The sequence below is a fragment of the Nomascus leucogenys genome, chromosome 22a (assembly GCF_006542625.1).
Source record: "Nomascus leucogenys isolate Asia chromosome 22a, Asia_NLE_v1, whole genome shotgun sequence".
Lineage (NCBI taxonomy): Eukaryota > Metazoa > Chordata > Mammalia > Primates > Hylobatidae > Nomascus > Nomascus leucogenys.
This window is the reverse complement of record NC_044402.1, coordinates 91,593,915-91,882,272: the sequence shown is the minus strand read 5'-3', so window position 1 is coordinate 91,882,272 and position 288,358 is coordinate 91,593,915. Positions and strand designations below refer to the sequence as shown.

Below are 288,358 nucleotides of genomic sequence, written 5' to 3'. Positions count from 1 at the left end.
TTTGGTTACAACACTTATCTGGGAAGGATCTTCCAAGTGTAGGTGCAGAGGCCGGCATTAACATCTCCTTAGATTTTAGAATCACAGTGATATTGGCCCCTTAAAAGTCAAGTGTTAGGCCAGGTGCGGTGGCTCATGCCTGTAATCCCAACACTTTGGAAGGCCGAGGCGAGCAGATCACCTGAGGTCAGGAGTTTGAGACCAGCCTGGCCAAAATGGAAAAACCCCGTCTCTACTAAAAATACAATAATTAGCTGGGCGTGGCGGTGCATGCCTGTAATCCCAGCTACTCAGGAGGCTGAGGCAGGAGAATCACCTGAACCTGGGAGGCAGAGGTTGCAGTGAGCCAAGATCGCACCACTGCACTCCAGCCTAGGCAAGCCTGGGCAGCAGAGTGAGACTCTGTCTCAAAAAAAAAAAAAAAAAAAAAAGTCAAGTGTTAATTTGTTTTCAGTTGTCTGTATTTGTTCTTTTATAAAGTTCAAGAAAATTTCTTAAATCTCAAAGTTAGAAAAATTGCAATTTCGAACTGGACATGTCAGAAGAGGTCACAGGAAGGAAGGAAAGGGAGGAGCAAGTCTTCAGCTACTGGTTTAAGAGCCAAGTACTCTGCTCGATGCTTTCACATCTGCTATCACAGGTCCATGAACCTGCTTGTATTAACAGCTGATATTCAAGATCAATATTTTGTCTTAAAAACAAATGAAGAGGCCAGGCACAGTGGTTCACGCCTGTAATCCCAGCACTTTGGGAGGCCGAGGCGGGCAGATCATGAGGTCAGGAGATTGAGACCATCCTGGCTAACGTGGTGAAACCCCGTCTCTACTAAAAATACAATTAGCCGGGCATGATGGCGGGCGCCTGTAGTCCCAGCTATTCGGGAGGCTGAGGCAAGAGAATGGCATGAACCCGGGAGGCAGAGGTTGCAGTGAGCTGAGATTACGCCACTGCACTCCAGCCTGGGTGACAGAGCGAGACTCCGCCTCAAAAAAAAAAACAAAAAAAAACAAATGAAAAGTTTGTATGTTAGGAAAATTCATCATACTCAGTTTTGAAAAAACAAAGAAGTAAGCTAGATACACCATTGACCCTGATGTGATTATTACACATTTTATGCCTGTATCAAAGTCTCTCACATACTCCATAAATGTATACACCTACTATGTACCCATAAAACTGTTTTAATTAAAATTATAAAGGAGTAAGCTAGCCTCATGGCATAAGGAAGACTCAGTCTGTGTCTTCACTCTTACATCCAAGAGTTGAAGAATAATGTAGGAGTAAGAGGAAAATCAATTTTGAAGAAGGAAAACAACCACACAAATCTGTTTTAATTGTCCACATCAATTCAACTCAGCACATTACATTTATTTTGAGGTTTTGGCACATTTTATGCAATTTTACTACTGAAAATTCAAGAGGACAACTCATTGGCTATTTCAGCATTTAGTTATTTATAGGTACCCAATAAAAATTACTTGTCCAAACCTACCCAAATGAATTTATAACAACTGCACAAATATCTTCCATTATCATCCAAAGTAGCAGGCCTATAAAATTTCATTTTATGTTTTTGAATGGGAATAGGATATAAATCACAGTACAGTTTTTAAGAATTCAGATTCAGATAGAATATATTTTCAAAAACATGAAAATGCTTTATGACATAAAGCTGCTCAGTGACATGGTATTTATTTTTAATTGTATCAGTGCAACCCAGGTATCAGCTGATACCTCCTGCCTTTAAGATGTAAATACAATTGTTTTCAGACCTTTCCAAATTTCATGGGGAGCTTGAGGTCGTCTCCAAAATTCCTGTGAATCCTGAGATGTACTTTGTCACTGTCACTTGTGGTGTCAGGTTTCTTCTATCAAACTTGATCTCATGCAAACGTCATCACCCATGGCACTTCTCCACCCCCTTCCTCCACCTCGATGCAGGCATGGAATTCAGCCATTTTTATTTTCCCCAAACACATGAAGCCTTAGGGTATGAAGCTAGACAACACAGAGTTGGGGTGTCCAAGAAGATCACATATCAGGAATACAAGTTCAAATGAAATTGTTTGTAAAAGTTCTTTAACTGCCCTACTGTAGGAATCTCTCGTATTGAATTCAGGCAGTAGCTTTCTGCCTGGCTGCTCTGCTCTCCTCTCCTCTCCTCTCTTTGTCTCTCTTTCCTCCCTTCTCTTCTGTTCCCAAAGCTACCCTCCTGTTCATTTCACATGGAGGGCAATTTCACTGTCTCTGTTGTTTCCTTCTAAATGTGCCCTGGAGCTTCGTTGTCTGTATCCTAGAGACTTATCAAGCACTTTTCCTTAACAATATACCATCTTCTTCCCCCACTTTGTCCTCTCCCTCACTTCCTCTGCCCCCTTCTCCCTCCCTCTCTCTCCACAAACACACACACACACATGCATACATGCACACATATGTAGTGTGGTAAATATTCTTTTTTTGGATTACACAAAATTACTTTTATAGTTAGAGAACATTATTTAAAACATGTATTTTGGAATAAAGACGAAATGGGCTTTCTTCTCTTTTTTGGTCTGGAGACTGCTGGCAAAGTTGCTTGGGGAAGGCCCATTGTTAGAATGAATGTAAAGTGTCAGTAATAAACACTGTTTATTCTTTATAATTTCCTAATGCCAAGAAAGTTGTACTCTGACGAGGTTTGTTTCTTTTCTTTTCTGTTCTTTCTTTCTTTCTTTTTTTTTTTAACTAAGAGGTGTTTCATTCAAAGTTCCTATAGGGTGTTGCGGGTGGTTATTTCTGCCAAGTTACATTCCAAATTGTTGAGAAGGGGTCTAGATTATAAATAGGATCCCCAAAATAAATGACCTTTCAAAAAAGAAAACATGTACATGTACTCACATATCTATCGGGGTGCCAGATATTGGGGGAACCAGCCCCCAATATTTCAACGTAGGTTCTTTTCTATTTTCCCTAAGTGTCAGCAGGTCTGAGAAATAAAGGGAAAGGGTACAAAAGAGAGAAATTTTAAAGCTGGGTGTCCGAGGGATACATCACATGACGGCAGGTTCCGTGATGCCCCCGAGCCGTAAAACCAGCAAGTTTTTATTAGCGATTTTCAAAGGGGAGGGTGTGTACGAGTAAGGTGTGGGTCACAGAGATCACATGCTTCAAGGGCAATAAAATATCACAAGACAAATCGGCAGGGCAAGGTCACAAGGCCAGGGTGAAACTAGAATTGCTCATGAAGTTTCATGTCCCACTGTGCACGCATTGTCATTAATAAACATCTTAACAGGAAACAGAGTTCAAGAGCAGAGAACTGGTCTGACTAGAATTCGCCAGGCTGGAATTTCCTAACCCTAGCAAGCCTGGGGGCACAGCAGGAGACCAGGGTGTGTTTCCTCCCTATCTACAACTGCATAAGGCAGACACTCCCAGAGCGGCCATTTTAGAGGCTGCCCCAGGAATGCATTCTTTTCCCAGGGCTGTTAGTTATTAATATTCCTTACTGGGGAAAGAATTCAGCGATATTTCTCTTACCCGTTTTCGGTAATAAGAGAAATATGACTCTGTCCTGCCCATCTCCCAGGCAGTCAGACCTAATGGTTATCTCCCTTATCCCCTGAACATCGCTGTTATCCTGTTCTTTTTTCAAGGTGCCCAGATTTCATATTGTTCAAACACACATGATTTATGAACAATTTGTGCAGTTAACGCAATTATCACAGGGTCCTGAGGTGACATACATCCTCAGCTTACAAAGATGACAGGATTAAGAGATTAAAGTAAAGACAGGCATAGGAAATTATAACAGTATTGATTGGGGAAGTGATAAATGTCCACGAAATCTTCACAATTTATGTTCAGAGATTGCAGTAAAGACAGGTGTAAGAAATTATAAAAGTATTAATTTGGGGAACTAATAAATGCCCATGAAATCTTCACAATTTATGTTCTTCTGCCATGGCTTCAGCCGGTCCCTCTGTTCCGGGTCCCTGACTTCCCAAAACACATATCCCAAACCATATAACAGGTACTTTTGGTTGCCAACACAATGGACATCCCCTACCCCACTCCTTTTAAAAAATAACATCAGAGGCATTCATTCCTGAGGCTACTCCCCTCCCCTGAATCAAGATTCAGGGATACATCTGGATTGGTCTAAGCCAACCGTGGTGGTGCATTTTTCCTTGCTGGCACATTTTAAGCATGTGCATGTGATCCAGTTCTGACCAATAGGCTATGAGCAAATATTTGCTCTGGGTTTGGGGGGGTTGTTAAAAAGTGGTTTCTTGGGCCGGGCGCGGTGGCTCAAGCCTGTAATCCCAGCACTTTGGGAGGCTGAGGCAGGTGGATCACGAGGTCAGGAGATCGAGACCATCCTGGCTAACACGGTGAAACCCCGTCTCTACTAAAAATACAAAAAATTAGCCGGGCGTGTTGGTGGGCGCCTGTAGTCCCAGCTACTGGGGAGGCTGAGGCAGGAGAATGGCGTGAACCCGGGAGGTGAAGCTTGCAGTGAGCCGAGATCGCGCCACTGCACTCCAGCCTGGGGGACAGAGCCAGACTCTGTCTCAAAAAAAAAAAAAAAAAGTGGCTTCTTTACTCTTGAAAGGAAAAACAAAAAAAAGCTCAAAGAAGAGAGACTCCCTTCTTCTTCTAGACGTGTTCATGTCTGCACACAACACCTAGTGCTGTGCCAGCTGTCTTGTATCTATGCGTATGGCAAGCGAGGGGATGACACTGACAAGACGAGATGGCAGAGTGAACACACACACAAAAAAGTGGAATCCTGCATGACATCCTTTCACCTCTGAATTAAACAATAAGAGCTGCCTGAGCACTTATTTTTTCTTAGGAAAAATAAATTGCCCTTCTTATTAAACCAGGTGAGTTTGGATTTTTTGGCTTCTTGTGCCAAAAGCATCTTCCTGATATGCTGTGTTCAAGCCCATTGACTAAAACTAAACCCCTTTAACACAATATTTATACTGAATCGATGTGAACTTCTATCTCTCTGGGGATGCCATTTTCTTTTTTTTCTTTTCTTTTTTTTTTTTTTTTTGAGATGGAGTCTCACTCTATTGCCCGGGCTGGAGTGCAGTGGTGCCATCTCGGCTCAGTGCAACCTCCGTCTCCCAGGTTCAAGCAATTCTCCTGCCTCAGCCTCCTGAGTAGCTGGGATTATAGGCACACACCACCATGCCTAGCTAATTTTTTTTGTATTTTTAGTAGAGATGAGATTTCACCAAGCTGGCCAAGCTGGTCTCAAACTCCTGACCTCAAGTGATCCACCCACCTCAGCCTCACAAAGTGCTGGGCTTACAGGCGTGAGCCACCGCACCTGGCTGAGGCTGTCATTTTCATCTACATGCTTAAAGATGCCTCTTTCACCCACCCCTCTGGAACTGCTCTGGTTATATTGCCTTCCTGGCAATTAATAACAGCTGTTTTGGCTCAGAAAAATCAACAACTGGACCCTGTGCTTTTTTCTCCGTTGTACCAAACAGTCCCCAGAAAAAGAAGGGTGATACAGAGAAGATGAGTTGGTGATGTCACAAGAATGGCTCCCCTTGACTCACAGCCAAATTTATGGGGAAAAGAATCACCAAAGCAGTCAAGGTTCCACAGTCTGATGGAGGTCACTAACAGCATCTGTTTATTCTGTCTTGTATGCAGACCTAAATTTGGTTCAAAAATAGCAGAATGACATAGGAAATTGACAAAGACACCATAGTAAATATATAAAAGATCGACTTGTTTCAAAAGTGCCTCTGTTACCCTATCCTTTCTTGTTGTCCAGCCCAGGGGTTTTAGGATCAGCAATGCAGCTTTGTCATGTCCTGATTGCGCTGGTTTGTAATATGTGTCTTACTAGCAACCCACACCCAGTGGGATGGGTGTGGCTAGAAGCAGTAATGGAGCAATCCTGACAAGAAGCATTTTCCATACCTCCTAACAGTGGAGTCCCAATGCCCATCTTGTAGCATGAGTAATTTCTCTGTGTTACCAAAAGTATTCTGTTTAAATGTTTAATTTAACCTTGCAAATAATTATGAAATATGATCCACCCCACATATAGGCTGATTATCTTTCAAAATGTCACAGAAGGAAAAAAAATCCTATTTTTATTTACATCTCTCTCAGCTCATCTCCTGAAGGCCAGAATTTGAGAGAGCAATTTAATACGTGCTTCTGTTATTCTTTGTTCCTAAGTCTCCATTTAGGATCATTGATATTAATCCAACTTAAACCTCAGCAATTGGTTATGGGACCTTAAACAAGTTGCTTAACCTCTTTAAGCCTCAGTTTCCTAGTAAAATTAGACAGTAATTTTATTGCAAAGAGTAAGATAATGCTGTAGGAGTTATTAAGAAATTATTTTAGGCAAATAGAGAGGAAAAGGCATCCTTGGAAAGTTTTCATTTTTTAAAGCATCTTCGGAAAAGTTTCTTGTAAAGCCCCAGCTCTTAGAGCCAGGCCGGCAACCTTTGATATACAAATGCTGGCCATTAGAAACTGGGTCCACCCGGCCGGGCGCGGTGGCTCACGCCTGTAACCCCAGCACTTTGGGAGGCGGAGACGGGTGGATCACAAGGTCAGGAGATCGAGACCATCCTGGCTAACACGGTGAAACCCCGTCTCTACTAAAAAATAGAAAAAATTAGCCGGGCGTGGTGGCAGGTGTCTGTAGTCCCAGCTACTGGGGAGGCTGAGGGAGGAGAATGGCGTGAACCCGGGAGGTGGAGCTTGCAGTGAGCCGAGATTGCGCCACACTGCACTCCAGCCTGGGCGAGAGCGAGACTCCGTCTCAAAAAAAAAAAAAAAGAAAGAAAGAAACTGGGTCCACCCAACATGGCCAGGCTGGCAACCTTTAATAAGCAAATGCCAGCCGTTAGAAACTGGGTCCACCCAATATGGAGATTCCTGCAGCCTTCTTGCCCTTGCCCCACATGTGCCTGGAAACGTGGCTGCCCCCACTTATCCCGTGTGTAGAACATCATGGTGCCCTGCATTTGCATATTAAAAGGCTAGGGTAGGACGGCCATTTTTTTCAGGGGCTATGTGAATGACATGCCTTGTCAAACCAACCCCCTGAGCCCTACACAAATCAAACATGGCCTCCTCCAGCCTCTTCATATACCTGGCTGGTTTCCGTGGCAAGTGGGGTTCCCTCTCTTGGCTTTGGAGTCCCCCTCCCTCTGTCTCTGTACAGGGGAGCTTCTTCCTTCTTCCTTCCTTCTTACTCCTTCTTGCCTATTAAATTGTCCGCTCCTTAAAACCACTCCACGTGTGTCTGTGTCGTCTTATCTAATTCGATGTGAGGCAAGAGCCCTGGTGTTCCTCCACTCATCAGAGCCATATCAATAATTTAGGTGAAGTGCTTGGCCTAATGCTTTGCGAAAGCAAATGATAATAAATATCAGCTTGTTACTGGTGGAATAAATATCCGAGTTATGGGTGGCAAATCCCTATGGGTCTGTAGCAACCTCAACTCTTGCCTCCTCAAAAGAAAGAATTCAACTGAGGGGCATAAGGCAGAAAAAGAGACTGAAGCAAGTTTCAGAGCAGGAGGGGGCATTTACTGAAAAGCTTTAGAGAAGAAAGGAAAGTACACTTGGAAGAGACCAAGTGGCAACTTGGAGGTCAACTGACCCATTTGACCTTGAACCTAGGATTTCATATGCATTTCACTTCCAGCGTTGTGAGCCCCTTTTCCCTTGATTCTTCCCTTAAGGTGAGCCGCCCACATGCGAGGTAGCCGACTGGTGCCTAGGAGGTGAGCACGTGGTGTGTTTACTGGAGTTGTATGCATGCTCACCTGAGGCTTTCCTCCCTTTTCCAGTGGAATGCTGGGAAGGTCATACTCCACCATTTTATCTCTTAACATGCATGCTCGAAACCACGTGCCCAATTTCTGAAAGCTGCCCATTACCAGTTTCAGGGGTTTTTATGTACTGGGAAACTGCCTCTCCCTGGCGCTGGATGCAACCAATAATTATATTAGAGAGGTAGTGTGACAACTGCCTGACCATCATACGATGGTCACCTGACATTCCTGGTGAGTGGGAGATGCCCTCTCCTGCCCTGCTGATGCCCGACTAGCTACCTTCTGTAACAAGCTGTTGTCTTGTGTCATTGTTGCTAACAATTCTGCAAAGAACTTTGGAGTTTGGCTGAAGAAAAATAAATTTAGTTTTGTCATGGTCCTTCTTTTACCTTCCTTATGTAAACGAAAAATAGAATTCTAAGCCCCTCCAACCATCTGAATCGACTTCCTTCTTGGCCAGGGTGCTCTTAAAATTTAACTTGACAGACTGGTTCAGGCCAGGACAGGAAATGGGGGTTGGACAGCATTCATTATAGCTCACTGGCATCAACATCAACACAGACCTTAAATCTGATAAGAAGCATTTACAGGCCAGGCACAGTGGCTCACACCTGTCATCCCAGCACTTTGGGAGGCTGAGGCAGGCAGATCATGAGGCCAGGCGCTCGAGACCAGCCTGGCCAACGTAGTGAAACCTCGTCTCCACTAAAAATACAAAAAAAATTAGCCGGGCATGGTGGCTTTCTCCTGTAGTCCCAGCTACTCGGGAGGCTGAGGCAGGACCTGGGAGGCAGAGGTTGTGGTGAGCCCAGATCGGGCCACTGCACTCCAGCCTGGGCAATAGAGCGAGACTCCGAGACTCCGTCTCAAAAAAAAAAAAAAAAAAAGGCATTTACAATTCATTCTCTCTGAAGCTGGCTACCTGGAGGCTTCATCTGCGTGATAAAACTTTGATCTCCACAACCTTTTATTACAACCCAGACATTTCCTTTCTGTTGATCCCAGATCTAGATAAGCTCAACCAATTGTCAACCAGAAAATTTTAAAATCTACCTATAAACTGGACCACTCCCCCAACCCCCACCACCTTTGAGTTGTTCCGCCTTTCTGGACCAAACCAGTGTATTTCTTAAATGTGTTTGATTGAAGTCTCTTGCCTCCCAAAAAATGTATGGAACTCAAGCTGCGCCCCGACCACCTTGGGCACATGTTCTCAGGACCTCCTGAGGGCTGTGTCATGAGCCATGGCCACTCATATCTGACTCAGAATAAATGTCTTCAAATATTTTACAGAATTTGACTCTTTTTGTTGACACTTAACCATAAAATGGAGACGATATTCTGTCTAACATTGAAGAATTAAGTAAAACTAAATCTTTAAGCACTAGATTTTACAGGCAGAATTTTGGTACCATAAAGTGTTAGATTAAAAGTTTATTTCTAAATGCTTGTTCACTTCAGAAAATTAAAGCTTTTTCTTTGATAATTACAATACTGCTGTCTTTTCTTGCACAAATAAAGACAATGGAGAAACAAGGTAACAAGAAGTCCCCATAAGTTTTCCTCTTATTTTACTAAACACTGTACAACCAAGAGGCAAAATTAATTCCACAAGAGGGAGACAGGTCCATGCTGAATTTCCTCAGGGAAAGAAAAAACAAAAAAAAGAAACTATGATTCTGTTCAAGGACTTCTTGAAATTTCCAAAGACATTTTAGATTTTGCCATATTTTTAAAGGGGTCAGTTTGTGTGCTCTTTCCTTTTTCTCTCACCTTTCAATGAGCTATTAGAGAAACCGGTCCTGTCTAAAGAGAGCCAGAAATTGAAACTTGGCTCCCAGGCAGACCTTTCAACAAAGGCCACAGCCATCTCCCAACTGGCCTTTGCTCCTCCGACTTGACATATGACACCGGTCCCACTAACCATCTCTTTCTGTGGCAACCAGCTTCCGTTTCTGCCCTTCGTTTTCTGGTCTCTCCCGTGGCCAGCCAGCCCCCTCTCCTTCACCCTGGGGCTGGACGGGAAGGCAGGGAGGGAAGAGCTGAAGCTGCGGCTGCTGTGGTGTGTTTCTACCAGATGCCTGGCAGCCTGTGGGCCTCCCAGCTGGCACGGGGGTGAGGAGACCCAGAGCTCGGTGTGGGAAGGACAAGAGACCTACACACAATGGGATCCCAGGAGATGAGCAATAACCCCACTTCTGGCTCAGTCAGCCGTGTTTGGCCTGTTTCCCCAACAGCTATAATTTGCTTTGTTTCTATGCCAGAGTGGGCTTCCCCAGCATGGGAAAGGATTCCTTTTTGGTTCATCTCCACAGTTTCCAGAAGCCTCCCTACTTCAAGCTGCTGCAGTGTATGCGTCTCTACTGAAGGATAAGAAAGCTGTCTTTGGAAGGAGCATTCCTGACTCAGCCACTTCCTACCTGTGGGGCTTTGGCCTCAGGTTCACCTTTCATTGTGTGGGGTTGATAACAGTCTGCAGAGTATCAGCATTAAAAGAGACTAGACAAGTCTGTGATTTTCAAATTGTGCCCTGAGAAGCCCTAAGGGTCTGGAGGACGTATCTAAAAAAAACTGCTCTGGCAATGCAGGGGGAGCTCCAGCAGTTCGATATTACCCGCTTCACTCACACACACACACACACACACACACACACACACACACTTACTTTAATCACAATAGCTGGTTGGCCTTGCCTAGAAGAGCTTGACCCTCTCCAGATTACAATCCTCCTCTTCCTCCCGGTGCTTTAGAGCTGGGGTTTCTAATCACTAGCCTTATGCAGCTATTTTCAAATGCGGCTTCCCTGGAGCTGCACTGGGGTTTGGATACCCAGGCTCATATCTACTCTGCCCCTGCCCCTTAACCCCACAGGGCAGCTCCGCTTTACTCTGTCTTATGTAATGCACTGTGGTTCTGAGTAGCATTGGTAGCGAGGCAGCAGTCTAATGCTCTCAGTCTGAGAAGCCCCTGATGGAGGGCATCTGGAAGCACTTAGGGGAGCAGTAGTAGTGATGAGGCATGATGCCAAAAGGCATGGGGACTGTGAGCAAGAATTGAGTGGGGCTGGGGTTGCCTCAATGCAATTGGCTTGCCAGCACAAGGGCTCCAAATACTTCTTAGTCCCAATACTTACTACTTGCCAATTGCCTGAGACTGCTTTCTTTCTTGGTTTCTGCCAGTTTCAACAAGAAGGAAGAAGGAAGCTGCTCAGCTTAAGCCAGAACATCACAGGTTGTGGGAGCAGCGGCTCAAGGAGGAACGGATGCAGAAGCCCAGGTGGCAGAGTGCAGCTGCCACCCACAGCCAGCCCTGCCTCTGACAGGGGATACAGCCTGCTGGTGTGAATGGTCCATGCCACCATGCCATGTGAGGGACAAGGAGACTCCTCCTCAACTGTGAAACACACAACACACCACATTCACATATGCGACACACATTTTACTTTTGCCTCTGTAATTTTCCTGTCATTTTACTTTATTTTTATTTGAATTGTTTAATTTTGTCACACTAAATGTGAAATTATGTCACCCAAAAGGAAGAAGCAGTCCAAGTGTCTGTCAACAGATAAATGGATAAACAAAATCTGTTTATACATATACATTCAATGTTATATTATTCAGCCTTAAGAAGGAAGGAAATTCTAACACATGATACAACGTGGATGAACTTTGAGGATATTATGCTAAGTGAATAAAACAGTCACAAAAGGGCAAATATAGTATGATTCCACTTATTCAAGATATGCAGAGTAGTTGAATTCATACAGACAGAAAGTAGAATGGTTGTTGCCAGGGTCTGGAAAGAGGGAGGAATGGGGAATGTATTAGTCTGTTTTCATGCTGCTGATAAAGACATACCTGAGACGGGACAATTTACAAAAGAAAGAGGTTTATTGGACTTACAGTTCCACATGGCCAGGGAGGCCTCACAATCATGGTGGAAGGCAGGGAGGAGCACATCACGTCTTCCATGGAGGCAGCAGACAAAGAGAGCTTGTGCAGGGAAACTTCCGCTTTTAAAAACCATCAGATCTCGTGAGACTCACTCACTATCATGAGAACAGCACAGGGAAGACCCGTCCTCGTGATTTAATTATCTCCCACCAGGTCCCTCCCACAACATGTGAGAATTATGGGAGCTACAAGATGAGAGTTGGGTGGGGACACAGAGCCAAACCATATCAGGGAGATAGTGTTTAATGGATACAGAGATTTAGTTTAGGAAGATGAAAGAAGTTCTGGAGATGGCTTATAGTGATAGTGTACAACAATGTGAATGTGCTTTAATACTACTGAACTAAACACTTAAAATGGTTAAAATAGTAAATTGCACACTATGTATATTTTACCACAGAAAAAAGGAGTTTTAATGTTTGGTTATGAAATATTTTAATCATACAGAAAAATACGTATCAGCCACTTGTGTAAGTACTTGGATTTAATAGACACATTTTGTCATGTTTGTTTCTTTTTTTTAAGAAATAAATCATCACGGATGCAGCTAAACCTTCCCTCCTTGTTCCAGTTGCATTCATCTTTTTCCTCCTTTCCTTGTATGTTTTAATGTTTTACTGTATAATAATATACTATTTTGTGTGATGTTTTAATCAGACAAAGAATATTATATTTTCCAATTTACTTTTTATTGTATTTTTGGAAATTGTTCCACATTGACCTATGTAGTCCATTCATTTTTAACCTCTGAATATTATTCAGTTGTTTGAATTCCCCACGGATGGACATTTAGGTTGCTTCCACTTTTTTGCTACCGCAACAAGTGCTGCAGTGAATATCCTGTGCATGTCACCCTGAGTGCATGTGTAAGAGTTTCTCTGGTGCACAGTCCTGCAGTGGAAATTTTGGGTTGTAGAGGACATGTGTTTTCCACTTCACTAATATTGTCAAGTTGATCTTTGAAGTGGTTGCACAATTTGAATTCCTACCTTCACTGAAAAAGACCTCTTGCTTCCACCATTGCCCTCAACAAACTTTGGAATTACTACTTTTTTTCCCATGCTAATGGATGTGAAGTGATAGCTCACTGTGAGTTTAATTTGCATCCACCCTCCCCCAAACATCAGTGAGAGTGAGCAGGTTCTAACAAGCTTACTGAACATTCCAGTTTCTTCTTTGAAAAATTGCTTGCTTCCTAAATGGTAATTTCCAGAGGGCCAAGGATAGTCCGTGTTATTTATAGTTGTATATTCATTACCTAGCACAATGCCTGGCACATGATAATTAGGCATCATTATCTGCTGAATGAATGAATTGCCAGGCATACTGATAGGTGCTAGGTAAAAATATTATTTTAAAAACATTAATGACAGTAGATGCTATAAATACTCCTGACCTTGAAGTTCATAGAAGTTAAATAATTTTCCAAGGCCACACAGCTATTACACGGTAGAACCTGGACTCAAACCCCGCTCTGTCTCATGCCAGAGCTCACACCCTTAATACTACAACATCCTGCCTCTCCTCAAAACTCAGATGGAAGACAAGAGAATAAAGAACAAATATATTAAGGATCTATAATGCTGTTAACAATTCTTTGTTATAATTTAGCTCCTTTATCTTGATTAGATCTCTCAAGAAAATAAAAATGTGTTTCAATGTCTGAAAGTACAGTTGCTTTTGGAAAGTATCAAATGATTTTCTTAGTTTGGAGGCCTTGTACCAGGCAGAAAAAAAATGCTCCTCTTATTTAAAAGAAAAGCTGGCACCAGCTGCTACTGTTTCTAGATCATTTATATCTGTAACCCATACTTTTCACCTAAATAGTAAGCTTACCCAACTGCCTATAAGATACCTCTTAGCTTGCCTCTCCAAAATTGAACTCTAGTCACCATCTCCCCCAAATCTGTTCCAGCCACAGCTTTCCCACCCCAGTTGATGACAGTTGTTGACAGCCCCACCCTTTCAGTTGCTCACAACAAAAACCTGTGCTCTTTCTTTCCCAGCTCACATCCCTCCCCCTCAGCGTATCTGCTGGCTCTGCCTTAACAACACTTGCAAAGCTTAACCACGGCTCACCGCCCTCCACTGTCTCTCCCTGGTCTTAGCATCTTTGTCCCTGCATTCATTTCCTAACAGGTGCCCCTGTTTCTTCCCTTGCCTCCAACCATCTATTGGCAACACAGCAGTCAGAGTGATCCTCTTAACCTTCAGATTATGTTCCTCTTCTGCTCAAAAGCCTGCAGTGACTCTCCATTTCACTCAGTTTAAAAACTAGAGTCCTTCAAAGAGCCACAGGCCCCACATAATCCTGCTCCTCACTCCTTTCCTGAGCTCATCTCCTGTCTCCCCCCATTTGCTCCTCTCTAGCTACAGTGACCTCCTTACTGTCCCTTTCATATATGCCAGGGCACTCCTCCCGTAGAGCCTTCAAGAGAGCCCAGAGAGCTGCTCCTCACATAGTCATGTGGCTCTCTTCCTTTCCTCCTTCAAGCCTTCGCTGAGATCTCACGTTTCAAGAAGTCCCTCCTGAGCACCTACTTAATAACTTGATTCTTCCTTCATCTCCAACCCCTACACTTCCAATCCCCTGCTCTAATATTTCTCTTTTCCAAATCGTTTATCACATTCTAGCATGACATGTATCAATACCATATGCTTCATCAATAATGTCTGTCGCCCCCTCCACGGGAATATAAGCTCCTCCAGGGCAAGAATAATTTTCATGTTGTTTACTGATGTATTCCAAGCAACTAGAACAATGTCTGGCATTGTTAGCACTCAGTTATTTGAATTTAACGAACAGTGTTTGCATATCCAATAACCTTCCTCTTCATCCCTTTCTTACTAAGAAAATTTCAGGTTTTTTTTTTTTTTTTTTCTAAACATCTCACTCTGTCACCCAGACTGGAGTGCAGTGGCGTGATCTTGGCTCACTGCAACCTCCACCTCCTGGATTCAAACAATTTTCGTGCCTCAGCCTCCCAAGTAGCTGGGACTACAGGCATGTGCCACTACACCGAGCTAATTTTTTTGTATTTTTAGTAGACACGGGGTTTTGCCATGTTGGCCAGCTGGTCTCGAACTCCTGGCCTCAAGTGATCCACTCTCGTCTGCCTCCCAAAATGCTGGCATTACAGGCATGAGCCACCACACCTGGACAGAAAATTTCAGTTTTGATGGAGAGAAAATATCAGCCCTTGAGAACGAATCACAGCCTTTGCCAGTAACTGGTCCTGAGGTAAGCATGTGGCCCCACTTTCAAAACTCTAAGTTTCAAAAATTGTATTGCAGCCAGGCTAGAGGCATATGACCTTGGTTTGATCAAGTAGATTTAGTGGTGTTAGACTTGGATTGGGTATGTGATCACTATGGCTGATATCCTGGCATCCATGGGGATGAAAAAATCTGGTGTTTAGGAATGAGCTCAGGTGGGGCTCTGGAATTATAAGGTAGGTGGTAATCATAGGCGTGCTTCATCAATAATGGCTCTGTGGTTTCATTGCGCATTACCCCTAGAGGCAGTTGCCCTAATTGCATTGTTCCTGGTTAAAAAGACTGTTTCCTGGCTTTCCAAGAAATTCTATGAACTATTTACTATGCTTTAATAGGTCTTTTCCTTCTTAAATTAACTAGAGTGGATTTGGATGTCTGCATCTAAGAAATGTGACTCCAAGATAGTGCCATTGAGGACATCATTCATTAGGTCTTCAAATTAACCCTGGGACTCATTTCCTCCAGATTTCTTACAATACGATAATCAGTGTCATAGTGATTTAGTAAATAGTGTATTTTCTTATACTTTCAGTTGAACACATACTGCTGTAAGTTGTACATAGTTCTTTAGTCCTATAAAAGATCTTCATGTGCTCTTGTTTTATTTTGTTTTTTTTTTTTGGTTAAGAAAAGTGAGGACACCTAACCATGGCCTGGAATGTGTGAGAATGAAACAGAAACAGAGCTGAAATTCTCTGCCTAATGGAATCAGAAAGAGTCGCATTTCCGTCAATAGCTTCGAGTAAGAAGTGAAAGATGTGTGGAGGTTATAAAGAGAGAAAGAATAAGGCACTTCTACCTAGTTTATAGAAAGCTGGGAAGAGCATCACTCCATATCAACAAGAAACAAGTGAAAAAGCAACAAAATAATAATTTTCTTGAACCTAGTTGAGAGCACAGGGAAACCAATTAACCTAAAATATAAGGAAAAACAAGTCCTTCAAGAAGATGGTATGCAAGCACTGGCTCAAGACACAGCAAGGGGAAGGAACTGGTTGCCATCCACACGGGTAAACTGAAGTGTTTAATAACCTGCTAAATGCCAATTCTGACGATTCCCAGGAATTCCACGGACATAGGGTAAGATTGTAGCCCCACACAGGCTCCCCTCCACAAACCTCCACCTCACACCAGGCTATCAGAGGAAGGTTGGGGGCAGGGTGGGAGACTTAGCAAACCTCATTTTGCGGTGGATGTCTAGAGGAGAGGAGTGGTGGCCGTAGTGGGAAAATCCACAAACCCTGTCTGGAGCCATCGCCTCTGTGGAAAGAAACCCTTAGGCTGCTAGGTGAATAGGAGTAGCCCGGTCAATCCCAAGATGCAGATGAAACCCACTGGGGTGGCAGAAGGGAAGAGACACCCTCAATATAGCATTCGGATCCCAGGCCGTTAGAGGACTTCTATCACTGGGGAAGTGGCAGGAAATTTTCCCCCTCATAATTCCTTTAAAAAATGCAAGGCAGTTTGGCTGCCAATGGTAAAGAGGCAGGAGCATGAAAAAAATTTTAACTCCCAAGATCCATTGAAACAGGTTTTACCTAAGACTGAGGTTGGATGAAGGCAATATAGGACCACTCCCTGATCCCCTCCACCATCAGGCTAACAAGCATTGAGTAGTAAGCGTAGCCATTTGCTGATGTGGCAAAGACAGGGTAGAAAGAGAGACCCACTCTGAGGTTTAGATATATGAAGAAGATATAAGCTGAAGGTAGAAAAAGAGCATTGAGAAAATCTCTCTAATACAGACAGGAGACAGGGAAATAATGGGTAGAGGAGGGTGGTTCCCTGGCAAAGGCTCTACCCTCAAGCCTGGAAACCTGTGGCCCTAAATGGGAACAGGCATTCCTGCTTTCATGCCCAAATGTGCCTTTTGGCCCACCACGTCCCCCTATCTTGTACCCATATAAACCCCAAACACCAGGTTCCATGAGTAGACAAGCAGAAGAGCAGCACAGCAAAGAAGACAAGAGAAGGAGCACCTGAATGTTGAGAGGAGTTCAGATGGGGATGGTTGGAGAGGAGATCGGCTGCAAGACAACTGAACTCCAGGGGAAGATCATCTTCCCATTCCATCTCCATTCCAGCTCCCCATCCATCCTGAGGTGAGCCACCTCCATCCAGCCCCTCACATTTACCATCCTTCAATTTGCCTGTGTGACCTGATTTTTCCTGGATGCCGGACAAGAACCTGGATACCAAGAGGGCACTGAGCTGGTTAACACTTAGGCTGTCTGCAGATGGCAGAGCTAAAAGAGCATTGTAACACACCCACTGGGGCTTTGGGAACCACAAGCACACTCCTAGCTCCATGGGGCCGGAGCTCCAAAAGCACTCACCCCAGCTTCTGCACCTGCCTATCTGTATGCTCCCCCTCCCATAAGGGGTATGAGTGCATGGTGACCAAACAGATGAGCTACATCCCTATCACACATCCTGCGAGGGGATCAGGGAACTCTCCCATTTTATCTCCAGCCACCCAGTCTCTACTCTAACCCTAAACACAAGATAATACTAAAGGAATTTAAAGTTGGTGTTCACTAAGGTAACCACAGCAACAATAAAACCCAACCCAGCTCAAACTCTTAGATTGATTCAACTCCCCATGTAAATGGCCTACCAGTTGAAGAGGAATGCTCATTTTTAGGTATAAATTCCATTTAACTCAGTCTTTCCCATCTATATATTATATCCCAACTTCAAAAAAAAAGTTACAAGAGAAAACAAACCATGAGATAAAATAATTAACAAAACCAGGCACATAATATCAGACAGGAAATTTAAAATAACTGTGAAAAGAAATTCAGATACTGTCACCAAAACAAAAAACTGGCCATCAACAAATAGATCTGACAGAATGCTAATTCAGGGATTCGAGCATGGATGGAAGTTGGAAAAAATAATGAATGAGTGTAACAAAGTTTTAGGATACAAAGTCAATACAGAAAAATCAGATTTATTTCTATATAATAATAGTAAACAATTAGAAGTTGAATTTTTTAAATGTACCATGCATAGTAGTATTAAAAACATGAAATACTTAGCCATAAATCTAATAAAATATATGGAATATTTGCATACTGGAAACTAAAAAGCATTGATGAAAGTAACCAAAGAAGACTTAAGTAAATGAAGAGATTTGCTGTGCTCAGAGATTCAAAGACTCAATGTTGTTACTAATTATCCACAAATTAATCTAATGATTCAATTTTAAATCACAACAGGACATTTTATAGAAACAGACAAGCTGATACTAAAATGTACATGGAAAAGCCAGGAAGGTAGAATAGCCAAAACAATTTTGAAAAAGGACAAAGTTGTAAGGTCTTACATTACTTGATTTTTAAGACTTCCTGTAAAACAACATTAATCTAAACTATGTTATATTAGTAAAAGGAGAGACCACTGGAACAGAAGAGAGAGTCCAGAAACAGAGACACATATACATGGTCAACTGATTGTAATTGACTATAGTAATTTCATAGAGAAAGAATCATATTTTCAATAAATTGTGGTGGGACAATCTGACATTCATACAGGAATGTATGAATTGGCACATACCTCACATCATACACAAAAATAGATGTAAATTAAATGTTAAAACAAAAACTATAAAATTTATAGAAGAAAATCTTTGTGACCTTGAGTTAGGCAAAACATCTTCAGATACCACACTAAAAGCACAATCCATAAAAGAAAATATCGATAAATTAGAATTAATCAAAATGTAAAACTCTACTCTTTGAAAGACACAATTAAGGAAATGAATAGACGAGGCACAGACTGGGAAAAATAGCTATAAAATACATGTCTGATGAAATGTTTATACCTAGAATTTACAAAGAATCTTCAAAACTCAATAATAAGAAAACAAAGCACCCAATTTATTTTAAAAATGGGCGAAAGATTTGAACAAACACTTCACCAAAGATATACGGGTGGCATATAAGCACAAAAAGATATGCAACACTATTAGTAGGGTAAGGCAACTTAAAGGCAAATGAAAATCTCAACGAGATATCACTATGTATTCTTGTTTTATATGTGTGTATGATATATATACATATATAACATATATGTGTGTGTGTGTATATATATATATATATATAGAGAGAGAGAGAGAGAGAGAGAGAGAGAGAGAGAGAGGTTCTTGTTATGTTTCCCAGGCTGGTCTTAAACTCCTGGCCTCAAGCAATCCTCCTGCATCAGCCTCCCAAAGTGCTGGGATTATAGTGTGAGACACCATGGCCAGCCCCCACTATACATTCTTTAGAATTGCTTTTCAAAAACCTGACAATGTCAAATACTGATAAGGATGTGGATCAACTAAAAATTTCATACATGATTGGTGGGAATGCAATGTGGTACCACCACTTTAAAAATCATTTGTCAGTTTTTTATAAAGTTAAACATACGCTTTCCTTATATTTCAGCAATTTCATTCCTAGTTATTTATCCAAGAGAAATGAAGACTTACATTCATACGAAAATTAGTATACATACGTTTATAGTGGTTTTATTCATAAATACCAAAAATAAAAAACAGCTCAAATGTCTTTCAACTGGCACATGGATTTTTAAAAAACAACTGTGGTATAGTCCTACAATAAAATGCTGTTCAGCAATAAGAATGAACAAACCACCAAGTGCAACATGACAGGACTCTCAAATTCATTATGCTTAGGAAATAAAACTATGTAATATATGATTCCTTGTTAACTCCTTTTTTATGAGTTAAAAATAATGTTTTTATTAAATTCTCAAAAAGGCAAATATTAGGGATGAAAAATAGATAGGGGTAGCTAAGGGCTGGGGATAAGATAAGTGCTGCTAGAAAGGAGCACAAGGCAATTTGAGGGGGGCAGCAGGAGAAGTGACAGAAATATTCTATGTCTTGATTGCAGTGATGGTTATACAAATGGGGCTTTTGTCAAAATTCATAAAGCTGCTGTACACTAAAAAGTGAATCTAACCATATATAAATTATCCTTCAATATGCCTGACTTCAAAAAGAAAGAGTGGAAGAGGGACAGAGAGAGAGAGAGGAAGAGACAGAGAGCGAGAGGAAGACAAAGAAGAGGAGGAAGAGGACAATGACGACACAGGTAGTCCAGGACTTTGAGGAGATTAGATGTTCTCCATGAAGAAATCACTAAGAAATTTTAAGAGAGTAATAACTAAATTTCATTTCCATCCTTGGTTACCCTAATCCTTAAGAAAAATTAAAAAATTAAAAAAGTATCTTTTACCCCAGAGAGCATAGTAGGAAATCCAAGATCTGACAGGATCTGAATGAATTTTTTCTTTTTTTTCTTTTTTTTTTTTTTGAGACGGAGTCTCACTCTGTCGCCCAGGCTAGAGTGCAGTGGCACGACCTAGGCTCACTGCAAGCTCCACCTCCTGGGTTCACGTCATTCTCCTGCCTCAGCCTCCCGAGTAGCTGGGACTACAGGTGCCCGCCACCATGCCCGGCTAATTTTTTTGTAGTTTTAGTAGAGACGGGGTTTCACCATGTTGGCCAGGATGGTCTCGATCTTGGCCTCCCAAAGTGCTGGGATTACAGGCGTGAGCCACCATGCCCGGCAGATTTTTTTTTTTTTTGAGACAGAGTCTCTCTCTGTTGCCCAGGCTGGAGTGCAATAGTGCGATCTCACCTCACTGCAACCTCTAACTCCTGGGTTCAAGCAATTCTCCTGCCTCAGCCTCCTGAGTACCTGGGACTACAGGAGCCCACTACCACACCCGGCTAAGTTTTTGTATTTTTAGTAGAGACGGGGTTTTGCCATGTTGGTCAGGCTGGTCTTCAACTCCTGACCTCAGGTGATCGGCCCACCTCGGTCTCCCAAAGTGCTGGGATTACAGGCCTGAGCCATCATGCCTGGCCTAAGGATCTGAATGAAATTGAACATGGCACCTTTCCTGTATTGCCACTCTGCTGAGGATGGTATTAATAGCTGCGTGCTATTAAGGAAAGATACCATAATCTACAGGGGTCTCAGGACTCAGGTGAGTGGGGGTATTAGTTAGAGGCAAAGGCAGGGGACACCAGAGAAGTGGGCAGGTTTGGACTGACCCTGGGGTAGAAATGGGACAAGCTCCCCTTTTTTTCAAAGCTACCAGAGATGATAATCCTTGAATAGACACAGGCAAACACTTGGATTATCATTCCCAAAAAACAATCCAGAAACTCAGATGTTTTCCTGTACTGCATACTATCAAGTTGTAATTAATCAACCTTTCATGCTAGAATGTAGAAGCATAAACACAGCCCTAATTCAAGAATTATCTCACTATTTTACAGCTTTGTGAATTGTCAACACTACAGCAGATACATTAAGCATTTGTCCCACTTAGTTACAAGAATATAAAAATCCATCTTTGCATAGATTGCTAATTGCATAGATTGCTAACAAATATGTCACTGCTCTTAGCTCATTTTATGTAAAATGAATGACGTCTTTTATTGTATTTTTTTAAATGATTCAACTCAGACAAGAGTTCTAACGCTGCTCTTTAGAAATGCTTTCTTATAAATTAGTTAGGTTCAGGATTTTATTTGATTTAGGTCTGCTTTTCATAAACAGATACCCTAAGAATAACTTGTCCTACTTGTAAGCTTGAAAAGAGAGAGAAGAAGCTTGGCAAATAAATCAGTTTGGAAAATGTGGCACAGCGTTTCCCCTTGGTATTCACAATTCACATCAGTATATTAGATACTCGCAGGAATCTTGCAGTGAGGAAGCTTGCTTAGCTGTGTTCTAGCAGACTGTGAGCCTCATGTGGGCTGGGACTAGCTGTATTTTGTTCAGTGTCCAGCAAAGCTCCTGAGACAAGGGGGCACTCTATAACTCTTTTTTTGAACAAAGCCAGTATTTCCCACACTTTATTTGACCAGAGATTTTTTCTTGCTGTAACATCTGTTTAACAGCCTGCATATCATATCAGGGTTCTTGGGAATTGCTGACTTCGCTATTCAGAAACATAAAAATCAATGCACAATTTAAGAGGAAAATTTGCATTGCCCAAAAAGAAGAAAAGAGGGAAATTTTTATTTAAAAAAAAAAAAAGTGATGTTCCAACTGTCAGATGTAGTTGTATCCTTCCTCAACCATTTAGAGTTCAGCTCGAATCTGGGGGTTTTTTTCCCTTGGGCATTAGAAAGTTCATTCAAATGATATTCTAACTTTTTACCACCGTCAGTTCACGTTTTGAAATGATGTGGGGGAGGGGGCGGGGTGGGAAATAATAATGTGAGAAGCTACAAATCATATATTTTATAGGGGTTAAAAAAGTTCAGTTAATCATAGTCCTTTCAAGATTGATTTTCACAACTTATCTGGTCCCAGAAGGGATTGGAAATAGGAAGTGTCAAAATAGATTAAGGAAGCCAGTCTTCAGCTATGCAGATCAATTAGACAGAAAGGTGCCAAAAATCTTATGGTACAGCTCAGTTCTTTTGTGGGAGGTGAGGATTGGGAGAGGACTTCGGGTGGAGGGGCATTGCAAAGGCTTAGGAAAGGCTTTGGGATTACAGAAGCACTGTCCTGGTGGGCAGGCCCGCTAGAATATACCGCTCTCAGGTTCTCCCCAGCCCCCTTGACTGCCCCTTGCTGTCAGAGTCGGAAACATTCTTTGTTCAACTGAGGAGTCTTCCAGGGAGGTGCTGACAACGCATATTGCCTGCACATAGGCAGAACACTTCCTGGTTCCTCCTTTGCCACATCGGTTTCGTTTGAATTGCCAAATGCAGGGAGAGGCAAGTGAATTGGACTGCCCCGGGCTCACCATTCCTGGAGATCCAGCATGAATCATCAGGGGTCACTAAGGGGAGCAGAGTCACTTAAGGTGCTGTAGGATAAAGGACTTTTAAAGGAATTAGACCTTTCACACGTGTGAGAGGAGCTGAGCAAGTACAGGTGTGCAAGGGCGAGTTGGAGAATGAGGGAGTCACGAACCAGTCACAAAGAGGAGTTAGTTACATTCGTGACTAAAGTAGGACGGTGAAGCAGGGATTCGTGGTCAGCTCTACAAATCATTGTATCAGCAGCTCCCAGCCTGCCACTAGATACTGGCCTACAGTACAGTGGGCCTACACTATCTAGTGGTACAGCCCAATATCTAGTGGCAGGCTTGGAGCTGCTATTGTTCAGCAGCGCCAGCAGTCTGGAAGAACTGGACGCAGAGCAGAGTTTGGACAAGTTTTGTCTGTCTGTCACCACATATGACCCTGAAAAGATTTTCAGAAAGTAACAGCCACTGCCTCTCTTTTGCCTTTCAAATCTCATGCAAATTCCATTCTGGCCATCTCTAACCTGACTCCTTCAAGGAAGAGGACTTTGGAAAACAGTCTCCAGCTTAGATACTTTGACAGCACAATCTGCCACACAGAGTACTTGGCAGACTGAAAACATGAAATATGTGTGAAGCCCCTCTGACCAACATGACCAGTCAAGCCTAAGCTCTATACAGCTCCACAGGCTCCTCAGCTCACTGGTCTTTGACCGCCTATTTTTATCCAAAATGGCATGAAGACATTGTCTTTCCCAATAGCTATGGTTATCAGAATGTGGCAGACCTCAAAAGGAGTGTCAATACAGTGTCATTCACAAAAGACTATTCTGTCCTCTCCAATTACTCTACTTTAGACTACCAGAAGGCCCATGGAGACACCCTTGTAGCTTCCACGGCAAAAATGCTGGACTCAGAAACACATTCCAGGCCTTAATTAGCAAATTATGTAAAATCAAGTGTTACCTGGTCTCTCTGCCTCAGTTTCCCTATATACAAGTTGAGAAGATGGAGGAGATGATTTCTAGGGAACTTTCTAGTTTGAACATTACATAATTCTACATCTGTGGCAACTTTATGTCTGGGGAGGCGAGTCTGCCATTTCATGCAGAAAATGAAACTCCACCAAAGAAAACCTCTGGTATGTGGAAAAGAAAAGGCAGTAGTCATCTTTTCTCATTAGCAGCACCAGATTCTGCTACCTCAGCTGGATGCTGTTGAGTCATCTGCAGTAATAACCTCCATTCCCACCTCCAAGCTGCTGCCTGGGCCTAGACTGAAGTCTCTGTGGTTATGAGTCACAAGCCCATTAAAGCCAGGAATTGACACGAGACCTTGAAAGGCAATTTGCCTTCCATATCTGGCTTCCTAGGAACTGGTTTCTTCCCAAAGAGAAAATAGTATATGTGGTTTATGAAATATCACATAGTATTTCCTCATAAGCTCATGGCTCTAGAAATGAATTCCTAATTCTCCAATTGGAAACACCTAGATTTTTTTTTTTTTTTGGAGACAGAGTCTGGCTCTGTCCCCCAGGCTGGAGTGCAGTGGCACCATCTCGGCTCACTGCAAGCTCCGCCTCCCGGGTTCACGCCATTCTCCTGCCTCAGCCTCCCGAGTAGCTGGTACTACAGGCGCCTGCCACCACGCCCTGCTAATTTTTTTTGTATTTTTTAGTAGAGACAGGGTTTCACTATGTTGGCCAGGATGGTCTTGAACTCCTGACGTCATGATCCACCCACCTCGGCCTCCCAAAGTGCTAGGATTACAGGCCTGAGCCACCGCGCCCGGCTGGAAACACCTAGATTTTTGATTTTAGCTATTATTATCAGTTGTTGGATCCACAGCTCCTCATGGGCCATTAAATGTAGTGAATGCAGTGCTGAACAGAATACAGTCATTGATACAATCTGCTTTTATCTGGGAAGTCTGCTGAGGCTACTTGTCCTTTTGGCGTTTTCCCTTTGCTAAATGTTAAGGTATGGGTTCAAAGCAACAAGGCTTTGCAATATCAGCAAACCTCTAAGGGCAGTCCTTCACCCCCACAGGTGTGCTCACCTTAGCTCCTTGCTGGACTACTAGATGTCTAATAAATATTCACTGATAGTCCCCTCCCTACTGCTACCACATGATAAATCAGGAAGGAGGTGGTGCCAGCCCTACTTTCAAAGTACTACAACCAGGTCAGCCTACACTCCCTAATTTCAAAGCCTGAGAAGAAGCAACACGATTTGCAGACTATAAAAAGATCTTTGGGGATTGGATAGAAATGGAAACCCAAGCGGTATCTTCTGCAGAGCAAGCACAATGGGCCCCAGGGAATGGAGGGAAGTGGCTGCATGGACAGTGTTATTACTAAAATTTGGCCAAGGGAGATAAAGGGCAAGGCTGAGGGTGGGAGCATGATCCTGGGAATCCAAAATTAGTGACTGAGAGGATAGAAGCACCAAAAAGAATGAGAGTGAGGGTGAAAGAGAAGTGAGGAAAACCACAAGGGTGCTGTATGGGATTTAAAGACACAGCAAGATGTTAAAGATGTCTTCATCTCAGATATCCCAAGGGAAATGGAGAGGAGTGGGAAGGTTTTCTCAGAGTATCCATTTTCCTTCCAACTTCCCAGGAGAGGTGACATTTGTGCTGGTGTTAAGGGCTGAGTTGGTGTGAGTTAGTGACTACACAGGCTATGAAACCAGAGTCTGGCCGAAGCAGGGCCCTACTCTTTACTAGTTGTGTCATTTTAGGCCAACTGTGCCTCAGTTTCCTCATCTGTAAAGTTCATTCATTTGAAAAATCTTTGCTGACCATTACAATATACCACACAGCATTATGGTGAATAAAACAGATAAATATTCCTTTTCCCTGTAGCTTGCCTTCTAATGGACGAGAATACTATTACTACTAGTAATACCCGTCTCATAATGTTGTCATGAAAATTAATTAGTGCATACACATCAAGCACATAAAATTGTGACAGCCTGTAATTAATGCTCAATAAATGCTGGCTATTATTATTACTATGAGGTGGGCAAGCAAGCTGAGGCTATTTCAGTAAGACATGGAAAAGGATATAGTAAGTGTGGAAATAGCAAGAAGTTAATTATGATCATAGTGGTGGGCACCTGAGGTAAAGATAAATTTGGACAGTTGATCTGGGGACAACTGTTCCCTGGCCCTTGAGCCATATCTTTTATATCTTGAGAGGCAGAAGGGTTCAGGCTCTGGGGAGTGAACCTCAGCTCAATTACTCACTAACTTACATCACAGGTGACTCTAGGTAAGTAACTGGAGCTTTCTGTGCCTGTTTCCTCATTGGTAAAATGTTGAGATCTACGTCACAAAATCAAAGGGAAGACTAAGTGAGTTAATATTTGTGAAGCTCTTAGAACTCTGATGTGATAATTCAGGAAACATTTGATAAATATAAGCTGCAATTAATTATCCTCATTACTAGAATTTCTATCATCTTCCTCCACTCTCTAGTTTGGCAAATGTATCATAATGTGTTATTCTTGTTTTTTGCCTTTCCTGCTATTCCCAAAATAAGTTGCCAGGAAGTTCTGCTTCTTCCTTGTACTGAGTCTTTCCAATACTTCCTTTCTCTCCCAGGGCTCCTTTGCTAGTTTAGGTCCTTACTCTTTGTTCTAAGGATACAGCAGCAGTTTCCCAGTTGGCCTTTTTTTCATAAGCCATCCTTAACCCAGTCTGTTTTTCACAAAGCTGCCAGAATAATCTTTCTCAAAGAGTGTTGTCCACATATGCATCAATCTGTCTTGCCTATTGTACATCTTAGTCTTATTCTGGCATTCAAAACCATTTTATTAGCTCTACCATCCCCAACCATCACCACTACTATTCTACAACCTCCCTCCACCACTCCCAGGATGGCCAGTTCAAGTGCAAGGCAGAAAAAGGCACCTTGTCCTCAAGATATTTGACTGCCATCTGCAGCAGAATTGTTGCTATCAGCCAGGGTCTCATCAGGAAACAGATGCTGTGTTCAAATTGGGTAATTTAAGGACAGTTTAATAAAAGAACGACTTACAAAGCTATGGGCAGGATTTAGAGAAAGAAATAATGGGGAATATAGTACCTCAGGACTTGTAACAGTTGGAAACCATTATCACCCACTAGGCATGAAGGTTCAAGAGCAGGGCACAGTCACCACAATCCAGAGAGAGGTAACTGTAACAAAAGGCCTGTTTGACAAGAACTATGACGTTAAGTAGAGGGATGTGGCCAAACCATGGTGACCCAGCAAAGAGAGAATTAGGGGGAGAAATACTCCCACCTCAAATTTCTTTTGCCCTCTCATCTTCTCTGAATCCAACCAGAAGTCAGAGAACAAGACAGCCCATGGAGACAGTTCATACAGGGCAACTTCTTGAGAAATAAAGAAGGGTAGAGAAGTGTAGAGTGGATCAGGAGGAGTAAACAGGAGACGTTCAGCATAATTGTAATAATAAATATAAATCTATGATGACCCTATAGTTTCACAACTGCACAACCAAACATAGCAGCCCTACCACTGACCTATGGCTATGCCTACCTCTGCCTCTAACCAGTGTTACATTCCCATCCCCCTAACCTTCACCACCAGGACCAAGATTTGACCCAAGGGAGGTTTTCTGCAAATTAGAAAAAGACACACCTTTCCTCAAGATACCTGACTTTCATTTGATGGAAAATTATTGGAACATACTGTCCTTGTTAGAATAAGCCATCTTAAGGCCATCTACCATAAAGTGTTTATAATTATCAACATACAAATCTACTATGCCTACAATGTGAATGTGGCCCATGACTTCAGTATGGCAGCATGAGGAGTGCCATAGACTCACTCCCCAAAGAAACAAGAAAAATTGGAGGAAACTATTTAAAAATGACAACATTTAAAGTCTCTGGAAGTTGTCCCTATAAGCATATAGCAAATGAAGAAATATTTAGGAAAACCTACTAAAATTTAATTTCAAGAACATAGAGATTCTATGACATTTTGTAGTAGCTCTGCCAATGCCCCACAATGTTTCAGTTTTGTTGTTTGAAGTAGGACCCAGAGTTCTTTGTCTCATGACCAAGAAAATTAAGGAGTGAGGTTGGAGCTCCATGCAAGGGTGAGGTTGGAGCTAAAGTTTAATAAGGCAAAAGGAGAAAACTCTCCACAGCGAAGAGGGGACCAAAACGAGGATTGCTATTCTACAGTCAAATATAAGGGCTTTTATAAACAGGATTGTAGGGCAAGATATTTCATTTACATAAGGTGCAAAAAAATGGTTAGGACTAGTGTTTCATTTACATCAGGCACAAATTCCTGAAAGCTCCTCCCTGTCCTTTTAGTGCATATGTGGACTCTTAGCTTAGGTCACTCCATTACTGTGCATGTGTAAGGGGGTGGAATTCTCCATTGCAGATGTGCCTGGTTCTGTGTTACTCCTCTTAGTCATGTTTCAAGCAAACCTCCCTGCACCCCTGTGCAAACTCCCTTATCTAAGTATATCCAAAAAAGGAAAGGAATGTGCTCACTGAAACCTACCGTGTATACATGACCCCTGCTGGTTACACGGAAGGCATCTTTATGGTAGACCTTGCCTCCTTGCAGCCTGATCTTTCAGGCTGTTCTTTCGTTAGAAAAAATGGAATTCTACCACGGACTTGTCCTAGCTATCTGCCTAACTGGTTCCTTTCTCTCTTTTCCCTCAATTTAAGCATAGCCAACTCCCTCTCACAACCAGCATTATATTCCCTCTCCCCATCTTTCCTCTTGTAGCTCAGTTGATGAAAGCTTTCCTCTGGAAGGTATGGCCAAGAAGATGGGGCTCCCTCTCCCCTCGGCTCCCCATCAGGGCTGCCATATCTCACCAGGAGAGAAAGGCCACCAGCATTTCTTATCTCTTCTTACCCTGAATTAAAGAAACTAAATTCCTGATGAGTGCAGTTGAGACACTGGGGACTGTTTTCTGTCACTCACTCACAGGACAGATGCTCTATTTCAAGCATGGAAGGCCAGGAATACTGAGACCTGATTACTCTCAATTCAGCTCATTCATAGGGAACATGGGTGTTCTACCCTGGAACATGCAAGCCAGGAAGATCAGAGACTGTTGCCCACCCAGCACCAAGAATATTTGCTTAGAGATTTTGACCAGGGGAAGAGGAAGTCCATAAGAAAATGGGGCCCTATAGCTCTTCCCAAAGAACTGTACTTTAAATGAAACAAAATGTAGGCAAGTTCAAGTCTAAGGGTGCTCTTGAAAACAATAGCTCTTTTCAATATAGAGCAACAAGCTAAACAATAGACCACCTAGCTCACCAAGGAAAGAGACAGCTAAAGAGAGCCTTCTGGGGATCATTTAAAAAAACTTAAAACTATCCCTGCCAAAGGGCCTGAATTTAATTGAATCAGACTGCTGAGCAATTTATGCTCCAAAAGATTGTCATAAAACAATAGCACAATCAGCCAGTAATTAATGTAACCTAACAGTTGAGTGTGATACCAATTGAGGCAGACAGGTTAATAGAAAGATCAGGAAAAGAGACAAAGAGAGTCCTGCTAGGACCACTGTCATCCCAAGGTGATTGTGTACACATCCAAGCCTGCACCATCTAAGGAACATCACCAAAGTTTCACACTCTGGGGGAAATAGACTACACTAAAACAGTCTAGCCAGGTCACTAAACAAATAAACCAGCAAACAACAAAAGCAAGCTCCAAAGATGAGTGAGGGGAATCAATACCCAGAATTGTTACAGTATATTACCTAAAATAATTTTCAGCAAAAAATTACAAGATAGACAAAGAAAGAGGAAACAGTGACTCATACAAAGGAAAAAAAAAAAAAAAAGCAAGCAACAGGAACTGCCTGTGATAGGGCCCAGATGTTGGACTTAACAGATGAAGACTTCAAAGCAACCATTATAAAGATGTTCAAACAACTAAAGGAAGCCATGCTTAAAGAAGTGAAGGAAGGTATGATGACAATGTCTCATCAAATCGAGAACATCAATAAAGAGACAGAAATTATAAAAAAAGAACTAAATGAAAATTCTGGAGTTGAAAAGTACAATAACTAAAACAAAACATTGATAGGAGAGGGTTAGCAGTAGATTTGAGCTAGTAGAAGAAATAATCATCACACTAGATGGATAGAGACTGTATAATATGAAGAACAGAGATTGAATAAAGAGAAACGAACAGAGCACCAACATATGTATAATGGGTGTGCCAGAAAGCAAAGAAAAAGAACAGAAAATTATATTCTAAGAAATAATGAGGTTGGGCACAGTGGCTCATGCTTGTAATCTCAACACTTTAGGAGGTTGAGGTGGGATGATCACTTGAGGCAATGAGTTCAAGATCAGCCTGGGCAATATAGCAAGGTCCCATCTCTACAAAACATACCCAAATTAGCCAGGCATGGAGGTATATGATTATAGTCCCAGCTACTCAGGAGACTGAGACAGGAGGATTGCTTGATCCCAGGAGTTAGAGGCTGCAGTGAGCTATGATTAACACTGCATTCCAACCTGGGTGACAGAGTGAGATCCCATCTCAGTAAAAAGGAAGAAAAAGAAACAATGGCTGAAGACTTTCCAATGTCAATGACACCACTTTCTATGTTATGCTTTTTGTATAGCAGGAAGCATCAACACACAACATATACAGCTACACATGGTAGTCCTGAGTTCACCACAACAACCACCACCACCATCACCATCCCTGAATCTTTTTTTCTTTTTCAAAAGAGCAGTTGTGCTCTAGCCAGGTCAATCTTCATACTGTCACCTAAACTTGCCTTAGTCATTCTAGTCTACGTCTTTCCTTTGACATCTTTTATTTCCGGATTACTCTTTTGATTTCTTTTTATCAGCACAAACCCATCATTTTCCCCAAGCCTCCCTAGTCCCTGTATTTTTATCTAATTGCTCATATTGCTTACATGTTTTTTAGTGGTTGTTCTGTCATTTTCTTTAAATATCCAAACAATATTTATTGAATGTGTATTATGTTTCAGGCATTGTACTGGGCATTAGCAAAGAACAAGACAGAGACTTTGCCCTAATTATTCCACACACAAGCAAATGAATAAGTAGCATAATTTTGGATAGTAATAGGTGCTCTGTAGAATGTAAAGCAGGGTGACTGAGATTACATGGAAGAAGAGGGCTACTTTAGATAGTGTCCAAGGAAGGCTTTGCTGATATGAGAGCAGAGACTGTATGAGAACAAGCAGCCAGCCAGGTGAGAGTATGGAGAAAGGACTTTCCAGGCAAGGGAAATAGCACAGGCGACGGCCTTGAGGCAGGAACATTCACAGAGGGTCTAGAGAAGAGCAAATAGGACAATGTGATTGGAGAGTAGTAAGCCAGTAGGAAAAGGGTGGGAGATAGAGTTTGAGAGGTGGTGGGGGCCTCTATCATGTCAGGCCATATTGGTGTGCCTCATTTCTCCCTGAGATTTCAGTCTGGGAGTGCCAGGCACTAGTCATTTCCTGAAATACCCAAATCCTACCTTCTTCCCTACCCAGGGTCTATCTGCCCAGGGAAAGAAAGGCAATTTCCATACCCAGGGCTCAGAGTCCTTGTTCTTAAAACTGAGCATGCATAGAGCCAAGATTGAGTATCAGATTCACCAGGGGAGCAGGGAGAATGTTAGCCAAGGGATAGAGACCAGCAATGGATGATGGAGAATGATAGGACCCTAGTAAGTCAACAGAATACATTTATTGTAATATTATTTACTACACCCTTAATCTGCATCAAGTCCTTTCTATACACAATGCCATTTAAACTTGACCACGACCCTGTGAAGGCAAGGCAGGGGAAAGCAAGGGAGGGGATGAAATGGGAAGTCCCCTTGTGTCCAGAATTGGTGGGTTCTTGGTCTCACTGACTTCAAGAATGAAGCCGCGGACTTTCGCGGTAAGTGTTACAGTTCTAAAGGCGGTGTGTCCAGAGTTTTTCCTTCTGATGTTCGGATGTGTTCGGAGTTTCTTCCTTCTGGTTGGTTCGTGGTCTCGCTGGCTCAGGACTGAAGCTGCAGACCTTCGCAGTGAGTGTTACAGCTCTTAAGGCACATCTGGAGTTGTTCGTTCCTCCCAGTGGGCTCGTGGTCTTGCTGGCTTCAGGAGTGAAACTGCACCTTCACGGTGAGTGTTACAGCTCATAAAAGCAGCATGGACCCAAAGAGTGAACAGTAGCAAGATTTATTGCAAAGAGTGAAAGAACAAAGCTTCCACAGTGTGGAAGGGGACCCGAGCGGGTTGCCACTGCTGGCTCGGGCAGCCTGCTTTTATTCTCTTATCTGGCCCCACCCACGTCCTGCTGATTGGTAGAGCCGAGTGGTCTGTTTTGACAGGGCGCTGATTGGTGCATTTACCATCCCTGAGCTAGACATAAAAGTTCTCCACGTCCCCATCAGATCAGTTAGATATAGGGTATGGACACAAAGGTTCTCCAAGGCCCCACCAGAGCAGCCAGACACAGAGTGTCGATTGGTGCATCCACAAACCTCGAGCTAGACTTAGGGTGCTGATTGGTGTGTTTACAATCCCTGAGCTAGACATAAAGGTTCTCCACATCTCCACCAGACTCAGGAGCCCAGCTGGCTTCACCCAGTGGATCCTGCACTGGGGCTGCAGGTAGAGCTGCCTGCCAGTCCTGCGCCGTGCGCTCGCACTCCTCAGCCCTTGGGTGGCCGATGGAACTGGGCGCCATGGAGCAGGGGGTGGCGCTCGTCGGGGAGGCTCGGGCTGCACAGGAGCCCATGGAGCGGGTGGGAGGCTCAGGCATGGTGGGCTGCAGGTCCCGAGCCCTGCCCCATGGGAAGGCAGCTAAGGTCCGGTGAGAAATCGAGCACAGTGCCAGTGGGTCGGCACTGCTGGCGGACCCAGTACACCCTCCGCAGCCACTGGCCTGGGTGCTAAGCCCCTCATTGCCCAGGGCGGGCAGGGCCGGCCAGCTGCTCCGAGTGGGGGGCGCCCGCCAAGCCCATCCCCACCCGGAACTCCAGCCAGCCCACAAGCGCCGCGTGCAGACCCGGTTCCCGCTGGCGCCTCTCCCTCCACACCTCCCCGCAAGCCAAGGGAGCCAGCTCCCGCCTTGGCCAGCCCAGAAAGGGGCTCCCACAGTGCAGCGGTGGGCTGAAGGGCTCAAATGCCGCCAAAGTGGGAGCCCAGGCAGAGGAGGCGCCGAGAGCGAGCGAGGGCTGTGAGGACTGCCAGCACGCTGTCACCCCTCAATCCCGCCTCTAAACAGGACACCCCAACTGCTGTTGGGAATTTGGCCGATGACCACTCCAGCTACTTCCTGCTGGATAGGGCCGAAGAAGGGGCCCTGCAATTGTAATGTCCTTCAGAGGGGAATTCTCTAGGCCAGGGGAAGTGCCAGTGGGTTGGTCCAGGGGTCCTCGGTAGAGGTTGTTAGTTGAACTCATTTGGGGTTCCATTTGTAAGACCATCTGTAGCTCGATGGCCTCGATTCTAGAGGAAACAAATTTGACAGGAAGGTTAAAAATACAAGGCCCAAAGGCAAGTAACAGCAAGATGGCTGCCACAGGACCTAGAAAGGGGAGAAGCCATGTTGCCCAACTCCAGAGGTTGGTATAAGAATTTGAAAGGCGTTGTCTGATTTCAGAAGCCTCTTCCTGTAAATGCCGGGCGGCATCTTGTACTATTCCCGACTGGTTAGTGTAAAAACAACATTCTTCCCCTAAGAAGGTGCAGAGTCCTCCTTTCTCAGCAGTGAGGAGGTCTAGGCCTCGGTGGTTTTGGAGAGTCACTGCTGCCAAAGAGTCTATTTGGGATTTTAAAGTAAGGATAAATTTCGTTATTTCTTGCAAACTGTCTGAGAGGCAGATATGGGTTGAAGATCCACATAAGTAGAATATGCCTTGGCTGGGTAGACAGAAATTTACCCTGGCTTTTAAAGGAATGGGATATGCTGTTTTTTCTTTACAACTTCCATCTCTTTTTCTTTCTCTTTGACTTCTCTTTTGTCTCTTTCTTTCTCACTTTCTCTCCTGCCTTTCTGTCTCTCTGTCTCTTCCTCTCTCTGCCTCTTTCTTTGACTTTCTGTGTCTGTCCCTCTTTCTCTCTGACTCCATCTTTGTCTCTTTCTCTTTGATTCTCTGTGTCTGTCTCTCTTTCTCTCTGACTCCATCTTTGTCTCTTCCTCTCTCTTTGATTTCCTGTCTCTTTCTTTCCTTTCTGCTGCCTCTGCCCGCTGCTTATGCTGCTGTTCTCCCCTCTCCTTCCCATTTTGATGGCTTTGTCAGTGTAAGATTCCCACCTCTTTGTGTTTTTGCATTGCATGACTGGGCGGGCATTTTTTGCCCTTCCAAATTGTCCTTCCAATGCCCAGACTTTAGGGTTGATTCCCTCCTCAAGTAGGAGACTACAAATGGGTAACTTGTTCCCCATATTCATGTAGATAATAGCTCCAGCCTTGGCTAATATATCCCTCCCTAATAAGGGTGTGGGACTTTCAGGCATAACAAGAAACACATGTGAAAAGAGCAAAGTCTCCCAATTACAACTGAGAAGGTGGGAGAAATACCTGGTTACAGGCTGTCCCAGGATTCCTCGGATGGTAATGGACCTTGAGGACAGTCAACCAGGACAGGAGATTAACACTGAGAAGGCCGTGCCAGTGTCCAGGAGGAAGTCAATTTCCTGGCCCTCAATAGTTAAACGTACCCGGGGCTCAGTGAGGGTGATGACATGAGCTGGCACTTGCCCCGGGCACCCTCAGTCCTGTTGTTGGATCATCTGGTTGGGGGCTTCTGACCCAGGGAATCTTCGTCCTCTGGGGCAGTGCACCTTCCAGTGATTGCCTCGGCACAGTGGACATGGACGAGGGGGCAGCTTGTTTCTCATTGGACAATCTTTTTAAAGTGTCCTAGTAAACCACACTGATAACAAGCCCTACCAGGTGATTGGCCTGCTTCATTTTCTGTCCTCTCTGAACCACCAAGGTTTGTTTGTCTGAGGGCCATGACTAAGGCTGCGGCCTTTCTCTGATCTCACTTTTCCTTTTGGGCCTGTTCCTCTTGGTCCCCATTATAGAACACCAAGGTTGCCAGGTTTAATAATGTCTCTAGATTTTGTTCAGGGCCCAGGGCTTGCTTTTGGAGCTTTCTCCTGATATCTGCAGCTGATTGGGTAATAAACTTATCTTTTAGAATCAATTGACCCTCGAGTGATTCGGGTGACAGGTGAGTATATATTCTTAAGGCCTCTCGTAGCCGCTCGAGGAAGGCAGAATGATTTTCTTTCTTTCCCTGAGTTATGGTGGACATCATTGAATAATTCATGGGCTTTTTTCTAATTCTCCTTAGTCCTTCTAGAACACAGGTCAACAGATGTTTATGACTCCCGTCCCCATGATCTGAGTCAAGGTCCCAGTGGGGATCCATACTGGGGATGGCTTGCTGACCAGTAGGGAATTTGTCCCTTTCTTCGGCTGTCATTCTATCATTTACTTGACAAAGATACTAGGTATCTCCAAACTCTCGGGCTGCAGCTAAAGCCGCCTTCTTTTCATTAAAGGCCAGGGTTTGACCTAACAGTAGCATGATCTCTCCAAGTGAGGTCGAAGGTTTGCCCTAGACCCTGTAGGACATCTACGTACCTATCAGGATCATCTGAAAACTTCCCCAGGTCTGCCTTGATCTGCTTTAAATCAGAGAGGGAGAAGGGGACATGTACCCAGGTTGGGCCAAATTCCCCTCTCCCTACAGCTTTAAGGGGACATAACCAATAGCCCGGGGGTTTTTGTGGACCTTTGGAGATTTCTTTGCTTATTTCCTTCTGGGCAGGGGAGATTAGAGGAGGATTATCATTAATAGGAAGTGGAGCTATAGGGAGGCTAGGATATGGGGGTAAGCTGGGGGGTCCTCCTGTGGGATGTAAATTGCAAGCTTTGCATAGTTGTGTATTCTCCCTCAATGAAAAGAAAGCTTGGACATAAGGTATTTCACTCCATTTGCCTTCCCTCTTACAGAAAAGATCAAGCTGCAGGATAGTATTGTAATTTGTACTTCCCTCAGGTGGCCATTTTTCCCCATCAGAGAGAGAATATCGGGGACAAGCCGTAGTGCAGAAAAAAATGAGCCGCCTCTTTTTCAGGGTTTGTGGGTCAAATTGGTCCCAATGGCTTAGGATGCATTTCAAGGGTAAGCCTGGTGATGCCTGAGTGTTTCCCAACTGAAAGACAAAACCTCCCGCGGTTTTGGTTTATATAGAAACAACCCCTGCCCAAGAACCCACAACGGTCCCTGGACCCTGCTGATCAGAATAGTTGCGCTCACCGACGCAGCAGCAGAAACAACCCCTGCCCAAGAACCCGCAACGGTCCCTGGACCCTGCTGATCAGAATAGTTGCGCTCACCGACGCAGCAGCAGAAACAACCCCTGCCCAAGAACCCGCAACGGTCCCTGGACCCTGCTGATCAGAATAGTTGCGCTCACCGACGCAACAGCAGAAACAACCCCTGCCCAAGAACCTGCAACGGTCCCTGGACCCTGCTGATCAGAATAGTTGCGCTCACCGACGCAGCAGCAGAAACAACCCCTGCCCAAGAACCCGCAACGGTCCCTGGACCCTGCTGATAGGAATAGTTGTGCTCACTGATGCAGCAGCAGAAACAACCCCTGCCCAAGAACCCGCAACGGTCCCCGGACCCTGCTGATCGGAATAGTTGCGCTCACCGACGCAGCAGCAGAAACACTAGTTTTCCTCCCAGACCACATGGAGGGCCAGGGAAGGTTGGATTTAGTGGTCCTTACTGACACATTCTCAAAAACCTGCACCCTTGCCTGTCCTCCTAGACCACAAGGAGGACTGACCGAGAAAAACCGGATTTAGTGGCCCTTACCGACGCATTCTCAAAAACCTGTTAGAGTCCTAAGCATTCTCCTGTTAGTATTAGGACTTTACACCTGTCCTATAAAGATGTTATGCCCCAAAAATGAAGTGGAGGGCCATACCCTGAGGGAGGGAAGGGATCGCCAGGGTTGGAAGAGTGACACCTTTTGTCTTCACTTATATGAATAGGAAGGATACAATTTCTGAAGCTCCCCATATCCTAGCTTCAGGAATAGCTTTTGTTAGGCCTATTAGTCTGAGGAGGGATCCTAAAATTCCAGGTAGTCCCCACTACGACAGGGCTTTGGGCAAAAATTGTCTTTCTGATTGGTGAGGAAGTTTGTCTGGCAGGCATTAGGACCCAGGAGGCAAGGGTCACGATAGATAGGATAGATGTGCGAGTCTCGCTTGGGCAACATGCTTTTGAGAGTTCCGCTCATGGCCGCAGGGTCAACCAACATGTTGTCGGGACCCCGGAGTTGCATGGCTTTCCTCTGTGTAGACCCTCAGCTCAGCCCAGAAGTACAGGAAAAGCAGAAGCTGGTTCTAGGCAAACCAATGGTTCCAACTCCAAAGAGTTGGGGGTTATTAGAGAGCCCTTTCCCAGAAAGCCTGACACCTGTGTCTTTAGTCCAGCGGCCACGCTAGTCACTTTTAACTGGCCAACAGGTGCCCAGTATTTAGCCCCTGAATTCTAAGGAAAGATAGGACAGAATAGCAAGTGAAAGGGGTCCGATGGTACTCACCGCTCGGCGATGGTCTCACCACTCAGCTATAGGTGATGGTCTCACCACTCAGCTATAGGTGATGGTCTCACCACTCGGCGATAGGCGATGGTCTCACCGCTTGGCAATAGGTGAAAGTCCCTTCGTGGTCACCAAAATGTGTCCGGAATTGGTGGGTTCTTGGTCTCACTGACTTCAAGAATGAAGCCGCGGACTTTCGCAGTGGGTGTTACAGTTCTAAAGGCGGAGTGTCCAGAGTTTGTTCCTTCTGATGTTCGGATGTGTTCAGAGTTTCTTCCTTCTGGTTGGTTCATGGTCTCGCTGGCTCAGGAGTGAAGGTGCAGACCTTCGCAGTTGAGTGTTACAGCTCTTAAGGTGGCACGTCTGGAGTTGTTCGTTCCTCCCAGTGGGCTCGTGGTCTCGCTGGCTCAGGAGTGAAGCTGCAGACCTTGGCGTGGTGTTCAGCTTAGGGGCGTGGGTGTCGTTCCGGGGCTCGTGGTCTCGCTGGCTTCAGGAGTGAAGCTGCAGACCTTCGCGGTGAGTGTTAAAGCTCATAAAAGCAGCATGGACCCAAAGAGTGAACAGTAGCAAGATTTATTGCAAAGAGCAAAAGAACAAAGCTTCCACAGTGTGGAAGGGGACCCGAGCGGGTTGCCACTGCTGGCTCGGGCAGCCTGCTTTTATTCTCTTATCTGGCCCCACCCACGTCCTGCTGATTGGTAGAGCCGAGTGGTCTGTTTTGACAGGGCGCTGATTGGTGCATTTACCATCCCTGAGCTAGACATAAAAGTTCTCCACGTCCCCATCAGATCAGTTAGATACAGGGTATGGACACAAAGGTTCTCCAAGGCCCCACCAGAGCAGCCAGACACAGTGCCGATTGGTGCATCCACAAACCTCGAGCTAGACACAGGGTGTTGATTGGTGTGTTTACAAGCCCTGAGCTAGACATAAAGGTTCTCCACATCTCCACCAGACTCAGGAGCCTAGCTGGCTTCACCCAGTGGATCCTGCACCGGGGCTGCAGGTGGAGCTGCCCGCCAGTCCTGCGCCGTGTGCTCGCACTCCTCAGTCCTTGGGTGGTTGATGGGACTGGGCGCCGTGGAGCAGTGGGTGGCGCTCGTCGGGGAGGCTCGGGCCGCACAGGAGCCCATGGAGCGGGTGGGAGGCTCAGGCATGGCGGGCTTCAGGTCCCGAGCCCTGCCCCACAGGAAGGCAGCTAAGGCCCGGTGAGAAATCGAGGGCAGTGCCAGTGGGTCGGCACTGCTGGGGGACCCAGTACACCCTCCACAGCCGCTGGCCTGGGTGCTAAGCCCCTCATTGCCCAGAGCGGGCAGGGCGGGCTGGCTGCTCCGAGTGGGGGGGCCCGCCAAGCCCACGCCCACCCGGAACTCCAGCCGGCCCGCAAGCGCTGCGCGCAGCCCCGGTTCCCTCTGGCGCCTCTACCTCCACACCTCCCCGCAAGCCGAGGGAGCCGGCTCCCGCCTTGGCCAGCCCAGAAAGGGGCTCCCACAGTGCAGCGGTGGGCTGAAGGGCTCCTCAAGTGGCACCAAAGTGGGAGCCCAGGCAGAGGAGGTGCCAAGAGCGAGCGAGGGCTGTGAGGACTGCCAGCAGCTGTCACCTCTCACCCTCAGGGTGCTGAGAATTCCCCCAAACTGCAGAATCTTGACTGAAGGACATCTGACAGGAAAGCCCAAACGCGTCTAGAGTCTTGAACTCCTTGATCAGAGGCTTTTCTGAAAACTGCCCCTCCCTCTGGCTGCCCAACGTGTGGCGGGTTGAGAAGCCTTATTAAAGGCCTTTCAAAAAAGCTCCAGTCGAGGAGCATCTGCTCCCGGTGTGTGAGAGATTACACAATGAGTGATCTTGGCCAGGGAGACCTAGCCAGCTCCAGGCTCCACTGGGGAGACAAGACTTCAAAAGGCAGCCGCTCAATTAGGGAAACAGCCTTTCCTGGCCGTGCCTCTGAATTTCATTTCCAGCACAGGCTCCTCTGGTTAATGATAAGAAGCCCGAGATAAGAGCCTGCTTGTCGCCTGAATGGCTTCCTTTCTGAGGGAGGGGAAAAAAGGAAAGAAAAAGATTAGCACAAGCATCAGACTCCTGATTTAGCTTTCCTTCTGAAATAATAGAATAAGTAAACAACAGAGAGCTTTTTAGCATCAGAGGCTGTGTGGATTTCTCTTCTTGCACTGCCCCATTCAGGTTGTGTTTTATTTTCTAAGGTTGACCCTCTGCATTGTAGGGCATTGTATTCTCTTTCTATAGGAGGCACTTAATGGATTAAATTTGCAAAGAGTCAATGGCAATCAGCCATCCATTAGAGAGGTCTATTTACATGCAGTCACTCCTGTAGTTTTTGAAGAGCACAGAATTAAAAGAAAAAAATTGCTGGAAAATACAATTATGAGAATCTTTTGTCCCTCTTGGCTCCACCTCTTTATAACCTTCCATCTGCTAAGGGGGAAGGGAAGGCGCTGTGTAATGATGTACGGACAGATGCTTGAAGGCTGGGCGTGGCTTCTGGGGTAAAAAAACGAGAATCAGTATCAGTGCAGAGTATGAGCCACCTGGGTCTTAGAGTTTTCTATTCAGCTGCCGGTGTTATCCTTGTGAGTGCATGGAAACCACCCTGAACAATCCGATTTAGAACAGCTTTTAAAATTCTTCACAAAAAGCAAGATGGCCTCAATTAAAATTTGAGATTCAAGCCTGTCAGCGTGGTCACACTTTCCAAGTGGTTCAGGGAATTTTACATCTCTTATTCCACGTAGGATTTGCACTGGTGAATCTTTCAATGAAATGACCATGTTATTATTTGTAATGTTTGAAAATCTGCACATTGAAGATTCTGTTTTTTGCTTTTAGTGTGCTTTGTGACCTTTATATTTAACACTGTTATTAGCAGGACATAACATTAATGGAGAAAGCTAGTGGCAAACTCCAGGTCAATGCCTTTTCTAGGTCATATTCCTTATGGGTACAGAAATAGGATATCTGTCTGATTTGTGGAAATCACACAGCTGAGAGGGAATGCTGAATCAAGGTTCTTATCTCAAATCACTTTTAGAGTAGAAAGATTTAAGTATTATAAAATATTAAATTAATAAAAATTCAAAGCTTTTCTAAAGTTGTATTGACAGCCTAAAGCAAAATGAAAATCTATTCAATTCAACAAATATTTATTGACTATGCTAGATACTTCTGTGAATATTAAGATAAATTTTACATGAACAAGTATCAGGTCTTCCATTTAAGTTCAATCAATTGCATAAACTTACAATGAAGCGGCTTTGTTGTCTGGGGTATATACCTTGGGCTTTGTCTTCGCGTGCCAGGAACATTTAGAACACAGACACACACAAGGAGTGGGTTTAGGAACAGAAAGTTTAATAGACAAAGAAGAAGAGAGAGAGAGAGAAAGCTTCCTCATGCTGAGAAAGCGGGGTGCCCAAGAGAGGTCTCCAAGTGGAAGGGGCCTGCTGATGGCAAATGTGCTGAGTTTTATAGTCCAGTTTGAGGAAGTGGTGTCTGATTTTCATAGGGCTCATAGATTAGTTTGATTAGGTATGACATTTACATAGCACGTGGGGAAGGCTAGTTGCCCCCACCCTAATCTTCCTATGCAAGTTGATCAGTGCCATCTTGTCTGCTCCTTACAGCACACCAGGCTGGCAGAGAAGGGAAGATGGAGCCGCCATCTTGAAAATGTCTGGTCCTGGCCGGGCGCGGTGGCTCATGCCTGTAATCCCAGCACTTTGGGAGGCCAAGGTGGGTGGATCACGAGGCCAGGAGATCCAGACCATCCTGGCTAACACGGTGAAACCTCATCTGTACTAAAAATACAAAAAAAAAAAAAAAATTAGCTGGGCGTGGTGGTGGGTGCCTGTAGTCCCAGCTACTCGGGAGGCTGAGGCAGGAGAATGGCGTGAACCCAGGAGGCGGAGCTTGCAGTGAGCCGAGATGGCACCACTGCACTCCAGCCTGGGTGACAGAGGGAGACTCTGTCTCCAAAAAAAAAAAAAAAAAAAAGAAAATGTCTAGTCCTTAGTTCCTGCCAGCATTCGTCCATGCAAGCTCACAGCTTGCAGGCTGTTCTTTGTTAAAAATGATTTGGGGCTGCATTTCATTTAAAAGAAAAGCCTTACTGAGGACTCACATGCCCTTGCTATCTGCCTAAGTAATTCCTTCTTAACTCCTGTGTCAACAATACATAGGATAGATTAATTAACAATACATGGATAGATTAATTAAGAGTTCATGCAAACAAGGCTTTGAACCTATGGTGTGACTGGAAAACAACTCATGAAGCTTTATGCTGCACCAGCTGAAGTACAATATCTAGGTAAAGAATATTGCCTCAGAGTCTCCCCTCTGGTGGGTGCATGTCTGGAGTATTACATTCATTCTAGGCATCACAGTGCTCTCTGCTATGTTTTGAAGTGGACGTTGACAAAGTAGAATCCACGCAACGGAAGGCACATGTGTGGTACATAATCTTGGAAAACATCGTATGAGGAATAGTTGAGGGAGTGGAGACTATTTAACCTTCAGAGAATCACATTTAGGGAAGTCCTAGCATCATAGAATTGAAGAGTGAGAATAACCTACTCTATATCTCTTACTTAACCTCTGTCTTTTACAGATGAGAAAACAGGCCCAGAAAAGGGCAATGCCATGCTGGTCTCCATCTACAGTTTTGCTTAAGCCTGGTGGTTTTATTCCTGTAGTACCAATATTCACCACACATCTCAGCTTATGCTTCTGGTCAGCTGTTGATTCCAGTTATCAGAAGGATGGATGTTCTCTGCCCTCAAAACGATCTTAGTGTTGGAAAGAAGAGCAGGCCAAGAGTCTAGTTCTTTTTCCTTTATCTATTGCCTGGCAAATTCCTGCTTATCCTTCAAAGCAGCTCAAATGTCACCTCATCTCTGAGAGCCCTCTGTAAAAAGTGAAGTAGAGGTTCCTCTTCAAAGAGACTTTCCTCCCTATCTAATTAAGAACAAATGTAACTTCTCTTGGAAGCAAAATTTATTCAAAGACCTGTGCTAACATTCTAAAATATCTGCTAGCCGTAATAAAGAAATCAATCTACTTTGTGTTCTTAACTCCCATAAGTTTGCCTAAATATTTGCCCTGGCATGCTTATACTGGTCCAAGCAAGCCTTAGGTCATAGCCTGTTCCACTTCCTTATTTGGAGGTGTTTTTACTTTCTAACACCTCACAGTCCTCTTTGAAAATTGATTACACTCTCCCATCATTTCCCACAGCTTTCTGGAAACATCTCATTGTAGCATCTATCACTTGAATTGTAATTGTTTACTTACACATCCATCTTTCCACTAGATTTTGAGCACCTGATCCAGCATGATTAGAGACTAGGCCTGACTGATACCATGACTGGGCATCCACATAGGACCTCTCCATTTGACTAGGGCTTCCTCACAGCATGGCTGCCTCAGGGTAGTCAGGATCTATGAACAAGTGTTTCTGTGCACAAGGCAGACACTGCATGGCCCCTTATGGCATTGCCTTGGAAGTCACATATTGTCATTCCTACCATGCTGCCAAGATTCAAGCAAAGGGGCCATAGAAACTACCTCTCTATGAAAGAATTGTAGAAGAATCTGCAGTCATGTTTTAAAACTGCCACCATTTGACAGAAAACAAAGTAACAAATACATAAAATACTATATATAATATGTTTAGTAGTGATACACATTATAAAGAAGAATAAAGTAATACTGGAAATAGAAAGGACTGTGACTTGGGGAACTAGGGTTGTGATTCTAAATAGGATAGTCAGAGAAGGCTTTATTGACAAGCTGGTGTTTGGGCAAAAGTTGGAGGAGGTGAATGGATTATGCCGATTCCCTGGGCATGACCACACCAGTGAGAAGGTACAGCAGTGCAGTGGCTCTGGGGCAGCACTGAGCCTGGCATGTTCAGAAAATACCAAGAGGGCCAGTGGGGTGGGAGCAGAAGAAAGCAGCAGATGAGGGATGGAAGGCAATAAAGCGGGAGACTCAGATCCTAAAAGGACTCTGAGCTTGATCTTGGGATGGAAGCCATTGGAAGGTTCTGAGCAGATGATTGAGTGTATGCCGGGTGTTAACAACATCACCAGATCAGATATAGCTGAAGGGTAAAGCGAGGAGACTTTAGAAGGCCAGTGAGATGTTCACAAGAGAGTTCATGGTGGCTAGGGGGATGTAGAGGGAGTGAGGAAAAAAGGCCAGATTCTGTGTATATTTTAAAAATAGAGCCTGTAGGATTTGCTGCTGGAATGGATATAGGTTTAAGAGAAAAATACAACTCAAAGATAACTCCAAAGTTTTTGGTCTGAGCAACTGTTTGGAGTTATGTTAGCTCAGCTGAGGAAAGTTTTAGGGAAAAGACTAGGAATATAGTTTTGGATATACAGTCAGTTCTGCTATAATATGTGCTCCTAAATATTACCACAAAATTACACAGTAAAAATCACCAGGCTTATGAGGGAAAAAAATGGTATTGAGGGCATAATACTCAAGGATGTCCTCAGTGACACATTTAAAAAAGAAAGAAACCTAATGCAAATAGAAATACAGTTTTACACATACTAAATGGTTAAGATATGCATAAATACTACAATCAGTGAGCGAGGTACATCACCTTATAAAGATCTGAAGTTTGTGTGTGGAAGTAGACTGCAGGGATGTCATTGTGAAGTGGTGAAATAGGGTTATCTGAAAAATAATAGGAAGTTTTTTTTCAGTAACACCAGATGTGGATGGGTGTGGCCTCATAGTCCTTTGTTCAAATTGGCATTGAACATCACAGTTAAGTGAGCTCTCTCAGGCTTGAATCCTGGTACAAGTTGTTCTTCCTTTGAGATGTAGGTCCTCAAGTGTATGCATTTATAATAGTTACCTGTTTCATCAAAATTGCAAATTTGGTCCAAAGTATAACTATCTACTTTAACTTCTGCATTGCTGGAAATTTTTCTGCAAATTCCTCATATATCTGATAGCTGGAGGCTTTGGAAACTGTAGCAATGTCTGAAATCTTGCAACCAGGCATCAATAGCACGAAAAGAAGTCACTTCTGCAGGATTTGAGGATTGGAGATTTTCTTTCGAGTCTTTTGTATATAGATAGTGCCTTCTCATGAGAAAGATTTTTCCTGTACTTTTTACTATTTGGTCTTTAATCTATACATTCAGTTATCTTTCCATTTATTTTGTATTTCTAGTCTTTGTTCTTACTGTCAAAGTTGTCCTAAGCATGGAGTTTTTAAAATTTCATTTTTGTGGCATTGTCTGTCATTGTCTACAATGTGAATTCCCTTATGCCTGTTGCCCAGGAGATATCACATACAGCCAATCCTGCATGACGCTGTTCTGCATGATGCTGTGTTAACAGAAACATGTATCAGAACTTGGTTCATGCTAAGATTTGTCAGCTACAAAGGGAGAACATCATTCCTTCCAATCTGCATGGGTTTCAATGAATGTGGTGCTGTGCAAAACGAAGATTGCTTCTATCCTCCCAATTTTTTTTTTAAACCCCACATTGTTATTTCAAGCATCTCCTCGATACTTAAATATTTCTCCAGGCTGGGTGCAGCGGCTCACGCCTGTAATCCCGGCACTTTGGGAGGCTGGGGTGGACAGATCACTTGAGGTCAGGAGTTTGAGACCAGCCTGGTCAACATGGTGAAACCCTGTCTCCACTAAAAATACAAAAATTAGCCATGCATGGTGGTGCATGCCTGTAATCGCAGCTACTCAGGAGGCTGAGGCAGGAGAATCGCTTGAACCTGGGAGTTTGGGAGAAAGAGGCTGCAGTGAACTGAGATCGTGCCATTGCACTCCAGCCTGGGTGACAGAGTGAGACACCACCTCAAAAAAAAAAAAAAAATTCTCCTTTTGTATGCACTGCTTGGTGTTTTTGAGCCAGGACACTTAGATCTATGTTTGGGATATAGAATGAGAGTTTTTTTTTGTTTTTGTTTTTACATAGAAAATTTCATGAAGGCAAAAGAATAGCCAGACGTAACTTAGTAGGATAACACACTTTGAGGTGAGGTGGCTAATGGATGGTGCATGCATGTGTGCATTTTGTGTATTCCCATATGGCTCAGCTGGATGCAGTTTTCTGCATTCACCTAGCATTTCTCACAGACAAAATTGCACATAAGCAAAGGTAAAATTGGTGTTACGCTCAAATTATACCCTAGTGTATCAATCGCATTGGAAGAAATTAACAATTTTAAAATGTTACAGCAGAACTGGCTGTATTGGGCTGAGATGCTTATTGTCATGCAAATGGAGATATTGAATAGACATTTGTCTAGAATTCAAGGAAGGAATCAAAACTGGAGATATAAATGAAGGTGCCATCAGTTTAAACACATATTTAAATCTATGAAATCATCCAGTGATTGAGTATGGACAGAGAAGTGATGCAGACTGAGGTCCTCTAATGTCTAAGGATTAGAGAGAGAAGGAGCAACTGGCAAAGGAGCCTAAGAAAGAACAGACAATGATGAAGGAGCAAAACTGAAGACGGTTCTAGACACAAAGAGATTAATGTGTTTTAAGGAGGAAGGAATGACTAGCATTGTTAAATACCACTGGTAAGTCAAACAAGACGAGGACAGAGAATTGACAGCTGGATTTAGTCATGCAAAGTTTATTGGCTACCTTGAAAATAAAGGTTATGGTGGAGTAGTGGGAGCGAAAGCCCAATTACAGAGGGTTTGAGAGAGAAAGGAAGGAAAGGAAAGAAACTGGAGTGTATGAATAACTCCATCGAGAAGAGCCAAGAATTGGGAAAATAATTGGTATGGTATTGGATATGGTGTCCAAAAAATTGTTTTTTAGTTTTTTAAAAATTTTTTGATATAGTAAAAAGTATAGCAGATGTGTATGTTGATGGAAACGGTAAGAAGAAAATGGAAAAAATGATGATGCTCTGAGTAGGGGAAATAATTGGAGGTCAGTCTTTCAGTATGTGGCAGGGAAGGATGGGATAAGTGTGTTATCCTACTAAGTTATCTATCCATCCAGGTAGAGGAGCTGGCCACAGTCAGGGGTGCAGGCAGTTGGTTCACGGAAGCAAGAGGGAAGGCAGAGAAGAGAGGTACAGGTACAGGTAGGTATGCACACCAGGTGACAGGAGCTCTTCTCATAGCTGTGTTTTCCTCAGTGAAATAGGAAGCATCCTCAGCATAAGGACTTGGGGGGAGGGACATTGAGGAGAGGTATAAAGTTATGAAACAGTTTTCTAGGAAATAGGAATAAACTAGGAAAATACAGTAAGGTGGCTGGGCAGCAGTAAGGGGCCCAGTGGAAATTAGTGTTCATGAGATGATAATGGAGGGGATAATCCTGTAAAGTACTTGGAACAGTGCCGGGCACATCATAATAGCTCAATCATTGATAGCCGTATATTATTATCATTATACCACACACTTCACTCTTAAGAAATTTTTTTTTTTTTTTTTTTTTGAGACAGAGCCTCACTCTGTCGCCCAGGCTGGAGTCCAGTGGCGCGATATAGGCTCACTGCAAGCTCCGCCTCTCAGGTTCACGCCATTCTCCTGCCTCAGCCTCCCGAGTAGCTGGGACTACAGGTGCCCACCACCACACCCGGCTAGTTTTTGTGTATTTTAGTAGAGACAGGGTTTCACCATGTTAGCCAGAATGGTCTCTATCTCTTGACCTTGTGATCCACCCACCTTGGCCTCCCAAAGTGTTGGGATTACAGGCGTGAGCCACCGTGCCTGACCTAACTTTGTAATTTACCTACCAACTCCCAGTCCTGACCTCATAGGATAAGAATGATTCTACAGCAGCTCTTAATAGTTGTATGTTCCAAATTCACTAGGAGGCAAGATATGGACAGTAGAGGGTCCCATAAATGTCACACCAGGGCAGGCATTGAATGGGAAGGAAAGGCTTAAGTGAAGGTCTGACCAGGAGTGTAGTTTATATTGTTGATGGAGAGTGTTCCTTGAAGCTTCTATAGATATAAAGAGGAAAGAAAAATATTGAGGGCTTTTAACTAAGGCAGGAGGGTTGGTGTTTCCAGGCACAGTATGTAGATATGGGAGGTAAGACAGGCAGATAATTCTAAAGTTAGAATTCACTAGTCATGCACACAGCCACAGGTGACCACTGATCCTGGGGGAAAGACTTTCTGCTGTCTGCCCCATTTCATGCTGCTAAAAAGGCCTGAGTAGCCTCAGGCTCTAAGCTGCTACCCAGAGGCAGAACAACATAAAAAGGCCTCAAGGTAAATCTTGACCCAATTCCAGAAAGCACGAGAGATGCTGAGATTAGTTCACATTGTGAAAGATTATAACATTAATTTTTAGCATGTAGCTTAGTCTTGTTGAACAAAATTATTTGAAAGTAGGAAAGCAAAATACTCTCTATTTTAGAAAAATTATTTCAGGCCTAATTCATGACCTAGATTTTTCTGTACTCAAAACCAAGTCCATATATACTCAATGCCAGCAGGCCTAGGAAAGGATTTTCATTCCTATTCAAATGCCACATGAAAAAAGCAAACCTTACACACCCACCTTGCACTTAATCATTGTATGATTATAGTCTTTAAAGTCACCAGTTTTACTAAATGTCGGAGGCCTATTTTATGTATTTTGAGAATTACACCATAAAGCTAGTTTGATCACTGATACAATAGAAGTCTAACTCGAATTCTCTGCTATATTCAGGATTAACTCTCCAGAGTTTTATGAGGTTTTCTCAGGCAATTTGACTACTATTAGGTATAATTATACTTGGCAATCAACTGTTACTTTTCTAAAGACATCCACTTGCTATGCAGCAGAATTAAATAGTAACCACGGAATCTGAATATCTTTTATTTCAACAAGAAATTTTGCAATCACATATGTTCCATTTGCTTGGACAGATACTAACCTGCTAGGCACCCCATGTTATTAACACCTATTTAGAGCAATGGCTAATATTTGTTTAAGGCTCTATGAAATCATTGCTCCATCTACAGAAGAAAGTGATTGTAATAAATATATAGAAGGAACTGGAGGTGTAACAGACTAAGTTCCCCCAAATATTTGGGGGATTTGCTCCTCAGTGGAAATCGGACTACACAGCTCCAAAGACGAGCAACAAGTTCAATCCAAGGAAGCTTCCTAATGATCTTCAAATTGCAAGTGAACTTTTTCAGAGCAGTTAGGTTATAATCTTTCATTTGTTTATTAGTTTTATTTCTTCAACATCAAACATATTTGAAGGTTTTCTGAGGCAAGTGTAAAGATAAGATAGGACATGCTTATATGGAACTTAGAACAAGAGTTCAATTACACTATTTAAAAAAAGAAGCAGGCCGGCAGCCGGGCATGGTGGCTCATGCCTGTAATCCCAGCATTTTGGGAGGCCGAGGCGGGTGGATCACAAGGTCAAGAGATCAAGACCATCCTGGCCAACATGGTGAAACTCTGTCTCTAGTAAAAATACAAAAATTAGCTGGGTGTGGTGGCGGGCACCTGTATTCCCAGCTACTCGGGAAGCTGAGACAGGAGAATCGCTTGAACCCAGGAGGCGGAGGTTGCAGTGAGCCCAGATCGTGCCATTGCACTCCAGCCTGGTGACAGAGCAAGACTCCATCTCAAAAAAAAAAAAAAAAAAAAAAAAAAAAAGAAGCAGGCCAGGCGCAGTGGCTCACGCCTGTAATCCCAGCACTTTGGGAGGCCAAGGCAAGAGGATCACGAGGTCAGGAGTTCAAGACCAGCCTGGCCAACATAGTGAAACCCCGTCTTTACTAAAAGTACAAAAATTAGCCAAGTGTGGTGGCATGCACCTGTAGTCCCAGCTACTCAGGAGGCTGAGGCAGGAAAATTGCTTGAAACCAGGAGGTGGAGGTTGTGGTGAGCTGAGATTGTGCCACTGCACTGCAGCCTAGGCAACAGAGTGAGACTCCATCTCAAAAAAAAAAACTAAATAAATAAAATAAAAAAAGAAGCAACAGGGCAGTCCAATTCTAATTGCTGGTTGAGAGGTGCACGACAGTAAGTGTTATGAATTACAGGGAGGAATGAATCTTCCTAAGTTATTGTGCAGGATGGCATCCAGGAAAAGCTAGGACTTCAGCGGGGTCCTGAAGGGAACACTAGAATAAAGCAGGTAAAATGCATAGGATGAATGAGGAAAAGGAGAGAACAAGACAAGGGGATGGAAATGACGATGCTTGTTTACAGACCATTGACTCATCCAGGCTGCCTGTGACAGAGGGCTTGAGAAAGGAAGTTAATGACTAAATTGGTTTGCATGTGGTTGGTACTTATTATGTTTTTGTTTAATTTAATTGAAGGCACACTGGAGGAGAGTCTTGAATGCCAGCCTTCAGGTAATGGAAAATCTTTGAAGTCTCTTGAGCAGGGGCCTGGCAAAATGAAATGACATCAGGAATTCCTGCTGTAGTTCAGGAATAACATAATGAAGGCCTAGATTGGGCCAGTCAGTGCATTAGCCACAGGGATTGGTTCAGGAAAGTGGAAATATGTACCAAATGTATCCATGCAGAGTGAATCCCTAGATTTTTGTGAGATGTTTAGGAGAAAAAAATAGGCCTCCGTGTGACAGAATTCTGGGCAATGAGATATAATTTGAAGGTTTAGAGTAGGACTTCCAGGAAAACTCCTTAGAAAAGTTAGGCTCCACAGGTATGCACCATTTTTGCTCTTTTTGCTTTTTCCCTCATTCCTGAAAAGCGGAAGTGCTGATGGAGCCATGTAAGAAGAGCCAGGAGACTTACTGAGACCTTGGTCTTGATGCTGAGCCACCCAACCAATACTAGCAAATATCTTCCCGCCTCTTACTTACTACATGAGAAAAACTAATGCCTATCTTATTAAAGCCACTGTTATTTGGATTTTCAGTTATTGACAGCAAATCAGCTTCTGCTCACTTCTTGACCTTAATTTTCCAGTGTCTTCTCCCTCATTCCATTCTCTTACCCTTCGTTTACACTTTCTGCTGTAGCAACAGCAAACTACTTTCAGTCCCACCAAGAACCATGTCTTCTTGCTTACAGGCCTTTTATTAAATATATGCTATTCCCTTAGCTCCTCTCTCAACCTCACACTCTTCTCCTGGTTAATTGCTATTCAACCTCTAGGTCTCACTAGGGGTGGCACTTCTTCATTAGAGATGTCACTTTCCTAACCCCTACCACCACCACCATCTCACTTGCTTTCTGGATGTAAAGCCTTTTCTATGTATTCTAAAGCATGTGTTACTCTCCATGAGAAAAGTTATACATCAAAGGGTTCTTCTGAGAATGCCATGCCTTCAAAATGCTCAACATATGGGAAAAGCACAGTGGGGGAGGAAGGTGTACACATCCAGGTTAGCGGTGTAGTTTCAGTCTTTCCCAGAGAGCCTTGCTGCCTGATGACCTGTCAGAGACTGCTGGATTCCATTATTCCCAAGAGATGATCTTTTACCCAATAGAGTGGAAAACAAAAAATAGAGCAGCTTCGTTCTTATCCTTGACCATATTGTTCTGACAGTCCACTTAAATCATAGACAGGCTCACCCTATCCTTTCCCTCTGGAAATTTAATCTTTAGTTCACTTTAACATTCTGTGATGTAAAAGAGCCAACAGCATCTATTGTCAGTTTTACTCGGTTTCAACCTTTATAGCAATATATTTTTCATTTAAAAATTAGCATTGTGTGGTTGAATAATTTTCTGTACCTGGTATTCCTTCCTTTTGCTTCTCTCTTTTCAAAGTGTTGGTCAGTCCTACTCCCATGGTCTCCAGAAACGTTTGTAGCAGGTCTGGAACAGTAGAGGAAGTTCTGGCTGTGTCCTGCAAAAGTCTGAGCCTTTAAGGAAATGCCTCTTCACCCCTTTTTTTCTCTCTCTCTAGACCAGAAGAGGATTACCTGTCCCATTTGTGGGGAGAAAAAGCAGAATGTGAGAGAGAGAAAGCAAGTGAGAGTGAGAGGTGGAAACGGAGTTGAGGTCTGAGAGGGTGAGAATCAAGAGCAGAGGGCACCAGTGCAGCCCCTTCCAGAAGGCCAAGGGAAAATGGCTGCCTAGTGCATCTGGGGAAGGGACCACATGCTTCTGAGCAAACATTTCACTGGCACACATGAGGCATGGAAACAGCAGAGAGGCGCCAGGCCTGCAGGCATTACACAGACAAGCATGATGGACGTCACCATGGTGACGTGTATGAACAAGCAGAAGCTGTTCTTCTGCTCTCCCACCACCCCTTCTTGAGGTCTGGGAACTTCCGGAGCAGAGTTCAAAGTCCAAGAACTCTGGCACCTACACTGGCAGGATGGGGGAGAAGCTCAAGGAAGATCAACGTTGTCAGGATGACTGACATCACCCTGGGTTGTGTTGGTTGTGTCCTACACAAAAGTGCCTGGCCAAGGAATGGGGGTAGAGGGTGGGTAAAAATCCAGTGTTCTCTGCAGCCCAAGCACTGCACCTAGAGGAAGAGGCTTTGTAATTTGTCCACCCAAGGTGTGTTTTGTGATTCTACTATCTGGAAGAGGTGCTTTCTGGAAATTATGTGCTGGTGGAGCCCTGAAAGTTAACTACTCCCACCCACCAAGAGTCAGAAATTAATGTAAATTATAGACAAATTCCATTTTCCACTCCTGGATTGTGAGTTCCATATTCACCATATAATGTTTGCCAGGCCTACATGATGAATTGCTGAGAAAATCAAATGAGATAACATATGTGAAGAAATTGTTTTAAAACTGGTGAAATACACACAAATTTAAAGCATTATCATCAACAGCTTTGAGCTTTGGGGCCAGAACACTTCCTTTTGGTTCATATTATCAATATAAAACATTAAATTTTTCTTTGTACTTTACTTGGAAGTGGGAAGGGTTCTGCTTACAAAATTGCACATGCATTTTATTTATGTCATTGCAATTTGCTATGGAATTGTCATTCTAGGCCCTTAGATCACTTATTTATTTAACAAGCACAACACGTGTTCTATGTACTATTAAATGAACACTGATGACACTAAAATTAAAAAATATAAAGTACCATGAAACTATTAAATTGTTCTCAAAGGAATCAGAAATGCAAACTTTCACAATGCCGAAATAATTTCCTCTTTTGGACTATCAGAACAAGTTCAAAAGGAAAATATTGTTTGTACATAAAACTAACTGGTTTTGCCCTACATTGTTACAATAAGTTGAATCATATCCATAGAGCTGTACACAGGAACTCTATTTTTGGAACGGAATCCAATAAAACTTCTATTTTGGCTCTATAAAGGTCTTTCTCTCTTTTCCATTCCTAGCTCATTTTATTTTTTAAGCTCTAACTAAAATTAGTAAATTATTTTTCAAGATGTGAATTCATTTAAAAAGTTGGTCTGCTGTAAAATATCTTTTTGCCATCAAAGTTGAATGAGCTCACTTTCCCGTATTCTTTTGTTTAAAGATGACGGAAACTGGTAGGAGGGAGAACCTGGAGGGGGGATTGTTTGGAGCCTTCAGGACAGCCTGTGACAGGAAGTCCCAATGGAGCAACCCACAGTTACAGGAAGTGAGGAGCCTTTCTTCCCAGAGTCTTCTGCAGCTGTGTGGATCGAGGAGGCCACATTCCTGGTTTGACCTCCACTTAATTACTCTGACCAACAAGGCCTCAAACTTTGTCCCCAAAGTTGTAAGACTATTAATTAATTAATTAATTGATTTTTTTTCAGACAGAGTCTTGCTCTGTCACCCAGGCTGGAGTGCAGTGGCACAATCTCAGCTCACTGCAACCTCTGCCTAATGGGTTCAAGCAAATCCTCTGCTTTGGCCTCCCGAGATGCTGGGATTACAGGCGTGCACCACCACGCCCAGCTAATTTTTTTTTGTATTTTTAGTAGAGATGGGGTTTCACCATGTTGGCCAGGCTGGTCTGGAACTCCTTACCTCAAGTGATCCTCCTGTGTGGGCCTCCCAAAGTGCTGGGATTACAGGCCTGTTTTTTGATTTAAAGAAAAGTTTTAGGCCAGGCACGGTGGCTCACACCTGTAATCCCAGCACTTTGGGAGGCCAAGGTGGGCAGATCACCTGAGGTTGGGAGTTTGAGACCAGCCTGACCAACATGGAGAAACCCTGTCTCTACTAAAAATACAAAATTAGGCCGGGCGCAGTGGCTCACGCTTGTAATCCCAGCACTTTTGGAGGCCCAGGCGGGCGGATCACGAGGTCGGGAGATCGAGACTACGGTGAAACCCCGTCTCTACTAAAAATACAAAAAATTAGCCGGGTGTGGTGGCGGGCGCCTGTAGTCCCAGCTACTCGGAGAGGCTGAGGCAGGAGAATGGTGTGAACCTGGGAGGCGGAGCTTGCAGTGGGCCGAGATCGCGCCACTGCACTCCAGCCTGGGCGACAGAGCGAGACGCTGTCTCAAAAAAAAAAAAAAAAAATACAAAATTAGCCAGGTGTGGTGGCGCATGCCTGTAATCCCAGCTACTCGGGAGGCTGAGGCAGGAGAATCACTTGAACCTGGGAGGCGGAGGTTGCAGTGAGCCCAGATCGCACCATTCCACTCCAGCCTGGCAACAAGAGTGAAACTCGGTCTCAAAAAAAAAAAAAAAGTTTTGACTCTTCATCAGTGAGAGTCTAGCCCCTGCTGTGGGCACCACCCACTAAAGAACATCTCTCCTCTTGTTGAGTGAACCATTGCCTGAGACTGTTCCCAGGCACAAGGTGGAAGAGCTCGGTAAAACCAAACAATCTTTAATGAAAGAATGTCAAACTGAAAGTCTGCCAGATTTTATGTGTTCTTACCATCCAACCTGTTTTCTTAGTAAAAGTTTAATATCTTAGGGGATACCAACCAGGTTGGGTAAAAATTATATTAATAATTAAAAAAATTAATTGGTTAGAGGAAACAGAAGTTATTGACTTAGAGTCTGGGGATATTTATATTTAATATATTATATGTAATATATGTTTAATATATTACATATAATTTATATTTATAATTTTATAAATGTAAAATTTTACGAATTTTATAAATAATTTAAATGTAATAAATATTATAATTTAAGAATTTATAAAATTACATATATAATTATATATATATATATATATATATATAAAATGACTTTTCTAATACCCGGGGTGGGATAAAATGTCCCAACAAGATACATTTACTTTTGACCTTCAGAGAAAAAAAAAGTGATTTCTAGCCTTTTTAATAAGAGATACCTTTAAACAAAAAGACACATTAAAGTTGAGAGAAAAATTTTCATTGATAGAAATGAGATGTTCTTGAAATGATTGCCTTTGTTTCCAACATCACGGCGCTCAACTGCCAAATACATTATGACCTTTGGGGAAAACATAAAAGCTCATCATTTAAATGTACATTAATTCTTCTAGGTCCCTGGGTGTCATTAAGTAAATTACCAGCCCAAGACATCTTAGGGTGTCTTTGGGGCCTGAAAACATGTATGCTTATATGCTTTTCTCAAAGAAGGACCAGACCCCGGGATGGTTGGCCTGCCTGCCCTTCTCCCTGGGAATATCAAAATCAATCTATTTTAAACTCACGTTTAATTCTAGGAGGTTGCTGTCTATCAATGCTAGGAACCAGCTTTTGCCAAATTGTAATTGTGTGCCTTATAAAGGTTTGATACAATTGACTCTTCACCCTGAAAGTTTTCTAACACTAGACCAGTGTTTCTCAACATTATAAATTATTGTTCTGATAAAGAGTCCCTGTAGACATTTATTTTTCCAATCGCCACTGGTAAGGACAGAGGCAGGGAAATACTGGGTAGAAGAGGGTGGTTCCCTGGCAAAGGCGCCACCCACAAGCCTGGGCCCACGGCCCTAAGTGAAAACTTCACATCCCTATTTTCCTGCCTGAATGTTGCTTTTTTCAAAACCATCCTAGCCTGCCACACCCCCTATCCAGTACCCATAAAAATCCCAAACTCCTCTGGCAGAGGAACAGAGCGGCATGGCAGAGAGGGAGAGAAGAGAAGAAGTGTCTGAATGTAGAAGAGGTAGCTGGATGATCAGAGCAGAGTTTGGCTGGGGACCGCCAAATTCCAGGGGAAGATTATCTTCCCACTCCATCTGCTTTCCAGCTCCGCATTCCACTGAGAGCCACCATCATCACTCAATAAAACCTCTGCATTCACCATCCTTCAAGTCTGTGTGTCCTGATTCTCCTGGATGCTGGACAAGGACTCGGGTACCAAGAGGGCAGGGTATAAAAGGCTGTCACCCCGACTCTCCACTGAGCTGGTTAACACGTAGGTGTCCGTGGACAGCAATTGCTAAAATAGCATTAATTGTAATACACCCCTAGACACTACCGTGGGGCTGAAGCCCGAAAGCGTTCACCCTGGCCCCAGCACCCATTCACTTGTGTGCTCCCCCTCTCATAAGGGGTTTGAGTGCCGCGGCCAAGTAGGTGAGCCACACCCCTGTCGCAAGTCCCATAAGGGGTCCAGGGAACTCTCCCAACTCACCACCCCGTTTCCAGAAAATAAATACTGGAAAATAAGACTCTGTCAGGTAGGTTGAGCCATATTTAAGTTACTATCCCTGCTGAGAATATATGCATTAGACCAGGATTTCTCAATCTTGTCACTTATTGACATCTGGGGCCAGATAATTCTTTGTTGTAGGGGGCTGACCCACATATAGTAAGATGTTCATAGTAGGATTTTTAGAGCATCCTTGGCCTTTGCCCACTAGATGCCAGTAGCACCCTCTCCCTGCAAGTTGTAACAAAGAAAAATATCTCCAGACATTGCCAAATGTCCCCTAAGAGACAAAACTGCTCCCACACTGCATCAGACACGTAAACAAGAAGAAGGTACATAAAAGTATAAGAAAAGTCAGAACTGCATTTTCGGCAAAGTGCAGGCAAAACTATTTTTTAAATGTGAACTAAGGAAAAGGCTAGGAAAGAGAAGGTGAAATGCAGAAGACAATACTGTAGCAAGAAAAGTGAAGTGGGAAAGGCAAGGCTGTGTAGGGACAGGGGTAAGAGAATGGTTAGGAAACCAGACCATTTATTACTTGTGCTGGAGGGCAGGCAGCTGACCTCACTCTCCTCACTTATCCTGCCTGCTCTGTCCTCAGGGATCCCAACACATTAAGGGCCTAATGGCAGCTTGTTTGCTTATGTTTTATTTATAACTCTGTGGATTGGTTTCTTGACTTTTAATCATTAGCTCTGCCTCTTTTACTGGAAGATTCTTAGGGAAATATTGGCAGGGTTTGTCCTGACTGGGTTGAGTTGCCAGGCAACCAGTCCTCAGGTATAGCTGGAGTTATCCAAGTGAATGAGAACTTTGACTTCCTTGCCAATCCCTTTTCACAATCGGTAGCACTCATCCCTTCCTAACTGATTCTCAACAAGTTAAGAGATGATCTAGACCAGTCTTTTGCAAAGAGCTCCACCTCTACAACACACAGAGTAAAAGTATGCTTTAATCTGTTTGGGGCATATCTATAAGATTTTATTTGAAAAAAGAATTCCTCCATTTGAAATAAAAACATTGATCTTTTAGGGACTGTTAGTGACATCCTAGGCCCTCACTTTGCATAAGGCGCTGATAAAAGGGCTAAAGGTATTACAGCAAACACACATAAAATAAGGTACACGTACCTTACTACATCTTATCACAAGGAATCCTGTGAATCTGAGAGACCTCATCTGAAACCAGCAATCAAAATGCTTTTGTTAGGAAATCCCTTTGCTAATGACAGGCCCACCCAAGCATGGACATCAGTGGCTTAGCATCATCAGTAACAGCCCTACTTAGATTGGTATGAGTAGATTTAATCTCTACTTGTAAGAGTTGGATAATACTAAGAAGATTTAGGAAAAGTACAGCAGAAATGTGTAAAAGGTAGGAACCAGAAGAAAAGGATTAAATAATGTTAGTTTGTTTTCTTGAAAGGGAAAGACCAAGAGATAATTTAATACACAAAAGGGAGAAAGATGGTTAAAGTTTACATGATTTTATTTTATTTTATTTTATTTTTTGAGATGGAGTCTCGCTCTGTCGCCCAGGCTGGATTGCAGTGGCGCAATCTCGGTTCACTGCAAGCTCTGCCTCCTGGGTTCACACCATTCTCCTGCCTCAGCCTCTCCGAGTAGCTGGGACTACAGGCACCTGCCACTACTCCCAGCTAATTTTTTGTATTTTTTTAGTAGATACGGGGTTTCACCAGGTTAGCCAGGATGGTCTCGATCTCCTAACCTCGTGATCCACCCACCTCAGCCTTCCAAAGTGCTGGGATTACAGGCGTGAGCCACTGCACCCGGCCAATAGTTTACATGATTTTAGATGTCATGAATCTTACAGACATTTAATCTTTATAGTAAACTAGAGTGGAAGGCTACCATTTGGCCCCTAATAGTCATTCTTCCCTTTCTTCCATGGTATTAAAATTTTCAGCTGCCCTGATGGCCACACAAAACAAACACTACCTTTTCCAGCCACCATGTATGTGGCCCCTTATCTAAGTTCTGGTTGTTGGATGAATGTATTTGATAGACTTTGAGACCCTTTATTCTCTGCTTCTTTCTTACTGGCTGCTGGCTGGAGAGTAAGCATAGTAGCTCAACCAGAAGCAACCATATTGGACTCTGGGGGACTTTGGAACTGAGGGCTACTAAGGGCAGAATCATAAGATGAAAGGAGCCACAGTCCCTAAAGGCATGGAGTGCTATACCAACTCTGCACCAGCCTCCAGACATACAGATGAGATAAGTGTCTATCTTGTTTGAACCACTATTATTTGGGATTTTTCTGTCACTCCTAACTTAACCTAATCTTAACTCATAAACTTGGATAATGGCCATTATCCTCCTCTCCAGATGAGGAAATAGAGGCTCAGAGTTGTTACATAATTCACAGCCATGCAGCTGATAAAGTTCAGAGTGCTTTGTACTATACTGTGCTTAAATTATTGTATAAATTTAGAGCTAGATGGTAGAATGAAGCTTATTATTGCTGTTTGCTATTTCTGGAACAAACAGGACATAGGTTTATCTTACAGTAAGAATTTGGTAAACCTGTCTTATCACCCAATCCCCAATTAGGAGAAGTCAAACTCCATCAGTAAATTTGTATCTATGGTTTAAATGTAGACCTGCCTGACAAAGAGGGGTGATCCAAATTTACTCAGTTTTCTTTGCACAAATGTTCAATCAGTATCTTCTAACTGCAAGGCACTGTTCTGGAACTGGACATACAGAAAAGAACAAAATAGAAAAACTTCTTACCCTTATACAGCTCTTTTTTTCAGTAGAAGTAAACATATGATACATAAAATAATAGCAAACTGATAATATTTGGGTGGTGAAAAGTGTTGTGAAGAAACCTAAAGCATGGAAGGGAGATAAGGAACGTCATTTTTAGTAGTGATGTTAGTGGGGTGTGTGTGTGGAGGGATGGTGGGATGCATTTTAAAAAGAATATTCAGGGAAGGCCTCACTGAGGTGACATTTGAGCCAAGACACAATTTTGGTAAAGGAGTGAGCAAGGTGACTATCTGTAGGAAGAGCATTTTAGGCAGGTGGAGCAGTCAGGACTAACACTCTGAGGTAGGAGCATGCCTGCTATGTGTTAGCATTGCAAGGAAGCAAAGCATGAAATATGAGATATGGTCAGAGAGATGATTGCAAAGAGCCTTGTAGGTCATTGCAAATAATTCGACTTTTACTCTGAATGGGGTGAGAAATAAATAGAGGGATCTTATCAGAAGAGTTAATGATTGTATGTAAATATTAAAAGGAGACTGCCATGTAGAAAATTGACTAAAGAGGCAAGAGAGGCAGCAGAAAGAAGAACAGGAGGCTACAACAGTACTCTAGGTGAGAAATGATGGCAGATTTTGGTTCCAGGAATGGCAGAATAACAAGTATCATATTAAACCTCTCACAGATAACGAGTATAAACTCTGAACAATTTTTTTTTTAATTTTAAGACACGTAAAGTGACTCAACCAGGCAGAAATCGCAGTGAATTCAACCCTTAAAAGAAGGGAACCATGCTAAGTGAAACTGTGGATTTTCACTGGGCAGCAGGGTCTAGTCTATATGACACCTAGAACTCACTCAGAAAGCATAGTCTTACTGACTTAGGGAGACAGAAGACAGAGTTTAGGGGTTGTAAAAGCAACTGAAAATTGAGCAGAGAAATCTCAGAAAAAAAAAGATGACACAGAGTAGAGGACCTAAAAATCTGCATATAAATTCCATGCAAGTCTTTGGATGATCTCTGAACTGCATCAAGTGGACCCCATGGAAAACAATAGATTTAAAAACATAAAAACTGACTAGAGATTTTAACTAGTTTGAAGTTTAAGTTCAGGTAAGTTAATTGCCTACTAGAATAACTGGATAACAGAATCCAAGAATCTCTGTAACGGATCATCCACAATGTCTAGCACACAATCCAAATTACTAGACATGTAAAGAAACAGAAAAATGTGATTCAGTTTAGAAAAAAAGTAATCAATAGAAACTAATCCTAAAATGACCAGATATTAAAATTAACAGACAAGAACTTTAAAGCAGCTATTAGAAATATGCTCAGAGACTTAAAGGAAAATGTAGTCATAATGTGAATCTCAGCAGAGAAATGGAAACGATAAAAAAGTGAAACTTTTAGAATTGAAAAGTATCTCTCAAATGAAAAATTCACTAAGATGGGGTTAACAATAAACTAGAAATAAAAGCAGAAAGTTCAGTGAAGTTCAAGATAGATCAACAGAAATAATCTAATCCATGAAACAGAAAGACAAAAAACAGGAAAAAAGTTTTGATTTTTAAAAAATTACTAGAGTTTAAGTGCCATATGGGACAATATCAAACAGTGCAATATCTATGTAGTTAAAGTTATAGAAGAAGAGAGAGAGTACAGACCTGCACTGCTAAAACAACAAGGGAAGACATTTTTTCAAACTGAAGAGAAGTAACACCAGATAGAAACATAGGCTTTCAGAAAGAATGAAAAGCACTAAAATGGTAAACATGTGAGTAAAAGCATTTTTTAAATCTTTTTCTCTATTTATTTGAAAATTTTCTCACTTTTTAAAGCAAATAATATTGTATTGTTAAATTATGCAGTTTATAACATACATAGATATAAAATACATGAGAAGGATGACACAAAGATAGCAGAAGGTAATGTTGGAAGGCTCTTACATTTTACCTAAAGTTGAACAATATATACATAGTTCTAAATTAACCAGTAAGTTAAGGATACATATTGTAATCACCAGAGTAACCTCTAAAAAGAAATTACAAAGATGTGTAACCCAAGAGCCAATAGACGTATTACATGGGAATATTAAAATATACCCGATTAACCATTCTTTTCCCTCCAAAAATGACAGGAATACTAGAAACGGGGGGTGGGGGTGAATAAGAGATATAGATTAGAGAAAAACAACTAGCAAAAATGATAGTCCTAAGTTCAACTGTATCAATAAATACATTAAATATAAAAAGATATAAACACTCCAATAAAAGAGCAGGTATAATCAGACTGGGAAAAAGGAAAGACTGCACTATGTGTTGTCTACAAGAGATACACATTAACTATAAAGACACAGATAAGCTCAAAGTAGAAGGGTGGAAAAAGGCATACCAGGCAAGCTGCAAGCATAAGAAAATTGGAGTGGCTGTATTAATATAACACACTGTGGTCTTCTAGACAAGAACTATCACCAGAGATGAAGACTTTCCACAAAGACAAAACAAAGTCATCAGGAAGACATAATTATAAATAAGCATGCACTTAATAATAAAGCTCCAAAATGCATGAAGCAAAAACTTACAGAACTAAAGGAAGAAATAGAAAAATCTTCAATCAGAGTTGGGAATTTTTAACACTCCCTTTCCAGTAATTGCACAGCAGATAAACTAATAGACAATTAATAAGGGTATAGAAGATCTGAGCAACCCTATCAACCACCTAACCTCATTGATATTTATAGAACACTACATCTAACAATTCTAGAATACACATTTTTCTCAAATGTACATGGAACACTCACCAAGAGAGACCTTATGCTGGGCCATAAGATAAATCTCAGTATACCTCATAGCACTTAAATCTTACAAAGTATATTTTCTGATCACATCTAACTAAATTAGAAATCAATAACAATAAGATACTTAGAAAAATTCCAAATATTTGGAATATTTAATATTCCATATAATAAAATTCAACATAAATTCCATATAAGAAATAACATGAGTCTAACAAGATATTACAAGGGAAATTAGAAAATTTCAAACCGAGTGATAAGAAAATACATCATATTTATGACATACAGCTAAGTCAGTTCTTAAAGGGAAATTTATGGCTACAAATGCTTATATTTTAAAAAGATAAAAGATAAACGATGGCCAAGTCCGGTGGCTCATACCCATAATCCCAGGACTTTGGGAGGCTGAGGCAGGTGGATCATGAGGTCAGGAGTTTGAGACCAGCCTGCCCAACATGGTGAAACCCCATCCCTACTAAAAATACAAAAATTAGCCAGATGTGGTGGCACATGCCTGTTATCCCAGCTACTCAGGAGATTGAGGCAGGAGAATCGCTTGAACCTGGGAGGCAGAGGTTTCAGTGAGCCGAGATTGTGCCATTTCACTCCAGCCTGGGCAACAGAGCAAGACTCCATCTCAAAAATAAATAAATAAATGAAAGATTTAAAAATCAATGATCTAAGTTCTACATTAAGAAGATTGGTGGGGGGGGGGGGGGTGGAGAGAAGCAAATTAAACCCAAAGTATGATAAAGGAAATAGTAAAGAGTAAAACTAACCTAATATAAAATACATTAAGAATAAAGAAAATCAACAAAGCCAAAAGGTGATTCTTTGAAAGAATTGACAAGGTTTTTGAAATGCTTTGCAAAAATGATTAAGAAAAAAAAGGGGGCAAACAGGAATTACCGGTATCCATATTGAAATATACCTTTCAGGCATTAAGGGATAAGGGCATATTATGAACAACTCTACGCCAATAATGTCAAAAATTTGAATGCAATGAAAGTGACACAAGTAAAATGGAACATAGCCTATATCTGTTGAAGAAAATCTGTTGATGCATTATCAAAAGAATTGTTCCTCTGTGGGAACAACAGAGAGAGCATGCTTAGGTGGTTTTACAAGCAAAGTCAACTAAACATTTAAGGAATAAATAATACCAGTCCAACACAAACTCCTACAGAAAATAGAGAAAGAGAGAACACTCATTTTATGAGGCCAGTATAACCCTGATAACAAAGTATCAAAAGAAGAGAAAATTGCTGGGTGCAGTGGCTCACGCCTGCAATCCCAGCACTCTGGGAGGCCAAAGCAGGTGGATCACAAGGTCAAGAGATAGAGACCATCCTGGCCAACATGGTGAAATCTCGTCTCTACTAAACATACAAAACTTAGCTGGGCATGGTTGCGCGTGCCTGTAATCCCAGCTACTTGGGAGGCTGAGGCAGGAGAATTGCTTGAACCTGGGAGGCAGAGTTTGCAGTGAGCCTAGATCACGCCCCTATGCTCTACCCTGGCAACAGAGCGAGACTTCGTCTAAAAAAAAAAAAAGAGAAAATTACAGAACAATATCCTTCATGAACATATTCTTACAAAATTGTAAGGAATCAAATCCAGTAATTTGTAAAAAGAATAATATTTCATGACTGAGAGTATCTATCTCAAGAATAAGAAATTGGTTTAACATTCAAAAATCATGTGATACAATTACCAGGATTTATAATTTGAATTAAGGAGAAAAAATATATTATCTTAATCAATACAGAAAAAGCATCATTAATTTCAAAACCAACTCATGATTTTAAACAAACTAGAAATATAAGGAATTGTCTCAATTTGATAAAGGGCATCTATGACAAACCTACAGGTATTAATACTGTCATGCCTTAATGATGACATATTACACCTTTTGCCCTAAGGAATAAGAACAAGGCAAACATATTCACTTTTGCTTCTAGTTAACATTGACTAGAGGGGTTAGCCAGTGCAATCAGGGAAATAAACAGCATAAATGTTGAAAATTCAGAAGTAAAACTCTATTCACAGACAATATGATTATTCATGTAGAAAATCCTAAGGAGACTCTGGCAGACATACCCTAAGGCAGGGGTCTCCAAGCCCCAGACCAGGAACCGGTACCAGTCCATGGCCTGTTAGGAACCAGGCCACACAGCAGGAGGTGAATGGCCGGTGGGCAAACATTACCACTTGAACCTCCTGTCAGATTATCAGCAGCATTAGATTCTCATAGGAGCATGAATCCTATTGTGAATTGTGCACGTGAGGGGTCTAGGTTGCGTGCTTCTTATAAGAATCTAATGCCTGATGATCTGAGGTGGTACAGTTTCATCCTGGAATTATTCCCCACCTCCATCCATGAAAAAATTGTCTTCCATGAAACTATCCCTGGTGCCAAAAACATTGGGGACAGCTGCGCTAAGGGACCCCAATGAGTTATACCTTTATATAATCCCCTCTTCTTGAGTGTGCTTCTAGTCAATAGCATATGACTAAGGTGATGAATTGTTTCCATGATTATGTTACCTTAGGTAACACTTTGTCTCAGCAGACTGGAGGGAGAGATTCTCCTGCTGGCCTTGAAATAAACCACCGTGTTGTGAGAGGCCTATAAGGTTCCACGGAAGTATTATCGAGCCAAGCTCATTCTGTCTGTGCACAGCAAGCCATTTGTTGTGATGATGGGTTTTGCACAAAAGTAAGAGTTTATTCAAGGAGCAGCCAAGTGAGGAAGCAGGAGAACAAGTCACAAGTCAGCCTCCCCGAAGATGGGGTTTTAGGAATATTTATGGGATGGAGGAGCAAGGTGATCCAAGGTATGGGAAAGGTGATTGGTGGGTAGGAAATATGAGATAATTGGGGTTTCTGCGCAAATGTAATTGAGCTACGTGGCTCTTCACATGATGCATGTTCATAAAATGGTGGTGTCAGATGATCTGAGGGTGGAGTTTTGGCTCTCTGACGTCAAAAGGTCACTCTTCGGTCACCCGTTCAGACCCAGGGTGGAAGGGTGGGTGGTCTCAACCAGCTTGAGTCGGAAAGAGCTGCCCCCTAGTTTCTGAAAAACAACTTTAAGTACCTGTTGCTACAGTGACTCACAGTCAGAGATGTTATCAATGAGGACGCTAGTGGGAGTTATGTATTGCTTGGCTTGCTAGTGGGAGTTTTAAGATCAACTAGAAGTTAAGTGATTAAAAGCAAGCAAGGCCAGTGTCCTTGACTGTATCCTGTAACCTTGTAAATTTTACATATTAATTATCATAGGTGCTGTGTGAATTTTCTACTATTACAAAACAAATAACCACAAAATTAGTAGCTTATAACTGTGTTTTAGCTTATGGTTTCCGTGGTTCAGCCTCTGGGCATGGCTTACCTGAGCCCTCAGCTCAGGGTCTCACAGGTTGCACTCCAGGTGTCAGTTGAGCTGCGTTTCTCTCTGGAGTTCAGGGTCCTCTTCTGAACTTATGCTGGTGTTGAGAGAATTGAGACCCTGTGGTTGTAGGGCTGGGGCCTCTGTTTTCTTCCTTAGCTGACACCTGGAGTGCAATCTGTGAGACCGTGACCAGAGGGCTCAGGTAAGCCACGCCCAGAAGGCTGAACCATGGAAACCATGAGCTAAAACATGGTTATAAGCTACTAATTTTGTGGTTATTTGTTTTACAACAGTAGAAAATTCACACAGCAACTATGATAATTAATATGTAAATTTTGCAAGGTTACAGGATAGTCAATATACAAAAATTGTATTTCTGTACACTAGTTGCAAATAACCAAAAAAATAGAATTTTAAGAATTCCACTTAGAATATCCTCAAAAACTATACAATTATTAGAAATACATACATATTTATATGTAATCTAGATATATACATATTTATATTTATATATAAATATATATATTTAGATTGAGTCTCGCTCTGTCGCCCAGGCTGGAGTGCAGTGGTGTGATCTCAACCCACTGCAAACTCCGCCTCCCTGGCTCAAGTGATTCTCCTGCCTCAGCCTCCCGAGTAGCTGGAACTACAGGCACATGCTACCATACCTGGCTAATTTTTGTATTTTTAGTAGACACAAGGTTTGACCATGTTGGCCAGGCTGGTCTTGAACTCCTGACCTCCAGTGATCCCCCACCTCAGCCTCCCAAAATGCTGGGATTACAGACATGATCCACCATGCCCAGCCAGAAATAATTTAAAAAAAAAATAAACATGCAAGATTTCTACATCAAAAATTACAAAACATAGCAGGGAGAAACTGAAGACCTAAATAAATGGAGAAATATACCATGTTGACAGCTTGGAAAACTCAAAACTAAGATGTGATTTATCTTGCCCATCATTTTCTTGCAATATAAAATGTGCTGCACCTCCTGGATTCCCTTTTCAGAACTGAGGCATTTCCTCAGCTGCTTGGAGTGTTGGCCACTTATGGTCCTCAACTGAATCTCTTTCTTAGAATTGCTCTTGGCTGAAGAGAGCCCTTTCGGACAGGCTTCTTTCAATGATTGCTGCATGCAGAAATAAAGTTATAGTCCCCTTCCCTTAAGGTGGAACAACTCTGAAGGGCCATCTCAGCTTCAGAGCTCCCTATAGAATGGATTGAGGCCCTTGTTGCAACTGTGTTGCAATTCGACCTCCCCTGCTGCCTAATCCTTCTTTCCTCAGGCCTCACAGGTATTGTTCATAAAAGCACTAGGTAATAAACTGCCTGGTTGTAAATATCAGAGTCTCAGAGTCTGTTTCCTGGGAACCTCATCTAATATAATACCTAAATTGATCCATAGATTTAAATGCAATTCCAATCAAAATCCCTCTAGATTGTTTTCTAGAAATAGGTAAGTTGATTATAAAATGTATAGGAAATGTGAAAGACCTAGAACAGCCAAAATAATCTTTAAAAATAGAAGCAAACATAGAGGACACACACAGTCTAATTTCTAATCTAACTCTAAAACAAAAGAATCAAGCAAGTATGATATTGGCTTAAGATAAATATGGAATGGAACAGAATAGAGAATCCAGAAATAAACCCAATTTGGTGAATTGACTTTTGACATGGGCACCAATATGCCAATTTAATGGAAAAAGGAAAGTCTTTTCAACACATAGTGCTGGTACAATTGAATAAATATATAGAAAAAAAATACTTTCAACTTCTACTTTATCATACACAAAAATTAATTTGGGATGAATTATGGACCTACATGTAAGGGTTAATACTAGAAAGTTTTTAGAAAAAAACAAAATAGAATATCTGCAAACTTAGAGTAGGTGAAGATTATCTAAGAGAGGATATAAAATGCAATAAACATAAAAAGAAATACGGATAAATTGAATTTCATTAAAGTTAAAAACTTCTCACCAAAAAATAGCATTAAGAAGATAAAAAGGCAAGCCATCAAAAAGAAAATATTTGCAATACATACATCCAACAAAGGACTTATATCCAGAAAATACAGAAGCTTCTATAGATCAATAATGAAAACACACACAACTCAGTAAAAATAGTGGGCAAAATATCTGAACAGACCATTATAAAAATACACCAATGGCCAACAGGCACATGAAAAGATGATTAACAGCATTTGTCATCAGAGCCATACTCATTTAAACCACAATGAGACACGCATCCCACTAAAGTTAAACCACTAAAGTGGCTTAAGGGCCAGGCATGGTGACTCATGCCTGTAATCCCAGCACTTTGGGAGGCCGAGGTGGGTGGATCACCTGAGGTCACAGGTTCAAGACCAGCCTGGCCAAAATGGTGAAACCCCATCTCTACTATAAATACAAAAATATTAGCCAGGTGGGTGGCAGGTGCCTATAATCCCAGCTACTCTGGAGGCTGAGGCAGGAGAATCACTTGAACCCAGGAGGCAGAGGTTGCAGTGAGCCGAGATTGCGCCATTGTACTCCAGCCTGGGCAACAGAGTGAGACACTGTCACAAAAAAAAAAAAAAAAAAAAAGGCTTAAGGTAAGTGTTGATAAGGAAGAACAATTGGAATTCATATACATGGCTGTGGGAATGAAAAATGGTACAAAAACTTGGGGAAAACTGACAGCTTGTTAAAAGTTAAATCTACCTCTACCCTATACTTTCCTAGTTATAGAGTAACTTTCTAAAATAAACTACTTATACATGCAACAACATAGATGCACCACAAAAACATGATACTGAACAACAACAACAAAACAGACACAGAAGAATATATACTTCATGATTCCATTTTTTATATTCAAGAATAGATAAACTAACTTATGATGATAGACATCAGTACAGTTGCTTATGGGAAAGGTGACTAAAAGGAGTCTGTATTAGTTCATTTTCATACTGCTATGAATAAGTACGTGAGACTGGGTAATTAATAAAGAAAAAGAGGCTTAGTGGACTCACAGTTCCACATGGCTAGGGAGCCCTCACAATCACAACGGAAGGTGAAAGAGGAGCAAAGGCACGTTTTACATGGTGGCAGGTAAGAGAGCATGTGTGGGGGAATTGCCCTTTATAAAACCATCAGATCTTGTGAGACTTATTCACTATCATGAGAACAGCATGGGAAAAACCCACCCTCATGATTCAATTACCTCCCACTGGGCCCTCCCATGACATGTGGGGATTATGGGAGCTACAATTCAAGATGAGATTTGGGTGGGGACACAGCCAAACCATATCAGGGTCATTGGGAACTTTCTGGGGTGATACAAATATTCTACATCTTGAGTTGGTTGACAATATATATATTTATCAGAACTCATTAAATTATATAATTAATACCACTTAATCTCACTGTATATAAAGTGAGATTACCTTTAAAAACATCCATAAAAAATATTGAATCCTAGCAAGCACATATGCTTTTTGCAGATATATGAGTTAGCAATTCCGAAATTATTTTATGTGTGAGCAAATGAACATTTTATGTGTGAGCAAATGAATGAAATGTGTGAGCAAATGAATTATTTTATGTGTGAGCAAATGAACATGAATACATATATATTCACTTATGTATATAAAGGATGGTGGGAGTGAGGTTTCTCACTGCTGGAGAAGGCAGTTTCAAATCTGGATAATGGGAAGACTTGAATGGATCCTGCAGCATTGGATTAGAATTGGGAGTATCTGTATGAACTTATGTTTTTAAAGATAGGTAGATAAGTACATGATAAACGCAGGTAGATAGATGATAGATTATAAGATAGATAGATAGATAGATAGATAGATGATAGATAGATAGATAGATAGATAGATAGATAGATAGATAGTAGATAGACATGTTTTCTAATTTATGCCTACTGAGAAGGCCTAGAAGCAATAGCTCCTGTAACAATGAGCACACAAAGAGCCCATAGCTTTGTTTGTAAATACTATTCCCTACTTGAAGGAATCAGGGCTCTTTGTAGAAGTAGCTGATTCCAAGGCTGGGAAAGGAAAAAGACAAAATGAGCCTGGAACATCATGCCAGAAAGTAAGGAAGTGCTCCAAGATAAATGGGAACATAGCAAAAGGACATAGGAGCCAGTTTAAAAAGGCTATCACTAGCCAAATCTGCCTCAAGAGAGCATCAAAATGTATTGGAAAATGTAAGGAATATAACATACTGAATAAGATGAGTCACTAAGTTCATATGGATATAAATAAATATGCAATACATAAATTAATGGGACAGAAAGGAAAGCTTTTCTATACAGAATAATAGCAACTGATAAATGTAGAAGAAATACTGGAATTTGAAAATCACCAATGGAAGCTAAAATTAGTGGTTAAAAACTTCATGAGGAACAGTATATTTATATAGTCTTTAAGAACCTGGGCCGGGCGCGGTGGCTCACGCTTGTAATCCCAGCACTTTGGGAGGCCGAGGCAGGCGGATCATGAGGTCAGGAGATCCAGACTACAGTGAAACCCCGTCTCTACTAAAAATACAAAAAAATTAGCCGGGTGTGGTGGTGGGCGCCTGTAGTCCCAGCTACTTGGAGAGGCTGAGGCAGGAGAATGGCATGAACCCGGGTGGCGGAGCTTGCAGTGAGCCGAGATTGCGCCACTGCACTCCAGCCTGGGCGACAGAGCGAGACTCCACCTCAAAAAAAAAAAAAAAAAGAATCTGCTCACAAAGTATTTATTAATTATAAAGGGATGGTGGCTCATGCCTGTAATCCCAGCACTTTAGGAGGCTGAGGTGGGCAGATCACCTGAGGTCAGTAGTTCGAGACTAGTCTGGCCAACATGACAAAACCCTGTCTCTACTAAAAATACAAAAAAATTAGCTGGGTGTGGTGGTGCATGCTTATAATCTCAGCTTCTCCGGAGGCTGAGAAGGCGAATCCCTTGAACCTGGGAGGTGGAGGTTGCAGTGAGCCAAGATCATGCCACTGAACTCCAGCCTGGGCAATAGAACAAGACTGTCTCCAAAAAAACCCAAAAAAATTATAAAGGGAGAAAAAAATAACAACATTGAAGAACCAGGCAGATACTACTTTAATCAAGTAATCAAGGTTCAGAATCAAGTATATATATGTGTGTTTATGTGTATACTTGTGTGTCTGGAATTGGTAGGTTCTTGGTCTCGCTGACTTCAAGAATGAAGCCGCAGACCCTCACGGTGAGTGTTATAGTTCTTAAAGATGGTGTGTCCAGAGTTTGTTCCTTCTGATGTTCGGATGTGTCCCCAGTTTCTTCCTTCTGGTGGGTTTGTGGTGTCGCTGACTTCAGGAGTGAAGCTGCAGACCTTCGCAGTGAGTGTTACAGCTCTTAAAGGCGGTGTGTCTGGAGTTTGTTCCTTCTGGTGGATTCGTGGTCTCGCTGACTTCAGGAGTGAAGCTGCACACCTTTGCGGTGAGTGTTACAGCTCATACAGGCGGTGGGGACCCAAAGAGTGAGCAGCAGCAAGATTTATTGCAAAGAGCGAAAGAACAAAGCTTCCACGGCATGGAAGGAGACCCCAGCAAGTTGCCGCTGCTGGCTCAGGTGGCCTGCTTTTATTCCCTTATTTGGCCCCACCCACATCCTGCTGATTGGTCCATTTTACAGAGTGCTGATTGGTCTGTTTTACAGAGTGCTAATTGGTGCGTTTACAGTCCTTTAGCTAGACACAGAGTGCTGATTGGTGCATTTACAATCCTTTTGCTAGACACAAAAGTTCTCCAAGTCCCCACACAGAGCGCTGATTGGTGCGTTTACAAACCTTTAGCTAGACACAGAGTGCTGATTGGTGCATTTACAATCCTTTAGCTAGACACAAAAGTTCTCCAAGTCCCCACCTGATTAGCTAGACACAGAGCGCTGATTGGTGCCTTTACAATCCTTTAGCTAGACACAAAAGTTCTCCAAGTCCCCACCCAACCCAGAAGCCCAGCCGGCTTCACCTCTCACTTGTGTGTATGTGAGGGGATAAGTATATGAGAGAAGGAAGAAAAAAGAGGTGAGAGAGAATGATGAAGCAACTAAAGCAAAATATAAATCATTGGTACATCTAGGCAATGGGTATATGGAAATTCTTTGTACAATTTTGGCAACTTTTTAATACTTTTAAAATTATATTGAAATAAAAGAAAATGATGGCTGCTTGAACCACAGTGGTAGGGGTGCATGTCATAAGAAACAGTCAGATTTCTGAACAGATTTCAAAAGTAGAGTCCTAAGGATTTGCTGACAGCTTGGCTTTGGGGTGTGAAAGACAGGCATCAAAGAGGACTCCAAGGTTTGGAACCAAAGCAAATGGAAGGAAGAAGTAAACATTTACTTAGATGGGAAAATAGCGGGTGGAGAAAATGTGCAGAGGTGGGAATCAGGATGATCTAGGACCTAGGATGTTTGAGCTGTCTATCAGCCATCCAAGTAGAGCTGTTCAGTAAGCCATTGAAATACACATCTGGAGTTTGGGGGAGAAGTCTGAGCTGCAAATATAAAGTTGGTAGTCATCAGTTTATTTAAAGCCGTGAGATGATTTAGGGAATTAACATAGAAGACTGGATTAAGACATTCTTGATAAAGACCTTCCTACTCTCAATCTATAAATAGTATGTAAACCCACAGTTTGTATTTAGCTATTTGCATCCTCATAGAGGAGTTCAGTATCTTCTGCTAATTTATTCCTTACATTTTCTAAAACAAGTATTTATTATTTTCAGTATGCAAGGCATCATCTCCATATGCCTATTATGCAAGCACCAACATGTCTATAAGATTCCACCTAGGTGATATGAATTAGTAGGTAGCAAGAACAAAAAATCTAGAGTCATATATCTTATCATTCTGCCTATGCTGCTTAACTGCCTCGTAGAAATTTATTGCCCTGATAAACTACAAATATGTTTTAGGTAATATTGTGCAATGCCTTTGCAAGAGAAAACACATAACTCTATTTTCTCACCACTTCTGGGAGAGCAAGGGACAAAGCTTATCACTATTTTGTTTACTTGTTTTTTAAAAATAAATCTACTGCTCATGAAAGGTTACAATAAATTGGAGAAAACTTAACCCAAAGTCCCCTAGAATTGAGTTTTCTATGTCAAATCAACCCATGACCTCTGTGAGGCAATGCCTTCCCAAACTAAACAGTTATAGAAAAATTTATTCAATCCTTTGGTTGTTTTGGCTTCTTTTTTTTCTCACCTTTTCTTTTAAATTTTATTGTAAAATTAAACACTAATACAGAAAAACCACACGAATCAAATGTATAGCTTACTGAATTACTGTAAGACCAACACCTCCAAGGTCATGAAACAGAACTTCACCACTTGCCTTGGAAACCCCCTCAATGTGCCCAGTCCAATCACAGTCTCTCCCTTCCCCATAAATAACCACCATCCCGACTTGTTCCTCTGGTCTCTGTATTTCCTGCCAATAGGAAGCTGAATGCAGAGACAGGGTCTGACTCAGGTTCTATTCCCTTGACAAATTTATAGCCAGTGTTTTTGAAGACTATAGAGGCATATTGTATCTGGTTGTCTCTGTGATTCTAGAAACTGTTGATACTTAACGCCTATAGCCACTCATTAGAGGCTGCAAAATGGTGATATCCTAGTTCTGTTGTTTCTTTTTCATTTGTTAGAATACTTTCATAAAGTGACACTTCCCCTTATCCACTATTTGTTTACAGAGTAAAAAGTTTCATATAGGAAATGAAGGATAAATGTTTGGTTTTTTTGGCTCTATTTACCAAGATAATGATTTCATTTCTTATCCTCCAAAACTAATAATTATGTTTTTATATTATCATGAAATCATGGATTTAAACCTATTTGATGAATTTTAATCCATTGCAATTATCATTATTAATTCAAAATTTTCCATCTTTGGCAATGGTAGCCTCTTCACGTTGACTCCTGAGTCCTTTAGACATGACCCTAGTTGTCTTTGATAGCTCCCTAACCATCTGGTATGACAAGATGCTCCAGGGTCGTCTTGTTCATCTCCTGCATTACACCTGGAATCAGCAATGTCTCCAAAGAGACCTGGTCCTTTGCAGTGATGAATGGTATTGTAAAATCACAAAATAGATGCTAGAGATGTTTACTGCTGCTATGTAGCTATTGTTTCCAGGTCTTTTCTCTTTTTTTTTCTTTTTCTGTTTTTTTTTTTTTTGAGACAGTTTAGGTCTTGTTGCCCAGGCTGAAGTGCAATGGCACAATCTTGGCTCACGGCAACCTCCACCTCCCATGTTCAAGCAATTCTGCTGCCTCAGCCTCCTGAGTAGCTGGGATTACAGGCATGCATCACCACACCCGGCTAATTTTGTATTTTTAGTAGAGATGGGGTTTTTCCATTTTGGTCAGGCTGGTCTCGAACTCCCAACCTTTTTTTTTTTTTTTTTTTGAGACGGAGTCTTGCTCTGTCACCCAGGCTGGAGTGCAGTGGCGCAATCTTGGCTCACTGCAAGCTCCGCCTCCCGGGTTCCCGCCATTCTCCTGCCTCAGCCTCTCTGAGTAGCTGGGACTACAGGCGCCCGCCACCACACCCGGCTAATTTTTTTGTATTTTTAGTAGAGACGGGGTTTCACCGTGGTCTTGATCTCCTGACCTCATGATCCGCCTGCCTCGGCCTCCCAAAGTGCTGGGATTACAGGCGTGAGCCACAGCGCCCAGCCTCGAACTCCCAACTTTAGGTGATCTGCCCGCCTCGGCCTCCCAAAGTCCTGGGATTACCGCCTCTGTGTCTTTTCGGTGGACATATCTGGGAATAAAATAAGACAAAGAATCACATAGGTTTATATTGATATCTTCACTGAGGTTTTATTTAATCTCTTCTCTACTTTAGTATCACCTTTCTTCCATATCAAGGAAGAATCTTGGTTCTCAAGGACAAAGGAGATGATAGATTTAATATCTCAGAATTATTCATTTGTTTTATTTTACTTTATACACAGTCTCAGAACGGCAATAGTAAGACTAATACCGATATAACCAATGAAATTATTCCCCCTCTCCATTTTAAACAGTTGATTAGCATTCTTTCTTAGCCCTCGGTTAGTCTTCATTCTAGGGAACCATGTACTCAATGCTCACCAACAGTCCTTATAGTAGTCAATATTTGTCTAGTTATTTTATCTGAACCTCATTTTCTAAAAGATTTTGCAGGTAGGGCTCATGAGAATAATATTCCCGGAGTTCTGTTGGTGCCTATTATACTTGAAAGTCATGCTAGATATAAAATTCACACTTGTTTCCATGAGGATCTTAAATATCTTAATCCATATTTTTTTGCATACAGCATTAGTGTTAAAAAGTATAATAATCTAATTTCCTTATAAACAATGTGCTCATTTTTTCTTTTCCTTTTTTTTTTTTTTTGAGACGGAGTCTCATTCTGTCACGCAGGCTGGAGTGCAGTGGTGCAATCTCAGCTCACTGCAACCTCCCCCTACCGGGTTCAAGCGATTCTCCTGCCTCAGCCTCCCGAGCAGCTGGGACTACAGGCACCCGCCACCACGCCCGGCTAATTTTTTGTGTTTTTAGTAGAGACGGGGTTTCACCGTGTTAGCCAGGATGGTCTCGATCTTCTGACCTTGTGATCCACCCGCCTCGGCCTCCCAAAGTGCTGGGATTATAGGCATGAGCCACTGTGCCTGGCCAGCAATGTGCTCATTTTTTCTAGATTCTCAAAGGATATCTTCTTTTTTATTTTTTTGAGACAGAATCTCATTCTGTAGCCCAGACTGGAGTGCAGTGGTGCAATCTCGGCTCACTGCAACCTCCGCCTCCCGGGTTCAAGAGATTCTCCTGCCTCAGCCTCCTGAGCAGCTGGGATTACAGGTGCACTTCAACATGCCCAGCTAATTTTTGTATTTTTAGTAGAGACGGGGTTTAGCCATGTTAGCCAGGCTGCTCTCGAACTCCTGACCTCAGGTGATCCACCTGCCTGGGCCTCCCAAAGTGCTAGGATTACAAGCATGAGCCACTGCACCCAGCTACTCATTTTTTGCTTTTAATTTTTAAATATTTTATATTTAAATTTTTTTTCATTTGGAAGTAATTTCGTATTGGCAGAGAAAGTTGTAAAAAATAGGACAAAAAATTTCTATCTACTGTTTACCTATTCCTCAAATGTTAATATCTTACATGCTTACAGTACAATTATCAAAATCAGGAAATTAACACTGATATAACTCTATTGTGTAATGTACAGACCTTACACAAATTTTATCAATTGTTCCATGACAGTCCTTTTCTTCATCAGGATTCAGTCCAGCATCACACATGGCATTTAGTTCTCTCTCTCCTTAGTTTCTTTTAACTTTGAACAGTTGCTCCATCTTTCCTTGTCCATATTTTTGAAAAGTGTCGGCCAGTTCTTCTGCAGACTGTCCCCCACTTTGGGTTCATCTGACATTTCCTCATGATTAAATATCAGTCAGGATTTTTCAGCTTTGACACTATTGACATTTTGGGCCAGATAATTCTGTGTTGTAGGAGGCTGTGTTCTGCGTTATGTTTATTGTATGTTTAACAGCATCCTTGGCCTTTACTCACTCAATGCCAATTGTATTTTTCCAATCTTGACAATCAAAAAGTCTCCAAACATTTTCAGATATCTCCTGAGTGTGAGAGGAAATGAATCCCAGCTGAGAACCACTAATTTAAGTTATGTATTTTTGGCAGTCAATATATTCGACTGATTGGATGAGGTCCACTCACATTATGGAGGAGAATGTGCTTTATTCAAAGTTCACTGACTGAAATGTTAATCTCATCCAAAAATGCCCCTACAAAAGCATTCAGAATAATGTTTGACCGAATACCTGGGAACCATGGTCCAGCCACGTTGACATATAAACTTCGATATATTTCAGGTTTATGTGATTTACAGCCAAAATCATTTCTGATACATAGTGCTATTTGAAATTCATGAAATTACTTTGATATTCCAAACATTTCTCTTCCTAGTTCACCTTAACCACAACCACACAAAGTACTTCCCTGATCTGTTTTTACTTATTTTTCATCACCTACATTCTCAACCAAGATCGATGATTCTGAAAATCTTACATATCTTGATATCTATTGTATACCAAAGACCCTAGGAAACACTTATAAATATTTACCTATCTCTAGACAGAGGATTTCTTTCCTCACTTTTATTCAATTGTTTGCTATAGTATAGACCTGCGATATCTAATATGATACCTACTAGCCACCTGAGGCAACTGAGCATTTTAAATGTGACTAGTTTGAATTGAGGTGTGCTGTAAATGTAAAATACACAATGAATTTTGAGCTGTTAATACGAGAAAAAATGTAAACACCTCAATATGTTTTTACATTGATTTCATGTTGAAATGATAATATTTTGGATATATAGGATCAAATATTATAAAACATATTAAATATTAAAATTAATTTCACTTGATTCTTTTCACTTTTTTAATGTGGCTGTTAGAAAATTTAAAATTACAGGCCAGGCGCGGTGGCTCACGCCTGTAATCCCAGCACTTTGGAAGGCCAAGGCGGGCGGATCATGAGGTCAGGAGAGTGAGACCATCCTGGCTAACACGGTGAAACCCCGTCTCCACCAAAAATACAAAACAAACAAACAAACAAAAAAAACCAACTAGCCTGGCGTGGTGGTGGGCGCCCGTAGTCCCAGCTATGCAGGAGGCTGAGATAAGAGAATGGCGTGAACCTGGGAGGCGGAGCTTGCAGTGAGCCGAGATTGAGCCACTGCACTCCAGCCTGGGCGACAGAGAAAGACTCCGTCTCAAAAAAAGAAAAAAAGAAAATTTAAAATTACATGTGTGGATTGCATTTGTGGCACACATTATATTTCTATTGGACAGTGTTAGTATATACATAGAAATAATTTTTTGTAATTAATCTGTCAATATTATATGTACATTTTATAGGCTTTTACGATTTTATTCAAAAATATAAGTTGATTTGTTTTATTTTTATTCTTTTAAAAGGGCTATCTGGAGCATTGTTAGCAGTTCAGAAAAACAAAAATTACAATGAAAAATCAAATGAGTAAGGAAAGGGTTATACGAACAGGGACTCGACTCGGCAGGCACTTCGTGTCCAAGAAGCTTAGCAATTTTCCCAGCTCACTGAATTGTGGGAACTCAGCTTTTCCAGGGAATAAATACGCTATTTTTAACAATTTTATTATACAATTTGTCACAGGCTGTCTCATGAGAGTATCAACAATCAGTTTCAAATAGAATCCAACCACAAACACTTCTCCACATGGGACTCAGAACATCTGGCCTGCTGGTGTGCCCTCCGCCTCAGGCGGTGCCGGCGGTCTGACTTTGATTCTCACTCGCCTCGAAGGCTTTGTCATACTTCCCATACTGGAAATAAAAAGGGAGGAAACCGTCTTACAGAGGCCAGCCTTCAGCAGGTCTGAGTGCTAGGCGTCTATTCCCCCTGACTTAGGACGGCAGGCCCTTCCAATGGAGGCACGTGCTGCATTCCACTGATATCACTGACTTGATGATTTATGTTGCATTTTCCCTAATGGTCGAGAAGACAGCTTTGGTCTAGAAAAAAAATCAGCCAGCTTCTCCATTCTGAAGAGATCATTATATCTGCCCTGAGCAGAACGCTTCATGCAGGAGGCTCAAATTTGTAACAGGCACAGGCTGCTGTGTTGCCCACACCTTCACATGAGGCAGAAAAGGCTCATGACTGGAAAAATGAAGCAAGTAAACGTGCTCATTCAGCCAGGGGCACCAAAGCAGTGAAAGACACTGAAAAAGGGAGATCTAGGGGAACATGAGAATTACGTAAAGAGACCCCAGGCGTCTTACCTCCCTTTCAGCAATATCACCCTGAAAAGTTAGAAACTGAACATTAAAAACTCACTGATGTTGTTGGCTACATGGAAAAGCCCCACAGAACCAGGCTGGGTGGCTCAGGCCTCAGTTAAGGGTGTGGTAATCTCAGCATTTTGAGAGGCTGAGGCAGGAGGAGGATTGCTTAGCCTCGAAAGTTGGGGCTGCAGTGAGCAAATATCGTGCCACTGCACTTCAACCTGGGCAACAGAGACCCTGTCTCCAAAAAAAAAAAAAAAAAAAAAAAGAAAAAGAAAAAAAAGAAAAGGGCCGGGTGCAGTGGCTCATGCCTGTAATCCCAGCACTTTGGGGGCTAAGGTGGGTGGATCACTTGAGCTCAGGAGTTCGAGACTAGCCTGGCCAACACAGCAAAACCCTGTCTCTATTTAAAACAAAAAAATGCAAAAATTAGCTGGGCGTGGTGGCGCACAACTATAATCCCAGCTACTCGAGAGGCTGAGGCAGGAGAATCACTTGAACCCAGGAGGCTGAGGTTGCTGTGAGCCGAGATTGTGCTACTGCACTCCAGCCTGGGCGACAGAGCAACACTCTGTCTTAAAAAAAAAAAAAAAAAAAAAAAAGGAAATGGCCCATGATATATTTCTTCCTAATGGGAAGAAATCTTTAAGGAAGCAAAAACTATCCTGAAATCATATTTTCCAAGTGCAGGTCTCAATACAAGTGTGTCTTTAAATGAGATATGTGGAAGACTCTGGCATGACACTTTGGCTCACCCATATTCAGTAGGTAGACACACTCTCACTATCCGGTGATTCACATGGTATACACACACTTAGGTGTTCTCAGCAATGATAACAAGACTCACAAGAAAGCATTTGCCTCAGCAGAAAACAGATTTCGTCTTTCATGGAAAGAGTCATTATCAAAGTATTTGAAAGTATTTAAGCAGAATTGATTGAATAAAAATTTACTAGGAGATTAAATATATTTGAATGAATATATGCCATTCCAAGATCTTAAATATTAATGCACCTCTTGCTTTCTGCCACACTCACAATTGTATAAGTGACAGAGAAGATAGAGTTTCATCTTGTTAGGTTTAATTTAGAGTCACTGCTACTATGACTAACCAAAGTCTTTTAACTGCAATGACGATGTAACATGTAGCATATGTACATATTCCGTACACAAGGCACAATTTTGCTTTCCAGGCTTTTAGGGGGAGTATTATACACTTTTATGTTGTTATATAGTTTTCACAATATTCCTTTCTATGAATATTTGATGAATAAATGAATGAATGAAAGGGAAGCAATAATACAGGAAGATACAATAAATGCAATTTTGCAAAAGCAAAATAGTGGCCAGGCACGGTGGCTCATGCCTGTAATCCCAGCACTCTGGGAGGCCAAGGCGGGTAGATCACCTGAGGTCAGGAGTTTGAGACCATCCAGCCTGATGAACATGGTGAAACTCGTTCTCTACTAAAAATACGAAAATTAGCTGGGCATGGTGGTGCATGCTTGTAATCCCAGTTACTTGGGAGGCTGAGGCAGGAGAATCACTTGAAACTGTGAGGCAGAGGTTGCAGTGAGCCGAGATCGCGCCATTGCACTCCAGCCTGGGCAACAAGAGCAAAACTCCGTCTTAAAAAAAAAAAAAAAAAAAAAAAGCAGCAAAATAGTATTTATATTGGAAGGAGGTTCTCACAATATGCCTTTTAACTTGAATACCTCACAAGAATTCATGTGACTTGCTGAAAAGCTTTGCCTACCTTTTCTAGTTGGCAAATAGTCTTCCCACATCAACAGAGGTGACAGCTATTTTGTTTGTTTGTTTTTTTCCCTTTGAAATGGGAGAAGCCTGTGTGATGGGCCCTCAGCTGGGAAGGAGATAGCACTAACACATTGCAGGACCATGACTGAGTTCTCCCTCTTGATAATGATGTTGGGTGAATGAGTAGATGAAATATTTACATCTTTTTTTTTTTTTTAAGAGCCTAGCTATTAACACTCCGCAATTCCTCTTTCAGCAGTTCATGGTGTTTTGCCTGTGCTGAAATTCCCTCTCACCATAGACAGACTATATTTCAAAAGTTAATTTAGTGCATTGTTAGAGACCATGAATATCTTTTGCCATAAAAACTGTTCTAAGAGATGGTTTGGTTCCCTTGCTCATCTCAAATTTATTCATATACTGTGGCTGAAACACCTCATGTTTGCAATGATATGTAGTTGAAAATAATAATATTAGTAATTGAAAGAGAAAAATAATGAAGTAAAATAAGAAATATTTCCTTCCAATTGAAGGCTTAGGGAGAAGCTTTTTTTTTGGTTTGTTTTTTTGTTTTTTGAGACCGAGTTTCGCTCTTGTTGCCCAGGCTAGAGTGCAATGGTGCAATCACGGCTCACTGCAACCTCTGCCTCCCGGGTTCAAGCAATTATCCTGCCTCAGCCTCTGGAGTTGCTGGGATTACAGGCGTGTTTCACCACGCCCGACTAATTCTGTATTTTTAGTAGAGATGGGGTTTCCTCATGTTGGTCAGGCTGGTCTTGAACTCCTGACCTCAGGTGACCCACTCATCTTAGCTTCCCAAAGTGCTGGGATTACAGGTGTGAGCCCCTGTGCCCGGCTGGGAGAAGCTTTAACTAGAAAAATTTGAGGAGATAGAATTTTGTATGTATTTTCAAGTATTTTAGAGGTTGATCATACTGGTTTTATTTTCAGTTAAAATGCTCTTTTGTTTAGAGGAGGATAATTTGATCTATTCATCAATTAGAATGTAAGCTTCAGGAGTCCAGGGACTTGTTAATTTTATTTGCCATATGTCCCCAGCACCCAGAACAGTATGTTACATAGAGAGGAGTTCAATAAATATTAGGTTGGTGCAAAAGTAATTGTGGGTTTTGCCATTACTTTTAATATTTATTGCATTCATTCATTAATTCAGCAAATATTTATTGAGCGTCTGCCATGTTCCTGCCACTATAAAGAAGCTGGGAAATAGAAAAAAAGAAGTTGAGCAAAACTGAAGAAGTCTACACCTTCATGGAGTTACCTTCTTGCAGGGGAGAGAGAAACTCAAAGAAGAATCACATGAATGAGTGTAAACCTGATTTAAAGTTAGCTAAGTGCTCAAAAAGAGAGTTACTTCGCCATAATTGGCTCATATTTTTGGTTCAAAGATTTTAATGAAATTGAGGAAGAAATATCATTCTTCCGAGGAAACTGACAGGCTAAGAAGTAAGAAGGAAGGAGGTCATAAGAATGTGCGCACGCAGAAGAGAATGAACTCTCCAGACAGGCAGTGAGCCGAGCTAATAGAAGAGAAAGCAGAGATGGAGTGCAGAGCACAGCCGCATGCAACACCCCTATGAGGGGTGGGGAGTAAGGAAGTAGAGAGGACGTGTCCTCCCCGGGCGCGCAGCAATGCTGTCCAGAGTGGGTCAATGGGAATGGAATGGGGGTGGGGTGTGGGGAGACAGCACACAACTTCATCCAAATATACAGGATGTTTCATGATTTAGAAAGTTCCCATGCTGATTAAAAACAAAACAAAACAAAAACCAAAATCATGTCCTTTGCAGCAACATGGACTGAGCTGGAGGCCATTATCCTAAGAGAACTAACGCAAAAACCGAAAACCAAATATTGCATGTTCTCACTTTTAAGTGGGAGCTAAATACTGAGTACGCATGGACATAAAGATGGGAACAATAGACACTGGGGCCTACTTGAGGTGGGAGAGTGGGAGGAAGAGGAGGATTGAAAAACTACCTATCAGGTACTGAGGCAGGAGAATAGGGTTTGGAGACAAGGAACATAAGGACTTCCTAGAACTAAATTAAATGGAAAACACTTCAGCTATAACCGAAAATATCCTCTCCATTTACATAGGGCGTACAACAGTAAATGACTTTGTAACTTTACTTCATCCTCTTCATTTACACAGAGCGTACACCAAGTAACCAGTGGAAACCTCTAGAGGGTATTTAAACCCCAAAAAATTCTGTAACAGGGCGCTTGAGCCCCTATGCTCGGGTCCACTCCTACCGTGTGGAGTGTCCTCTCATTTTCAATAAATCTCTGCTTTTGTTGCTCATTCTTTCCTTGCTTTGTTTGTGCATTTTATCCAATTCTTTGTGCAAGACACTAAGAACCTGGACACACTCCACTGATAACAGTACTATGCTCATTACCTGGGTGGCAAAATAATCTGTACACCAAACCTCTGTGACACACAATACCCATGTAACAAACCTGCACATTTGCCCTCAGAACCTAAAAGTTGGAAGGAAAAAAAAAGTTCCCATTGTTGACTCTTTCTGAGAAGTTAATTGTATGATTTAGATAAGTAACTTTTGATTTAATAATAAAATAATCTTTTTTTATAAGTGTTCTAGCAGACTAATGGAAGGATAAATTTAAGGATGTAATTGAATACTTTATTAATTAGAGAGTATGTTAAGACATCCAATTTGAACAACCTTTTTGCCATTGCAGAATATTTCCTCCCACTTGTAATCTCCAGTCCTTTAAACCCCCATCCTTTGCTCTGCCTTGCCTGCTGCTCTGTTCACACAGCTTGGGCAGTTCTCCTATCTCTCTCACCCTACTTCCCCATGAATCTGTCATACTGGTCTACAGCCACAAAGGCTAATGCTAGTCGATGCCACAGAAGAGAAATGGGGAATTTTCCCCATGGCATGAAAGGAAGTTACATTTTTCCAGTAGTGGGGAAGGAATTAACAGTTACATTTTTCCAGTAGTGGGGAAGGAATTAATTCTCAGGGCTTGACATCTGGGACTTTGGATGAGTAGGGTGGATATAGTCCAAATTGGCATCATGGAATTGTATTTTGTTCTTTTGCTTTTTTCAAATTTTAACCCAAGTGTCATGGTATTTGAGGGACAGGACATATTTTTAAGGAAGGCAGAAAGATACAGCCTTATGTTGCAAAAGAGTTACAGAAATAACTCTAGTACTTCCTGATTAGACCCATCACAGATGAGATCTGCCTGTTTGCAAGTGAGGTTAAAGTTCAAGGAAAGGAGCACATAGTGAGATTTTGTGTTTTCCTTCTTTGTAAATATATACCCATGTGCATATGCACACAGGCATGCACACACACACACCATCTTTGGAGCTAAGGATTTTGGACACTATTTTAAATAACAGCTTAGTCTCAAGAGACTATCATATATATAGTTTTACAGAATAAAATACATTTCATTGTTTTAAATATCCATCCGTCAGTCACAAGCACATGGAAATCTTAGAAACAGTACTGCTAAGTCAAGAAAGGTCCCCTCCCCATCCCCCCGACCGCTGTATATAACATTTAAATGCAAATAAGGTTTCCCATGTTGAAAAAGTGCCAGAAATAGAAGGAGTAAGACTCTATATAGTAGGCAGCTAACCCCAAGAGTTTAAAAGGGAACAGTAAACTATCCTCTCTTACAAATCTTAAATGAAACACATGTAAAACTCTGCAGATGCAATTATTTCTCTTTATGGTCCAAAGCACCAGCTGTGTAGGTTCAAAGCCATCTGGGACTCAGGCAGCAGTTTGCCAGTCTACCTCACCTCTATCAGCTGTCATTCACACCAAGTGCTGAAGGATATGCTTAAGATGCTCACACCACTGCTCTCTTAGTTGAAACTCCAGTCGTTGAAAAAATATTTTCAACTTGTGGCCATTTTTGTTTGTAAAAAACATATCTGATCATATTATTCTAATTTTCCTCTGTAACAGAATTTTATTAGAGAGTCTAGAAAACAAGAGGAAAGCAACAGAGAAAGTAATAGCCTGCTAAAAGAACCAAGAAACCAGGTGTTATTCAGAATACACTTCTCAGCAACCAAATCTATCCCCAAAGGCTAATACAAACATGACTTTCTTAGGCATGTTCTGAAAGTGTATCATTTTTGCAGATTTTATTTCTCATCATTTTACTCCCCTGCAATAGCTTGTGTTTTTGTTTTTCTCTAACTGGAAATGGCTTCAAACATGTCAGCTCTTCCAGAAGTGAGGAACTTCAGGTTGTCACCCTGATGAGCATTGTGTTTTGTTCTGGAGGCTGCATTTTAGAATGGACACCAATTGCCTTGCATGCAGGCTGGGGGGGCCGGGATTCATACCATAAATTAGCAGAGAATTGGAGGGTATGAAGCTGATGCCTCTTGTGGGAGGCAACAATGCTACTGTCACGTGGAAGAAAGCAGAACTCCAGAGCTGCTTCAGAAGACAAGGCGGAAGGTATAGTTGTAGTTTTCATACAGTCATTCTTCAATCAAATTTTTATCTGTGATACGTTTCACTGTGTGTCATTTTAATTTTTATCAATTTAATTTTGAGTTACTAATTTTTCATGAGAAAATTGTGAGCAACTTGCCTCACATATCTCACTGCTTCAGGGCCAAACACCAAGGCCAATCATTTGAGTTCCTGCTTTGCATCCGTCCTGAGAAGGTTTGGGGGGTGGAGAGACAAGAGAGATTAAAGAGGTTGAGGCAACCGAGAAGAACAGGGCAAAGGGAGCATTAAGAATTGTCCTTGAAAAATAAGCTTCTACAGAAGTGCATGCTACAAAAGCTCTGGGGTGTGTGTGTGTGTGTGTTTATAAACCAGGATTAAGATCTAATGAAGCCAACTCTAGAAAGAACTACCAATCTACTCTAAAATGTTCTCCCTAAAAAATTAACGTTGTTAGGGCTCTTGAATCTCAGCAGCATACATCTGTGCAAAATCCCACCATGATTTTGCCTATCAGAAGTAGCTAACATTGGCTCACTTCAGCCTCATGATAGTCAATCCATTTCTCTTAACCTTCCTATTAAGTAAACGGTATGGGTTGCAAGCAGCCACAATTTTTCTATAAACAAATGTAAGGGCCTCATTCTCATATAGACTTAAAATTTCTTTCTTTATACATGAACACTATCAACTTAAAAATAACCATTAGGAAACTAAGAGCAGAAGTATCTAAATGCCCAGTGGCTCTTTAGGCAGCCAGAGGTCTCTGTTCTTTCCTCTTTCCTTTGGGAAAAGTCAGGAGTATCACTTTGACTTGTCTGAAAGAGTGCTGACTCCAGGAAAGGGCCATCTGAAATGCAGTTCGCCTAACAAACCTACTCTTCACGTGTTTAAATAAGCATAAGGCCATTAGCCTGAGGTCGTGTCCATACTTTGAGATCTTACCTAACAAACTGCAACCTGTCTTAGAAGTATAACAAACAGCTGTTTCAGCCAATCACAGGCAGTCGGCTCATCAAACCATGCCCAGATAAGGCAGATGCCTAGCTGTAGCCAATCAGGTGATTCCTCTACTTTGCTTCTGTGTCCAGCCTGTAAAAGCTCACTGCTCACACTCCTGGGTGTAGCTCTCTGAATCTCTTCTGGTTCTGAGTGCTGCCCAATTCATCATTCTTTGTTCAAATAAACTCTGTTAAATTTGTCTGAAGTTTGTCTTTTAATACATGCAACAAGTTTCACTTTTCTTTAGAAATTTACGTTGGCTCTGCCACAAAAGTGAGTTCTGTGGGACTCGAGTAATAATTTCATGGAGGATGGGAAGACGCAAATGTGTTTGTGAAATGGGTGTTTGTGCTGCAGGATAGTTTATACTTATGATATAGATACAATTTTGTTTTGGAATATGCACTATCTTCATTAGCTTAGCGGTAACTCCTATTATACAATGAAAAAAAAAAAGACCAAGGAAAAATTTATGTAATTTTTCATATCCATATTAATTTACTTAGGACAGACTGGTAAAGTGGACATCTACTTGTGCTCACTTCCTGCCAGAGGGATGGTCCACAGGAACCGAAGTTCAGCCCCTTAAACAGGTATTACAGAAAGCTATAGGGGTGGGGAGGGTAGAGGGGAGTGGGAATTGAACTACCATAAATAATTATCTTTGGGGAAAGCAGGCTTGAACATTCAATTGGACAACTTGAGTAAACAAGGACAATGACAGTTTCATGTTTAAAAGAACTAGAATGCTTAGGAAAGTAGAGGGTTAGATATGAGAAAGAAGTTATGCTTCTGTCTGCTCTATTTATTGAAAAATATGTGCCAGGCACTGCCAGTTTCGGCTTCCACATTGGGGTCCCATCTTTCTTGTACTTTAAAAAAATGTCAGCATCTTCCATTGATACCCACTGCTGTTAATTTCCTAAATGGAACAAGTGTTTGGGCATCTTTTCCTAATCCTCCCTGGGGAGCCTGTAGGAGTGGAAACCCAGAAGACATAAATTTTAGTCTAGTTCTTCCAGTAACCACAAAACCTTGGACCAATCACTGCATCTCTCTGGACCCTGATTTTTCTTCTCTGCAAAGTGAAGGGATTGGAGGGTATAGTTCAGCAACTGCCAACCTTTGGAGTTTTTGTAAAGGGTCCATAAGTTCACATGAACCAAGTATTGTTTGTTGACTGTATTAAGTAAGGCCTGTAAACACATGTAATGACATTTTCCAAACATATTTAAGTGTGCTGTAATTAAGAAAATGCAAATTTACTTGTCTCGAACTTATACAAATTATATATTTGGCCCAATCAAAAGATCCTAAAAGCATGACTACCATCATGTAGGTGTTCATGAAGACATTAAAAAATGGTCTTCATACTAGAAAACGTTGGGAAACATCTAACTGGATGACATAATTTCTTAATATTTTGTTTTTAATATTTTGATATTCTTGAAACCCAATGTATACAGGGAAAATATTCTTTTTAGAAAAAAAGTGCTTTCCTTCGCTATCACAATCCTCAGCATCCATATTCTAAATCAAGATGGCAACCTTTGAGACATTAATGTACTTTCATTTGAACGGCAGGGTAGGGTTTCTGCCAAGCCATCAGCTGGCATTTCCGGCTAATGACACAGATTTGGCAAGACTGGTTGAGGTGAAGTCTAAGAGCAAAATGGCTCATTTCCGGGATCTAATTTCAGTCTAAATGCATTTTATTAGATCCATGAAAAGAACAGATGGTTATGCAGTTATTGTAAAGTGACTGACTTGCTCAACCAAATAAGACTTAATGGCATATTAATAGAATAATTTAAATTTCTACACTCAATATAAAGCAGTTCCTATTACTAGAATGTACCATGTCTCAGCAGAAAATATAATAAAATCCCAGTGGGTGCCCCAAAGATGGTGTATTCAAAGATGGGTTTGTTTTGGGAGGCAATTGGCAACCATGTGACCAATGATGACTTACTGCAATCCAGGAGAGTAGAAAAGAACCGTACCAATCTCCCTGATTAGACCACATGTGCTCTTCAGAGATGACAAGGATATGAATAATGTGTCTGCATCTATACTATCAAATCACACTTCAGAAATAGATTTTTTCAAACAAAATTTGCCCATGTGCTTGGTGTGGTTTGAGGACGGTTCAAGACACAACACAGGGAATCTTCATCCGTGGGGCTTTTTTTCTAGTGGAAAGAACAAATTGGTCGGTGAATTTCCTTCCCTTTTAGTAGTGTTTCCGCAACAGCTCCCAAGTACTTTCCATTTAATGCTACCAGTTCCCATTTCTTTTTGAGATCCAAGTCTGATTTGTGCTAGGAAGTAAAGAGTTACCAAATAGTCTCCAAGATGAACAGAAAGACTAGATTCCAACTACTGCCACTTCCTGGATCTTCACACTTACTCATTCATATTAATACTGAGACACAAAAATTTCTGCCCCATTTAAATTCAAAGCCACAGTAAAGTGAAGGTATTTTCCAACAAAACAAACACCTAGATATCTACAAATATCTTATTTTTGTTTATAGTCATCCACATGCTACAAAATAATGCTCAAGGTGGCAGTAAGTTTTCTCCCCTTCTCTGTAAATGGTATGGCCATCTGAATAGAAACTTATTTGATTTCCCCCTATCAGAAAGTATTAGGTAGTTTTATTTGACAGTGCTGAGTCCAATCTAGTAGGATACAATCCTAACTTCTAAAAGCAGCTGTCCCCAACCTTTTTGGCGCTAGGGTCCAGTTTCGTGGAAGACAATTTTTCCATGGACAGTTGGGAGGGGGCATCTCTTAGAGATGAAACTGTTTTAACTCAGATCATCCAGCAATAGATTCTCACAAGGAAGGTGCAACCTAGATCCCTCGCATGCACAGTTCACAATGGGATTTGCCCTCCTGTGAGAATCTAATGCCGCAGCTGATCTGAGAGGAGGTGGTGCTCAGGCAGTAATGCTCATGCTCCTCACCTCTTGCTGTGTGGCTGGGTTCCTAACAGGCCATAGACCGGTACCCATTCATGGTCTGGGCGTTGGGGACCCTGTCTAAGAGCTTCTATTCTAAAAGCTGCTGTTTTCAAACTTCAGGAAATTCATTTCAGGTCATTTTAGAGACGATATCACGGAGAATTAGTCGTGATGGCTGCTCTGCTTAAAAACAGCATTATTCCATTCTAGAAGTTAGGATTTAAGAGACAATAGAATGGAAATATTACCATATGAGTTACATTGCTGAATAAAGAAAGAGGGTGAATTTGTAGTATACTGCAGCTAAAGGACTACTTTCACATTTCTGAAGGATGGAGGAAAATGTTTGTTTTCTGCTATGTAATGCCTCAACAACCTTCTACCTCCTTTCAGTATATGAATTTAGACGGATACAAAACTTACTCATTTCCTATTTGACTTTCTCAAGCAATTGATTCTTATCGGTACACATAAAACGACTAAGTTAAGTATGTTTTCCTTTGACTATAATTTGCTTCTCATGAAAAAATAAATGATGCATATGTTTTTACAGCTACTAAAAACAGTTCCTCTGCCTTTTTGGTACTGCTCCTCTCTGTCAATTAAAATCCCAATTTCAGGAAAGCTGAGCTGGCAGAGATTATTTTTAAAAAGGCAACTCTGAATTTAACTAGCTCAGAATTGCACACAAGAGATGGATTACTGGGAAATGAGTTAGAAAAATCTCTTAAAAAAAAAAAGGTGGGAGTATTAAAAAAGCCAAACAAAGATACAAACTCCACTTCTGGCACCATCTGGCCTCATCTATACACTATTATCATTGAACAAGATAACTGACTATAATATTTAAAGAATTAGAAAAACCCTCAGAGGTCTCTCATTACCTACTACTAAAGGAAGAGGGAAATAGGCAGTCTCACCTAAAAACAAAAGAAAACATTCACATGCATTTATATACAGTAATTTTAGGAAGACTTTATGGAAAACTTTAAATGAAGATGACTAGTAATATGGCTAGAAACCACTGAGTCAATGGAAATCCAAAATACCACATAAAATTAGAAACTGTTAATTTACTTCAAGGAAACATCTCATATTTTCCCCATCCAATCCCATTAGGAACTCCCATGCTCAAATCTCTGTGGCAAAAGGAAAGGGCTTTCTGTTCATATTTTTAAAACTCTGATGAACTATCACTACTTCCTATACCTGAAAAAGTAAATTTATTAGTTTTAATGTCTTTTTCCTCTGCCTAGCACCCAGAGCTTAGGATCTGTCACTAAGAATCATGAATTTCACTTTTCAACGACTATGCCAACATATTGCAAAGCTGTAATAATGAACAGTTTAGTGTTGACACAAATAAACAATGTAATAGAAAAGAAAATTTAGAAACAATGCAGTGAAAAGGCAGGCCTTTTCCATAAAAGGTGTTGGGTCCACTAGATGTCTATATGGGGAAAAAGTGAATCTTGACCCCCTACATCATTAAAAAAACTTAAAAAAAATCAATTAGGTTTAGGGATAGAGTTGGCTCAAGGTGGTCAAGTTATAATGAAATCTTCCAGGTGTAAGCCAGATGCTTTCAGGTGGACTGAAAATCTAAGTGCAAAAAGTAAAATAATAGATATTCTAGAAGAAAACATAGACAAATATCTTCATAATATTGGGTAAGCAAATATTTCATAAACGGAAAAGAAAAAGTACTCACTATAAAGGAAAGAATTGATAAACTTGATTACATACACTAAAACAGAGTTTCTGTTAATCAAAAGACACTGGTAGAAGAAGAAAAAGGTAACCACACATCATGAGAAAATACATGTCACATACATAAAGAGCTCATATTCAAAATATATATACAATTGCAAATCAAAACAAAAACTAGACAGAAAAATTGGCAAAATACTTGAACAGGCACTTTACAAATGGTGATATCCAAATGGCCAATATTGAAAGGTAATTGAGCTCATTAGTCATAAGGAAATGAAAATGAAGGCTAAGATCCATAAGAAGAATCTTCAAGAGACTGACAATACCACATACAGCAAGCATGTAGAACAACTGCAATACTCATGCATTGCTGGTGGGAGTGTAAACTGGTATAGCTCCTTTAGAAGTCAGTTTGACAATCTACTCAAGCTGTACATATGCTTACCCTATAATCCAGCAGTTCTACTCTTAGGTTTATATCCAGCAATGTGTACGCATATTCACCAAAAGATGTGTACAAGAACATCTGCAGCAGCACTATGTACAAGAGCCAAATGGCCATCAACAGTAAAATGGACCACAAAATTGTAGTCTACCAACATGAATAATATAGCCGGGAATATGAACAAATTTAGCTACGCATAAAAAATGTGAATGAAAGAAGCCAGGCAGAAGACTATATATTGTATGATTCAATTTATATAAAGCTTTAAAATGGGCACAATGTATAAATGTACTATAAAACAAGATGCGTTACTTTTGTGGAAGGATTATGACTAGGATGCAGAAGGGGGCCTCTGGGTGCTATCTTTGGGGTGCTTGTTTTGGGTGCTAGTCACATGGATGTGCTCACTTCCTTGTTCACATTTCTGATGTATATATTATAAAAATGTATATTTTTAAAGGGAATATGACAATTCTTTACTCCGTGAGCCCCCTCTCCCACCAGAAAAAGAAAAAAACAAAGTTGGGGTGAATATAAAATAACTGAAATAAGGTAGCTAGTTTATCTTTCCCTTAGTACTGCCAGGCCTTTGGGTGAATATGGAATTAAATTCTGTTCCCTATTTCTCCTTGAAATACTGAGAAGCTGAGACTATTTTCCTTGGTTATAAAGTTAGATTTTTGTTGAATTTCATGGAACTGACCAGAGGTGATCTAGCAACCATGCCAGAAAAAAAGTTAATAAGAAAGAGATTGTGGCTTTTGCCGTACTGTGATTAACTCCAGATTTTGAAAATGATCTTCAAACCAAAGAAAATGAGCCAAACATTCCATGATCTGGAGAAAACCAACTCAAAACAATTAATTTTCTCCTGTGTGGCGAATGAAATAAAAGCTGATGAGACCAGAAGGCATGTGCCACCTCATCAAGGTCGCAGCTTCCTAGGATTTAGCTAACAAAAACCTAAGAATCAAAGAGCACACAACAGAATTATTAAAGTAAGACTCAAAGAAAGTGCTCTTCCAATAATAATGCAACAGAAAATCTTCAAATGTATGATGAATACTTACAGCTGTTTTTCTCAACAGGAGGAAAGAAAAGCAAAACTACTGCCCTTCTTTCTCTTCCATTCTACCCCTATGCATCTAATTGTTTTAGTGAATTTGAGTACCACAATATTCATGGAAAAACAATGTCCAGCTTAAAAACAGAGGCTCTTAATATGATGCATTCTGGTTAAAACTCATTGTGAGAACAGACACATGAATGAATTTACTAAATCCTTCCCCAGCAACTTACACCATTTTAAAGGTACTTGCTATTTCAGGATTTCAATGAGCCTAAGAAATACCTTACCTATTATATATGAAAAGTAACAGATAAGAAGTTTTGCCTTTTATATTTGGCCTAAAAGCATTTTGAACCATGCCATAATTATCATAATTATACTCAATTACATGAACTTGAGTTCTCAGTATATTAATTGACATGGCATAATAAACAGTTCATTCTCTTAGATTTCTGCCAAATCCATAATACTGAAGATATCCCTATGATTCTCAGAACTCTTGGCCTGCTTCTTTGCGATTACAGACATACCCCCATCACCCCTGGGTATGAGCAAAGGTTTCGAATTTGAGCTGAAGGCCTTACATTTGAGTTCTGGGTCCAAGTTATTATTCAAGAGTGTGCAGTACAAAACTGTAATCAAGCCATTAGAGAATAACTATTCCCATAACCCCTTCTTGTCCTGTGGCAGATGGAAATCAAAGTCAAGAGTAGCTGCATCAACTACACTGCATACCTTGGCAACTACCACGTTCTATTTGGTACCCATTACCTGTTTACTTTTTTCAAGCCCATCAGTTAGTCACTCCAGGGTGTGGGCACTCCTAGTCACTACTGGACTAGATCTAGGAGTCTAGGTCCTAGGTGACTAGGTGTAGTCACTCCACTCACTCCCAGAAGTCACTGCAGGGGCCGGACAACCTTCTAAGTTATGGGCAGGAACAAGTTAGGGCTGTGAGGCCAGGCCAGGAATTCTAGAGTGTCATGAATGCTTTAACTTTCCTTTGCAGGACAGTGACAGAAACTGAGTTGAAGGAGTATCAGTTTCTTGCTCACTGTAATAGAGTGATGCCACAGTTATTGGTAACCTCTAGTCAGGCACTGGGGTTGGCAGATTTGGCAGGTACGGCTCACTGGGCCACGTGCAGCCAGAGGGAAGCTTTAGACTAGTGGTTCTCATATTTGGGTGAGGGTCACCAAAGGAGGACTTTTTAAGGCGTAGACGGCTGTGCGTAGCTATAGAGAAGCTCTACTATTTCCCTTGGTGGTTCTCAAACTTCAATGTGTGTGAGTCATCTGGAGATTTTTCTTTTTTGAGACAGGGTCTCACTCTGTTGCCCAGGCTGGAATGCATCTGGAGATTTTCTTTAAAATCTGTTTTCAAACTCTATTCCAGAGATTCTGATTCAGTTAGCACAGAGTATGGCCCAGGAACTGGCACGGGTTTTTGTTTTTTTGTAATTTTTTAAAAACGAGCTTTCTAGCTGGGTGCGGTGGCTCACGCCTGTAATCCCAGCACTTTGGGAGGCTGAGGCAGGCAGATCACTTGAGGTCAGGAGTTTGAGACCAGCCTGGCCAATATGGTGAAACCGTGTCTCTACTAAAAATAAACAAATTAGCCGGGCGTAGTGGTGCATGCCTGTGGTCCCAGCTACTCAGGAGGCTGAGGTAGGAAAATCGTTTGAACCCAGGAAACGGCGGTAGCAGTGAGCTGAGAACGTGCCACTGCACTCCAGCCTGGGTGTTGCAGCGAGACTCTGCCTCCAAAAAAACCAAAACAAAACAAAAAATGAAAAAAAAAAAAAAAAAAACCAAAAACAACAACCTTTCCTTGTGATTTTGACCCAGATTGACGCGCAGTGACATTTTGGGAAACACTGCTCTATAGTGGGTCACCTGGGCCGTAGTGACACTCTACTTTGTAGTGTGGTCAGGTTATTACTGCTCTTCCCAATGGGGAATGTGAAGGGCTTTCACCTTGGTACATAAGAACTTTCGTAGATAGCTCTTATTATTTTGAGATACGTCCCATCAATACCTAATTTATTGAGAGTTTTTAGCATGAAGGGTTGTTGAATTTTGTCAAAGGCCTTTTCTGCATCTATTGAGATAATCATGTGGTTTTTGTCTTTGGTTCTGTTTATATGCTGGATTACATTTATTGATTTGCGTATGTTGAACCAGCCTTGCATCCCAGGGATGAAGCCCACTTGATCATGGTGGATAAGCTTTTTGATGTGCTGCTGGATTCGGTTTGCCGGTATTTTATTGAGGATTTTTGCATCAATGTTCATCAAGGATATTGGTCTGAAATTCTCTTTTTTGGTTATGTCTCTGCCAGGCTTTGGTATCAGGACGATGCTGGCTTCATAAAATGTGTTAGGGAGGATTCCCTCTTTTTCTATCGATTGGAATAGTTTCAGAAGGAATGGTACCAGTTCCTCCTTGTACCTCTGGTAGAATTCAGCTGTGAATCCATCAGGTCCTGGACTCTTTTTGGTTGGTAAGCTATTGATTATTGCCACAATTTCAGAACCTGTTATTGGTCTATTCAGAGATTCAACTTCTTCCTGATTTAGTCTTGGGAGGGTGTATTTGTCGAGGAATTTATCCATTTCTTCTAGATTTTCTAGTTTATTTGCATAGAGGTGTTTGTAGTATTCTCTGATGGTAGATTGTATTTCTGTGGGATCGGTGGTGATATCCCCTTTTTCATTTTTTATTGCATCTATTTGATTCTTCTCTCTTTTCTTCTTTATTAGTCTTGCTAGCGGTCTATCAATTTTGTTGATCTTTTCAAAAAACCAGCTCCTGGATTCATTAATTTTTTGAAGGGTTTTTTGTGTCTCTATTTCCTTCAGTTCTGCTCTGATTTTAGTTATTTCTAGCCTTCTGCTAGCTTTTGAATGTGTTTGCTCTTGCTTTTCTAGTTCTTTTAATTGTGATGTTAGGGTGTCAATTTTGGATCTTTCCTGCTTTCTCTTGTGGGCATTTAGTGCTATAAATTTCCCTCTACACACTGCTTTGAACGTGTCCCAGAGATTCTGGTATGTTGTGTCTTTGTTCTCGTTGGTTTCAAAGAACATCTTTATTTCTGCCTTCATTTCATTATGTACCCAATAGTCATTCAGGAGCAGGTTGTTCAGTTTCCATGTAGTTGAGTGGTTTTGAGTGAGTTTCTTAATCCTGAGTTCTAGTTTGATTGCACTGTGGTCTGAGAGACTGTTATAATTTCTGTTCTTTTACATTTGCTGAGGAGAGCTTTACTTCCAACTATGTGGTCAATTTTGGAATAGGTGTGGTGTGGTGCTGAAAAAAATGTATATTCTGTTGATTTGGGGTGGAGAGTTCTGTAGATGTCTATTAGGTCCACTTTATGTAGAGCTGAGTTCAATTCCTGGATATCCTCGTTAACTTTCTGTCTCGTTGATCTGTCTAATGTTGACAGTGGGGTGTTAAAATCTCCCATTATTATTGTGTGGGAGTTTAAGTCCCTTTGTAGGTCACTCAGGACTTGCTTTATGAATCTGCCAATATCATACTGAATGGGCAAAAACTGGAAGCATTCCCTCTGAAAACTGGCACAAGACAGGGATGCCCCCTCTCACCGCTCCTATTCAACATAGTGCTGGAAGTTCTGGCCAGAGCAATCAGGCAGGAGAAGGAAATAAAGGGTATTCAATTAGGAAAAGAGGAAGTCAAATTGTCCCTGTTTGTAGATGACATGATTGTATATCTAGAAAACCCCATTGTCTCAGCCCAAAATCTCCTTAAGCTGATTAGCAACTTCAGCAAAGTCTCAGGATACAAAATCAATGTACAAAAATCACAAGCATTCTTGTACACCAATCACAGACAAACAGAGAGCCAAATCATGAGTGAACTCCCATTCACAATTGCTTCAAAGAGAATAAAATACCTAGGAATCCAACTTACAAGGGATGTAAAGGACCTCTTCAAGGAGAACTACAAACCACTGCTCAATGAAATAAAAGAGGATACAAACAAATGGAAGAACATTCCATGCTCATGGGTTGGAAGAATCAATATCGTGAAAATGGCCATACTGCCCAAGGTAATTTATAGATTCAATGCCATCCCCATCAAGCTACCAATGACTTTCTTCAAAGAATTGGAAAAAACTACTTTAAAGTTCATATGGAACCAAAAAAGAGCCCGCATCACCAAGTCAATCCTAAGCCAAAAGAACAAAGCTGGAGGCATCACGCTATCTGACTTCAAACTATACTACAAGGCTACAGTAACCAAAACAGCATGGTACTGGTACCACAACAGAGACATAGATCAACGGAACAGAACAGAGCCCTCAGAAATGACGCCGCGTATCTACAACTATCTGATCTTTGACAAACCTGACAAAAACAAGAAATGGGGAAAGGATTCCCTATTTAATAAATGGTGCTGGGAAAACTGGCTAGCCATATGTAGAAAGCTGAAACTTGATCCCTTCCTTACACCTTATACAAAAATTAATTCAAGATGGATTAAAGACTTAAATGTTAGACCTAAAACCATTAAAATCCTACAAGAAAACCTAGGCAATACCATTCAGGACATAGGCGTGGGCAAGGACTTCATGTCTAAAACACCAAAAGCAATGGCAACAAAAGCCAAAATTGACAAATGGGATCTAATTAAACTAAAGAGCTTCTGCACAGCAAAAGAAACTACCATCAGAGTGAACAGGCAACCTATGGAATGGGAGAAAATTTTTGCAACCTACTCATCGGACAAAGGGCTAATATCCAGAATCTACAATGAACTCAAACAAATTTACAAGAAAAAAACAAACAACCCCATCAAAAAGTGGGCAAAGGACATGAACAGACACTTCTCAAAAGAAGACATTTATGTAGCCAAAAAACACATGAAGAAATGCTCATCATCACTGGCCATCAGAGAAATGCAAATCAAAACCACAGTGAGATACCATCTCACACCAGTTAGAATGGCCATCATTAAAAAATCAGGAAACAACAGGTGCTGGAGAGGATGTGGAGAAATAGGAACACTTTTACACTGTTGGTGGGACTGTAAACTAGTTAAACCATTGTGGAAGTCAGTGTGGCGATTCCTCAGGGATCTCGAACTAGAAATACCATTTGACCCAGCCATCCCATTACTGGGTATATACTCAAAGGACTATAAATCATGCTGCTATAAAGACACATGCATACGTATGTTTATTGCGGCACTATTCACAATAGCAAAGAGTTGGAACCAACCCAAATGTCCAACAATGATAGACTGGATTAAGAAAATGTGGCACATATACACCATGGAATACTATGCAGCCATAAAAAATGAGTTCGTGTCCTTTGTAGGGACATGGATGAAACTGGAAAACATCATTCTCAGTAAACTATCGCAAGGACAAAAAAACCAAACACCGCATGTTCTCACTCATAGGTGGGAATTGAACAATGAGAACTCATGGACACAGGAAGGGGAACATCACACTCCGGGGACTGTTGTGGGGTGGGGGGAGGGGGGAGGGACAGCATTAGGAGATATACCTAATGCTAAATGACGAGTTAATTGGTGCAGGAAATCAACATGGCACATGGATACATATGTAACAAACCTGCACATTGTGCACATGTACCCTAAAACCTAAAGTATAATAAAAAAAAAAAAAAAAGAAAAAAAAAAAAAAAAAAAAAAGAAAACTTTCTGGCTGTAGTTCAGCAAATCTTTCCCAACACGTCAAGTCACAACCCATGAAGAATGGGTTCCATGACCAAAAATTATTGAATACTTCAGTGACAAGACTGATTGAACAATCTGCAAATAAGGTATTTGGAAAAATCTAACAAGTAGACCTATGGGATATTTCTCCTTTCCATCCTAGTCTTCCATCCTCAAGTTCCATTTAGGAAGCAACCCAATGATAATGAGTAGGAGACCAGGTAAATACACCACAGCACATCCATACAACAGAAGAATGAACAGCTCATGATATTCTGCTAGGTGAAAAAGGCAAGATAAAGAACAATGGCTACAATATAATATACTAGCTTTTGTCTACTAAAGCAGAAGAACGTAAGAATCTATTCTGATTTCCTCTTGCAAACATATGGACAAGGTAATACAAAAGCAACTAACAACAATGGTTAATGTTTCGGGGAGGGTGGGAACTAAGCAGATAGCTGGTTGATAGGATGGAGAATTTGTAATGTGTATATTTTAACACTTACTTATATGCTGAACAATGTGAACATATTGCATATTATTTAAAACACCACACCCTCTCATTCCCAAGTTTCTACTCACCAGTATCAGGAACTTTTAATCTACCACTTCAGGCACAAGGCAAGGAGAATCTAAGTAATTACATCCTCTACCTGCACCAATAAACACAAAGACTTCTGAGAATTTCTTTATGCGAGCAATTTTTAAAAATACAAGTCAAGAGAAAATCCCCAGAAAATATTTTCAGTTAATGTTTCTAGTTTATAAAAGATAAGTGAAATTCAGTTACACAGAGAACATATAATGTTTGGATTGTAAAACCTTTCTGAGAGATGATACATTGACACACAACATATGAAAATAGCTTGAGATACAAAAATACAGTTGTGATTCAGGAAATGGCACCAAATTAGAGCAATTTTATTATTTAACATAATACCAATGTATATACATTATCCTCCCAAATAAGAAACAATTTGATTCCAAAGTTTAAAATGTAGTTTCCAAAATGAACCCTTGTAAATTTGAAGAAAAAGAAAGAAAGCCCTGCAAATTACACAAATTTTGATCCATGACTAAAATAGGCACCCTGTACCAGTCACCTTTCTCATACAAAAATGTATATTATAAATAAAACTTTCAAAAAAGATCTTGGATGTTTTATTGCACATCATACCGAATGTTTACTGCTATCCGAATGGCTTTTAGCCCTTTACTTGGTTAGGTGTTTAAAATATCTACTCAAATTTGGGTGAAAACAATATTCTGGAGATATTATCATTTCGAGGATCATATATGGTATTTACCAGAAACAGAAACATATAATCTTAGTGGACTGCTTCTGTCACTTTTTCTAAAATAAGAATGACTTCTATTTTCTACTGTTACAAGTAATTACCAGAGGTTTAAACAAATTAAAAGTCCTGTTCAAATGTCAGTTTTCTTTTTTTCAAACAGAAACCACGTGTAGAGGGATTTAACCTGGTCATTCATTTCTGCCCCCTCTTAGGACCAGCCCTTCTTGAAGCCTATATTGTTAAATATGATACTACAGGGTTCCTAATAATGCTGTCCATCATTAACAGTTATTGTTTTGGTCTCACCATTTCTAAACCTTCTTAGATGCCATTAAACCAGCACAAACCAGCCAGAATGCAATGGTCTCAAAAACAAAAAGGTTCCTAATAAGTTTTCATACCATCTAGCACAGTGCCTAGCATAGAGTAGGCATGGAATAAATATCTGATGAATGAATGCAGTATCTTTTAAGACCATTTCCTATACTTATATTAATTAATGATTTATGAGTAATATGCTGCCTTAGGGTACACAGATCTAACATGATGACTAAAGGAAGAACACATCAGACATGAAAATAGACACTGTTAGTTTCTACAATCCTGCTCCAGGACAGAACACGTATTTGAAAGGTTAAAACTATTCCAATAATAAAAATTGATTAGTCAAATATTTTTATTTTGCCAAAGAACTCTAAAAGCCTTTGGTGATTCCCAAACATACAATGAACCCCAAATAAAACAAAACCAAATTGCACTATTACAACGCAACAAGTCCATGAAAGTAGAGAGGAGGCGCCAGTTAAGGGACAGCAACTTCAAGGAGACGGTTGTTTTTTCGTTTACATGTTGGGACACTCCCATTTTTCTGGTTTCCCTGAATAAACTTCACACATACTTTGTCCTGTCTGAACTGTACCAGGAACCTAGGAGAAAAGAATAAAACAAATTAAAGTATACACAAAACAGCTCATGATTACAATAACACTTGCTTTTGTATTTTAATGGATACTGATCTTGATGAGTACAGGCTGCGCATCCCTAACCTAATCCGAAAATCTGAAATGCTCCAAACTCTGAAATGTTTAAAGCACTGACATGATGCTTAAAGGAAATGCTTGCTGGAACATTTCAGATTAAAACTGAAACGTTAAGTATAATGCAAGTACAGTCTATGTGCTACCTAGCAACGTTTCAGTGAACAATGAACCACATATATGATGGTGGTCCCATAAGCGTGGAAAAATTCCTATGGTTTAGTGACGTCATAGCTCTCCTAATGTAGGGCAATACACTACTCATGTTTGTGGTGACTGATGTAAACATACCTAATTCACTGTCAGTCATATATGATGGGGGTCCCATAAGATTATGATGGAGCTGGCCTATACAGTCGTACCATTTTTTTGTCTTTTATACTGTATTTTTACTGTACTTTTTCTGTTTAGATAGACAACTATTTACCATTGTGTTACAACTGCCTACAGTATTCAGTCCAGTAGCATGCTATGAGCAGTTAGCTATACTGTAATATACAGCCTAGGTGTGTAGTAGGCTATACCATCTATGTTTGTGTAAGTACACACTCTATGACGTTTGCACAAAATCACCTAGTGACACACTTCTTAGTACACATCCCCATGTTAAATGACACATGACTGTATTCCAAAACAAGAAACTGGGAACACTTCCTGTCCCAAGCATTTCGAATAAGGGCGACTCAACCTGTATCACTTCTTCCCATGAGCACTTACATAGAATTGTATCAATGCAATTTACCTCCAGTAGTCCTCATTTAGCCCTAAGAAAACTAAAGTTCATTAACTCATCATATTCTAGCAAGGTAGAAAGGCTAAGAATTATTTCTGTGTTTCAAATGGAAAGACCAACAGGTTATATTTCCATTTTTCCATGGCAAAAATATGGGAGGGGGCTCCTATTAAATTATCAACAAATTGAGAAAATGAGGTAAAGAATTTCACAAAAGGAAGGGGCCTGGCAACCCTGTAGTCTATGGCTTCTAAACACTGGTTACTCACATATGTCCTATATAGTTTTTGTTGTATCTGCATAGTATGCTAATAGCTATTGCTAGCTTAAATGTATTTCAAAATAATAGTGACCTACAGAATATGGATAAAATCATGTGTTTGATCTACCACATATATCCTTAATATCCACTAAAATATTTATCTAAAAATTATAAAAATTTAAAAAATCCATTAGTGTATAGAAATTAATTCATGGATTAAAAAATCCATTAGCGTATTTTTCCCTCAGTGTATCATGTGGACCACTGCTAGGATAAGAGATGACTTTAGGTGTACAATTGAGCATCCACAAAGGGTTTTTCACACCATCCCTGTGCTGGTGCTGTGAGGAACTCCCAACTGTATATGATGAGATCCCTGAACTGAGGACAGCATCACTGGGGGACATGAGAGCTGCATCACTGGGCCAGAAACCAGGTCTTCCAGTTCCAAAACCAGTGATCTCTTCTCTCTACCATCATAACTAGCATAGCATTATGACATCTTCCATAATCTCAGGGATGGTTTTCTCAGTCAATGGCACATTATTAAAGTGAGTCAACCTAACAACCACTGACCACTTACTGACATCCCCCAGGGATGTGAGGATCCACAGCTCTGCTCTGTATACATTAGTTTCAGTTTCAAGGTCTAAAGAGGCCACATTTTGCAAACATTATCTGCTAGAGTGAAACAAGGCAAATGTGTTTCTAATTCATCAGTTGTTTTATAAGGATAGTGCTTCTGATCTTTTAAATGAGTTCTTCATTTTCAACTTGAAAGCAATGACGAAAGGACAGCTATAGTTCCAGATTCAACTATCTGAGATGTATCTCTGGCATATATACTTGTATGTATGCGTCTCAAAAACAAATCTTTCAGGTTTACTGAAAATTCACATATTTTAAAAATCAAACACTTTTACATTTTTATTTTCAAAGACCACTTGGGGCTGGGCACAGTGGCTCATGCCTGTAATCCTAGCACTTTGGGAGGCCAAAGCAGGCAGGTAACTTGAGGCCAGGAGTTCGAGACCAGCCTGGCCAACATGGCAAACCCACATCTCTACTAAAAATATACAAATTAGCCAGGGATGGTGGTGCATGCCTGTAATTCCAACTGCTTGGGAAGCTGAGGCAGGGGAATCGTTTGCAGCTAGGAGGCGGAGGAGGCTGCATTGAGCCGGGATCACACCACTGGACTCTGACCTGGGTGACGGAGACTCTGTCTCAAAATAAATAAAAAAGACCACTTGTAAGTGTAATAAATGTATAGGAACTTCTTTGCCCAATAACCTTGGCCTACATTAACTGTTTCCATGTCTATAATTCATGATTAAGATTCACACTAGAGGCCAGGCATGGTGGATCATGACAGTAATCCCAGCACTTTGGGAAGCTGAGGCGGTCGGATCACCTGAGGTCAGTAGTTTGGGACCGGCCTGGCCAAGACGGTGAAACCCCATCTCTACTAAAAATACAAAAATTAGCAGGGCGTGGTCATGCATGCCTGTAACCTCAGCTACTCGGGGGACTGAGGCAGGAGAATCCCTTGAACCCAGGAGGCAGAGGTTGCAGTGAGCCGAGATCTCGCCACTGCACTCGAGCCTAGGCGACAGAGCAAGACTGTCTCAAAAAAAAGATTCACACTAGAAATAACAATAGACAAGATATATTGAGGATTTGCTACATACCACACTGTTCTTGGCCATTTACTATGTTATTAGATCAGGCTTTAAGACAATCCTAGGAGGTAAGCACTATTATTTATCTTCACCTTATAGAAAAGAGAAAATCCTCCTCCAACAAACAATAACATGGAATGTATTATTTCATGGCATTCATACCAGTTAGAATTTCAAGGTAAAAGGAACATGGATTAGTTGTTTGGATTTCAAATATTCAGAAAACCAACTGTATAACTTAAATGATATATGTGTATCTATTGTACGCACGTGTGTACCTATATGTATACACACACACATATATTTAAAATGTTTAATGAAACAAATTCACTTTAGTTTTTACTCTATTTGGGAACTTGATTTTAGAAACGTAGTCATGCATCATCTAATAAAAGGGATACGCTCTGAGAAATGCATCACTAGGTGATTTTGTCATTGTGCAAACATCATAGAGTGAGTGCATTTACCCAAACCTAGATGCTACAGCATGTTATTGTACTGTAGGTAACTGTAGGTAACTGTAACACAATGGTATTTGTATATGTAAACTTAGTAAACATAGAAAAGGTATGGTAAGAATAACATAAAAGATGAAAAATAGTGTACTCGTCTAGCGCCCTTACCATGAATGGGGCTTGCAGGCCTGGAAGTAGCTCTGGGTGAGTCAGTGAGTGAGTTGTTAGTGAATGTGAAGGTCTAGGACATTACATTACTGTATACTTTATAGGTAATTTTTTCTTTCTTCAATAATAAATTAACCGTTGCTTACTGTAACTTTTTGCTTTATAAACTTTACAATTTTAAAAACATTTTTGACGCTTTTGTTTTGTTTTTGAGGCAGGGTCTTGGTCTGTCTCCCAGGCTGGAGTTCACTGGAGCAATCATGGCTCAGGGCAGCCTTGACCTTCCCGGGCTCAGATGATTCTCCCACCTCAGCCTTCTGAGAAGGTGGGACTACAGGTGTGTGCCACCACGGCTGGCTAATTTTTAAATTTTTTTGTTGAGAAGGGGTTTCGTCATGTCGCCCAGGCTCGTACTGAACTCCTAAGCTCAAGCAATCCACCAGCCTTGGCCTCCCAAAGTGCCAAGATTACAGGCGTGAGCCACTGGGCCCGGCTGTTTTTGGCTCTTTTGTAATAACACTTAGCTTAAAACACAATACTTTGTACAGCTATACAAAAATATTTTCTTTATAACCTTATTCTGTAAGCTTTTCTCTATTTTTAAAATTTTAATTTTTTTATTTTTACTTTTTAAACTTTTTGTTAAAAACTAAGATACAAACACATTAGCCTAGGCCTACACAGGGTCAGAAGCATCAACTTCACTGTCTTCTATCTTCATGTCTTGTCCCACTGGAAAGTCTTCAGGGGTAATAATACGCATGGGGCTGTCATCTCCTAAGATAACAATGCCTTCTGAAATACCCCCTGAAGGACCTGCCCGAGGCTGTTTTACAATTAACTTTTGTAACATGTAGGCATACACTCTAAAATAAAGATAAAAAGTACAGTATAGGCCAGGCGTGGTGGCTCACGCCTATGCCTATAATCCCAGCACTGTGGGAGGCTGAGGCAGGCGGACCATGAGGTCAGGAGATTGAGACCATCCTGGCTAACATGATGAAACCCTACCTCTACTAAAAGTACAAAAAATTAGCCGGGCGTGGTGGCGGGCGCCTGTAGTCCCAGCTACTCGGGAGGCTGAGGCAGGAGAATGGCGTGAACCCAGGAGGCGGAGCTTGCAGCGAGCCGAGATCGCACCACTGCATTCCAGCCTGGGCAACAGTGCAAGACTGCGTCTCCAAAAAAAAAAAGTATAGTATAGTAAATACATAAACCAGTAACAACATCATTTATTATCATTTTCAAGAGCTACATATTGTACATAATTGTATGTGCTTTTACTTGTACACAACTGGCAGTGAAGTAGGTTTGTTTATACCAGCAGCAGCATAAACATGTGAGTAGCGCCTTGCACTATAACATTACGACAGCTGTGACATCAATAGAGAGAAGAATTTTTCAGCTCCATTACAATCTTAGGGGACCACGGTCATCTGTGCGATCCATTGCTGACCAAAATGTCATTATGCGGTGCATGTCTGTATTACACATCTTGCAGGTTATCCTTAAAATGCAATCTAGTTACACACTGAACAGCTTAGAAGTTTAAGGACTAGAAACTATAAGGCAGTTGAATCTCTGAATGAATTCAATTCTCACTTCTGTATGTACAAGTTTAAATTCCACTGAAGACGCTGGGCATGGTGGCTCACGCCTGTAATCCCAGCACTTTCAGAGGCCCAGGCGGGCGAATTACCTGAGGTCGGGAGTTTGAGTTCAGCCTCACCAACATGGAGAAACCCCGTCTCTACTAAAAATACAAAATTAGGTAGGCATGGTGGTGCATGCCTGTAATCCCAGCTACTCAAGAGGCTGAGGCAGAAGAATCCCTTGAACCCGGGAGGCGGAGGTTGCAGTGAGCCAAGATCGTGCCATTGCACTCCAGCCTGGGCAACAAGAGCGAAACTCTGCCTCAAAAAAAAAAAAAAAAAAAAAAAAAATTCCACTAAAGAGTAAACAGGACTTTGACTCTCTTTCCATAAACTGACATCCACTTATCCATAACGATTACAGAATCTGGGTTTGTTAGAGTAACTACTACTACTTCTGGGAAGGATAAAGCAAGGAAGGGCTTAGTCACTAAACTGCATGTGGTTTTCAACAGTGGTTCTATAGAGCTGGTAAAGCCACTTAGGGCTGACACATAAAGGAACAGGCACCCCTGCCTATGACTTTGAACATTTTCGTTTAAATTCAAAATGCTCCCTAAGGAGATCTACGATCCTTACCTACAAACTTCCTCTCCAGCCTTCCTGTGCCACCTGGGGAAGGGACCCACGGGTGCTACATAGAGTCCTATGAACTGTTTTATTTTTATGAGACCAATCAATAATTAGGCATTGGAGAATGAAAGGCATTATAATGCTACCTAACGTTTGTTTTCTTCATGTGGCCACATTATAAATCTTCGCTCAGACAACTGTTTACTGAAAGCTTATGGCAGCCAGAACATCACACGCCCTCTGTGACAGGGCAGGGCCCTTGCTGCCCAGAAGCGAACTGTCCCCATTTCACAGATGGCACACCTTTGAACACAAGCTGTGAGAGCTGCTGAAGGAGCTCTGTGGTTGACTATGTTTAGGAATCACACCACACGCTATTCCCGCAAAGCTCCTCAGGAGAATCACAACAAGATTTCAGGGGCTCTGAGATGTAATGTAGTGAAGAAAGATTTTAAATTTCCATCAGAGAACAATTTTTTCACAGTACATCGTTATTAGCATCCTGTACGAGCAATGTTCCTACAATCCCGGTTTGGGAAATGCTTAAAAATAGCAGTACTTTGTGGTCTGGATGTTGGTGTGATTTCCTTTCTGTGTAAAGATGAGTTTATTCACATAGTGGGACAACTATGAGACTGCTTCGTCTGTACACTGAGGAGCTTCTGCTGTCTGGGATACATACGACCTTCCCATGATGAGTGAGAATTAGCAGCCCCACCAAAGCCCATTCTCCCAGATTATGAAAAACTTCAACTATTATAAAGGGATTTTAAAGCTCTAATAGACCCTAACGTGTTAAATCCTTAACTGAAACACACCAACTATTATCTTTTTTCCTAATTTGTTTTATGAGAAAGGTCTCATTAACAACTAAAGTTATTTAGTCCCAACAGCAATTTCCAATATAGAATATACATGAAGCCCAACCTCCCACCCAAATCTAAACACTTCAATGAGAACTTAAGAAAAGCCCACAGCACTGCAAAATCCTAACATATCAAAGAGAGTCTGACTTACAAAGGGGGAGAAATGGGTGTAAATTTATTTTAGGAAGACTTTTAGGAAGAGTTGAAACAGAATAGACTAGAAAATTCTTAATTAGAAAAGAATATAATTTCCTGAGCAATCTAGACATGCAAAGAAGTATATAAGCAGGTAAACAATCTATTGAACGGTAACCAGTTAAGTATAACCAACATAGTAACTCAGATTTGTCCAAAAAACTTACACAGATAGATACAATAAATCAGGAGATGCCCCGACCTGTATGCAAATAACTAACTTCTATAATCAGAACCCTAATGAGAAATTGAAGAAGCAAATTTCAAATTTATACCAGTCTCAGATGTCACCACATCAAAGAGGCCTCCCTGACTCTTTTTTTTTTTTGAGACGGAGTCTCACACTGTCACCCAGGCTGGAGTGCAGTGGCACGATCTCGGCTCATTGCAATCTCTGCCTCCCGGGTTCAAGAGATTCTCCTGCCTCAGCCTCCTGAGTAGATGGGATTACAGGCGGGATTACATAGAGTCCTATGAACTGTTTTATTTTTATGAGACCAATCAATAATTAGGCATTGGAGAATGAAAGGCATTATAATGCTACCTAACGTTTGTTTTCTTCATGTGGCCACATTATAAATCTTCGCTCAGACAACTGTTTACTGAAAGCTTATGGCAGCCAGAACATCACACGCCCTCTGTGACAGGCAGGCCCTTGCTGCCCAGAAGCGAACTGTCCCCATTTCACAGATGGCACACCTTTGATTACCCGCCACCACGCCCAGCTAATTTTTTTGTATTTTAAGTAGAGACAGGGTTTCACCATGTTGGCCAGGCTGGTCTCGAACTCCTGACCTCGTGATTCGTGCTGGGATTACAGGCGTGAGCCACCGCGCCTGGCCTACTCTCTGACTCTTAACCCTTTTTTTCCTCCATAAACACTTGTCGTTAGCCAAAATCTTATCAACGATTTCATCATTTTATTTGTACATACTGGTCTCTTCCACTAGGATGTCAGGTACATGAGGTTGGAGACTTGGTCAGTGTCATTCACTGCCCATTTATCATGTGGAACAACTACAAGACCCTGGTACTTAATAAGTAGTTGTATTAATGAAAGAGATCAGAGAGCTGAACTAAAACAAAAAAGCTGAAAGAGAAAAAGGGTTTTCAAACAATACATGAACGTACTCATCGGAAATCTCAATATTGAGCTTCTGTTTGGTTTGGCTGAGAGTCGTGCGATAGAGCTTGGTGGCCATTTCAATTAGGTGATCACTGCTGAAGAGAAAATCTCCTTTACTAGCTGCTTCTGAGCCCTGCAAGGACAAACCAAGAGTCGGTCATAATTAAAGATACCTTAGAAGGTCAATATTTACAGGCTTGGCTAAAAACATATTTACAGTCTCTTTAAAATATCAGATCCTGGAATCCATTCTCCCAAGGTAAACAATAATGACAAAAGCAGTGTTTCTTCCAACTTGCTCAGAGCACTTTAGTTAAGGTTACCTAACCCCCTCCTACCCAAAGTCGGTGGATGCAGCAGAAGCACCATCTGCATCACTTGGAGCTTGCTAGTAAACCACAACCTCTGGGTATGGGTTTACACATTCAGGTTTGAGGAGCACGGACCTATCCCGCAACTCTTCTGAAGGACTTGATTAAAAAACTTTTCAGTGATTTGGTTAAAACCCTAACGACAATACTTCCAACAAATATCCTAGGGCAGTGGCTCTCAGCCTTAGCTGTGCAAGGGAATCATCTGGGTTTATTTACAAAAAAAAAAACAAACAAAACCATGATGCTTGTGCCCCTTCTGAGAAATTCTAATTTGATTTCATGGGTGTATGGCCTGGGCATCAGAATTTTTAAAGTTCCCCAGCTGTTTAAATGTGTAACTGAGGTTGAGAATCACTGTCCTAGTATTTGATATGCTCCCTTTAAGTTAAGATCCAAAGTAGGGTAAATAGGCTAAGGGAAGCTTTGGGGATTTTTCTAAGTTTAGAGTTGGCCAGAGAGTAACATTATTAGCTAGACACATGTCCCTACATATGATCAATATTTGGTAGCTTTTGTTTACTCAGTGACTATGTGTTATGTGACAGGCCCTGTTCCTCCAGTGTCTCATTTAATCCTTAATCCTTACAACAATGCTATGAAGTAGGCGCTCTTACTATCCCCATTTTAAAGATGAGAAAAAGTAGGTAGGCACACACAAATTAAATGCCTTGGCCAAAATCATCATAAAGTGAGTGAGACCAACTCCAGAACCTACATGTAACCACTGCATCCAAGCCAGGAGTCCTGGTTAAGCTAAAGGCGCAGAACACTAAACATTATTTAGGTTAAAATTAACTGGTAGTTATTTTATTTTAGTTGTATCCTTTAATATAAACCCCCAGATTATAGATGAACATTAAGACATTTACTAAGTTGATACATAGAAGAAAAAAACAGGAGAAAACAATATTTAAAACATCTTGATATTTCTATGTATTAGTCTCAAAAAGTGAAGTAAACTGGTCAATAAAAGTGATTAACTTTATTCAATTACTGAAAAACCGAGTCTGAGATTTTACATAGGGGCGAATATCCAAAATTTACAAATTAGCAAGGCAGATATATAAACTGCCATAGGATTAGTCAGATACGGAGATTTTTTAAATCAATGGCTAAGAGATTAAGCGCAGAAACCTTCTGTTGAACCTTTACCTCTTTGAGGTGGACGGCGAAGAAGCCATCATTTTGTGAGCTCATTGATACCTTGGTCACATCCACCAAGGGAACCTCTGACTTGATTTGTCCAGACTTTTGGTCAGCAAGAAGGAGATTATTGTTTGTTAAGAGGAAAATCCGAGATGTACTCTAAATCAAAATAAAAAAATAGTACAAAACCAATGATCACAAATACTCAAAAATGGTCCATGAGTTTAAGGCATTATTTGCAAAAATTCCAATATCCTTCAACAAACATACCTATGTAAACCAAGAACACACTAAAGAACATAAATAATATGTTTTATTTCATAAAAATGTCAGAGAACAAGCAAAATTCCACCTAAGCTTAAAGGTAAGGGGAAATAGCCCCCTTCACAGTTTACTGAGAACATGAAATGCAAATTTTTACATTCAGAAAACAGGGTGACTATCCCAACTAATAGGTACTTCTTATCAGTCTTCAAGGTTAGCATTTTTACCTTCCCATTAGCACGGTTAATTTTGTTCACGACTTCAGCAATGATGATCTTTTCTTCAATGGCATCTTTGAGTTTCTTATACTTGGGGTTCTTGTTGATTTCCAGGTAAGCCCCTTGGAATGGTTGCCCAACACTAAAGGAAAAAAATTCCTGCACATTAGAAATAGTTTCAAATGAAAGTACCACTAAAAAAAGGAAACAGGTCAGTTGATTCTAAGGAGTAGCTGACAACGTCATAAAAATTGATTTCAATTTATTTTATATATTACACTTGCATCTGTCCTAAATATAAGTTGGAAATGAAACCTTAAACCTATTTCAAATACATTTTTGAGGTGGTCATGGCATTTGGTGGGCAGGACTTTGATAATAATCTTATCACATGGAACAATCAAGATAGAAATCACTCATAAGAACAACAGCTAAAACTCAAGTACATGGCCTCATGTGAAGGAAAAGGCAATTTCTTCTAATCTGTTAATATAAAGTTAACAGCTGCTCACAAAGGATTTACTAACGCCTTCAAACAATATGTGGCAGTGAAAAAAGAGCTGAAATCATTACCGTCACCTGCTCTAAAGAAAAATTTCATTTCTTGCAGAGAATAAGAAAATCAATAGGCCTTCTGGGAAAGAACAGATCCAGGGCAATCACTTTAGAAGAAAACTATAGAACACTTCATATTAACATGTAACTGTGGTTCTAAGTAGGCAATACAGATGGTCTCTGACTTGGTTTGACTTAGGGTTTTTCAACTTTACAATGGTGCTCATACAACCATTCTGTTTTTCACTTTCAGTACAGTGGTCAATAAACCACATGAGATATCCAACACTTTATTATAAAACAGGCTTTGTGTTAGATGATTTTGCCCAACTGTAGGCTAATGTAAGTGTGCTGAGCATGTTTAAGGTAGGCTAGGCTAAGTGATTGTGTTCAGTAGGTTAGGTGTATTAAATGCATTTTCAACTTATGATATTTTCAACTTCATATGACATATGAAAACTTCATAAAAATTGACTTCAATTTATTTTATACATTACACTTGCATCTGTCCTAAATATAAGTTGGAAATGAAACCTTAAACCTATTTCAAATATATTTTTGAGGTGATCATGGCATTTGGTGGGCAGGACTTTGATTATAATCTCATCACATGGAACAATCAAGATAGAAATCACTCATAACCCATATGATGGGTTATCTGTGTGTAATTGCAACATAAGTTAAGCAGCATCCGTATATGAAAGGAGAATCAAGCCTCTTCTCCTAGAATATGCCTCTAAATGGACAGAAGTAACCAAAGCAAACATTCAGAATTAGGGCAATTTTTTTTTTCCAAACAAACTAATTTTTGTAAAAGGTTAACTGTACACTTATCACTAAGATGTCAATTTCCCTAAAGACTTGTCAGGGGATTCTTTCAGGACAGCTTCATCAAAGGCACCAAGGAAAAACTGCTGCTTCAAGGAATCTATAAGCTGCATTTTGAGCTACAAAGTTCTGGCAATTTGCAAATACAACTTTAAATGCTTATGTTGTGGGTGGAGGATCAGGGAAGAAAAATCCACGTAGGTGGTCAGCGTTTCACAGCTCTCAGGATATAAAAGGCCAACTCCCATAAGAGCTGCTACTTTGCAGGGTGGTGGGAGGCTAAATTATTCCACCTCTCTCACTGCTGTGGGGTGAGTGTGCCACTATCCCTGAAAACTGATAAGACTACCCAAAAATGACTTGGCTTGAAGTTAAGTTTTTTTGGTTCCTATTCAAATGTGTTTTAAATTATAAAAATGCTAACAGGCTTTTAAATTGTTTCCTCAAAGATGTATTTTCCAGCCTGTAGTTTCTGAACAGTCATCCACAGGAAATGTTCATTAAGAAGGTTACTCTCTAATTTAAAAATGTATTAAAAAAAAGCTGAATAAAATTAGTTGCTACAGCAAGCATACGGATAAATTCTCCTGTTTGAATATGCTTTATATAACAGGCACTTTGGACAACTTTGGATTTAGACACTGTGTTTGACTTAAGGGAGTATATATCACCTCAAGTAGCCACATCAGCTAATCAAGGAAGTTGTACAATTTAAAATATTTAAACCCAGTGAGTCTGGCAATGTGTGTTCATTTAATCCTTTAAAAGGAAGATATTTTAAATGTCTATAAAGTCACAGAGAATATAAACATAATTTATGTAATAAATGTGAATATATTCAGCATATAATACATTCTTTCTTTGGTCATTCTTCGGGAGAAGCTTAAAGTTGTTACAGATTTGGCTTGAAATTGTACAATCTACTTTTTCATAAACACCAGATGAAAATGGGATTAGATTGCTGGGAGGAAATGATGAATGCAGGAGATGTAAGACTATTCGGATAAACAGTCTTTACCAAGGACTTCATTTGCTGAACTTGGGATTGGTGTTCCTTCTTTTTCTGAGTCCACGGTGTCTAAAATAAAGGAACTGAACGTGCTGTACAGGCCACAGAAGTCATATCCGTTGAGTTAGCAGACTGAAGGGCACCACGGACCAGTGCTCAAGCAACACTCAAAAAATACTATCCTGGCTCACTCTTTCATTTAGCTTACAAATAAGTTTCTGACCTTGCTTGTTATGGCAGGAAGACTGGAATGGTGATTAAAGTATATTGCCAACAGAAATTTGGCTAGTCTTTGAAAACTACGGAAAAGCAACAGTAATTTACAATGCAAACGTATCTTAACAGCCTATATAATTTTTATGTTAAATGACTTCTAATTATTTAGTAAAGTGTTTGAGCTAATGCTAATGGAGTGAAACCAACAATCGTAACCTCATTTCATTAAACTGCACTATAGAAGCCATGGCTCAAATAAATGTGTTTACATCAAGCTGATTATAAAAATGATTCACAGAACCAAAGATCGCTCATCTAAGACTGAAATCAAACACCAGGCAAAAAGGCGTACAAATATACTTGAGAAACTTTTATAATCCTGAATTTTATGGGTAAAGCAAAGCCATGATACCTAGATGGGTATAAAGCCTTCTTGTCTTTGAAGAGTTCACTGGCTTCTAGTTTCTCTTCATAAATAAGTTTCTGCTGGTCTGTGAATTGGTCCCTGTATTTTTTACACTGTGAGATATGAGAAGAAAGAAACAAAACATCATTTATATAAATAAATCATTACTCATTCTTAAATATGCTAAGACAATTTACCAGCAACAAGAGTAAGGGAGAAAGTACAAAACATTCACTAAAAAGGCCAAAAACATTTTTCCCTTGTGGGTTTTAAAAAGTTTGTCTTGGAAAATGTCAGAGTATTACTTGTATTGCAGAACCTGCGATGCTTCTTCAAAACACACCAGGGCCCAGTGGGCATGGGCCTTGCAAGTACTATTTCCTCCCACTATGTCAATCCTTGGAAATCCTCTAGTCCTGAGGCTGTCACTCTTCTAGAGGGACTCACAGTAAAAATACTGTGCATCACAATCCACTAAGCACATTTCCACACACATACACATAGAGAAAATTGACACAAAAGCGTCACAAAACAATACTCAATCCTTTCTATATATTGTACACTCTGCTATTTTCTATTCTATTGCATTTTATTGAAAAACGCTGGTAGTAATCTACTAAATTGATTTCATGACCACAAACATGTTATGACAGTTTGAAAACCACTGCTCCAAATCCCCCCACTACCATTTTACAATAGGGACAAGGGACCTGAGATATCCCCTTTCACTCCGTCCCTGAAGCTGCAATGAGAGGAGACAGTGGCCAGAGGAGCAGGGCCAGATTTTTTAGATGAGCATTCCTAGAAATTCAGTTACAGGTGTGGTCAAGTGCTACTGAAATAATTGCATGAAGAAATGTTAGCATAGCTGCTGACCCTTTCCATGGAAAGGCTCCCTTCAGGAATAAACAGCCCTCACCTCCCACCTCCAATCCAATGGAGGGATGAGTGAGATCGCAAAGCCAGGGGAGGGCAGAGGTGGTGCAGATCCCCAGCATTGGGAGCTCCCTGTCATTATTTCTGAAGACACTTTCTGGGTTAGACTCAAGAAAGGAGACAAGCCATTAAGAGGTTCATGAATCTCGCCAAACTGGCTGTTAGAGAACAGAACTCAGAATCCAGTTCCTTATGTTGTATGGTACCACTTATCAAGCTAATCAGCGATAATGTCACTCTATACATAGATGATTCTGATAAAAAAACAAGCCCACCCTGCTGGGCAGGAAAGTTTCCTGGAGGATGTGTGTACTGAGCATTCATTTACTAAATACATGCCCTTCCATCTAATGATTTTATTACATCTGATAACTGCATATATTTAACATTCCACATATCAACTGACTAGGTTATCGAAATAAGGTCAACATCTATACAAGTGCCCCACGTGCTCCATGCTGGGCAACATCTAAATTATATGCCATGTCCTCTTATATAAAATAAGAGAGCTAAAATAAAAGGCAATATAAAACAGATTTCCAGCTTCCCTGTAATTTAGATAGAGGATGTGTTACTATCTTTAGGGACAGGGAAAAGCCTTTTTTCCCATCCATCAAAGTGTGTATGTTCACATGTATTATCTGATTATGTGTTCTGTACATCTGATAAACTCTTCAATTTGCAGGATTTAACTATGTTGCCTGAAGGTGTCCACATTTTATTATTTCTCTGTCCTACAGTATTCCTTTAAACAAAGAGAAAAACAAATGAACAAAAAACTGAACTACTTGAGAGCAGCTGGAACCTGGAATGGAAAGAAAATGCAGCCCTGTGCTCCCCTTTCCAGCCAGGGCCCAGAGGTGACTGCAAAGGGAATGCCTGGGCCGCTGCAGGGGCTCTCATAGAAACTCAATATGGTGCACGGGGGAAAATCACCAAAGTCCTCAAGTAATCCTCTTTGAGGCAAAGGAAGAATGTGTTACAGTTTTGATTTTACGTAAGTTTTCAAACACTCAAAATAAATAAAGTCTCTGAAAAGATGTAACATGACATTTTTTACCCTCCACAAGTGGAAAATCCTTTTTAGCTCCTTGTGAGTAGAATCCAAGAATAAGTAAGGTCTTGAGGGCCAATTCTTGTCTATTGGAGATAAGGAAGGCATCTTATTTTTCATTTCCAAGAAGTATTTTTGCACCTGTGTTGGGTTTGACAGAAAATACTACATGAGGAAAACACACCACAAAAGACACTGTTTTACATAAATCATTATCAAATAAACCAGACGATAGTGGAATTTATTTAACTTTGGAATTTATAAAACTGTAACTCATCTGGGAAATCTCTATTCCACTCTTTCATACTGGTTGGGGAAATATGAGTTCCACCAAATGGTTAAGAGAAAAGAAGAATACTAATGCTAACACTCATATTAACACTAATACTAGTACCAGCTAGCTCTATAGAGCTGTATTGTCTAAAATGCAGCCACTAGTCACACAGGCTATTTATATTTACATTTTAAGTAATTAAAATTAAATTAAATTTAAAAATCCAGTTCCTTAGTCACACTAAGCGGCAGTGGGGGCTGGCTCCAGAGTTTGCAGTCTGTTCAGTACTACATACACCTCTCCGAAAGATGGAGAACTCCAGAGTCCATGCGAGTGGAGCTGCACAGCCTGGCTCCCTGTCACCCCTCTCCCCACTAATTTGCTTGCCAGCCTTACCCTGCCACAGCTCATGGCAGTGTCACAGGGTAAGGCCCTGGCTTTCTTGGATCCACTTTCCCCCAAAAGTTCTCTCTGTCAAATAAGGCAAACACTGTATTAATAATATAAGGGCCATTAACAACTCTTTCTGACACATTTCTACCTGAATTTAGGAGAAGACGATTTTAAAAGATAACTAACTCTCAGTGTCACAGCTATGATTTAATTATTATTTAAAAAGTCACTTTTGTCATTTAGGAAAAGGCACATTTTATGGAGTTGGTGATATTAACTGGGTAATTCCACAATGCTAATTAGCCACAGACATAAAGTGTCAACTTACAATTCTCTGAAGCGTAAACTCATAGATTTTCTTTCCAGCATTGGCTCTGAAGAATTTCCTGTATTCTCTACGTACCTTTAAAAAGAAGATGTAGGTTACAGTGGTTAATGTGTGGCTGGTACAGGTCCATAATGATACACCTCTATTAAAAATGAAAAAGTGTCAAACAAGTCAGTTTATAAGTGTCCTTTCTGGATTTAGTAAAATAATTGAAACACATTCACATAGCGGATCTTAAGTCAGAGAGAAATTGAGAGATGTAAATGATGAAACCAGAATGAATTGATGTTTTAAATCCTCTTAGTAGTTTTTGAAGAATCTGACGATTTGACAAGAAACATTTTACAGGCACAGCTGCAAACTCATCCCAAATTAAAATACATTAAAAAATTATATAAAATAATGTTCTCTTCAGATTGTTTTGTAAAAGGCAAAAAGAAAAAAAAAAGTCTGAAGAACTGTATCAGTTTCCAAAAGCCTTGCATAGAAGATAAGGCTTTAGTACTACACACTGAGAACTGAATATGGCTAAAAATAAGAATTTAAATAGAAGCTTTGAAACTACCATTATCTTCCATTTCATTGCATTAATTTTTTTCTATCATCTCTACTCCCACCAAACTTTATACTTAATGCTATCAGAGCACTTAAAACATCATATTATAGTTTTAGTTCACACATTTTTTTCCTTGCTACATTGTTATATTTACTTCATATACTAATGTCTAACAAAGAACAGTAACTAAGTGGAGTGTCTGTATAACAAATGAATAAATTATACAGTTAAATTTTGAAATTGAGGGAAAAATATCTTAAGTATTTATTACCATCCAGATATAAATGGGAGAGTTAGAATTTAGCAAAATATTAGCCTATCTGAATAATTCAGATATTACATATCTTTTTTCTTTTCTCTCTAGTTTTCTAGGTTTAACTGCACATGTCCAAAATATTTCTACACTAGGGGATGTAAGCTAGTAATCTTCTATCCAAATTCAGTTTATAGATAAATGTTTTGTATGCATATTTTTAAGTTAAGAACTTAATATAACAATTCAGACTGCAGATTTCTCTTAAAGTTGTCTAAGATCTAGCGACATTGAGGCCTAGCCCTATAAAATAAGGGCCAGGGAGACCAAAGTAGCTGCTGTTGCCTTTAGATGAGGCATGCATGCTCCAAACTACACGAGTCCCCTTTTCTCCTGATCCACCTCCCATCTGCTGCTTTCCTCATCTGTATGACCAACCTGGTCCCTCTGAGCATTTGTGCACCAGATCCATTCTCTACATCTGAAGATTGTTAAGGTTTAAAAACTGTAACAAATACCATATAGGCAGTTTTTCCTTTTACAGGCATACCTCATTTTAATGCACCTTGCAGACACTGAGTTTTTACAAATTGAAGGTTTGTGGCAACCCTGCATCAAACAAGCCTATTGGCACCATTTTTCCAACAGCATGTGCTCATTCTGTGTCTGTCACATTTTGATAATTTTCACAATATTTCAAACTTTTCCTTTATTATTCTATCTGTAAGATGGTGAACTTAATCAAGAGACACTGTGTGTATTCTGACTGCTCCACCCATTGGCCATTCTCCCATCTCTCTCCCTCTCCTCAGGCCTCCCTTATTCCCTAAGACACAGCAATATAGAAATTAATTAAATTGAATTAATAACCCTACAATGGCTTCTCAGTGTTCAAGTGAAAGGAAGGGTCACACACTTCTTACTTTAAATTGAAAGCTAGAAATGATTAAGCTTAGTGAGGAAGGCATGTAAACAGCTGAGGCAGGCCAAAAGCTAGGACCCTTGTGCCAAACAGCCAAGTTATAAATGCAAAGGAAACATTTTTGAAGGAAATTAAAAGTGTTATTCCAGTGAACATACAAATGATAAGAAAATGAAACAGCCTCATTGCTGATAAGGAGAAAATTTTAGTGGTCTAGATGTAAGATCAAACCAGCCACAACATCCTCTAAGCCAATGCCTAATCCAGAGCAATGTCCCAACTCTCTTCAATTCTAAGAAAGCTGAGAGAGGTGAGGAAGCTGCAGAAGAAAAGTTTATTAACTTTTCATGAGGGTTAAGGAAAGAAGCAGCAAGTGCTGATAGAGAAGCTGCAGAAAGTTATCCAGAAGATCTAACTAGATCACTCATGAATGTGGCTACACTCAGCAACAGATTTCCAATGTAGACAAAACAGCCTTCTATTGGAAGAAGATGCCATCTAGACTTTCATAGCTAGAGAGGAGAAGCTAATGTCTGGCTTCAAAGGACAGATTGATTCTCTTGTTAAAGGATAATACAGCTGCTAACTTTAAGTTGGAGCTAATGCTCATTCACCATTATAAAAATTCTACAGCTTAGGAATTATGCTAAATCTACTCTGCCTGTGTGCTCCATAAATGGAACAACAAAGCCTGGATGATAGCACATCTGCTTACAGCATGGTTTACTGACTATCTTAAGCCCCATATTGAGACCTACTGCTCAGAAAGAGAGAACTTTCAAAATTTTAATGCACACTGACAAGGCACCTGGTCACCCAAGAGCTCTGATGGAGATATACAAGGAGATTAATGTTTTCATGCCTGCTAACACAACATCCATTCTGCAGCTCACGGATCAAGGAGTAATTCTCAGTAGTATGATTTAAGAAATACATTTTATAAGGCTATACCTGCCATAGACAGTGATTCCTCTGATGGATCTGGGCAAAGTAAATTAAAAACTTTCCAGAAAAGAGTCATCAGTCTGAATGCCATTAAGAATATTCGAGATTCATGGGAGGAGGTCAAAACAGCCACATTAATAGAAGTTTGGAAGAAGATGATTCCAGCTCTCATGGATGACTTGGAGGGGGCTCAAAACTTCAGTGGAGGAAGTAACTGCAGATGTGCAGATATAGTAAGAGAACTAGAATTAGTGAAGCCTGAAGATGGGACTGAATTGTTGCAATCTCAAGATAAGATGGAAATGAACAAGGAGTTGCGTCTTATGGATGACCAAAGAAAGTAGTTTCCTGAGATGGAATCTACTCCTGATGAAGATGCTGTGAACATTGTTGAAATGACAACAAAGGATTTGGAATATTCCATAAGCTTAGTTGACAAAACCAGTGGCAAGGTTTGAGAGGATTAATTCCAATTTTGAAAGAAGTTCTACACTGGGTAAAATGCTATCAAATGCCAACATATGCTGTACAGAAATCTTTCAGGAAAGGAAGTCAATCTTTGTGGCAAACTTCATTGTTGTCTTATTTTAAGAAATTGCCACAGCCACCACAACCTTCAGCAGCGACCACCCTCATCAGTCAGCAGCCATCGACATCAAGATAAGACAAGACTCTCCACCAGCAAAAAGATTACAACTTGCTGAAGGCTCAGATGATGGTTAGCATTTTTTAGCAATTAAGTATTTGTAAAGTGTGTACTTTGGCTTTTTAGACATAAGGCTATTAGATACTTAATAGACTATAGTAGAGACAGTGTAAACATAACTTTTATTTGCAGTGGCAAACAAAACATTTGTGTGATTCACTTTATTGTGATATTCACTTTATTGCAGAGATCTGGAACTGAGCCTGCAATATCTCTGAGGTATGCCTGTGTTCATATTCTAGTTACTGATTATTATCTGTCTTTTAGCCACAGAGTTGTTAGATCCACAAACATTTCTAATCTCAAACTAAGGTGAGAAGGGACAAGGAGAAGAAAAATGTTATCTAATAACTGGCTCCTGAAATTATAATCGTATAGGAAAGCAGACAAATGAAGTTACATAAGAATATATCCTTAAAAATATACCTGAAGTCATACTATATTTAGTTGAGCCTCATTATAACTGAGCTCATTGCTACATGCATTTTGATATTCCACAGGGCAGGTTATTTCTCTCAAAATACAACTACAGACACTAAAAGCCTGGTGACAACACGCTGGCATATACGATGGTGCCCCCTGAGGAACTGGGAGTCTTAAAAAGGCCCACAGCACTTTGTAATTATTTCCACAAGAAAAGTCAATCATTTGAGAGGGCAAAACTATCATTCATGTTAACATGATTCTCTTTTAGAAAAAAAAAGTACAAAATTATTATATTCTTGGACTTCAAGTAAGTTTGATCTTATTTCATACAGTAATACTGGTTATATAGTAAAGTACTTCTGTTTTGTTGGAGACTGAGAGGAAAAAAGTTATGTCTAGAGTAAGCCCAGTTAACTTCTGCTAAAATAATATTCCCCTACAAACTGAATTTGCTTTGTAGGTTGCTAGTGTACACCCCTAATGCGAAACGTTTTGAAATCATATGCAGTCAAACCCAGAAAACTGAAGATAAACATATTACTGATGGAAATCATTTTAGGGAATAAAAATCCTGATTCAATGTTAATTTTTGTTCCTTTTATGCAAATTAGAATGCAAATTAGAAGATGTGAATTAAATGGGAAAATGTTTACTTTTGTTTGACTTAAAAAAACCATTATGGAGCTTATTCGGAGTTCTTCAAATAGAACATCTGTTAGAATTCATATTTAAGTTACTTTTTAATTACTTCAAATATTACTTGGTGAATACTCAGTATAATCAAAAAGGATAATTTACTAAAGTTTATAGGCTGAAATTGCAGAAAAAAATGCAGAATGTTCAAAGCAGGATTCAGGGATATTTCTAATGGTTGTTCAGACTTAGAGTCAATGATTACTCAGATAATGTTCAAATATTTAGAGTAAGATTAAATGTCATAGGATTAAAGTAAAAACAATGATAAGGAATACTGTCAGAAAGGGGCCTAATTATCCCAAAAAGGCAATATGGATGGCTTCCTATGGTGATTAATTATTGAATTTGGAAGACCAGATCCTTACATGGCGTAAAGAATATTCTAAAGGCTTTTCAGAGCTCGGAGTTATTTACTTATGTGTAGTTCTGTACACATAACTGTACCCTACTGCAGTAAGCACCACTTCAAAATAAACCCTGCCATAATCACAAGGTATTTGAATTCGAGGTTCTCTTTAACATGAATGATCCACTGATCTGTGAATCTCTGAACTCATTCATCAAAATCTGTAAGCTTAGTGATGCAAGACCCTTTGGTTCCGACACTGAACAATTAGAACAATGGTCGCTCTGAAGAAAGCTCTACTCCAGGCAGCCATTATTGGGGCAGAATTGGCACAAAGAGGGAAACAAAAGCCTGGCATCCCTAGGCTGGTCACTGCGGATGTAGGGCAGCTTTTAGCTCAACTATTGTAACCGTGTCTCACAGATTTTAAAAAAACAACTTTACACTCATAAAGATAACAAACTAGAACTTTGATAACATAGTATCTTGAATAAAACATGCCATATTGCTATTACATTAAACCTGTTATTTAAAGAAACAGAAATCACATAATCAGAAAAAAAATTAGTGTATAGGTTTCTTCTGAAAAAGGTACAAAATTAAGCAAGATGACATTCTACAAGACTGTGCAGACCATCAGCAAGCATAATCAATCGTTTTCTCAGGGTTAGTAGGTGCTAGGCTTTATGAAGTTCACCCTGGACAGAAACAAGTGGTTGAGGAAGTACCTTCAGTCCAAGCCAGTAAGCCCAAATGACAGCAACTGCATGCTTACGCCTAGCCTCCTCCTTCAAGCGTTTCAATTCCCTTCGAGCCTAGAATGTTTTAGATAGTAAATAAAAGAGACAGCCCAATGCAGACAGCACAAATGACCAGAAAAGGATACCCCACCAAACAGAAAAGCCAATTTATGAATAAGGATTTCAGAATGACAGAGGAACAGTGCATAACAATTTAAACCCAAAGAATTGGTGTCAGGCTGGTGCAGTGCTTATATTTTCAGTGCACTGAGATTCTGTTCCAGAGAAGGGCAATCTGCGTGGTTCCCAAGGTAATCATTTCCCACCCCTTACTTCCATTCTTTTCCTTTTTCTCCCCTGTTCGCTGCCTTCTCCACACTCTTTCACTCCCATATCAAAGCCTTCAAACTCTGAGTAACAGCCCTAATGATGCCATTAGACTCCCCTTTGCTGACAGCACATTGGGCTGAAGAAGCTATGCACTCCTGTCTGAGTTCATCCCTTTGGATGGATAAAAAGACAACTCTTGTGAACAATCATTTAGAAAACTGGGAGGAAAAAAGTTTATTTCTCTGAAGTGCAAACAAAAACCAAAACTAACAAAACTCAAAAATTCCTTCCAGTCAAAAAATGAAAACTGGCATGTGTAAAAATTCAATTTTAGCTAAGGTCCCAAAAGTAAAATATACTGAAGACTGAAGCAATTATAGGTTAAACTTATAGGTTTAAAAATTACTCTTAGGGAAAAAATAATCTTAGGCAAGCTATTTTAAAGGATACAAATAGGCACTGATTGTTCAAGATATTATAGTACTGAGACTGGGAAATGAACTCACTGGATGGAGAAACCCTAGCAAGACCCATCTAAGAGTCCTTTTGCTTCTGCTACATTTCCCTCAGTTGACTAGAGGAACAAATTTGTTCTTCACAGATTTTCAGGAAAAGCACAAATGAACAACTCTGGTTAGTTTTGGCAAATTAGCTCTTTATGCAGGCAGATGTTGACTTTTCTCATTTTCTCACAAGATAGGCTTACAACATTGACAAGGTGGACTTCAAAACACAGGACTCTGTTGATGTTTGTGTTTCTAACTGGAATACACATTTTTAGCAAAGATGACCTTTGATTTTCTAAGTAACAAAAACATCTAAAAATCTTGTCCCTTGGGGTATGTGAAATGTTCACAGAGCCCACGACTATGCCTGGGGATTAGTGAGAGTATTTCAGGAGGCCTTTGTTTCTGAAAACAAACAGCTGATGCTGAAATTCCTGGGATTCTTCAGTGGCAATTATAGCTAGCTGTGCATCAACATAGTTTTCTGTTAAATCACAGATGATAATTCTTTGCACATGTAATGTTTTGCTTATAATAATCAATAGCTGCCACACTGAGCCTAAAAAAAAATTTCATTCATAAATTAATATTTTTAAGACATATGTTAGAGGCATTTCCATTGTCAACATGTTGCAGAAGACTGATTGAAGCCCAAACTTGAACATTCCCAACATGCGCAACCCCTCCAGAAAACCTCTAAAAAACTGCTAGCATTCATCAGTGGGGAGGGGGGGGAACCTAAACATGCATGTTATTTAAGAGTTGTTTTGTTTTGTTTTGTTTTAAAGAGCAATGATACTAGTGCCTTTTTAGTTAGCAATTAGTTTTATTGGCCTATGCATGCCTAAGCTTCCTACGCATACTACTGAACTAATGTTTCCAGGTGTGTTAAATCTGGCGGCTAGGACATGCACCAGTGTGAGCCACTATTAAGTGTAGTCATTCATCCCCTAATAGGCTAGAGGTAAGGACTGATAATTGCAGAATTCCAGGATGGAGTGTTGGGATATGTGCATTAAGTACCTTAGATCCAAGCCAGTAAGCCCAAATAACTGCAATAGCATGTTTATTCCTAGCCTCCTCCTTCAGCCGTCTCAGTTCCCTTCGCGCCTGTGATGCATTTGAAAAGGAGTTACAGAAAAGTTTAAGGCAGGAAAGGTTACTGCTGGTTTTCAACGAAGAAAGAAAAAGAGAGACACCAGTCACCACCAAATGGTAAACGCAAAAGCATGTGCCACCACCCCACAACAAAATGTTGGAAAGAGCAAGAGGCAAACACGTGCTCAGTAGCTCAAGCCAGTGAAACGTTTTCTGCCCCTGAAGCCAAGGGTTCATGGTTCCACATGACGTTACTGCTGACCCACCGCCTTCCTTGGGGTCTCTGGCCTACCTGGGTCCCATGCCAATATGCAGCAATGGTCGTGACTGCTTCCTTACAGCGCTTTTGATGCTTCAGTTCCCGCAGAATTTTTCGAGCCTAAAGGGCAGAATCACCCAAAAGAGAGAACATTGTAAAAAAAATGGAATTGACAGTGACTTGAAAAAAAACCTGAAGAGATGATCGTCCTAACATCCATGCTATTGTGATAAATCAACAGGTTAAAGAAGGCGAACGTGACTAGCCCCAAACTGACTATGAGGTGGACAATAAAGACATCATTAAGCATGACAGTGTGGTTTCCACTTGATTGGAACAGCAGCCTCCCGTACCTCATACACAATGGGAAAAATCTGACTACAGCACCACAAGCTGGCACACATCTGTGGGATGAAACAGTTCTCAGAAGAGGGCCAGAGGATTCCAATGATCCTCTGAAGGCCACTGTATCTCTTTCATTATTATTGCCTGGAATGTAACTGTAGCTGTCCTTTTTATTCAAGATATTTTTAAAACTCCAAAACCAAAATTATCTCATTGATCCCAAACCGGTGACTTCTTTCTATTAGTTGCTGGAAACTGATTTTATGGGGGCCAGGAGGACACCTGGTTTGAAGGTGGACTTTGGGTCCTTCCCCTAAGGTCTCTAGCCTATAAACGGGGCCCCAAGGTCCAGCCATGAGGCCACGGAAGAGACTGCAGGCAGCAGTTTCACTTACTCTACATGTTCAGATTTGTGTTTTGCCATTTGCTGTGGGACAACTGCTAAGCCCTTAAGTTGTCACGGGCCTGGGCAAGGTCAGTCAGTGTTGCTGGACTCGGGACCCAGCGTCTACCCTCTGAAAGGGCTCCAGGCCTGGGCACTACCCCTCTGGATCCAGACCATACCACAAAGTCTTCTCACAGGAAAGTGGTCAGAACAGGCTCCGAAGTATCGTTGACCTAGATCAGGGATCAGTAAACTTTTTCTGTAAAGTGCCAGATGGTAACTGCTTTTGGCTCTGAAGGTCACACAGTCTATCGCTACTACTTGACTCTACCACTGTAGTGCTAGAGCAGCCAGACAATCTGTGAAATAAATGCATGTGGCTGTGTTCCAATAAAACTTTATTTATGTACACTGAAATCTCTATTCCATATACTTTTCATATGTCATGAAATCATCTTCTTTTGCTTTTTTAAAAACAACGGTTGAAAAATATAAAAACCATTCTTAGCTTGCAGGCTGTATGAGAACAGGCAGCAGGCTAGATGTAGCCTGTGGCCCGTAGTTCATTGACCCTTGAACCAAGCCTTGGCAGGAAGGACCTGGAACCAGGCTGTCCACTGTGACGGCTCCTCCACGTCCCCACCACTAGACCTGGCCAGATCTCAGGATCTTTCAGTCGTGATGGGTAGCCTGCAAGACGGTTACTGGACAGTTATGGAAGTCACTGGGGGTAGGGGTTCTGAGTATGAAAGCAATGGCTGTGAGACAGCCTTCTGTACCACAGCTTTTCTCGAAAACATGGGGCAAAGGGATACTGAAATCATGTACGGGTATTATTTCAAGGACTTCCTGCTTAGACAACAAAGCGCTTAAAAAGAAGGCTGGTTAGAAGGAAGTGGCCAAGACATGGTCACCAGGGTCCCCGTTTGGCCCATAATATTTATTCTTTCCATCTGACTGTTTACAGGCGAGGCAGGAAGACAGAGGAGCCCTCCTCTGCAGGGTGAGCCTAAAGATATTATCCTTTGTGAAAAACCAGAAAACCCCAAATAAATAAAGCATACCTCTTTTAAACTCACCTTCCAACCCCGGATATAAGACTGAATTACTAAGGCGGAACTCTTTGTCTGCTGGTACCTCTTTTGTTGCTGTAGGATAAAAGGGGAAGATATTGGCAGTTGTAGTTACATATCTGTAACGCATACAAGGATTGAGAAAGGGTATTTGCTCACTTCATCTGACTGACTCTTAATTATCCATTCTCCTTCTGGAAACCAATACATAAAGAAACCAAAATATCAAACAATCCAATATTATTACAGTTAATCCAAAGTATGCTTTAAGGATGCTAAATAAAATAATTCCTAAATGACTCAGGACACAGCATTATTATCATTATTTTCTTCGTCTCATGCTGTTATAATACAGGGTTCCACACACGGCAGATACTCAGTAAATGCATATTGAATGAAAACCCACTGAGTTCTGCATCTGCTTTTGAGTGTTCTCTCTTCTTGGTGTCATTTCTCACCATACTACTTACTGGACCCACCTCTAAACCTCCCTAGTTTCTTTTAGGTTTGCTACTTTTACTCTGCCTCAAGCTGGAAAATCAGCTAAAAATTTAAGTAAACTGCTATCAATCAACTAAATATTTATATATTGAGCCTCTACTATGTATAAAGCCTTTTAATAGAACCATGAGGATATAAATGTGCGTCTGACTGCATCCCTGCCCTCAAGGAGTTGAAGTGGACACAGGTCAACAGTATAAACAGTACCCTGGGAGAGATGCAGCACAGAGAGCACAACAGTCAGGCTCAGACGCAGCAGAGGTTACTTCCAGGTGGGGAAGGTCAAAGAAGACCTAGTGAGGCTCCCAGCTCTGGCTCAACAAGCTCAATGCCCAGAGGCCTTTCTTACTTTTAGGGCTGATGCCCTGGAGTGGAGGCTGCTGGAATACTCCCTAGAAAAGTGAGCTTTTACAGTATTCACTTTGGAATATACACTGAAACATGGGCATCCCTAATGAAAATTCACAGCATTTCGAAGTACCAAAGTCACATTGTGAATCCCTCATGTTAGAAGTGCTAGCTGGCTCAGCCCCCATTCTCTGAGGTGGGAGAGATGCCTTCTCCCAGGCTTCCAGGCTATGTCTTGGAAGATCAGAGGTAATGGGTGATGGTATCAATAGATGGGCAGAGGAACAAAAAAGGATGCCAGGGAGAAAATCCAAGAGGACCCTGGGACCTCAGACAAGCCACTCACCTTCTCTGGGCCTCAGTTTCCCCAGCTTTAAATGAGGAGGTGGAAAATCTCTAGGATTCTCCCCAGAGTAATATTCCACAGATGTAGCTGTAGAACAGCTGCAGTATCTGACCATCACTCTGACATCCATTTGGTACCTCTGTGTTTTTTTAATTAATAAATGTCTTGAAAATAACTATATCTCACTTGAAAATTCATCTCTAGGAAACATGAAATATTACAAAATATGGAATAACTTAAAAGTAATCGGCAACTAAAAAGGAGCATTCAAGAAATCTTTTGAGTTATCTGGTTGAGGGAAAATAATGAGTTTAATCACTGGCTTGAGTAACATGTAGTGAACTGGTTGAGGTATGTAGTTCAAATTTTGAAAGAGATGTAACACTAGAGCAAAGTTAATGCATTCTCTAAAACTGGGGCTATTATTAGTTTTCATTCTACAAACTAATATTGCTCATAACTCCTGACATCATGAACTAATGATAAATAGTGACTTTTTAAAATCTGGTGATATAAAAGCTTTATATTGGGAGAAAAGGTACAAATAGTACTTGATCTTCCTTTGCATTGCCTGTTCTTTCTCATCCTTCTGGTCAAATGGCCCCTCCCAGAAGTTTCTCCTTGACCACTCTATCTTACGTCACATCCTGCCTCCGCATTATTCTCTATGTCAGTTCTCTATTTCCTTCCTAGCACTTACAACAGTCTGTAATTGTTCTGATTATTTGTTTGCTTAAATGCATATTGTCTTTCACTAGATACAAACTTTAGGAAGCCAGGAATTAGGTTGTTTTGTCCATCTTGCTAACGTGTTTAAAAAATATTTGTAGAATTCAAGACAGATGAATCCAGCACACTTGTAAACTTTTCTTAATGACCTCAAAAATAAGAAATTATAAAAAGGGCTCCTTGAGGACTGTTTACTTGTTGGTGCTTCCTTTCTCAGGCAAACAGAAAACAGAGCATTATGAATCTGCAGCAGAGTTAAGGAGTGGTACTATGTGTACAGAGGAGACTCCACGGCCACCAGGCTGGGTGACAACAGTCCAAAGTGCCTCTGCAGAAGGCATATGAATGACTCTTATCATTCACATGGCTGGGCAGACTCATATTTTAAGACTTATACTGCTGGTTATAATCTTAACTAGCATGAGCCATTGTAAAGATGCTCTCAAGCTGATTTTCTTTAGCTTAATCACTTAAATACCTCATCAATTTGTAAAGCTTGGAAATAATAAACTAAAATGTATTATGTGAGAATAGGTCAGCGTAAATTATGTCTTGATTATATACAGCCCTATAGCAAAGTCTCTTTATGGATGAAAAAGAGGAAGAATATAAGAAAGAAGATGTGAGTGCAAATTTAATTCATTTTGTGAGAACACAGCCCAAGTTTCAATTAACCCTGAGGCAAACCTTCAGGCTTCTCTCAAACCTGTGGTATGCCTTCAACATAACCTCTACAATGAAGTGAGGAAGGAAATGCCAAAAAGAAACTTCCTATTAACTAGGTAAACATTATTTATTATTGAATCTTTCCCTATAGTTAATAGAGCCGGATACCTAAGGACTGAAGAGAATGCAATCCTTTAACCAAAACCAGAAATCTACAAAAACATGGCCATTACCTTTCTGGAATTAAAGCCACTTTCAAAGCTGCTACAATAAAGAATAGCCAATTACTTTGAAAAACTAGCCCAACCAAATCAAAAGCTTAAAGGATATTGTCTCTTCCAATCTGATGACCAAATTAAAAATGTATTTCCAACCAAATACAGCTAGATCAGTGAAAGGCAGTGTGGTACACTGAACTTGAGCTCTAATACTGTCCTGGATTCAAATCCCAGCTCTACCACTTATAGCTATGTGGCTGTGGGCAAATTACTTAACAGCTTAGTGTCTTAGTTCTCTCATCTTTAAAAAAAAAGAACCATTAAGAACATCCATTATCTCATGAGGTTGTTGGGAGAATTAAGTATGTAAAAATCACATACATGGTAAGTACATAATAAATGTTGGCAAATTAGCATTGTTATTACTGATTTAAAATGACTGAGACTCTTACCGCATATCTCCTGTACCAGGCGGCAATCACAATTTGGCTTTTTTTCATTAGCAGGAAGTGTGTGCGGCATTTCCACCCCCGATATATCTTCTGAATGAGAGTGGCCAAGTCCTCCAGGCGTTGCTTCCTCAGGTCTTCTAATTTGAATAACTAATAAATGATAGATGGACTTATCAAAAATTCTCTGAAACCTCACAGCATACAGGAAAGGAATTTTCAGGAGACAAAATGCCATGATATTGGAGTCAATTACATTGAAAAAAAGAACTGAATAACCATATGCATTATGTATGATATGGATAATGGTCCATGAGAAAATTATTTTGACGAATTCATGAAAGACTTATAATTTTTATTCCAGTGATTCAGAATTTATGACAAATCAGAGAGGGGCTGAATTGAGCTTAAGATTACCTTCACACTGTCTATGAGGATGCAAATTACTAAGGTAGATGCTGGAAAATTCTCTTAAATGTATTAAATACTTTCCAAAATCTTAACGTTTCCAAATTACCAGTCACCTGCTATACTCATTATACTTCACACTCATCTATTCATTGACAAAAATATTTCCTTGGGGTTCTATGAGGTAGAATGCTAAAAGTATTTTTTTTACTTAAAAAAATTTTTCATTTTAGTGCTTTCCTGTACCTCATAATAATGGGGCTGTAGTTCTTAAAATTAATGTGTAATTCAGGTATTACAAATACAGACTGAATTTACCTGCAGTTGCTATGAATGTTGTACTGTTGTCCTAACAGTTTCTTTGTGATTTCTTAAGTGTTGTACAATCTGTCAGAGCAAAGACTTTGATGGTTCATAAAAAATACGCATTCTTCCACTACCCCTTACCCTTATCTGTCCCTGCCTCCTGGTTATCTGTAGATAAACAAACAAGAGTTTTGTGGCATTCATGGTGGCCCCTCATATAATGTTATAAAGTTAAACATATTTTAAGAACTTTCCTATACGATTCCAACTTAAGTTCAGAGTGTAAAGGTTTTGGTTACATACTGTTCTTGGGTTTCGGATGAATATCTTTGATCTACCAAAGGAGTATTCTTCCACGGGAATCTCTAATTCATTAAATAGGACCTCCACACCAGACCTAAAAAAATAAAAATAAAAACAGTGAGTTTTCTGAGTTACAAAAATAGTTTTATCTTCTATCATGGTATCAGGTTCTCAGTGGTATAAAACATGGCTTCATTTCCAAGTGTAATTGCTCTTTCAGCAATCATCCATCTATCAAAGAACTTTCCACAAATTAAACGAAATCCAGTAAACACTGAAAAAGTAAATTTGGGTTTACTATGTATTCTAAGAAAATGTGGTATTAAAGCCAATTTCTTGATTTCATTAGTAGAGGCAATACTTGTATCAAATATACCTATAATAATGTACCAACCTGGGCGAGGAGGCTGTGCAAGAAACTCAGATCTATTTTAAACTCACTAATTCCTGAATTTTTTTTTGTTTTTTGAGACGGAGTCTCGCTCTTTCACCCAGGCTGGAGTGCAGTGGTGCGATCTCGGCTCACTGCAGGCTCCACCCGCCGGGGTTCACGCCATTCTCCTGCCTCAGCCTCCGTTGTAGCTGGGACTACAGGCGCCTGCCACCTCGCCCGGCTAATTTTTTGTATTTTTAGTAGAGACAGGGTTTCACCGTGTTAGCCATGATGGTTTCGATCTCCTGACCTCATGATCCGCCCGCCTCGGCCTCCCAAAGTGCTGGGATTACAGGCGTGAGCCACCGCGCCCGGCCGCTGAAAATATTTTAAACATTGTTTCTGCCCCTGAGAATAAAAGCAGAGCCCAAGAGACAGTCCCAGACCAACGGGATGCTAAGGAACGTGGGCCTTACCCAGTGGGAGCAAGAACCGGACTTGGCCCTGACCTCTCTATCCTGGACCCCAGTTTCAACATTGGTCTTTAGAACTAAACCTCACTCCACCCACCTGCAGACTAGATGCCAGGCAGGGAGTGAATACACATTCTGTATTATGGTACCTGTTTACCATAATATCCTGGAAATTAGCAATGGGAACTGAAACAGTACCCAAATCCTACATTAAATTAGGGTACTAAATTAGGCATCAGAGACCACACCATACATCTGGAGTTTCTAGATCTTCTTATAATACAAGGTAAGTGTCCTAAGTGTGTTGATGTTCCTGTGAAAGGCCAGGTGCACTGAGAATAATGTGTAGGCAATACCAGTACAGTTAAATGAAAATCACCCATTTCCTGCCTAGGCCCATGAAACAGGCATGTCAGCCCTCCAGCAGTATTCAGGGGCAAGCCTTCTTCAGCCTGCAAAGGAGCAGCCTCTCTGGTGAGAGTAGAGGAATAAGGCTTGATTTCTCTCCTGCAGCAGCCACCCATCAGTACACAGTTCTCTCTGCCTGTGGAGAGCTTGCAGGACATGAGGATGCACCACTGGGCCTGCGGTGTCCAGCACTCTGTCTGGGACTGGATGAGTAAATGCAATTCAGTACAGACCAGCTGAAAGCTGTATGGCCCTGGGTCCAAGCTACATTCTCTAATCCAGCTTTCCTAGCAGTAATGCTGACACTGTGAATCCTACCTGCTCGTATCGTCTATTGATTAACTGGTATAGATATAGACAAAGAGAGGGACCTTCACCCATCCACTGATTCTCTCTGCAGCCAAATTCTTCATGGGAAAAGTGACAAGTGGTAATCCAACTTGTCTCTAATTCTACCCTTCTATGATTCTACACAAATATAAATGTATCAAATTACAAATCACCTCCTACGAACCTACCTTGGGCATATTCTAAAAATTAATATTATTGCCATACAAGTCCCAAATGTGGATTTGATAAGTCTTATTTTGATCTTGGCACAAAATGGTATCCTAATGGAAGACGGTCCAAAAGAGAGGTTACACCCAGTTTTTCACAAAATTCTGTTTTATCTAACAGCATGTGAAAAAAAAAAACCATACTATTTGACTACTTAAAACATTCATTATTAAATATGGTCACTGAATTTCTTACCTGGCTGGTCCTTTCCAATGAGGCCATGTCTGTTTACAAAGCATTTTGTATCTTTCTAGGCAAGGTTCATATGCCTGCCTGAAAGCGTAGCCTGCCCTCCGCACTCGGACGTTCTCCAAAAGCCCCAGGTACCTGATCTGATGACACACTAGAGCCTCGTTGAAGATGTGTGCTGCTTTTTTATCATTTGGTTTGATACACCTTAAAGATCACAAAGATTTTAGGTTATAAACTGCCTCTTATGAATATAATTGTCTATGTTTTCACAAAGTATTATATATAACTGTTTCATAGCAAAATAATTATTTGTTATTCTTAAGAAACCTAGTCATTACTTTTGAAATCATTTCAAATCATTTTACAACCACCTAAAAATAAATACAATACTGCAGGCACAGTAATTTTAAAAAGAACACACTAATAAATGCAATAATGTGGATAAGTATCACTGACATTTCATTTAGTGAAAGAAGCCCAACACAAGAGTACATGCTGTAGTTATGATTCCGTTTATATCAAGTTCGAGCAAAACTAACCCATGGTTAAAAATCAGTATTGCTGTTACCTCTGGGGAGAGGTAGTAGTGGGGGATCGACATGCAAGGGACACAAGGGAACCTTCTGGACTGACGGGAATGTTTTACCACTTGGTCTGGATGGGGTAACACAAGTACATACATCTGTAAAACTTCAAGAAGCTGTACAGTTAAGATCCATGCACTTTAATGTATGTGTATTATACCTCAATAAAAAGATAAAAAACACTGTTTCCTCCCTATATCGGTTATCCTTTCTTAACAGGGCACTTTGATGCCCAGCGAAAAACTTTATTTCCCAACCTCCTTTGCAAGTAGGTGTGGCCAGGTGAGCAACTTCTGGCCACTAAAATCAGAGGGGAAGTAATGTCTGCAGCCTCTAGTCAGTGTTCTTAAAAGAAGGGACGGGCGCTCCCCTTCGTCTCCTCCATTTACTGCTGGCTGCAAATGTTGACATGGTGGACAGCCATCTTCCTCCATGCAGACGAGGAACACGCCCAGGAAACGGCCGAGCCACAAAACAGAAGGAGCTGCCCTGTCAGCTCTGGAGTCCTCATACTTAGAAGTTACTTAAGAAATAAACATCAATCTTGCTTAAATCATTGCTACCTTTGGATCATACTGCAGCAATCCCTGTGTCCCAACTAATACTTAAACATTCATGATTATGGCTGCCTAACTACAGCTGTGAAATTACACACTTACGTGGACAACTACATCTTAGCTAGTTTGGCATCAGTGTTACTATGCTTTCTCTTTTACCATTTATAAAAATAATGTCTACTCTTTGGCTTAAATAAAGATGGACAAATAGATAAATGGAAGAGCCTAGTAAGTTTAGACCCCTACATACACATTCAACTGATTATCAATGAAGGCCACAAAGCAAATCAATGGGCAAAGAAGATTGTTTTCTTTTTTTTGTTTGTTTGAGACAGAGTCTCGCTCTGTCGCCCAGGCTGCAGCGCAGTGGCGCGATCTCGGCTCACTGCAAGCTCCGCCTCCCGGGTTCACGCCATTCTCTGCCTCAGCCTCCCGAATAGCTGGGACTACAGGCACCCGCCACGGCGCCCAGCTAATTTTTTGTATTTTTAGTAGAGACGGGGTTTCACCGTGTTAGCCAGGATGGTCTCCATCTCCTGACCTCGTGATCCGCCCGCCTCGGTCTCCCAAAGTGCTGGGAGTACAGGCGTGAGCCACCGCGCCCGGCCAAGAAGATTGTTTTCAATATGGTGTTGGTGCAACAGGATATCTACATGGGGGCGGGGGGGGAACAGACCTAAATATGAAATCTGAAACTACAAAGCTTCTAGAAGAAAATATATGATAATATAGTCACAACCTTGGGGTTTATTAGTTAAGATTTCTTAGAAAAGCTGTAAAAATAAAAAAAGGAGGGGAATGAAGAAGCTTTCTGAGGTAATGGAAATGTTTTATGTCTTAACCTGGGTGGTGGTTACTAAAGTATACATAATGGTTGAAAAAAATTGAACTGTTCACTTCAGATCTGTGCATATCACTTCACATAAATGATACCTCAATAAAATATAGTTAAGATGCAAAAAAAATTCATTCAATTGAGAATAACAAAAGCAACTCATCACAGAAAGTTTCTTGGATTTTTTTTAAACTAGGATCCTCTCCAACATATGTTCTAATCTGACTGTAATCAAACCAGAGGGTTTTGTCTACTTACATTTCTGTAAATATAATATCAGGCACACAAACTAAACACAAAAATATTCCTCACTCTAGTTTTCTCATAACTACATTTTCAAAGACAAATATAGAAGGTACTTGTGGGTATGGGTGTGCTCTATGAAATCTGACCCACCAGACACATACCTTTTATTATCTAGCTCACCAAATACACACATAGCAAACTCTAATCCTAGTTGGTCTTTACTAAATCTAGAGATAGTTTTGTCTAAGATGCCCTAGAGGCAGAAAAGCAGAAAAAGAGAAGAGCCCAGAAGCCTTTTTCCTTTTTTTTTTTTTTTTTTGAGACGGAGTCTTGTTTTGTCACCCAGGCTGGAGTGCAGAGGCACGACCTCGGCTCATTGCAACCTCCGTCTCCAAGCGATTCTCCTGCCTCAGCCTCCCAAGTAGTTGGGATTATAGGTTCCCGCCACCACGCCCGGCTAATTTTTATATTTTTAGTAGAGACAGGGTTTTGCCATGTTGGCCAGGCTAGTCTCGAATTCCTGACCTGAGGTGATCCACCCGCCTCCGCCTCCCAAAGTGTTGGGATTATAGGTGTGAGCCACCACGCCCGGCCCTTTTAAGAAGGTCTTTCTACGGCCTTGAAAAAAATTCGGATTGCTTTAGGAATCATTACTTTCTCCAGGCCTACACCTCTCACAGGGAAGAAAAAAGTGCATGTCTCCTAAGAAGTGCCAGAGCTGTTAACTAAAGCACTTGCTTCAATGCTGTGCTCTAAGCTAAAAGAACAAGAATCCCAAATGAAGCCAACAAGAGTTTTCTGCAAAACACTGACCAGAAAAAACTTACATTTTGTTAACTTGCCATTAAAAAAAAAAAAACAAACATACAGAAAGTTGAAAACCCCTAGGTGTCAACCACTGAGCTTCATTAAGCATCTACTATCTTCTCCATCACATTTTACTTTTTTACTTTCTTATTTTAGGGGAAAGGATAGTGGAGCATTTTTTAAGCCAATTCCAGATAAGGTATTATTTAATCTGTAAGTATTTTAGTTACCCTCTGCTTGGGCTACACTCAGATTGAAGAAAAGGGAAAAATAATATTCCTTCAGGTGCTCTCACATTTGAACTGTGAAAGTTTTATGTGCCAGAAATACCTAATATAGTTTGGGTTCTTGGTCTGTAGGTTTTTCATCAGAGTGGCCACGGATGCCTTGAACTGTGAGCCTGCTGTAGGAGGCCTTTTCAGGTTGATCTTGGCGGGATTCCCTTCAGGGAACAAAGACTTGATGAGGGCATGGCTGGCCTTCCACATGGCTTGGGACAGGTCTCGATAGAGAAGGTCGTTGTTTTTGTCAACAAATCCTTCCACCTGGTACAGCACCTATAAGCAGCACATGTAACTCAATGACAGGCACATTGCATGCTATAATGTCAAACAACTATTAAAAATACTCCAAGACTATCTACATTGCAGCCACTTCCTTCACCATCAAAAAATCCCTGACACGTTAGTCACACTCTCATACTGAGTTCGCCTCCAAGTTTAAAATTCCATCTGTCTAAATCACAGACAAGATCAAAATAAATTCTATTACCATTCAGTATTTGCAAGAATAAACTCCAAAAATGTTATCATAACATTTTTCAAAGGATTTTGCATTTTTTAGGAGTCTGAACATATTCTGGGGTTTTACTTTTATTTTTTAGTTCTCATGTGCCAATTCTAGTCTGTTTAAAAGTAGATGGGGCAAAACAGAAATAATACTAACATTTTCATAAATATCCTGAAGCAGCAGAAAAGCTGTTCAGAAATTATCTTTTAATAATACAGGCTAAGAAAAAAATAAAGTACCAAGTTCTAACATTTTGAAATTAAAGGTAATTCAGATACTATATACTTAATTTTTACAAATGTATAATCAAGAACTTTTTTTCCCTTTGAAGTTTGCAATTTTATGAAAAAGGAAGTATTAGCTCTAATCAATATTCTTTCAGGATTCTAAAGATTAATCAATTAAGATTGTTTTTAGCGTTGTCTTTATATATTAGACATAAAATTAATTCCCACAAATATTAACCAAATAAATAAGTGCTTTTTAAAAAAAGTAAATATTTTCCCTAATGTCATTTCAAAATCTCAAAGAATTCATTATTTTTGCTAAATGGCTTGTGTTTTTAAAGCCTTAAGTCTTTATTGACTCTTAATTTGTACTGGCAAATCTCCTTCAATAGTGTTAATAGATATTTTTTATAGGATAGCTTAGAGTTTGAAAATAATAAAGATGATTCAAAAATATATTTAGACTCTTCATTAAGTCCATTAGCTTTGCTTTTGGTTTTCTATATTAATAAGATTTTAGTCAACATGGTCCAGATTCTATTTCTATTGAACATTTATTGATTCAACCACTTTAGCAGCTCAATTTGTCCTCACAAGTTAATGGGGTTTTGAACACCCATCTCTGAGGCACAGCCTCCTTGCAGGAGTAACTTGGCAGGCCTGACTGGGTGCTCACAGCTCCCCCATACCTTTCCAGCATAATGCTGGATCCTGAAGCAGCTGTGAGGCAGAGACGTGTCGTTGAGGAACCGAGAGCACTTGCTCATCCTGCTCTCAAAGTGCTGGTGGGTGGCACATACTTGGTTTAGCTTTTCTAAGAAGGTCTCATCAGTGACTGTGCCAGGTCTGAGGCACTCTTCATCCAGCATGGCCAGGATTCCATTTGTGTTCTGGGAAAATGGAAATAAAAAAGTTTCCTTCCTTACTCACTGTATTGTTTTAATAATTATTCCTAATTACACCATCAAACACAATCAACTTAGTCACAAGAAAAGTCTGTTCAGTTATAACAAAAAGCAGAGAATCAAAACAATAACAAAAGCCACAGGAATCAGCTCTTTCCCGAAGGATCCCAGGTGTGTGTATGGTGGTGTGGTTGGGAAGAGTGTTGTCTTCTTGGTTTCTCTCTCCTCGTACAGAACAACGGTACCTGGGAGTTGCCTCAGACACCTTAGCCTGATGATGACTGAAATTTATACTCTTAGAAAAAGACAAGTTGGACCTCAAAGATTCAAAAACAAATCTAAAAGCAGAAATGAATGTGACAATACAGCCTCTATAACATGTCTCAAATCACAAAGAAGTCTTCTAAGGCCATTATTTGATTCACTCCTAAGAAGGAAACTCATTTTCTATGTTTCCAAATTGTTCATGTGTTCAAAATAAAGTTTATTTTCTAGAAAAAAATGCTGTGATTTGAGATGCTGCTTTTAACAATCACCGCAATCAAGCTGATTTCAAGAATATCTGTTTCATATAGATTTAGATTTTAGAAATTCATGTGGAATTTCTAAATGGATGTTAAACATAAGTGAAAATTTATTTGTTGCATATCTAGACCCTGTGGTCATTTTTGTTCCAAGAGTAGTCAGCCGTAAACTGAATCAGAAGTCAGGAAGCTTCTACTTTGCTAAATAAAGACTGCTACTCCATGGACTGCCCCTATGGGGTCATAAGTCTTAATTCCAAAAACAATCCACTCCACTGACCATCAACCCCACCTACTTCCACCCAGGCAAAGTCCTCTGTTCCTCTCCCCTTCTGCTCACAAGGCCACGACATCCTCTGACCAGCATTTATTCATTCCACACAAAACCCTGGGGAAGTGTGGACTCTCAGGAATCAAGTGTGTTCATAACATCCCCAGAACAAAAATTATTGTTTAATGATGCTGGAAGGAAACATTTCCTTTATATACCCAGGTTCCTATGTGAACATGAGCTTCTTCAATCATATAGCAAGGGGATTTTTGGCTGAGATAATCTAGTTAAATTAAGTGTATTACCACTGTTCTTTTTCTCCCCTTCTTAAAAGAGAATATTAAATGCAAGGTTATATTTATCAAGGAAAACATACTAACTAGAAATTCTGAAAATTAAGATTCCCATAGCAAATTACCTCCTTCACAAAATGTACCAGGAAAATTTTCAGGAAATTCACTTTTCAGAGCCAAAATCAGAGATCTGAATTGCTTATGTGGAATATTAGTGTTCCCATTCAACATTGTTCAGATTTTTTGAAACACAGTTTATTTTTTATTGAAAAATAGTGATGCCTTAGAATATTGTTTTTAATGTTTAATTTAATCAGAGAAACAATTTTTAGGAATATCTTGAACACTGAGGAAAAAAAATACTGGCTAATTACATATTTCCCAAAAAGCTTTGTAAAAGATGAGTAGAAAATGATTTAATATTCATTCACAGCATGTGACTGTATTCCTGAAACACAGCACTCATCTCACTAAACTGGTATTGCTAAAAAGACTGCAGGATAATAAAGCTTATACACTGTTTCAAATTACTTATTCAAAGTCAGGTATTAGTAATCCTAAGCATAAATTAGTTTCCTGTTTTCCACACACAAAATCAGTCTTCCTACATTTAATTCATTTACAATAAACTATGGAACATGATCTAAAAACAAAAATCTTGGACTCAGAAAGCTTACTCGAAATTATCCAATAATTTTTCACACTTTAAGCCTTTTTGCATATGCACATACTTGGGTCATCTGAAAAATTCCAGGTCCCTGGCCACCTGCAGTCACACATGCAATGCCCTCTGCATGTATGATCTGAATCAATGCTACAGCTGCACTTAAGCCACTTCTGGGGTCCCACTTAATTCAGCTCCAGAGGTTGTCCCTTTATGTCTCTTAAACTTAATATAATACCCAGTGAATAGTATGTTAAGAGGTCATTAGAGTTTTGGGAATGAAATGGATATTCTGATTTGGCAAAAAACTGGATGGCTGCTCAGAGCCTACTCTGATCAGTACTCACATGCCCAGGAGTCATGGAATAGACCTGGGTTCCAACCATACAAGAAAGGCTGGTACCTTTAATGCCTGGTGTCTGAAGGTCATAAAACGGTGTTGTGATATGGCCACAGGGGATTCTGGCTAAGTATCAAAACATCCAGCTGTCTATGTATGTGTTCAAGAACTGTGTATGATCTCTTAGGGCTACAGTAAAATCTCTAGAACTCTGCAGTTCCTTAACATGTGTGTGTGTGTGTGTGTGTGTGTGTGTGTGTGTGTGTGTGTGTATAAAACAGTGAAAATACTAATGCTTAACATTGAGGCACTGAGAACATTTATAAGGGTGAATTATAGGACTAAAACATTCTTTAGAAAACTGTACCTAAGTACTCACATTTTCTATTAGGTCACAGATGATAGCATTATTGAAGTAGTCAATGTGAGTCCATTCTATATCCTAAAAGACAAAACAGAACAAAATCCAATGACACAAGATGAAGCCATGACACTACCATCCATAAAACAGACTTTGCCCATCTTATCATATTTCCTTTCCTCTCTGAATTTATTTTCTTTATAGAATGGGTACTACAAATGTCACAGGCAGTTCCCAAAACTTTCTCAATGCAGCTGCCTACCACTGACATAATCTGATTGAAGCAAATGCCCTTGACCTGTTCTGAGACTGCCTTCCATTCCACTCTCCCATCTGCAGCAATTTCCCATGCACTTCACTGGCCCTGGGCCAAATATTTACTCAACAGGCCCTTGGGTCAATATTACTTTGTGTATGTTTACAATGTTTATAAGGAAATAAGTTAGAACTTGATTCCAAGAATTTAAAGCCTAGATTCTTCTGTTCTGAATCTGTAATCATAAGGAAAAAAATTAATTTTAGAGTCAATCTTGTGTTGTAGGGAAGTTAACTCTTTCAAGTGTGAAAAAAAAAAAAAAAAGGGCCAGCGCTACCACAAAGTATTTTCAACATAAGGAAAGACATGAAAATCTATCCACTGGTTCTAACACTGGCTACTAAGCCAAATCCAAAAAGCCAAATGTAATCTTTCTGTGTCTACTTACATTCTGTCCATAAATGTAAACATTTATTTGTCTTCTATTCATACAGCAAGCTAGGAATCTTCCTATATATTCTTAGAAGTGTTTTAAACAATCTGTACAAACTGTTTTAAGTTACCCATCGAAGTTTGGGCATTCTCTTCATGATGGGAAGACAGGAAAAGAATGAATCGTACTTTTAGAATATTTATGTTACTAAAAGGTGCCAGACAAGTATAAAACATTTCTGAAGCATAATGAGTACTCTAAAATAAAGATGAAATATTTATGATTTAGCTTTTGAGTAAATGGGTTGTTTTACTAAGCCACTGGGGATAACAATCACATTAGAAAAATCTATATGGAAAGAAAGATAAAAGAGAATTCAGTGTCCTTAATGGTTTAAAATGATACTAAGAAAATAAAGCAAAACAGGTAATATCATTACTAAAATATTAAGGCAAATAAACAAAAAAGGAAATAAACATATAAACATAACAATTCCTCCCTTTTATTTATGTATTTTTTTTGAGATGGAGTCTTGCTCTGTCACCCAGGCTGGAGTGCAGTGATGCAATCTTGGCTCACTGCAAGCTCCGCCTCCTGGGTTCACACCATTCTCCTGCCTCAGCCTCCCAAGTAGCTGGGACCACAGGCGCCCGCCACCATGCCCGGCTAATTTTTTATATTTTTAGTAGAGACGGGGTTTCACCGTGTTAGCCAGGATGGTCTCGATCTCCTGACCTTGTGATCTGTCTGCCTCGGCCTCCCAAAGTGCTGGGATTATAGGCGTGAGCCACCGTGCCCAGCCTCCTCCCTTTTATTTTTTGAAATAACAAATTTTACACTTGGAAAAAGACTGGCTATTTAAAAAAATAAAAGGGTGAAAAGCAAATCTATATTTTTAAATTAATGATGAAAAGACTCTGCAAACACTACTTCTGGTTATTTTAAGATTATATTAAATAAGATAATCCATACATAGCACTTAATATAATACCTGCTATGTAGTAAGGACTCAATAACTGTTACCTATTTTTACTATAAATTTGAATACTCAATACTTTTTGATATTGAACAAAGTCTCAAAATATTTTCAAATCTACTTACAGTGATACTGACTTTTTTGGTATACAGTTCTCTAAGTTTTGGCAAATGTATAATGTCAAGCAACCACCATCATAATCAGTCCCCAAAATTCCCTCGTGCTGTCTCTTTGCAGCCACAACCCTCTCACGACTCCTATCTCCTAGCAATCCCTGACTCTATAGCTTCTCATAGGTAATCAGTCTCTATAGCTTTGCCTCTTCTAGAATGACAGATGGAATCATACAGTATGTAGTCTTTTGAATATGGCTTCTTGTTTAGGCTATCTTCTGAATTAGAATTTATATTACGAGTAAAAAAGGACCAACACTTTAAAAAAGCATTTCAACATTACCTCCCGTATATACTCCTCCTGCTCTTCTTTAAGAGTAAGCTCGATGAAGATTTGCTGCAGCTTTTCATTACAATAATTAATAATGAACTGCTCAAAGCTGTTGTCCTGTATGGAGAAAATGAAAAACAGCCTTATAAACCATGCCACTAGCTCTCCCAAAACAATGACACTCAGACATCTCAATCCATGAGAAATGTCACACATGATCTCTCAGATTTAACTGCGGCCCAGCACACAGCTCCTAGGACAGACGCTTGTCCATTGCAGGCACTCAAGGACTGGGTCATGAGTAAGTGAATGAATGAAGCATACACAAATGATGCAGTATTTGAAGGATGAAGATTTTTAGTTGACAGAGAAGCACCCCAAACAGAAAAGCTAGAAACAATCTCACTTCCTTTACCAAGGATCAGCAAAGACACAGTCAGCTCCACAATCTCTGTCACCAAGTTCTGAATCTCCCATTCTCAGGTGAAACTTCAGAGCTCAAGGAAGTCCTCCAGAACTGACCCCCTTCTTGTCCCCATCCAGGGACAGATCCCTCACTCTGACTCTTGCATCCTAACCCTTTTTGTAAATCATGTTATATGAACATGTGTGTATGTGTAAGTATACACATGTACAGATTAGTTTCATATATATCTGCCTCACTAGACTGTACATTCTTATGGGTGAGGGCTGACCATGCTCTCTTGTTCACTGTATTCCTACTCCTTACAGAGCACCTCACACCTAGCAAGTTCTCAATATGTATTGGCTGAGTGAACAAATGAAGTTCCTACCAAATGGAGACCCAAAGATTAAAACATCTCCCTGACAAGAAACAATCTCTCTCTCTCTATAGAAGGCCCACACCCTTGATCACTCTTAGAAGTCTCAGCAGCCTCTCCTTCATATTAATCTCTTATGAATTCATTGACAGAAGCTTTATGCCTAAATCATTTCTGAACAATCTGCAGGGCTTAATGTATTGCTGTACATCCTGAGGGCACCAAATGAATAAATTTATCAAGAACCACATCATCCAGGAAGAAGTAGATCTGACACTAAAACTTGTTTTCACCTCTATTTTTCTTTATTGCCCAAAGATGGTGGCAGTGGGAGCAAGGGATAGTATGACTCCACCACTGGTAAACTGGACTCTTCTCCCACAGTGGTAGCCAGTCCTGGTCTAATGAGGAAGGAGAGCCCACACGTAATGGTGCAGCCAAAGCTCACTGCTCCTTGTGAACAGGCAAGAGCCACTGGCCTTCAAATCCCTCTGTACATGATAGAAGTGAAAAAGTCACAGAGTCTTCTGAAAGTTGATCTTTAAAAATCAACTTTGGTCTTACTTAGGAAAACTTAAAAATGATACTTATGCTGCAGCATCTAACTACATTCTTTCCTGGAAGTCAGCTAGGAATTTCTAATCACCAGTGATGCAGTGATCAGAGGAAATTTTAAACTCAAACTCATAAATAACACATGTGAATATATTATCAGTGACTTATCTTGTTAATGCTAAACTTAAGGATAAAAGTTTGTTTGTTTTATGTCTTGAAGGGTCTTACTAAAAGGCAATCATTTATTTTCAATACTTTTGACAAATATAGTCAGATACAAAGGGCACTCCTCAGTCCTCATTTTCACACAAATTTTTTAAAACCCTGTGCTCAAATTCAGAGCTAACAACTTCAATTAGAAACTGAAGTTGGTCTAGTATAGATGCCTTATTATTATTATACTCAGCATAAAGGCATTCCATATATCAGAAAGTCTCAATTGCTTTGCTAAAGAATGTCCCTATATGATGCAACTATAAATAAAACCTGTAAGTAAAAGTAAAACATTAATAACTTATAAGAGCAGATCTTTGATGTTTTTTTAGACAACAGTCTCATGGAGCAAATCTGTTATCTGGCAAGTCTGTGCCCATGGAGCTATTTCAACCCAATTATGCTAAATCATCAAACAGCAAATAATGAGAAGGAAAGGAAAGCACTGGTGTCCTCAGACACACTGTGTAGCTATGAACAGCTCAAAGTACACTTCTAAAACAGGACTATGAAATACACGCAAGCAGATTAGAAACCAGAGGCAAAGCTTCACAATTACAAAGCAATTTAAGGATTAAGTTACAACTAAATTAAATTTGTCCATAACCTGTAAAAATTCCTGTATGGATTCTGTATTTTATATCCACATGGTTATTCAACAACCACTTACTGCAAAACTCACACAGCTAGAGAAGCTATTAACACAAGAGCATGCAACAGACCAGCACTGCAAACAGGTCATACTTACTGCATTCTGGTGCAAAAAGGGACAAATTACACAAAATGCAGTCAGTTCTTAATTAGCAATAAACGTCTAAAAGTGAGCATGTATTGATAGTTATTCATGGTTACAAATGAGGGCTTTTACCATTCAGGCTGTATTTTTGATCAGTGTAAAACTCTGGATCAAGACCCATATCCAGTCAATTCGAAAGACAGGACCACAATACCTTCCTGTGGTGTCTGAACTGTGGTTTGCTAGGGGAGAGTTCTTCAGGATAAAAATGGTTTGACTGAAATAATGATACATCATATAACTTGCCTGAAGCTTTAAGGCTTCAAAATCCAATGCTCCTAATTATAAACTATCAGGAAAAAGAAAACATGCCATCCAGGCTATCACCAATAATTCTATATGACAAATGCTCCTTTCTAACAACCCCACAATATCACCCCTTACCCCAAAATCTTTCTTCAGTTGAATCTCTCCCACTGTAGGTTCCCACACTGCCCCAATCCCGCTCGAAGCAGCCCTGAGAAGCATCGCCCATTATCTCTCCATACCATCCCCCAAAATTTTCGCCGTCCCAACACTTTACCACTATTTTGTTTTATTTTTCTTATCAATATAAGAAGACAGGAATGTCAAGCCTCTGAGCCCAAGCTAAGCCATCATATCCCCAGTGACCAGCACATATGTATCCAGATGGCCTGAAGCAACTGAAGATCCACAAATAAAGTGAAAATAGCCTTAACTGATGACATTCCACCACTGTGATTTATTTCTGCCCCAACCTAACTGATCAATGTACTTTGTAATCTCCCCCACCCTTAGGAAGGTTCTTTATAATCTCCCCCACCCTTAAGAAGGTTCTTTGTAATTCTCCCCACCCTTGAGAATGTACTTTGTGAGATCTGCCCCCTGCCCCCAAAACATTGCTCTTAACTCCACCGCCTGTCCCAAAACCTGTAAGAACTAATGATAATCCCACCACCCTTTGCTGACTCTTTTTTCAGACTCAGCCTGCCTGTACCCAGGTGAAATAAACAGCCATGTTGTTCAAAAAAAAAAAAAAAAAAGAAAAGAAAGAAAACATGCATGACATGTATCCAAGGTCTACATCCACCCAAAGAGTCAGGGGCAGCGGTGGTTGGTGGATCACCAGAAAGTGAAGAGATCCATCACGATCCAAAAGTAACTCCCCTTTCCCACCCCAGTGACACATCCCTGTGTAGTACTGTGCTGAGGCTCCTTTTCAAAAACCAATAAGGAGAGAGTATTCTCCTGGAGATGCCCTAATAACAAAAACTTGACTGTCCGAACTTACTCTACTGCTAAAAAAACACCACCCCCCCCCAAAAAAAAAACCCCAAACAAAAATAGAATAGCACAATCACCGATGTAGAAATTAACTTACTTCCCCACAGAAATCAGCATCTATTGCAAACACACCTCCAAAGTCTCCAAAACATGTCATGGGTCACCTAGATGATTGTTACTGCTCAAAGTGAAGGCTAAAGACACATACCTCTCTTGTGATCTAAGCTGAAGTTGATGGCATTGTTCAAATGTGGAGGAAAATGGGACTTCACATATGATTAAAAACTTTCAAAAATTTAAGGAATAATCAATAATCTGCAGAAAATTAAGGAATAGCCTGGTAGCAGTTCACAGAACTCCAACTTGTATAGGTCTAACACATTTTTCCATTAATACAAATATTGAATTAATACCTGGTTTTCAACTTGGGCCCCCTCTCCTTCATAAAATAGCTAAACTGAGACTAGAAACCACCAGATGAATAGGAAGGCCCCAAAGCAACTTTATATTTGGAGACTTTTTTGGTTTGTCAAGAACTGTGTGAATAACCAGCAATCCCTGAGCCAGACCCTCTCCCACGTGTCAGGCTCATGAATCAAAGTCTCCAGAAGAGGAAGTGGGCAGGAACTTGCCCCAGGAATGACTCATCTCCTCTCTCCAGTTTTCCACCCATGCTCCAAGCATGCAATTTTTCTCTACTGTCTTACCCACATTTATCCCTGAAGACTAAGGAATAAAACTAAAACTTAGAAACATCTTCAAACAAGTACCTTCTGGGCTTTCTATTACATAACCTCCCTAAATGAAGCTGAGGCAGCTTTAGAGAACAAAGGCAAACAGCAAGGTGTCTGTTGTCTGCTATTTCACACTATAGTTACCAACTATAGATTTGGATAGTGAGCACTTACTATGTTTAGAAGTATATAATGTAACCAAATTTTAAATGCTAGGGCTTCTTTTAAGAATTCTAGACTTTGAGTCCATCCTTTCAACATCAAAACAAACAAACAAACAAAAAAAAAACAAAACCCAGAAAATCTTATTCCCAGTCGAGTCATAACTACTTTATACTCGCAAGTATCAATCATAAACTCTCCAATATAAATTATTTAAGATGTATCAAAAATACTGGCCCCTTTGTATATTCTCCTTAGCAACAAAGGAGGCTGATGATATTTTATACTCTTTAAGGAAGACAGATATTTTTAAAACTCTTAGGCTCTTTAAAAACAATATTGAAAGGAAGACAGTAAACAGAAGTGGCAGCTCTGTCCCTCTGTATTTGGGACAGAGAAATGGGAAGGAGTCTGTAGGTGAATATAATGTATTTGAAACAGTGAGCAGTCCAAACACAAAGACCATGACTTACGTTAATTACATATTAGTGTTTCTTATAGTTCAGCACTTTCATTTGAGGTCAAATTTTGAATATAACATGATGGCTTGGGGGTTTCTATATTTTTACATACAGTAAAGTCTCCTGCATAATAAATGTGTCAATACATTTATATAAAAGTTATAGGATTTTGAGTGCATATCACTATTTTAGGGAAGTCGGGCTATATTATTGCTGTAAAATATGCTGTTGGTCCTTGCAAAGATTTATTTGGTGTTAAAGCCTTTGACAGCTTCTGATTACTTCGCTGTTCCTATAGAAAAATATAATGCACTTAACCACGGTCCATTTTTAAATATCACAGCATCAAGAAACAGGCTCCAAAACAAGAATTGCTTTTTTTAGAATGTAAACTTAAAAAATCCTCAAAATATACGAGAAAACCATTTAATATGAAAGTCTCCTTTTTAGACATTTACAAAATTGAATGACTAGCTAAAGGTTTAGAAAATTTCCCTTAACATTTTTTCTTCCAGGTATACACTAAAATACAGCAAATTTTAAGAAAAACAATGTTATCGTGCTCTTCTTAAATATTTTAAAATAGGCTTTCACCTGAAAACTTTTTAACCTGGAAGAAATACACACATATTATTACACAGAAGTCCAACTTCACAAAGGAAGAAAATTATAATCCAAATATTCCAATTATTCCACACATTTAAGTTTGAATTTTTTTTTTTTTTTTTGATACAGAGTCTCACTCGGTTGCCCAGGCTGGAGTGCAGTGGTATGATCTCAGCTCACTGCAATCTCCGTCTCCCGGGTTCAAGTGATTCTCCTGCCTCAGCCTCCCAAGTAGCTGGAACTACAGGAGTGTGCCACTATGCCCGGCTAATTTTTGTATTTTTAGTAGAGATGGGGTTTCACCATGTTGGTCAGGCTGGTCTTGAACTCCTGACCTTGTGATCCGCCTGCCTTGGCCTCCCAAAGTGCTGGGATTATAGGAGTGAGCCACTGTGCCAAGTTTGAACATTCTTATAACTGAAAAGATGGTCTGTGATTTCTGAGAAATATTTACAGCATATCCATAAAAGATACATTGTAAGACTTTGATTCATGAGACTAACACATGGGGAGGGGTGCCTGGCTCTGGGATTCAGGGATTGCTGGCTATTCACACAGTTCGATTGATCGATCTATCTATCTATCTATCTATCTATCTATCTATCTACCTTTTACAAATCATAGCAGTTGTCATCTTTTTTTTGTTTTTAAATCTACTTTAAATTGTTTCCTTCCTCTTCAATTATAAGCTTACTAGCATAAGGACCAAATGAAGGCAAGAAACTAGAGTAGAAGGTGCTGACTATAGCCAGAATTTCTTTTAAAAACAATTCAGAAAACAAATCCTATAATCATGAGGTGACCCTACCAGGCTATAATGACTCTTACCCAAGTATTAGATTTTTTTATTTGAAATAATCATTGCATCTAGCCTATTACACTCTTACCATATATGGGTCACTTTCAGTGAGGTTTATGAGGACAAGATAAATAAGGAGTCCATAACTGAAAGTAATTAGCACTTTGCCTGTGTTAAACTAGCTCCACTGTATGAAAGGTGAAATAATCAGCTACTACTGCCCGCTTTGGTCTACAGAACACTAATGACCAATCAGATTTTCCTAGTAAAATATCTGCCAGTTTTAATGCCTGTCAGATAAGTATGTAGAAAACGAGCTAAAATCAATGTAGATTGTTCAACTTACTTTTTAACTTAATATCTTTTTCCAAAAAAGAATAGCAGTTCTTTTATGGATATGCTATAAATATTTCTCAGAAATCACAGACCATCTTTTCAGTTATAAGAATGTCCAAACATAAATGTGTGGAATTGGAGTATTTGCATTATAATTTTCTTCCTTTGGGAAGTTGGTCTTCTGTTCTACCAGGATGTACAGCTAGAGTTTTTTTGCTCTATGCATTTTAATTCACTTCACCTTATTTTTGGTATCATTGTTCCACTGATCCAAACTGATCCAAACTGACATTGGATCACATGTGGCCAGCCAGGCAGCACTTCCAGCTGGTACTGGAATGTTTTGCAGTCAAATCCATGTGTCATCAACCCATGGTTTAATGCATCAGTTTCCCTCTTCCGTTTAGAGACAGACCACAGGGAATGAAAGGTTTCCACCAGCTCAGCTAAAAAAGGCATTTTCATGGGAACTGCAGGGCCATGGGACAATTAGATGCATTTTTTAAAAAAAGTCTCGCCCTTTACTGTCCAGTTTTTAAAGAGATGCCCAGTGTATTCTAAAAGGCAGAACTCTTAATTCCTACAGTCAACTGAAGAACAACAGAACAAAGAAAAAAATTAATGTTATTTATACTCCAGCAGTTTCTTTTAACTTGGGTGGAAAATATCACAGAAATTTTCATTTTTGCCTTGATGTGGATCTGAATACTTCTTCCATACTCTGACCCCTTGTACTTCAACTTGCAGTACTTTTAAGTTCTTAATTTTCTTGGTTTCCTAACACTCTGAGCTTCCTGATGTCTCCATGTGTTCTAACATTGCTGAGAATCCAGGAAAATATAGGCTGGCATCTGGGAATGTATGTGAATAATTTATTAAAATAAGAAAAAAACTTCTGTACCTCTGTATTAAAAAGCCAGGTAAAAGTACCTAAAAATCCCCAACCAAATCTCTAATCTAACCTCCCCACAAATAAATTTATTTTTAAAAAGTTATTAAAAATCAAAACTGAAGATTAATCTGAGAAGGCTTAGAAAGGAAAATAGAGGGAACAATTAAATATAACGAATCTTGATTCTCTCAAGGAACTGGGGGGAAAAAAGAAAAAGTATTTACTGCATGGAGAAGGAAAGTTAACTTTTTATAATTTGATGGCCATTATAAGATTTGCTACAGACATATAACTGATTGGACTTGGCCTTAGTTGAAAGCTCTGTTTAAACGGAGTAAAAACCGCCTCCCGGGTTCAAGCGATTTTCCTGCCTCAGCCTCCCAAGTAGCTGGGACTATAGGCGCAAGCCACCGCGCCCAGCTAATTTTTGTTATTTTTAGTAGAGACAGGGTTTCACCATGTTTGCCAGGATGATCTCGATCTCCTGACCTCGTGATCTGCCCGCGTTGGCCTCCCAAAGTGCTGGGATAACAGGTGTGAGCTACCATGCCCAGATGAACAGTAGGTGAGGCCCAATGTTTTACAAGGGTGTTGCATACAGTGGCCAAGCAGCATGAAGAGCATATGTTTGGAATCTGCAGTTTACCCCAGAGATTACTGTCTAACAGAGCATTTGGTCTCAACATTGAGCGCACACTGCAATCACCTCAGAGCTTTAAAAATATTGCTGCTGCAGCCCCATCTCCAGAGATTTTGACATAATTGCTCTGGGTACAGCCTAGACATCTGAATTTGCAAAAGCTCCCCAGGTGATGCCAATGCACAGCTGTTTGAGAACCACTGAAATACAGTAATCCTCTGAAGAAAGGAAGAATATTTAGAAATGTAACACAGGCAGCCAGGCGGGCACAGTGGCTCATGCCTGTAATCCCTGCACTTTGGGAGGCTGAGGTGGGTGGATCATGAAGTCAAAAGATCGAGACCATCCTGGCCAACATGGTGAAACCCTGTCTCTACTAAAAATACAAAAATTAGCTGGGCATGGTGCTGCAGGAAAATCACTTGAACCCTGGAGGCAGAGGTTGTAGTGAGCTGAGATCGCACCACTGCACTCCAGCCTGGGGACACAGTGAGACTCCGTCACAAAAAAAAAAAAAAGGGAAATATAACGCAGACATTTTCATAAACTGAAGTCTCTAGTTGAAACAGTGTTGCTGGGTGCGGTGGCTCACGCCTGTAATCCCAGCACTTTGGGAGGCCAAGGTGGGCAGATCACGAGGTCGAGAGATCGAGACCACGCTGGCCAACATGGTGAAACCCCATCTCTACTAAAAATACAAAAAAAAAATTAGCCGGGCATGGTGGCAGGTGCCTGTAATCCCACTACGTGGGAGGCTGAGGCAGGAGAATCGCTTGAACCTGGGAGGCAGAGGTTGCGGTGAGCCGAGATCGCGCCATTGCACTCCAGCCTGGCAAAAAGAGTGAAACTCTGTCTCAAAAAAAAAAAAAAAAAAAAAAAAAGAAAACAGTGTTGAGAAAAATGATGGTATAACTTGGAGAAGGAGGGCACATTCAGCAAGACAGGTATGGAGAGAAACTTGAATCAACCAGAAGTGAAAAATATTCTTGGATTGCTGAAGGGTATAGGGTATTTCACCCAGCATCAAGTTAAAGGATGTTTACACAGGAACATCTGACTTCTGTTCTGATTAGGTCTGTAGCAAACAAACTTTTAAAACATAATATAGTTTCCTGATCAGATGTTCCTACCTGATAGGATGCGTCCTCTGGCAGCCACAGACTCTCAATCTTAGGGCCAAGACTCTAAGCTCCATGCAGACAAGGAATATCTTAGTTATGTTTACTACTGGTATCTGGTAACTCAATAAACACTTGAGAAATGACTCGAATTGTTTATGAGTTATAACTCAGTTTCCTTTGAGTGTTATAATGTTTCTTTTCCCATGGATAATTAGATCTTAGGACCTACTGGAAGTCAAAGTTAACTAGATATCCCATCATAACCTCATTATCCTATTTTTTAAACTTTCCATGTGTTGTGATATGATATTAAGCCCTTGCCCATTGGCTTAAAATCAATAATCCTTTTCTAGCAAAATTAAAACAAAATCAGTTTCTTTGACTTTAGAAATGTCACTGAATGTATCTTCTTAATCTAAATTTCTAGTGAAATCTCTGCTTACCATCTCCCCTGCTCATGAAACCATTTAAATCTAGATTAGCACAGCAATGTGCTAGGTAATGTCTTTTTCCCTGCCAACTGTAAAGAATGACTTTGGCATTCTGCCCATTTAGTGACAGTAACTTGAGGTCTTGCTAGAAAGAAATTAATTTCGGCAGTGATTTCTGTGTGTACTCAAGCATTTCTCCTAACTCAGAAACCTCAAATTTTTCCCTTTCTACCAAGGAATTGGTAGCTTTCCTTTGTAGATTCTGCTAAATGGGCAACAATACAAGCAGATGCTGTGTTGAAGACCTCTGTTCTGGGGACCCTATGGGGAAGCCACCAGCACACACACTTCCATCTAGGAAGGCACCCAGTGCTGGCCAGAAGCTTGGAGTGATGACAAGGGTGGAGAAATAGGGGAGTCAGAGACTTACCACATTTATTTTTTTCTTACTTCCAGATACTGGGGAACCTGTTACTTTGGGAAGAAAGGTGAGGAAGTGCCCCTGGTCTCAATCTTAGTAAGAAAGAAAAGCAATAAATGAAAATATTAAAAGGGCCTGGAGTTTAGGTCCTGGGTCTGCCACTAAGTAGCTGTATAACCCTGGGGAGTTAGTTGACCTGAGGAGCTTTACCTTCTCATCTGTAAAATGGGATTCATACTAATAACAGCTACATCATGAGGCTGTTTTGAAAAGTAAATCAGACCATACACACACCACTTACCACAGTGCTTACATACAGTCAGCCCTCAATTAGTACTACCATTAGCTATTAAATATAGAATATGATTGAGGGAAAACATACTAAGAAAAAGGTATTTGCTAGCAAGGTCTGGTTTAGGTGAAAGGAATGATCTGATGTTTTTTTCTGAGATTCTGTGACCCTAATTTTTTAGAACATGTAAATTCTTTGGGAACATTCTGGGCAGAGCCTGCTTCCTTAAAGAAATTCACAAATCTTACTTGTGGGGGAGAATTAAGAAAGGAGGAGCCCGATCTACTTCTTATTTCCCTGAACCAAACTAAAATACCACTCCTAAAAGTGAGAATAAATGTTTTAATAGATCCTTAAAACTCCTTCTAAATGTCAAAGTTAGCAAGGGGGCAAAAAGGAAATTCTAACATAAGTACATAACATTTATTTTATTTTCCAAATTACTTTCTTCAGGGGCCATGCTCATCTTCTCTATATCATTCTAATTTTAGGTATATGTGTTGCTTAACCAAGCACAAATGGTTTAAATATTTGATCTGTAACAAGCATAGAATCATTTTTAAAAATTCACCATGAGCTTCAGCAGAAATTATTTCAACCTCTGCAGCAGAATTCATTATCATAAGATCACAGTAATGAGACTCAACAAATCACCTAGTCCAAACCCTCTTTCTCTGAGTCTCACAGATGAAATGACCAGCCCTGGCAAGGCCAGAACCTATGTCCAGCCCTCCTGTGGCTTTCTTTATGGCACCAACCTGCCACACTTTCTAAACAACACACAAATGGCCACAGACATACTCATGTAGCTTCTTGGAAGCCTCACAGTTAGAAATGTAAATATGCAATTTCAAAAGTCAGGTACTAATACAAGTTCTTTTTAAGCAGTACTGTCTCCAAAATGCTGGCTCTCAGCATACACACCACACACACACACACACTCAGGCACACATGCAGGAATACACAACGAAATTTTGTTACATCTACACAAAGATTTGTTGGTAGATTCAAAGTGATAGTGTGTTACATCTACACAAGGATTATTTGTAGATTCTAAGTTACAGTTACTTATAATGTCTACATAATACAGGATTTAATTTCCAACCATTCCACTTTACTAAAGACACTACAAAAAAAATTTTAAATCTTACCTCGAAAATCTCAAAGCCATAAATGTCCAAAACACCCATGACCTTCTTTCTCACTTTTGTTTGTGCCTTAAAAAAGTTTCAAATTAAAGGGTTAATTAAGGCATGAAATATAACACTACAAGCATCCAAGGAACATAGATATATATTACAAGTTAATTATGTTTCTTAAGTAAGAAAATAACTGTAATTTAGTTGTTTTTTTAAAAATTTATGAGATGGGGCATTGGTATAGAACTCTTAGAAATTTTAATAATAGGTGATATATTTAAAGAAGGCATTAGTGGTGCCTTTCAAAATCACCTAATCCAACACCCTCATTTTAATAATGATTAGATTATGACCTAGTGAAGTAAAGTGACCTTTTCAGCGAAGTGTGTACCACTACTTAGCAGGTGAGCCAGGCCAGAACCTGGGATGCCAACTCCCAGAGTAACTCCACAAAGACCATCAGACTATTCACCAGTCAGAAGCAACACACATGGCAAAACAAAATAAACAAAATCCCTGACAAATTTCAATCTTATACATGGTAAAGATTCCTCTTTTTAAGGAATAATCTTTATAAGTGGTAATCAATTATTTGATTATAAATTTAAACTTTCTTCAACTTAATGTTTATACTGTGAATACCATTTATTACAACTGATTTTGCTCATAGAAATTCAGTACCTTAATGCTTTCATTGATTCGATTTACCAACCATGAAAACAACCTGCTGTAGAGGTTTTTAGCCAGAGCATCACGGGCATAATAAGCCTATTAAAAAACAAACAAACAAAACTTAACACCCACAATTCCACAATGCTTACTTTTAATAAAATCATAAAGATACTTTTAAAAAATACTTAAAGCTCTTTTATTTCACATTTCTTTGCAGAACCAGTTTTATCGTATCATAAACAATCAAGCCTTTAAGAGAATTAGGCAAATTGTTTATACACAGTTACTTTTTCACAAACCAGGAAACTAATTTTAAACACTGCAAAAACTTTCATCACAAAGATATTTATTTCAATGTTATGGAACAGAGAAAAATCAGATGCAATTTAGACGTCCAACAATAGGGGGTAGTAAGAGAAACACGCACTGAGAGTAATGTTACATAGTCATCAGAGAGTGATGGTTATGAAAATCAGGTAATGAAATGGAAATGCTCGTGTAATGCGAAAATTAAACAACTGTCTACTTAATATGACAACAACTATTTTTTAAAACCCTTATACACAGAAATGGAAATTCAAAGGAGATATATTAAAATGGCTTTGACTGATGGAATCTGTAAATTTTTTTTCTTCACTCATTCTATTTTTAAATTTTTTTTGGAGACAGAATCTCACTCTGTTGCCCAGGCTGGAGTGCAGTAGCACAATCTCAGCTCGCTGCAACCTCTGCCTCTTGGGTTCAAGGGATTTTCGTGCCTCAGCCTCCCAAGTAACTGGGACTAGAGGTGTGTACCACCATGCCCAGCTAATTTTTGTATTTTTTGTAGAGACAGGGTTTTGCCTTGTTAGCCAGACTGGTCTCAAACTCCTGGCCTCAGGTGATCCACCCACCTCAGCCTCCCAAAGTGCTGGGATTAGAGAGGCATGAGCCACCATGCCTGGCCACACTAATCACTTGAGTATTTAAAAAAACTTCCACAATGAGTTCTTTAAAGTTATAGAATGAACATAAACCCCTTCTTACATGCTTATCTACTTGTAAAGCTATTCAGAACTACTTGACAAAGAGGCGGAAGACATATGCGTCTCTATGACTCTCAGAATAAAAAGGCTGAAGAAAGTCAGGTTTGGACAGAAGAATCTAAACACTCTTAAATGTACCGAGTGCCCACAGCATACAGTAGGTAAGTACTAATGAGATGTTTAATACCAGCATCCTGGGGAGGCCTGGGGGTTGGGTGTCAGCAGCCTAACAAGGAACTGGCCTTGGGAGAGAAAAAGCTTGAGGTTTTGTTGCTATTTTCAACATGCTGGCCGTATGTGTGTATTTTGCTGCTTGTAAGTAAAAATTGGGGTACTATTGTTAAAATTAACCAGTACATTTTTATTTTACAAAGAGCACAACTTGTTAGATTATGTGGGAATACTTTCTCTACATTTCTTCCTAAATAAAATGTAACAACTTTAATAACAGATTCACTTCCCTGGCAACATAACACAGCTGAAGATAACACCTTTTCCCTTCATTTGACATTTCCATGCTAATCCCAAACCTCCCTCCCTACTCCAGTTAGGGTTAGAGAATATACCTAAGAGTTGGCAACAAACAAACAAACAAACAAGGGAGGGAATGCTTCCATAGTAGAAAATGCATGTCAAATGCTAAAACAGAGAAATCAAAATATAATTTAGATGGATCTTTCCCCAATACCCTTTCTTCTAGTTTTTACTTTCTTAAAATAGGTAATTTAAGTGCTTAGAATAATGCCTAGCACACAGTTAGTCTATAGATGTACCTATATTGATTTCTGAAGTATCCTTTTCGTCTACTACTAACTCATGAGCCTATATAATTTCCAAATCCTTTCCTTTTTCTTCTTATAAATTCAAGTTATCTCAAAATACCACATAATTTCAAAACACCATGTATTTGTAAATGAGCCCTTTTTCATCTTAATGTCGTCCAGCTTTTTTAGTTATATGCTATCTACTTTCAACAAGCCACTATTTCAATAAGCAACTGAACTAACAGTGACAATTTATTCTGATAAATTGCTTTATATTTTTTAAAGTGTATTCACAGCCAATATTAATCTTCTTTGGTTCCTTCAACAATATTCCAGGGGTCTCAAACTCAAATGCTTCCAGGGACTGTGTGATAGAAATGAACAGGAAATGATGGCTCTCTCTGTTGGGGTTAGAGGATGCATTCCAGGCTAAAGGCACTCAAATTCAAAATTTAAAGAGCAAACAAAACCAAAGAAAATACTACCCTTTAGCCAACTAAAAATATTGAGCTTTACTTGGCCCTAGGAGCTGCCAATTTGCCACCTGGCTGCCAATGTGCCACCCCTGACTTCCTGAGCCTGATTCATGCCACCAAATCTCCACAACAGTATCCTATAAAGCAGTAAGGGAAGGAATGTCTATTCCCACTTAAGGACCACTAATATAGGGTGTAGAAACGAGGGAAGACTCAAAGTGAGCTAATTCACCATCTCGGTTTCAAAGCACACTATGAAAAGACCATGCACTTCTGTAGCTGCATGAAACTCACAGAGGAAAAGCCCAGGTGGAATGTGCTGCAGACATGGCCAGTAACAGGCATGGTCCAGGATGGCAAGTGACAAGCAAGGTGGAGACTCAGAGATGCACAGACATGGGGCCCACCCTCCAGGAGCTCAGAGTGGAGCTAAGGAGATCAAACTAACACAGAGGAATCAAGCAGAGGACAGGTGCCAAACTGCAAAGAAAAAGGGGGTTCTGATGGGGGTGGGGAGTGTCTCAGGAGGCCTATTTGATCAAAGAAGTCTCCTAGAATGGGGCACAATCAGGTAGAGCATTTCGATGGGCAGAAGGAATGAGCATGACATGGCGGGTGATGGGCAGGTCGGAGCAGAGGCAGTACATAACAGAGAACTAGCAAGGAATAAACTGAGATAAGCTGTGTGGGATCAGATTTCAGAGGACATCAGAAGCCAAGGAAAGAGTATGTAGGAGAAGCTGAAAAACTCTTGTCTTTAGTTTCTATTATTTCAGTATTAGTCCTCCTATCTAGAGAAAGGTCTAAATGCCTTGGGAAAAGGAGGCATGGGGCAATAACGATGATGCTGGGGCCCAGGAATTGAAGCTATGAGGAAAGGCTAATAAAACAAATCACTTCTCACAGCAATCAAAACCTCCCAGGCAACAGATCAGTAGAACCAGATACTCTGAATACTACATTAAAAATAAAAAAAAAAAACAGTTGACTAAGGAGCCGAATAGCTGAGGATCTCTAGCCAAATTCTTTTATGCCAAAGGTTAAGAAAATGTGGAAAGTTTTCTTCATGATGTAAGGTGACTAAAATAAGCTTATAAAGTCAGAGGCACCTGGGCCTGGTTCCCATACAGGATGATTAAAAAAGCAAGAGTGAAACACACAATTTTAAAAAGACCCAAAACATACATATTCCTAAAGGGCCTTCTTAAATAATACAGGCTTTTTCATGGCTTCCTTACAGACTTAACAATTCCCACTCTGGCTATTGAAAATGTCCAAACTCGGTGGCTCTCGAAATGTGATCCTGGACCAGCAGCAGCAGCAGCAGCAGTACCATCTTTGAATTGATTAGAAATGCAAATTCCTCTGTCCTACCCCAGACCCACTGAATCAAACACTGGGGGTGAGGTCTGCAAACCGTGTTTAGTCAGTCAGTCCACCAGGTGATTTTGATGCACGTTCAAGTTTAAGAACTACTGTTGCAGATTTGCCACTCTGACTGCAGACTTCACCTTTCCAGCCACATTGCTCTGAATCCTCTTCACATATCTACAGCTGTAGCCAAGCTTGATCAATCCTTTTTCTGATATGTACCCCAAATCTGGCTGTTCTCAATGTTTTCTTTTTGATATGCCCTTTCAGCCATACTTTACACATCTAAATCCTTCGGTCGTCTCCATGGGGTCTTCCCTAATCTCTTACTTCCCTACTCAGGGCCTATGTGTGGGCTTGTGCTGTACAGGCTCTCAGCAGCATTTTCTTGATTAAGTAAGTTACTCCGAATCTGACTGTGAATTAGTGAGGATGACTTGGACAGATATGAAAGCAGAAGCAGTAATTTAGGAGGAAGGATAGGCAATGGCTATAGCTAGGAAAGGATTGCTACAAACCAAATTTCCATATATATAAAGTTATGGTATTTGCCACAGCCAAAATAACTCACCTAAAATAAGATATCAATGTTGAAAGCTAAGGACACAAAGGCATTCTTGGATTATAATAGGAAAGGCTGGTTCAGCAACAGAGAACAAGCCTAGCTCCACCCTACTATTTATGGAGGCTTTATGGACAGTTATAAGGAGGATGAGACAACAAGAATACAGTTGGACAAAGTGGGCCTGAGTGGAAGTCCTAAGTTAGTAATTTAATTCTAGCCTGAGTCATTGACTAGTGGTAAAATGTGTAAGCCATAGCACAAAGGGTTTTAGTGAAAGGGGCTGCAGAAGCTGCCTGGGTATATATGCATGTATACAGGCATGCAACCATCCAAACACCCACCCACTTAACTTGAAGCAAAAAGAGAGAAGGCAGCAGCTCAGATTTGTGTCTTAGAAAGACTAAAGACTTCACTGGCCCCAATATCAAGGGTAGAGGGGGTTCAAGAGGTAAGGTAGGGAGGCCAATTTGGCCACTTGACCACAAAACTGGCTTATCCCGCTGTCTTCTCCAAATCAGTAAATGACAACTCCACGTTTCCAGTTGCTTGGGCCAAAAACATTAAATCACCCTTGACTGTTCTCTTTCTCTTAAACCAGCTAGCACCAGCAAGTCCTATAGACTCTACCCTCTAATAATATCCACAACGTGACCACTTCTCACTGACTCCACTGCGACTACCTGGTTCAAGCCACCATCATCTCTGGGTTAGTGCACATCTCCTCGAAGGTCCCTCGCTTTCACTCCTTTTTCCCCGACCCTCTGCTCTACACAACACGGCCAGAGTGACCCTTTCAAATACAAGGCAGTCATGACACTGTTCTGCTCAAAACCCTCCAGTCATTTCCCACCTCACTTCGAGTCTCCTTTCCTGCCCCAGGGAGCTCCCTTACTCTGCTCTACTGTTGCTCTCAGTTCACTGATCATACCACGGGCTAGTTTGCTACAGCACTTATTCTTATGTCTACCGGTTATTATCTAATTCCCTCTACCAGAATTTTAAGCTCCATGAGGGCAGGGATCCTGATCTGTTTAGTTTACTGCTCTGTTCCCAATGCCTAGAACATCGTGCAATGATTGAGATAACAGCCTATAAACTAAAATCTTTGTTTATACTTCTGTGAAAATAGCACAGACTTTTAAGAAACTTTCTTCTGTACATTATGTTTCACCCACCTGAGCCACATTCAGTGTAGTTGAAACTTTCTCCTGTTTGGCCTCAACTGTTCGGAAACTGAATGCTCGTTCTAGAACTGATTGATCAATGCCAGTCAATTCACAAATTTCTTTTAACTCTGTGGGAAGGCGGGGGACGGACACAAAAAGTGACTGTACACATGCTGCTAATAATAATTTTGAAGGCTTAGGATGTTCTTTCTAAATCATAATCAAACAGATCAGTATAAAATGTATATATCAAAAAACAGAGCTTAGCCACAGTTCTATTTCTGCTCAGTTTCATTCTCAAGCCAATGCAAAGCAAAAATTTTACTTTCACCATTAAAAACTGGGGAGAAGTTCAAAGCAAGTTTCCTAAACAAAGTTGATTCTCCATGGATGTACCATTTTTATCTTTGATTTTGCTTTCATCTAGACCATTCACTCGAGATTCGGGCTTGAACTCAATGTTCCCCAGTTTCAACACCGCTGCCACCACCGCCAAGACAGACTCAGCTTCATGATCCATAAAGCCCACAATCTGCATGGCATTCTGGGAAGAGAAAAAAAAAGCAGTTATTTTTTTTCCTGTAGTTCTTTTCTTTTCTTTTTTAATGAATCATATTACAGATTTATTTCCGGGGAAACAAACCCACAAAAGACAAAGCTATATCTTCAGTGGTTTCCAACTGTGATTCAAGGAACCCTGGGGGTACCTCTGGTGCTGTGGCAGGGGTTGTGGAGCAAGTAAAGAGGAAGACAGAAGAAACAGGAGGCTGGGAACAGAGCCTTGGGTCCCTACTTCCACTTCAACCACAGCAGCTCAGTTTGTATGTATGTTTTTTTTACACTGAGGTTTTGCTACTAGAAACAAAACCAGCTTGCACAACTCCATACAAAGAAAAGCTCCTCACTCATTTTACATATCAGAAAAACTGTGGTTTGCAAAGGTGAAGAGCCCAGCCCAAGATACTGGGTAACAGGAGGCATCTGTTCATTCATAAATTTTTATGGCGTGCTAATTATGTGCCAGGCAAAGTGGTTCTAAAACCAGTCTTGGACTCAAGGTTTAAACAAAATCATGTCCAGGGATCAACAGACTATTGCTTCCATACGAAGATGTTTATACAGTTTTTTAAAATGACATACTCTAAGAGATACTTCCTTTTTGAGAACAGCTGGCTTTTTAAAAATGACTAGGCTACATAGCAATCGGAGTAATGTAAGTTTTTGTTATTGTTGTCAAACATATACAAAAGTAGAGAGAGGAGGGAAAGAACCCGCATGTCCTTTCACTCACCCTCAACAATTAACAGATGCCAATTTTGTTTTATCTATAATTCATCCTACTCTCCCCTTTCCCCATCACCACAGCTATCTCATTTGCAAGTAAATCCCAGTTACCATATCATGTCAAGTGTATCATACATTAAGACAGAAAACAGAGTATAGTGTCATTTAAAATCATCTTTTCTAACGAATGTGGAATGCTAATCGCTCTGGTTTATATATGAGTTTCTAAGACTGTATAAAAACAAGATTTTTTTCTGTCTCGAAAATAGTTTTGATTTAACATGATCCAAGGGCAGTTGGAAATTAACTTTTGCCATAAAAACATTTGGAATTTAAAAACAACCTTAAAGGAGTCAAACCCCAGGATAATAGAATAAGAAAGCTCCTTATGATAAATGGTAAAATCGCATGCTCTAATAAAAGCATGGCCTTCACAATCTTGTGTGATTTTTGAGCTAGTAAAAAAATCAAAGTAACAAAAATAATAAAAAATTCTTGTATAATTCTAAAACCTTAGGGAGAATGAGCTACGCTTTAAAGAAAACTCAGAATTGTTACCAGCTCCCGCTGAGCAATGCAGTGGTATGCAATTTAAAGCTTGATGAAAGTACTACATCTTACCCGCACGGTTCTAAAATTTGCTGCATCATCCACTCCATTCACTTTGGCCGAATCCAGACTCAGGTAGTTATACCTGCTGAAATCCCTCTCAAGCTTAAGTTTATCTATTGAATCAAAGACACAAGTTGTTAAGTTGCTTCAATAAATCCAATCTTCAATATCTCATTCCCTTTGATATCTTGCTCACATCAGTAAAATGGCTTTTATATTAAGTATTGAATCAAAAGAATAAAAATTCTACCCAAATATCAGTAACAGCATATTCTTAAAATGACTTTTATCATTGTGATAGCACAAACTCTGTTAAAACAGAGTTTACTTATCTAGATAAGTCTCTTTCCAGAGTTTTTATAATAAAAATACCTTCAATGTATTATTTCATTATAATATATGAGGTCTGCCTGGTGATTCAATGTATTATTTCATTATAACATATGTGGTCTGCCTGGTGATTCCCTCACCATTGGATATTTGGGTTTTCTCTAGTTTATAATAATAAATATAGAGCAGTGATAAATGTCTTCATACCAATTGGTTTTTGGATTCATCTGAATTATTTTGTTGGAATATAGTCCAAAAAGTGGTGTGACTGGATGGCAGGCTCTGATTATAAGAGGTCCTCGCTTTGAAGTAACACCCACAGCTCTACGGAGATGAGTATACCACAAGCTCCAAGCAGATCAGTGACAACTCTGCTAGCTTGATCCTTAATAACTTTTGCTAATACATGTAGATACTTCTACATATATTATACTATATGCGGTATATGTATATATACTATATATCTACATATATAATAATATAGTAGATACTTCAGGGCTGTTTTAATCTGCATTTGTTGATTATTGGTGAAGATGACTTTTCCTGAGTGGTGTTGACTTTTTATAGCTCTTCTTCTTTGAACTATTTGTTCACTACTTTTCATCATTAACTTTTGGCTATTAGATAGTATCTTTGTTGAATTATGTTAATTCTCTAAAATTCCAAAGATCAGATTTTTATCTCTTGTATCAACTGCAAAATGTCTTCCCCACTATTTTTAAATATTCACCTAGCAATTTCTTTTTACAGAATTGTACTCATTTAATTAGAACTCTGATAATTTTCTCTCCCCAAATAGAAAAATTATATTCTTCCATTTTATTTTTTAAATGTATGATTAGTTCCTCCCCTAATAATCAGCTTCAGCCAAGTCCAGACTGAGGTAGTTCTAGCTGCTGAAATCCCACTTGAGTTGACTGAATCATCTGCACAGTCCTCAACACATCGGAGACGTATGGCACAGTATCTGGTGAGGTACAAGAATATTACACAAACCCTGGGGTGTGGTAGAAGCAAACACACCATGTTCTTCACTTCAACTAGAACCATGAAAAATTCTTAAGAAGGAGGGGGCAAAGCATATGGAGTATGTTTTAAAGAGAATGCTTCAGAAAGTGCTGTGACACTGAAAATTAAGACACAGAAACAATTTAGGCACAGTGCTCATGCCTGTAATCCTAGCACTCTGGAGGCCAAGGCAGGAGAATCGCTTGAGCTCAGGAATTAGAGACCTGCCTGGGCAACACAGTGAGACTCCCAGCTCCAAAAACAACAACAACAACAACAACACATAGAAATAGAGACTTACTGAGGAGCTCTTCAGAGGCACCAGAGAGCAGTTGATAGAACACATGGAAGTTTCTTTCACCTCTTGGCTGTTTAACAACCCGAGATTTCTCTAAAAGATCTAAAGAGAAGAGTTAAATCATAGTATGGCATTTGTTCCACTTTCAAATCCACCATGCTTTTTTTCCTTCTCACTTTCCTTTTCACTTTCTATTCTGCATTAATAAAATGAAATAATAAAGGAAGCTATATTTTCAGTTCTACCTTCAGGAAGAAGCACAACTCTAATGAAAATCACCAAATTACACAGGTCACGTTCTTTTTAAATAATGAATATATAAATAAGTTACATTCAAAACACTGATTAAAGATAATATCATTTTTATACTAATAAATGCTCTTGGTTTTTTATGATGACATTAAATTCCTGAAAATGTGACATTACAAATGTAAGCAATGAAATACAGCCATTCAATTATGAGTCTACCTAGTAATTACAATAAAAAATTAGTTAACACTTTGAGATCTTATTATGTGCTAAGTGCTTTACAGATAGTATCTCATGAATCCTCCCAACCATTTTATAAGGTATCATTCTACAGCTGAAAACACAGATAGTCCAGGAGTTTACATAACTCAGTTGGCAACTTGTGGAACTAGGATTTGAAATCAGGACTCCTGCACCCACATGCCCCACTACCTGGGAGAAGCAACATAGAGTTTGTGGATATCTTGAAGTCTTAGAGAAAGATGGTTCTCATTGAATGGAATTTGGTGTTATTTGATATTATATTTTCATTGACCCCAGATAATTTTTCAACCCATAAATCTGAGGTCTTCCCAAATTTTCAAATGGGGAAGGAGGAAAGAAGGGAGGGATGAAGAGGGTATTTTTGCCTGGAGCCCTGCTTATCACTGAATAGTGATACAAAAGGCTGTGGGCAAAGGCAAACTTCAACTATAAAATTCCAAATTAGTAATGTCATTATTGAGCACTAATTCTAGAGAACACACAAATTTCACGTGCCCCCAATCAGGCTGCAATCTAAAACATCACGATAATGCTTGGTAAGGGAGAGAATGATGTGCCATTCAACCTAGGAATGATCATTAAACTTTTTAATTTGTATTTCTGGAAACTACACCAGCACTTGTGGAGGAGTTTAGGTAGAGTGAAAGGGTATATATTTGATGAATGAGAAGTCCTAGGGTGCTCCAAATACATAAGATTGTAAGAATAAAGAGATGCAGCATAAGAAAACACAAAATTAAGCCAACTGAAAAAGAACAAAAATATGTAAGTACAAAAATTATTAGGCGCAGGATGCTGCAGATTTTTCATGTTCTCCAGCTCTCATATGACTTGGAAGACTGCCAATGTCCTCAAATCACAGATGGAAAATAATGAAGCCTTCATATTTAGAAAACATGAAAAAAAAAAAAAAAAACCCAAAGGTTGAAAAGTACAAGTGGGATATAACTAAGGGAAAAAAGGATTGTGTAATAGTTACCATCTCTAAAAAATGGAATGTTTCAGTCAATTAATAAGTAAAAACTGACATGCAAAGCACAAGATAGACTAAATAAGTAATGTTAAACATGCAGTACGATTTTACTTATCATGTGACTGAGCTTCTGTGGGATCCTGAACAGTTTTATAAGAAAAAACCCACAGAGCATGGGCAGATTCTTCATTGAAAAGCTAATTTTTACAGGAAATTCCTCAAGTTTAGAAGAAAGTGGCTTGATTACATAAAATATAAATAAACGTTACATTTGACTTCATCCATTCATGCACGAATTCCTTCAAACAGGTCATCTACTGCTAATGCACTATGTGCCAGCGATTTGGGAAGAAGTTTAGCACCAACTGGACACATGATGACCTTCCACTTGGTCTACAAAAATCACACCTGTTCCTGGCTGCTCTTGCCACCCAAACAGCAGCAGCTCTCTTCACAGTGAGAGGCCAAGGCCCTTGTGAGTGAGGACGAGGTGAGCTGCTGTCCTCTCACCTTACAGTGGCACCTTATAATGATGACAAGTGATTGTTTGGCAGCACTTCCACAATCACATTACAAAAGCAAACTGTAGTAGGTCAAGACACAAAATAACACCTTCAAAAAGCCCGTGACAACACTACACTGTGCAACAGCAACACACTGGCCAGTCTAATGTTTGGCACCTTTTGAATAAATGCTCATAGACATTGCAGAGTGTAGAAATGGCAATGGCTGTAAGATTCAGCAGATAACAACTACCAAGTTCAAGAATAATATTCACTTGTGCATGATGTGAAAAGGAATGCTGGCCAAATGTACTTCGTAAACTGCACACACTGATACGATCAGTGATTATTCTCATATTCCAATGTGAAACATGATACTAGGTGAGTTTAAAAGGAAAGGTGCAAAGGGAAAATAGAAAGAGAACTTTCCCTGACCTTTCACTATGCGTTCAGTGCTTTTCATTTTTTATCATATTGAACCCTGAACACCTTCCCTGAAGTTGGTTTTATAATACCTATTTTACAAATGAGAAAATGAGGCTTGCATCCCAGTCTTGGTAAGCAATAGAGCCAGAATTCAAAGCTCTGGGTGACTAGGTATCATGCTTACAGTCTTTATAATCTTCCAGCCAAAAAAAAAGCAATGTCCTTAAACACTTGGAAATGCTGTACTTTGTATAAATACATGAATTCGCCTAAGCAACTCAATCACACAAGATGAGGAATCTTTTATTACAAAGCAGTTGAAGGTTTTACCACTTAAAATGCTTACTCTATTACCTTAGAGCCTCCCATTTCAATTTCTTTATGACTTTTCTCGTAAGTCACAAGCTTCCAGGTAAAAAAGTAATCAGGGAAAATGTTTGCCCCCAAATTTGCTCACACTTAAAACCATTCCTTATTGGTTTTCTTCCCCTAAATGTGTATGCACCAACATAATCCAACAGCTTGAAGCTGTACCAAATAATTACTCAAAGTAGAGAACATAAATTCAGTTCACTATAGGGATTCACCACCTGACCATTTTAATTTACTTAAATGTGCCCCTGAATTAAGTCAAAGCAGAACATTGGCACGGCCTTCTCTTCTGCCTTAGGTACTTCTACCACCACCAATTGAGCCTCTGCTAACAAGACTTAGTAAAGAAGAGTTATTATTAGACACTGGATATTTAGTACAGAAGAGATATTCCAGATATTCTAATGCAGCTACATCCTCCTCACAAGATACAAATTTAAGTTTATATTAAATTTAGCATAAATTTCCATTTTAAGGAAAGAGATAAACATATTAAGCCACTCTAGGGGGCAAGTTAAGGGGGCAGGGACAAAGAAACAATGAATCAGAACTTGCCCCCCTGTCCTACTGCGCTGCCGCCACCTGACTATCAACACGGATCCTGGCTGTTATGTAGGGGCTTTCCTAGTTCGACTCATTACCAGCTAGTCCACAACACGTATAAGTGCCTGTGCATGTCAGAGACAGCCTCCCCAAGGCACAAGGTGTGAAGGAAATAGTCTAAGACTGCACCTGCTGGAGGATGAAGTTTTTTGACAAATAAATAAAAAGACATGTATTGGTCGGGAAGAAAAAAAAATCACATCACATACTTTGGGATGTAACAGAGAAAGGATTAGATAGTATGATAAAAGCTTCATTATTTTATGTATACTTTCCTCTCCTGGAAAAAGAAGTGGTCCAAATTCTTGATTAAGGCTAATTAGGAAAAAATCAGCTTTGTCTTGTGAGGTGAGAAAGACAATGAAAGCTTGACTGAAAGGCTATCACTCAAACTGACTGCTCACAGAGACTCTGCGCCTCCTCTCCAGTTGCTCCAAGACTAATATTATGAAAAAAGCATCTCAGTGGCATTTAGGTTCTTACAGTGAATCTATGCCTCTTCAGTAAAGCAAAAGAATACATTAAACAACAAGCATATGCCAGTGCATAAGGTAGATAATTGAAAGTTTGTTCATGAATGTATCTGAATCTAAAATTCTAGACCCAATCCTGAAATAAAATTAATGAAATATCTGGTCCTTACTATCTTGATTTACTACCCTAATAAACACCAATTAATGAATGAATAAATTAATTAATTCATTAATCTGAGGTTAATTTAGATCTATTTCAACACCTGGCTTCTTCAATATTTGTATATGGTCTCATTTCATGATAAATACAGTCTTTTTTCATGATAAACGTATGTTTGTAAAAAGAACAACAAAGTAAAATTGAGATAAAGAGAAAGCATCTACTTTCATATAAAGCCACCCATTATGAAGTCACAGCATTGCTCTTTTGAAATTTCAGTTGTATTGCTACAGATACTTCACAACCAATGATTGACTACTTCTGTCTTCTTCAAGAGCTTTAAAACTCAAAACTCAAAACTCAAAAAAAAAAAAAAAGAAAAAAAAAAGCCCAGCCTTGTATGTATTATAAATTAGGCAATGTATTATCTTAGTTTTTGATTTGTGACCCTAAAAAGGCAGATTAAAAACAGACACTTTATTAACGAATATCCACTCACTACTGAGAACTGACCCATAGACAGGGAGTCTTCTATTTCACCTCAATACATATATTCCCAGAAAACTGATCAGAGATTCCTTTAGGAAGTGTTCTAACAGGCAGTTTCATGCCTTTTATTGATGACTTTCCATCAATAAAATCAAATATATGACATAAAAGGAAGAACAAAGCTGTAAATCTCAAACAATTTAAAAGAGTAAAACCACGTTCCATACAAAATGGCATGAATGCAGCACACACACAGATTAAACAATGTGCCACGAGATAGACAGCACATAAAGGTATAAGCCAATTGTGTCGTAAATTAAAAAGAAATGTGAAAAAACAAAGCAATCCAGAGTAATCTGTTCCATTCTCCATCTCCATTGTGAGGAGGGTGGCCGTTTCCTTTTGCTTTACGTTTCCATGTGTAAGGATCTCCTTTGAGTAACTCCCCCAGCCTGCTGGCCCCTTACCACCAGGACAAGAAAAAAAGACTTTGCTGAGTAGTGAGGTTTGCAGAAGGAAAGGGCCATGCACAGAGGGCTCAGCTCTCTGGGCTCCCCACACTGTGCACACATCTGGCTCCACTCCTCAGTGCTGTAAGACAGACGGGGCAATGCACCCAAGGAGAGGTCAGCAGTTGCTTAGCGTTGTCAATCACTGCCTCACTACCAAAGTGCCAGAGGACTACTAACACATCTACTTGGGTAATAAACCAAAAGCCACTTTCCTCAACCTTGCCTTTAACAGTAATAAAGCCACTTCCTCTCCAGCTTGATTCTTGTGCCTATTTTACAAGTGCTTCCAAACTGGGTGAGGGAAAGGATATATTATCAATCACACCCCTGTATCAGTTTTTGCTGCATAACAAATCACCTCAAAACTCAGCAGCTTAAAACAATACCATTTATTAGCTCATGATTGTGGGCGTCAGCTGGATATTTCTGGCCTGAGCCAGCTTGGCTCATCTCTGCTGGGCTTGCTCATGGGTTGGTTGTCTGCTGGTGACTGGCTGGCAGCCGTCTGGGCTAAGATGTCCTCACTCATATGTCTAGCAGTTCATTCCATGTGTCTCTCCTCATCCAGCAGACTAACCCAGGCTCATTCACATGATGGTGATCGTGAATTCCCAAGATCAGCAAGAGAGGACAAACTCCAATACATAAACAATCCTCAAGTATCTGGTTGTGCTGTATTTGCTAATTGTTTCATTGATCAAAATAAGTCTCCCAGTCAAGCCTTGAGTCAATGAGAGCGGGGACTAATCAAGGGTGTCAACACAGAGTGAGAAATTATTGTGCCATTTCTGGAAATAATCTATCAGACAGTGGCTGTCCAAAATAAAATGATTACAAATTGTTTGACACTCTTTCTGTTGAGAGGTAAGATCTGTGTCCCTCCCCCTGAAAACCGTGCAAGCTGGTGCCCACTGTGACTATACAGAGTACAGCAGAAGTGACATGCCATATGCTTTCCCAGGCTACTTCAGGCTTCCTCCTCAACCTCTTGGAACACTGGTTGCCAGGATGTTACTTTCCTCTCAGAACCTAGTTGTAATACTGTGAAACACCCAAACTTGTTGTACTCTGCTACTAAGTTTGAGGTTGTAGGGGGCGGGGGGTTGTCAGGCAGTGCAGCAAGAATAACTGGAACATAGACCAATCACAGCATTTGCCTCCATTCATAATTAGCGAATTTTTTTTTTTTTTCAAGCTGAACAAAGTCAGTAACAGGAGAAGTCTAACTACCAATAATTTTGTTTGCCTTTCTGGGATTTAGGAAAAGTATTCATTTAGAAGTATTTTTAAATGATTAGCACAGAATATTCAGACAAAATTTTCCAAAAAAGCAGAAGCTGTATTTCTCAACAAAACTCTCAACTGTACCTAATTACTTTTGTGATCATTAATTCATTCAACAAATATCTATAAGGTGTTCGACATTATTATTATTGTTATTATTATTATTAGTTTCTTTTTTTGAGACGGAGTCTTGCTCTGTCACCCAGGCTGGGGTGCAGTGGTGCAATCACGGCTCACTGCAAACTCCACCTCCCAGGTTCAAGTGATTCTCCTGCCTCAGCCTCCCGAGTGGCTGAGATTACAGGTGTGTGCCACCACACCCAGCTAATTTTTGTATTTTTAGTAGAGACGGGGTTTCACCATGTTGGTCAGGCTGGTCTTGAACTCCTGACCTCGTGATCCGCCTGCCTCGGCCTCCCAAAGTGCTGGGATTACAGGCATGAGCCACGGCACCCAGCCTATGTTTGACACTATTTTAGTTGCTGGTCACTCAGTAATGAACCAGACTAAGGCTCTGTCCTTATACAGCATGTATTTGGTGAAAGGCTAGAGACAATAAACAACTAACTATAGTGAAAAAAGCAAATATTGGAGTGCTCACTATGTACCAGGCACTATTACAAGTGCTTTAGATACTAATACATAATTTATACCTCAAGACAACCTATGCAGTCGGTCCTACTGTTATTCTCATTTCAAAGTGAAGAAATGGAGGCACAGAGAATGAAGTAAATTGCTGTCTTTTGTTTAGACACTGGAAACCACATGATAAACCAACGAGTTGCAAAAGTAGGCTCATGGGTATGCCCCAAATAATGGACAAGGAGAAAAGAGCCTGCCTGTATTTGCACTTACATACCTACTCTGTCAGGTATTACACTAGACTCTTGATATGGCAATGTGAACAAGACGACCTGTCTAGTCCATAATTCGCTCAGGTGTATGCACATCTGAAATAACAGTTTCTTCATAGTGTATATTTCTCTGTGCTATTCTTCTTCTAGAAGACAGAATCCCTTGCAACTTGTACCATATGTTCTCCACTGTCTAAACTGCCACCAAATGCCTGTGATATTAATTTTAAAAACCAGTCTCCAAAAGCTTCCAGTTCGTAATACTAGAAGCAAAATCCCCAAATACAAAAATATAAATGTTATCAGACCAACAAACCTTAACAAAGTAAGAGAAAGATTATTTTACATCACCTAAACATTTGGATGTGCTTCTATATTTCATCTTCTCTACTAAAGCAAATGTTTTACCATCTTCTATTTTAATACCTCTCTTAATGACACTAACCTCAGGGATACGTAGTTTTCAAGTGAGTTCCAGACTTAATTTGTCTCTTTTAGAAAAAGAGAGAGAAGTTACTGGGCTTTCTTTTCCACTTCCTGGGTAGACAACTGGCTCAAGGGATATTGTGCCTTTTTCAAGGTAAGAGTTTTAGCCAATCACAATCTATGCTTTCACCAGGCAGCTGCTGGAAAAGGAGGCAAAATGGCAAATTTTGTCTTCTTTTCTACGCTACAAGAAGCTAACTTTTAGCTTCTTTAGTTTGGAGAGAACACAAGTTGGTTTATCCATTGCTTTAAACTCCCTTCTGCCAGAAGGCAGCAACTTCCACTGACCACCTATGAGTCAGTTCTCTATACAGGATGAAATTTCCTGCTCTTACCACTAATGTATTCTTTTTCTCTCCAAAGCAAAGGATACTCTTAAATACCAGGGTGTTCCCACTACCACAAATTTCAATATAATTTCACTGTGGGAACAAATGGTAACAAGCACCATATGAAATCCATTCACGAAGACATATTAATCTTAATTGGAAAAGAACTGAGTGTTTAATATTTATTCTCCATGGATACTGCAAGAATCAGGGGACAAGAAGACATTTGTGCTTAGAACTTAAACTTCAAAATTTAAAACTGAAGTTATTTTCTAATCCTTATAATAATAAAGTCATCCCGAATTATTTTCCTAAAATCCTCAAGAGTAATATTGATTAAATCATTCCAAAATGTTCAGCTATAAGTTCTGTAATGAAAACAATAGTAAACCTACTCTCATTTTTAAAAACAGTGTTTTATTAATTTTATAGCTAGAGTTAATTTGTCTTGTAAAAAGAAAGCACTAAAGACTCATGGATATCATTCAGAATAAATATTGATCATTCCTTAAAATGGCGATCTTAAAACTGAGGCACACCACTAGCTGGATAGCTCTGATCAGCTGCCATATATTGTAAAAGGAGTTTTCCTAACAAGTTTGGCAGGGGTTATAATCACTTGCCTTTGGTTACATCGTATGTGGCTTGCATGAGTACTTTTACTCCCATTATTTTGTGTATGAAATCATTTAACTTAAGTAGCACTATCCCATTCAACTTCAATTCATATTAAAACTTTCTCTTCAAGGCATTTCTCTAATAATTAAACATTCTTATAAATATGGACAATCCCAACACATGGCATACAAAAGTGTGTAGTTGGGCAAACTAAAATGGAAACTTATTTATTTATTTATTTTTGAGATGGGGTCTCACTCTGTCACCCAGGTTGGAGCGCAGTGGCTCGATCTCAGCTCACTGTAACCTCCAGCTCCCAGGCTCAAGTGATTTTCCTACGTCAACCTCCTGAGCTGGGACCACAGGCATGCGCCATCACATCTGGCTAATTTTTTGTATTTTTGGTAGAGATGGGGTTTCACATGTTGACCAGGCTGGTCTCAAACTGATGAGCTCAGGTGATCCCCCCGCCTCCGACTCCCAAAGTGCTGGGATTACAGGCATGAGCCATTGCGCCCAGCCAGAAATTAAATTATTTAAGAACTACAGAATGCTGGAAATGGGAAGAACCATGGAATTCATCCAATTCAATCCTATCATTTTAAAGACGAGAAACCTCTAGCCCTAGATGGTTACTCTCTGAATAATGATTTAATTTTTTTTTTTTAATCAGCTGCATAGTTTGACCAAAGTACTAAATAATAATTTTCAAATGGCATTCTTCTGCTAGGGCTAGTCAGGAAGATCTCAGTGGCATCTGAGAGTGCCGGGATTCTGGGCTACCCATCTCCTCTTCAACCAGATCAGGTCTCATTTCACCGGTACCTTCTTCGGGGTTTAGCATAACATTTCCTTTGAAGACGAAATGCCACCGTTATAAGAAAAATAAATGCACACACTTTGGATACTTCAGTCAACTCTTTTTTTTTTTTTTAGGTCTAAACATAAATTTTTTCATTCTAACAATCCCAACAGCACCATGGGATGGTGAGGCAGGCAAGGGCAGGAGGAGGTTCAGTTCTATGGTCCTCAAAAAACCCAGAGGACTCAAGAGGATAACCAGACTGTGGCTGAGGTGCACAAAGCCCTGAGTCATCATCTTACATTTTCCAAACTAATCAACCACAAGTCAAGAGGAGCAGGGATATCAGGGTTGTGCTGTGGGTGCCACAGCTCCAAAGCACTGACAGCACTGTCATTTTTACAAGAAAACCCCGTGTGGCGCTCATACACCCACTTTAGAAAACTCTGTACCTGGGCTAGTATGAGCAGACCTCATCTAATTGTGTTTGTTTTTTTTTTTTAACTTTTCACATAGAATATTTCACTTCCACAGTCACAAATCATGTCTAAAGAAGGTTAAAAAATCTGTTTTACCTAACAAGTGTATCACATTCCAATCACTTAAATACACTGGAAGAGAAGCAACATTTCTCAAAATAAGATTGAAGTACAGGTCTACTCCTTTTATTGAATAAATATTACTCCAAAAGTTATTAATTTAAAACCAATTATTTATATTTTGGTTTTTTATCATAAATATTTTGTTAAAGAAAATAACCCGGCCGGGCGCAGTGGCTCACGCCTGTAATCCCAGCACTTTGGGAGGCTGAGGCGGGCGGATCACGAGGTCAGGAGATCAAGACCATCCTGGCTAACGTGGTGAAACCCCGTCTCTACTAAAAAAAAATACAAAAATTAGCCGGGCATGGTGGTGGGCACCTGCAGTCCCAGCTACTAGGGAGGTTGAGGCAGGAGAATGGCGCAAACCCGGGAGGCGGAGCTTGCAGTGAGCCGAGATCATGCCACTGCACTCCAGCCTGGGCGACAGAGTGAGACACTGTCTCTAAAAAAAAGAAATGAAAATAACCCTTAGAGGATCTTTTTTCATACTGGATTGCCTTAAAGACCTATAGGATTTTAAGAAGACCTATAGAATATAAAAAACAGTAGGGCAAATATTTATTTAGCAAACTTCTAAAAAGTTTTTCCAAGGTAAAGATGTTAAGTGATCCTTAAAAAGATTTATAAATTACATTATATTATAAAACGATCTGAAATGTAAAGCTTAAAGTCTAAATATAAAGCAAGGAAACCTTATGCTTCAAAGACACAAGTATCTAAACTATTCTACTATAAATGTTTTAGTATTCTGAACTTCTTTACAAGGACTCAAGAAAAATACTCACAGTTACTTATTACTCCTCCTAGTGGATCCCCTTTAAAGTCAAATTCAATATCCATATATTTGCCCTGCCAAAGAAAGATTTTGTGAGTTTTCTAGTTCATCTCAAAATATTCACTCAGTGTACTTCTTAGAGTATGGCAGACTAAGCCCTTATTTTTATACATTTGTTTAAACGTAACTAAGAAAGACACAGTTTATATAACCACGATGCAAAACAACATGCCTCCATAAATAATTCATACTAAATATCCCATTAGTTCAAAGCTAATATAACCCACTGCTGATTTAGGAACAAATCTTCTCAGCCATCATGTGACTTTTCCATTTCAGATTATCTTTCAAACTTCTGCAGGATATGTACTCAATTCAAAAATAAAAATAGAAGAAAAATAAGTCGTCTGTGTATATAGACTGATTGGGAAGATAGTCTTTTTTGATTGGCAGAATATGTTTTAAGCCATTGCTAGGAACTTGAAACATATCAGTAAATGAATTGAAACATTCAGAGATCTGTTTTTATATCTACTCAAATCAAATGAACAGGTCAGAATCACACTGATCATTATTACTTTTTTTGGCTTTTCACCCAGATTATAATAGCAATATATATAACGCAGGTTCATTTTACACTTTATAGATAGTATTTTAAGCATACAGAAACACACATGGAGTTTAATATTCTGATTGTTAAAGAACTGGTCTATAATTGCCTAAAGAGTAACAAGTATAACAGAGTAACTGTGACAGCTGTTTCTTGTTTGGAAAAGTGTGTGTTGATCTAATAAGTAAAGTCTTTAGTTTTGTTTCATGTCCTAAGAATTACTTTAACTCATTAATTTTCAAAATGAGGGTAAAGGAGAAGAAATACAATCACATGGAACGCAGTCAACAATGCAATTTGTGCCTTTTTATCGGCTTATGCATGCTCCTGCACCTTCTCTTTTTTCATCATCATGGGTCCTCTACCCTTTTAGGTCTGCACTTATTCATAAGGATATGTCTGTCAACCATTTCCTTAAAGCTGAAGTAGGCACAAGCGAAAGCATGGCATGGCTCCTGCCTTCAAGGAGCTTACTGTCTAGTTGGGGAATTGAGACAAGTCAACTGGACACTCCAGTCTAGGAGGATATGTCCTACAGTTGGTCCTGGTGCTATGCCAAAGAAGCGGGAACAAAGGGAGAGTAGGAAATCTGCCCCATCTTAATTGCAAAGTATCAGCAGAAGTCAGGCGGGCAAGGAGGTGGGAGACCAGGAAGGAGTAGGCATAAGAATTGGCAACCGTGAGGATGAGTGGGAAACAAGGCTGGAGAGGGAAGTTGGAGCACATGATTACTTTGAGATATTCTCGTCACAGCAAAGCCATGTCCTTAAAGGCTCCTAAACAAGGATGCCATGATCAAACCTGCCTATTTACAAGATCTCCCTGGCTAGCATGGAATGAACAGGAAAGAAGCAAGAGAAGATGTAGCTGACAGGAGGTGGCTACAGTGATTAGTGGAGAAATGTTGGTGGCTTTAAGTAGAAGCAGTCAAAGAGAAAAAGTAAACAGAATTGAGAGCTACCCAGAGAGCCAAGTAATATGCCCAGGTTGGATGTAGAAGATGAGAGAGGAAAAAAAAATGTCCAGTCATGTGGCCGAGGCCACTCAGTGGACAGGGAGGACCTCCAAGAAGGTGGGGGACCAAGGAGGTGAAGCAGCTACAAAGGAGGGAAAGAATGGTTACTCTGTCAAAGGAGTCAGAGGTTGACCATGTAAGAGGGGATCCTTTTGATAGAAGGTGGTCCCTGGACACAGGAGGCAACAGAATCTACAGCCTAGGTAAAAGGGGTGTACATAGACATACATATAGGTCAGGCACCAGGAAGCAGGATTAACTCAGTTTGAAGGCCTGTATGATGACAATGGTGATTTCTGTGAAGTAGGCGTAACACATGAGCTGAGAGTAAAAAAACAGGAGGTTTGAGGAGAGCAGAATAAACACTGGAGAGAATGGAAAAGGAAGCCAACCAGGGATAAACCAAGGAGTGGCCAGCCCTGAGAATTCAGTTGATAGTGGAATGACACTATTCCCACTAAGCCACTTCCTGATTACTCGCCAAAAGCTGGGTTCTGATCATGTCACTAGTCCACTCAGAAATAACTCATAGCTCAATATGTCAAACTACAGCTGCTGTGGTGGGGAGGGGACACTGTGAGGCATCTCCATGGGAATGCTGGTTCAAAATGTGAGCTACGATGAGCAAGCATTAACTACAACATAGCAGGGTCTATCAGACTACTCAGTGAAGAGGTCAAGGAATTCATTCCAGGTTAATCAGACCAACACAGACTGGTTTGCAAGTCAAAGACATTGCAATTTCCCCAGAGCACAAGTACAGAAACCACTGTTAGGTACAGTAGTAACTTTAAATACAGTAGAGTCCTGCTATAAAATTAAAACATGGGTATATTACTAGTCAAGTCACAGACCACAAAACAGAGAAACTGCTAAAAACTGGGCATGAAATGATTTAGCCCATAATCAGGTATTAATCTCATATCCTAATACCCATGTTATAATAGGATTTCTCTGGTTGCTTAATAAGCCAAATCACCTGCCAAGCCTTTCACTAGATTTCAAATATCACTAAGTAGTAATAGCCTTTTAAGCAATATGGGTTTCTACATTTTTGTGATCTATGGACTAAATATATTTGCAAATATTAAATACTGTGTGTGCATATAATTTACAAACAGCAAAAATAAAATCTCTAACACATAAAGAAGCTTGGTCATTAGAATTACTTCTATCGCCCACACTTCACTTCTATTTATGTAATGAGATTAGCCATGTTACCACAACAGGAAAAGGGACAGATCAAATCAGTTATAACAACTTAAGGGGCTAATCTGATGGAAAAAATTCACAGCCTTGGAATTAGGAACCTTATTTAGCCTGCCATTTTCTAAACTATCAAAACTATCTCCCCTGAAGTGACTGTCCTGCCTTAGGCACAAAATAACCTTAAGGAGGAAAGAGCCAAACAGGATCTAAAAAAAGGTGGAGAAAGGTCAGGAAGGCTCTCAGGTAAGGAGGCATAAAAGAACATCAAAATTGTCCCTGGTGGCAATCAGTAATGTATGTGAGAAGATGGTTCATTAAACAAATGATCTTTTATTATAAAAATGTATACATCAATTTCAAAACACCACCATCAGACTCAACATTTCCTGCGGCTGCATCCAGGCAGCTGTGTCTCTGTAAAGGGCAGAGGCACCAAAGAGCATGGCCCGGCTGGAGGAGCCCACTGCATCAACATGCAAGGCACAGGCCAGGGAGTAGTGGGGGATGAGGCTGGAAAGACAGACCCTGTCAGGAGAAGTAGCATTTTCCAACTCAATCAAGCTCAAAACACCAAATAGATTTGGTTTTTATTATTCAGTTCTACTCTACAGCCCCACACTCACCCCACGCGCTTGCATTTGTTGCCAAGCCTATGGACTTTACCTTTATTAGTTTTAAAATACATCCCATCCTTTCTGGACCCACTAAATAAGGGACAAGGGCTACGGTGCACCCGAACCCTAAACTTGAGATGCAGTTTATCTTTCTCTTAATTTCTGATTCTTGATTTCTAAATACCAAACTCAGATAAGTAAAGTGTTACTCTAAATAGCCACATTTAAATTGCTTATGGGATTTTATGATAGAAGATGTCAAGAAAACATGATAAAAATAACTTGTTACTCCAAAAAGAATTCAAAAGGAAAATTCCAGAAACCAAGAGTCCTTATAGAACTTTGTGTCTCAATAGAGATGATCTTCTTCTTATTTTAAAAATGTGTGTATTAAGAAATATTAAACATCTACTGGTTGTTTAAACATACATGAGCTAAATATTAGTGTTAACACTTATGCTTATACAAATACTTACAAATCTAGAGGAGTTGTCATTCCTTACAGTTTTGGCATTTCCAAAAGCTAGTAGGAAAGAAACAGATGTATGGTTAAAAAAATAATAATCTCAAGCGGAAAGATAAAGCAAATACAGTATTTGAAATCTATGATTTCTGGAAAATACAACTTGTAGCAATGATATTTCTGTCCAAAACTCCCATAGAAATATACTTAACAGAAGTCTTAGTAAGTTGCTAAAGGTTCCATGTCTTACAAATTCATAGAAAAAGAGAATCATTCCTATGACTCATGGAATTTTTTCAAGTATTACTGTAAACTTAATCTTATCTAATTCAACACCTTTTAACACTTTTAGAGAGTAGTCAATTGAGTGACCAGGAAGCAAGACTTCATGTTCTTCTAGGATTATCATCACTGAATAAGGTTATTTCAGAGATTACTTCTTATTATCAAAGGCTTTATGGAACTTGAAGTTTCCAGATCATGGGGAATGGCATGTGAACCTTTAAATTATTTAATTAATTTTAAAGTAAAGCTATTTAAATATTATTAATTATATAGCTCTGGAATATAGGAAGAGTAAGAGATTCGGAAACAATAGTCATTTCCAATAGGCTACAAGTGCTACATGGTTTCATCAGTTTATGCCCATCAGACCTAGGTGAAACTTTCCAGACAACAAAGAAAAACAATTTGGCCCATAATGCAAAATACAAATGTTCCAATCTTAGCTGTTTCCTGGAGACAAATCCCTCATAGGACTCCCTTTTAAATGAGAGCATTTAAGAACCCCCATGATTGACGCTGCTCCAGGCACACAGTGCTTTTGTTTTAACACAGGGAACAGCACGGAGTCATAGGGTAAAAGGATTGTTTCACCAAGCCTGTGCACAAGATAGGAGCAAGCCAACCTGGGCCATGGTAGTAGATTAAGTAGCCTAAACGTAAGTTGGGTAAGTAGAGGAGATCCCTGTTTGATGCTCTGGAAGCCCCGCCCCACCCATCTTTACCATTTCAAACTTTAATGTGCAAACTAACTACGTGAGGATAAAGCGCAGACTCAGGTTCAATGGGTCTGGGAAGGGGCATGAGATCCTCCGTTTCTACCAAGCCTCCCACCCACCCAGTCTGTTACTAGAATCCAGGGGCCACACGGCAGCTAGCATGATAATGTGGTGAACAGAAATAAACTTTTGGAATCAGAGGCTAGGCATCAAATCTCTAGAGGTCTCCACAGCTTCTTCAAATTAAACAGGGAGCAGATTAGACTACTGAGTGTTCAAATGAGAACTATGGACTAAAATCTGGTCTGACTTTTGAAAGCAGTCACCTGATCAAGGAGAGAGGGTGTGTGCTTACATATGTTAACTCTGGTAATTCAGCAGCCACACTTGATGCATTATATTTTGTGTGGAGTGGTTTTGTGTTTTTGATTCTTAAAAAAATAGTTGCTCAAGCTTGGTTAAGACAACATTTACAAAGTCAACACAGGCAAAGTTCTTTGCCTTAGAGATGCTGCTTGGGCTGAGTATGGTTTGGTAGGTCCCTGGCAGCAAATTCTGTCTTCAACAGAAGATGAGCTGAAATGCTATACAGAGTGAAGAAATTTGCACACTAAAAATATTCAAAAAAGGATGCTTGCTGGAGAGGTTCCCATTCTTATCCCATGTCCACCACCAGTTAAAAGCCTTTCATGAATGTAACCTTGATAATGGTGTGTATTGACCTAGTCATCATGAAGACGATGACATTTCATGTGTTTTCACAGGCTAGTCTTTTGTGGTGGGTGTGAACATGCAGGGCTGCCAAGTTAGCTAACTTGCACAGCCCCAAGTCCGACTAGAGATGTTGATGCATAAAGGACAGTTTATTGTGGCTTGAAGGTCAGGGGCAAGTGAAGGAATTGCTTCAAAGAAACTTTATTCAGGGTGCTATTTGCAAGCCATAAACCATCTTTTCATCAAACAAATCTGAGTTGCACATTACTAAACACAACCCTAAACACTAAAGTCTTTTATTGTGAGCCACAGAATAAAAAGCAAGTGTTCCATTATAGAACACTTGAGACACATTCCTCAATTGGTTTTTTTAAAGTTCATTGTTCTCAATGTTCATTTACAGTAGCAGCTCCAGCTAAAAAGTAAAGCATTCCCATAAAAGATAATGCATGCCCACAGTAGACATTTCTTCCATTTCCTGCACTGGAGCCTAGTTCCAAATACCACTGAATAAAGAGCCAGATTCCAGTCACAGATGCAGGCTACAGCATTCCTCAGCGTTTCTCCTTTCCATCACAGCATTCTTAAAATAAGCATATACAGAAATACAGCAAATGTATAGCACCCTAACTTAAAAGCAAAAGACAATAAACAAAAAGTCAAATATTGGAACAATAAAATTGAGAGATACCGCTTTCCATAATAGCTTCGTTATTGATTAAGATATTGAAATGGAGGAAAGATCAAAAACAGCATAATAGATGATTTGCCTTCATTTCTCTCTTATGCTACTAACTGGGGATACAGATGCATGGAGTGTCCTTGTAATGGTGAAACTGAAGCATGGGAAGTGTGTCTTGGGGTCACAGTGAATACTCAGTGTTTGGGAGCCTCTCTGAAAGGGCAAGAGAGGCTGAGCCTGAGTACAAACGACAACAGGGCAGGGTTTTAACCCTTCATACTGGGAAAAAACTACCCCAAAGCAGTTCTGCTTTAATCCGTGTTGAATCTCATCCTTCCATGACTTTACTTCCATGACTTGGAACAAAAGTTTCAACCAAACTACTTATCTAGCCTAGAGATTCTAATCAGGGGTGGTTCTGACTCCCTAGGGGACATCTGATAATGTCTGGAGATACTTTCAACTGTAACAACTAGGGGCAGGGGTGCAACTGGCAGCTAACAGAGGTCAGAGGTGCACAGGACAAGCTATCCTACAATGCACACGACATCCTTCCACAGCAACATGTAAGTAGTCCAACAGTGCTGAGGCTGAGAAACCTTACTCCACCACAACAAATATGTTAAGTGACAGTAAAGACATGCTTACAATATAAAGCTTTTTTTTTTTTTTGAGACAGAGTCTCCCTCTGTCGCTTACAATATAAAACAAGTTTTTTTTTTCTTTGTTTGAGACAGAGTCTTCCTCTGTTGCCCAGGCTGGAGTGCAGTGGTGTGATCTCGGCTCACTGCAACCTCCACCTCCCAGGCTCAAGCGATTCTCATGTTTCAACCTCCCCAGTAGCTGGGATTACAGGCGTGTGCCACCATGCCTGGCTAATTTTTGTATTTTTAGTAGAGAAGGGGTTTCATCATGTTGGCAAGGCTGGTCTCGAACTCCTGGCCTCAAGTGATCTGCCTGCCTTGGCCTCCCAAAGAGCTGGGATTATAGGTGTGAGCCACTGTGCTCAGCCATAAAGCGAGTTTAATAGCTTGCCATCAATAGGGAAAGACTTTGATATACTGTTTCCAATGCCAAGGTAGTTCATACTGATGTTCTATGCCATTCTCCACGGCATTAAGGAAACTCGTTTCTGGTTTTGTTTTCTGATGATGTTATGGGCTGAATGCTTATTTCCCCGCAAAATTCATATGTTGAAGCCCTAACCCTCAAAAAGCTAGTATTAGGAGGTGGAGCTTGTGGGAAGGAATCAAGGTGAGATGTGGTCACGACCGGTGAGGCCCTCAGGATGGAACTGGTAGTCTTATGAGAAAAGATTCCAGAGAGCTTGCTCTCGTCTCTCCCCACTCAAGCACAATGAAAAGGTCACGTGAGCATACAGCAAGTTGGCAGCCACCTACAAGCCAAGAAAAGAGGCCTCAGAATAAAACCTACCTGGACAACAGCTTGATCTTGAACTTCTAGCCTCTAGAGGTTTGAGAAAATAAGTTTCTGTTGTTTAAGCCACCTAGTCTGTGCACTTTGTTACGGCAGCCCAAGCTGACTAAGACAGAGAATTAAATAGAGAATTTCAGCACTCTCCAGTCAGGTTTAGGCTTTCTATGACCCTGGAAAAAATGGGTCCTTAAGTGTTTCTCTGGGTGAGCCCTCATTTCTCTAACAGCAAAAATAATCAGCCACAGGTGTTATCCTGAATAATAAAATAGCACTGCACTATCACATGCAAATAATCAGTTGATTATTTTTAATCAAAATTTAAATAATTCAAATAAAAATTGAGTGGGGAAAAGTGATTGTTAAGTGAGGAAGCTCATTTTACATTAGTAAACTATTCTGCTAAACACTTAGGCCAAGAGGTTCTAGAACACGGCTTATTTGCTCAGCAGGTCTTGGCCTGAATCTCTTCCTTCCTCTTCCCTCCCAGAATACCTCCCAGCACACCAGGTACTCAAAGCACCCACATAACTCAATCTACTGTTCGAGTCACAACGACTTAATGTACATAATACATCCTACCTTCCAGGACTGGGTTGGACTGTAGAAGCTGTTCTTTAACTTGATTAACTTCTGCTCCTTTTCCACAAACAGCTGCCACATAGGACATGACAAGCTTACTGGCCTCTGTGGATGAAAATAAGCCATATTAATCAATAACACAGAAATTTAAAAAATCTTTTTGGGGAGGAGGAAATGTGGGGGAGAAGACCCACTAATGGCATTTTCAAATGTCTTTATTTCTAGAGGAGTAAATAATGTTTTGGAAACCTTTCTAAAATATTTGTGCTTTCTATTCAGTGATATGTCATTAATTCAGACATAATAAAAATTGTGCTTAAAGTTTATCACTGGGCTGTTAAAAAACTGCTTAGTAACATGACCAACAAAATATCAGAATTATCTTCTTAAAGCAATCATTTATATATAATTATTATATTATATACTGATAAGCCAAAAATAACTTGGTAACCTGGGTATCTTTACCAAACGTATTTTTAAAGTTTAAAAGACTGCTCGTCTTCAAAGATATGTTCCAAATCACAAGTTCCAAGTCGTTTGCTCAGCCAGGCACAGTGGCTCCCGCCTGTAATCCCAGCAACTTTGGGAGGCTGAGGCGGGCGGATCATGAGGTCAGGAGTTTGAGACCAGCCTGGCTGATATGGTGAAACCCCGTCTTTCTAAAATACAAAAATAAGCCGGGCATGGTGGCACGCGCCTGTAGTCCCAGCTACTTGGGAGGCTGAGGCAGAAGGAGTGCTTGAACCCGGGAGGTGGAGGTTGCAGTGAGCTGAGATTGCACCACTGCACTCCAGCCTTGGTGACAGAGCAAGACTCTGTCTCAAAAAAAATACCAAAAACAAAAATCTGGTTTGCTCATAATTAGATCAAATTCATTATTCTTCAACTTAATTCAAAAACTAAGCAGCTAGTGTAAGGATTTAATAACAAAAAAGCGCAGCCTTTTCCAGACATGGTAGTCTTACTAGGCTTCACTAGTAACTCCGTTACTAAAGCTGCTAAAGAATAGGCCACATGAGGCAAAGGATAAAACCACCTAAAAATTTTTTAGCTCAAACTGGGGAGGTGGACAAAACATGTCTTTGGTGGTTTTATCCTTTCCCTATCAGTCCGTGTCCCCTCTCTCAGCATCTGCCTCCTAACTTCTGATTCTTTTAACACTAAGTTCCAAGGAAAGTTAATAGATATTTAAGGAAAATGAGGTCCAAAGTGGAGTGGAGCTACAGTGAGTCAGATGCAGTGAAACCACTTCCATTATCAAAAGGCTTCTCAGAGCTTTTAATACGATCGTGCGCACTGATGAACTCTAAAAAAGGATCTAGAATGCTGTGTTTCCCTAATTTATTTTCTATGGAATCTGTTTTCCATTGGGCTGTCCTAATTAGTTGTTCTAATGTTCCATAACCGGGACCCAGAAAATGCTTGACTATTTTATGTTGGCAGAAGAAAACATATTCCCTTGTCTGGGTAGTTAAGGTAAGGAAACCAGTCTCTCCAAATCCTGCTTTGTCTCAAGTCTTTGCTCTACTGCCACTGTCAGTGGGCAGGTGAGCCTCCTCCAAGTTGGAGGGAGGGTCTTTCTGCCTACAGGTGTAATGAGGCAATCTAAACTGTCTCACAAGAGACCTGCAGGTGGATTCCAGTCCCATCTCCCACCATTGGGAAAATAATACACGAACAACTGGAATGCCACTTTGAGCACAATGCCCAACGTGTTCCTGAGGGCTTTTGCGCAACCTAAAAGCATCAACCAATAGGAGCCACTGAAGACCAAGAATCTATGCAGGTCACATAAAGCTCTCAAGTCCTAAGATGTCTGTTTCTGGAGTACTGGCAATACATTAAGGGGGAAGTAAACAATCTCACGGAGCACAGAACTATGGTGGGACATTAGGTACTTCTTCAATGGTTGGAGGTAACTCTCTCCAATTTGCTTCCTGGGTAATGAAAAGGAATCCAAATAGGTTATCTGGTCATGTGTGGTTGATTTCTGCTGTCTCCCTTTAAAGACTGTAACTGAGAAACAACCATCTTTCCACCTTTGCAATACCCTTCTTTCACAGGGCACTCACTGTCCACATAACACAACCTCCAACGTTTAAAGTTCCTCAACTACATTTTCCATTATTCTCATGGTTTAACTAGAAAAAAGCTGGTGAATTATACATAGATAATCCTGTTAAACCATTTAGGCTGTCCTGAGCCATCAATTACAGACAAAGACTTTATATACTATTATATTTCATTTCACTCCTGGGGGCCACATTGCCCTCTACCCTCCAGTCCAAGGTATAGCTCTTCTCTGCTCACTTCAGGATACTTTCTAGGCTCTCTGCCTTTCAATTCAGGTGAGGCTGCCCTCCTAGCAGGTTCCTAACATCTGGTGCTATCTAGTCTCCAGCCCTGGGGCAGCTCTCTTCAATCACCCAGGCATCCAACTCTGTAGTCTGGCCTTGGAAGCAATCCCCTCCAGGCCTGCTTTCTCATGTTTCTGCTTTCTCAGTGGCATTCTTTGTTCCCCATCCCCACCTGAACTCTCACATATATTACATATATGCTTCTTTTTTGACATAAATTTCTGGCCTATCTATCCATTGTAATACTAGGAGACTGAAAACATTTATCAGCAAAATAACTGTCTTAGTGGCAAATACACAAACATACTAATGCACACACACACAAATACACACACATTTTAGATGAAAAGTAAGTTTTCTTTTAGGTAAACTGACAAAAAATGTATAAAGTTTAGGTCAGGCTCTTTTGTTTATTCTGGTAATTATGGACCTTACTGTGGCTAAATGTCAAAACCTCAAAATTCAGATTCATGGCTACATTGAGTCCTCTGAAAACCTGTTCTGGTCCAGGATGAACTTAGAGGACAACTGCTTTAGCAGGGTGGTGGGGGGGAAAATCAACCAAGAATGAGAATCTTTTGGTGGCTACTAGAATTGATTTGACCTCTCAGAGACCTTTTTAATGGCCAGAACAAGATGGGATCAAGTTCTCTCAGGGTCAAATGTGTTTGAAAATGGCACCAGGAGCAGATCTCCTGGAATTTGGGTCAGGCTTACATCACTTGGCTGTTAAAGCATATATAAACCCATAATATCTCCTGGCATATAAAGATGGATTCATTTAAACTGAAATTAAGAATCACTTTATTAACTTTAAAACCTATTTAAGCAATTCAAATAAAATTTTTAAATATAGTTTTGAGAATAAAGTTCAAGCTGTTTTAATAATTTATTTCCAAGTTGTTAAAAATATCTTCAGATTCTTAACTATTTTCAGGAATTCTACTACTGGGCTCATCTTAATAAGTCATTTTTGGAAGCTGGTATTAACAGTATTTTCTCCAAAAAAATCACACTATTTAAAAGAGACAACTCCTATAATTTTTTTTCCTGACATAATACTTGACCTTTAACTCAAGTAGTTCATTACATAGGCACTACTTTAGAGAAATTAATAAACCAGTAAGGATGAATTACAAGGTCCAACATACTTTAAGGAACTGTTTTCATAATATTTCACCACGCTGGAAACTGGAAATAATAGTTACCTCATGAGACTTTGTGCTTCATTTCCTTTTGACTCTTTGGTGCTAAAGTTCAAATAAATTTGGATCTGTATTCAAATATTTATATACTTATACAAATCAAACCTTTACATAATAACCTCTATAATGAAAAACTGTATTTCTGAGGAGAATCAAAAATTGAGTATCATCCACCATATTTCAAAGTCTGGTTTTTGAATTATGTTGACTGTTAAATATAAGAATATTGTCATTTAAAATAGACAAAATGTAACAGCATTGTTTAGAATCAATTCTTGGTTCATCATTTTCTCTAACTCATAGATACTTTACATATAAACTTATGTACATATATATGTATATGTTTGAATGTAACTTGAATCTTAAAATTTCAGCATCTGGACTAACAAAATATATGAAGTCTTTGGGGTCAAAATCTCTTCTCATCAGAAAATGGCAGAACATTTAGGGTTTAACACATATTCCTCACTAATGGACAAAGGGCCTGTTACAAAATACTTCTGGATCAGAATATCTAGATCAGAATTAATTTCTACAAACAATGGAAAGGAAGTATAGATGACAGTTTAAATCTGTGAGGATTTTAAAGTCCTGTAAGGGTAAGAATAACTAATTGAATTCTGTATTCTCTGACACCCTGCACTGTACTGTGAATAATATGTATTATCATGTAATTATCACACAACATAGAATTATATAAATTCATATATAATAATCTTTTTAATGAAAGAAAGCATTGTGAAGTAGCGGAAGGTGAATGAGAAAGGGAAAACAATTCAACGAAAGACAATTGTGATGATGACAAAAGGATGGGAATCTCACGCCTAAGATACCTAAACCTATGTATGTTAACGGAGCAGGCTCCACATGGATTCAATCACTGCATCGGAGGAAAAAAGGCATGAGAATAGGCAAAGATTATTCTGCACTTTTTTCAGAGCTTCTAATAAATTCATCCAGGAGTAACAGGTCTCTATGGATAAATTCATAGATATAGGCAATATCATGTATGTCGCATATTGATCTACAGGTCATATGGCATATACAGAGGGCCATACATTTATTCATACACATTTATTTATCTCCTTCTTTACCTCTCTAGCTCTCTAGTTAAGACACCAAAGTTTTTCTAGGAATTGAGCTTTTGTAGGTCTGGTGGTTCGGAGCCCTACACCATAGTTTAGGGCTAAAGAGTGAATGCCTAAATCAATGAGGCCATGTTTGTGTGCAACAAAACAAGCACTCTACAGCTTGGGGAAACCACCTTTTAGCAGTCCGGAGTCTGCTGTGCTGCAAAATAACCCAGCTCCCACATATCCAAATGGATCTAACAGGCAGCAGTGAAGTGTTCCATTGTACTAAACGCATGGGCCCTGCAATGAGAGATGCAGCCTTTGCTACGAGGGAAGTCACAACTAGTGATGTTTTTATTGAAATAAGCCTGTATGTCATCCTCTTCTGAAAGAGGGCCACAAAATCTCTGATAATTTATATAAAACACACAGATGGAGAGGGGTCTTTCTCACTCAGGGGAAAAACAAAACAAAAGCTCACTACATTTTGGCCTTGACTTCACTTATCTATTCTGCTTCAATGTGGGTATTTTCAACACTGTGAAATGCTCGCCAATGTTTAGGCTACAGTAAGTCAGTGGCATCTCTGTCACTGTCCAGTTGGAGAACCACTGCAGATATATAAGGTCATTTGGGGTTTAGAACCAAAGGTCTTAATGAGCAAGGCAGGCTTCATAACTCTTCTAGCAGATGGCTGAAGAGTTCCTAGAAACTGATGTAACTGTAAAATTAGAAACCAAATAATTATGTTTCCTAATGTTGGGATCATCTTCTCAGGCCCAGAGATTTACTCTGATGTCCTTGGAAAAATGTAGTTTTGATGGTTCCCTCATATTCTGCCTCCCTGCCCCAATCAGTGCTTGAAAGGTTCTCAACAAACCATCTGTATTCATGGGAGTGAGTTGTGAGTTCAATGCCTAAAAATACTTGGGCACTTTTATGAGGTCTGATGAATTTTTTATTTAGCACAGCAGTAATGAATTAAATAGCACCCCAAAGGACTCAAAAGAGTTCATGCCTCTCCCTAAGTGCCCATGTTATATAACTCTGCAGCTTAGGAGTGTCTCCAATGTTTAAGACCAATAACATCATCATCTGCCAAGGAGGGTTTATGACCCAGTTAAGTTAATTACTTCTTACAAAATAAGCCCTCTAATACTACACGGTGGTTCTATACAAACTATTAAGTAAAGACTTTTATTGAAAGGAGATATTATATGTCAAGCACACAGCACATTCCAGGCCTTCAATAAATGTTAATCATCTTCTTTCATTTATTTACTAAAACAAAATTTTCAATAAACACATGTACACAAAAACAATTTTAGTGCATAAGATGATATGACATTTCAAAATGGCCTGGCATCCCTCTTCTGCTCAAAACTGAGATGAAACCCCCACTCCAAATTCCTTGTACAACTATATACTGAAATTTCTATATTATCTTCCATCATTTTATTTTCCTGTAAGTAATCTCCATAAAACAGAGCCTTTAAACAACATACATATTCTTGGCTTTACTCAATTTGATAGACTAAAGACAATTAAAACCATCATAAAATATTAAGCAGTTTTTGTACCACTGCTTTAAAAAAGAAAGAAAATAGAGTAAGTCAGCAAACCACTGTATGTCTACAGTGGACTGAGAGGCAGGAGAAGCTGTTGGTTCTATAAGTGAAAAGGACTCAAGGGCTAGGTGCTACCAAGCATGTAGCTAAGTGGGTATTCAAAAAGAACCACTCTCAGGAGCAGTATCCACCTCCCGGCTCCAGGCGTCTTAGTGATAACAGACAGCTGAAGCACCCAAGATGATAGTTCATCACGGGGTTCAAGCAGCACAGTGGCTCAAAAACAACACAAATGCTTTGAGTGACTTCTAGGCAGTGTTACTCAAAGTATGGTCCAAGGACCAGCACGACTCAAAGTTGATCAATCCACAGACTATTAACTGATCTACACATGCAAGCAGGCTTTTAAAAGTTTCTGTACTAATTTGGTTGTTTGTTTCGCCTGTTGAAACTAAAAGAAAAAATTAAGGTTTAAATGCTCTATTTTGTCTATTATTTCATTTTTCTAGTAATGATGAACATGAGATTTGGAACTGGTGCTTCACCGCAGATTTGAGAAGCAATGCTCTAGGGTTTCTGTTGGACCCTCCTCCAGCCTCCTCCCTGAAGCAGCACCTAATTCTATGTGCTGTAAACACAATGGCACTACCAGAGGAAAGGGTGACAAGCCCTGGGAAGCGCTGTCCATTTTCCAGCTTATGATAAAAGGCAACGGGATCCCCAGAAGGACTAAATCCAGGGAAGATGACAAGGAGAAGAGGATTTCAAGTGGTGATTTGGTCACTGAAACCAATAGAACAAATTGTCAAGCAGAAAAATATCAAGAGAAAACTATAAAAAAGAAGAATGAACTCCATTTTACTACTAGAGTTCTACCAGAGAAATAGGCTGGTATTTATTTTTTTTTCCTAAGAAAAATGGATGCCAATCCTCTGAAACAGCACTAGCAACCTCCACTCAGTTTTTCAGTAAGGAAGATACATGAGCTCACCAGGAGATGGAATCTGGCTCCAGGAGGAAGTAGTAGTGTTAAGAACTCTCTGAGAAGGCGGATGTCACATACTGACATAGCTAATTAGTGGACATGCTGTCTTCTCAGAACACATGTTCCAGAGGAGATGAAGAATTGGCCAAGACCCATCAAAACAATGACCGCAACCCACTTCTGATGACTCATTTAGGAACAAACTGATACAATTAGAACATCCTAAAAAAATGATTAGGCACAAAGAAGGCTGAGTAAAAAGCTAAAGAATGTAAGAATGAAAGAGGCTTAGGAATATTTTCTTTTCTTCTTCCAAGTGAAAATAAAAATGAAGCAATATGAAGTGAATATGTATGCTTGTAGATAGAGTCAAATAGGATGGGGGGGTGGGCATGAGATACAGCATCAGTACAAATGCCTTCAGCAACGAACAGAGTTTCTAACTTGCCTTGCCACCATTTTCATTGGTCCACCTAGAGACAAATAAGAAGCTGTACGCTTCTAAGAATTAAATTCTGTTTCCTCTGAAAGAACTGGTTAGTGACATAGAAGGGGTAAAAGCATTTTCTCAAGATGCCCATGTCCTGTAAAGTTTCCCACAGGTTAAGAGACAGAGAGAGAGAGAGAGAGAGAGAGAGAGAGAGATTTGAACAAGCAAAGACTGGGGTCTGTAAAATAGAATTAGGGATAATCAAGAGAGAAAGGAGAGAAACCCATTAGACATTGCTACAAATAATCCTCATGAGAGATAATGGTTGGTGGCTTGTGAGTCTCCATGTGGACAAAAAGAAAAGGAAGAGAGAGCCTGGTATGAGATATATTCTAGAGCCAGAACTGACAAAATTAGGAAAGGGATTTGATATGGGAAATACAGGAAAGGAAGAAATCAAGGATAACAAACATTTCTAGTGTGATAACTAGGTTGACTAGTGGTCTCATTTATTGAGATCAGAAAGGTTGGTTATAAGAGGGTAAAGAGAAATCAAGAGTTCCATTTTGTACGTGCTTAGTCTGAGATGCATGTTAGACCCCCAAGTGGAGATGTCAGACAGGCAGTAAATACGTAGCTGGGAGATCAGCCAAGAGGTATTTTAACTAGAAGTATAAATGTAGAACACATTAACATTATTGGAAAATAGTTGAGACTGCCTAAGGAAAAAAATAGAGAAAGATAAAGATACCCAGAACTAAGCAAATCAACTAATTTTTAGTAAGGTAGACTTATATTTTAAATGAGACCTGGCAATTTTCATACGGATCAGTCTTTGGCCCAGTCCTATTCAGTGTTTTTGTCAATTACTTAAATAAAGACAGGAGGCTGGCTCCTTGGATTAGTACATGATGTTCATTCAATTATTCAAATATGTACTGAATGCCTACTGTATGGCAGGCATTAAATTAGGTAGTAGAAACACAATACAAAATCCCTCCCTTAAGAAGACATGGGAGGCTAGTTGAAGGAGACTTACCAACATGGGCAAAGTAGTGTGGCATTCGGAAAGAATCATGTTCAAGAACTACTCTGTACCATGTTCAAGGTACAGAGATGCAGCTTAGTACAGTGGATAAAAGCAGGGACTCTATAACTACACTACCTTCATTCAAAATCCAGCTCTACCACTTATTCACCGTATAAGTTTTGGCAAATTGCTTAACGTTTCTGTGTTCCTATTTTCCCATCATAAAAATTGAAATAACAAAAATACTTATCTCATACATGTAAATAAGCACACCGCCCAGCACGTGATAAGTGCTGAACATGGGTTAGCTAGTATCATTATTACCCAGCAAAAAGACAGCAATCCTAAGGGAAGGGAAAGAATCAGGATTTGTCAGCTTCTCAAGAGGTTATAACAATGGACCAAAACTAATAAAAATAAATACAATATTCTGCATGTAAGTTTAAAATAATTTTGTTCATCAATAGTAGATTGAGCAGATCTGACCTAATGGAAGTTACTGTGAAAAAAAAAAAAAAATCCTATAATATCTTACTTGGTTTAAAGACCAGTATGAGTCAATATATGCTTTATATTAATAGAAGCCCAGAGTCCACATTAAGAGGGATAATAGGCCAGGCACAGTGGCTCATGCCTGTAATCCTAGCACTTTGGGAGGCCAAGGTGGGTGGATCACCTGAGGTCAGGAGCTCAAGACCAGCCTGGCCAACATGGTGAAACCCCGTCTCTACTAAAAATACAAAAATTAGCTGGGCGTGGTGGTGGGCACCTGTAATCCCAGCTACTTGGGAGGCTGAGGCAGGAGAATCACTTGAACCCAGGAGGTGGAGGTTGCAGTGAGCCAAGATCGCGCCATTGCACTCCAGCCAGGGCTACAAGAGCGAGACTCCGTCTCAAAAAGAAAAAGGATAAGAGTTTCACCACAACCAGGACCAAATCTCAAGTATTCTGTTTACTTTTTGGTATGCAATTTCATGAAGCATATAGACAAATTAGGATGTTTCCAGAACAACAGGACCAAGATAATGAGAGATCTGTAAGATCCAATTCTTCTTGTAACGTGCTCTCATAAGCAGCATGTGATTTTCCTTCACTCATGTTTTGCACGTCATTTGTATGTATAGGTACATACATATGTCTATCTAAAGAGCTATTGTTTATCTCCCCTACTAAACTAAATGTGATAAGGGCAAGGACAGTGTCTATGTCCCCAGTATAGTACCGTTCACCAAGTTGCTACTCAATAATTTTTTTTCTGGATGAATGAATTAAATCAATGTGTATAAAATGAGAAAATTTGAAGAAAAGGGATTTTTAGCCCTAGGAAGATAAAATGTTGACTTCAAATAACTGAGTGATTGTCCTGCAGAGGAGAAGGAAGACTAATATGGTAAAGTTCCAGATAGCAGACTGCAGACAAATGGGTACAGGCAGAATTGAACTCTAGGTAAGGAAGAACTTTTGTTAGCTGAACCTGTACAACAAATCCAGGGGGGTGCCATTCAAAGTGGTGAGACTTCATCACTTCAAAAGGAGTTTGGCTGTCCCATGTGGAGGAGCCTACACCAGGTGGTTTATAACTAAAATCGCTTCAAAAATATGACACCATGTTTTCTGTTACCTAAGGCTTTTACATGCCAGTCCTTTTCCCTTCATTTCTGACCACCTAGAGCCTAGAACCGGCCTAGCCCTGCAAAACAATGGTGCTCAGTGTCTCCAAAGGGCTCAAGAAAGGGGGCTGGACACATTCATCTAACCACTCTTTCTTCAGCTGCATGGGGTGCAGGGAGGAGTTACTCCTAAGGCAAGTGGAGGAAAGAGTAGGTGTAGAAGGAAAACCATTTCGATGCAGAGAGTGAGCCTTTCAAGGCACAAATCTTTCTAAGAGCTTGTGAATAAAATGGATTCAGTCAGTTGACTCAACACCTATGGTAGATTTTCTTCTCTTGATCAATGGGAACTCAAAATGTGTAAATGTGACAACTAAACAGCCATGTAGAATAGAAACATTTAAAATTCCACCTTTGAATACTAAAAGAATTGACCAATTATCAGATTCTTATCTATAAAACAAAAGCATTTTACAGATGAAACTTTATGACAATACCATCTCCCTCACCATCTTCCTCCTCCACAGACTCATCAGTTCCATCAAAAAAACCCACCGACAACAGCAGCTTTAACCTTTCTAAGGTTGAATTCAGAGAATGTAGCTCTTCTGAATCTTTTCTAGGTAGCTGGGCACCATCTGTAAAGTCATTTTCTCACTCAAGACCACCAATCATATGAATTGCATTTATTAAAAGCACAAGGGGAAAAAAGCATAACCCTTCCATTTGGAGGGTTGTTTTATGCAAAGCTTGCCAGGTCTAAAAAATACATATAAAAATCTCAATTCTTCAGGCTTCAGAGGAAAACTCTTGGGTAAAATGTTAGCATTTTTCTGGTACCTTCCCTCACTTTTTAGCAAAGGTAGAGGGTGTTTGTAACCTCTTAAAACCTAAATAAATTGGCATTCTTGGGGAAGCAGTTTGAATCTGTAAGAGCACACAGGTTTAATGTCTTCGGAGAAAAGTAAAAAGATCTTGCACCATCCAGAGACTATGCTAAAAAGGTCTAGAATCCAGCACTAGACTTCATATTGGTTGGGATCCCCTTGGATAGGCACCTTGTTTCTCTGGGGAGTCCAGAGAACATTCTGTGTTCCTAACCAGTATCCTCCTGCAGAAGCACCCTCACAGTGGCCCTGCGACAGATCTTGCTAAGGAGGCCCCACTGGTCCTCTTTGCTGTTGTCATTCTGTGCAGCATTTACCTTCTGCAGAGTTGCTTGGTAGGAGCCTTACCTGTTTTTCCTGCTCCGCTTTCCCCAGTAATGAGAATACATTGGTCCTTATCTTGATCTCGTAGGGATCTGTATGCTTCATCCGAAAGGGCAAAGCTGCAGGGGATAATGGAAAAAAATTCCTTAGAATTCAGATCATTATTATGCGTTTATCAGATGGAACTGCGAGCTCCTTTAAGGGCCACTGTGATATGCTTTTGGAAAGCAAGCTATCACCTTTTATTGCCTTTGAATTCTTAAAATCCATAAATAAATAAACCCATCCTTTGTGGCACATGTTACCTTCTTCCATGTATTCTCTATTAACCAAAATAGTACTGCTTTATTGTACTCTAATGATATGCTTTATTTTTTATATAAATATTTATTATTTATATAAATATATTTTTATATAAATATTATTTATATAAATAAATAATTTATTGATTTATAAACCCAGCAAGCTACATTTACGGGTTGTTAAACTAAAATCCAGGTAACTCAGACAAACAAGGAGAAAATGTTATACCACATGTCTAAAATTGGATAATGTTGAGATTTTTCAGGACAATACACTGAAGTTTCAACATGAGGGAAAAAATCTTTTCAAACATTAGAAAAATACTATCAAATACCAAATAGCTGATGTTACTACAATAAGTTAAATACAGAAATACTGCCTTTACAAACAAATGAATGAAACTGTAAGATCCATCAGAGGCAAAATTGGGTTTGCCAGGGTTTTTGTCCAGCCCAAGCCTCCCAAAATTCTAACCCTGCCTTAGGATGACAAAGGGCCTCTATCAAGTAAGGCCAGAGCAGTGCTCCTGTTGCTCTTCCCCACTTCAAAATTGACTAAAGTAAATTTTGCCCCTTCTAGCTAATTGAAAAAATGATTCTGACAATAAGACAATGTATTTAAAATAGGTAAAGTCCTCACTTCATTTATTAACAAGTATTTGTTGAGAGTCTACTATGTGGCAAGAACAAGCTGGAAGTGTAGAGACTATTAATGCTTGACCCCTTCTTTCAGGAGTTCTCCGTCAAAAGGAGAGAAAGAGACAAAGAGAAAATGGAGCCAATACATTAGGCCCAATGATAAAGGTATGTGCAAAACATGGCAGAACAAGACAGAAACCTCAAAGGGGTGGAGATTGGACTCAGAGAAACTCAAGAGGTGGAAAACTCAGTCCTAAAGAATGAATGAGCAAGACAAATGTCTTTTAGGCAAAAATAAAGGCCAAAACATCATGGAGGTGAGGTGAAGGATTATGGGCAGTTCCATGTAGCTGGAAGGCAAAGCAAAGCATAATGAAGAGAGGATAAGAGATGAGCTGGGGAGAGAGATAGGCAGGTTCCAAATGAAAAACAAAAGAGCTGATAGGAAGCTTCAGTGCAGGATGATAAACAGCGAGTAGCAAAGTCAGACAGTAATTAGAATTAATAATATCCACATTTACCATGTACCAGAACTGCCTCCAAGCTCTTTACATTTAGTCATTTTAAATCTCACAACAAGACCAGCACAAAGCAAAGGCATAACTTGCTGAGGTCCACTGCCAGTGTGACACAGCAGGGCCAGAGCTAACGCCTGCGACTGACCACTGGGATATAGCACCTCTGCATTTTGCATAGACCACAGGGTGACAAGGGTGCAGAGAGCAACCAGTCTGCAGCCTGGAGACTTGTGAAGGACTGGGATACAGGAAGAGTGTACATTTGGCCAACCAGATCACAGAGAGCTGTTCACACCAGTCAAGGACTTTGGCTTTTCTTCCAAAGGCATACGGAACCATAAATAATGACAAATTACTGAACACCTTCGATGTGCCAGGAGCCCAGTAAAGTGTCCTAGGATTCACAATTGGATTTAATCTTCAACACAGATCTGCAAATTAAATGCTAGCCTCCTTAAAGAAACATGGTCTTAAGAGATGACATGAGAAGCCCGTGATCCCACTCTCAGGAGAGTCATAACTTGAACCCAGAAATACTGTGAATCACATTCTTCCCTCTCTCATCATGTTCTCTTACAATTATTTGCCAGCATATCTTACCTTCCAGCTGAACTACTGTGAGATCCTCAAGGATAGCCACCCCTAGTCTTATTTTGTAACCCTCATATCAGTGAGTCTGCTGCCTTGCATATAATAAGTACTGTATACTCTAAGTGCATTTGTTGAATGAATGTATGAATAAAAGAAAATGACAGAAAAAAAGTAATGAAAAGATCTTGACACCAGGGTCTTTTTTGAATAACCGCTTGTTCTAGCTTGTTCCTTTGAACAATGTGCACTGATCTCTTTCTGTCTCTCAAAGCCCTTTCAACCATTCTCTACACAACCAAAGCCTTGCTCAAGTTCCATAGCTGCTTGTGGCCTTAGCCTTCTCTCCCATTCTCTGATTCCCCAGTCTGTGCACCACTGCATAATGGGGATAGTGGAAAACAACGAACACAGAGGCAGAAAACATCTCAGATGCAATTCCCTGGGCCCTATAGATGTATCTCAACACCTACTTGACTTTGAGCAAGTCATTACCATGGCTGAACTTCAGTGTCTTCATCTCCAACATGGAGAATGTAGCCACGTACTTTAGAAGATCAAATAAAAGTGCATACAATTACTTTGAAAGTTACAAAGCCCTGAATAAATGTCAGAAAATCTTTGTGTGTTATAATTAGTTATGTACACACCTTCTTATTCCCTACCAGAATACAAACTCCTCTAGGGCAGAGCCTTTCTAATTAATCTTTATGCCATGTTGATGCCACAGAGACATAAACACGAAATGTAACCGATACCAAGTCATAAATGAAGGGATGGATGAATGAGTGGATGCTCTTGAAGCAGTGGCAAAGTCCCTACTGGTGAGAGCTCCATGAAGAATGACAAACAATGGGAAATTCATTTCTTCCATGACCTTCATGCAGGGAAGGAAAGCATTGCTTAGATTTTTTTTATGAGCCTTCCTCCCCTTCTGCTCCTCCAATGTTCAGATAATATTTCAAGATGCCACTTTCATTATCATCATTGGCAAGAAATGTAGGAAAACACATTACAGCAAATACAAAAGAAGTTTTCCAATATATAATACACACTCACTGAATTCTTCATGTATTGTTGAATACAGACCTTTTTCCCATGCTCCTAGGACTACGACTTTGCATTATATTTACCACTGGTTCCAAAATAATGCAAAATTACTTCAAAAATGAGTAACATATATGGCACACACAAATGCACACACACACACACACATACACACATATATACAAACACAAGGCTTTGGAAGATCAAATGACCCTGTTGTGAGTTCATTTTCAGTCAAAGAACCTAAGTTGAATACTTATTTTTTTCTTCTCTATCCAGGCTGAAATACTTAACTGCTGTCCTCAAAGACAGGGTCTCATTCATCTAACAGAGAGTATAATTTTAATAGAAGACAAAGGCTAAAACGGATTTATTCTTTCAGGATTCTAGAGAGCCACTGAGTTCAAAGTGACGTGAAAATTTACCAATTAAAGTACTTAAGCACTGGAAAAATTGGCTTGTAACTACTGGCATACCCATCTCAAGCACAGTATAAATGTCATCATACTTATTTCTTATAAACACAGATCTTCAATTTCTTAAAAAAAAAAAAAAGGTGGGGGCAAAAGGGAGGGCCCCAAAGAACACGAATCCCCCTCCCAATCTTGTTCCTCTCCCTCTCTGGCAATATGAGCACGTACCCATCATCAGCTCCAACATTTATAACTATAAACTGAAACCACATGCCAGTCTTCCAAGCCACTCTGTAATTAAGGAATCTAAATAAATCTTTAGAGAAGTCTTTAGTTAAAAACAGTTGTGACCCATATGCTTCACATTATTTTGTGACCGTGTCACCATTGTTATTTACCACACAGAGAAATGAATGGTTAATTATAATATAATGACGATAGCGTAAGGGAGTAAACACGGTTTTAGTCCTACCACATTAAGGGCATGGTTTCATCCTCTTCTTCTGTCCTCTAGTTGAGCTCTAAGAATAGGGTCAGCCTGATGTTTAAAGGCCATCTCCCCTTCATTTCCAGATCAGCTACACAGCTGTTCTTTGAGAGCCAAACTTTCCCCAGCACTAAGTATGTTTCCAAACAGCTATATCTATCACTTTTAGGTTTTAGAAGTTTGGTTTGGGGCTCATCTGTTATTTTCTGTCAGGGTGGAATGCTGGGTTGCATGTTCACAATTGTCTAGCTGGTATTTATGTTCCTCTCCCATCTTATTTCTGTTCAGAGTGTTCATCAGAGTGGTTCTACTTTCATGGCCATCAGACACAATGGCAAGGATTCTTTCCCCAAAACTCCATGTTCTCCACCCTGCCATTTCCTTCCTAGGTTTGTTTCACCTCAAGCGCAAAGCAGAAAAGATGTCTGTGACACCCAAATACATCCAAAGCTTACGCTCTTTCGAACATGGCCCCATGTTTCAGCCTCTCCGGCTCTTCCCTATAGAGTTGCCTGAGAAATCATTCTCCAAAGCTAATCTAATCCATTCTGAGAACTGGTAGTTGGACCTCTCCATTAGCCAAAGTGTTTAACAGAACTAAATTTGTCTCAGGAAACTTACCTGAACTTAGATAACTGTTTCTACCTTCTTATTTCAAGTCATTTTCTTCAAAAGCTCTCAAAATGGTATTCCTTTTCATTGAATCTTTAGCCCTAGAGTACTTTCAAATAACACCAGGAAATTCTCCTTCTGAATTCAACCCTCTCAAAATAGCTCAGTCTCAAAATTCCCACCTACAATTGAGATATACAAGTCTCAACTATTTATTTTCCTTACTAGCTCTGGTTTAGTCCTCAAACTGGGTGTTTCTAAACTAACCCCCCAAAAAGTGTTTTTTAAAAATGCCTAACCTCCATGTGCTTCCCCAATTCTAACTTCACACTAAGCCCAGTCAGGATTGAGGTGGTCCATAAGGACATGGAAGAGAAGGAAAAGGAGAAAGGGAATTATGTATGGTGTGTTTTGCATGGAAACCTTGAGTTTTCTTAAGGAGAGGCACCACGCTGGCCTTCCTTATATCTTTATATCTATAATTGTCTCATATTCTTAATTCAGAAACATTTGCCCAATTGGAAAATATCCCCAAGTTGATATTTTGATATCACTGTCAAGTTAGTGTTATGCCCTTCCACCAGACATTCATCTTATCACATCTTAAGGTAAAACTTTAGGGAAAATAAGTCTTTATAGTTATTTGTACCTTTATCCTGGAAAGCTTCACTGCAGTCTTGTCCTATGCCAGTATAAGCATGGTAATTTAATTTATGTACACATTACAGTTACCCTGCTAGCCACAACACTGGTAAACATTCCTAAATAGTTCAAGCTTCAGGGCAAGAAAAGGTAGAAAAGCCTTTCAAAATAAATGACAATGGGCAGAGTGTGCACTATGCACTAAAAAGAAAACAATGTGAAAACAAACATAACAGATGAGACTAGGGGGAGATGGATGGTAAATATACCTAAATGGTTGGAAGGCTTCTACATTTCACATAAAGTGGGAAAATGTTAACTCTATATGGATTCTAAAAAGTTAAGGTATATTATAATCCCTAGAACAACCCATGAAGAACTATAGCCAAAATAACTAAAAAGTAAATGGAATTATATGAATAAAAAATTCAAATAATCCAAAAGAAGCCAAGAATAGGGGAACAAAAAAACAAAGAAACAAAAAAAGAGGGAAGAAACAGAAATAAATAATTGAATGACAAATTAAATCTAACCATGTCAAAAATTACATTAAATGTCAGTGGACAAAATACTCCAATTAAAAGGCAGAGAATGTAAGAATGAATATAAAAAGACTCAACTATATGTGCCTACAGGAATGACATTTAAAATATAAAATCATAGATAGGTTGAAAGGAAATAAAATAGAAAAAGACATACCATACAACAACAACTTATTTTTTTTTAAGGCATTGTACTTTTATTTTTATACATCTAATCTCAAAGAAGTCCCTAGTTGCCATCCCAATATAACAAAGATGCTATGCCATGGCATGACAGATGGCAGAATGCAGGTGAAAATTATCTTAGAAAATGAGCTACAATCATTTTTTCTAAGACTGTTTTATCGACATGTAATTTTCTAATTTCATTTACATTCTTATATCCTAAACATAAGTGGCCGTGTTGCTTTCCTTTGGCTACATAACCGGAAAAGGATTGTTTTTACTGGCTGCAAAACAAAAATAATATCATCAAGATAAATCATTTTAAGATGACATCTGTTTTAGAATGACAACAGTAAAGCATCAAATGAAGCTCGAAAGTCAGGCTTTAAAATAAGATGTGATGAATATGCATTTTAGTTTCTTCTTCCTTTAGAATCATTCTTGTTTTCAAAACACAGATCTCACAATATTTTTGTGAAATTTCACAGATTACCCAGGTCAGCCTCAACATATACCACGTTTCACATTTTTTTAAATGGGTCACTGAAAAATATACTTTAATCTTGGCAGTCAAATGTAACCACTAAGGAGGAAAATCATACTATCTGAATGTTACGTGTATATAAAATGGTTCCACATGTGTTACGATGTTTTAAAAACTAGAAATCCCTGTGTAAGACACCTTCAAAACAGAGCAACTCCATCTTGAATAGGGACTGGGTAAAATAAAGCTGGGACCTATTGGGCTGCATTCCCAAAAGGTTAGGCATTCTTAGTCACAGGATGAGATAAGAGGTCAGCACAAGATACAAATCATAAAGACCCTGCTGATAAAATAGTATGTGGTTAAAAAAAAGCCGGCCAAAACTCACCAAAACCAAGATGGCAATGAAAGAGACCTCTGGTCCTCCTCACTGCTCATTACACACTAATTATAATGCATTAGCATGCTAAAAGATACTCCCACCAGCACCATGACAATCTACAAATGCTATGGCAACATCTGGAAGTTACCCTACATGGTCTGAAAAGGGGAGGAACCCTCAGTTCCAGGACTTGCCCACCCCTTTCCCGGAAAACTCAAGAATAATCCACACCTTGTTTAGCATATGATCAAGAAATAACCACAAAAAAAGCCAACCAGCAGCCCTTGGGGCTTCTGTCTATAGAGTAGCCATTCTTTTGTTTCTCTGATTCTCTAATAAACTTGTTTGTCACTTACTCTGTGATCTCACCCCAAATTCTTTCTTGCATAAGATCCAAGAACCCTCTCTCTTGGGGTCTGGATTGGTACCCCTTTCCCATAACACCTGCATAATTGGACAAGAAACTCTTCTACTTCAGCATTAGAATTAATAAGAAAAGCTCATTATTTCAGGAGTTCACATCCTAGTCACAGAAAATAATGTAAAACACAAGGGGTAGTTTTCTTTCAAGATTTTAGAACTTTTATTTGTAATCCTCATGACAAAGAAGCTTAGGGACACCCCAAAAGTTTTTCTAGCCTGGAGGCCTGACCATTATCAAATCATAATGGAGATCCTCAAGTCTGCCCCAGCCAGGACCAGCTTGCTAAGAGTTACTCAACAAAATAAGCACCTTTCCTTCTACTGGACTGGTAAGAATGTGAACTGGGCCAAAGAGTGACTCTTTTTCAAAGGTGGATTGCAAAAGCCAGGTATTGGAGACACACATTAGGAAGTAGATAAGGGATTTAGAGAGACTAAATTATCCCAGGAAGGAAAAGGACTGAACTTAAGATATAAAAGCAGAGAGAAGGAAACATCTGTCTTGAGGGCCTGGAAGCTGCTCTTTGGAATTTAGTAGCAATCCCTTGTGCTGCTGAGGACTTCCTTCTGAAACTTGCTTCAAAGAAAACAGTATCTAGAAATGCCCTAGGCATGAAACCACCACAGGGGGGGAAGTTCCCCACAGCGGAGCACCCTGTTGGGGTTTGGCAAGAGGTCAAAAGCAAAAAGGCTAATTCTATTTCTTTATCTGCCCTTGCTACTGCAGGCTGTTATCTCACAAATTAATGAAGCATGAATGGCTTCCACTGCCTTGATTTAATCCCTTAATAACTAAAATGGAAGAGTATGTGGAAGCAGGGGTGAGGTCATCCAGAAGAGCAGGGCTCCCAAAGGATTCCATGGATACTCATGAGGTAAGAGGCGTTGTACTCACTGTGAGGGCTCTGAGGATGATGATTAAGAGAATCTGTCGTCTAGAAGCTTAAAATCTAACAAGAAAGACATCTAAGTTCCCCCACAAAAAGGGGGTAGGAGAAGGTAATAAACATATCTGTAAACTCCTAAAGATATTCAGAAAAGGAAAAGATGACTTCTACTGAGAGAGGCATGTCATGGAAAGCTGCAAAATCTGAACCCCAACGCATATGCAAGGAAAGAGGCTGGGAGGAAGCAGACAGCAGGGAGGAAATTATGCTATTTCCCCAATCCAGAAATTAACCAAACACATTGATTTGGGGAAAAGAACAAATATGCAATTGGGGCTCTTAATTCAAATTCATTAAGTTCTTAAAGCATTTTTACTATCTCTTTTAACAAAAGAATTCTAACAATCACCTTTTAATACCCAACTCTTTTTAAAAGAATTGCACAGCTATGGTCTACAAGAATAGCCTTTCTGGCTCACTTTAAACAAATTCCCAACACAAATGTTTCCAAACTTTTTGGCAAAAATGGCTTATTTCAATTAATTTCATGATCGATTTTTATGACTTTGTTACAGGCAACTAAATCACGGAAACACCTATCTCAAGAGAAGTTACTCTACAGACCTTGCTAATCACCTTTACAACTTAATGCTAAATTTAACGTTGCGCTTATTAAAAAGAATGGTTTCTGATTTCTTGCAGACAGATGTTCCCTACTGATTTAAAGCTTTAAAAAGCAGCACCTCATATGCCACTTTTTCTTTGTCTAACTTAGAAACACATTCTGATCTAAAGTACGTCATATCCACATCCCAAAGAGACTGCTTGGTTAAGTGAAGCTTTCATGTTTACAAGAGTCAAATGTAAAACATTCTCCTCTAACTCTGACAGCCCCCAGTGCGCCATCTGCCCTAGAAAGCACTGTGCTGGGGACCTGAATAGCACCATATACTGTCGAAGTGCAGAGAGATCTGGCTCAGGTTATCACAGAAGGCAATAGGTAGAGATGCCATTTGTACTGGAACCCCAAGTACATACTGTCTGATTTTTTGTTTAATGCATAAAGGAGAGAAAATGGACAGTAGTAAAGGGCTATCAACTTCTTCAAGCTTTGGTTTGTGCTTGAAGCCTCACAGGGCTGTGCAGAGGATGTCTATAAAGTACCCTGGGTCTGAAATGCAGCAGGTGCTCAATAAAACACTAAAAGGTATGCGGGGGCTGAATCTGTGGGTGTGCCTTACAGAATCAAGGTCATCAATCTATTCATGTTTAGGAAAACCAAATCTGTAGCCATTTCATGGAGTGGCTGCAAAATTCAATCAAATCTACCAATATTAATGAGATGCCTGAATATAGATAGATACTTGCACATACATACACACAAACCACTGTGTATATACCATGAAATGTCTGAGCTTGCATATATGATTGTACAGAAAGAAAAGTGAATTGGCAAAATAATAAAAATAAGAATAATAAGAGTCTTCCTTGTTAATAGCTAAATTCATATGATACTGTAAAGAAGGAAGCATTCTGCGAATAATTTTAAGATAATTCAGTAGTCCTTAATTCAATAAACATTTTATGTGCCAGGAGAGTGTCAGGCAGAGGAATACAAAGGATACTGTCCCTACCCTCAGGAGCTCAGTTTAGAGAAATCATGTGCTATCTAACTAGAAAATAATTTAGTGATATGAGGACAAGTCATCTGGTCCATGTTGCCTATTGAAAACAACAACAACAAAACCTTTCCCCAAAGCATGAGAGGAATACTAAGACCAGAAAAAAGTTTTTTTGAATTAAAATTTTGCTTTTCTTCTTTCATCCAGCCACCCAATACCTTCCAAAGCTACCCTTTCCTTACCATCACCAGCTTGCCATTGTCTTAGAGGAGTTTCTCATTTTTGGCCTTCGGGAACCTCTTAATGGGGATTTCTATATCTAAACAAGACATTTTCACAAGCCATCTTGATATAATGCTGTCAAAATATGTCATTTTTTCCTTATCATGACTCCTTCTCCATTTCTAATCTTGTCCCCCTTGTAGCCAGATTTAACTTCATACATTTAAACATTTCTGTAAGAAATTTGTTAGAACTCAAAGCAAAATTGTATCAGTTCTGTCCCCCAAAACTATGGTTCAAGGGTGTACTCTGATTATAAGTATAATGCATTTATTTTGCTTAGGCACCAGAGAGGTCTTAGCAGCAGGTCCAAGGATTTTGGGGGCAGTCTTGACTGACATGATCCTAATGTGGTCCGGAGGCTCAACATCCCACCATACCCAGGGTTTATGATGTACCTATTCAAACAAGGTTTGCAAATTTGGAACAGAGATAAAATGTGGAAACCCTTCCTCTAGACTTTCAAATAGAAAACAAGTAAGTTCCATCATGACTTAGCCAAATCCATGTCTTAATTTTAAAAAGAAAATCAGTGACTCAAAAGGACATGAGAGGATGATGATTCAGACCATGGAGAGAGAAGCCCCCTCAGAGACTGAGCAGGCTCCAGGCCTAGAGTGACTGACAGCTTTCTCTGAGAGGACTGTGTATGGTCAACATAGTAGGGCTTATGTGAGTGTATCTTCCAAATGGTTTCCACTCCCATTCCCTCCCTTACCCCAGTCCTGGTTGCCACTCTAAGGAAAGGGTTTCAACAATAAGGAAGCTCAAGATGCCAAGTCTGGTCTGCACATTACTTGAGATTGCTTATGTTTATGGTGTTTTCAGTGCTAAAATGTCTGCATAACAAAATGACTTCAAAGTGGTCACATAAGAATGGGTAAAGCAAAAATACCATATACCACTCTGCCTGCAGGCTCTCTTCCCTGCAGCCCTCCTCTTCCTTACTTGAGTTAGCCTAAAATGCAAAGAGGCGACTCCCTCCCTCATCAGTTTACAAGCTTGCTATGCTCTCCACCAATCCAGACAGAGCCTGGCCCTGGACTTTAGGCAGGGAGTGACTTAAACAGCCATGCTTTAAGCTATGTGACTGCTAGAGGAAGATTTAACACTGGTACACAGAAAGTGCCCTGATACAAAGGGTTTCAAACAACCCTTGCATGCTTCCATCACACAGACAGTGCTGCTTCAGAACACATCCAAATGCAGAGCACTCAAATACTGCTTCAAGTATTATAAGTCGTGTCAATACGTCTCAAAAGTGGCTACAAGAAAATGACTATGCTGAAATATCACACACAGATTACATATATATTTTTTGAGAGAAGCAAACACTTGGATCTGCAAGCAGGAAGTTGGTATTTACTACATATCTGCAGGAGCTTAAAGTTATCTGATAAAAGACTAGAGACAATCCTCCCAGAACAGCTGGGTAGAAGCGAGAGACCTTGGATCAGAACAGAGACTGCTTCAGGGTAATCTGGAGACAGGCATCAGGTCCTTGGGAGCTCTACATAGTACATATATTTTTATTACAAAATATAAGCTTGATACAAGCTTGTATCTTCAATATGAAAACTCCATTTCTATATACCCAGACTGATTTCTGGTTACCCAGAGAGGTCAAAACCAGGCAAGATACACTCATACAGAATCAAATCCTAAAAGCTTGATTTCTCACTGATGTGCTACAGATTACAAAGCAAGCAAGGCCCTTCTCTAGAGCTGGCCCTGCTGTTTTTTCCTGGCTCATTTCCCTGGAACTCCCTGCCTCTCAGCTCGCTCTAGAAGTCCCTTGCCTGTACACCTATAAAATCCTATTTCTGCATCTATTACAGCCTTGTAATATGGTGTGTGATATGTTGTGTTTTAAGTTTGGAAGACTTTTTTGTTTACAGTTTCTCTCTTTTGAGAGTGGAAATTAAGACTCGTCATCTAGTGCAACACATGGTATATGCTCAGAAAAAAACTGCTGTAATTAATCCTAACATCACCTTTTCTCCTATTCATGCAAAAAAAGAAATAAAATTAATGTATGGCATTTTCAAAGTCTATGTTTGCTTGCCAACTATTTACAAATAAAGAGGAAATGAAATGTTATTTCAGTAGGCATATATAAGTGCACATTCATATGCTTACAAAGAGCTCTGTGGGTTTAAAATACTCAAAGAATTAAGTTAAAGAGGAGTGAGGCTCTATTTTATACTCTAGTTAAAATTTTTCATTTGGGTTATTTGGATTCAGCAATTCTGTCTAATGCTGGTCTGTATAAATTCAATGTGAAGACATAGGCAAACAGTCACCTAAAATCTCCTTTTAAAAGTCAAAGTGTGGGGTGGGGGGAGGGGGGAAGGATAGCATTAGGAGATAATACCTAATGCTAAATGACGAGTTAATGGGTGGAACACAACAGCATGGCACATGTATACACATGTAACAAACCTGTACGTTGTATACATGTACCCTAAAACTTAAAGTATAATAATAATAAAATTTAAAAAAAAAGTGTGATTACATTTGCACTAGTAACATTGCAGGCTCTTGCTAGTTCTTGAACTAAGGAGCAAAGACAATTACAGTCATCTTCAGAGCTGGCTAATGAGAATATGCTGCCCCTATCCTTCCTACCTTGCTTACAGTCTCCAGCTGATAATGCCCTCTTGTCTCCAAAAACTGTATGGTCAGTTCTCTAGGTCCCCCTTGAACAAGTATCACTTTTATCCTCATTTCCTTCTTGAGTTCTATAGCCAATGTATCCAGTGCCTACAATCTGCCAACGACTGTGCCCAGCATTGGACAGGATGCAAAAATAAAAATGAGGCTGCCCCTGCTCTCCAGATCCTGAAGTCCATGGCTCTCCCTCCATCATGGCTTGCTAAAGCTACCAAGAGCTACCTATCACAGTCCCCTTCTGCCTCCGCACATCAAATACATCCTCCTCCAAAGAAGGATTACTTTCAGTGTTCCAAATTTATGTTGAGAACAGATTTTCTGCACCAACAAAATCACTGAAACCCGCAGAGGTGTGGCACTCAAAATTTTCCTGGATGAATGAACCAATACATCTTCAAAGACTCCACACATTAAATCTTCCTAACTTAAATTGCTAGGAGACTGCCTAGAAAAGCTACAGTGACAACCCTCTGCTCCTCACCTGCATGCCGTTCTTGCCACTGAAATCTGACATGCTGTCACATCCAATCAACTCAGTGACAAGTCCTAGGATGATGCCAGAGGACCCTCACTGGAGCTTTCTATATGCCAATGGTAGGCTTGCTGACAGAGAATGACAGAGATTTGGAATGAAGGTACATGTCTCCAAAGATTTTAGTACTAAACACCTGCTAAAGGAAGACATCCCTGAAATTTTTATAAACTGTCAAATAGGAAATGACAATTTCTAAAACTATTCTAGACTAGTAGTTCTAGTTTTATTGCTTAAAGGTTAAAACACACACATACACACACACACACACACACTCACATATGACTGTTCTCTTCAAATATGTGTACTTCAAATACCTACTGATTGAGAAAACAGCAATCCCTACAATAACTCCCGAGGCCCAAAGACTGGGAATCATTATCATAAATCAGTTCCAGTCTGGAGAACTTTCTATTTGTCATATGACTTATGGCCCCTAATCTCTGTAGAAATCCCTGTAGAGATGAGGGGCCATCTATTCAAACAAGTCTAGGTTTGCTTCCTAAATTTTCATAAAATGAAGGCAGACCAATCTATTAATGAATTTTAAAACGAAGGATCTTTTATTGGCAGTGGAAATTGTGTGCTCTAAACCCTTACCAGAGAATAAAACCTCCAATTATCTGAAGACCACCTTAAATTCAAAGCCCATTTATGAGAAAACAGAAAACAAATAAATGAACACAAAAAACTTTCACAGAACTACGAGACACCTGAAGGAAATATGCAATCTATCTGTTCCTTGTACTCTTTAATTGACTCAAACCATCAATAAGCTCAGCATTTGTACCCATGGTTCTCATCCCTGGATGTATACTAGGCACCTACGGAGCTGAAATCTTGCTCCCCCCCAACCCTATAGATTCTAAGGGAATTCTGCACTGGTTCTAACAAACAGCCAAGGGTGACAGCCACTTACTTATACCTCTTATAGATCTGCTTTTCCTAAACTGTGCTTCGGTGTTAGGTCCACTGCTTCCACTTAGTAACATGAGAAGCAGCTATCTAAAATGCATTACTAAGTTTTGGGAGGTGTTGTCATGATAACACCCTTCACATAGTCAGTCTCATAGGAGAAATCTCTTTGAAATCTAACTGGCAAGGAAAACTTTGCTTCTTTTGAGCAAATGCACTTTGATCTTATATGCAAAAATAATGTAACTGATCACATTTCCCTTTTTTGCTTTGACTACCAGGAAATGAAAAGTTCAAGTTCAGTAAGCTTAGAAGATGTCATGGTATTAACTTTCACTGGGGTCTCATCTATTTTCTATGTTTCCTTTGCTCTGAATTTTAGAAAGCTCTTTATTTTATTACATTGACTATAAAACACTAAGCTGCCTTTGGTCAGCTTACTATGCAGCTTCTTATTTTGAATAGTAGGGAAGATAATTTTGAACGTGGGGAATATAATAATTAGTTCACATTGATCTTCTTCACATGTATCTGAACTATAAAAACTAAAAAAGGCAATTGGTATGAGTAAAATATACGCATACAAGAAGAGCTTTGCTTTTAAGGAGGAGAGGAAGATGGATGGGAAGATAGATGGATGGATGGATGGATGGATGGACGGTGGGAGGATAAGGGGTGGGGGTATGGATGAATCTGCCTCACAATATACAAACCACTCTTATAAGAAGAGCTAAAAATTTGCCCAGATAATTTTTGTTTATTCACTTACACCTATAACATTTGCAACTCTTACCAAATCTAGAAAAATCTTCAGTATGCAAACAGACACACACAGGTTCAGCAGAATAAAAAATCTACAATTTAAAAATGTAGCACCACTGAGTCAAGAGAAGCTTTGAAAGCCTATTGCCCTGACTCATATTATGGAAATAGGAACTCTTAATGCATTACCTAATAACCTGAAACTTCCCCATCTCACCTGCGAAAACCCAATATTATTCTCCTTTCTTAACAAAACTATTCTTCTGTAATCTTTTCTAAAATTTTCATATTTCTTCACCTTCTATCTTTGACTATAGTCATATGTGGAAAAAGAAATCAAAGTTGTCCTTAAACACAGCTTTAAGCTCTTGAATATAGGGGTAACTGACTTTTATTTATTCATCACCCATCTGGGAAGAGTTGAATCCAAAAACATTAACATTGCATTGGCTTAAGTTTCAAAGCTGGTTAGAACCATTTTACTGAAATTCCCAATGGATGAATATGTGAATGAATATAGAAGAGACCAACATCTAATTTTCTAATAATTCCAACAGACATATTGGTTTCAAGAAAATCAGTAATATGAGAATTGGAACAAAGATGGATCTACTCCAATAAATTACCAGTGCACTAAAACATCTTCAAATCATCACCAATAATCATAATAATCACATAATATCAACTATTTCTGTAAGCAATAGCAACCAAATATAACACTACTAAAAAAGTCTTTATTCATAATAAACCAAAAAGCTACCAAAGTCTGTTGAACAATAGCGTGAAAGAAAAAAAGTAACAACAGAAACATGAAAAATGGATGAACAGTTTTACTTCTGTAGAAATGCATTCAAATAAAATTAAACTGGAAATGTGGAAATTCACCATGATTACAATTATTATTTTTTAAAAAACTGAAAATATTTTAGGAGGTCTTTCATTCTAAATTATACTGCTGAACTCATGTTTAAATTCACACAGAAGCTTGCTTTACATGTTATCCACAAGTTAAATTACCAAACAGCCAACAACCTTACTGAAATAATCCTAGCAGACAAGAGACCATGTGATATATTAACAAATCCCATTCTATTCTCCCTTCCTGGGCACAAGGGGAGACTGTATTTCCCAGCTTCCTTCGCAGTTAGGCTGGGCCCATGTGACTATGCACTGGCCAATGAAGACCTTATCATGCTCTCTCTTCACCTTCCACAGCAATCTTAAAAGCCATGTGGGCCAGGCACAGTGGATCACATCTGTAATCTCAGCACTTTGGGAGGCTAAGGCGGGTAGATCACCTGAGGTCAGGAGTTCGAGATCAGCCTGACCAAAATGGTGAAACCACATCACTACTAAAAATACAAAAAATTGCTGGGCGCAGTGGCTCACGCCTGTAATCCCAGCACTTTGGGAGGCCGAGGCGGGCAGATCACGAGGTCAGGAGATCGAGACCATCCTGGCTAACACGGTGAAACCCCGTCTCTACTAAAAATATAAAAAATTAGCTGGGTGTAGTGGCGGGCGCCTGTAGTCCCAGCTACTCAGAAGGCTGAGGCAGAAGAATGGTGTGAACCCGGGAAGCGGAGCTTGCAGTGAGCCGAGATCGTGCCACTGCACTCCAGCCTGGGCGACAGAGCTAGACTCCGTCTCAAAAAAAAAAAATTAGCCAGGTGTGGTGGCGGACACCTGTAATCTCAGCTACTCAGGAGGCTGAGGCAGGAGAATTCCTGGAACCCGGGAGGCAGACGTTGCAGTGAGCCGAGGTCGCACCACTGCACTCCAGCCTGGGCAACAAGAGTGAAACTCTGTCTAAAAAAAAAAAAAACAAGCCATGTGTTCCAGATATTATAACTACAATGTAGAAGCAGCTTGGATATCTGAGTAACCATTTTTAGGAGAGCCTTTGAGAAAACCCAACGAACCTCCATCAAATTGTGTTTCATGAGAAACAAACCTTTGTTGTGTTATGCCTTGAGCTAGGAAGGCCTGCCACTCAAAATAACCTACCTTATTCTGACTAATCATTCCTTATACCCCCTTACGTCTCAGACACACTTAGACTATAAACTCAAGTTTCATTTCCAATAGGTGGGAATTTTGTCAGTAAGCAGCACAGAATAGCTGAAGGCTAAAAATAAGTATTTCCTGAATACTTACTAGGTACCTAATGCCAGGTCTCCAAAGTGAGGTGTGGGCATCCCAGGGCATGCCCAAGATGAGCCACTGGAGTACAAATATAAACATCAGAACTTCTATTTATATTTCTGTATTCATCACTTTTTAAAAATTCCCAGTCTTGTGTATGTTTTATAACACACACAATACATTAGGATGGTGTTACCTGACAAGTTAACTATAGATAACCAAACACGGGCAGATTTTAAGACCACTGATCTTGAAGCAACAAAGTATCATGCATAGTCCCTCTTCCAAAGATGCTTACTATTGTAGAAGTCTAATACTTAAATAGGAGACAATCAATGAGATACATAAGATAAATAAAAGTCATATGATTTATAAAAATCATATATAAATAAAAGGTCATGGTTGTGACTGAACGCACAATATGGACCATATGTGTTCGGAGCACCGAGTGGCCTTTAGAGAAGAGGCTTCAAAATGGAGGTGGTTCCCCATATACCACAAAAGATGAGCAGGATTTGAATATGTGGAGTGAGTAAAATAGAATATAGACCAGAGTGTCTGTGAAAGAGGAGAAATGAAGCAAACAATGGGATTTCAGAAACAGTAGGCCCAAGAAGCCAAGTGAAAAAAATGTACAACTGATCACTAGCTACAAATTTATCGAACTCAATTTCTCTATTTTCACAGCCAGAATTTTTAATTAGCACTGGTTTTAATTTTAAGAGTCCTGTTAAAGATCAATGCAATATATATGTAAACATCAAAGAAAGTTAAAGTCTCTAAATATAGAAAAGGATAAAGATTTTCAAAATTTAAAATGCATCTATGCTACCTAAGCTATGCCTGTAAGACAAAGTATGACATTAACAATCAATCATAGATATAATATTCTTATAATAAAAGTTATGTTAAGTTACGGAAAGGATGCAAATGTTCAAAGTGTTATATATCATTTTCTACTTGTTTTAGGAACAATGCCCAACACCCATGCACATGTTTCCACACTTCCTCCTTCCGTATACCCACATTCCAGGTAATGAGTAACCAGATAGCCATGACTCACTCTATCATGTAATCTTAAATAGCTACATGTGTTCATTTTATAATTTATGCCTTTAACATCTTTATACTTCAGTAACACTTTTCTTTAATACATTTCCCTAATCTTAGATGAGATTCTGCCATTTTGAATGTCCCTTTTTTTATCCATAATGCTATTCACATGAGAAAAATATGCATAAGCTTCTGCTATTAATAACGGCCAAACCAGTTATAAATATAGATAGAAGCAGCAGCAACACTGCATGGCCAAATGTGAGGTAGGGTGTATGAGTGTGAAAATATGTCTTTTGAAGGCAAAGCAATGGCTTAAAAACTAGCAATTCCTAAAGAAACATCCAAGGGCCCTTAGCGACCCATCCTTCATGAAAATATAGAGGATAAAAGTAGAAATGAAACCCTCCGGTCTTAAGCCGATAACCTAAGACCTTCCGCAGGTAACCTATGATTATGCCTGCATGTGTTTTCCGAAGGTAGAGGTCTGTGGTGCAAAACCACCCAAATCATCTCTCCCTCCAGGGGCTAAAACAGCCTAAGTTTTGGCTGTTGATGTGGACTGATGGAAAAAGATTAGTAGAAAATGTATATACTCTAACTTATTCCTCTATTGTTAAATTTATGTGAAAGCAAGCTAAGTCATCTATAAGGCTTAGGAAGTTCCTACTGTAACTGAGGATACAAGGATATTCTTTTTGGATCTCAAGCTGATCACCTATGCATCCAATGAACACTAATACACTAAGGGGGTGGCTTCAAAGGGCTTCGTAAGAGTTAATAAAGGTTAAAATCAGTATTCTTCATATCAAATATTGCCCCTTCCTAAATTACATTGTGACTCATCACCAATAGCAACTAGAAATTCTGTTGTAAAACAAATGAATTAACGTATGTTTACACATATCACTTCAACATTAAATCATTCACCACTCATTCATTAAAAAATTGCATTTACACACATATACATTTAGGCATATTTAACAAGTCTGAAAAATTTTTTCCAGTTCATGACTGAAATGCAAGATGGCATTTTTTCCAGACACATAGCTTGTAATTTTAAGTAATTTCCTTATCCCAAACTCTCCTCCTATTATTTTGGAATAACCTTCATAATCCTTCAGTCTTCCCAATGATTCCAGCAGATTGGTATTGGAATATTTTATTAAAATTAAAAAATAGCTCTACACTCTCAACTCTAATACCGTTTCCCTTTCCTAACATTCAGGGTCGTTATGCCATAACCAAAACTGGTCTTTTGTTTTATCTTCTATAAACTACAAAAGCCACCTACTTCAATAATTCCTTCTTCAGGTGGGGCGTGATAGCTCATGCCTGTAATCCCAGCACTTTGGGAGGCCGAGGCAGGCAGATCATTTGATGTCAGGAGTTACAGACAAGCCTGGTCAACATGGTGAAACCCCATCTCTACTAAAAATACAAAAATTAGCCAGGCATGGTGGCGCATGCCTGTAATCCCAGCTACTCAGGTGGCTGCGGCACAAGAATCACTTGAACCCAGGAGGTGGAGGCTGCAGCAAGCCAAGATCGCGCCACTGCACTCCAGCCTTGGTGAGAGTGTAAGATTCTGTCTTAAAAAAAAAAAAAATTCTTCTTCAAGACTCAACGCAAGTGGCACCTTCAGAATTTCTGAACCCACCAATTTTTCTGCACTTCCAACTTGTTCCTTGTAAGTATACTGTTAACATTAAAATGTGGCTTAAGTAGCCACCCCCAACCCACAACTAGAATGGACGAGCCTTAAAGACAAAACCATGTCTTCTACAGTTTCCAACAAACAGCAGCTCTCCCACTCCCCACCAATCTATTCATTCATTCACTCACTCCACCAATATTTATGGAGTGGCTGCTCTGCACCAGGCATTGTTCTAATTACTATGGATACAGGGATGGTAAAATAAACAAAGCGCAAGTGCTCATGGAGATGACATTCTAATGCAAAAGACAATAAAGTAACAAAAAATGAGCCCATGGTGAGATGTCAGGTAAGTACAAATGCTCTGAAGAAAAATAAAGTAGTCTAAGAGAATAACAGGTGACTGGGGAAGGACTTGGCCGTTTCAGGGATTGCTATTCCTGATTGCAGTAAGAGAACAAGTCAGCCCCTCTATGGTACAAGAGTGATGCTGAGAGTGGCATGTTCAAGAAGCAGCAAGGAGGGCAGTGCGGCTGGGGAAGAGAGGGTGAGAAGTAACAAATGCAGTCAGGGAGGTGGCCAGAGCCCAGATCAAGTGGAGCCATGCAGGCCACAAGGGAGTCGTTGCAGGTTTTGTGAGCAGCAAAGAAAAACAATCTGATGGAGATCTTTAAAAAAGATCACCCTAGGCAGCGGCCATAACATTCATGAAGATAAGAAAGTTGGCGGTTGAGGGGAGGGAGGCGGAGGCAACAGGAGAGTTGAAGCAGGGACGCAGTGAGGAGGCCACCACCATAATCCAAGCAAAGGAGGGTAGTGGCCTGGGACACACACAAGTGGCTATGGAGGTGGTTAGGATGATCAGGCTGATGATGGACTGAGTGTGCAGTAGCAGAAAAGGAAAAAAACAGTTTTGCATCGAGCAACAAAAGGATGATGCTGCCACTGACCAAGGTGAGAAAGAGAAGAGGGAGTGGGGCAATCCTAAGTCTGGTTTGAAGCATGCTAACGTGTGAGATGCCCCTTATCCAAAGAGATGCTGCAGAGCTCAACATAGCTGGATCGCCTGCGGGTCAGGCGAGAAATTCAGCTGAAGATCTAAATCTGGGAGGCATCGTCAGCACATAGAGGGTATTTGAAGCCCACGTGGGCTCATCTAAATAATGCCTACAGAGGAGAAAAGCAAAGGTCCCAGGGCGGAGCCCCTGGACTTGCCATGGGAATGCGGAGGCTGGATATGGAGCAGCCAGCAAGGTGGGGGAAAGACAGGAAAACGTGGAGGCCAGAAAGCCAAATTTTAAAAGGGTTCCAGGAAGGAGCTGGTCATGTTGTCAAATGTTGCTGACAAAGGAAGAGGAGGATTCAAAATTGACCATCGGATTTGATAACATGGAGGTCACAAATGATCTTGAAAAGAAGTTTTAGTGGAGTGGGAGATGAAAGCCCAATTGGAGTGATTTACAAAAGAAAAAGAGATGAACTAGAGACAATAAGCATACCCAACTTTTCAGTTTGGTAATAAAGGAAACAAATGGCATGGTAGCTAGGAGACGTGGAATCAAGAGAAACATTGCAGCATGTTATGTTGGTGGGAATGGAAGAAGAAAGAAAAAAGATAAGGCAGTAGAGAGGGGAAATGACTTGGAGGGGTTGGATGGGATCCTGGGCACACAACACTCAAATGTTTATTGAGTTGAACTGCTGCTACCCTTAGACATGTCTTGGAAAAAGGTGGCCTACTAATTCAGGTTTCTAAAATTGTATACAGAAACTCCAACAATAACCTGGCTTCAGGAAGCCAGCATTCGAGTATTTCAGGGCAAGCTTTCTATGGCTTCTTAAGAACAATGTATAATACACATGTCCACATCTGTGGTATAAAAACGAATGTATCTGGTCTTTGTCTCAGGTTCCTGACACAGGGCTCCTAAAGCCTTTAGAATTTCCTGGGTGATAGGAGTTATCTTGTATTATTCATAACAAGTCCCTTTCGCCCATACCTGAGGTTATGGTATGGGGGGACTCCGGTGGGGCCCCTCAGTAGCATCAGGATAGGGATGTTTACCAGAAAGACCAAGCCTATGATTAGAGGGCGGGGGATCTTTCAACCCCACCTCCCCACCTCCAGGGAGGGGAGGGGAGCTGGAGATTGGGTTATAAAAATTTGAACACAATTCAATTCTGTTTTTTTGGGGGGATGGAGGCATCTAGGTTGGTGAACAGACTGACATGCTGGGAAGGTGGTATTCCCAAAGTGCAGAGAGGCTCTGCATACACACCCCCACCGTGCCCTCTGCAGCTCTTCCATTGGACTGTTCCTGTGTTGTATCCTTTATAATAAACCAGTAAATGTTAAAAACGTATCATCCTGAGTTCTGTGAGTTGTTCTAGCAAATTCTTGAACCTGAGGATCATGGAAACCCCCAAATGTGTGGGGTTGGCTAAGCAGAAGTGTGAGTAGTCAGGGTACCCCATTCGTGGCTGGTGTCTGAAGTGGGGCACTCTTGTAGGACTAAGTCTTTGACCTGTGTGGTCTGTGCTAACTGTGTAGTTAGTGTCAGAACTGAGTTTGTCAGAGGTGTTCGAACCAGAGCAACTCCATCTTGAATAGGGGCGTGATAAAATAAGGCTGAGATCTACTGGGCTGCACTCCTAGAAGGTTAGGCATTCTTAGTCACAGGGTGAGACAGAAGGTCAGCCCAAGATACAGGTTATAAAGACCTTGCTGATAAAACAGCTTGCGGTAAAGAAGCTGGCTAAAACACACCAAAACCAAGATGGCGAGGAAACTGCCCTCTGGTCACCCTCACTGCTCATAATACACTAATTATAATGCTTTAGCATGCTAGAATACACTATCAGCAGCGCCAGGACAGTTTACAAATGCCATGGCAATGTTGGGAAGTTACTCTATGCGGTCTAAAAAAATACCGGGAGAAACCCTCAGTTCCAGGAATTGCCCATCCCTTTCTCGGAAAACGCATGAATAATCCACACCTTGTTTAGCATATAATCAAGAAATAACCATAAAAATGGGCAACCAGCAGCCCTCAGGGCTGCTCTGTTCATGGGATGAAATGGCCATTCTTTATTCCTTTACTTTCTTAATAAACTTGCTTTCACTTTACTCTGTGGATTCATCTCGAATTATTTCTTGCACAAGATCCAAGAACCCTCTCTTGGGGGACTCCTTTCCAGTAAACAAATTGAACTGTTGGACACCCAGTTAGTGTCAGATAACTGGTTGGTGTTGGGGGAAAAAAGTCACACACCTGGTATCAGAAATGATCCTAGAAACATACAATTATCTGCTGTCAATTACCTGGAGCCATGCTCTTCTAGGTACCCACTGCTGCTTCACAAGACTATCTCCAGGCTATTACAATTTCAGGGGTTGCCTGGGACTCCGAACCTCTCCATCCCAGCCAGGAATTGTGACTGGGCTCTGATCCCCCTTTCTCCCTCTGATCCCCCTTTCTCCCTCGCTCTTCACCTTTTCTGGTCAGCCACTGCATCCTACGGATTTGCCTCTAAAGTGTCCCTCCCATCCTCAGATGAGCCTTCTGTCCTTGTCCCTTACCGCAAAAGCCCACTAGGTCCCTAAACCTAAACCTCTCGTTGAGTTTCTCTTTTTCTGTATACCCACAGCAGTTCAAATCCCAAGGCTCATATTCTCTCTCCTCCTACCTGCTTAAAAATCCTTAGCACAAAAGTTCTTTGTGACCTGGGTCTGCTCTTCCTCTTCCACCTCATCTGCCCATCCTCAGTTTGCACCCTAGGTTCCAACCTTAGGAAACTACACGAACTTAGATCACTGACGTGCCACGCTGTTCTAGCTCGGTCTGTCTCCCCTTCAGACCTTTGCATCTGCTGTTGCCTCTGGCTAGAACATTCTTCTCTCAACACATCACATGTCTCTCCCTCTTACCCCTAGAGGATGATACTGAAATATAACATCTCAATAAAACACTCCCTGGTTACCCTATTTGAAACAGTAAAACACCCGTGACTCCCCCACAGCCCTGATGCCCCTTCCCCGCATTAAGTTTCTCCACAGCACTTGTCACCATTTAAAATGCCATTTGTTTTATTAACGTCTCTTGTGTATTGTCTCTCTCTGTGCTAGAATGTAAGCACAAAAAGGCCAAGATTTTTGTCCATTGTGTCCCCAGTATGTGCACTAGTACATGGCTCACGGTGGGCACTCAAATAATGTATGATGAATGACTGAGTCAACACTGTTCCCTCTGACTAGAAAATTCTCTCCTGAGCCTAGAGTCCTATTCTTTATCCATGCTGCAAACTCATCACCCAGGGGTCCTCCATCCCATCTCCTAGCTCCTCAGGCAGGGCTGTACCCCATTTCCCAGGGGACCACACCACTTACTGCTCATGCTCAGACTCTTCTGTTAATTCCAAGAGCACTATTAATAATTATGCTGCTACAACAGGAATCACCAGGGCTGTCCAGGGCAAACCAGGACATGCCCCACCTTTTTTTATGGCCGCTTTCTCCCTTCGGTATTTATTTATCAGTCTGTCTCCCACACCAGCCTGTGAATCCTTAAGGGCAAATTCATCTTTGTATTCCCAGCACCTCAACATGTTGTGGATGCTTAATCATGTTTATCAGATGAATGAACAATCACTTGCACTTGGAGATCTGGGATCCCTGGGACAGGCTGGAACTGGAACCTGGGGCTGGTATGCCTGGGCCTGTTCCCCTCTACGTGAGTTTCTGCCCCTGTGGTGGCCCCATCCCCACCCTTAGTTCTGCAGTCTCACGACTAGGGCCTCATATTCGCTCTGCTGAACTCTTTCATTATCCCTGGCTTTGCTAACTTCCCTGGGCTGGCTGGATGGGGACCAGCTTTTGTCAGCCCCTGTTCAGACAAACCCCCACAGGGCTCCTTTGGCCCTACTTACCCTGCCACACCAGTCCCAGCAACAGATTGTGGCAAAGATTCCAATTTCAACAACAAAGGGTGGGGTCAGCACCCCTCCCACCTCCCTAGACAAGGCTTCCCAGGTGGGTTCCAACTGTAGCTCTCTCTGTCAGGGATGAAGTAATTACACTAATCCTTCTCAGGGCCGAGGCCTCAGTGCTGCTTCTCCAGATGAAATGGATCTTTTCCAGGATGTTGCAGAACTTCTCAGAGTCTGTCAAAGGCCAGCCACATCTTGGCAGGAAGCAGCCGTTTTGCTGAGAACCAAACTTTTCCCTTTAAGATTGTATCATTGAAATTATCGGGGGGAGTGTATGCGGGGGGGGGGGGGGGGGGGGGGGGGGGGGGGGGGGGGGGGGGGGGGGGGGGGGGGGGGGGGGGGGGGTCAGTGGGAAGGGAGTTCAAAAAAAAAAAAAAAAAAAAAAAAAAAATGATCATGTATGCCGGTGTGAACATAGGCGTGGCTTCACAAACAGCATTTTTACAATAAATCCTTTCAAGTCTGAGATGTGCATTTGGTGAGAAGGGATATAAACTCTAATTGGGGGTCTAGAAATTAGGATTCTGAAACTGCACAGATGTACCAGAAACACTTTTCAATTAATAAATGTATTCTTACATCATAACAATTTTCATGATAAAAACATTAGGCTGACATCAAACCAACCTTCCTACTTGAGTTTTAAAAGCTTCATGATCTGGAAGAAAAATTAGCTGAGGTCTCTTTCTGCTAAGAGTATATATCCTGAAAGAAACTGGGTGGTGGTGGTGGTTGTTGTTGTTTCTGAGATAGGGTTTTGCTCTTGTTGCCCAGGCTGGAGTGCAATGGCATGATCTCTGATCACTGCAACCTCCGCCTCCTGGGTTCAAGCAATTCTCCTGCCTCAGCCCCCCGAGTAGCTGGGACTACAGGCATGCACCACTACGCCAGGCTAATTTTGTATTTTTATTAGAGACAGGGTTTCTCCATGTTGGTCAGGCTAGTCTCAAACTCCCGACCTCAGGTGATCCACCCACCTCGTCTTCCCAAAGTGCTGCGATTACAGGCGTGAGCCAACAACGCGCCTGGCTGAAAGAAGCTGTTTTGAAAATAGCCCCAAAAAGCAACATACTGGGAAGAAAACTTTGAGAGTCAAAGGCAGCAAGTTCAATTCATGCAGCATTTATAGAAGCTGATTAGGTGTGAGGCCCAGAGATGTTTCCCACCGCAGACCCAGCCTCAGGAAGCTTCAAGTCAATAGCAGAGCTTGACCACCACATGGACATTGCACTGCTGATATGAAACTCGCCTAAGTCCAGAAGTTTTCTAATCCTTGTTGTCCAGAATCAAACAAATATCCCCCAAGACTGACAGCAAACACAGTGCCTGCCTTCTGCTTATTTTGACCCAAGACAGTCATGCATAAAAGGAAAAGGGTAATTTTAGCTATTTTCAAGATGGTGTCATTACACACGAGATGTTTATTTAAGGCATCTAAAAACTGGAGAGCAAACAAAGCTCTAATCCCCTTCTGTACAAGCTACCTGCGTAGATCTGAGGTCTGGACAGAAGCAAAGCCTTGCAGACCACAATCTGTCATCTACTGACTTAAGCTGCCTTAGATATGGCTCAAAGGGGGTTTTATAAGAATATCCTTTAAGATTCAATTTTTTTTTTTTTTCACGAAAGCTTCCCTTCCTCTGCTCTTCCCTTTTTCCCTTCTAACCAATGGTGTGTACAATCTTGACTTCTAAATACTGAAGCTGGAGTTTAGCCTCTCTCATGAAGACAGGAATTTCATCTGTTTTGTTCACTGCTGTATCCCAGTTCCTGAAAGACTGCCTGGCACATGGGAAGCTCTCAATAAATATTTGCTCAGTAAATGAGTATCTCTTCTACAGCAATAAATAAAAAGAATGCTAGATGGGAAAGCATATAACTCTTTTCTGCAACTTAGTTTTAGAGACCTACTGGATCAATTTAAAGGCTCAACTATTCCAAAAGTAAAATCAAAGAAATAACACAACAGCCTCAGCAATATCACATCAACACACACACACACACACACACACACACACCCTTCAGAAAGCACTTTCACATCCAGTTGCACAAGCAACCTCTATAGGAGAATTCAGAATCTAGTTGCAATAAGAGCTCTCAAAATAAACACAGCTTTAATTCACAGAATTTCAACTCTGTTGCAGAAAAAAAAAAAAAAATTGACTACATAAAAGAAATATTGTGTGAGTCTTCTGCCCTGGAATCTTAACCTAACCTCTGTATACTCAACCACAGCACTGGTACATTTTGAGATATAGTCAGAAATGTTCTTTATAACATAATTTTGGTTCACCCTGAATGCAGTAAAATGGTAACAGGATCAACAAAGACTCAAAACACACAAGCATTATAGCAACATCACTCATGGGCAACGGTATGTGATCCTGAAAAATCAGTCTGGCCCAAAAGTAGGGGTCAAAGAGTCCACAGACAGAGGGCTCACTTCTGGACAACTGACATTAGCATCATACCAGGTGCTCCCACTAATTGCTTACCCATTTTTAAGTGAGGGTAACCAGAAATTATTCAAAGCTGTAAGCCACTTTTCTAAGTTTTAACACTTGTTACTGAGTTTTTCATTTACTAACATGGAAAGACTGCTTCACATTGTGACTGCAACACCTAAGGTAATACGGCCACCACATTATATCCTAACTTAAGAAGGACACATCTCAGCTCACTCCTGGGCTATGACCACCAGAGGGCTAGTTGCCAGGTACCACAATACACTCCTCTTCTGGTGGCAAGTTCCTTCCAATAGACATACAGACAACATGAACAAATCAAAGCTGAACAAATACCAAAGAGTTGAAGAGCACCATAAAAACATTTTTGCTTCTTTTTTTAAAAAAAGAAAAAAATTCTCATTATACTGCACGGAATTCTGAATAAACTCCACAAGTATCCTATCAAATACATTTTGATTTAATTGAACTCTCAGCCATAACACAGGTAAAATGTAATGAAAAATCACTTAAAACCTCTTTTGTTTTATAGTTGTTGAGCTCTTAAGAGAAAAGCACTGGAGACAGCCACAGAGATGTGCAGGATAAAGTTTCTAACCTACAGAAGCTTCTGTCTCATTCAAGAGGGTGACACCAAAACCTAATCAACCATAGCAAGAAGAGGTGTGTTTAAGACCACATGAATGGTCTCATAACTCAGGGCCAGTGCAAGTCCCTTGTGGATTATGCTAGGGCTGACCAAGCCTTTCAGACAGACCATAGGAGACTGACAGGATTTTAACAGTGGAGACAAGGTACAGGGTATGAGACGTAGAAAGGAAAAGACATGAATGGCTCTGACTCGAGGAGATTCCACAAAGGAGAGTAGTGGAGTTTGGAGGAGAGCAGGGAGGAGAGCTAAAGCTGGACTGTAAAGGGCCTTGAACACTACACTAAAGGAACTAGGAGTAATAGGGAGCCCATGAAGGTTTCTAGGAAGGTGAGTAACATGATCTGATTTTAGAAGATCCACCTGTTGGTGATAAATTGCATCAACTGCTGCAAGGTTAAAAGGCAATCACCCAACAAAAAAGGCCAGTGGATTTGGTAACTAAAATATCTGAAGGTGCACTGTCACAGTGCTATTCCAACTAAGTGGAAGGAGATTAAGTATCGACTGAGTATCACTTAACCAAGATGTTTGGGACTAGAAGTGTTGTAGATTTCAAATTTTTTCAGATTTGGGAATATTTGCAGATACAAAATTATCTTGGGTATAGGACCCAAGTCTAAACATGAAATTCATTTATATTTAATATACACCTTACATACATAGCCTGAAGGAAATTTTATCTTTCTCTTAGGGACACAGAATCAATTCTATGTTGCATGCCTGCATTTTGACTGCATTTGGAGGTCAGGAGTGGTGTTTTCCACTTGTGGTGTCATGCCGTGATCAAAAAGTTTCTGATTTTGGATCATTTAAGATTTTGGATTTTCAGATTAGGGATGCTCAACCTGTAGTTTGATTATTTCCCTCATCTCTCCCTTCTCAGCCTTTCCTTATCAATGCTGTTTGGGAATCTGAGGCAGTTCTCAATGAATCCAGTTACTGAGTTTTCTGAAATGTACTCAGTCCTCCCTGGAATACATTTTTTACCTTCCTTATTTTCAAAGAAGTTAAAAATCATACTGGAAAGACATCACTTACCTAACTAGAAAAGCAAATGGTGGTACAGGCTCTGCCACGCAGCACGCCCACATTTCCTTGGGGATGCCACCCAATGATACCCTGCTCAAAGATGTGGCTTAACACATAACGGGGACAGTTCAGAGAAGGAAAGGAGCCGCAGAGGAGGAGTCCAGCTGAGGAGTTACATGTTTGGGAGACTAACAGACCCACAAATGATAACAGAAAGCTATTTTTGAAAGGAAAATAGGTAAGAAACCAATCTATACATTTCCATGATCTGAAAGTCATATACTTACACAAAATGGAATTATTTTTTAATTATATAAATTTAAAGAAAGATAAATTGTAGACACCTTCAAAACATATGAATTACAAAAGTATCTGGGTGTTTTGCAGACTAACAGTGAACACAGCTCAAATTAAATTCCAAATGTAAGCCAGGTGCAGTGACATGTGCTCCAGAAGATACATTTTTATCCTGGCGCCTGGAAGACTCCTGTAGGAGGCAGCATGGCACTGCTACTCTAGTTCACACCCCTCACCCCCAAGGAAAAGAACCACCACCAGCACTAAAATAAAATACATTCTCAATGTGCTTAGGATAAAGAAAAAGACATTTTACCATGGCCTACAAAGCACTACGTGGTGAGCAAAGTATAGTTTTACTACTCAGGAGGTAGGAAGATCTCTTGAGCCCAGAAGTTGAAACCAGCCTGGACAACATAGCAAGACTTCATCACTTAAAAAAAAAAAGAAAAGAAAAGAAAAGAAAAGAAAAGAAGGCTGGGTGCAGTGGCTCACACCTGTAATCCCAACACTTTGGAAGGCTGAGGAGGGTGGATCACGAGGTCAGGAGTTTGAGACCAGCCTGGCCAATATGGTGAAAACCTGTCTCTACTAAAAATACAAAAATCAGCCAGACGTGGTGACGGGCACCTGTAGTCCCAGCTACTTGGGAGGCTGAGGCAGGAGAATTGCTTGAACCTGGGAGGTGGAGGTTGCAGTGAGCCGAGATCACACCACTGCACTCCAGCCCGGGCGACAGAGCGAGACTCCGACTCAAAAAAAAAAAAAAAAATTACAAGTAAATTTCAAATGTAATATTGGGTAAGTTAATTGGCAAAGTTTTCAAAGTATGTAGTCTGAGTAGCTGCTTAAGTTGTTTTCTATTCAAACTGGAACTAAATTCATGAAATATTTACAATTAGAATGCATCAAAAGCTAAGGTCATCTTACCCCCTTACATCACAAACATCCTGTTTGAGAATGCCACCAGGCTGTTTTAGTAGGGAACCAAGTTAGCATTGACCTTGTTTCAAAATACCATCAAAGATGAACATTCGCAAAGAAAAATGCAGGAAAATACACCAAAGGAAGTGGAAAATGACCCACCATGCAGAAAGTGGTGAGACAGAGCATGTGAGAATGTTGGAAATGTGTCCCACGTACCTTATTATTACAACAATTGCTATAATTCTCCTTAATAGAAACAGCTCTCCTTTCCCACAGAGTTATGGCAGATTCCATGCTAAGCACTTTATACGTATTAGATCATTATCTAAATATCAACTACATATTTGGCCCTCACAAAAATCCCAGGAGTTAATTAATAATTCTTTTCCCACTGAATAAGCTAATTACTTAATTTCTTTGAGTTGAAGTTTTTCAAGTAATTTGCTCAAGATTATATAGCTTGTAAATGGAAGACCTGGGACTTGAACCCAAGTCCTGTTCACTATGTTTTTACTGAACCCTTATTAAATTCTTATACAAATCATCCCTTAAACAAACATTAAATAGTAAATGTGGCAAAAGCAACGGATCTAGCCTCAGTAGGGAGCAAGTGAGGAAGGTTCCTCCCTGAAGAGGTCTTCTGCAATTTGAGGTCTGAAGGAAGAACACGAGTTGCTTTGGAGAAGGAGGGAAAAGCATTCCAGGCAGAAGGCACAGAATCCTATGCAAGGATGCTCTCATGGGAGGGAATGTGGTGAGGGTGGAGTGAGGACTGACAGAAAAAGCAAGATGGGAGGGAATGAGAGGAATCTGGCAACTTCAGATGCATTAGTAAAACTATACTTTGCTCACCACGTAGTGCTTTGTAGGCCATGGTAAAATGTCTTTTTCTTTATCCCAAGCACATTGAGAATGTATTTTATTTTAGTGCTGGTGGTGGTTCTTTTCCTTGGGGGTGAGGGGTGTGAACTAGAGTAGCAGTGCCATGCTGCCTCCTACAGGAGTCTTCCAGGCACCGGGATAAAAATGTATCTTCTGGAGCATGAACTACTATGATCTAGAATAGACTTCCAAACATTCTCTATCTACCCAAACATTATATACCTAAACATTCCCAGAGTGGAGATTAAAGCTGAAAATGCAAAAAGAGCATGTGGACAATTGCTGGAGGTAAACTGAGGCACAGTCAAGATTATCCTGGAGGGTTTGTGGTGCAGGAACACAGGCAAACCAAGGGTAGTGGGGTGGAAGTGCACAGGAAGAGGCCCTGTCATGAAAATGGCAAGCCCATTTCCAGTTAAGAGGGGCAACTGATGTTAACCCGGCTCCACTCCCACCAGCTGTGTGGCTTTGGATAAGTTACTTGATCTTTCTGTGACAATTTCCCCATTTGTAATAGTGCCTACCTCACAAGATTATTTTGAGAATGAAATGAGTTATAAAACATATAAAGTATTTAGAGCAGTATAGTAAGTACTGAATAAAATATTAGCCATAAATATTTTATTATTACTATTATTATTGTTAAAGATCACAAATTGCAGTAAGTAGTTAAGAAAGGAAAGAAAAACATCTTAAATATAGATCTAATGCAACACGTTCTCAGACTTACATGCGCCTAAGAATCACCCAGAAAGCTTGTGAAAAATGTAGATTCCTGCCTTACGAGAAGTAAGACCTAGGAATCCAGATTTTTTTCACAAGCCCGTGGGGGAATTCTGATACAATTGGTCCAAGTACCATACTTTGAGAAGTGGGGCTTTGAGGACTAGAATTTAAAATATTTAGGTATCAAATAAAGTATTTCATCACAGGGGTTTAACTATCAGGATAACTTTATAAAACAAATTTCAGATATTATTTGTCTTAAGGCAAAATGAAACAAGATCACTTGCAATATCTACTTCTAGAAGAAAACTAAATGATCAGAATTTGCTTGACAAAATATACCAGCAGATTTATTCATTAATAACCATTTTCATACATTTAAATAACAAATAATCTTTAGTTCCAAACAGCCCAAATATATCACTGCATGCTGCATTATCAAGAGAAACTAAAATAAGCATCTGGACAGTGGTATATATATATTCCTTAATTATTAGATTTTATGTTCTATCAAAATTAATAAAGCCAATCTTTAATCATACAGAGAAAATCCTTTCTGCTAGGACATAATGAAGACTTTCTGCAGGTTCTTTCACTTCATTTCAGGGTTTCTCAACCTTGGCACTATGGACATGGTTAACAGACAATGCTTTACAGTGAAGGGCTGCATATGCTTTGAAGGATGCTTAGCAGCATCCCTGACCCACTAGCAGCAAGCACCCTCCTACCCCCAGTTTCACAATCGAAAATGTCTCCAGACATTGTCAACTGTCCCCTGGGGTTTTAAACTGCCCCATTTTGAGTACTACTGCTTTCGGTAAAAAGACTGAAAATGTCTCAACTCTAGAAGCAACCCGAGTTGCCAGCTTAACCATTTTCAAATGCCCCGCTACCAATATGCCAATAATGACCAATAAATCTTTTCCACAACCAAGACATTTACTTAACATTTCCTCATCAACATCTACATGCACATGTATTTATGTGCATTTCATGACAATTTGGGGTTGTTTTCAGCATATCATCTGTTTTGAGAGAAAGAGGATGATGCTACTGCGAAAAAGTAATAGCAATGGTGGTAATAACGAACAACATAGCTTTGTAGAATGCTTGACACCTTCCAAGGCATTTCTGCATACATTATTCCCAGCCCACATTCAGCAGCAGTTCACAAATATTCTAAATCTGCCTTCAACAGTTTATTGCATAAAAGATGTTATGCTGCATCAACCAACTCCCGTCTGCAAGACACTGTGGGCCACTTGTAGCAACCGACAATCATAAGTACATGAATTCTGGTAAAAATGCTTGCATGCCCGCAGGAGAGGAGGCAGGAAATGTTTCTGCCTAAGCAACAAGCGGAGAAGTCTGAGGCTCTCAACTCATTACGTGACTTGGCCCAACTTAGCATATTTCTCTTTCCTTTTCTTTAAACTCAGTAGTGGACATGAGAATGTAAATAGTGAACATATTTGTCTTGAATCAGTAAATGTAACATAAGAATAAATAAAAAAGTTTTTTGAGAAATAAAAAGTTTAAGGTATTGTTTGTGATAATTTCTGGGTATTCTCTCTCCAACTTTCTTTTTCAGATATTTTTATTTGGAGGAATAAAAGTTCTAGGGTTGAATAAGCCGGTTCTATCACTGATCTACCAAATCTAGGAAAACTTTTCCAGTGTTATGTTTCAGTCATTCAGACTAGAAAACAAAATTCTAGTGGTATAAAGTGGCCAAATCATTTCGGCATCTCTTAAGCACGTCAACAAAGAACTCTGAAGGAGCAGACAAACAGAATCTACAGGTACTGTGAAGGAATTATTTACACTAACAAGTGACCTTCTTCAGAAAAATCAAACAAGTGACTTTCCAGAGTACGTGAAATCACTGGCCTATCCTACGCATCTGGTGAACAATGTCTGCAAAAATTACAAACTGAAGGTATTGTTTAGTCCTTTTACCCAAACACCATCATACAACCCAACACTCGGGATTTTTCTTGGCCCAACAAGACTATGAAAAAGCTGCTTGGGCTCTTTATAATAATAAACAATGCACATTCCTGTTTTATTTGCGAAAATAATTAGCAGCAGCTGCTACTTGCAAAGAATTTTGAACAGAAAATATTTTACATCCTGAATCCAAATATTGCAGAAGTATCTGACGTCAAATGAAGTACTATGACTTTTTAAAATTTAAAATAAAGAATAACAACTAAAGTCTTCATACTTTTATCAAATTTTTTTTAAAAACTGACAAAAACATTATTCTGAAATTCAAAGGAGACAGCTGCACACATCTGTCAACTACACATCTCTGGAGTAAAAGAGAAAATGTTTTAGTGCAGTACTTACATGTGAGGGCTCAGTTCATAAAAATTTCTGTTCCTGTATTCTTCCACTTTCTCTGGTGAATAAATGGGTAAAGACCGGTATGGGTTAACAGATATAACCACACTTCCAATGTATGTCTGCAAAAGAAAGAACAAAACATGCCCATTAGTTAGTACACAAAATGTATTTTAACGTCTTAAGCTTTAGTGTTGTATGGTTTCAACCTTTTAAAATCAACACTAGTTCTGCTTCACCATTCATTGTATACATTTTAAGAAGCTTTGCATCTCTGAAGACAGATGGTCAACAATGTCTATTTATTTTGCTGATAAATGGAAAGCATACATTTATATATTTAAAATCCTTTCAAAATATATCTCTGAACTAATTTATGGTTCTCGGTAAGAGTTCTCCAAAGCCCTGTCATATTTTCCACAAATTTTGTCACAAACTACTGCTAACTGTAAGCAAGAGCCATGCTCTCCCTGATTCTAGATAGAGCTATAGTTCCCCTTCTTCTCTCATGTTTTTCCACCTTTTCAGTCGATAGTAACCCAGGGTTCCCCTCCTCCCTACCCACACCTCATAGGGCCTTCCCTTTGGCACTGGCCCTCTGCAAGTCTGTCAATCTTTCTACAATGGGCTCAGATCACGTTCAATTCAGTATCAGAGCTACAGGTATCTCTTGGACATTCAAACCACATAATCTTATTATATCTAATCTAATCTAATATCAGAATTTTAGTGTCAAATTTAAATGTACTTTCCAGAAAGTACATTTAATGTCAACATTTAAATTTAATGTCAAATTTACATTTAATGTAAAATTTAAATGTACTTTCTGAGGGATTAATGCTATATTTTAGCATGTACTAACCTTCTTTCACTGAACTTTAAACCAGAACGCAATTTCTCTTCCTTTCTACTTCGACCCTAAATTCCTGGCAGCACCAGTGGTGCTGGTTTAGTTCCTTTTGTGCAATGCCAAGGACAATGCCACAATCAAACGTCACTTAACTGTAACTTATCTTGGCAGCTCCATTTTCCCCTTCAGTTTCAACATCATAAAGACAGAAGGGGGAGAAAAAGATGCCAACAAAAGTGGTAAAGTGATAAAGTAAGTGATAAAGTGATGAGCGATAAAACTTTTAGAAAGAAAAAGGTTCATAAAGGAAAGAAAGAAACAAGGGGAAAAAAGACCTCCAACTTCCCACCTTTCCCATGTCATCCCACAAAAGGTAGTACTTTTAGAGCAACAAGTTTTTCCAGTATTACCACCACTGGGATTCAAAAAGACTGTCAGATATTTCTAGAAAATTAAACAGAATAGAAAATGAAGGAACGTAGAAATGTTCTGCTGACTTTTTTTTTTTCTTTTTACAGGGGTCACAATGATATTAATTATGAAGGACTTTCTCCCAACTAGGAAAACTGAACAGGTTATATATATATAAACACACTTTCATCCTGTAAGAATATTATCTTGTCAAAGGTGGACAAATGTTATCTTGTCAAATGTGGACAAGATTGCTGTTGTGAAAGAAAACTCTCAGTTACCATGCAATTTTTCACATTTATTTCTAACATTCTATCACTAGGACCCAATTAATCTGGCCTCACAATGACAAGACTTTCTCAAGGTGTTCTAGTTGTCCTCACACTGCAACCCACCTAGGAGATGGGAGATGTCTCCCAAGGACAATGTCACAAGCAAACATCAGATGGGAGATGCCTGACATTGAATACTTGTCTGAATAGCTTAGTCTAGCTAATACATTAGAATTAGTAGCCTTGGTAAATATAAAAATATAGCCATTGGTTATTTCTTTAACATCTATTGGTTAAAAAATCAACCTTCTTTAAGTAGAAAAGTACTATTTGAATCCTTCTCCCTTTTTAGGTAATTTCTTGAATACAACAGTTTCTAAAATATATTGATTTGCTGTTAGCAGAAAAACCACTTACTGAGTTGCTCTTTAAAACCAAACTTCACAGTGGCTAAATCCTTGATAAAAATCTGCCTCTGTGGCATTCTTGCATACAGAACAAACTCTGTTGCCTCAAATTCAAAATCAAAAGCCACAGTAATAAGCTGTAAGTTTCTCTTTGTTCCTTGTGACTGTTATACATACTAAATTACGTGTGTTTGTTTTCCCTCAGCTGCATCTCTATCACCTAGAACAGTGTCTGGCCCACCATGATGTACAATAAATATTTGTTAACTAAATAACCAAATCACACGGGGTATGTTCATCACTAATTGGAGGGTACAAGCCACTGAAACATATATAATTATTCTTGCATTGAAATATAACACCAAATATACTATACTCAGTGCTTAGTATTTTAATCAGCCTGTATGCCATGTGTTACGGTTAGGTGTTTGAACCAGAGCAACCCCATCTTGAATAGGGGCTGGGTAAAATAAGGCTGAGACCTACTGAGCTGCATTCCCAGATGATTATGCATTCTACGTCACAGGATGAGGTAGGAGGTCAGCATGAGATACAGGTCACAAAGACGATGCTGATAAAACAGGTTGCAGTAAAGAAATCAGCTGAAATCCACCAAAACCAAGATGGTGATGAGAACAGCTCTGGTTGTCCTCAGTGCTACACTCCCACCAGTGCCATGACAGTTTACAAATGCCACGGCAACGTCAGGAAGGTACCCTATATGATCTGAAAAGGGGAGGCATGAATAATCCATCCCTTAATGAGCATATAATCAAGAAATAACCATAAAAATGGGTCTGCATATGGAGTAGCCATTCTTTATTCCTTTACTTTTTAAATCAACTTGCTTTCACTTTACTGGATGAACTCACCCCAAATTCTTTCTTGCGTGAGATCCAAGAACTCTCTCTTGTGGTCTGGATTGTGACTCCTTTCCGGTAACATTACCATTTAACAAATCCCTAAATGTCATTTGACTCTGATAGACTGTAAAAACAGCCAGAACAATTCTTTCCATCCCTGCATGCACTTCCCATTTGAAATGTGACTTTGTTACTTTAAAGATAGAGTTTCTTTCTCCACTCCTTGAATTTGAATTTGTCCCTGTGACTTGATTTAACCAAAGGGACCTTAGCAAATGAGACACAAGTAGAGGCCTGAGAAGCATTTGCGTATTAGGATGTGTCTCCTTTTTTATGACTGTGGCTGGAAGCCATGATGTGAATGAGCTTGAGCTAGCCTGTCAGAGAGGTCCTGTGGAGAGCTAAGGTATCCTGACCTACAGCCTGCTAACTATTAGACATGAGTGAGGCCATCTTAAACCATCCAGCCCCAGTAAGGACACCAGATGCCTAAGGCCACATGAGTGATTCCAGGTGAGACTAGCAGAAAATATACAAAGCTAAACTCAGGCTAACTTGCTATCCCAGAGAATTGTGAGCAAATAAATGGCTGTTGGTGTAAGCCTTTAATTTCTGAGAGGTAGTTTGTTACACGGCAACAGTAACTGATACACCTATGTAAACCAAAAATAAAATTCTAAGGCCCCTCAACCATCAGAATGGACTTCCTCCTAGGCCAGGGTACTCTAAAATTTAAACTGAAAGATTGGTTCAAGCTATGATGGGAAGTAGGGGTCGAACATGCCTCATTATACCTCTCCAGCATTAACATCGACACAGACCTTACGTCTGATAAGAAACGTTTACAATCTATTGTCTCTGAAGCCGGGTATCTGGAGGTTTTATCTGTGATAAAACTTTGGTCTTCACAACCTCTTATAGCAATCCACACATTCCTTTCTATTGATAACTCTTTTAACCAATTGCCAATTAGAAAAATTTTAAATCTACCTATAACCTGGAAGCCTCCCTGCTTCGAGCTGTTCTACCTTTCTAAGCTGAAGTCTCATGTCTGCCCAAAATGTCCCAATCATCTTGGGCACATGTTCTCAGGATCTCCCAAGGAGGGCTGTGTTATGGGCCATGCTCATTCATACTTTGCATAGAATAAATCTCTTTAAATATTTTAGAGTTTGACTCTTTTCATCAATACCTACAAGACTCAACAAACTAAAAATGGTGCCAAGCAGGACAAGTTTTATCCACCTAAATAAGCAAAGACTAAAAGAAACTACGCGCTCTCTCTCCATTCCACTTTATACAGTTCAGATAACCTCTTTATCCTCTAACCTTGAACTCCTAACAGGTTCGTCCTATACCTGCCCTTTCTGTTTATGGATTTCTTCTTTGAAGTTCTATGTGCATTAGCCAAAGGTTTAAATATTCCTACATGGGCCAGTAGAATAACTCAGATGTTCACAGTCACAACTCTCCTTCCTCTGGGACACAGAAAGACATTTCTGATAGCAGCTGATTGCTGCGTGGGGTTTAAAATTCTACTCTAGTTTTAGGTAGCTACCAATTCTACATTCAGGTGACTACAGCACCAGATTAAATCTCCTTTTCAAGGATCAGAATGATAGTGACCAGACAGTTCATTTTTACATCAATTAACATTTGGACTTGTGAATCAGATGTCATTTTTTAAATAAACAACTGCATACTACTTACAGTTGGTATTTTCTTATTGCATCACGCTGTAAAAAGGATGGTAAACCAACTCATTATGAAGTAACCAGCCCAGTCATTTCTGGGCTCACCCCTCCACGTTTCTGAACCTCAGCTCCCCTAAGCCCTCAGGTCCACGCCACCACTAATATGACAATGGAAAGCTCCCTCTATGCCACTGCTCAGTGGGCCAGCCTCTCACACCCAGGAAGGGAAAAGAAAGGAAAAGAGACGTGGGAGGGAAGAGAAGCAAACAAGAATGAAAGAGAAGAAAAAGGGAAGAGGGAGAAGAAAACAAGCTCTACCTTTCTATAATTGGCACATACAGATAGCAAGGTTATATTTCATTTCTCAAGGGCAGACACTGAATCAAGAATGCACAAACATTCTTAAATCAAAACCATCTCGACCTTCCTATTTCAAGTATCTCTAGCATTCCAAAACAGATGTCTTGTAAATAATCAAATAATACTTGAGTGTTCTTAGCATAATTACCATGAAAACAGAGGTCTTTTCTGGAGGAAATTCAATCCAGCCACCTCCACTCTCCAGACCACTGTTCAGAAGCCAAAAGAAAAGACTTTGAGTCGTCAAAATATAACCTAAAGGCCACGTGTTTTATTCTATAAGAAAATTCTTTCAGAACTCCAATCCTCAGAGATTCCACTTCAATGATGTAGGGAAGGGCCAGGGGTCAGTACTTTTTTGAAAGAGACCCAACATAAACTAATGTGGAACCAGGGTTGAAAACCAATGTCTGTAGCCCTTCCCTTACAGACTCACAGGACGAGGTTTTACTCTCAATTGCAACAACCTGCTAGTGCTGCTGTTGGCTTATCTTCTACTTCACCTCCCCCTTTAAATACTCCTATGGAGCTAATTCTGAAACAAAAGAAAAGTCCTTCTAGCCTCACTCTCATTTTAGCCACATTTCTAATAAACTTGGCATAGTCTCAATAGACTACAGAAAAACTGCAGCAACATCTGTAAATTGGAAGAGGCAAAAAGGGCCGTACTATAGCTGTGAATTTGAAATGTTTGATTACAACTCATTATAAGAAATAAAATTTTCGTCACAACCAGGTATGTGTATGTATGTCTATTTATGTGCACACAGATATACAAGATAAAAACTTCACAAAACCAAAAGTACCCTTTACTATATGTGATATATTGGTATTTTTTGTTCGATTCTAATATTTCTTACAAATTTAAAAACTGTTGGCCCTAACCCACTAAATGATTTCCATCAGCAATTAATGATATGAAACTTGAAGTTTAAAAAATTGTGCTACACAGCACTCCTTAACATTTCTTTAGTTGTTGATCCCTTTGAGATACCAACAGAAGCAATGACTCTTCTCTTTGGAAAAACACACATGCACATTAAAGTCTGCATACATGTGATATACCAGGTTAAGACTCCCTCTGCAAGCGGAGAAACAACGGCCACTAATAGAAAAGGAAGAGCAGGGTGGGACAAAGAAAGAAAGAAAATAAGTAAGAAGTGATGAAGATAATTATAAAAGTATAAAAATATTTATAGTAAGACCCAACAGCCCCATGGCTTAGCCGGCCCTGACTGCTTTATTATGGCATTAATTGGGAATGCAGGGTAATAATCAATAGCCAAAATGAGTGTATTCTGTTTTTGATAACAAGGATATATGCAATACATTTTAGAATGATATCTAACCAAAAAGTTAAATATTTTAGCACAGCTTTAATATTTTGAGTCTCAATAATGTGTAACATTCCTTCGCAAAGGCAGATAAATGAAACATTAGCACACATACACAGAACAGTCAGAATATTTCCAAGTCTGTATATAAAACTTTTTTAAAAAGTCAGAATAGTTTTAATATCTTTTATATCATAATTCTTCCCAGGGTAAGACAGAGATCTTTAGAAGTCCTATATCCTGAAGGTTTACATTTCAGTTTCTCATGATATTAAAATTTATAACTACACCATAAAATACATGTAAGAAAATCCCATAATGACCTATTTTTGCCATCATGTACTTTGATGCTTTTTCTGAAATATCGAATTCTCCCAAAACCTATTTTTAAAGCCTCTGTTTGCTGGGTTCTAACTAGGCATCCAATCTGTCTACCTACCTGCTTCCTTATTTTCTTCAGGATGAATTTCAGTTATTTGTTTACATGTCTCTGGAGTTCCTTAAAAAGTCATCCTCAACCTATTGAACAGCTGGCATAGAATACACACTTACGCACCTTCCTACTAAACTACTCCCAAATCCCCAAGGGATAGATACAAATTCTCTATCTTAATGTCCATAACAAAGGAGCAAAAAGAAGTTAAGTGATACGACCACATTAGCTAGCAGAAGTGAAATCAAGACAAGGAGACAAGAATCTGTTCTCTTTTCATCAGAGCATACAATCCATGCCGTCTGTTAGGCCTGGGAAGCTTTGGTAAAAAGCATGCAAGAAGAACGGAGGAAACTTGTGTTGCATGATGCCATACAAAGCATCTTCAACCTTTGTGTAATAAAGCGCTCCTCTGTTAGGCAAAAGCCTCCCATTTTACCACCTGAGAAATCCTTCTACCACCAGGAATAAACAAAACAGGGAAGGAAAAGATCTTCTAGTTACAGGGAAAATGTTTGATCTCACCAGAAAAGATTCAATCATAATCATTCTTTAGCTTCAGAGAAATAAATCAGGAACGTGGCGATGTAAAAGGCAATATTTATTTAAATATCTTAATACGAATTAGTCTAAAATAACATTAAAGAAATATTAGAGAAGGTATAGGAGTCCTCTGCATCTCCAAGGGTCTCCAAGTCATGTTACTTTTGCCTCTCAAGTATTGGGCTGGTGCAAAAGTAATTGCAGTTTTTGCCATTACTTCCAATGCAAAAATCACAATTGCTTTTGCACCAATCTATAGTTCAAATCCAGGATGAGCCAGGATTCAGGTAAGAATAACCCATCACAAGGCTGCACAATCGCACTGACTGATAGAGTGATTTTACGCTACAAACCATTTTACACGCAAGCAACAAATTTATTAAGAATTTATTAAGGGCTAACTTTATGCAAAACATCATGCTGGGCATGGTAGGAAAGATACAAATCTCCCAGTGTCTGTGTGCCTGGGGAGTTTACAATATAGCTTAGGAAGTGAGTCTTTTAGATAGAAAAACATAAAATTTAAGAGTTAACTACTCTAGACATTAAAACAGATGAAACAGGATGTGATTCCTGGCTAAATGAGCCATTAGTCTGATTATCTTACTGTCTAATGAGTGCTCCAGGGTTAGATGAAGAAAGGTCACTATGAACTGCAGAGGGCCAAGAAAGCTCCAGAGAAGACAGACAGCTTGAGCGGTCTAAAAAGATGAGCATGATTTGGGCAAAGTTCCCCCAAAGAGTGACATAAGATGTTAGGTTTCAGGTGATAGCTGAATGCCGCCCAGCCACCACCTTTCTTTCTTCTTTTTTTTTTTCTAAGCTATCTTCTTCAAAATATATTTTTTTAGGACAATTTGCCAGGGACTCAAACAGATATCTGCACATCCATGTTTGTAGCGGCATTATTCACCATACCCAAGAGGAGGAAGTAACCCAAGTGTCCAGCGACAGATGAATAGATAAATAAAATGTAGATACATACAATGGAACATTGTTCAGCCTTAAAAAGGAAAAGAATTCTGACACATGCTACAATACAGATTAAAACACAGACAGAGGCACAAAGGCCTACCCAAACACATACCAAAGACAGAGAATGGAACAGCTTCCCTAAAACAAAGACATCCCCTGAGTAATTACGACTGAAATAAAAAATTCTTGCTAATGCCAGGAAAAAAAAAAAAAGACTGAGATCAAACTGTAGAGAGCCTTTGAACTTCACGTAAGGAGTCTGAGCTTGAGTCCAAAATCGGTTTTGAAGTGAAAAGTCAGTGGGGGATGAGGGGCTTAGATGATGAAACTGATGGGATTTGAACCCACATCATTCTGACCTAAGTATGGTATTTAAGCTCTTTATTCAGATTCTACCTAGGCCATTTCATAATAATAATTCTTCAATGTATTTGAAATATTGTGTAAGCCTTGGCTCCAAATTAGCTGGCAAAATTCTCTAGTTTTGTGTGAACGTGGGCACATTATTTAACTTTTCCACATCCCAGTTTCCTCATCTTTTTTTTTTTTGAGACGGAGTTTCACTCTTGTTGCCCAGGCTGGAGTACAATGGCGCGATCTCCGCTCACTGCAACCTCCACCTCCCTGGTTCAAGCAATTCTCCTGCCTCAGCCTCCCGAGTAGCTGGGATTACAGGTGCCCGCCACCAAGCCAAGCTAATTTTTTTGTATTTTTGGTAGAGAGGTGGTTTCACCATGTTGGCTAGGCTAGTCTTGAACTCCTGACCTCAGGTGATCCGCCTGCCTCGGCCTCTCAACTTGCTGGGATTGCAGGCGTGAGCCACCGCGCCTGGCCTGAGTTTCCTCATCTTTACAAGAAGAAGCATACTAGCTCCTCCGTCATCTAATTCTGAGGATTAAATGAGGTTGTGTGTCAAAACACCAAACACAGCACCTGACACACAGCAAGCATTCCATAAATATTACCTATTATAATTATATAAATTTGGCTGGGCTCTACTGGAATCTATTGGCTACTGTAAAGAGCCAAATCAGGACTTGAAAGTCTATATAAAATATGTTAATACCATGGCTAAATTCATTAATGAGTCCTACCATACCAGCGTCTTGAAAACTTTTACAAAATGGTCTGTTTTGTTTTGTTTTGTGTTTTGAGACAGGGTCTAGCTCTGTCACTCAGGTTGGAGGGCAGTGGTGCGATCCTGGCTCACTGCAGCCCCAATCCCCAGGTTCAAGCCATCCTCCCACCTCAGCCTCCCGAATACCTGGGACCACAGGTACACGCCACCATTCCTGGCTAAGTTTTGTATTTTTGGTAGAGACAGGGTTTCATCATGTTGCCCAGGCTGGTCTCGAACTCCTTGACTAAAGAAATCGGCCCGCCTCAGACTCCCAAAGTGCTGGGATTACAGGCATTAGCCACGGCGCCCAACCCAAAATGGTCTTTGTGTACAGGAAATTGATGAGTTTTCAGATAAGCACATAAGGTATGTCTTAATAAAACTAATATTAAAAGTCTAGGATACTAAGAGAATGACTATACAAGACAAACCAGTGGGAATCCTCAAAAATGACAACATGCTATTCACTCCAATATGAGGAATCTACTTCCTTCCTGGGTCTCAGACCCTGGGAATTTGATCACAAGACATTAAGATGTCACATGCCATGGTGTTTTTAATTAGACATCTGTAAGATTTCCCAAATTTCCTTGCAGAGGGCCTCGGTCTTTTTTTTTTTTTTTTTAAGACACAGTATGGTCTACCAAACGCTTTGGTTGTTTTTTAGACATAGTTCAAAACTGTGCAAAATGCCTAAGTAAAAATTACAAGTATAAGGTGAATAACAGACTTAGGTGTCTATCTGGGCCTTATATTTTAAAAAAATGTAATTCAGTCTATGCATCTCATGTCTCCAGTCTCAGAAACATATTTGTGATGCATATGCAACAGACATATAAAATGGATGCTAATAGCCTAATTTTACAGGGGAACAGAACTGGAAACATTAGAAGGTTTTAAATAACTTGCCCAAGGTTTCTAAATCAGTGGCAGAAGCAGAATTTCATCCCAAAGCTCTGCATCAAAGACTATGACAATAGGACGGAGAACAGTGACTTGGTCAGGCTCTTTCAGCTGCTTGGCATCCAGGTCCATTTCCTATATTAATGAACTCACCTAGGAACCCCTGACAACTATCCCAAGATACAACAAATCTGGGACCTGAGGGTGATTATGGGTCCAGGACGGCTCTATGAACCAACCCAAGTTTGTGAAGATTTCCTCTCCAGTTCAGGTATCAATGAGCCTCGCCCCTGCCCATGTCTCTGCTTCCCCCCTTGTTTCTTTCATGCCTGCTGTGAGCTGGTTCCCTCACTTTCTACTCCATCGGCTGTCCACTTCAAAGCCTCTTATTCATAGGTTCTGTTTGCCTGTGGCCTAGCATGTCCTCCTCTCAGCTTCATCACCCTCAGCATCTTGATCCCACTGATATTTTATTTTTTCAGTATTTCTCAATTCAAAGTTTGAGGAAAGAATCTAGCCTTGCTCATCCTTTTATCTAAGTTGTGCCTTAAATCACTGGCCTTGGGTCAGGAACTCATTCACAGGCCAGGATGTCCCACAAACCGTGGCTGCCGATGGTGGCCGCAAGTTTGTCAGGCACAGTCTCTGCTGCCTAGTCCAAGACGTGCCTACACTACCATCATATTATACTCTTGTTCTCGGGCTGCAGCCAGTTATTTCAGACTATGAATTAAAGAACTATATATGAGTTCAATGCCACGCTGAAATACTGGCTAAAAATATCACCTCAGGCAGTCTTTTATTTTACAGCAGGATAATACAATACTGCCATATCTTCGTTGAGACAAACTGTGTCGACAAGTATTTTCCAAATATATACCATTCTCCAGACTTAATAAAACTCTCTTAACAGCATGGTCCTGTGGTCCTGTGTTAAAGGGATAATATTTGCAACATGTCTTTAAAATAATATTTCTATGGTTAATTGAAAGTAGTAATGTAACAAAAATGAATCTGCTATGAAACACAGGAACTGCTATGAAAGGAATACAGAAAGAGGGAAAGAAGTAGGCAGGGAAGGGGAGAAGAGAAAGAACCTAACTAGTGAAAATATCAGGGTCTTGGCTAGGCTTGGTGGCTTACACCTATAATCTCAGCACTTTGGGAGGCCGAGGCTGGCGGATCACTTGAGGCCAGGAGTTCAAGACCAGCCTGGCCAAAATGGTGAAACACTGTTTGTACTAAAAGTACAAAAAATCAGCCGGCTGTGGCGGCATGTGCCTGTAATCCCAGCTACTCAGGAGGCTGACGCAGAAGAACCGTTTGAACCCAGGAGGCGGAGGTTGTAATGAGCCAAGATGGTGCCACTGTACTCCAGCCTGGGGGACAGAGCTAGACTCTGTCTCAAAAAAAAAAGAAACATCAATGTCTGAACCTCAAAAAAAAAGTGATTCTGGATTTCCAAGTTTTTCAGACAGTCGGGGCATCTACCATGCACTCCACTTCCATCATGTGATAGGCACTGGACTAAGATGTCCCTTAATCCCCACCACAACTCAAAAAGATAAGTACCACGATGACCATTTTATCGGTGACAGAACCTCTATTCCTTACAGTGGTCACAGTGACTGTAAGTCACCAAGGTTCAAACAGGTCTGTCAGCCAAAAGCTCACACCTTTCCCAGTATGCCATGTCATTTCACCCTCCACTCCTTCCAAAGCAGAATTTGAACAACAAAACAGCCTCTCTTTAGAAATTAGGATTATTAAAATTTTTCTGCACTATGGATATACAACAGACACGGATGCATGTGTAGAGGGGACAATTGAACTGGCCACAGAATTAACTGGCTATGTGTCCCCTGTGCTGAACTGCTTCCTCTTCCTCCTCTCTCTTGTGCTCATAAAGGTGAAGGGCCATGTGCAGCTGTCAGTTACCTGCTATCCTGTGAACATGATGAAATATACTCTCCTCCCAGTATCTTCTCCCACCTTCCACAGTGGGGAAAAATCATTGTCATGGCTGCTATCACTTTTCCTTTGACTTGAGAGCAGCATGTAATGATCACCTATGACTTTAGAAATGAATGTCCTTGCTCTATGTCACGCTGCTTCATGTCACTGCACTGTTGAGCAGCTCAACACAAGGCAGGAATACTGATTATCATTTCGATTATTTGTCCAGGTCATTTTCAGATTGCCTCATTCCAAACCTACACATTCTTCAGTATCATACCCAATTATTTTGAAAATTGAAAGAGCTTTTGTATCAGTAGTATCCTTTGATGCTCACAGCAACCATGGAAAGTCAGCAGGACTATCATTAAGAGCATGGACTCTGCAGCTGAACTTCCTGGGTGTGAGCTTCAGCTCCATCACCTACTCGCTGTGTGACCGTGGACAGTTACTTAGCCTTTATGAGCCTCGGTTTCTTCATATGTAAAATGAAGATAATTTAAAAACCTATAGTACATAGGACTCTAGTGAAAATTAAATGAATAATACATGTAAAGTGCTTAGAACAGCAGCTGGTACCAATAAGGAAATCAAAAATGTCCTTTGTTATCATTTATCATTTTACCAACCAATAAGAAAACAGTCTCCAAGGAGTTAACTTGTCTCAGGTCTCACTAAGTGGCAGGGCCAGGACTAGATGTCAAGTTTTTGCTTCTTAGTGCTACCATACTGCTTCCAAAAGATCTGATGTCAGGCCTTAATTTCTTCCAAATCAAACCTTAGGTTTAGCTTCAACCAGAATATTTAAGTTAATGCACTGTAAGTATTATACAAATATTTCAAGCCCTATACAGTGCCTCCATGATGAAAAAACTAAGTTTGGTAAGCAACAAATATGTGTCAACTTTGAAAATTCTAAGAGGAAGAAATTTTCCAAACACCAAAGGTTGTAGGAAAGTTTGCATGGGTTGAAGCTGGCAAGTTATTAGCAAAAATGACTGTCCAAGAGATAGACGGTGCTCAGAAATTAGACACAACATTTCCCTTCGCCCTCATGATTTGCTGTTTTTCAACAGCTTTATCTAGGCTTCTAAAGCTGTGTCTCCATTTCAAACACCAAAGCTACACTCTGGAAGGCACACACAATTTGTTCTCAATGTTTACCTTAATGGTCTACCTTTGCAGCGACCAGAGTAAGCTGAGCACTACTGATGGTAAACCACTCACATACAACCAAGTCCAGGCATTTCATGTTAACAGGGCTGGGATCCCTCCTCCTTCCTTCCCTACCTCATCTAAGTGGGATTGGAGGTGGCGTTAAAGATTGCTCTTCTTCCACGCAAACTCTGTTGGGTCTGGATTACCTGGGTAAAGGTCTTCCCGTCTAGATAAAAGAGAACCTCCTCCTACTTCCAATTCTAGAACAAGAAAATTTGTTTTTAATCACCCAACATAATCTTGAAGATTACACATCATTCTATTAATTACTGTTCACGCTGGGAATGGGCCTGTGGTACTGAAGGAAGAAAACTACATTTTTATGATATGTCTGGCTGTACTATTTGAAATTTTTTTTTCCAAAAGCATGTTATTTTGTAATTTAAAAAACCTTTAAAGGAAAATTTTATAAAGAATAAAACTTGAAGAACAGGGGTGAGTAGCAGGAATAACACTCAGGTGGTTGTCTGAACTCCAGCCCTGCTCTCCACCAACACCACCATGAGCCTGCAAAAGGTTCGAGCCTCAGATAAGATTGCAGCCCTGCTGAAACCTTGACTACAGCTGGGAAAATCCTGAATAAAGGACTCAGCTAAGCCAGGCCCCAACTCCTGACCCCAGGAATAGCAAGATAATATACGTATGTTATTCTAAGTTGCTAAGTTTGTGCACTTTGTTTTGTAGCAAGAGAAAACTACTACTCCATCTACGCCAAATTCCCAGGAATAGAGATTACACCCATGAGGTGGGATTTTCATGTGTATAAATGAAAAATGGTTTTGAAACTTCAAATAAATGTGTTAATCAGTATTGTTTTCATTAACTTTACAATATTTTAAATCAAATATACAGTACTTATATCTTGAGTATCTTTCATAAAAGTATATAATCTCATCCTTCTGGGAATCCTAGTTCGAGTATTAACTCTAAAACTTAAGACAACTTTTCCTATACTTTTAAAGTAGTCACTCTTACAACTACATTTAACATAAGATCCAAAAATTAGACTAACTCAGGCCCCTGTATCTAGATGATCCCCAACCTTACAATTCAGATAGAAAACAAACTAAATTTACTGGTCAGCACCAAATATACTTCTCGTCAGAGAACAGACACCTTGGTTCTCTGGTTTCCAAATTTGTACTGGGCCTTGTTCTTGCCTAAATTGTAGCTTTCCTATTCCTGAATAGAACCACAGTCCTGACCAGTCACCCTAAAAACAGAACATGTCTGGCCGGATCTCAGCTCTGCCATCTCCTACATCACAATAAAAGTCCACATGAAATCCTGCTACCATCCATCTGGCCTGGGGATGGGGGAGGGGAGGCCAGAAGAAGGTCTGACGAAGGACAGAAAACAAACAGAAAAGCAGTGCTCGGGAATGTCACGACCAGCATTTCCCAGCCATTGACCCCACGGAGCCTGCCAGACCAAACTGCATGTCCTGCAGCTGGGCCCAGCTTGAACCACACTCCGCCAAGATGGAGGAATAAAGAGCAAATAGAGTCTCTGACCCTGTGTGTTGCACCATCACTTCAGCATTTCCCCCATCTCATCTCACCTGATCCTCCTCCATCTCCAACTGAATAGCCCAAAGCCCTAACTGCGAAGACCACGTCAATATCTGCCACTGTCCCAGATTTAGAGACTCAACCAGGCCACAGATGGCTATGAACCAATCCAGTGCTATTTAAACAAGTGTGTCAACCCACCTCAAAGTGAAGAACAGATATTTCTGGAGCATGCAACTTACTCAAAGGGTTACAAGGGGTATATTAGTTCAAAACAACCCATCTGCACTAGAGAACAGAATAAAGCTTTGAATTACATTTGAAAGTAAACATTTCAGCAAAATTTCCCTGAAGCAGGACTTCAACCATGCTCCAGAGTTCCTGGGGGAAGCTGTTTACTCTTCTCTGCCATTAGAAGTTCACCAGCAGAAAAGTCTGAGAAGCAAGCCATTGGGCGCACTTGAAGCCTAGAACTCAAGTGACCAATGCTTCCCACGGACACATCCTTTAACATGACATCAACATCAAAAAAGCCACTTCATTACAGAACTCCCTACCAAACTGGTGAGGAGTTCACAGTGAGCGGGCTCCTCGGCATCCATTGCCCCTTTTCTCTTCTTGGTGTGTGAATAGATACATTTGGTTGGGAACCCACTCCCTCACATACAGCCTATCTACTTTGGAAAAATCTGGTTCAACTCCAATCTTAAACATCATTTTCTTAAGTTGCTCAGGTCATGCCATCTCCAGGCCACAGTCAACGGTTTGAGAAGACAGTGTGACTCCGGCAGCCTAAGCAAGGTAAATCTCAGGACTCTGACTTGGAATGCCAGAAGAGAAGCACTGCCTCTTCTTCTAGCCAGCATGATGTGGGAATGCAAAGCCTGGAACGCTGCAGCTGGTTTGCTACTATGAAGCCTCAGAACGAAGAAACAGCCAAGGAAGGCAAAGCAGACAGTAAGTCACAAAGTCCTTAGTGATACCAGTGAGCCACTAAATCAAACCAATTCTGAAAGCAGAATGACTTCTGGATTTTCAGGTGAATAAACGTGGGTGTGATGGCTACTTGCAAAAAGCACATTCTAACACAACCTGACATTTCCAACTAACTCCAGAATGCCTTGTTCTACCCAGAGCTTCAGGTTTAGTACGACAGGATGACAAGGGAGTCTGCTTCCAGGGTCAGCTGCTGCAGATCCAGAGGATCACTAGGGGTTGTGAATGTTCTAGAGAGTCATAACTCATACCCAGGGGCAAAGCAATCCCTCATGAGAGCTCTGGGAAGGTACAGACTATTTTTCATTTCTAAATAGGTTAGGGCAGGGAGGAGAAGAGGAGATGGATGGCAGGATGTTAGAACTGAACCCCACGATTTAGAGCTGGTTCACATAGGAGATTGCTGAGGCTATGGGTGCATCCAGAGTTCAAAAGTCTGGGGCAAGGGTCTTTCTGTTCACTGGCCCCCTTATCAGACATAGCTCTGAACATACAAATTACTGTTCAATATGCTCACATGATGGATCATCCCTAGAGAGTCACCCATTTTTATAATATAAAATGAAGCTATAAGACCTTAAAAGATGTGTTTTTTTTTTAACTGCATCTTCATTTTCTTGGAAAGAATTGAAAAACAGAGTGAAGCAGAAGACAGTAAAATATTGCATGTCATATTAACTTAGCCTTGGGCATCAAGCTAGACAATTTTGCAGCAACCCATGAACAAAAGCAAAGCAGGAGTATTATCAGAATAAGAGCCAGAAATAGATTTCCCCAGGGAAGAATACATGGCATGTGGGGCTGGAGAGTGTGGTAATCAAATTTATCACGCAGCTTTTTTTTAATTACAAAAGCAATATATGCTTGACTTAAGTCCTACAATACAGAGGTCTAAAAGAGTAACCTTCCCTGTCCCCATGCCCTATCCCAACCCACCCCACTATGGTACTCGAAGGTAACATGCCTGTCTCTCTGTACATACAAATACATACAAACATATGTACATGTTCGTAAACCCTCATACACATCTTTTACAAAAGTATTTACAATCTCTTGTTTCACTTATAATAGAGAATGCCCAGCCCTCCAACATGAGATGTTCGAAGGTACAAAACGAAGGCACACATCTCATGGAAACAGTAGCCCTGAATTATCATGAAAAACATTAACTGATATGAATATCTGGAAGCTGAAATCAATTTTCTGCTTTTGTTTTACAACCACAAAGGACGTTTAGAAAATAAAATTACATAGAGCTGAAATCCAGACATTTCGTCTGCTAAAGACTCATGAATGTTAACACTTGGCATTTTGTTAAAAAGGTGATTGTTTTATTTTTAGTGGCCACAACAAATCAGGTATTTGAATGCACGTAATGTTCTACTCTCCATCTTATTTTCAATTCATTTAAAAGTGAATTGTGCTTCTCAGAGCCAAAAAGAAAAACAATCGGTAACGTTAGTTACAATATAATTGATTCTGCCTATCTCCATCTCAAAGACCAATGTTTAAAGTCTGTCTTTTATTTGATATCAGACCATACTTTCAATTAAAGGTGCAGAACCCTCAGCTTTCCAACCTGAAAGCAGAACTGCTACGCTTGGAGGGAAGGTGACACCAGGCAGCACTGCCAAGCCAAACAATACCACCCCTGCTCTGCAGCAGCGTTTTATACCTTTTCCATTTGGATCAGCACTTTAAATAATCACATCTCTGAACTGTAAACACACTTCAGTTTAGTATCCAGTTATCCAATTAAGACTCCAGAAGCAGTATTCACAGGCCTCATGTTACCATCAACCTTCCCCCACCTCCACCAATACAAAGTGAGATGAAAAGGTCAATTCCTAGATGATGACTACTATCTCATAAATAAATTACTCAAAATCATCCTTGAAACATGTTTGGTGCTGTGGTCTCAATGTTTCTATCTCCCTAAAGTTTATATATTGAAAGCTAGTCACCAGTGTGATGGTTCTAGCAGGTGGGGCTTTGAGAGGTGACTAGGTCATAAGGACAGAGCTCTCATGAATGGGATTAGTGCCCTCATGAAGGAGTATTCCTCTTCCACCATGTGAGGACACAGTGAGAAGGTGCCATCTCTGAGCCAGAGAGCAGGTCCTCACCAGACACTGAATATGCCAGCCCCTTCACCGTGGACTTCCCAGACTCTAGAACTGTTGAGAAACAAATTTCTGTTGTTTATAAGCCACCTAGTTTATGGTATTTTGGTATCGCAGCTCCACCAACAGATGAAGAGAGTTGGCTATGTAGAAAAGAGAGCTATCTATGACATACAATAATATATCTGATAATTTGCATATAATTTTACAAAATATATTAGTTCCACAAAAGTTATAACTGATCCTACTTGTATCACTGTATTATCTCTTTTATTTATTTATACTTCCTCCCTAGAATGATAAACAGAAAAATATTAAGCATGCCCAATAATCCAGCTCTTCTCCATGCACAGATGCACATTTTAAAAAGGAGGAAAGAGAACTCAGGAAGTGAGGCAGAGTCCACTAAAACTACTCCCATCCAAAACATTCTGTTTCCTTCTCAGCTGCAGGTACAGGGAATCAATGCCTCATTTCTTTGGTTTAGTTAACAGTACACCTTTACTTCTACAGATGCTTTATGCAAACTGCAGAAAAGCTGCATATAAATGTATTTTTTATTCATGTTTTTAAAATATTTAGAGAACATGACCCTGTGAAATCCTTTATAAAGACTTTTCACAACAGGAAATTTTCTCATATTATAGCAAATACATATTTATGCTTCTGTTTATGTATATGGCATTAGACTTTTGTATAATAGGACATGACTATAGCCAAATCTTCAGGGACCAAGCACATATTCTTATCTGATAATCTGCTCCTGACCCTACTAACTACAAATGTCAAGAAAGTTCATGTCTTTTTTGACAGTTTACTGCCTTGCATTTCAATGAGTAGCTTCTCCCTGATTAGAGTTTGTTAATCTTATGAAGGTATCCAAGAAGATGCCTATGGATTTCAAAATTCCTTCTAAATTCCTCAGAGAGCAGTATTCTGCTTGCTTTAGAATGCCCCCAACATCCACTACAATACTTGCACACAGTTGATCATAGAAAGCAGACTGACTTGTCTAATCCACATTACTTATGCTAAATCAGTAAAAACTCAACTCTTTCTGAGGGTATAAGCAAATACCGCTGGACTCAAACAGACAGAAAAAAGAAAGAAGAGTCTGAGGAAGAAAAGACAGTTCTCTGGCACAAAATACAAAGTCTAAACACTACAGACGACCTTCGTGTGTACTTACGTATATTTCACTGTGGTCAAAGCGCTTCTTGAGGTTGTTGATGAAGGTCTCCTCATTGAGAGGTTCTAAAAGAACCATATCCCCAACTCCAATCATATTGTCCAGAAGTGAGGTTTTCACCTCCATTTTGGCCATGGTCTCCAGCTGCAGGAGAGAGGGAAAGGCGTCAATTTAAATGAGCAAAATAATTTCAAATAGGTTCTTGGCACTACTGCAGAAATCCAACACTGGTAGTTCCAAATGACTCTCACTAGCCTTAAAAAATGTCATAACCTCTCCTCCCTATGAACTACATCAGGAGCCTCTGACTTGGCTGCAGCTGCCCCATTTGCCAACCTGCTGCCACAAATGAACCTCCTTCCCAGTCCATCCTCCCTGGTAAAGTCCACCTACAGAAAAAGCCACTAGAAAGCCATGGTCTTCTCCCCAGCAGAGAGTCGCAAAACTCGGGGCGGGGGTGGGGGGGGGAGGCGAACCTAACCCACCCCCACTTTCCCTCAGCCCTTGTGTACCAATGTCAGACTATATGAACCTGCTTCCTCGAAGATGATAAAAAATGATGCTGTTAACATTTGTTGTTTACTTGCCACATATCAGACACTATACCAAGAACTTTACATTAATTTAACCCTCACAATAACTCTATGAGGTAGGTATTGTCATTCCCACTTTAAGATAAGAAAATTGAAGCTCAGAGATTATGAACCTTGCTATGGTTACTTAAAAATGTTTTGCATTTGATGTGAAAGAACTCAATCACCACGTCTAACATGGCATCTATGGGAGCAAATTTCATTCCAGACAATCAGTACTGACATATAAAGAAAAGAACACAACCCACTTGTAAATCACAGGCTGCCAGTATAACATAACCTGCTAAAAGTGGCCTCTACGTTCTTAATTCTTGTACCAACAGACATGCCACTATAACGGCAGAATCAAATTAACATGCAGTAAACAGACCAGAAATACTACAGTTTCCCTTTGGCTCAATGTGAAAAATGTGAAAATCTACCAAGTGGAAACAGAGGCACGCTACAAAGGCAGCATTCTACCCTGCTACTAATGTGCATGGTGCCACCCAACAGCAGAATGCTAATCCCCAAGGCTTCCAATCTGATCACTGTCAAGAGTACTAAAAATCTTTCAAATTTCTGAGCATAGGAGTGTGTGGGATATGTCTGTGTGCACACTCGTGTCTGTATTACTTTTCCTAATATTACCAGAACTAAATGGTAAAATGGTAAAACTAAATTCATCTGGGCCATTCTCTCTAAATGTTTCCAGTGTTGAAGCCAGTTCTATGTAACTTCAGCATGCTGATACTCAATCACCCTTCAGAATACTAATAAATACTTACATATATACCTGCTGCTGATAATGAGTGGAAAGGACATTTGATTCTTCCTATTAAGGAGTCACTCCGGCACACTATGTCTTATAAAGGTTGGTGTCCTTACTGAAATCTCAGCAACTTAAACAAATGTCCCCCAGTTCTAGTCTAGAACATCCAGTAGGTCTTGTAGAGGCAACAGAAACTACATTTAGTTGGTCTGGTTTAAAGAGAACCGGGAAGGGCTAGTAATTAAGAAATTCATTATTATTAATTACAAGCAATTTATATAAACCCACAAACATATCCTTTTTTACTGATCCTATTAAAACAAGTTTTTGGCTATGAAAAGCCAAAAAACAGAGACTAAGATGAATTTATGAGACGTTCTCCCATAAATAAAATAAGGAACTATTTAACACTAAAAAGAAAAGCAATAGAGTAATTTTTTTGTTACCGTATGTTTTTTATAATTTTATGCCAAATACACCTGGAACAAAAAGTCCCAGATAGGCCAGGTGCAGTGGCTCACACCTGTAATCCCAGCACTCTGGGAGGCTGAGGCAGGTGGATCATGAGGTCAGGACTTCAAGACCAGCCTGGCCAAGATGGTGAAACCCCCATCTCTACTAAAAATACAAAAATTAGCCGGGCATGGTGGCAGTGCCTGTAATCCCAGCTACTTGGGAGGCTGAGGCAGAGAACTGCTTGAACCCAGGAGGTGGAGCTTGCAGTGAGCCGAGATTGCGCCACTGTAATCCAGCCTGGGCAACAGAGTGAGACTCTGTCTCAAAAAAAAAAGAAAAGAAAGAAAGAAAGAAAAGTCCCAGATATCACTAAAACTCAATAACGTCGGCCCAAAGAATTGCTCTGTATATTTTGGAGTTGGCTGGGCTCTGTTTCAGAACAAAACTGATGGGGGTGGGAGGCACGTGTCATGCTATGGAAACGCAGCAGGAGCCACAGAGATGGTGGAGCCAGAGCCAGAGTCCACAGAAGGACTTGTACAGGGAGAGGACCATTTGTCACAATAAATTTGTCCACAATAAATTAACATTTGAATCAAAGTTCAAGTTCTCAGGCTCCATGTAATGCCAAAAGCACTCAAGCTGCCATGCATTACATATAATTTGGCAGATGAGGGAAGAAGGCTTAGGGATTAAGGGGGAAGTCAACCTGAGAAGGGTTTCAAAAATAACTACCTCAAACCAGCAATTTAAATTAAGCAAAGAGGAACTCTGCCCTGGGGTGGATTCCTGTATATAGTCTATTTATAGGAACAGCTGCAGAAAGACAACACAGCTTCCCTGCAGGTAACAATAATTAAGCAGCCAATCTTTCTCTGTAATTACCCGCTTCACCATCTTTTCCAATGTGGAAAAGATGGTGAAGCGGGTAATTACAAATTTATATCTAATTTTTACACCTCACCCCAACTTTCTAATCCAAAGAGGAACAGAGTGCAAAAGAAATGCTGAGTTACAGGTGACTGGTAAAAAGTGAAGACCTCTGAAAATTGTATTTTGCAAACCAAAATACAATAAAGCAAGCCACACTGAAAAGGTGACACCAAGAGTCACTGAGTCATGCAAACAGTTTTGCTTTGTTTTGTTTATCTTTTTAGCATTTAGGGACACTGGAAGAAGATCCAGTGACAGCCTACCTCATTCTCAAGGTAAAAATAGGACACTAAGGAAATGGTGTGGGGGTATTTCCATATCTTCTTATGGTGGTTTCTGGTATTGTGACCACCATCTCTAGCCTTGGTTTGGTTCACTTTGACATCTCAATGAAATTAGTTCATGTATTTGCTCCACCAAAAGGATCCATTTGTTTTTTTCTCTGAAGGAGCTATGTGCTTACCATGGGCACAAGTTTCAGAATCACTTGCTAACTCCACATTTCCATAAACCATTAGAAGAATTCGCATGGGGCTCTAGGGAGAATTAAATGAGAATGTATGTAGAGCACTGGGCATACTTTTTGTTGGACACATACTGTTATAGATCTACCTCCTCCCTTCCAAGAGCCCTCACAAGGAATCCATGCTGTTCTGGGTACCAAAAATGAACATGTGATCTAGGCTAAGTCAATCAACATATTCTCATCTTCTAGCCAGTATAACTGATTCAAGGCTGGACATGTGACTGAGCTTGAGACTGTGGCTTCGAATACTAGGACAAAGGTTCTGTCTCTGGATGGCATGACTTGCAGATGTGACACTTGGAACTACTGCAGCCATCTCTACTTTCATGAGGAGGGTTGGTAGGAAGAGGAAGACGACACATAGAGGAGGACAGGGCAAGAAAATTACCTGGAATTGGCCAGGTGGCTCACGCCTGTAATCCCAACACTTTGGGAGGCCAAGGCGAGTGGATCATTTGAGGTCAGGAGTTTGAGATCAGCCTGGCCAACATGGTGAAACCCTGTCTCTACTAAAAATACAAAAATTAGCCGGGCGGTAGTGGCGCACCCCTGTAATCCCAGCTACTCAGGAGGAGGTTGAGGCGGGAGAATTGCTTAAACCCGGGAAGTGGAGGTTGCAGTGAGCTGAGATCGCACCACTGCACTCCAGCCTGGGCAACAGAGTGAGACTCTGTCTCAAAAGAAAAAAAGAGAAAAAGAAAATTACCTAGAATTATTAGTACTGGAGCCTTGATGACATCCCAAACCTCTGGATCAAACTGCACTTGAAGCTTGCTCCCATCTCTCAAGTTTTCAGTGATGTAAGCCAATTAGTTCTCTTTATTGTCTAAGCTGTTTGAGTTGGATTTTCTATTATTTGCAACAAAAAGCATTTTACCTAGTAAGAGACTGGTACCAGGAAGTGAAGTGTTCTAAATAATATACCAAAAAGCAAAAACTGGCTGATCTAAGGCACAGGCATGAGGACCTGCTGTCTTGGACTGACAAGATGATCATCTTCGCTATTTAATAGTGAAACAGTGGACTAAACCATGGCCCGTGGTATCTTGCGACTTGGACCTTTATGCCTGCGGCATTAGAGAATTTGAGAAAAATTCAAGATGCCAGAGTATGGGTTGGCTATTTCTTAAGGATTTACAAGAAAAAGACAAGCTTGCTGTGAAACTGGACTGTCTGAAAGGCCAGAGAGGAAAACATATGGCACTGCTCAGAGGGCTCACTCTGCCTGGAGGTGGGAGACACAGAGATGTAACCTATCCCAAGCACCACCTCTGCCTCTGTGGCCTGAGAAAGAAATAAGCACTTCTGCCATGCAGATGTAGCCCAGGACAGGTGCCACCTCACTCTACCGCTTCTTACGCTTCTTACTAGCCCCAGGTGGATTCTACTACTAAGAACTATGGCAATCTGCAAAGTACCAAGGCCAGGAAACAAATTATCAGACCATGTTCTAGTTTCAAAACTTTGGGACTTGGCAGTATATTCAGTTTGGGTTACTAGTCCAGAAAAGCAGTCTCTCTATCTAAGGGTACCAATTTAGGCCAGCCACAAGCCCGCCAACTGGTGCCAGGCAACTCCACAGGCTGTGCCAGTTCTTTTCAGCTGTTTGTCCATCCAAGAAGAACAAAATATATTATTGCAATTGTTCCTTCCCCTATCTACTCTCATCTCAAGAACTTCCAAAATTACTACCTGTATTTCAACATACATTAATTCATTTACTGGTATCTTTTGCAACGTTAAAATACCATTTAAATACTGACAGCAGCATTTCAAAAGTTCCTCAAAATCCAAGAGAATGCAGCATAAACATCCTATAGCATCTGAAAATGGCCATCTGTGACCTACCATGTAAACTTAATGAGTCTACCCAATCACTAACCTTAAATTGCAAGCCACCTACCATATGTCAACATCATCTGCACTTGGGAATGTCAAGACCAACACAGCCCCCCAACACACAGAGATGGCTACACAAAACAGCACATCCAGCATGGTAATTCCACTATTCAATATCAAAATGATACTACAAAGGAGTTATTCCAAATAAATAATTAAATAATAACTAAGAGGAGATGGATGATAAGTTAAAATAAAATTCATCTTATCTCGTGCTCCTCCATTGAATTTGAAGTTCTCAGAGTACCACAGATAAGAACAATGTATACGTTGAAACACTTTTATTGTAGAATTTGAAAGAATATTCACAAATCAGAGCTGAGGTTGCAATGATTAATAAGAATATTAAATCACTAACATGGTTTTAAATTTGAAGGAACTTCTTTTTTTTAGATTTAAATAGAAAGAGGATCTTGCTATGTTGCCCAGGCTGGTCTCAAACTCCAGGTTTCAAATGATCCTTCTGCCTTCAACTCCCAAAGTGCTGGGATTGCAGGCATAAGTAACTGCACCCAGCCTAAAGGAACTTTTAAAACAAAGCCAAAAGAGTCATTTGCAGGAAAACTTAGTGAAAGCAGTTATCTATTGCTTTGGTAATTGTAAATGAGGACATTTAAAACACATATATTATAACATCATTAGCAGTATAACATCATTAGCAGTATACACCAGAGGCAGCACCTACAGGGATTCTTCTTCGCATAGGAACAAGTGTGTTTTATCTGACTCCAGTTCCACTCATTAACCTCCCTGTATAGTGGTCATGTATGCATGACAGCACCTTTTCTAGAAAATCAGCTCTTTGGTGTCAAGAATCACGCCTTATTCATCTTCATTTCCTGAAAGCACAGTGCACAGCCTCTTGCACACGGTAACCATTCAGTGATACACAAAGGGAAAACAAGTATGCAAATTTCCGATTGACAACCGAGTCGTACAATAATGCACATCCTCACAGCTGCCATCCTTTGGTTTGGTCACAGCAGACCAGAAGGCAAAACAAAGACAGTGGCTTCAAGCCACTTTGATCCATTCCTCCAAAAACATCTTATCAACAAAGGGCAGGAAACAGAACTGAGCCACTTGGCTCCCAACAAGATCACTAATGCTTTTAAGAATAACATGAGAAACATATTTAGGTAAGAAAATGGAGCCAATGTGGCAAGATTTCATGAACACACTAACTCTCAGCAAATCCTGATGGCAAAACAAAGGCAAAAGAGGGGCCAAGTCTGTAGGATGTGGTTCAGTACCTAATATAATGAGCTAAGGGAGTGAGAAAAACTGGAATTTCCTTCCTAGATCTTTTAAAATAGCACCAAATCTCATCTCTCTCAGAGGGGTTAGATTAAATTTCCACTCAATTCGGTTCAACCAGCTTTTACAGTATTGAGGCCTGTTGTGTTGCTGGCATGGTGTAAAGTGCTAAGAACACAGTGAACATCGTGGTACCTCCCCCTCCCTGCATCACCCTCTAGGAACTCACAGTCCAATAGGAAAGTCAAGAAAATAGGCCACTTTTGAAATTTTCAAGCAACTTTTTAATAATTAAAAGTAATACATGTTCACTATAGAAAAAAACTAGAAAATATAGATGAGCAAAAAGACTATAAACCAAATTCAACATCTTTATGCTTTGGTCTAAATCCTTTTGAATTTATTAGAATCCTTTTGAAAGCTGCTTTTTACAACCAACGAATTGGCCACCTTTCCTTGTTTTGTAAATTTTGATATGTTGTCTTAAGGTAGGAATGTGACATCATTCCGCAGGAGCTGAAATTGTGGTGCTGCATCCATAATGCCCCCACCACTTTTAAATTCAGCCAAATTGCATGGCCATCTGCTCCTTTATTCTTACCTTCTCCTTTACCCCAAATTAGCAACCCATATTATCGACAGCCTGCCTACCAATCATCTCTACCACTTGGCTGTGTCTAACATCTCAACACATTTCCAAAATTTGTATTAATCATCCCACACCAAAATATAAAAAACAAACAAGAAAAATCCTATTCCCTCTAAATTCCACAAAATAACAATTGATCCATCCAGGTTCTCATCCTTGGCTTCTCCCTGTCTCTTCCTTCCTCCCCCCCATATCCAATCTGTCTCACTGATTGCATCACCTTGATTACTCTCACTTCTATTCCTTCCCCTCAAGAGCCTTCTAAGGGGTCTCTCTGCCTTGTCTCACCACCACAGCCTTGCCAGCCCTTTCCTTTTCCCCATCCCATACCACCCAAGTTACTTTTTCAAATCACAATCTGATTAGGCATACCCTGCTTCAAACCCTTCAATAACTCTCTAGTGCCTTTCAGCCAGCATTATGATTCTTTAGCAGAGCCTCCAACAAATTAAACATAGACTCCCTATGTGACTGAGAAATACCACCTCTGGGTATATACCTAAAAGAAGTGAAAGAAGGCACTCAAACAGATGTTGGTACACCCATGTTCATAGCAGCATCATTCACAACAGCCAAAGGGTATAAGTAACCCAAGTGTCCATCAATGGATGAATGGATAAACAAAATATGGTACATACACAAAATGGAACATTACTCAGCCTTAAAAAGGAAAGAAATCCTGATACATGCTACAACATCAATGAACCTTGAGGGCACTAAGTTATGTGAAATAAGCCAGTCCTAAGAGTACAAATATACGATCCCACTTATATAAGGTACACAGAAAAGTCAAATTAATAGAGACAAAGAAGAATGGTGGTTACCAGGGGCTGGAAGGAGAGAGTAATGAGGAGGTGCTATTTAACAGCTAAAGTTTTAGTTTGGGATAATGAAAAATCTCTAGAGATAGTGATGATGGCGGCACAACACTGTAAATGTACTTAATGTTACTAAACTGTACACTTAAAAAAGGTTAAAATGGTAGATTTTATGTTATGTATATTTTACCAAATTAAAAAAAAATTCCTTAGCAGAGAACACATAATTCCACAGCCTTTCTCCTTAGTCCAATCTCTCCCCTGCAAAGTCCCCACTTACACACACACAAAGATGCCAAGGCCTGCCACAGCACCTTCAACCAGACCACAGCTAACTGAGTGGTGGGTATACACCAGCCCAAACAAAGCTTTCAAAGATCTGCCATCAGGACACAAGACACCACAGTCAGGTGGCTGTGGGCAGCAGAACAGGGAGCTCATAGAGATCCAGGGAACAGCATATCACGCAGGGGAACCTTCCCAGACTCCTCCAGAGGAAGCCTGTCTGAAGAGAAGAATGAAGCATGGTGACAGACCACGGGGGGCAGACAGAACAGCTGCCTTTGCTGCCCAGAGTGGTTCTAGCTGTAGGCCCTCGAGAGGTTCCGCTGAGCCTCTTGTCAGACATAAATACCGCCCCCCGACTTAAACCAGTGCAATAACCATTCCTCATAGAAGACATGCTGTGAGCAGGCCAAATCTTACGGACTGAATGCTTGTGATCTCCCAAAATCCATTATGTTGAAGCCCTAGCCCCCAGTATGATACTTGGAGGTGTGTCCTTTGGAAAGTAATTTGGTTTAGATGCAATCAGGAGGGTGAGGCCTCCATGAAGAAATTGGTGTCCTTATAAGAAGAAAAGAAACCAGGGCTCGCTCTTTCTCTGTAGTGTGAAGACACATCAAAAAGGCAGCCATTTGCAAGCCAGGAAGAGGACTCTCACCAGAAACTGAATCTACCAACAACTTGATCTCCCACTCCGCAGCCTCCCGAACTGTGAGAAATAAATGTCTGTTCTTTAAGCCACCCAGTCCATGGTATCTTGTTACAGCAGCTCAATCAGACCAATATGCCAAAATACTTCCCTTCCCTCACAACTGTGAGTTTGTTTGTCTGCTCTTCCCCTGGAGAAGGAGGTTTAAGTTCTCAATGTGCAAAGGCCCCATGCCTGACAGCGTGGCTGACACACAGGGCTCTGGTGTGTAGAGAGAAAATGAATAAATAAATGCACATTAGACAGGCACAGCCCATTCTTCTGTCCAGGACGGTTTCCACCATCGCTACCCTTCCGCTCCAGGTCATAACTGGCAAAGGACCATCAGAGAGCCTCGATGACATACCAGGAATGTCCTCATGAAGGATTAAAGTTAGAAACCAAAGGACAAGACACTTCCTTAGTATTTACCAACCAAAAAGGCAAACTGGGTGAAAACTGGATTCTATAGGACAATTTACTCAAGCAGCATTATTCTCAAAGGTGATGCGGCTGGTGGGCCACATAGAACCACACGGGGTGCCCTGCAGGGCTCCCTAAAGCATTGGAGAAAGTGAATGTCCCAACATGCATTTGCAGAAAGATTTAGGTGATGGCTGATTTTCATTCCTACCTACACACTTGCTTAGAGATATTTATATAAGGTGTGTCTATTCATGGCATTTACCTCACCAATTATAGTTCTCTCATTTTCCAATCCTTAATTTCACTATGAAAGCCAACTATATATTGAGAAACCCCTCACCCCATTTTCTCTAAAGCTTTCTGCTGAAAATGTCTAATGGAATGCTAGTAGGAGGGCTTTTGTTAAAATCTTGGATTATGGAAAAAATAGGCACAACTACTGGGCAATTTCCATATAGTATGTTGTTGCCTTGTGTTCAAATTCTGGCTAATACAAAGGACATGAAATTACCAGGCAATGAGGAAATCCAAAAATTTACACAGGAAGTGAAAACAAACAAATGGATAAAAGCAAATGGAAGCCCATTTGCCATACCTGACTCCAACCTTAAAAAGCTGTGAGTGGGAGGGGCTACTAATTCAACATGCTGGTTATCTAAGAGTTAACACCCTGGGTTTTGTCTCTGCATAGGCAGAGAGGGACCAGCACCCCCAAGATCAAGGTCTGTTTCTGTCTGAGTATAGAAAAGCTGGCCTTATATCAACAAAAGTCATCAACAAGGAGATACCCTCAATCAACCACCCTCAATCCCAGGCACAGGCCAGTTATTAAGGACTGAAAGACAGCATCTAGAACCTTATAATTCCCAAACTGACGAGGGGGAAAAAAGTTTTTTTCCCAACTGTGTAAAGTGAGAATGACAAAATATACCATCTAGACTAATTAGAAGAAATTCTGAGTCAAAAATAACAGCGGCTGCTATAACAACATGGAAGGTTTCGGATTACCAGTTACCAACTCTCACTTGTGACGTAAGGGCAAAATTTCTAAGTGCCTTTGTTTATAATTAAAGAGCAAGGAGAGAGACCTTAGAATCCCAGGCAAAGCCTTCTTTTAAAAAAGAAGGCGGTGGAGCCAGCTGGTTTCTAGAAGAGCCAGGGTGAGGATGAAGCTTTTCTGACGGGTCTGAAAATGGTCTTTCACACCTATTCTATTACATATACCCTTCAGTTTAATTCCTAAATCACCAAGCTCTTCACAACACTGCATGGTTTTTCAAAGAGAGTTTTTGTTTCTTTATTACAGAAGGCTTGCAGCAATAGTTTACCACAAAGGATCCTTTCGATCTACCCCAATGTGGTACGGCACAGGCTGTGGAGCCACAGACCCAGGCTGGAGTCCAAAAGAATTCATCTCTGGATTTCAAATTTCTAATCTAAAAACTCAGGGATGACAATATCTATTCCACAGGGCTGTTATGTAGCCTGACTGAGAGAGCAAACTCATTAGATGAATTTCTCCCTCTCCAATGCCTCTTTCTTCTTCTCACCCTGAAGAGCTTACCTACTCTTCTGTCCTGTCTCCTAGCAGGTGTGTCCAGGTAACTAACCTAGTAAGTTGCCTCATTTACAGTTGATCTTGCATGAGGTTTAACACCCCGAGGAGGAAATGCAGCCAACATCACTGTCCCTACAGTCATTTCCCAGAGGAAGCTCTGCAGAGTCATGGCAGGAATGGCTGCCAAAGGACAGGTCAACTTCAGAGAGCACACACCCCACGCCAAGGCTTGGTCTGAAAGTCATGCCCTGCCTCCCTCTCCCCTGCCTCAACATGGACCCCCCACCTGCCACAACCCTAGAAGGTCCAGAATGGGCAGCATGAAGCCCAGCTGTAGGGGAACCTGTCGTCATGCTATACAGCTCACAATGACTGGAGAATTAATGAGCTAATGTCTGAAAAAAGGCTACAAGTTCCTGAGGGACAAGGTAGCCAAAAACTATAAACCACTGTTACATCCAGAAACACAAACTCAGCTGTACAGGGGAACGTGCTAATTATAATGCACGGACTTTTCAATGAGTTCCTTCGAGGCAGATTTTAAAAATTCCAAGAAGTCGATGTGTTTAGATTGGCAAACCTGAGACCCTGGAACCCCTAGGTGAACGTAAAACTGTTCAAATATAATTGGCACACCGGACTCTTTTGTTCCTGGTGGGTGTACAGACGCCAAGAAAGACTGGTGATTACTGAATTGAATATAGCCACCAGAGGAAAACCAACTTCCCTTCCAAACGAATCAGCTTATTAATCAGAGGGTCCCAATCTCATTCCATGTGCTAAGAACCTCATTAAAGTCTTACACGACTTGTAGATTCATTCCTCTGTTCTCTTTATGCTTGATCAGATCATGCAATCACTCAAGGTACACCTTCATTATAATTAAAAATACAGTGATTTGCACCTGGTAGGCACTCACATAGGGTTTCCTCTACCCATTAGTTTTGGAGGCCACTCCAGATTGGTTCTGAACAAAGACACTCACATAAAACAGCCTGGGATACACTATGGCAGAATGGCCTTCTTTAAAAAAAAAAAAACCGGGGCCTTCCCATCGTTGAAGCTCTTTTCAGTGACAATGGAGAGAAATGTACTGAATTTAGTGCACTATTCTTGTTTGTAGGCTAAGGAAGCAAATTATCCCTCCAGAAAACAACAGCTTTGGCATTCTGCAACAGATCATAGTTACAATGACTACTGCAGTGGTTCTGGAAAAAACATCCACAAGATCCAAGTGGCAGGCCCAGCTCTGCAACTACCTCACAGTGAGACACTGGGCACAGTGCCACCTTCGAGCCTCAGTTTCTTCGCAAAGTGTATAACACATCATCTCCTAGGATCTTGTCCCAGCTTCCAACACTGTTGATTCAACAAAAAAACAAGGCTCAACTCTGGAAAGACTGAGTTCGCTCATTCTGGGGTGAGCATGCATCCTAGAATCTGGTTATAGAGAATGTTAAAAACCAAAAAGCCAGCAAATGCCAGACCACAAGAATCTCTCTCAGTGACATTACTCAGAGGCAAAGGAAAGCAGCTCTCTTTATTCTGATCTCATAACCAAAATAAAATGTATTAAGAGTGTAACCATACACAGCACAGAAAGATGCACAGAATAACCAAGTAAGTTAAGCCATGAAGGCACATTTGAACATGTTTTCTGTGTGTTTACTATACATGGTTAGCTACAAAATGGAACTGGCTACTTTAAAAAATTCATCTAGTTAGGAAAGCAAAAAAAAAAAGTCTAAAGATTACAAATTAAGTAATCTACATGTAAAGGAGGGGAAAAAATATGCATCACTCAACAGTGAAGCTTTGGTAATGCCTTCATACTCAAGGTTTAAAAAAGTTTTTAAGAATAATAAAAATTCAGAAGCTTCCTCAAGCAGTAATCCACTAAAATAAAGTCCAATAAACTATGTAAACAAAGGGAGAGATATTTATACATTTACATTAGGATTTCATGAATGTTTATTAGTTGAGAATTGATCAAACAAAAATAGCTAAGATGTTCCAAAAAAGACACTGATAATGTAAATTGAGAAATAATTTTTAAAGAAAATAGCTAAACTGCTGCAGTGGGTTATTTCACCTACACTGATTAAAATCAACAATCATATTAGAATTTAGAAACATTTTCTGGGTCAACTTCTGGTTTTTCTAATGTTGGAAGCATTACTTTTAAAATCAAAGGCACCATAATTCTTACATATCCTTAAATATATTCTGAAGTATTTATGAAGAACAAAAGACAATACAAACAAATCAACCTATAAGACATGCCATGACTAATCATTTTTAAGTCACAAATGTTTACCGAAATTTTTGTTTATAAAATTCACATTTATAAATGTTAACTAAATTTGAATAATAGTTCCGCTAATTTCCAAATATTCTACAGGATGCAGCAGTTATTTCATGTATTTATATAAGGAGACATACCGACAAATAACACCCCCACACACAGTTTTTTCTCCTTGAATATAGCACATGTTACTAACCTGTAAAGCTATAGGAAAATCCATTTTTAAAGTTAATTACCTTGACCATGTATGGAGTAATACAACAAATTTTCCCAAGGAAAGTTTTGGTAAGAAATAAAACATACAATAGTGAACTACCTTGTAGAAACCTGATTAAGAAAAGTTAACTTCCTTCTACAAGTAGTTTATCAAAAAAGGGGCTTTCAAAATACATTATTATATTATAAATCATCAAAACTTAAAATTTACATTTCTACCCTTACGTCTGTCTCTCAATAGAAAGACTAGAGTTCTTTTTAAATGACAAAATTATAGGGCCCCTCTGGTTTAGAAATTAAAACTGCTTACCAACTTTTCTTCTCCATTGTTTTTTCCACTGATTTAACTAGCACTTTAGCCTTCAGTTCATATGAAAGAGAGAGACAAACATTCGTTGTGACAGGGAGAACACACTAAGTACAACAAATATTTTGCAAACAGATAAGAAGAGGAAAGTAGGTCAATATCCTGTGGCTAGGAAGAGGCGGCCTCAGCTTCCATACACGGCTCTTTTATATGAGTTAATCATATAAAATTGATCGAGAGTCCATCATGAGTACATGCTGGACTCTCTTCTATTGACAACCTCCCACTCTGACCCACGCTCCTGGTATACAAACAGCACTAGGCAGGCAATGAAAGAAGAAAGAATGAGAGACACATCTACTGCTACTCATGCATGTGCAATCTAATTGAGGAAAGAATACTTAAGAGTAAGATAACCAATACAATATGCTCATATAGGGCAGGCGATTCACCTCAAAAGGAGGAATATAGAGATGAACATTTCTGTTTAGAGGTGGAGCTACTATCAAAGAGCAGGAGAATCACAAAAGGATAGCTTAAGAGGTGAAACTCGACCTTGAAAGGTGAGTTGGATGTGATTAAGCAGAAAAGAAGTTTAAAGCAAGAAATAAAAAACATATTCAGAAGACGGTGACCTGGCAGAATGGTAGCAGAGGACGGCCAGTATAGGAGCCTGATGAACAATGAAGCTTGGATGAAAGGTAAGCCAAGGCTAGACTGGGAGTCAGACCTAAGGAGCTCACAGTTGTTAGAGTGGTGGAAATGGGTGGGCGGGGAGAGAGAAGCATTACACAGCCTAACCAGCGCATCTGTGCTGCAGTCATTACTTATGTCACACATCAAGATGGCAACTGAGGCTCAGAGTCACTGGTGATGGTCCCATGGAAGATAAAACTGAGGACAGCCACTACATACCGATGACAGGGAGCCACCAAAATGATTTAGAGCACAATAGAGACAACAAATTTAAAGGAGGCTTAAGCAGAGGATAGGCAGTCTGAATTTGTTGGCAAAGTGACTAAATGCAGGGAGGAGTGCTCTGTGCAGTTGTTCAGTTTGTGTACTGCATAAAAGTGGGCCAGCGGGGGTGGGGGGGGGTGGGAAAAAGATAACTAAAATAAAGTTGAGCTTCTGTGGGATTGTGTCTGCCCCAAAGAGTGCCTTTTTCTCACTGCATACAGGCCCTATATAAGACAGTATATCAAGGAATTCATCTGGGGTCCCAATCTAGTAGTTGAGGAACAAGAATTAGGATAATGCTAATGGAAATGAAAAGGAGATGTGCCAAGGGAAATCACAGATGAGTCTATCATAAAAGGTGGGAAACTAATTTGATAGAGGGTGCAAAAGAGACAGGAGGGTTTAAGACTAAAGTAGACGTTCTCTTATCCAAATGCATAAGGATAGACAATTTGGCTTATTTTTTTTTAAGTCAGTTAAATTTGGAAGTCATAAAAAATGACACATACCTAAACAAGTCATTTTAAATGAAGCTCTACAAATATACATTTATTGCCAATCTTTTGTTATACTGCTGGAGCCTTTTCTTTGAGTATATGTCCACTGTTGCACTCAATGGTCTTTCTTTTATAAACCATCCTCAAGGCATCATCCTCCAAGTCCAACTTCTTTAAAGAACGGTGAGGCTCTAAAGAGCCCTGGAAAATGATGTGTGGTAGACCTCGTTACCCTTTACAAATGCCCCATACCCCTCTCTATATCCTGCCTTGCTGAATTCAGGCATATAGCCAATAAGACCTTCGCAGCAGGCGTCCCCTCTGCCACAGGGACCAGCAATGTTCCAGAAGGTACTGCCCCATCAGACTGTGTTCTGGAGTAAGGTTAAGGACAAATGGAGCAGAGTCCCCATCTGATCCACAATGGACACACAGCGTGAACATGGGTTACTGCTTTGAGCCAGTATGATTATCGAGTTTTACATAATCACAACTTAACTCACCAATCATGAATGACTGATAATATCAGTGAGAATACTTTTACTTTATGATCCCCCAAATTTTTTACTTATCTCAGCCACTCCTAAATTAGCTGCAGTCATTTATGGAAATTCATTCTTATCAGGTGATTTCCAAAGCATTCAAATGAATTTTCATAGAAACAACAATTCTTTTGGCACACATGTTTAAAATCATTATATTAAACTATAATAAGTACACCGGGCACACACAGGTCTGGGAATTAACACAGTCAGGTCTGGAGAAGCATTCATCTTAACTAGTGGGAAAAGAAACTCAAGAGCACACTACAGGGTAGCCCTCTAGCTTGGAGCATTAGGGTATCTACGGCATCGGCTGATCCACTTTACAGAGAAAAAGAGAACACCAACTAATCCAGCAAGTCTGGAAGTCAATAAAAGCTTATACTGTTTTCTAAAGCTGTCAGTCTGGATAATCATAAGAATGAATAGTACTATCGTATTACCAGGTAAAAAATCTGGTTGGCTTTTCAAAAGCATATCCAACTACCATATTTATTCTGACCCAAACATATAGTCGTAAGTGCTTAAGTCATTTAGGAAAGCAAGAAAATAACACTTCAAATCCACAACCAGACATAGAGTCAAGAGTACAAGGTCCCATGTCATTCTATAACTTGGCTCTTAAAGATAGAATAAACACAGAAATTACTATTAAAAACTAAATTTGAGTTTCATAATTTAAAATTACATACTTCTTTAAAATTGTCAACACAGACAAATGTTTCTCTGAAAAGGAATTTCACTCTCTTGAAAAAAGCAAAGGCTCCCAGAAAAATCTGGGTGCTTCTATTATAAGTAGCTAAATGGTAAATCCATTCATGACTGACATACTTTTAGAAATCTGACATTCACTCTCTTCAATAAAAATATGTTCTTTTATGTAAAAATGATATTGATATATTTCAATAGACTACTAAAACACTGTGTAAAGACATATACACCAGAAACCCCAAAACAACCAATATTATGTAAACATATACACACTAGAAGCCCAAAACAACCAAAACAGTTTAAATAACACACACATACAAGTCAATCCTGACCCCAGTACCATGCATGTAAGGCCCCCACTCAGCACCAAATAGAATAACCTTAACTTCTATATAGTTTTAATTCAAAAAAAAAAAAAAGCCTATCTGGGGAAAAAAGTAATATTATACCCTCCAAAATAAATCTGCCCCCAGGCTCTACAGGGATAGCTACCCACTCAGTCTTATTTTAACCAAAGTAAGCTCTTGAAAAGAAAGGAAACCCTGGCTGTCCACATCCCACCCCCAGACACTCCTTATTTTCCTTAGTGCTTCTCCATTCTCTACTTGTCACAGAATGATGTTCCCAGAGTTCTATCCTCCGCCTTCCTCTCTTCTCACTCTACCCTCTAAGTAATCCTAACATTATCCACACCTTCCACCACATGTAGCTGCCCATGATCCCCTCATCTGAACCCCAGGCCCTGGCTTTTCCCTAAGCTCCGGACCTTGCATTTCAACAGTCCCTGAAGCTCCCTCACTGCCTGGATGCCCCATATCCCAAAATGAACCCCTCACTTGTGGCTCCGTCTATCCAAACCATTCCCAACAACACACAAGCCAGAAACTAGGGAGTTATCCCAGACTCCAACTCTTCCTGCCCCACCAACCGAGTCACTCCATCCATTACCTGATTACATCAAAGAGTTCACAGCAGTCTGTGACCCAATCACCTCGTTCTTAATATCTACTGTCAGAAAATCGTTCAAAATATAGAAAAGGTTATAGGTACAAAAAGGCTCATCACAGTATTATTCACAACAGCAAAGTGGCAGAAGGAACCCATATGCCCAAAAATAAAGGGATGTTGCAGAAAATGATGGTACTCAATGGAATAATACACAACTATAAAATTTATTCCAAATACTATGTAGCAATATAGAAAATGTATGTACTCTATGATTATGATCACATTTTAAAACATTCACATAAAAAGCCCGGAAAAGAATATTCAGAAATGGCCGGGCGCGGTGGCTCACGCTTGTAATCCCAGCACTTTGGGAGGCCGAGGCGGGCGGATCACAAGGTCAGGAGATCGAGACCACGGTGAAACCCCGTCTCTGCTAAAAAATACAAAAAATTAGCCGGGCGTGGTGGCGGGCGCCTGTAGTCCCAGCTACTCGGAGAGGCTGAGGCAGGAGAATGGCGTGAACCCGGGAGGCGGAGCTTGCAGTGAGCGGAGATTGCGCCACTGCACTCCAGCCTGGGCGAAAGAGCAAGACTCCGTCTCAAAAAAAAAAAAAAAAAAAAAAAAAAAGAATATTCAGAAATGACCACAGTTGACACTTTTAGAGTGGTAAGCTCATAAACGTCTTTTTAAACTCCATTTTCCTGCATCCCTTCAGCTGCTGTTCAACCTCCCGCTACATCTGTTGCAATACCAACTCAAACTCTCATGAAATAAAGTTTCCCCCTAAATCCTATTATGCTTGCAGCCCTTGGCATGAGATCTTCAAAACTGATTAATTCTTTCAAGAAATCCAACTGGACATATCAACAGCTGCAAAACTGGGCTCCCAACATCTGCAGGGGTTAACTGTTCTAGTCAGAAAAGTTCACCATGCACAAGCTGCTGCCAAGACAGCAAACTGTAAAGGAGGAAGCTAAATCACAGAGTAGGTGAAGTTGACTATGTATCTAATGTCCAACCTGGCTCACTGCCTGCCAGGTAAGGAAGGGGCATTTTCTCCATCTGAGTTGCAGAAGATAGTCAGGTATTACAGCCCAGAGTCCATGAGACACAAAAAGGTCACTTCAAAGGACACAAATTAGTACAAGTTTCCTTTAACATTTTACCTATACCTTTGCATTGTTTTTTAAACTGGCAACAAGTGCTAAGTATTAAGACTGGGCTGGCAGTTCTAGCATTATGTCTTCCATGCTCACGCCATACCCTTGGCATGCCTAGGCTAAACACAACGACTTGATCCTCCTCCACAGTATTAGTGTGTATGAAATGGAGATACAAGGTCATGCCAACATCATATAGCTCTGTGACAAAAGCAAACAAGCAGCTATAACCACTGCCCTACTCAAAAAGGGCATATAGTCACACATCGCATCCGTTTCCGTCAACAACAGACCACACATATAATGGTGGTCCCATAAGTTTAAAATGCAGTTGAAAAATTCCTGTCGCCTAGTGACGTCATGATGCAATTACTTTGTGTTTTTATAAATTTAGGGTAGCCTAAGTGTACAGTGTTTATAAAGTCTACAGTGGTGTAGAGTAATATCCTAGGCCCTCACATTCACCCATCACTCGCTGACTCCCCCAGAGCAACTTCTAGTCTTGCAAGCTCTATTCATAAGTGCCCTAGAGAGGTATAAAATTTTTTATCTTTTATACCATATCTTTACTATTCCTTCTCTTTGTTTAGATACACAAATACTACTGTGTTATAATTGCCTACAATATTCAGTACGGTAACACACTGTACAGGTTGGTAGACTAGGAGCAATTGGCTATACTTGTGTTGGCTGTACCTGTATACGTGTGTTGGCTATACCTGTATACGGTTGTCTGTCCCATCTAAGTTTGTGTAAGTCCACTTTGTGGTGTCTGCACAATGACAAAATTGCCTGATGACACACTTCACAGAATGTATACCCATCATTAAGCGATACATATATTGGTTCTAATTTAAAAAATTCCTATGATGTCTTCTTTTGAAAAACCAATGTTAAGTCTAGGTATACACATTCTATAAAACTAGATTTTACTGTAATTGTCCCAGACTTCCTTGAAGCAGAAAAAGAACTATCATAAATATTTATCATATGTTCAAATTAGGCATTTGTCATTGAAGATAAAATACCTAAATTGTGGAATAAGGTACAGAAAGGCATCACCTTACTTCCGTTTATTTAAATGCTCTCAACTAGATTTTACACTCAATTGTGTAGCATCATTAAATTAGCAATATTCCTCATGTAAACAGCTCTTCAGCTGACAGCAGGTAACATTACTGTAATCCACTACCTTCTTTCAAATCTATGTCAGCATTATTTTTAAGATACTTATAAAATGCCACTGCTAAGAATAAATTCCTGTAGATAAACACACTTTGCAGGAAAGTCCATTTCTCCACCCACAATTACATAAAAAGAGCAGCATGAAAGAAAAGCTGGAAAGTTCGCTGAACTTTTCAGTGATTAAAATCAATGGGCTTTTGAAGAAATTTGTCAGATTTAGCATGGTTTCTTTGTAAAAATGTATTTTGGTAATTTTTCAGAATTCTGTTGGAAAAGTTCAAAAATTCTGACATATACCAAAATGGCAGCAACACAGATAACCCTATGCAAAATAGGCAAGGAGGAAAAATTTAACTTCAACATCCCCTCAATCTTCCCTTCCTTGCAGCTACCCAATCTTCCAAGATTCCTGGTGCTTTTAGGAGGTCACAGATCCCCAGAGTTCGTTAATTTGTCAGCAAATAAATTTACTAATCAATTAATTCTAGGTGTAAGTAAGTAAAGGGCAACTTCATTTAGATTTCTGAGAGTGAAAAGTTATATTTACCTATTTTGACAATAAAAATAAAACTGATGCTTTATTTTGAATTGAATAAATGGGTGCATCATTTCTGCATGACAGCAGGTAAAGAAGATGGATTAAAAGGAGAGACTTTCAAGGGGAAGGGGGAAGAAGAGGGGACTGAATGAGAGACAGATGGCAAGAAGACCACTAAGGGAGCACAGAAGAAACACAAAGGGAAAATAATGACAGATTTAAAAAAAAAAAAACATTCACAGAAAAGGGGGATTCACAAGGAATAGCTCCATCTTCTAACTTTTGGGGATAGTTCTGCTAAAGACTATTGAATACCATTACCTAGTTTCTGCATCTATAAGCACAAATGGGAAGGTACTTCACCTGTGAATGCCACTAGAGCAGGCCCACCCCTGGCTTCTCACTCTCTCCTGTCTCTTGTTAGCAAACCAATTGGAGACTGCCAGCCTGACTTTTCTTTCTTCAAATAATTTTATTATATTATTTGTACAGAGGTAACATAACCAGATTATAGAAGATTTAGAAAATAGAGAGTTAAAAGTAAAAGTCGCCCCAATCTACTATCCTAACACAATCACTGTTAACATTTTGGTTTCTTTTTTTGCCATCTTTCTCCCCGTATTTTCCAAAGGAGTCCCCCATATGAAATCCTAAATTATGTGCACTGCTAGGATTCAAACAGATTTAAATATCTGGTGTGGGGGAGGAGGAACCTCAGGAAAACATTGCAAGAAAGGCTGAATAGTAGTAACTAACATCTGCACCGAGTGCTTGCTCTGTGCCTTACACTGTTCTAGGGCTGCACATGTGTTGATTCATTTAATCCTTACTATAACCCAAGAAGGCAGCTCTGCAAAATTACCCACACTGCGCAGATCAGAAAATGGAGGCAGACCGTTTAAGCTACAAGCTCAAGGTCCAAGGGCTACTAAGCAGAAGAGTCAAGTTTCAAAAACCAGTATTGTCTTCAGAGCCCAGCCCATAACCACCGCACCACATAGCTTTTCACTATACAGAGGACTCATCTCAACTAAGCTCAGTCATGCTTGCCCCAGAGCAATGCCTCAATGACCAAACAGAGCACGGATTCTAGGTAGGTGTGTAACTCAGCTTGGATCCCATCCCATTGTCATGCCTGAGCCCTCAGTGTGTGTTTAAGAGTCGGTGAAGGAGGGAGAGTGGAGAAGGCTGAGACACTGGAAAAAACATATTAGGCCCTGCTCACCACCCCTCCAGGAAGGGCAGAGCAGTCTTCTTCCGACCTGACTTGACCTTAAAGGACCCCATCTATTAGTGCAGAGCTCAGGAGAAAATTGCTGAGCAGGACACTCGTGTCCAGCAGACGCCTGGACCCAATGGCAGCAGCAGTGGCAATACTCAAAATGCAGAGGGGGTAGGGGCGTGGGCAGTGGCCCCATTCAAGCCTCACCATGAAGGCAGCTCTCTGAATCTAGCCAGCTTCACTTGGCAGGATGAGGATATACTAATCAAAAATAAATATCTTCACTTTGTCATAATAGTGTGTAAAACACTGTTAAATACCACTACTATGATAATTTACTAAGAATTAATAACTTGATTTAAGTCATCAGTCACTAAAATTCCCATCCTTGTATCATTCAGAGTAGAGTCCCACCTTGGGGCCTCTGAGCCTCTTTCTATTGCCTAGAAACTTCTTCCACCCTCCTCATTCTTTAACACCAACTCATCCTTCAGGCAGCTGTGTGAATGTTTATTTCCTAAGTCAGGCTCGCCTTGTGCCCCAATCTAAATTTCCCTCTCTCCACCTTTCTGTTTCTCACAGCCCCCTGTCCTTTTCCTTCACAGTATCGATGCTAATTCATGAATATATATTTATCCGTGTCCATTTCCACAATGTCTCTTCCCTTTCACATTCATGACAGCAGAAACCACATCTGTTTTGTTCAACATTAAAGATTCAGCACAGGATGGGTGTGGTGGCTCATACCTGTAATGCTAATACTTCAAGAGGCTGAGGAGGGAGGATCACTTGAGGCCAGGAGTTCAAGACCAGCCTGGGCAACATAGAAAGACCCTGTCTCCACAAAAAAATGTAAAAAATTAGTGGGGTGTGGAGATGTTGCCTGTCGTCCTAGCTGCTTGGGAGGTGGAGACAGGAAGATCACTTGTGCCCAGGAGTTCGATCCTGCAGTGAGCAATGATCACACCACTGTACTCCGGCCTGAGCAACAAAGAGAGACCCTGTCTCTAAAACAAAAACACAGTACCTAGTACGGTGCCTGAAATATACTAGGCACCTAAACATTTGATGAGTTAATAAATGAACACATTAAATAACTAAAAGTCACCCCTTCGTTACTTCTAAAAGTATTGTGTATAATTTTTAAATTAGGCCAGGTGTGGTGACTTACACCTGTAATCCCAGCACTTGGGAGACCAAGGCAGGAGAACTGATTGAGGCCAGGAGCCTGGGACCAATGAGACATTATCTCTACAAAAAATTTAATAATTAGTTGGGCATGGAGGCGCACACCAATAGTCCTAGTTACTTGGGAGGCTGAGGTGGGAGGTTCATTTGAGTCCAGGAGTATGAGGCTGCACTGGGCTATGATCATGCCATTGCATTCCAGCCTGTGCAACAGAGCCAGACTCTGTCTCTAAAAAAAAATAAAGAGGCCGGGCGCGGTGGCTCACGCCTGTAATCCCAGCACTTTGGGAGGCTGAGGTGGGTGGATCACCTGAGGTCAGGAGTTCGAGACCAGTCTCAACATGGAGAAACCCCATCTCTGCTAAAAATACAAAATTAGCTGGGCGTGGTGGTGCATGCCTGTAATCCCAGCTACTCAGGAGGCTGAGGCAGGAGAATTGCTTGAACCTGGGAGGCAGAGGTTGCAGTGAGCCAAGATCGCGCCATTGCACTCCAGCCTGGGCAGCAAGAGCGAAACTCCGTCTCAAAAAATAAATAAATAAATAAAAACAAGGTGAATTATGACATTTTCAATAAAGGCTAAGTTATTTTGTGCTGTATTGGAAAAGCCACCCAACTGCAGGCTTCCACAGCAAACACAGGTTTAGATGTGAACTTGATCAATCAAGAACTATTTACAAACAAATACAAAATCAATCCCTTTCTTGTACACCAGCAATACTAACCAGAAATGTACTAAATCATTCATTCAAAATGACCACAGAAACCATAAAGCACCTTGGCACAAATTTAACAAAAGGTATGAAAGAGTTTTACACATAAAATGATAAAATTTCATTGAAGGACATAAAAGACCTATTAAAGAGGCTTATATGAGGTTTGTGGATGGGAAGCCATTAAACCATAAAGATGTCAATTCTCCCTGGATTTCTATTTAGATGCAACACAGTTTCAATAACACAAAATTAAAGAAAAAAGCCCCACAAGCAACAAGCTTGTTGAACATATGTGCAAGCTAACCTGTCAGGGGAAACAGAGGAGAACGTGATGTGCATGTGATGCGTCAACTGACGCAAATATGGAAAATGGAATTTTGTGGGAATTTCAATAATTTAACCATATGAGTGTGTAAGGTTACTTTCAACATTTCATTGTGCTTCAAGTATTTTCTTTTTTTTTTTTTTAAGTTGTGAAACAGTAAGTGTAAGTTCAGAAGAACAAGGGCAACCTGAGTCTGGGAAAACTGATGGAGAAGACGGGCACAAAGCTGGGCACAGAAAGATGTGCCAGTGTGATAGGGGAGAGGGGCTTCTGGGGAGAAGGAATGATCCAGAACAACAAGGTAAAAGCACAAGACACAGCTGAGAGTGAACCAAGTACGGCTCACATGGAATGCACATTCCCACAGGAAGCCAGGCAGTGACAGAACCTAAAAAGGTACAGTGAAGTGACTATAGCAGTGTTATCTACAAAATGATCCCCCCAAAACGTGGTACAATGGTGACATAAGTTGGGACATGTGAATACTGTATCTTTCCCTTGGGAATTCACAGTACAGAGTCACAAATGAAGGCCATGAGAAGTCTTTCTGCAAAGAAACGTAACCAACTATTCTAACATGTACCTGGCCAAGGAACCCTTTTTACAGGAACATTTACCAACTTTATGGGTGGGGTATTTTTTTTTTCCAACTTACTAATTTTTTATGGAACAACTCACTTTGGGTAACACTATACTCTAGTAACTCAGCCTTTTAAAGGTCTGAACCAGAATGAGGGCTTGAGGATTTGCAAAGGGCAAAGTTAGGGGAGAACAATAAATCAGACATAGTGACTGACAGGAGGAATGTAAGGGTCACAGAAAATGGGGAAGTAGGTGATGTTCTAGAATCCAAAGTCAAGATGGTGATGAAAAGGCTATTAGCACAAACAGTGAAATGAAGTCCATAGGGGACCAAGTATTAGGTAAGAGGTAATAAACTTAGATTTCGACAGGTTTGGAGAGACAGATATCTCCCTGGAAAGAAAACTAAGCAAGAGGTTACAACTTGGAGTCAGTTTCTCAGATCCATCCCCTGTTAACTTTAGGAGCTGAGCAGGTCTCAAGCACAATGAAGGGGTTACAGTGGTGACCTTTAAGACACTTTTCAATAGCAACATTCTGCCATTCCAAAAATTGAAAATTTGAAATAAAAATACCAATATAATCAAGTTCTATATTTAAAGTGTGAAATGTGTGAATGCAGGATAAAAATAAATAATTCAAGATCGAATCTCAGTAGATGGATAAGAAGTTTTTAAGAGATCATGCAATTACAGATACTCAAAAGACATCTATGAAGCTTTACAAAGCTGACATCAGGAGTCTAACTCTATTTTCCTTCCTGAATGTCACAGAATACCTGCAGAATACTATGGCAAATAAGCCCTGAACCTAGCCAATGTGGCAGTTCATATATTTTTATGAATAGCTCTCAACACTTTGAAAATTTCAGGCAAGTGAGAACTTTTTCATAGATGGCTCACTATATCAGGGTAGCTCAAAACTGTGATCTACCTATTATGACTATAAGCAGATTATATGAGGATCACAAAAATAACAAGCCATGTAAATTGGCATTGGCTCAATGTCTATAAAAATTAAGCTTTTCCTTAAAGCATTTAGACTGTGGGTCTAAAATGAATAAAACAGTGACCAATCACTCGGAAGTACTTTTAAGGGAAAAAATGATCGGTTAGGAAGCTAGCATATTTGCAATCTGAACATCACAAATAGCACTTCAGGATCTAATATAAAATGTAAAGCAAAGCAGCAATGATGGAGGAGAGAGAAGGCGTACACTGGAAAATGTAAGTGGGATCAGCAGGAATCTTGCAATTAAGATTCTTTGGGTATTTTGGGGGAGCTTTTTGTTGTGGTTGCAGTGTGAAAATGCTTTCATGTAACCAGTGAAAATTAAGTAGGCAAATGACGTGTAAACGTACTATAATGTCAATAACTAATAATCTGTTCCACTGTCCTTTCGATTCAATTTTCTAAAAAATCTTTAAAGATATTGCATTCTTTTTTTAAACAAATTTAAAAACCTGTAGTGTACAATTCTGAACTACATTACTACATTTTCATTTTAACACAGCAAACTTAAGCCATCTGTGCAATCTTAAAAGCATCTTGAGTCCAGGAAGAATTGGACTGAAAGTCCCTGGAAGGCAGAGATTTGGTTTCCTCTTAAGCCTCTCTTAAGTTATCAAGGAAGGACAGGCCCCTTGCGTTTTCAGAAACTTATCAGGTGCTTTATCTGATAAGCAAAAGAAGAATGTCAATTTTTACTTTTCTGCTATTTCTAAAACTGCCTGTCTTGGAAGAGTACAAATTTCACCCCAACTCTCTTCCCGAAACCCAGCTCTGTAATGGCATCCACACTGCTTATTCTCACACACCAAAGATCTGAGCGAGCTCTGAGACTGGATGCCCTGTGGCATGCTGCTCGCAGGCAGACTGGAGACCAGAGATCAGACAAACGCCCTGAAACTCGCAGATGACAATCTATTCCTGAAGATAAAGGCATGGCCAGCAAGGGGGTAAGAAAAGGGACTGGCTATTCAGTCTCTCACTAGCAGGCTGAATCTTGTCTCCCTCAGCTGGGGAAGGAGAATGACGCAGGACTGGGAAGCCAAAACACCCAGAAAAGGACAAACTGAGAAGCAGTTCAACCAATTCTCCTAGCTTTGGACCAGCCAGGGACACCTGCAGGAACCCTGACTTCAGGTGACAAAGCAAACAAGCCAGGAAGGAGAGGGACAAACAGGTGGGCTCTCTCTCTAACTCCTTAAAACAAACTCCTTAAAAGTGACCAAAGCATCAAAGTACTCACCCAAAGAATCAAAGTATTTGCCCAAAGCTTCACAGTACTCATTCAAAGCTTCACAGTACACTCTACCTGGTGGCACTTCGTTGTTCTGGAAAGCAAGGGGTCTTTGAGGCTTGATCTCTGGGCTAGTGACTCAATTCCCTCATCTACAAATACCTCCTACTAAGGGATAGTGATGAGAAGGAAATCAACCTACAGAAAGTACCCAGCATGAGGCCTAGCACAAAGCAAGCACCCAATACTTAATAAACAGTAGCATGAATAATATCATATAACTCAATATGAATGACTCATTCTTTAGAGATTTGGCATGTCTTGTCCACAAGAGCCTTTTAAAATGCAAATATGCCTGAAGTCTATTAACAGCCTTAGTTGACAGCCACGTTGAACACAGGATGAGGAAGGCATGCTGGCAGGTGTGCAGAGAAGAGAGTTGGCAGAGGTACCAAGGACCTGCCTGCCATGCACCAGTGAAGACACTGTTATTCAAACCTTCTCACATAGAATGGTAGTTTATATATCATTTTTTGGACCTCAGTCAGGGTTCTGAACCTGAACCCTTTCACATCATTGGAGGCTGGAGGAAATAAAACCTAAGTCAGAGAAGCTGGCACCTATGTTCAGTTTTCTTCCACTCTCTTGCTTCTGTTTGTTCACAGCTTTTGTCTCAAAAGCAAGTGTTCCCCTGGCCTTGGTCACTATAGCTGTCATAGCCATTTTCTTCATTTCACCAACATCCATTCTTGGGATGCATCCACCTGCCCTGCTACAATGTCCCTGAAGGCACAATGGATTTCCTTTCTTCCTTTTAAAATGTGTCTAATGCATTGTCTTGCATGACCTGTGTGCTTAATAAAATATGAACTGATGAAGAAGAGGCTGAGAACTGCAAAGATCTACCAAAAGCTGTAAGAGTATAATGCTGGGAAGCATCCTTTTTCCTCCTCTATGCTGCTTACGGTAAGTTGGAAGGTGCTCACCTGTTAGAGTTTAGCAAACCATGTGTCTGCCTCTCCTCCAGAGGCAAACGTCTAAAATAGCCAGTGGAGGAGAATTTCATAGCCTCAGGAGACTAAAGTTGCTGTCACCTATACCACAGAACTTGAAGACCCCAAATGGTGTCCTAGCTTGAAATAAATAAACAAGGCAGAACTTCCAGTCTTCAAATTCTTATCTTAGAAACAACAATGCAAAAAAAAACCCCAATATTGACTTTTCCATTTGCCCAGGAGCATTCTGAGGAATCCACAAACAATCCATGATGCCAAGTGTTAAACTCCATTATGCTCCTGTACTTGGTGTCAAAGTCTGGTACCTCTTGCCCGGTGCCACTCTCAGTGCCACCCTAAGGACAGATATCACTGCTATTCCCTTTTCATGCAGATGCCTAAACTAGTTCACTTCCCCTGTGGGGAAGGGATGAGCACAAAAATCATGCGGAATGTGTGTTCCCACAGAGCTCAGAAATTTGATGATCTCAGAGGATATTGTAAAGAAAGACCCTTGACACTTCCCTAAGGAAGAATGTCTTCTGTAAAAGGCTACTGCCAGGACAAAAAGCATGTGCTGGGAAAAATCTATGGCCTGCTGCTGCGAGTGTTTCCAATTCTGATGTCCCACTTCCTCTTTATAAGCACATTCCTTCCCTCCTTATTTCTCTTCTTAAAAAGACACTCTGGCATTGGGTCTCAGTTAAGAAGCAAAGTGCAATGTTCTATTAAAGGCTGTAAGATAAAAAGGGCTTAAAATGGATTTCAATAAACATAAAAGCCTTGAATGCAATATAAGATCTACTCTGTTCTACCACTTTTAAATGTCTGGGAAAAAGAACTTATTTTTAAATGTCGGCAGCCTAACTTTTTAAAAATAAAGTTTCATTCACTTACAGCTTATTCACACAGGCCATAACATACAGCTCTTTAGCCATACAGTTCTAAGAGTTGTAACGTCCCCTAACCTGGGCTTCCAAACCTATCTCACAGTGGTTTTTGGAAGAATCAACTACAATAATAGATGTGAAAGTAATTTGACATCTGCCAGGGGCTAATCAACTAGATAATCAAACTGTTGTTATTCTTATTATTAAAATATATCATACCATACAGTATATACCTAAAGAGTATGAACTTTGGGATTCCAAATCGCACTTCCACCACTTAGTAGTTAGCTACACAAGCACAGAGGGTCCTCAATTTAAAATGGTCAACTTAGGATTTTTTGAGTCTACAGTGGTGCAAAAATGATAGGCATTCAGTGGAAATCGTACTTAGAATTTTGAATTCTGATGTTTTCTGGGGCTAGCCATATGTAGTACCATACCCTATCGCAATGCTGGGCAGCGGCAGCGAGCCGCAGCTCCCAGTCAGCTACACCACCACAAGGATGAACAACCAATACTCTACAGTGGACTGTGTTACCAGACGACTTTGCCCAACTGTAGGCTAATGTGACTGTTCTGGACACATTTAAGGTTCGGTAGATTAAGTGTATTAAATGCGTTTTCAACTTACAATATTTTCAACTTATGATGGGTTTATCAGGACATAACCCCATTGTAAATCTAGCAGCATCTGTACGGTGTAAGGGGCAAGTTACTTAACTCCTCCAGGCCTCGGTTTCCACTGGAAAATGGAGATAACACCCACTTTATCAAGTTGTTGTGATGATGAATATAGTAATGTACATAAAATTCTTGGCATGTAATGAACACATACTAAATGATAGCTATAATTATTGTTAGGCTATTTAATTAAAATCCAAATGTTCCGCTATTGAAAACAGTAGAAGGGAGGTAGAAGACAATCTTACCCAAAGGAGGACAAATGCTAAAACATGGATGCTACATGCTGAAGATCCCTTCTTAGCCAAACACCACCCACCCACCTCACTCCCTCTTCTTCCCCATGATGTCAGACGTTCCTCCTTGCTTTGCATAACTGTGCAGCAATCAGGGAAAGTTAGTCTTTAACTCCAGGCTTGACAAAGTGATGATTCATCCTGGGAAGGGGGTACAGCCTGTTGCCAGCCTTATCACACAATCAGGCATCCACCAGAACGGCCAGAGGCCACAGACCAGAGACCAGCCACTTAGGATTCTGCTATCTGTCCGCATCTCCAGTAGAGGCAATGTTCAGATGCTTTACATTTTGTTAATGTATAGAACAATGAGTACTTGAGAGGAATTCAATCGTGTTGTATTTTATAAAACAATTCACAGCATAAGTGAAAAGTCCAAAATGGTAAGACAACAACAAAAAAAGTCTCCCTCTGTTAGCTGCCCTAGCACAACGTTTTGCCAGGCAGTGTGTTAGTTCTAATGACAAACAGCTTGACGGTTGGACACCATCCCATTTCAACTTCACATCATAATGGCTCCTGAGGACAAGTCCCATTGCTTTTCAGCCTGGCCTTAAAATTCGACCACATGCCCCACGAAAAAGACAAACCCTCAGCAGTAGCTTATACAGCTCTTTTCCATTACCACTTAGTGGGCAGGAGACATTTTTCCCCCCCACAGCAAGCTCCTAATTAGCCTTCTAAGATTAAGAGGCTTTCAAACTTGGTTCATCTCAAAATAAATGGCCAAAGGGATGGTTTAATGGCGGACCCTCAGCTTGTCAAAGAGGCAGCTCTGGGTCACTTCCCAGCCCTGTCTGCAGCCAAACTACTACAACAGAATGTCTCCTAAATTATCACCACAGTAATTCTAACCTTCAGTCCGACTTTGGGAATCCTTCCACCAGTGTCCCATAGGCACAAACCATGAATGCCTGGAAATGTCAGCCTCCTCCCAAAACAGTTTTGCTTGGAATACCCCATTCAAAAAACACACATCATTCAATCCCCCATAGCTCCCTCCCTAGGTCAGCCAATCCTTTGGGGAGTCTCGATTCCAGTCTAGGAAAGGTCGCTTAACAAATGTCTGACACATTACATTTAATTTTACCACCTCTAAATTATCCTCACACAGAGAGTGAAAGCACAGAACACTTGAATGCCAGGGCTCCTCAGTTCAAACCCCAAACGCAGGTGTGTGGGGTGTGTTTCCTGGGACAGACTGTAAAAGGGTTTTTCAATTGTGTTACATAGTCTGATTCATTTATTTATAGCAATGTCTAATTTTTCTGGTGGTTTCTGCCCTCAAACAGTCCTGGAAAACTGTTGTACTATATTATACTATAAAAAAAATTTACGTCAAAATTGATTCTATAAAATTTGTCTCCTACCCATTCCAGCCAATATTCACTAGCTACACACACAGACCCAGAGGCACACACATACACACCAATACCATAGTTCACAGCAAAATTTTTTCAAATCTCAAAAAAAAAAGGGGGGGGCTTCTTTCACTGTAACTAACAAGATTTGCTTTGAGCAATCTAACATTGGGAGCGCCTAGAAACTCAAGAAGCACACAACTTGTTGCAGCAATAAACGCTGGGCCGAAGCCTGAACAAAGCACTACAAATAAGCTCCAGAAACTCACAGGGCCCTTGAACAAAATGTTGTGTGTTTGTAATTACCTCTCCAGCGCGCTCTCATCACCCTCTCCCAACCCTCTCCCCAACTCTCTTCCCGGCCCCAGCACCCTTCGTAACTCCCGTCTCTAATCTGGTTTCCATTCCAGCCCCGCCCCCTTCCCCCTCCCTCTCTGGGACCGTGAATCAATCTCATCCCGGGCAGGAAACGAGACCCAGGGCAACCCCCTCCGCTGCGGCGGAACAAAGGAGGCGAGCGCAGCTGCACGCGCAAGGAGGCCCACAGCGTCCCGGGCCCCTCCTCCCCCGCCGCCGCCGGGGCACACCGCACCTGAACCCCACTCCCCAGGACGCCCCATTGTTCTCCCTCCGCTTTCCTGCCCGGAGGAAGCCACACCGTGTCTTTCCAGGGGGCCAGGAAACAGCTGTGGGCCAGAGGAATGGAGGGGCTGTGGGTGAACATGAGGACAGCCGAGATTCGACTCTGCCCACAGGTACGAAAGGCATGAGGCAAAGTAAGAGCAACTTAGTTTACAAGCCCTTCTTCCCTCCCGCCACCCCCGAAGCCCCTGCGGAGTCACGACCACCCTCCGCGACCTACAGCGTGCGCCGTTCCCGCCGCAGCGCCGCGTCTCCCGAGAGAGCGGCAGAGCCCGCTGACCCCCGCCCGCAGGGTGCGACGGGGCCAGGGACCGCGGGCACAAAGGCGCGGGGCAGGCGCCTCGGGGGCCGCGGCCGGACGCAGAGAGAAGGGCAGGGGGGAGAGAGAGAGAGAGAGAGAGAGAAAGCGCTCGCGCTACCTCGCCTGGCGCTACCTCGCCGGGTGCCACTCCGCCTCCACGTCGTCCTCGCTCTCCGGTGGCGCTTCGGGACGCGGGCCCAGCCCGGGGCTGCGGGGCTCCCGCCGCGGCTGTTCTGCTAAGGCTGTCCCACGGCTGCCGGCCGACTGCGCGCCGCGCGCTCCGGTACTGCCTCCACGCGCCGCGGTTGAGGCTCCCGTGCGCACCCGGCTGCGGAGTGCTCAGCGGCGGCGGGAGGAGCCCGGCCACTCCCCTCTCGCCCTCCGGCGGAGGGGCCGGCCGAGGGGCGGGGGCGGCGACCTCACTGCCTGGGATTCGCCCCTCGGCGCGCGGGCAGGAACGGGAGCCGCCGCCTCCGAGCCGACTCACCTCCGGCCGCCCGGGGCCGGCTTCACAGCGCCCCCCGGTGAGCGTCGCGGCGGCCTCCGCGCCTTGTGGGTTTGCGGCCCGACCCTCCGCACCCGGGGCGAGCCTGGATGGGACGAGGCTTGAGGGAAGGAGGGGCGATCGTCGCGGCCCCCACGGAAGGCAGTCTTTCTACCTTTTTTGCTTCCAGACTCACTGACATAAAATGAGAAATACAACATTTGACAACTCGAAGCCAGCCTGGGGGCACATTCCCGCAAAGAGTGGGAGTAAGTCTCAATTTTTCCTCCTCCCCAAGATGAAAATGTTTGGATGCCAAGAATATCAGAAAATATTAATCTCACAGAAAAAGAAAAAAATTATACTGAGTGGTGTGGTGTGTCTTCATTAACAAGACTTTTAGTATCTTTTAAATTACTTAATCTCACATTGTGGGAAATAGACACTGGCGAATTCTTTATGTTATAGATAAATGAGAGGTAGTTTAAAAGAAATTTCAAATACCCATACGTATTTGAATAGAGTGTATTAACAGCCCCTGAGTAATGATCAGTGATGGGGTATATTATACAGGCATGTAGGGGCCAGAGAATCAGGACACCCCCCCTACACACACACACACACGCACACCTTCTTACTCAAGCCCTATTGCCTCATTGGAGAATTTAGAACAATCCTCTTGACCCAGGTCCTGGTTTCTTCATCCTCGCACAGGGAAGGGTGCGCATTCAAACTTACTCACTGGGTGAGATGAGGATTACTTGGCTGAGGTGTTAAAAGCACTGTAGACACAGTAATTATTACTCATGGTTCTAACTACTTTATCCTGTAATGAAATAAATTGCCATAAATGGGCCAGGTTTAAATGGACTGACCTGTATCTGGAAACTGTCACTAAAGTGAGGTGAACCAAAGAATTCAGACCATATATAGTAACTGTTCTCACTGGCATAAGAACCACAGGCGCTGGGATTTGTTAAATGTCACTAGTAGAGTTTGGAAAGGTGGGACCTTCACAGACTATATCTGCTGGGAACTGTCTCACCATCAGCATCACTTCAGATGTACAGGTGGTGTGATAATGGCTGAAACTAACACATACTGGGTACCAGGGATTGTTCTTTGTTTAATCCTCACAAAAAGCTCTGAGGTAAGTTTCTCTCATTATCCTTGTTTTACAGACCAGCAAAGCCAAGGACAGAGAGATCTTCAGGGAATACATGGCTATGGTGGTTTGAAGACTCCCATTAGAGAGTGGATATTAATTGCCCTCCTTTTGAATACAGTCTGGACTTAGTGATTTGATCATAACAAATAGAATACAGCAGATGTGATGCTATGTGACTTCCAAACTAGGTCATAAAAGGAGGTAAAGTTTTCACCTGGCTCTCCCTTGGGACACTCACCCTTGGAACCCAGCTGCCATATTGTGAGGAAGCTCAAGCCACAGGGAAGGCCATGGGTAGGTGTTTGGGCTGATGGTGCTGGCTGAGGACCCAGTCTACTGCCAGTACAACTTACACCAGGCATGTGAGTTGGCGAGCTTTTGAAAGAACTCCAGCCACAGTCACTGACTGACCACGCCGCCTGAGAGACCTGGAGAGAAAACCTAGCTGAGCCAAGTCAGGCCCCGGAAACGTAAGTGATAATAATAAAAGATTGTCACCTGGGTGGTTGTTACATAGCAATAGACACCTAGAACAGTGACAGAGCTGGAATTTGAACCCAGACAGTCTGACTCTATAGTCTTCACAATCCAGCACACTACCTCAGACCTTGATAACCTAGCATAATGAAAACCCTGGAGATCCCAGCCTTCACAATAGACAACATATGAACCTGCTACCTGGTGACGTGTGTTAGACTCATTTCTCCATTTTGCTTGTCTGAGTTTAGGTTCCGAAGTGACTGCTTATAGCAGTTTGGCAGTTCATGGAACTTCTGACCTCTACTGTCCAGTTCAGCTTTTCAAAAATAGCAGAAATGCAGATGGCAGGTTCATGAATATAAGATGTAAACAAATTTAAGAGTGGGGGAATTCTATAAACTTTTGATCTTGGAAGGTGGCCAGATTTTAGAAAAAGTAGGTTTGAGACAACTGTGTGCTGAGTAGGTCTATTGAAATAGCCAGCTGCTAGAAGTAAAGTTTTGAAACTCCTGACTCAAGAAAGGGATAGGACACAATTATGTCAGAACAGTTCTGCCTCTAGAAGGACCTAGCATAGTGGGGACAATTAAGTCTTTCTTCATGTTTTTAGCAAGTTCAAAAAAGAAAATATTAGAAACTGTAGAACTTATCCTAATAAACACTAAGAAAATGAACCAAGTTATTAGCCAAAAATATTTCTAGAGAAAAATCATGCTTCTCTTTTAAAAATACTGTTTACCTAGTTTTCATAAATCTCAAAACCCAAGCTTCTGAAGACATACCATGAGGTTTTAAAACACTTTTACCTTCCTGGCCATTTTTTCAAAAACCAATCAACAACTTTTGAAATTATAAAAAGCAGATTAAAGTTATTCCCACAATTGTCAAGAATAGATAATAGGCTGGGCGCAGTGGCTCACACCTGTAATCCCAGTACTTTGGGAGGCCGTGGCAGGCAGATCATGAGGTCAGGAGTTCAAGACCAGCCTAGCCAATATGGTGAAACCCCATCTCTACTAAAAATACAAAAATTAGCCAGGCGTGGTGGCACGTTCCTGCAGTCCCAGCTACTCGGGAGGCTGAGTTAGAAGAATCACTTGAACCCAGGAGGTGGAGGTTGCAGTGAGCCAAGATCGCACCACTGTACTCCAGCCTGGGTGACAGAGCGAGACTCCATCTCAAAAAAAAAAAAGAATAGAAAATAAATCCATCAACTACAAAGGCATTTTTTACTTTCTCCTCAATCTATTTGGAGGAAACAGAAAGAAATAAAAAGAAGTAGAAAACTATTATTGAGATTTAGAGTGAAAAACATAAATTATCAAATTACAAGAGTGCAGTAAAAGAATACAAGAAGTGTGCTTTGCCTCAGTGGAAACATGCAAAAATTTAAATTCATTCAATTGAAATCTTGCCATCCTTGTGGAAAATAGAGAAGTAAAAGCATATCTCTGTGTGTCCCAGGAAGAGAATTACCACTAGGCGTGTAAGACTTATTTTTTCTTAGTTGGTTTTACTTGAGCCCTTTCAAGAAAATTAAAAGGAGTTCAACATTGAGAAGAAGACTGATGAAAGAACCATATGACAGCCTTTTGGTGTAGCAAACATAAAAGTGGACTGGAAGGCATACTTTTAGATTTTCTCACTGGCTCTGTCTTCATTCAACTGAGTTTACGAAGAGGCTCATACTGTCTGTCCTTAGGTATTTTACATCATGTTGTATGTGTTAAAGACTCTCTATCTTTAAAATTCTCAATCTTTGTTTTTGCCGTATTTTGTCTTTCATCTACCCACTCAGTTTTCACCTGCTTTACTTATCTTTTTTAAAAAAATAAAATAAAAGGCCGGGCGTGGTAGCTCATGCCTGTAATCCCAGCACTTTGGGAGGCTGAGGCGGGCGGATCACAAGGTCAGGAGTTCGAGACTAGCCTGGCCAATATGGTGAAGCCCTGTCTCTACTAAAAATACAAAAATTAGCCGGGAGTGGTGGCAGGTGCCTGTAGTCCCAGCTACTTGGGAGGCTGAGGCAGAAGAATCCCTTGAACCCGGGAGGCAGAGGTTGCAGTGAGCCAAGATCACGCCACTGCACTCCAACCTGGGCGACAGAGCAAGACTCTGTCTCAAAAAAAAAAAATAAAAATAAAAAAATAAAATAAAGACAGGATCTCGCTCTGTCACCCAGGCTGGAGTGCAGTGGCACAATCACAGCTCACTGTAACCTTGAACTCTTGAACTCAAACAGTCCTCCCACAATCCTCCTGCCTCAGCCTCCCAAGCAGCCAGGACTACAGGTGCATGTTACCATACCCGACTAATTTCTTTGTATTTTTTGTAGAGATGAGAGTCCCACTATTGTTGCCCAGGCTGGCCTTGAGCCCCTGGCCTCAAGTGATCCTCCTGCCTCGGCCCCCCAAAGCACTAGGATCACAGGTGTGGGTTACCATTCCCAGCCATTACTTGTCCTTTCAAACTAAATTCGGTTTTCACCTATTCCTGACCATCATCTTGAATTAGATTCTGCTTTCTTTCCTATGGTAGCATCTGAATGCCACATCCTCTCAGTACCTGTTAATTTGCCCCAGGTCATGACATCTTTTTATTTATCCTCTTATGGATGTTTGACTTCTCCACCTAGATAGTAGGCCTCGAGATAAAACTAGTCAATCAGTTTGAAAACACCAGGACTGAGATAAGATCAGTCTTAGAGAGCTGACTATCTTAGGAAATATTCTAAATGCTCTACATATGTGTTAACTCGTTGAAGCCGTACAGCAGCCCAACGAGGTAGGTTATATTATAATCCCATTTTAGAGATGATGAAGCTGAGGCAGGCAATTTACACTGAGTGTGGCTGCCTCTCCTGCCTCCTTTCCACCTCCTCCACGTCTTCCACTTCTGCTACCCCTGAGACAGCAAGACCTACTCCTCCTCTTCCTCCTCCTCCTCAGCCTAATCAAAATGAAGAGGATGAGGATGAAGACTTTGATGATCCATTTCCACTTAATGAATAGCAAATATATTTTCCCTTATGATTTTCTTAATAATATTTCCTTTTTCTCTAACTTACTTTTTCGGTAAGAATGCAGTATATGATACAATATAAAATATGTGCTAATAGACCGTTTATGTTATCAATAAGGCTGATATGTCAACAGTAGGCTATTACTAGTTAAATTTTGGGGAGTCAAAAGTTATGCATGAATTTTTGACTGCATGAAGGGTCAGTGTCCCTAATCCCCAAGTTGTTCAAGGGTCAAGTGTACTGTATTATTTCTTTAGTATATGTCTCTTAGTTTAGGATAGTGCTCCAAATGCAGTAAGCACTGAGTTAGCTATTTCTTAAATGGCTTCATACAAAATAAAATATTTTAAAATATATTTAAAGAGTGCTTTAAAAATAAGTGCTTCATGTTTAAAGTATTATTTGAAATTCAGATTAGGTATTACAAAAAAAAGTTTCTATAGCATTGTTGGCGTCCAAGACTCAATGGTAAAAACACAACTCTTATTCTAAGTATTTAACAAACTATAGATAAATGACATCAAGAATATTTGAAGGTAAAAAGACCGATGGAACTTATCCCAGGCAGGGAGAAAATTTACTAAAGCTATTTGAGGATAAAAAGAGGAATTTGAAAAGCTCACAAATAGGGTCCCTTGTAGGTACTGTACTAGACTATTTGAAAATCAAAAACAATTCTTTATTTTAAAAAAATGTAATTTGAGCACTAAAATCAGGCAGTGAAAAAGTATAATTTTTTTCTCCACAAAATGCATTTCTCTACAGCTCAGAGTACTCTGAGCCGCAAATAAATTATAGACCCATTGCCAGGAAATTTAAATTGCCTAAATTTTTTCCCTTGACATTTTATAATTTAGCATTCTGTCATTTCAACTAGTAAAATAATTGTCTTTTTTATTTCTTCTCATGCTATAGCAGGTTAGTACTATGACGGCAAAACCTAGCTGTGAAACAATAAATCAACCTGAAAAATGGCTAGACTTTTTCCCAATCTTTTTAGAAAATCATTTTCATTTTTCTAGTGATAACTGGGGAGCTGTCACCTCATTGCTGGGGAGACCCTAGGAGTACTGCAAGGAAAAGCAAATATTATCGCAAAGGAAAAAAAATATTGGCCGCCTATACCAAATGAAAAGTAATTTAGCAAACATATGACGTAATAGTCTGTTTCTGCTTCAGTCCCTAAAACTAAATCCATATATTTGATCTGGTACGTACATTCATCACAGGTGTTAGCATATGAAAATGCTGTAGAGAAAGATAATTGTGTGTAACTCAAAAATATCCTACTGTATTAACAACCAAAATGGCATAACTCTAGGTTTAGGGACCGTTGACAGAATAAACCAAAATTTAAATTAGAAATATAAACAAAAGGTTAGTTGCCCATTATTTCAGCTGCATTCTCAATCTTGACATCTGTACAATATGAGAAACTCCATGAGGGTGGAGTTTGGTTCACTATTGTGTTCTCAGAGCCTAAGAACATAGAAAGTACTCAATAGTGTTAGATTGAGGAACTAATTTAATGAGTTATTATTATGTTAGGTAAATCAAGTTAGCCTATAATTTCTGCCGAGAATTTCAGATATCTCATTAAAGACTTTCCAGAGCGCAAGGTAGGACAAAAGCAGTTCTTGCTGATGGATTTGCAGGAATGATCTTCTTAAGCTTTGAATAAAGCTGGAAAAACTTACAGAGTAGCACCAAAGCACAGCCCATCTCATGCAGAGGAAGAATCATACCATGGAGGTCAGGGTGTTGACAAGCAACCCAACTCCCCAAGACAAGCATGGCCTTTACTAAATAAAGATGCCTGCATAATCCTTCCCATTAGACACATGCTACACTATGGGTATTTTTCCTGAAACCCATTCATGCCAATATGAGTAAGAGAAGAGAGCAGCATCTTGTCTTACATTCTTATGGGCCCTCTTGCCAGGCCCCAACCTCATCTGCCCCCAGCCCCCCTCTCAGTGACTGGGAGTGCTACAAAGTTCCCATAGATCTTGAGTCTGGACCTGAGATAATCTTGACACAGCACATGGGCCCCAGACATTTTCCCCTCAGGGGCCTTGGGTCTATAAATTGCTTCAAAAAGTCCTTCGTTCCTAGTCTCCTCTTATCTACTCCCTGAGGGATTCTTTCAAAGACCTGCATGTTTCTTCAAGTCCACAGTTTCATTAAAATGAAAATCATGTTTTATAATTTGATAGTTTGCTTTATAAATCTTTATCAGTCAAAAGCAGCTATCGCCCTGAAGGTTTACCCTGGGCAGGGGAAGAATAATCTCTTTATTTTTGGTACATAAGCTCCTTGGTGCCTAAATACTTTTAGTCCCACTGGGTAACTTTGATGGGTGTTGTAACTTTGATGGGTGTTGTTCTAGATTATCAGAACCACTGGGTAACTTTGATGGGTGTTGTTCTAGATTATCAGACATATAACAGTCTCAACCCTGAGGACTTCTTCCATTCTGGTGACTTGTGATCAGGCACCACTACCCCAGGGCCAAAGAGTGAAGTAAATGAAATTTGTCCTACATCAAGAAGTATTTACTGAGTATCCCTGAGGACTTCTTCCATTCTAGTGACTTGTAATCAGGCACCACTATCCCAGGGCCAAAGAGTAAAGTAGATGAAATTTGTCCTAAATCAAGAAGTATTTACTGAGTATCTATTTAGTCCTGTGCTAGCCCTGTCACTACTACAGGATGGTAAACATGACGGTCATGGTCTGTGACTTCCTAGAAGGTAGGGTCTAGCTTCAGGTCTTTGTCTTCTTGGATATACTCCCTGTTCTTTTGTAATGTCCCCCCAGTCCCAAGGCAATGAGGGCCCTGATGCTGCTTCCAGCCTCCCCCAGGCCTCACCAGCCCTCTTGACCTCTCATGTGTTGTTCCAAGTATTTTTAAATCAGTAATGTGCAACCTGGGGCTCAAGGGCTACAGCACAATCCAGGATTTCAATGCTGGGTAAAAGATTAGAAAACGGCCTTTATGGTCCTCTTTTTCAAACATTTAAATATTGAATTTCAAATATTCAAAAATTTAGTGACTAAAAGTCACTCATCAACATTTTTCTAGCCAATCAAATAAAAAAGAAACTACTTGAACTGCCTTTTAAACTGTGGCCCACTATGAACTTTCAGATTTCAAGCTATATTTACTTGTTTTCATACAAATAACTTTCAAGTTTTGTAATAATAAATGAGTATTTTTTTATAATCAGGAAAAAATAATAAAGCTATTTTCATCTTGGACAGACTATGTGGCCTGCAAATTTTTGTTGTTTTTCTGAATTGGCCCAACTGAAAACATAAATAAATATTGCTTGAGTGGTTTTTTTCTAATACCCTTCCATCAGAACATTTCAGTACTTGGTGATTTTTCCCATTAGGTCGTGTTAGAGACTGGCAAATCTAATAACCAACTCATGCTGAATGAGGGTTTATACTAATCACCCATGGAGAACATTTACTTTGAGTGCAGGGTCCTTGGATTTCTTTATTGCACTCTTTTCCAGAAGAGATTCTTCTTTCCATATCATGAAGTCATGTGTCCAAGGTAGTAGGCAGGTTGGGAGGCATGGGTAGGAGTGCTGGAGGAAGTCTCCCCATTGCAGGCTTGGTGGTTGGCAATGAGGGCCACTTCAAAGGAGAATTTCAAAGAAGAAACACAATCTGCCAAGGGCGATGCATCCAGGATCCTTGGGCCAGTTTGATAAGCTTGCCTTAATGCAAAAGAGAGAATAAAGTCAAGATTTTAGGTAGAGCTGATAGAGATGGGGGAGGGGGTGGTGCATGTATCTGCTAGAGCCTTCAAAAATGGCCGGCCCACTACATATATGTGAGGACTTACATATGGTATTATGGACTACATGTTTATGTCCTCTCAAAATTCATATGTTGAAACACTAACCCCCAGTGGGATGATATTGGAAGGTAGGACTTTTGGGAGGTGATTAGGTAGAACCCCCATTATGGGAGTAGTTTCCTTATAAGAAGAGAAAAACCAACATTCACTCTCTCAGCCATGTGAGCATACAGCAAGAAGGTGGCTGTTTTTCCTGAAACCCATTCATGCCAATATGAGTAAGAGAAGAGAGCAGCATCTTGTCTTACATTCTTATGGGCCCTCTTGCCAGGCCCCAACCTCATCTGCCCCCAGCCCCCCTCTCAGTGACTGGGAGTGCTACAAAGTTCCCATAGATCTTGAGTCTGGACCTGAGATAATCTTGACACAGCCTACCAACCAGGAAGCAAGCCCTCACCGGACACCAGATCTGTCAATGACTTAATCTTTGACTTCTCAGTCTCCAAAACCATGAGAAATAAACATTGTTTAAGTCACCCCGCTATGGTATTTTCATTATAGCAGCCCAAACTAATACATATGAAATCTTCAAACTCCAAACTAGCTGTTTCCTAAGCTAGTTGCTATTGCAAACAACATGGTTCTACCGGTTTCTGCTCAATAGTTTATCCATAACTTCTTGCCTTTGGTATAAATTCTGGAACTTAAAGCTTATACCCCCTCCTACCCCTATCACTGAGATGTCCAGGTGAATTCTATTAGTAACCTCAGTGTGTGATGGGCATATCAAAGTCTTAAGTATTGGATGATGCTTTATAGTATACTATATGATAAATATATTTTTGGAAAAAAAAGATTGCTTTTATAATATGAATAAGTAAAGTTTTAAGAAATCAGTTTGGTAGGTGAAAGCATCCAGAAATTTGAGCTGTGATCTGGGAGAAGGGGGCTCTATCTGATCAGAATTTAGGGGTGACAAAGTGAAATTTGTATGTTTATTGAAAAAGAAGCCTGGATCTTAACAGCTCTCTACCCAGCAGTCAAGTTTTTAAAGTTTAGTATATGGTTTCTGTCTACTTTCTCACTTCACTTTCACACCCCAGTCCTTTGCTCTTATGACTATATTAAAACTGATCTTGCCAAGGTCTGCAGTGATCTGTCAGTTGCCACATCATTTTCTTTTTTCTTTTTCTTTTTTTTTTTCTTGAGATGAGGTCTCACTCTGTCACCAAGGCTGGAGTGCAGTGGTACAACCCCGGAATCAAGCTATCCTCCCGCCTCAGCTTCCCAAGTAGCTGGGACCACAGGCGCACGCCACCATATCTGGCGGCTAATTTTATTTTTTGTAGGGAGGAGGTCTCCCTATGCGCAGCCTGGTCTTGAACTCCTGGGCTCAAGTGATCCTCCCACTTCAGCCTCCCAAACTGCTGGGATTACAGGTGTGAGCCACCACGCCCCACCAGTTGCCACATCTTAAAGGCAGTTCTGGGTCCTCGTAGCATTTGACTCCTCTGACACATGGCATCCTACTGCCTTCTTTTTCTTTTTCTTTTTTATTTATTTATGTATTTTTGAGATGGGGTCTCTCTCTGTCACCCATGCTGGAGTGCAGTGGCATGATCTCAGCTCACTGCAACCTCCACCTCTGGGGTTCATGCGATTCTCCTGCCTCAGCCTCCTGAGTAGCTGGGATTACAGGTGTGTACCACCATACCCAGCTAATTTTTTTTTTTTTTTGTATTTTTAGTTGAGACAGAAAACGTTACCTCCTCTGAAAAGGTCTCCTGATCCCCCAAACAAGAAAAGAGCACTTATTCAGTGCTCTGATAAAATTCTGTTGCCTCCATCATGGAGTATATCACACCATGATCAAACTACCTATTCAATTATCAGTCTCTTTCACTGCACTGAGACAAACTTGAGAGCAGAATCATGTCTATTTATTTTCCAATGCTGTGTTTAACATAAGTCCTGGAATATAGTGGGCACTCAATAATGCTTGTTGCATGCATGCGTGTATACATGTGTGCACAAATGAATGAATACCAAGTGTTTCCAGTATCTTCTTTCATGGCTCCTTCATAGCTGTTATCACTCACTTTGAAAGATTGCCCCATCTTCTTATAGCAAACCCCAATAATTTTTGTGTAATAGTTGTAAAAAGCAAAAATATAACAAATAGCTACAAAGTTTAAAATAAAGCCGATTTTTTATTTCTAGACAGTGATTGAATTGACATCTCCTGTGCTTCTGCTATACACTCTCATACCTTGATGCTAAAGAATTCCCACTTCTGCAGAAACAGATGCACTAGGCTGACTCCACTGAACTTATCACTAATGTTTCATAATAACTTCTATCTCTACTTCAGAGCCAACACATATGTTTTTCCTAATCTTCCTGCACAAGTGAGTCTATAAGTATTCTAAATTTCTAAATGTT

At 40.3% G+C, this 288,358-nt stretch overlaps 1 protein-coding gene and 1 non-coding gene across 6 annotated transcripts; both read right to left on the bottom strand.

Moving 5' to 3' along the window:
* Positions 1-97,561: 97,561 nt before the first annotated feature.
* Positions 97,562-277,442, bottom strand: MYO1B (myosin IB). Of its 5 annotated transcripts, XM_012501340.2 has the most exons (32): positions 277,067-277,442; positions 245,300-245,443; positions 226,148-226,263; positions 192,084-192,178; positions 180,591-180,695; positions 176,191-176,237; positions 172,277-172,340; positions 161,496-161,594; positions 159,866-159,969; positions 158,357-158,504; positions 157,970-158,088; positions 152,603-152,689; positions 151,934-151,999; positions 142,595-142,600; positions 140,309-140,413; positions 138,206-138,268; positions 135,519-135,719; positions 134,144-134,370; positions 130,788-130,988; positions 128,781-128,874; positions 127,767-127,916; positions 124,513-124,581; positions 122,737-122,823; positions 122,370-122,456; positions 120,499-120,585; positions 114,921-114,995; positions 113,932-114,066; positions 111,942-112,048; positions 108,931-109,063; positions 108,446-108,598; positions 106,925-107,052; positions 97,562-99,096 (listed from the first exon to the last, which is right to left on the bottom strand). In XM_012501340.2, exons 2-32 carry the CDS (start codon positions 245,432-245,434, stop codon positions 98,973-98,975), a joined length of 3,417 nt encoding a protein of 1,138 aa, XP_012356794.1. In that variant the 5' UTR covers positions 245,435-245,443; positions 277,067-277,442; the 3' UTR covers positions 97,562-98,972. The 5 variants fall into 5 exon arrangements, with proteins under 5 accessions (XP_012356794.1, XP_003253915.1, XP_030658935.1 ...); XM_003253867.4 differs by lacking the exon at positions 142,595-142,600 and having other exon boundaries at positions 97,612-99,096; positions 277,067-277,298; XM_030803075.1 differs by lacking the exons at positions 120,499-120,585; positions 142,595-142,600 and having other exon boundaries at positions 97,612-99,096; positions 277,067-277,283.
* On the bottom strand, positions 151,191-151,298 carry LOC115832583. Its single transcript, XR_004028109.1, has one exon. It is a non-coding gene; the product is annotated as a U6 spliceosomal RNA (small nuclear RNA).
* Positions 277,443-288,358: the final 10,916 nt, after the last annotated feature.

What these genes read in the sequence shown, in the direction of transcription:
- MYO1B (XM_012501340.2), bottom strand. Translation starts at nt 245,434, where the DNA reads ATGGCCAAAATGGAGGTGAAAACCTCACTTCTGGACAATATGATTGGA. An exon ending in AAGAACCCAAACTATATTAG is followed by an intron (nt 130,989 to 134,143) that starts GTATTTCTGGCA and finishes GTGATCTTTAAG; the next exon opens with GTGTATCAAACCAAATGATA. An exon ending in CTTACTGGCTTGGACTGAAG is followed by an intron (nt 114,996 to 120,498) that starts GTACTTCCTCAA and finishes TTCTTTTTAAAG; the next exon opens with GTACGTAGAGAATACAGGAA.